The 288,358-nt window shown below is 57.9% G+C and overlaps 1 protein-coding gene across 2 annotated transcripts; it reads left to right on the top strand.

The window, feature by feature from the left end:
* Positions 1-126,458: 126,458 nt before the first annotated feature.
* On the top strand, positions 126,459-270,716 carry LOC140403364 (pancreatic secretory granule membrane major glycoprotein GP2-like). 2 transcript variants are annotated; one of them, XM_072491273.1, is made up of 8 exons: positions 126,459-126,559; positions 133,315-133,363; positions 141,180-141,324; positions 209,214-209,290; positions 209,383-209,547; positions 255,518-255,784; positions 260,637-260,726; positions 269,443-270,716. In XM_072491273.1, the coding sequence occupies exons 2-7, from the start codon at positions 133,318-133,320 to the stop codon at positions 260,693-260,695; spliced, it is 759 nt and encodes a 252-aa protein (XP_072347374.1). In that variant the 5' UTR covers positions 126,459-126,559; positions 133,315-133,317; the 3' UTR covers positions 260,696-260,726; positions 269,443-270,716. The 2 variants fall into 2 exon arrangements, with proteins under 2 accessions (XP_072347374.1, XP_072347373.1); XM_072491272.1 differs by having other exon boundaries at positions 126,463-126,571.
* The last annotated feature ends 17,642 nt before the right edge of the window (positions 270,717-288,358 follow it).

The following is a 288,358-nucleotide window of genomic DNA, read 5'->3' as shown; positions in this document are numbered from 1 at the left end:
TGCGGACAGTGTAGACGGAGCTTTACTCTGTATCTAACCCCGTGCTGTATATGTTCTCGGAGTGTTTGATGGGGACAGTATAGAGGGAGCTTTACTCTGCATCTAACCCCGTGCTGTACCTGTCCTGGGAGTGTTTGATGGGGAATGTGTAGAGGGAGCTTTACTCTGCATCTAACCCCGTGCTGTACCTGTCCTGGGAGTGTTTGATGGGGACAGTGTAGAGAAATCTTTATACTGTGTCTAACCCCGTGCTCTACCTCTCCTGGGAGTGTTTGATGAGGACAGTGGAGAGGGAGCTTTACTCTGTATCTAACCCCGTGCTGTACCTGTCCTGGGAGTGTTTGATGGGGACAGTATAGAGGGAGCTTTATTCTGTGTCTAACCCCGTGCTGTACCTCTCCTGGGAGTGTTTGATGGGGACAGTGTAGAGGGAGCTTTACTCTGTATCTAAACCCGTGCTGTACCTGTCCTGGGGGTGTTTGATGGGGACAGTGTAGAGGGAGTTTTTATCTGTATCTTACCCCGTGCTGTACGTGTCCTGGGAGTGTTTGATGGGGACAGTGTAAAGGGAGATTTACTCTGTATCTAACCCCGTGCTGTGCCTGTCCTCGGAGTGTTTCAAATGGACAGTGTAGAGGGAGCTTTACTCTGTATCTAACCCTGTCCTGTACCTGTCCTGGGAGTGTTTGATGGGGACAGTGTAGAGGGAGCTTTACTCTGCATCTAACCCCGTGCTGTACCTGTCCTGGGGTGTTTGATGGGGACAGTGTAGAGGGAGCTTTACTTTGTATCTAACCCCGTGCTGTACCTTTCCTGGGAGTGTTTGATGGGGACAGTGTAGAGGGAACTTTACTCTGTATCTAACCCCATGCTGTTCCTGTCCAGAGAGTGTTTAATGGGGACAGTGTGGAGAGATCTTTATTCTGTGTGTAACCCCGTGCTCTACCTCTCCTGGGAGTGTTTGATGGGGACAGTGTAGAGGGAGCTTCACTCTGTATCTAACCCCGTGCTGTACCTGTCCTGGGAGTGTTTGATGGGGACAGTGCAGAGGGAGCTATTCTCTGCATCTAAGCCCGTTCTGTACCTGTCCTGGGAGTGTTTGATGGGGACAGTTTAGAGGGAGCTTTACTCTGTATCTAACCCCGTGCTGTACCTGTACTGGGGGTGTTTGATGGGGACAGTGTAGCGGGAGCTTTACTCTGTATCTAACACCGTGCTGTACCTGTCCTGGGAGTGTTTGATGGGGACAGTGCAGAGGGAGCATTCCTCTGTATCTAACCCCGTGCTGTACATGTCCTGGGGGTGTTTGATGGAGACAGTGTAGAGGGAGCTTTAATCTGTATCTAACCACTGCTGTACCTGTCCTGGGAGTGTTTGATGGGGACAGTGTAGAGGGAGCTTTACTCTGTATCTAACCCCGTGCTGTATCTGTCCTGGGAGTGTTTGATGAGGACATATAGAGGGAGCTTTACTCTGTTATCTTACCCCGTGCTGTACCTGTCCTCGTGATGGGGACAGTGTAGAGTGAGCTTTACTCTGTATCTAACCCCGTGCTATACCTGTCCTGGGAGTGTTTGATGGGGACAGTGTAGAGGCAGCTTTACTCTTTATCTAAACCCCGTGCAGTGCCTGTCCTGGAAGTGTTTGATGGGGACAGTGTAGAGGGAGCTTTACTCTGTATCTAACCCTGTGCTGTATCTGTCCTGGGAGTGTTTGATGGGGACAGTGGAGAGGAAGCTTTACTCTGTATCTAACCCCGTGCTGTACCTGTCCTGGGAGTGTTTCATGGGGACAGTGTAGAGGGAGCTTTACTCTGTATCTAAACCCCGTGATGAGCCTGTCCTGGGAGTGTTTGGTGGGGATAGTTTAGAGGGAGCTTTACTCTGTATCTAACCCCGTGCTGTACTTGTCCTGGGAGTGTTTGATGGGGACAGTGGAGAGGGAGCTCTACTCTGTATCTAACCCCGTGCTGTACCTGTCCTGGGAGTGATTGATGGGGACAGTGTAGAGGGAGCTTTACTCTGTATCTAACCACGTGCTGTACCTGTCCTGGGAGTGTTTGATGGGGACAGTGTAGAGGTAGCTTTACTCTGTATCTAACCCCGTGCTGTACCTGTCATGGGAGTGTTTGATGGGGACAGTGTAGATGGAGCTTTACTCTGCATCTAACCCCGTGCTGTACCTGTCCTGGGAGTGTTTGATGGGGACAGTGTAGAGGGAGCTTTACTTTGTATCTAACCCCGTGCTGTACCTTTCCTGGGAGTGTTTGATGGGGACAGTGTAGAGGGAACTTTACTCTGTATCTAACCCCATGCTGTTCCTGTCCAGAGAGTGTTTGATGGGGACAGTGTGGAGAGATCTTTATTCTGTGTCTAACCCCGTGCTCTACCTCTCCTGGGAGTGTTTGATGGGGACAGTGTAGATGGAGCTTCACTCTGTATCTAACCCCGTGCTGTACCTGTCCTGGGAGTGTTTGATGGGGACAGTGTAGAGGGAGCTTTATTCTGTGTCTAACCCCGTGCTGTACCTCTCCTGGGAGTGTTTGATGGGGACAGTGTAGAGGGAGCTTTACTCTGTTTCGAACCCCGTGCTGTTCCTGTCCTGGGAGTGTTTGATGGGGACAGTGTAGAGGGAGCATTCCTCTCTATCTAACCCCGTGCTGTACATGTCCTGGGGGTGTTTGATGGGGACAGTGTAGAGGGAGCTTTAATCTGTATCTAACCTATTTCTGTACCTGTCCTGGGAGTGTTTGATGGGGACAGTGTAGAGGGAGCTTTACTCTGTATGTAACCCCGTGCTGTATCTGTCCTTGGAGTGTTTGATGGGGACAGTATAGAGGGAGCTTTACTCTGTTATCTAACCCCGTGCTGTACCTGTCCTGGTGATGGGGACAGTGTAGAGTGAGCTTTACTCTGTATCTAACCCCGTGCTGTACCTGTCCTGGGAGTGTTGATGGGGACAGTGTAGAGGGAGCTTTACTCTTTATCTAAACCCCGTGCAGTGCCTGTCCTGGGAGTGTTTGATGGGGACAGTGTAGAGGGAGCTTTTCTCTGTATCTAACCCCGTGCTGTATCTGTCCTGGGAATGTTTGATGGGGACAGTGGAGAGGGAGCTTTACTCTGTATCTAACCCGGTGCTGTACCTGTCCTGGGAGTGTTTCTTGGGGACATTGTAGAGCGAGCTTTACTCTGTATCTAAATCCCGTGATGAGCCTGTCCTAGGAGTGTTTGGTGGGGATAGTGTAGAGGGAGCTTTACTCTGTATCTAACCCCGTGCTGTACTTGTCCTGGGAGTGTTTGATGGGGACAGTGGAGAGGGAGCTCTACTCTGTATCTAACCCCGTGCTGTACCTTTCCTGGGAATGTTTGATGGGGACAGTGTAGAGGGAGCTTTACTCTGTATCTTACCACGTGCTGTACCTGTCCTGGGAGTGTTTGATGGGGACGGTGTAGAGGTAGCTTTACTCTGTATCTAACCCCATGCTGTACCTGACCTGGGAGTGTTTGATGGGCACAGTGTAGAGGGAGCTTTACTCTGCATCTAACCCCGTGCTGTACCTGTCCTGGGAGTGTTTGATGGGGACAGTGTAGAGGGAGCTTTACTTTGTATCTAACCCCGTGCTGTACCTTTCCTGGGAGTGTTTGATGGGGACAGTGTAGAGGGAACTTTACTCTGTATCTAACCCCATGCTGTTCCTGTCCAGAGAGTGTTTGATGGGGACAGTGTGGAGAGATCTTTATTCTGTGTCTAACCCCGTGCCCTACCTGTCCTGGGAGTGTTTGATGGGGACAGTGCAGAGGGAGCTATTCTCTGCATCTAAGCCCGTTCTGTACCTGTCCTGGGAGTGTTTGATGGGGACAGTTTAGAGGGAGCTTTACTCTGTATCTAACCCCGTGCTGTACCTGTACTGGGGGTGTTTGATGGGGACAGTGTAGCGGGAGCTTTACTCTGTATCTAACACCGTGCTGTACCTGTCCTGGGAGTGTTTGATGGGGACAGTGCAGAGGGAGCATTCCTCTGTATCTAACCCCGTGCTGTACATGTCCTGGGGGTGTTTGATGGAGACAGTGTAGAGGGAGCTTTAATCTGTATCTAACCACTGCTGTACCTGTCCTGGGAGTGTTTGATGGGGACAGTGTAGAGGGAGCTTTACTCTGTATCTAACCCCGTGCTGTATCTGTCCTGGGAGTGTTTGATGAGGACATATAGAGGGAGCTTTACTCTGTTATCTTACCCCGTGCTGTACCTGTCCTCGTGATGGGGACAGTGTAGAGTGAGCTTTACTCTGTATCTAACCCCGTGCTATACCTGTCCTGGGAGTGTTTGATGGGGACAGTGTAGAGGCAGCTTTACTCTTTATCTAAACCCCGTGCAGTGCCTGTCCTGGAAGTGTTTGATGGGGACAGTGTAGAGGGAGCTTTACTCTGTATCTAACCCTGTGCTGTATCTGTCCTGGGAGTGTTTGATGGGGACAGTGGAGAGGAAGCTTTACTCTGTATCTAACCCCGTGCTGTACCTGTCCTGGGAGTGTTTCATGGGGACAGTGTAGAGGGAGCTTTACTCTGTATCTAAACCCCGTGATGAGCCTGTCCTGGGAGTGTTTGGTGGGGATAGTTTAGAGGGAGCTTTACTCTGTATCTAACCCCGTGCTGTACTTGTCCTGGGAGTGTTTGATGGGGACAGTGGAGAGGGAGCTCTACTCTGTATCTAACCCCGTGCTGTACCTGTCCTGGGAGTGATTGATGGGGACAGTGTAGAGGGAGCTTTACTCTGTATCTAACCACGTGCTGTACCTGTCCTGGGAGTGTTTGATGGGGACAGTGTAGAGGTAGCTTTACTCTGTATCTAACCCCGTGCTGTACCTGTCATGGGAGTGTTTGATGGGGACAGTGTAGATGGAGCTTTACTCTGCATCTAACCCCGTGCTGTACCTGTCCTGGGAGTGTTTGATGGGGACAGTGTAGAGGGAGCTTTACTTTGTATCTAACCTCGTGCTGTACCTTTCCTGGGAGTGTTTGATGGGGACAGTGTAGAGGGAACTTTACTCTGTATCTAACCCCATGCTGTTCCTGTCCAGAGAGTGTTTGATGGGGACAGTGTGGAGAGATCTTTATTCTGTGTCTAACCCCGTGCTCTACCTCTCCTGGGAGTGTTTGATGGGGACAGTGTAGATGGAGCTTCACTCTGTATCTAACCCCGTGCTGTACCTGTCCTGGGAGTGTTTGATGGGGACAGTGTAGAGGGAGCTTTATTCTGTGTCTAACCCCGTGCTGTACCTCTCCTGGGAGTGTTTGATGGGGACAGTGTAGAGGGAGCTTTACTCTGTTTCGAACCCCGTGCTGTTCCTGTCCTGGGAGTGTTTGATGGGGACAGTGTAGAGGGAGCATTCCTCTCTATCTAACCCCGTGCTGTACATGTCCTGGGGGTGTTTGATGGGGACAGTGTAGAGGGAGCTTTAATCTGTATCTAACCTATTTCTGTACCTGTCCTGGGAGTGTTTGATGGGGACAGTGTAGAGGGAGCTTTACTCTGTATGTAACCCCGTGCTGTATCTGTCCTTGGAGTGTTTGATGGGGACAGTATAGAGGGAGCTTTACTCTGTTATCTAACCCCGTGCTGTACCTGTCCTGGAGATGGGGACAGTGTAGAGTGAGCTTTACTCTGTATCTAACCCCGTGCTGTACCTGTCCTGGGAGTGTTTGATGGGGACAGTGTAGAGGGAGCTTTACTCTTTATCTAAACCCCGTGCAGTGCCTGTCCTGGGAGTGTTTGATGGGGACAGTGTAGAGGGAGCTTTTCTCTGTATCTAACCCCGTGCTGTATCTGTCCTGGGAATGTTTGATGGGGACAGTGGAGAGGGAGCTTTACTCTGTATCTAACCCGGTGCTGTACCTGTCCTGGGAGTGTTTCTTGGGGACATTGTAGAGCGAGCTTTCCTCTGTATCTAAATCCCGTGATGAGCCTGTCCTAGGAGTGTTTGGTGGGGATAGTGTAGAGGGAGCTTTACTCTGTATCTAACCCCGTGCTGTACTTGTCCTGGGAGTGTTTGATGGGGACAGTGGAGAGGGAGCTCTACTCTGTATCTAACCCCGTGCTGTACCTTTCCTGGGAATGTTTGATGGGGACAGTGTAGAGGGAGCTTTACTCTGTATCTTACCACGTGCTGTACCTGTCCTGGGAGTGTTTGATGGGGACGGTGTAGAGGTAGCTTTACTCTGTATCTAACCCCATGCTGTACCTGACCTGGGAGTGTTTGATGGGCACAGTGTAGAGGGAGCTTTACTCTGCATCTAACCCCGTGCTGTACCTGTCCTGGGAGTGTTTGATGGGGACAGTGTAGAGGGAGCTTTACTTTGTATCTAACCCCGTGCTGTACCTTTCCTGGGAGTGTTTGATGGGGACAGTGTAGAGGGAACTTTACTCTGTATCTAACCCCATGCTGTTCCTGTCCAGAGAGTGTTTGATGGGGACAGTGTGGAGAGATCTTTATTCTGTGTCTAACCCCGTGCCCTACCTCTCCTGGGAGTGTTTGATGGGGACAGTGTAGAGGGAGCTTCACTCTGTATCTAAACCCGTGCTGTATCTGTCCTGGGAGTGTTTGATGGGGACAGTATAGAGGGAGCTTTACTCTGTTATCTAACCCCGTGCTGTACCTGTCCTTGGAGTGTTTGATGGGGACAGTGTAGAGGGAGCTTTACTCTGTATCTAACCCCGTGCTGTACCTGTGCTGGGAGTGTTTGATGGGGACAATGTAGAGGGAGCTTTACTCTTTATCTAAACCCCGTGCAGTGCCTGTCCTGGGAGTGTTTGATGGGGGCAGTGTAGAGGGAGCTTTACTCTGTATCTAACCCCGTGCTGAATCTGTCCTGGGAGTGTTTGATGGGGACAGTGGAGAGGGAGCTTTACTCTGTATCTAACCCTGTGCTGTACCTGTCCTGGGAGTGTTTGATGGGGACAGTGTAGACGGAGCTTTACTCTGTATCTAACCCCTTGCTGTACCTGTCCTGGGAGTGTTTCATGGGGACAGTGTAGAGGGAGCTTTACTCTGTATCTAAACCCCGTGATGAGCCTGTCCTGGGAGTGTTTGGTGGGGATAGTGTAGAGTGAGCTTTACTCTGTATCTAACCCCGTGCTGTACTTGTCCTGCAAGTGTTTGATGGGGACAGTGTAGAGGTAGCTTTACTCTGCATCTAACCCCATGCTGTTCCTGTCCAGAGAGCGTTTGATGGGGACAGTGTGGAGAGATCTTTATTCAGTGTCTAACCCCGTGCTCTACCTCTCCTCGGAGTGTTTGATAGGGACAGTGTAGGGGGAGCTTCACTCTGTATCTAACCCCGTGCTGTACCTGTCCTGGGAGTGTTTGATGGGGACAGTGTAGAGGGAGCTTTATTCTGTGTCTAACCCCGTGCTGTACCTCTCCTGTGAGTGTTTGATGGGGACAGTGTAGAGGGAGCTTTACACTGTTTCGAACCCCGTGCTGTTCCTGTCCTGGGAGTGTTTGATGGGGACAGTGTAGAGGGAGCATTCCTCTGTATCTAACCCCGTGCTGTACATGTCCTGGGGGTGTTTGATGGGGACAGTGTAGAGGGAGCTTTAATCTGTATCTAACCATTGCTGTACCTGTCTTGGGAGTGTTTGTTGGGGACAGTGTAGAGGTAGCTTTACTCTGTATGTAACCCCGTGCTGTATCTGTCCTGGGAGTGTTTGATGGGGACAGTATAGAGTGAGCTTTACTCTGTTATCTAACCCCGTGCTGTACCTGTCCTGGTGATGGGGACAGTGTAGAGTGAGCTTTACTCTGTATCTAACCCCGTGCTGTACCTGTCCTGGGAGTGTTTGATGGGGACAGTGTAGAGGGAGCTTTACTCTTTATCTAAACCCCGTGCAGTGCCTGTCCTGGGAGTGTTTGATGGGGACAGTGTAGAGGGAGCTTTACTCTGTATCTAACCCCGTGCTGTATCTGTCCTGGGAGTGTTTGATGGGGACAGTGGAGAGGGAGCTTTACTCTGTATCTAACCCCGTGCTGTACCTGTCCTGGGAGTGTTTCATGGGGACAGTGTAGAGGGAGCTTTACTCTGTATCTAAACCCCGTGATGAGCCTGTCCTGGGAGTGTTTGGTGGGGAGAGTGTAGAGGGAGCTTTACTCTGTTTCTAACCCCGTGCTGTACTTGTCCTGGGAGTGTTTGATGGGGACAGTGGAGAGGGAGCTCTACTCTGTATCTAACCTCGTGCTGTACCTTTCCTGGGAGTGGTGATGGGGACAGTGTAGAGGGAGCTTTACTCTGTATCTAACCACGTGCTGTACCTGTCCTGGGAGTGTTTGATGGGGACAGTGCAGAGGTAGCTTTACTCTGTATCTAACCCCGTGCTGTACGTTACCTGGGAGTGTTTGATGGGGACAGTGTAGAGGGAGCTTTACTCTGCATCTAACCCCGTGCTGTACCTGTCCTGGGAGTGTTTGATGGGGACAGTGTAGAGGGAGCTTTACTTTGTATCTAACCCCGTGCTGTACCTTTCCTGGGAGTGTTTGATATGGACAGTGTAGAGGGAACTTTACTCTGTATCTAACCCCATGCTGTTCCTGTCCAGAGAGTGTTTGATGGGGACAGTGTGGAGAGATCTTTATTCTGTGTCTAACCCCGTGCTCTACCTCTACTGGGAGTGTTTGATGGGGACAGTGTACATAGAACATAGAACATAGAACAATACAGCGCAGTACAGGCCCTTCGGCCCACGATGTTGCACCGAAACAAAAGCCATCCAACCTACACTATGCCATTATCATCCATATGTTTATCCAATAAACTTTTAAATGCCCTCAATGTTGGCGAGTTCACCACTGTAGCAGGTAGGGCATTCCACGGCCTCACTACTCTTTGCGTAAAGAACCTACCTCTGACCTCTGTCCTATATCTATTACCCCTCAGTTTAAAGTTATGTCCCCTCGTGCCAGCCATATCCATCCGCGGGAGAAGGCTCTCACTGTCCACCCTATCCAACCCCCTGATCATTTTGTATGCCTCTATTAAGTCTCCTCTTAACCTTCTTCTCTCCAACGAAAACAACCTCAAGTCCATCAGCCTTTCCTCATAAGATTTTCCCTCCATACCAGGCAACATCCTGGTAAATCTCCTCTGCACCCGCTCCAAAGCCTCCACGTCCTTCCTATAATGCGGTGACCAGAACTGTACGCAATACTCCAAATTCGGCCGTACCAGAGTTCTGTACAGCTGCAACATGACCTCCCGACTCCGGAACTCAATCCCTCTACCAATAAAGGCCAACACTCCATAGGCCTTCTTCACAACCCTATCAACCTGGGTGGCAACTTTCAGGGATCTATGTACATGGACACCTAGATCCCTCTGCTCATCCACACTTTCAAGAACTTTACCATTAGCCAAATATTCCGCATTCCTGTTATTCCTTCCAAAGTGAATCACCTCACACTTCTCTGCATTAAACTCCATTTGCCACCTCTCGGCCCAGCTCTGCAGCTTATCTATATCCCTCTGTAATCTGCTACATCTTTCCACACTATCGACAACACCACCGACTTTAGTATCGTCTGCAAATTTACTCACCCACCCTTCTGCGCCTTCCTCTAGGTCATTGATAAAAATGACAAACAGCAACGGCCCCAGAACAGATCCTTGTGGTACTCCACTTGTGACTGTACTCCATTCTGAACATTTCCCATCAACCACCACCCTCTGTCTTCTTTCAGCTAGCCAATTTCTGATCCACATCTCTAAATCACCCTCAATCCCCAGCCTCCGTTTTTTTGCAATAGCCTACCGTGGGGAACCTTATCAAACGCTTTGCTGAAATCCATATACACCAAATCAACTGCTCTACCCTCGTCTACCTGTTCAGTCACCTTCTCAAAGAACTCAATAAGGTTTGTGAGGCATGACCTACCCTTCACAAAGCCATGCTGACTATCCCTGATCATATTATTCCTATCTAGATGATTATAAATCTTGTCTCTTATAATCCCCTCCAAGACTTTACCCACTACAGACGTGAGGCTCACCGGCCTATAGTTGCCGTGGTTGTCTCTGCTCCCCTTTTTGAACAAAGGGACCACATTTGCTGTCCTCCAGTCCTCTGGCACTATTCCTGTAGCCAATGATGACATAAAAATCAAAGCCAAAGGTCCAGCAATCTCTTCCCTGGCCTCCCATAGAATCCTAGGATAAATCCCATCAGGTCCCGGGGACTTATCTATTTTCAGCCTGTCCAGAATTGCCAACACCTCTTCCCTACGTACCTCAATGCCATCTATTCTATTAGCCTGGGGCTCAGCATTCTCCTCCACAACATTATCTTTTTCCTGAGTGAATACTGACGAAAAATATTCATTTAGTATCTCGCCTATCTCTTCAGACTCCACACACAATTTCCCATCCCTGTCCTTGACTGGTCCTACTCTTTCCCTAGTCATTCGCTTATTCCTGACATACCTACAGAAAGCTTTTGGGTTTTCCTTGATCCTTCCTGCCAAATACTTCTCATGTCCCCTCCTTGCTCGTCTTAGCTCTCTCTTTAGATCCTTCCTCGCTACCTTGTAACTATCCATCGCCCCAACCGAAACTTCACACCTCATCTTCACATAGGCCTCCTTCTTCCTCTTAACAAGAGATTCCACTTCCTTGGTAAACCACGGTTCCCTCGCTCGACGCCTTCCTCCCTGTCTGACCGGTGTAGAGGGAGCTTCACTCTGCATCTAACCCCGTGCTGTACCTGTCCTGGGAGTGTTTGATGGGGACAGTGTAGAGGGAGCTTTATTCTGTGTCTAACCCCATGCTGTACCTCTCCTGGGAGTGTTTGATGGTGACAGTGTAGAGGGAACTTTACTCTGTTTCGAACCCCGTGCTGTTCCTGTCCTGGGGGTGTTTGATGGGGACAGTGTAGACGGAGCTTTAATCTGTATCTAACCCCGTGCTGTACCTGTCCTGGGAGTGTTTGATGGGAACAGTGTAAAGGGAGCTTTACTCTGTACCTAACACCGTGCTGTGCCTGTCCTGGGAGTGTTTGATGGGGACAGTGTAGAGGGAGCTTTACTCTGTATCAAATCCCGTGCTGTACCTGTCCTGGGGGTGTTTGATGGGGACAGTGTCGAGGGAGCTATACTCTCTATCTCTCCCCGTGCTGTACCTGTCCTGGGAGTTTTTGATGGGGACAGTGTAGAGGGAGCTTTATTCTATATCTAACCCCGTGCTGTACCTGTCCTGGGAGTGTTTCATGGGGACAGTGTAGAGGGAGCTTTACTCTGTATCTAACCCCGTACTGTACCTCTCCTGGGGGAGTTTGATGGGGACAGTGTTGAGGGAGCTTTACTCTGTATCTAACCCCGTGCTGTCCATGTCCAGGGAGTGTTTGATGGGGACAGTGTAGAGGGAGCTTTACTCTTTATCTAACCCTGTGCTGTACCTGGCCTGGGAGTGTTTGGTGGGGACAGTGTAGAGGGAGCTTTACTCTGTATCTAACCCCGTGCTGTACCTGTCCTGGGGGTGTTTGATGGGGACAGTGTAGAGGGAGCTTTCCTCTGTATCTAACCCCTTGCTGTACCTGTCCTGGGAGTGTTTGGTGGGGACAGTGTAGAGGGAGCGTTACTCTGTATATAACCCTGTGCTGTACCTGTCCTGGGAGTTTTTGATGGGGACAGTGTAGAGGGAACTTTACTCTGTATCTAAACCCCGTGCTGTGCTTGTCCTGGGAGTGTTTGATGCGGACAGTGTAGACGGAGCTTTACTCTGTATCTAACCCCGTGCTGTATATGTCCTGGGAGTGTTTGATGGGGACAGTATAGAGGGAGCTTTACTCTGCATTTAACCCCGTGCTGTACCTGTCCTGGGAGTGTTTGATGGGGACAGTGTAGGGAGAGCTTAACTTTGTATCTAACCCCGTGCTCTACCTCTCCTGGGAGTGTTTGATGAGGACAGTGGAGAGGGAGCTTTACTCTGTATCTAACCCCGTGCTGTACCTGTCCTGGGAGTGTTTGATGGGGACAGTATAGAGGGAGCTTTATTCTGTGTCTAACCCCGTGCTGTACCTCTCCTGGGAGTGTTTGATGGGGACAGTGTAGAGGGAGCTTTACTCTGTATGTAAACCCGTGCTGTACCTGTCCTGGGGGTGTTTAATGGGGACAGTGTATAGGGAGTTTTTATCTGTATCTTACCCCGTGCTGTATGTGTCCTGGGAGTGTTTGATGGGGACAGTGTAAAGGGAGATTTACTCTGTATCTAACCCCGTGCTGTGCCTGTCCTGGGAGTGTTTCATGGGGACAGTGTAGAGGGAGCTTTACTTTGTATCTAACCCCGTGCTGTACCTTTCCTGGGAGTGTTTGATGGGGACAGTGTAGAGGGAACTTTACTCTGTATCTAACCCCATGCTGTTCCTGTCCAGAGAGTGTTTAATGGGGACAGTGTGGAGAGATCTTTATTCTGTGTGTAACCCCGTGCTCTACCTCTCCTGGGAGTGTTTGATGGGGACAGTGTAGAGGGAGCTTCACTCTGTATCTAACCCCGTGCTGTACCTGTCCTGGGAGTGTTTGATGGGGACAGTGTAGAGGGAGCTATTCTCTGCATCTAAGCCCGTTCTGTACCTGTCCTGGGAGTGTTTGATGGGGACAGTTTAGAGGGAGCTTTACTCTGCATCTAACCCCGTGCTGTACCTGTCCTGGGAGTGTTTGATGGGGACAGTATAGAGGGAACTTTACTCTGTATCTAACCCCGTGCTGTACCTCTCCTGGGAGTGTTTGATGGTGACAGTTTAGAGGGAGCTTTACTCTGTTTCGAACCCCGTGCTGTTCCTGTCCTGGGGGTGTTTGATGGGGACAGTGTAGACGGAGCTTTAATCTGTATCTAACCCCGTGCTGTACCTGACCTGGGGGTGTTTGATGGGGACAGTGTTGAGGGAGCTTTACTCTGTATCTAACCCCGTGCTGTCCATGTCAAGGGAGTGTTTGATGGGGACAGTGTAGAGGGAGCTTTACTCTTTATCTAACCCTGTGCTGTATCTGGCCTGGGAGTGTTTGGTGGGGACAGTGTAGAGGGTGCTTTACTCTGTATCTAACCCCGTGCTGTACCTGTCCTGGGGGTGTTTGATGGGGACAATGTAGAGGGAGCTTTACTCTGTATCTAACCCCTTGCTGTACCTGTCCTGGGAGTGTTTGGTGGGGACAGTGTAGAGGGAGCGTTACTCTGTATCTAACCCCGTGCTGTACCTGTCCTGGGAGTTTTTGATGGGGACAGTGTAGAGGGAGCTTTACTCTGTATCTAAACCCCGTGCTGTGCTTGTCCTGGGAGTGTTTGATGCGGACAGTGTAGACGGAGCTTTACTCTGTATCTAACCCCGTGCTGTATATGTTCTCGGAGTGTTTGATGGGGACAGTATAGAGGGAGCTTTACTCTGCATCTAACCCCGTGCTGTACCTGTCCTGGGAGTGTTTGATGGGGAATGTGTAGAGGGAGCTTTACTCTGCATCTAACCCCGTGCTGTACCTGTCCTGGGAGTGTTTGATGGGGACAGTGTAGAGAAATCTTTATACTGTGTCTAATCCCGTGCTCTACCTCTCCTGGGAGTGTTTGATGAGGACAGTGGAGAGGGAGCTTTACTCTGTATCTAACCCCGTGCTGTACCTGTCCTGGGAGTGTTTGATGGGGACAGTATAGAGGGAGCTTTATTCTGTGTCTAACCCCGTGCTGTACCTCTCCTGGGAGTGTTTGATGGGGACAGTGTAGAGGGAGCTTTACTCTGTATCTAAACCCGTGCTGTACCTGTCCTGGGGGTGTTTGATGGGGACAGTGTAGAGGGAGTTTTTATCTGTATCTTACCCCGTGCTGTACGTGTCCTGGGAGTGTTTGATGGGGACAGTGTAAAGGGAGGTTTACTCTGTATCTAACCCCGTGCTGTGCCTGTCCTGGGAGTGTTTCAAATGGACAGTGTAGAGGGAGCTTTACTCTGTATCTAACCCTGTGCTGTACCTGTCCTGGGAGTGTTTGATGGGGACAGTGTAGAGGGAGCTTTACTCTGCATCTAACCCCGTGCTGTACCTGTCCTGGGAGTGTTTGATGGGGACAGTGTAGAGGGAGCTTTACTTTGTATCTAACCCCGTGCTGTACCTTTCCTGGGAGTGTTTGATGGGGACAGTGTAGAGGGAACTTTACTCTGTATCTAACCCCATGCTGTTCCTGTCCAGAGAGTGTTTAATGGGGACAGTGTGGAGAGATCTTTATTCTGTGTGTAACCCCGTGCTCTACCTCTCCTGGGAGTGTTTGATGGGGACAGTGTAGAGGGAGCTTCACTCTGTATCTAACCCCGTGCTGTACCTGTCCTGGGAGTGTTTGATGGGGACAGTGTAGAGGGAGCTATGCTCTGCATCTAAGCCCGTTCTGTACCTGTCCTGGGAGTGTTTGATGGGGACAGTTTAGAGGGAGCTTTACTCTGTATCTAACCCCGTGCTGTACCTGTCCTGGGGGTGTTTGATGGGGACAGTGTAGCGGGAGCTTTACTCTGTATCTAACCCCGTGCTGTACCTGTCCTGGGAGTGTTTGATGGGGACAGTGTAGAGGGAGCTTTATTCTGTATCTAACCCCGTGCTGTACCTGTCCTGGGAGTGTTTGATGGGGACAGTGCAGAGGGAGCATTCCTCTGTATCTAACCCCGTGCTGTACATGTCCTGGGGGTGTTTGATGGAGACAGTGTAGAGGGAGCTTTAATCTGTATCTAACCACTGCTGTACCTGTCCTGGGAGTGTTTGATGGGGACAGTGTAGAGGGAGCTTTACTCTGTATCTAACCCCGTGCTGTATCTGTCCTGGGAGTGTTTGATGAGGACAGTATAGAGGGAGCTTTTCTCTGTTATCTAACCCCGTGCTGTACCTGTCCTGGTGATGGGGACAGTGTAGAGTGAGCTTTACTCTGTATCTAACCCCGTGCTATACCTGTCCTGGGAGTGTTTGATGGGGACAGTGTAGAGGGAGCTTTATTCTGTATCTAACCCCGTGCTGTATCTGCCCTGGGAGTGTTTGATGGGGACAGTGTAGAGGGAGCTTTATTCTGTATCTAAACCCCGTGATGAGCCTGTCCTGGGAGTGTTTGGTGGGGATAGTGTAGAGGGAGCTTTACTCTTTATCTAAACCCCGTGCAGTGCCTGTCCTGGAAGTGTTTGATGGGGACAGTGTAGAGGGAGCTTTACTCTGTATCTAACCCCGTGCTGTATCTGCCCTGGGAGTGTTTGATGGGGACAGTGGAGAGGAAGCTTTACTCTGTATCTAACCCCGTGCTGTACCTGTCCAGGAAGTGTTTGATGGGGACAGTGTAGAGGGAGCTTTACTCTGTATCTAACCCTGTGCTGTACCTGTCCCGGGAGTGTTTCATGGGGACAGTGTAGAGGGAGCTTTACTCTGTATCTAAACCCCGTGATGAGCCTGTCCTGGGAGTGTTTGGTGGGGATAGTGTAGAGGGAGCTTTACTCTGTATCTAACCCCGTGCTGTACTTGTCCTGGGAGTGTTTGATGGGGACAGTGGAGAGGTAGCTCTACTCTGTATCTAACCCCGTGCTGTACCTGTCCTGGGATTGATTGATGGGGACAGTATAGAGGGAGCTTTACTCTGCATCTAACCCCGTGCTGTACCTGTTCTGGGAGTGTTTGATGGGGACAGTGTAGGGAGAGCTTAACTTTGTATCTAACCCCGTGCTCTACCTCTCCTGGGAGTGTTTGATGAGGACAGTGGAGAGGGAGCTTTACTCTGTATCTAACCCCGTGCTGTACCTGTCCTGGGAGTGTTTGATGGGGACAGTATAGAGGGAGCTTTATTCTGTGTCTAACCCCGTGCTGTACCTCTCCTGGGAGTGTTTGATGGGGACAGTGTAGAGGGAGCTTTACTCTGTATGTAAACCCGTGCTGGACCTGTCCTGGGGGTGTTTAATGGGGACAGTGTAGAGGGAGTTTTTATCTGTATCTTACCCCGTGCTGTATGTGTCCTGGGAGTGTTTGATGGGGACAGTGTAAAGGGAGATTTACTCTGTATCTAACCCCGTGCTGTGCCTGTCCTGGGAGTGTTTCATGGGGACAGTGTAGAGGGAGCTTTACTTTGTATCTAACCCCGTGCTGTACCTTTCCTGGGAATGTTTGATGGGGACAGTGTAGAGGGAACTTTACTCTGTATCTAACCCCATGCTGTTCCTGTCCAGAGAGTGTTTAATGGGGACAGTGTGGAGAGATCTTTATTCTGTGTGTAACCCCGTGCTCTACCTCTCCTGGGAGTGTTTGATGGGGACAGTGTAGAGGGAACTTAACTCTGTATCTAACCCCGTGCTGTACCTGTCCTGGGAGTGTTTGATGGGGACAGTGTAGAGGGAGCTATTCTCTGCATCTAAGCCCGTTCTGTACCTGTCCTGGGAGTGTTTGATGGGGACAGTTTAGAGGGAGCTTTACTCTGCATCTAACCCCGTGCTGTACCTGTCCTGGGAGTGTTTGATGGGGACAGTATAGAGGGAGCTTTACTCTGTATCTAACCCCGTGCTGTACCTCTCCTGGGAGTGTTTGATGGTGACAGTTTAGAGGGAGCTTTACTCTGTTTCGAACCCCGTGCTGTTCCTGTCCTGGGGGTGTTTGATGGGGACAGTGTAGACGGAGCTTTAATCTGTATCTAACCCCGTGCTGTACCTGTCCTGGGAGTGTTTGATGGGAACAGTGTAAAGGGAGCTTTACTCTGTACCTAACACCGTGCTGTGCCTGTCCTGGGAGTGTTTGATGGGGACAGTGTAGAGGGAGCTTTACTCTGTATCAAACCCCGTGCTGTACCTGACCTGGGGGTGTTTGATGGGGACAGTGTCGAGGGAGTTATACTCTCTATCTCTCCCCGTGCTGTACCTGTCCTGGGAGTTTTTGATGGGGACAGTGTAGAGGGAGCTTTATTCTATATCTAACCCCGTGCTGTACCTGTCCTGGGAGTGTTTCATGGGGACAGTGTAGAGGGAGCTTTACTCTGTATCTAACCCCGTACTGTACCTCTCCTGGGGGAGTTTGATGGGGACAGTGTTGAGGGAGCTTTACTCTGTATCTAACCCCGTGCTGTCCATGTCAAGGGAGTGTTTGATGGGGACAGTGTAGAGGGAGCTTTACTCTTTATCTAACCCTGTGCTGTATCTGGCCTGGGAGTGTTTGGTGGGGACAGTGTAGAGGGTGCTTTACTCTGTATCTAACCCCGTGCTGTACCTGTCCTGGGGGTGTTTGATGGGGACAGTGTAGAGGGAGCTTTACTCTGTATCTAACCCCTTGCTGTACCTGTCCTGGGAGTGTTTGGTGGGGACAGTGTAGAGGGAGCGTTACTCTGTATCTAACCCCGTGCTGTACCTGTCCTGGGAGTTTTTGATGGGGACAGTGTAGAGGGAGCTTTACTCTGTATCTAAACCCCGTGCTGTGCTTGTCCTGGGAGTGTTTGATGCGGACAGTGTAGATGGAGCTTTACTCTGTATCTAACCCCGTGCTGTATATGTTCTCGGAGTGTTTGATGGGGACAGTATAGAGGGAGCTTTACTCTGCATCTAACCCCGTGCTGTACCTGTCCTGGGAGTGTTTGATGGGGAATGTGTAGAGGGAGCTTTACTCTGCATCTAACCCCGTGCTGTACCTGTCCTGGGAGTGTTTGATGGGGACAGTGTAGAGAAATCTTTATACTGTGTCTAATCCCGTGCTCTACCTCTCCTGGGAGTGTTTGATGAGGACAGTGGAGAGGGAGCTTTACTCTGTATCTAACCCCGTGCTGTACCTGTCCTGGGAGTGTTTGATGGGGACAGTATAGAGGGAGCTTTATTCTGTGTCTAACCCCGTGCTGTACCTCTCCTGGGAGTGTTTGATGGGGACAGTGTAGAGGGAGCTTTACTCTGTATCTAAACCCGTGCTATACCTGTCCTGGGGGTGTTTGATGGGGACAGTGTAGAGGGAGTTTTTATCTGTATCTTACCCCGTGCTGTACGTGTCCTGGGAGTGTTTGATGGGGACAGTGTAAAGGGAGGTTTACTCTGTATCTAACCCCGTGCTGTGCCTGTCCTGGGAGTGTTTCAAATGGACAGTGTAGAGGGAGCTTTACTCTGTATCTAACCCTGTGCTGTACCTGTCCTGGGAGTGTTTGATGGGGACAGTGTAGAGGGAGCTTTACTCTGCATCTAACCCCGTGCTGTACCTGTCCTGGGAGTGTTTGATGGGGACAGTGTAGAGGGAGCTTTACTTTGTATCTAACCCCGTGCTGTACCTTTCCTGGGAGTGTTTGATGGGGACAGTGTAGAGGGAACTTTACTCTGTATCTAACCCCATGCTGTTCCTGTCCAGAGAGTGTTTAATGGGGACAGTGTGGAGAGATCTTTATTCTGTGTGTAACCCCGTGCTCTACCTCTCCTGGGAGTGTTTGATGGGGACAGTGTAGAGGGAGCTTCACTCTGTATCTAACCCCGTGCTGTACCTGTCCTGGGAGTGTTTGATGGGGACAGTGTAGAGGGAGCTATGCTCTGCATCTAAGCCCGTTCTGTACCTGTCCTGGGAGTGTTTGATGGGGACAGTTTAGAGGGAGCTTTACTCTGTATCTAACCCCGTGCTGTACCTGTCCTGGGGGTGTTTGATGGGGACAGTGTAGCGGGAGCTTTACTCTGTATCTAACCCCGTGCTGTACCTGTCCTGGGAGTGTTTGATGGGGACAGTGTAGAGGGAGCTTTATTCTGTATCTAACCCCGTGCTGTACCTGTCCTGGGAGTGTTTGATGGGGACAGTGCAGAGGGAGCATTCCTCTGTATCTAACCCCGTGCTGTACATGTCCTGGGGGTGTTTGATGGAGACAGTGTAGAGGGAGCTTTAATCTGTATCTAACCACTGCTGTACCTGTCCTGGGAGTGTTTGATGGGGACAGTGTAGAGGGAGCTTTACTCTGTATCTAACCCCGTGCTGTATCTGTCCTGGGAGTGTTTGATGAGGGCAGTATAGAGGGAGCTTTTCTCTGTTATCTAACCCCGTGCTGTACCTGTCCTGGTGAAGGGGACAGTGTAGAGTGAGCTTTACTCTGTATCTAACCCCGTGCTATACCTGTCCTGGGAGTGTTTGATGGGGACAGTGTAGAGGGAGCTTTACTCTTTATCTAAACCCCGTGCAGTGCCTGTCCTGAAAGTGTTTGATGGGGACAGTGTAGAGGGAGCTTTACTCTGTATCTAACCCCGTGCTGTATCTGTCCTGGGAGTGTTTGATGGGGACAGTGGAGAGGAAGCTTTACTCTGTATCTAACCCCGTGCTGTACCTGTCCTGGGAGTGTTTCATGGGGACAGTGTAGAGGGAGCTTTACTCTGTATCTAAACCCCGTGATGAGCCTGTCCTGGGAGTGTTTGGTGGGGATAGTGTAGAGGGAGCTTTACTCTGTATCTAACCCCGTGCTGTACTTGTCCTGGGAGTGTTTGATGGGGACAGTGGAGAGGTAGCTCTACTCTGTATCTAACCCCGTGCTGTACCTGTCCTGGGATTGATTGATGGGGACAGTGTAGAGGGAGCTTTACTCTGTATCTAACCACGTGCTGTACCTGTCCTGGGAGTGTTTGATGGGGACAGTGTAGAGGTAGCTTTACTCTGTATCTAACCCCGTGCTGTACCTGTCATGGGAGTGTTTGATGGGGACAGTGTAGATGGGGCTTTACTCTGCATCTAACCCCGTGCTGTACCTGTCCTGGGAGTGTTTGATGGGGACAGTGTAGAGGGAGCTTTACTTTGTATCTAACCCCGTGCTGTACCTTTCCTGGGAGTGTTTGATGGGGACAGTGTAGAGGGAACTTTACTCTGTATCTAACCCCGTGCTGTACCTGTCCTGGGAGTGTTTGAAGGGGACAGTGTAGAGAAATCTTTATACTGTGTCTAATCCCGTGCTCTACCTCTCCTGGGAGTGTTTGATGAGGACAGTGGAGAGGGAGCTTTACTCTGTATCTAACCCCGTGCTGTACCTGTCCTGGGAGTGTTTGATGGGGACAGTATAGAGGGAGCTTTATTCTGTGTCTAACCCCGTGCTGTACCTCTCCTGGGAGTGTTTGATGGGGACAGTGTAGAGGGAGCTTTACTCTGTATCTAAACCCGTGCTGTACCTGTCCTGGGGGTGTTTGATGGGGACAGTGTCGAGGGAGTTTTTATCTGTATCTTCCCCCGTGCTGTACGTGTCCTGGGAGTGTTTGATGGGGACAGTGTAAAGGGAGATTTACTCTGTATCTAACCCCGTGCTGTGCCTGTCCTGGGAGTGTTTCAAATGGACAGTGTAGAGGGAGCTTTACTCTGTATCTAACCCTGTGCTGTACCTGTCCTGGGAGTGTTTGATGGGGACAGTGTAGAGGGAGCTTTACTCTGCATCTAACCCCGTGCTGTACCTGTCCTTGGAGTGTTTGATGGGGACAGTGTAGAGGGAGCTTTACTTTGTATCTAACCCCGTGCTGTACCTTTCCTGGGAGTGTTTGATGGGGACAGTGTAGAGGGAGCTTCACTCTGTATCTAACCCCGTGCTGTACCTGTCCTGGGAGTGTTTGATGGGGACAGTGTAGAGGGAGCTATTCTCTGCATCTAAGCCCGTTCTGTACCTGTCCTGGGAGTGTTTGATGCGGACAGTTTAGAGGGAGCTTTACTCTGTATCTAACCCCGTGCTGTACCTGTCCTGGGGGTGTTTGATGGGGACAGTGTAGCGGGAGCTTTACTCTGTATCTAACCCCGTGCTGTACCTGTCCTGGGAGTGTTTGATGGGGACAGTGTAGAGGGAGCTTTATTCTGTATCTAACCCCGTGCTGTACCTGTCCTGGGAGTGTTTGATGGGGACAGTGCAGAGGGAGCATTCCTCTGTATCTAACCCCGTACTGTACATGTCCTGGGGGTGTTTGATGGAGACAGTGTAGAGGGAGCTTTAATCTGTATCTAACCACTGCTGTACCTGTCCTGGGAGTGTTTGATGGGGACAGTGTAGAGGGAGCTTTACTCTGTATCTAACCCCGTGCTGTATCTGTCCTGGGAGTGTTTGATGAGGACAGTATAGAGGGAGCTTTACTCTGTTATCTAACCCCGTGCTGTACCTGTCCTGGTGATGGGGACAGTGTAGAGTGAGCTTTAGTCTGTATCTAACCCCGTGCTATACCTGTCCTGGGAGTGTTTGATGGGGACAGTGTAGAGGGAGCTTTACTCTTTATCTAAACCCCGTGCAGTGCCTGTCCTGGAAGTGTTTGATGGGGACAGTGTAGAGGGAGCTTTACTCTGTATCTAACCCCGTGCTGTATCTGTCCTGGGAGTGTTTGATGGGGACAGTGGAGAGGAAGCTTTACTCTGTATCTAACCCCGTGCTGTACCTGTCCTGGGAGTGTTTCATGGGGACAGTGTAGAGGGAGCTTTACTCTGTATCTAACCCCGTGCTGTATCTGTCCTGGAAGTGTTTGATGGGGACAGTGGAGAGGAAGCTTTACTCTGTATCTAACCCCGTGCTGTACCTGTCCTGGGAGTGTTTCATGGGGACAGTGTAGAGGGAGCTTTACTCTGTATCTAAACCCCATGATGAGCCTGTCCTGGGAGTGTTTGGTGGGGATAGTGTAGAGGGAGCTTTACTCTGTATCTAACCCCGTGCTGTACTTGTCCTGGGAGTGTTTGATGGGGACAGTGGAGAGGGAGCTCTACTCTGTATCTAACCCCGTGCTGTACCTGTCCTGGGAGTGATTGATGGGTACAGTGTAGAGGGAGCTTTACTCTGTATCTAACCACGTGCTGTACCTGTCCTGGGAGTGTTTGATGGGGACAGTGTAGAGGTAGCTTTACTCTGTATCTAACCCCGTGCTGTACCTGTCATGGGAGTGTTTGATGGGGACAGTGTAGATGGAGCTTTACTCTGCATCTAACCCCGTGCTGTACCTGTCCTGGGAGTGTTTGATGGGGACAGTGTAGAGGGAGCTTTACTTTGTATCTAACCCCGTGCTGTACCTTTCCTGGGAGTGTTTGATGGGGACAGTGTAGAGGGAACTTTACTCTGTATCTAACCCCGTGCTGTACCTATCCTGGGAGTGTTTGATGGGGACAGTGTAGAGAAATCTTTATACTGTGTCTAATCCCGTGCTCTACATCTCCTGGGAGTGTTTGATGAGGACAGTGGAGAGGGAGCTTTACTCTGTATCTAACCCCGTGCTGTACCTGTCCTGGGAGTGTTTGATGGGGACAGTATAGAGGGAGCTTTATTCTGTGTCTAACCCCGTGCTGTACCTCTCCTGGGAGTGTTTCATGGGGACAGTGTAGAGGGAGCTTTACTCTGTATCTAAACCCGTGCTGTACCTGTCCTGGGGGTGTTTGATGGGGACAGTGTAGAGGGAGCTATACTCTCTATCTCTCCCCGTGCTGTACCTGTCCTGGGAGTTTTTGATGGGGACAGTGTAGAGGGAGCTTTATTCTATATCTAACCCCGTGCTGTACCTGTCCTGGGAGTGTTTCATGGGGACAGTGTAGAGGGAGCTTTACTCTGTATCTAACCCCGTACTGTACCTCTCCTGGGGGAGTTTGATGGGGACAGTGTTGAGGGAGCTTTACTCTGTATCTAACCCCGTGCTGTCCATGTCCAGGGAGTGTTTGATGGGGACAGTGTAGAGGGAGCTTTACTCTTTATCTAACCCTGTGCTGTATCTGGCCTGGGAGTGTTTGGTGGGGACAGTGTAGAGGGTGCTTTACTCTGTATCTAACCCCGTGCTGTACCTGTCCTGGGGGTGTTTGATGGGGACAGTGTAGAGGGAGCTTTACTCTGTATCTAACCCCTTGCTGTACCTGTCCTGGGAGTGTTTGGAGGGGACAGTGTAGAGGGAGCGTTACTCTGTATCTAACCCCGTGCTGTACCTGTCCTGGGAGTTTTTGATGGGGACAGTGTAGAGGGAGCTTTACTCTGTATCTAAACCCCGTGCTGTGCTTGTCCTGGGAGTGTTTGATGCGGACAGTGTAGACGGAGCTTTACTCTGTATCTAACCCCGTGCTGTATATGTTCTCGGAGTGTTTGATGGGGACAGTATAGAGGGAGCTTTACTCTGCATCTAACCCCGTGCTGTACCTGTCCTGGGAGTGTTTGATGGGGAATGTGTAGAGGGAGCTTTACTCTGCATCTAACCCCGTGCTGTACCTGTCCTGGGAGTGTTTGATGGGGACAGTGTAGAGAAATCTTTATACTGTGTCTAATCCCGTGCTGTACCTCTCCTGGGAGTGTTTGATGAGGACAGTGGAGAGGGAGCTTTACTCTGTATCTAACCCCGTGCTGTACCTGTCCTGGGAGTGTTTGATGGGGACAGTATAGAGGGAGCTTTATTCTGTGTCTAACCCCGTGCTGTACCTCTCCTGGGAGTGTTTGATGGGGACAGTGTAGAGGGAGCTTTACTCTGTATCTAAACCCGTGCTGTACCTGTCCTGGGGGTGTTTGATGGGGACAGTGTAGAGGGAGTTTTTATCTGTATCTTACCCCGTGCTGTACGTGTCCTGGGAGTGTTTGATGGGGACAGTGTAAAGGGAGATTTACTCTGTATCTAACCCCGTGCTGTGCCTGTCCTGGGAGTGTTTCAAATGGACAGTGTAGAGGGAGCTTTACTCTGTATCTAACCCTGTGCTGTACCTGGCCTGGGAGTGTTTGATGGGGACAGTGTAGAGGGAGCTTTACTCTGCATCTAACCCCGTGCTGTACCTGTCCTGGGAGTGTTTGATGGGGACAGTGTAGAGGGAGCTTTACTTTGTATCTAACCCCGTGCTGTACCTTTCCTGGGAGTGTTTGATGGGGACAGTGTAGAGGGAACTTTACTCTGTATCTAACCCCATGCTGTTCCTGTCCAGAGAGTGTTTAATGGGGACAGTGTGGAGAGATCTTTATTCTGTGTGTAACCCCATGCTCTACCTCTCCTGGGAGTGTTTGATGGGGACAGTGTAGCGGGAGCATTACTCTGTATCTAACCCCGTGCTGTACCTGTCCTGGGAGTGTTTGATGGGGACAGTGTAGAGGGAGCTTTATTCTGTATCTAACCCCGTGCTGTACCTGTCCTGGGAGTGTTTGATGGGGACAGTGCAGAGGGAGCATTCCTCTGTATCTAACCCCGTGCTGTACATGTCCTGGGGGTGTTTGATGGAGACAGTGTAGGGGGAGCTTTAATCTGTATCTAACCACTGCTGTACCTGTCCTGGGAGTGTTTGATGGGGACAGTGTAGAGGGAGCTTTACTCTGTATCTAACCCCGTGCTGTATCTGTCCTGGGAGTGTTTGATGAGGACAGTATAGAGGGAGCTTTTCTCTGTTATCTAACCCCGTGCTGTACCTGTCCTGGTGATGGGGACAGTGTAGAGTGAGCTTTACTCTGTATCTAACCCCGTGCTATACCTGTCCTGGGAGTGTTTGATGGGGACAGTGTAGAGGGAGCTTTACTCTGTATCTAACCCCGTGCTGTATCTGTCCTGGGAGTGTTTGATGGGGACAGTGCAGAGGAAGCTTTACTCTGTATCTAACCCCGTGCTGTACCTGTCCTGGGAGTGTTTCATGGGGACAGTGTAGAGGGAGCTTTACTCTGTATCTAAACCCCGTGATGAGCCTGTCCTGGGAGTGTTTGGTGGGGATAGTGTAGAGGGAGCTTTACTCTGTATCTAACCCCGTGCTGTACTTGTCCTGGGAGTGTTTGATGGGGACAGTGGAGAGGTAGCTCTACTCTGTATCTAACCCCGTGCTGTACCTGTCCTGGGAGTGATTGATGGGGACAGTGTAGAGGGAGCTTTACTCTGTATCTAACCACGTGCTGTACCTGTCCTGGGAGTGTTTGATGGGGACAGTGTAGAGGTAGCTTTACTCTGTATCTAACCCCGTGCTGTACCTGTCATGGGAGTGTTTGATGGGGACAGTGTAGATGGAGCTTTACTCTGCATCTAACCCCGTGCTGTACCTGTCCTGGGAGTGTTTGATGGGGACAGTGTAGAGGGAGCTTTACTTTGTATCTAACCCCGTGCTGTACCTTTCCTGGGAGTGTTTGATGGGGACAGTGTAGAGGGAACTTTACTCTCTATCTAACCCCGTGCTGTACCTGTCCTGGGAGTGTTTGAAGGGGACAGTGTAGAGAAATCTTTATACTGTGTCTAATCCCGTGCTCTACCTCTCCTGGGAGTGTTTGATGAGGACAGTGGAGAGGGAGCTTTACTCTGTATCTAACCCCGTGCTGTACCTGTCCTGGGAGTGTTTGATGGGGACAGTATAGAGGGAGCTTTATTCTGTGTCTAACCCCGTGCTGTACCTCTCCTGGGAGTGTTTGATGGGGACAGTGTAGAGGGAGCTTTACTCTGTATCTAAACCCGTGCTGTACCTGTCCTGGGGGTGTTTGATGGGGACAGTGTCGAGGGAGTTTTTACCTGTATCTTACCCCGTGCTGTACGTGTCCTGGGAGTGTTTGATGGGGACAGTGTAAAGGGAGATTTACTCTGTATCTAACCCCGTGCTGTGCCTGTCCTGGGAGTGTTTCAAATGGACAGTGTAGAGGGAGCTTTACTCTGTATCTAACCCTGTGCTGTACCTGTCCTGGGAGTGTTTGATGGGGACAGTGTAGAGGGAGCTTTACTCTGCATCTAACCCCGTGCTGTACCTGTCCTGGGAGTGTTTGATGGGGACAGTGTAGAGGGAGCTTTACTTTGTATCTAACCCCGTGCTGTACCTTTCCTGGGAGTGTTTGATGGGGACAGTGTAGAGGGAGCTTCACTCTGTATCTAACCCCGTGCTGTACCTGTCCTGGGAGTGTTTGATGGGGACAGTGTAGAGGGAGCTATTCTCTGCATCTAAGCCCGTTCTGTACCTGTCCTGGGAGTGTTTGATGGGGACAGTTTAGAGGGAGCTTTACTCTGTATCTAACCCCGTGCTGTACCTGTCCTGGGGGTGTTTGATGGGGACAGTTTAGCGGGAGCTTTACTCTGTATCTAACCCCGTGCTGTACCTGTCCTGGGAGTGTTTGATGGGGACAGTGTAGAGGGAGCTTTATTCTGTATCTAACCCCGTGCTGTACCTGTCCTGGGAGTGTTTGATGGGGACAGTGCAGAGGGAGCATTCCTCTGTATCTAACCCCGTGCTGTACATGTCCTGGGGGTGTTTGATGGAGACAGTGTAGAGGGAGCTTTAATCTGTATCTAACCACTGCTGTACCTGTCCTGGGAGTGTTTGATGGGGACAGTGTAGAGGGAGCTTTACTCTGTATCTAACCCCGTGCTGTATCTGTCCTGGGAGTGTTTGATGAGGACAGTATAGAGGGAGCTTTACTCTGTTATCTAACCCCGTGCTGTACCTGTCCTGGTGATGGGGACAGTGTAGAGTGAGCTTTACTCTGTATCTAACCCCGTGCTATACCTGTCCTGGGAGTGTTTGATGGGGACAGTGGAGAGGGCGCTTTACTCTGTATCTAACCCCGTGCTGTACCTGTCCTGGGAGTGTTTGATGGGGACAGTGTAGAGGGAGCTTTACTCTGTATCTAACCCCGTGCTGTATCTGTCCTGGGAGTGTTTGATGGGGACAGTGGAGAGGAAGCTTTACTCTGTATCTAACCCCGTGCTGTACCTGTCCTGGGAGTGTTTCATGGGGACAGTGTAGAGGGAGCTTTACTCTGTATCTAAACCCCGTGATGAGCCTGTCCTGGGAGTGTTTGGTGGGGATAGTGTAGAGGGAGCTTTACTCTGTATCTAACCCCGTGCTGTACTTGTCCTGGGAGTGTTTGATGGGGACAGTGGAGAGGGAGCTCTACTCTGTATCTAACCCCGTGCTGTACCTGTCCTGGGAGTGATTGATGGGGACAGTGTAGAGGGAGCTTTACTCTGTATCTAACCACGTGCTGTACCTGTCCTGGGAGTGTTTGAAAGGGGACAGTGTAGAGGTAGCTTTACTCTGTATCTAACCCCGTGCTGTACCTGTCATGGGAGTGTTTGATGGGGACAGTGTAGATGGAGCTTTACTCTACATCTAACCCCGTGCTGTACCTGTCCTGGGAGTGTTTGATGGGGACAGTGTAGAGGGAGCTTTACTTTGTATCTAACCCCGTGCTGTACCTTTCCTGGGAGTGTTTGATGGGGACAGTGTAGAGGGAACTTTACTCTGTATCTAACCCCGTGCTGTACCTGTCCTGGGAGTGTTTGATGGGGACAGTGTAGAGAAATCTTTATACTGTGTCTAATCCCGTGCTCTACCTCTCCTGGGAGTGTTTGATGAGGACAGTGGAGAGGGAGCTTTACTCTGTATCTATCCCCAAGCTGTACCTGTCCTGGGAGTGTTTGATGGGGACAGTATAGAGGGAGCTTTATTCTGTGTCTAACCCCGTGCTGTACCTCTCCTGGGAGTGTTTGATGGGGACAGTGTAGAGGGAGCTTTACTCTGTATCTAAACCCGTGCTGTACCTGTCCTGGGGGTGTTTGATGGGGACAGTGTAGAGGGAGTTTTTATCTGTATCTTACCCCGTGCTGTACGTGTCCTGGGAGTGTTTGATGGGGACAGTGTAAAGGGAGATTTACTCTGTATCTAACCCCGTGCTGTGCCTGTCCTGGGAGTGTTTCAAATGGACAGTGTAGAGGGAGCTTTACTCTGTATCTAACCCTGTGCTGTACCTGTCCTGGGAGTGTTTGATGGGGACAGTGTAGAGGGAGCTTTACTCTGCATCTAACCCCGTGCTGTACCTGTCCTGGGAGTGTTTGATGGGGACAGTGTAGAGGGAACTTTACTCTGTATCTAACCCCATGCTGTTCCTGTCCAGAGAGTGTTTAATGGGGACAATGTGGAGAGATCTTTATTCTGTGTGTAACCCCGTGCTCTACCTCTCCTGGGAGTGTTTGATGGGGACAGTGTAGAGGGAGCTTCACTCTGTATCTAACCCCGTGCTGTACCTGTCCTGGGAGTGTTTGATGGGGACAGTGTAGAGGGAGCTATTCTCTGCATCTAAGCCCGTTCTGTACCTGTCCTGGGAGTGTTTGATGGGGACAGTTTAGAGGGAGCTTTACTCTGTATCTAACCCCGTGCTGTACATGTCCTGGGAGTGTTTGATGGAGACAGTGTAGAGGGAGCTTTAATCTGTATCTAACCACTGCTGTACCTGTCCTGGGAGTGTTTGATGGGGACAGTGTAGAGGGAGCTTTACTCTGTATCTAACCCCGTGCTGTATCTGTCCTGGGAGTGTTTGATGAGGACAGTATAGAGGGAGCTTTACTCTGTTATCTAACCCCGTGCTGTACCTGTCCTGGTGATGGGGACAGTGTAGAGTGAGCTTTACTCTGTATCTAACCCCGTGCTATACCTGTCCTGGGAGTGTTTGATGGGGACAGTGTAGAGGGAGCTTTACTCTTTATCTAAACCCCGTGCAGTGCCTGTCCTGGAAGTGTTTGATGGGGACAGTGTAGAGGGAGCTTTACTCTGTATCTAACCCCGTGCTGTATCTGTCCTGGGAGTGTTTGATGGGGACAGTGGAGAGGAAGCTTTACTCTGTATCTAACCCCGTGCTGTACCTGTCCTGGGAGTGTTTCATGGGGACAGTGTAGAGGGAGCTTTACTCTGTATCTAAACCCCGTGATGAGCCTGTCCTGGGAGTGTTTGGTGGGGATAGTGTAGAGGGAGCTTTACTCTGGATCTAACCCCGTGCTGTACTTGTCCTGGGAGTGTTTGATGGGGACAGTGGAGAGGGAGCTCTACTCTGTATCTAACCCCGTGCTGTACCTGTCCTGGGAGTGATTGATGGGGACAGTGTAGAGGGAGCTTTACTCTGTATCTAACCACGTGCTGTACCTGTCCTGGGAGTGTTTGATGGGGACAGTGTAGAGGTAGCTTTACTCTGTATCTAACCCCGTGCTGTACCTGTCATGGGAGTGTTTGATGGGGACAGTGTAGATGGAGCTTTACTCTGCATCTAACCCCGTGCTGTACCTGTCCTGGGAGTGTTTGACGGGGACAGTGTAGAGGGAGCTTTACTTTGTATCTAACCCCGTGCTGTACCTTTCCTGGGAGTGTTTGATGGGGACAGTGTAGAGGGAACTTTACTCTGTATCTAACCCCATGCTGTTCCTGTCCAGAGAGTGTTTGATGGGGACAGTGTGGAGAGATCTTTATTCTGTGTCTAACACCGTGCTCTACCTCTCCTGGGAGTGTTTGATGGGGACAGTATAGATGGAGCTTCACTCTGTATCTAACCCCGTGCTGTACCTGTCCTGGGAGTGTTTGATGGGAACAGTGTAGAGGGAGCTTTATTCTGTGTCTAACCCCGTGCTGTACCTCTCCTGGGAGTGTTTGATGGGGATAGTGTAGAGGGAGCTTTACTCTGTTTCGAACCCCGTGCTGTTCCTGTCCTGGGAGTGTTTGATGGGGACAGTGTAGAGGGAGCATTCCTCTCTATCTAACCCCGTGCTGTACATGTCCTGGGGGTGTTTGATGGGGACAGTGTAGAGGGAGCTTTAATCTGTATCTAACCTATTTCTGTACCTGTCCTGGGAGTGTTTGATGGGGACAGTGTAGAGGGAGCTTTACTCTGTATGTAACCCCGTGCTGTATCTGTCCTTGGAGTGTTTGATGGGGACAGTATAGAGGGAGCTTTACTCTGTTATCTAACCCCGTGCTGTACCCATCCTGGTGATGGGGACAGTGTAGAGTGAGCTTTATTCTGTATCTAACCCCGTGCTGTACGTGTCCTGTGAGTGTTTGATGGGGACAGTGTAGAGGGAGCTTTACTCTTTATCTAAACCCCGTGCAGTGCCTGTCCTGGGAGTGTTTGATGGGGACAGTGTAGAGGGAGCTTTTCTCTGTATCTAACCCCGTGCTGTATCTGTCCTGGGAGTTTTTGATGGGGACAGTGGAGAGGGAGCTTTACTCTGTATCTAACCCCGTCCTGTACCTGTCCTGGGAGTGTTTCTTGGGGACATTGTAGAGGGAGCTTTACTCTGTATCTAAACCCCGTGATGAGCCTGTCCTAGGAGTGTTTGGTGGGGATAGTGTAGAGGGAGCTTTACTCTGTATCTAACCCCGTGCTGTACTTGTCCTGGGAGTGTATGATGGGGACAGTGGAGAGGGAGCTCTACTCTGTATCTAACCCCGTGCTGTACCTTTCCTGGGAATGTTTGATGGGGACAGTGTAGAGGGAGCTTTACTCTGTATCTTACCACGTGCTGTACCTGTCCTGCGAGTGTTTGATGGGGACAGTGTAGAGGTAGCTTTACTCTGTATCTAACCCCATGCTGTACCTGACCTGGGAGTGTTTGATGGGCACAGTGTAGAGGGAGCTTTACTCTGCATCTAACCCCGTGCTGTACCTGTCCTGGGAGTGTTTGATGGGGACAGTGTAGAGGGAGCTTTACTTTGTATCTAACCCCGTGCTGTACCTTTCCTGGGAGTGTTTGATGGGGACAGTGTAGAGGGAACTTTACTCTGTATCTAACCCCGTGCTGTTCCTGTCCAGAGAGCGTTTGATGGGGACAGTGTGGAGAGATCTTTATTCAGTGTCTAACCCCGTGCTCTACCTCTCCTCGGAGTGTTTGATAGGGACAGTGTAGGGGAGCTTCACTCTGTATCTAACCCCGTGCTGTACCTGTCCTGGGAGTGTTTGATGGGGACAGTGTAGAGGGAGCTTTATTCTGTGTCTAACCCCGTGCTGTACCTCTCCTGTGAGTGTTTGATGGGGACAGTGTAGAGGGAGCTTTACACTGTTTCGAACACCGTGCTGTTCCTGTCCTGGGAGTGTTTGATGGGGACAGTGTAGAGGGAGCATTCCTCTGTATCTAACCCCGTGCTGTACATGTCCTGGCGGTGTTTGAAGGGGACAGTGTAGAGGGAGCTTTAATCTGTATCTAACCATTGCTGTACCTGTCTTGGGAGTGTTTGATGGGGACAGTGTAGAGGGAGCTTTACTCTGTATGTAACCCCGTGCTGTATCTGTCCTGGGAGTGTTTGATGGGGACAGTATAGAGGGAGCTTTACTCTGTTATCTAACCCCGTGCTGTACCTGTCCTGGTGATGGGGACAGTGTAGAGTGAGCTTTACTCTGTATCTAACCCCGTGCTGTACCTGTCCTGGGAGTGTTTGATGGGGACAGTGTAGAGGGAGCTTTACTCTTTATCTAAACCCCGTGCAGTGCCTGTCCTGGGAGTGTTTGATGGGGACAGTGTAGAGGGAGCTTTACTCTGTATCTAACCCCGTGCTGTATCTGTCCTGGGAGTGTTTGATGGGGACAGTGGAGAGGGAGCTTTACTCTGTATCTAACCCCGTGCTGTACCTGTCCTGGGAGTGTTTCATGGGGACAGTGTAGAGGGAGCTTTACTCTGTATCTAAACCCCGTGATGAGCCTGTCCTGGGAGTGTTTGGTGGGGAGAGTGTAGAGGGAGCTTTTCTCTGTTTCTAACCCCGTGCTGTACTTGTCCTGGGAGTGTTTGATGGGGACAGTGGAGAGGGAGCTCTACTCTGTATCTAACCTCGTGCTGTACCTTTCCTGGGAGTGGTGATGGGGACAGTGTAGAGGGAGCTTTACTCTGTATCTAACCCCGTGCTGTATATGTTCTCGGAGTGTTTGATGGGGACAGTATAGAGGGAGCATTACTCTGCATCTAACCCCGTGCTGTACCTGTCCTGGGAGTGTTTGATGGGGACAGTGTAGCGAGAGCTTAACTTTGTATCTAACCCCGTGCTGTGCCTTTCCTGGGAGTGTTTGATGGGGACAGTGTAGAGAAATCTTTATACTGTGTCTAACCCCGTGCTCTACCTCTCCTGGAAGTGTTTGATGAGGACAGTGGAGAGGGAGCTTTACTCTGTATCTAACCCCGTGCTGTACCTGTCCTGGGAGTGTTTGATGGGGACAGTATAGAGGGAGCTTTATTCTGTGTCTAACCCCGTGCTGTACCTCTCCTGGGAGTGTTTGATGGGGACAGTGTAGAGGGAGATTTACTCTGTATCTAAACCCGTGCTGTACCTGTCCTGGGGGTGTTTGATGGGGACAGTGTAGAGGGAGTTTTTATCTGTATCTTACCCCGTGCTGTACGTGTCCTGGGAGTGTTTGATGGGGACAGTGTAAAGGGAGATTTACTCTGTATCTAACCCCGTGCTGTGCCTGTCCTGGGAGTGTTTCATGGGGACAGTGTAGAGGGAGCTTTACTTTGTATCTAACCCCGTGCTGTACCTTTCCTGGGAGTGTTTGATGGGGACAGTGTAGAGGGAACTTTACTCTGTATCTAACCCCATGCTGTTCCTGTCCAGAGAGTGTTTAATGGGGACAGTGTGGAGAGATCTTTATTCTGTGTGTAACCCCGTGCTCTACCTCTCCTGGGAGTGTTTGATGGGGACAGTGTAGAGGGAGCTTCACTCTGTATCTAACCCCGTGCTGTACCTGTCCTGGGAGTGTTTGATGGGGACAGTGTAGAGGGAGCTATTCTCTGCATCTAAGCCCGTTCTGTACCTGTCCTGGGAGTGTTTGATGGGGACAGTTTAGAGGGAGCTTTACTCTGCATCTAACCCCGTGCTGTACCTGTCCTGGGAGTGTTTGATGGGGACAGTATAGAGGGAGCTTTACTCTGTATCTAACCCCATGCTGTTCCTGTCCAGAGTGTGTTTGATGGGGACAGTGTGGAGAGATCTTTATTATGTGTGTAACCCCGTGCTCTACCTCTCCTGGGAGTGTTTGATGGGGACAGTGTAGAGGGAGCTTCACTCTGTATCTAACCCCGTGCTGTACCTGTCCTGGGAGTGTTTGATGGGTACAGTGTAGAGGGAGCTTTACTCTGTATCTAACCCCGTGCTGTACCTGTCCTGGGGGTGTTTGATGGGGACAGTGTAGACGGAGCTTTAATCTGTATCTAACCCCGTGCTGTACCTGTCCTGGGAGTTTTTGATGGGGACAGTGTAGAGGGAGCTTTACTCTGTATCTAACCCCGTGCTGTGCCTGTCCTGGGGGTGTTTGATGGGGACAGTGTCGAGGGAGCTTTACTCTGTATCTAACCCCGTGCTGTACCTGTCCTGGGAGTGTTTGAATGGGACAGTGTAGAGGGATCTTTACTCTGCATCTAACCCCTTGCTGTACCTGTCCTGGGAGTGTTTGATGGGGAATGTGTAGAGGGAGCTTTACTCTGCATCTAACCCCGTGCTGTACCTGTCCTGGGAGTGTTTGATGGGGACAGTGTAGAGGGAGCTTTACTTTGTATCTAACCCCGTGCTGTGCCTTTCCTGGGAGTGTTTGATGGGTACAGTGTAGAGAAATCTTTATTCTGTGTCTAACCCCGTGCTCTACCTCTCCTGGGAGTGTTTGATGGGGACAGTGAAGAGGGAGCTTTACTCTGTATCTAACCCCGTGCTGTACCTGTCCTCGGAGTGTTTGATGGGGACAGTATAGAGGGAGCTTTATTCTGTGAATAACCCCGTGCTGTACCTCTCCTGGGAGTGTTTGATGGGGACAGTGTAGAGGGAGCTTTACTCTGTATCTAACCCAGTGCTGTACCTGTCCTGGGGGTGTTTGATGGGGACAGTGTAGAGGGAGTTTTACTCTGTATCTAACCCCGTGCTGTGCCTGTCCTGGGAGTGTTTGAAATGGACAGTGTAGAGGGAGCTTTACTCTGTATCTAACCCGGTGCTGTACCTGTCCTGGGGGTATTTGATGGGGACAGTGTAGAGGGAGATTTACTCTGTATCTAACCCCGTGCTGTACCTGTCCTGGGAGTGTTTGATGGGGACTGTGTAGAGGGAGCTATTCTCTGCATCTAAGCCCGTTCTGTACCTGTCCTGGGAGTGTTTGATGGGGACAATTTAGAGGGAGCTTTACTCTGCATCTAACCCCGTGCTGTACCTGTCCTGGGAGTGTTTGATGGGGACAGTGTAGAGGGAGCTTTACTCTGTATCTAACCCCATGCTGTTCCTGTCCAGAGTGTGTTTGACGGGGACAGTGTGGAGAGATCTTTATTATGTGTGTAACCCCGTGCTCTACCTCTCCTGGGAGTGTTTCATGGGGACAGTGTAGAGGGAGCTTCACTCTTTATCTAACCCCGTGCTGTACCTGTCCTGGGAGTGTTTGATGGGTACAATGTAGAGGGAGCTTTATTCTGTGTCTAACCCCGTGCTGTACCTCTCCTGGGGGTGTTTGATGGGGACAGTGCAGAGGGAGCTTTACTCTGTATCGAACCCGGTGCTGTACCTGTCCTGGGGGTGTTTGATGGGCACAGTGTAGACGGAGCTTTAATCTGTATCTAACCCCGTGCTGTACCTGTCCTGAGAGTGTTTGATGGGAACAGTGTAAAGGGAGCTTTACTCTGTATCTAACCCCGTGCTGTGCTTGTCCTGGGAGTGTTTGATGCGGACAGTGTAGACGGAGCTTTACTCTGTATCTAACCCCGTGCTGTATATGTTCTCGGAGTGTTTGATGGGGACAGTATAGAGGGAGCTTTACTCTGCATCTAACCCCGTGCTGTACCTGTCCTGGGAATGTTTGATGGGGACAGTGTAGGGAGAGCTTAACTTTGTATCTAACCCCGTGCTGTGCCTTTCCTGGGAGTGTTTGATGGGGACAGTGTAGAGAAATCTTTATACTGTGTCTAACCCCGTGCTCTACCTCTCCTGGGAGTGTTTGATGAGGACAGTGGAGAGGGAGCTTTACTCTGTATCTAACCCCGTGCTGTACCTGTCCTGGGAGTGTTTGATGGGGACAGTATAGAGGGAGCTTTATTCTGTGTCTAACCCCGTGCTGTACCTCTCCTGGGAGTGTTTGATGGGGACAGTGTAGAGGGAGCTTTACTCTGTATCTAAACCCGTGCTGTACCTGTCCTGGGGGTGTTTGATGGGGACAGTGTAGAGGGAGTTTTTATCTGTATCTTACCCCGTGCTGTACGTGTCCTGGGAGTGTTTGATGGGGACAGTGTAAAGGGAGATTTACTCTGTATCTAACCCCGTGCTGTGCCTGTCCTGGGAGTGTTTCATGGGGACAGTGTAGAGGGAGCTTTACTTTGTATCTAACCCCGTGCTGTACCTTTCCTCGAAGTGTTTGATGGGGACAGTGTAGAGGGAACTTTACTCTGTATCTAACCCCATGCTGTTCCTGTCCAGAGAGTGTTTAATGGGGACAGTGTGGAGAGATCTTTATTCTGTGTGTAACCCCATGCTCTACCTCTCCTGGGAGTGTTTGATGGGGACAGTGTAGAGGGAGCTTCACTCTGTATCTAACCCCGTGCTGTACCTGTCCTGGGAGTGTTTGATGGGGACAGTGTAGAGGGAGCTATTCTCTGCATCTAAGCCCGTTCTGTACCTGTCCTGGGAGTGTTTGATGGGGACAGTTTAGAGGGAGCTTTACTCTGCATCTAACCCCGTGCTGTACCTGTCCTGGGAGTGTTTGATGGGGACAGTATAGAGGGAGCTTTACTCTGTATCTAACCCCATGCTGTTCCTGTCCAGAGTGTGTTTGATGGGGACAGTGTGGAGAGATCTTTATTATGTGTGTAACCCCGTGCTCTACCTCTCCTGGGAGTGTTTGATGGGGACAGTGTAGAGGGAGCTTCACTCTGTATCTAACCCCGTGCTGTACCTGTCCTGGGAGTGTTTGATGGGGACAGCGTAGAGGGAGCTTTACTCTGTATCGAACCCCGTGCTGTACCTGCCCTGGGGGTGTTTGATGGGGACAGTGTAGACGGAGCTTTAATCTGTATCTAACCCCGTGCTGTACCTGTCCTGAGAGTGTTTGATGGGAACAGTGTAAAGGGAGCTTTACTCTGTATCTAACCCCGTGCTGTGCCTGTCCTGGGGGTGTTTGATGGGGACAGTGTCGAGGGAGCTTTACTCTGTATCTAACCTCGTGCTGTACCTGTCCTGGGAGTGTTTGATGGGGACAGTGTAGAGGGAGCTTTACTCTGTATCTAACCCCTGCTGTACCTGTCCTGGGAGTGTTTGATGGGGACAGTGTAGCGGGAGCTTTACTCTGTATCTAACCCCGTACTGTACCTCTCCTGGGGGTAGTTTGATGGGGACAGTGTTGAGGGAGCTTTACTCTGTATCTAACCCCCTGCTGTCCCTGTCCAGGGAGTGTTTGATGGGGACAGTGTAGAGGGAGCTTTACTCTGTATCTAACCCCGTGCTGTACCTGTCCTGGGAGTTTTTGATGGGGACAGTGTAGAGGGAGCTTTACTCTGTATCTAACCCCGTGCTGTACCTGTCCTGGGAGTTTTTGATGGGGACAGTGTAGAGGGAGCTTTACTCTGTATCTAAACCCCGTGCTGTGCGTGTCCTGGGAGTGTTTGATGGGGACAGTGTAGACGGAGCTTTACTCTGTATCTAACCCCGTGCTGTATCTGTACTGGGAGTGTTTGAATGGGACAGTGTAGAGGGAGCTTTACTCTGCATCTAACCCCTTGCTGTACCTGTCCTGGGAGTGTTTGATGGGGAATGTGTAGAGGGAGCTTTACTCTGCATCTAACCCCGTGCTGTACCTGTCCTGGGAGTGTTTGATGGGGACAGTGTAGAGGGAGCTTTACTTTGTATCTAACCCCGTGCTGTGCCTTTCCTGGGAGTGTTTGATGGGTACAGTGTAGAAAAATCTTTATTCTGTGTCTAACCCCGTGCTCTACCTCTCCTGGGAGTGTTTGATGGGGACAGTGTAGAGGGAGCTTTACTCTGTATCTAACCCCGTGCTGTACCTGTCCTCGGAGTGTTTGATGGGGACAGTATAGAGGGAGCTTTATTCTGTGAATAACCCCGTGCTGTACCTCTCCTGGGAGTGTTTGATGGGGACAGTGTAGAGGGAGCTTTACTCTGTATCTAACCCAGTGCTGTACCTGTCCTGGGGGTGTTTGATGGGGACAGTGTAGAGGGAGTTTTACTCTGTATCTAACCCCGTGCTGTGCCTGTCCTGGGAGTGTTTGAAATGGACAGTGTAGAGGGAGCTTTACTCTGTATCTAACCCGGTGCTGTACCTGTCCTGGGGGTGTTTGATGGGGACAGTGTAGAGGGAGATTTACTCTGTATCTAACCCCGTGCTGTACCTGTCCTGGGAGTGTTTGATGGGGACTGTGTAGAGGGAGCTATTCTCTGCATCTAAGCCCGTTCTGTACCTGTCCTGGGAGTGTTTGATGGGGACAATTTAGAGGGAGCTTTACTCTGCATCTAACCCCGTGCTGTACCTGTCCTGGGAGTGTTTGATGGGGACAGTGTAGAGGGAGCTTTACTCTGTATCTAACCCCATGCTGTTCCTGTCCAGAGTGTGTTTGATGGGGACAGTGTGGAGAGATCTTTATTATGTGTGTAACCCCGTGCTCTACCTCTCCTGGGAGTGTTTCATGGGGACAGTGTAGAGGGAGCTTCACTCTTTATCTAACCCCGTGCTGTACCTGTCCTGGGAGTGTTTGATGGGTACAATGTAGAGGGAGCTTTATTCTGTGTCTAACCCCGTGCTGAACCTCTCCTGGGAGTGTTTGATGGGGAAAGTGTAGAGGGAGCTTTACTCTGTATCGAACCCGGTGCTGTACCTGTCCTGGGGGTGTTTGATGGGGACAGTGTAGACGGAGCTTTAATCTGTATCTAACGCCGTGCTGTACCTGTCCTGAGAGTGTTTGATGGGAACAGTGTAAAGGGAGCTTTACTCTGTATCTAACCCCGTGCTGTGCCTGTCCTGGGAGTGTTTGATGGGGACAGTGTAGAGGGAGCTTTACTCTGTATCAAACCCCGTGCTGTACCTGTCCTGGGGGTGTTTGATGGGGACAGTGTCGAGGGAGCTTTACTCTGTATCTAACCCCGTGCTGTACCTGTCCTGGGAGTTTTTGATGGGGACAGTGTAGAGGGAGCTTTACTCTGTATCTAACCCCGTGCTGTACCTGTCCTGGGAGTTTTTGATGGGGACAGTGTAGAGGGAGCTTTACTCTGTATCTAAACCCCGTGCTGTGCCTGTCCTGGGAGTGTTTGATGGGGACAGTGTAGACGGAGCTTTACTCTGTATCTAACCCCGTGCTGTATCTGTACTGGGAGTGTTTGAATGGGACAGTGTAGAGGAAGCTATACTCTGCATCTAACCCCGTGCTGTACCTGTCCTGGGAGTGTTTGATGGGGAATGTGTAGAGGGAGCTTTACTCTGCATCTAACCCCGTGCTGTACCTGTCCTGGGAGTGTTTGATGGGGACAGTGTAGAGGGAGCTTTACTTTGTATCTAACCCCGTGCTGTGCCTTTCCTGGGAGTGTTTGATGGGTACAGTGTCGAGAAATCTTTATTCTGTGTCTAACCCCGTGCTCTACCTCTCATGGTAGTGTTTGATGGGGACAGTGTAGAGGGAGCTTTACTCTGTATCTAACCCCTTGCTGTACCTGTCCAGGGAGTGTTTGATGGGGACAGTATAGAGGGAGCTTTATTCTGTGAATAACCCCGTGCTGTACCTGTCCTGGGAGTGTTTGATGGGGACAGTGTAGAGGGAGCTGTGGTGTTGGGTGTTCTGACACACAGATGAGCCAACACAGTTGCATATGGTACAACGCTTCTTTATTTAAACTCACTATTTACAACTTGGTCTTTGCACTCTGCACGTGGGGGGCTCCCTGCTTGTGGTGTTTCAACAGCTCTGTCTTGTTCCCTTCTCCCCAGACCTACTGACCTCCAGGTGTCGTGCTCGTGCTTTTTATGTGGTTGGTGTTCTTGTCTGTGATTGGTTGTGGTGTTGTGTACTCTGATTTGCCTATTAGTGTGTCCATCATGATGTGTGTGTTTGAATATCATGACATCCCCCCTTTTTACAAAGATATGTGCCTACGTGGTAATAAATATGATCGTGACGTGAGTGCATCTAAGAGTGTGTGTGTGTCGTGTGCAGCATGTGTCTATGACGGAACTATGTACATGGGGCGATGTCGAGTGCGTCACATGAATCCAGTTGTACCATAACATAACGGAAATGCGAACGAGAGAAGAAGAAAAAAAATTTGAACAGTTGTCCAGTCAGACGACATCTGGAACGATAAACAACAACAGGTTATCATGTAAAATTGTCCAACTTATTAAACATATGAACTGTATTATAAGTCCATTCTAATGGGTTTGCGACGAATTCGGGTTGACCGCCTCAAGGGTGGATCAAGAACCACCGGCTGCTGTGCAGGCATGGCCATGGGTGGCGATGGAAAGGGCGTGATGTGCGGCAGCTCCACAAAGTCATCCTCGGAAGCCTGTTGAGGATCTGGCGTGTTGTGTGGCTGTGAGCGTGGAAGTCGGCGAAGGGCGCGCCGATTGCGGCGACGCACGGAACCATCCGGCATGCGAACCAGGAACGAGCGGGGAGCCACTTGTCGGAGGACTTCGGCCGGTGCTGACCAGCCACCATACGGTTGATGGACGCGTACTTTGTCTCCGGAGGACAGGGGGGGCAGGTCCGTCGCTCGTGTGTCGTACCGACCTTTCTGGCGATCACGCTGCAGTTGCATGTTCCGAAGAACCGCCTCATTGTCTGTTGTCGGTGCCAGGACGGAAGGTACCGTCGTCCTGAGGGAGCGACCCATTAGTAGCTGCGCTGGCGAGAGGCCCGTGGATAACGGGGCCGATCGATAGGCCAGCAAGGCAAGGTTAAAGTCCGATCCGGCATCAGCCGCCTTGCACAGGAGCCGCTTTGCGATGTGGACACCCTTTTCAGCCTTCCCACTTCGATTGTGGATGCAGAGGGCTGGATGTCACATGAGTGAAACCATATGCTGCGGCAAAGGACGACCATTCACGGCTGGCGAAACAAGGTCCATTGTCTGACATGACAGTCCTTGGAATGCCATGGCGAGCAAACGTTTCCTTGCAGGCCCCAATGACTGCGGACGACGTCAGATCATGGAGAGGCATGACTTCCGGGTAGTTTGAGAAGTAGTCTATAATAACAATGTGATCTCTGCCGAGCGCGTGAAATAGGTCCACACCCACCTTCGCCCAGGGGGACGTCACCATCTCGTGTGGTAGAAGTGTTTCCGGAGGTTGCGCCGGCTGAAACCTCTGACAGGTTGTGCAGTTGAGCACCATGTTGGCTATGTCTTCATTAATACCCGGCCAATATACCGCCTCCCGGGCCCTTCGTCTGCATTTTTCGACGCCCAAGTGGCCTTCGTGTAGTTGACGAAGAATCATCTGGCGCACACTGTGTGGAATAACGATCCTATGCGATTTCATAAGGACCCCGTCTATATTGGTGAGATCATCTCGCACATTATAAAACTGGGGGCACTGCCCTTTTAGCCACCCTTCCGTCATGTGGCGCATCACTCGCTGCAGCAGAGGGTCAGTCGCCGTCTCTGCGCGTATGTGGGCCAGACTAGGATCATCAGCTGGCATATTTGCTGCTGTCAGAGTCACGTGTGCCTCAATTTGACGCACGAACCCCTCTGCATCTGGTGGTGTGCTCACTGCTCGGGAAAGAGTGTCCGCCACGATGAGTTCCTTCCCCGGAGTGTAGATCAGTTCAAAATCGTACCTCCTGAGTTTAAGTAAGATGCGCTGGAGGCGAGGAGTCATGTCGTTCAGGTCTTTGTTAATGATGTTGACCAGGGGGCGGTGGTCAGTTTCGACCGTGAATCGTGGCAGGCCATACACATAGTCGTGGAACTTGTCCAGTCCAGTTAACAAGCCCAGGCATTCTTTTTCGATTTGCGCGTAGCGCTGTTCGGTAGGGGTCATGGCTCGTGAGGCATACGCAACCGGGGCCCATGATGACGTGCTGTCTTTTTGCAGGAGTACCGCTCCAATACCAGATTGGCTGGCGTCTGTTGAGATCTTTGTAGGGCGAGTCGTGTCAAAGAAGGCCAGCACTGGTGCCGTGACCAGTTTGTGCTTGAGCTCCTCCCATTCCCGCTGATGCGATTGGTGCCAGTTGAATTCCGTCGATTTTTTTACGAGATGGCGCATGTTTGTTGTATGAGAAGCCAGGTTGGGAATGAACTTTCCAAGGAAGTTGACCATGCCCAGGAATCTTAAGACAGCCTTCTTGTCAGCCGGTCGTGGCATGGCTGTGATGGCGCTAACCTTGTCTGCATCGGGACGGACCCCGGACCTTGAGATGTGGTCCCCGAGGAATTTCAGCTCCGTCTGGCCGAAAGCACACTTCGCACGGTTGAGACGCAGGCCATTTTGCCGTATGCGGGTAAAGACACGTCGAAGACGATGCATGTGTTCCTGCGGAGTGGTGGACCAAATGATGATATCGTCCACATATACACGTACCCCTTCGATGCCTTCCATCATCTGCTCCATAATGCGGTGGAATACTTCAGATGCCGAAATGATGCCGAATGGCATCCGGTTGTAGCAGAATCTGCCAAAAGGGGTGTTGAATGTGCATAGTCTTCGGCTGGCCGGGTCCAGTTGGATCTGCCAGAATCCTTTGGACGCATCCAATTTAGTGAATATGTTGGCTCGCGCCATCTCGCTGGTGAGGTCTTCTCGTTTCGGGATGGGATAGTGTTCCCGCATGATGTTGTTGTTCAGATCTTTTGGATCTATACATATACGGAGCTCGCCCGAGGGCTTCTTTACACAGACCATGGAGCTGACCCATGGCGTGGGCTCCGTGACCTTGGATAGGACCCCTTGGTCCTGAAGAATCTGCAGTTGTGCCTTGAGGCGGTCTTTGAGAGGCGCAGGAACCCTGCGAGGTGCGTGAACGACAGGGATGGCGTCCGGTCTGAGTCGAATCTTGTACGTGTGTGGCAATGTCCCCATGCCTTCAAAAACCTCCTGGTTGTGAGCGAGGAGGGAATGGAGATTCGCGTGGAACTCAGCATCCGGGAAGTCGGATATCTCATCTGGAGAGAGAGACATAATGCGCTGTACCAGGTGAAGGACCTTACACGCTTGTGCGCCCAGTAACGAGTCCTTTGATGAGCCCACAACTTCGAAGGGGAGTGTGGCCGTGTACCTCTTGTGAGTCACCTGTAGCTGGCAAGATCCTATGGACGGGATGACGTTCCCGTTATAGTCAACCATCTTAAGCCGGGATGGTGTGATGGGTGGTTTGACCTTCATGGCCTGGACTGCAGAGTAAGCAATCAGGTTGGCGGATGCGCCGGTGTCCAGACGGAAGGCGACGCGCGATCGGTTGACCGTCAGGGTGGCACACCACTCATCGGCTGGATTGATGGCATTGACCTTGTTGACATCAATGACGGCAACTCGGAAGGCATCCTGGTCATCTGCATCACTTAACTGGAAGTCTTGATGCGTGGGCTGGACGGTCCTGACTCGTGCGCGAGGTTGTCGAGGATGCGCCGGATCCATGGGTTGAGCCGCACGACAGCGGGCTGCGTAGTGGCCCATCATGGCACATCTGTTGCACTGTCGGTTTTTTGCAGGACATTGCCCTTTTAAGTGTAGACCTCCACAATTGCTGCACGTCATGACGTCACGGCGTTCGTTGCGCCACTGCGCATGCGCAGTGCGATCTTGCGGTGGGCGCACCTGCGCAGTGCGTCCCTCGTTGTGGCCGTTATTTTTGGCGCGCACCTGCGCGGGAGACCGCGAAAAGCGCGGGAAGCGGCCGCTGTCGTCCGGGCCGTGGGGCGGGAAGAAATCGACGGCCTGGATGCGTTCGACGTCGTGGGCGGCCTGGCTGGCCGATTCGACGGCTGGGGACCCCCTCCGTGCCAACTCGGACGCCTGAAATCGGGCAAAACGGCAGGTAGCATTTTCATGGAGGACACAGGCTTCCACAGCAGACGCTAAGGTGAGGCTTTTTATTTTAAGAAGCTGCTGGCGTAGGCCACTAGAGGCAACGCCAAAAACAATCTGGTCCCTGATCATGGACTCTGTAGTGGTGCCGTAACCGCAGGACTGCGCTAGAATCCGGAGGTGCGTCAAAAAGGGTTGAAAAAGCTCCTCCTTACCTTGCAGGCGTTGCTGAAAGATGTATCTTTCAAAACTTTCGTTTACTTCAACTTGAAAGTGCTGGTCCAGTTTGAGGATGACCGTGTCATATTTGGCCTGGTTTTCGCCTTCTTCGAACACCAGTGAATTAAAGACATCGTTCGGGTGGGGGCCTGCGTAGAAGAGGAGCATTGCAATCTTCGAATCATCCGAGGCATTCTGTTTTTCGGTGGCACGGATGTACAGGTCAAATCGCTGCCTGTAGAGCTTCCAGTTGGTGCCTAGGTTCCCCGTGACTTGCATCGGCTGCGGTTTGCCGGTGTGGTCCATGTCCAGAATGGCAGGTTAGTAGGCAGGTATCGATCCACTCCTGTACCATGTGGTGTTGGGTGTTCTGACACACAGATGAGCCAACACAGTTGCATATGGTACAACGCTTCTTTATTTAAACTCACTATTTACAACTTGGTCTTTGCACTCTGCACGTGGGGGGCTCCCTGCTTGTGGTGTTTCAACAGCTCTGTCTTGTTCCCTTCTCCCCAGACCTACTGACCTCCAGGTGTCGTGCTCGTGCTTTTTATGTGGTTGGTGTTCTTGTCTGTGATTGGTTGTGGTGTTGTGTACTCTGATTTGCCTATTAGTGTGTCCATCATGATGTGTGTGTTTGAATATCATGACAGGAGCTTTACTCTGTATCTAACCCAGTGCTGTACCTGTCCTGGGGGTGTTTGATGGGGACAGTGTAGAGGGAGTTTTACTCTGTATCTAACCCCGTGCTGTGCCTGTCCTGGGAGTGTTTGAAATGGACAGTGTAGAGGGAGCTTTACTCTGTATCTAACCCGGTGCTGTACCTGTCCTGGGGGTGTTTGATGGGGACAGTGTAGAGGGAGATTTACTCTGTATCTAACCCCGTGCTGTACCTGTCCTGGGAGTTTTTGATGGGGACAGTGTAGAGGGAGCTTTACTCTGTATCTAACCCCGTGCTGTACCTGTCCTGGGAGTTTTTGATGGGGACAGTGTAGAGGGAGCTTTACTCTGTATCTAAACCCCGTGCTGTGCCTGTCCTGGGAGTGTTTGATGGGGACAGTGTAGACGGAGCTTTACTCTGTATCTAACCCCGTGCTGTATCTGTGCTGGGAGTGTTTGAATGGGACAGTGTAGAGGGAGCTTTACTCTGCATCTAACCCCTTGCTGTACCTGTCCTGGGAGTGTTTGATGGGGAATGTGTAGAGGGAGCTTTACTCTGCATCTAACCCCGTGCTGTACCTGTCCTGGGAGTGTTTGATGGGGACAGTGTAGAGGGAGCTTTACTTTGTATCTAACCCCGTGCTGTGCCTTTCCTGGGAGTGTTTGATGGGTACAGTGTAGAGAAATCTTTATTATGTGTCTAACCCCGTGCTCTACCTCTCCTGGGAGTGTTTGATGGGGACAGTGTAGAGGGAGCTTTACTCTGTATCTAACCCCGTGCTGTACCTGTCCTCGGAGTGTTTGATGGGGACAGTATAGAGGGAGCTTTATTCTGTGAATAACCCCGTGCTGTACCTCTCCTGGGAGTGTTTGATGGGGACAGTGTAGAGGGAGCTTTACTCTGTATCTAACCCAGTGCTGTACCTGTCCTGGGGGTGTTTGATGGGGACAGTGTAGAGGGAGTTTTACTCTGTATCTAACCCCGTGCTGTGCCTGTCCTGGGAGTGTTTGAAATGGACAGTGTAGAGGGAGCTTTACTCTGTATCTAACCCGGTGCTGTACCTGTCCTGGGGGTGTTTGATGGGGACAGTGTAGAGGGAGATTTACTCTGTATCTAACCCCGTGCTGTACCTGTCCTGGGAGTGTTTGATGGGGACTGTGTAGAGGGAGCTTTACTCTGCTTCTAACCCCGTGCTGTACCTGTCCTGGGAGTGTTTGTGGGGACAGTGTAGAGGGAGCTTTACTCTGTATCTAACCCCATGCTGTTCCTGTCCAGAGTGTGTTTGATGGGGACAGTGTGGAGAGATCTTTATTATGTGTGTAACCCCGTGCTCTACCTCTCCTGGGAGTGTTTCATGGGGACAGTGTAGAGGGAGCTTCACTCTTTATCTAACCCCGTGCTGTACCTGTCCTGGGAGTGTTTGATGGGTACAATGTAGAGGGAGCTTTATTCTGTGTCTAACCCCGTGCTGTATCTGTGCTGGGAGTGTTTGAATGGGACAGTGTAGAGGGAGCTTTACTCTGCATCTAACCCCTTGCTGTACCTGTCCTGGGAGTGTTTGATGGGGAATGTGTAGAGGGAGCTTTACTCTGCATCTAACCCCGTGCTGTACCTGTCCTGGGAGTGTTTGATGGGGACAGTGTAGAGGGAGCTTTACTTTGTATCTAACCCCGTGCTGTGCCTTTCCTGGGAGTGTTTGATGGGTACAGTGTAGAGAAATCTTTATTCTGTGTCTAACCCCGTGCTCTACCTCTCCTGGGAGTGTTTGATGGGGACAGTGTAGAGGGAGCATTACTCTGTATCTAACCCCGTGCTGTACCTGTCCTCGGAGTGTTTGATGGGGACAGTATAGAGGGAGCTTTATTCTGTGAATAACCCCGTGCTGTACCTCTCCTGGGAGTGTTTGATGGGGACAGTGTAGAGGGAGCTTTACTCTGTATCTAACCCAGTGCTGTACCTGTCCTGGGGGTGTTTGATGGGGACAGTGTAGAGGGAGTTTTACTCTGTATCTAACCCCGTGCTGTGCCTGTCCTGGGAGTGTTTGAAATGGACAGTGTAGAGGGAGCTTTACTCTGTATCTAACCCGGTGCTGTACCTGTCCTGGGGGTGTTTGATGGGGACAGTGTAGAGGGAGATTTACTCTGTATCTAACCCCGTGCTGTACCTGTCCTGGGAGTGTTTGATGGGGACTGTGTAGAGGGAGCTATTCTCTGCATCTAAACCCGTTCTGTACCTGTCCTGGGAGTGTTTGATGGGGACAATTTAGAGGGAGCTTTACTCTGCTTCTAACCCCGTGCTGTACCTGTCCTGGGAGTGTTTGTGGGGACAGTGTAGAGGGAGCTTTACTCTGTATCTAACCCCATGCTGTTCCTGTCCAGAGTGTGTTTGATGGGGACAGTGTGGAGAGATCTTTATTATGTGTGTAACCCCTTGCTCTACCTCTCCTGGGAGTGTTTCATGGGGACAGTGTAGAGGGAGCTTCACTCTTTATCTAACCCCGTGCTGTACCTGTCCTGGGAGTGTTTGATGGGTACAATGTAGAGGGAGCTTTATTCTGTGTCTAACCCCGTGCTGTACCTCTCCTGGGAGTGTTTGATGGGGACAGTGTAGAGGGAGCTTTACTCTGTATCGAACCCGGTGCTGTACCTGTCCTGGGGGTGTTTGATGGGGACAGTGTAGACGGAGCTTTAATCTGTATCTAACCCCGTGCTGTACCTGTCCTGAGAGTGTTTGATGGGAACAGTGTAAAGGGAGCTTTACTCTGTATCTAACCCAGTGCTGTACCTGTCCTGGGGGTGTTTGATGGGGACAGTGTAGAGGGAGTTTTACTCTGTATCTAACCCCGTGCTGTGCCTGTCCTGGGAGTGTTTGAAATGGACAGTGTAGAGGGAGCTTTACTCTGTATCTAACCCGGTGCTGTACCTGTCCTGGGGGTGTTTGATGGGGACAGTGTAGAGGGAGATTTACTCTGTATCTAACCCCGTGCTGTACCTGTCCTGGGAGTTTTTGATGGGGACAGTGTAGAGGGAGCTTTACTCTGTATCTAACCCCGTGCTGTACCTGTCCTGGGAGTTTTTGATGGGGACAGTGTAGAGGGAGCTTTACTCTGTATCTAAACCCCGTGCTGTGCCTGTCCTGGGAGTGTTTGATGGGGACAGTGTAGACGGAGCTTTACTCTGTATCTAACCCCGTGCTGTATCTGTGCTGGGAGTGTTTGAATGGGACAGTGTAGAGGGAGCTTTACTCTGCATCTAACCCCTTGCTGTACCTGTCCTGGGAGTGTTTGATGGGGAATGTGTAGAGGGAGCTTTACTCTGCATCTAACCCCGTGCTGTACCTGTCCTGGGAGTGTTTGATGGGGACAGTGTAGAGGGAGCTTTACTTTGTATCTAACCCCGTGCTGTGCCTTTCCTGGGAGTGTTTGATGGGTACAGTGTAGAGAAATCTTTATTCTGTGTCTAACCCCGTGCTCTACCTCTCCTGGGAGTGTTTGATGGGGACAGTGTAGAGGGAGCTTTACTCTGTATCTAACCCCGTGCTGTACCTGTCCTCGGAGTGTTTGATGGGGACAGTATAGAGGGAGCTTTATTCTGTGAATAACCCCGTGCTGTACCTCTCCTGGGAGTGTTTGATGGGGACAGTGTAGAGGGAGCTTTACTCTGTATCTAACCCAGTGCTGTACCTGTCCTGGGGGTGTTTGATGGGGACAGTGTAGAGGGAGTTTTACTCTGTATCTAACCCCGTGCTGTGCCTGTCCTGGGAGTGTTTGAAATGGACAGTGTAGAGGGAGCTTTACTCTGTATCTAACCCGGTGCTGTACCTGTCCTGGGGGTGTTTGATGGGGACAGTGTAGAGGGAGATTTACTCTGTATCTAACCCCGTGCTGTACCTGTCCTGGGAGTGTTTGATGGGGACTGTGTAGAGGGAGCTATTCTCTGCATCTAAACCCGTTCTGTACCTGTCCTGGGAGTGTTTGATGGGGACAATTTAGAGGGAGCTTTACTCTGCTTCTAACCCCGTGCTGTACCTGTCCTGGGAGTGTTTGTGGGGACAGTGTAGAGGGAGCTTTACTCTGTATCTAACCCCATGCTGTTCCTGTCCAGAGTGTGTTTGATGGGGACAGTGTGGAGAGATCTTTATTATGTGTGTAACCCCGTGCTCTACCTCTCCTGGGAGTGTTTCATGGGGACAGTGTAGAGGGAGCTTCACTCTTTATCTAACCCCGTGCTGTACCTGTCCTGGGAGTGTTTGATGGGTACAATGTAGAGGGAGCTTTATTCTGTGTCTAACCCCGTGCTGTATCTGTGCTGGGAGTGTTTGAATGGGACAGTGTAGAGGGAGCTTTACTCTGCATCTAACCCCTTGCTGTACCTGTCCTGGGAGTGTTTGATGGGGAATGTGTAGAGGGAGCTTTACTCTGCATCTAACCCCGTGCTGTACCTGTCCTGGGAGTGTTTGATGGGGACAGTGTAGAGGGAGCTTTACTTTGTATCTAACCCCGTGCTGTGCCTTTCCTGGGAGTGTTTGATGGGTACAGTGTAGAGAAATCTTTATTCTGTGTCTAACCCCGTGCTCTACCTCTCCTGGGAGTGTTTGATGGGGACAGTGTAGAGGGAGCTTTACTCTGTATCTAACCCCGTGCTGTACCTGTCCTCGGAGTGTTTGATGGGGACAGTATAGAGGGAGCTTTATTCTGTGAATAACCCCGTGCTGTACCTCTCCTGGGAGTGTTTGATGGGGACAGTGTAGAGGGAGCTTTACTCTGTATCTAACCCAGTGCTGTACCTGTCCTGGGAGTGTTTGATGGGGACAGTGTAGAGGGAGTTTTACTCTGTATCTAACCCCGTGCTGTGCCTGTCCTGGGAGTGTTTGAAATGGACAGTGTAGAGGGAGCTTTACTCTGTATCTAACCCGGTGCTGTACCTGTCCTGGGGGTGTTTGATGGGGACAGTGTAGAGGGAGATTTACTCTGTATCTAACCCCGTGCTGTACCTGTCCTGGGAGTGTTTGATGGGGACTGTGTAGAGGGAGCTATTCTCTGCATCTAAACCCGTTCTGTACCTGTCCTGGGAGTGTTTGATGGGGACAATTTAGAGGGAGCTTTACTCTGCTTCTAACCCCGTGCTGTACCTGTCCTGGGAGTGTTTGTGGGGACAGTGTAGAGGGAGCTTTACTCTGTATCTAACCCCATGCTGTTCCTGTCCAGAGTGTGTTTGATGGGGACAGTGTGGAGAGATCTTTATTATGTGTGTAACCCCGTGCTCTACCTCTCCTGGGAGTGTTTCATGGGGACAGTGTAGAGGGAGCTTCACTCTTTATCTAACCCCGTGCTGTACCTGTCCTGGGAGTGTTTGATGGGTACAATGTAGAGGGAGCTTTATTCTGTGTCTAACCCCGTGCTGTACCTCTCCTGGGAGTGTTTGATGGGGACAGTGTAGAGGGAGCTTTACTCTGTATCGAACCCGGTGCTGTACCTGTCCTGGGGGTGTTTGATGGGGACAGTGTAGACGGAGCTTTAATCTGTATCTAACCCCGTGCTGTACCTGTCCTGAGAGTGTTTGATGGGAACAGTGTAAAGGGAGCTTTACTCTGTATCTAACCCCGTGCTGTGCCTGTCCTGGGAGTGTTTGATGGGGACAGTGTAGAGGGAGCTTTACTCTGTATCAAACCCCGTGCTGTACCTGTCCTGGGGGTGTTTGATGGGGACAGTGTCGAGGGAGCTTTACTCTGTATCTAACCCCGTGCTGTACCTGTCCTGGGAGTTTTTGATGGGGACAGTGTAGAGGGAGCTTTACTCTGTATCTAACCCCGTGCTGTACCTGTCCTGGGAGTTTTTGATGGGGACAGTGTAGAGGGAGCTTTACTCTGTATCTAAACCCCGTGCTGTGCCTGTCCTGGGAGTGTTTGATGGGGACAGTGTAGACGGAGCTTTACTCTGTATCTAACCCCGTGCTGTATCTGTACTGGGAGTGTTTGAATGGGACAGTGTAGAGGGAGCTTTACTCTGCATCTAACCCCGTGCTGTACCTGTCCTGGGAGTGTTTGATGGGGAATGTGTAGAGGGAGCTTTACTCTGCATCTAACCCCGTGCTGTACCTGTCCTGGGAGTGTTTGATGGGGACAGTGTAGAGGGAGCTTTACTTTGTATCTAACCCCGTGCTGTACCTTTCCTGGGAGTGTTTGATGGGTACAGTGTCGAGAAATCTTTATTCTGTGTCTAACCCCGTGCTCTACCTCTCATGGTAGTGTTTGATGGGGACAGTGTAGAGGGAGCTTTACTCTGTATCTAACCCCTTGCTGTACCTGTCCAGGGAGTGTTTGATGGGGACAGTATAGAGGGAGCTTTATTCTGTGAATAACCCCGTGCTGTACCTCTCCTGGGAGTGTTTGATGGGGACAGTGTAGAGGGAGCTTTACTCTGTATCTAACCCAGTGCTGTACCTGTCCTTGGGGTGTTTGATGGGGACAGTGTAGAGGGAGTTTTACTCTGTATCTAACCCCGTGCTGTGCCTGTCCTGGGAGTGTTTGAAATGGACAGTGTAGAGGGAGCTTTACTCTGTATCTAACCCGGTGCTGTACCTGTCCTGGGGGTGTTTGATGGGGACAGTGTAGAGGGAGACTAACTCTGTATCTAACCCCGTGCTGTACCTGTCCTGGGAGTGTTTGATGGGGACTGTGTAGAGGGAGCTATTCTCTGCATCTAAGCCCGTTCTGTACCTGTCCTGGGAGTGTTTGATGGGGACAATTTAGAGGGAGCTTTACTCTGCATCTAACCCCGTGCTGTACCTGTCCTTGGAGTGTTTGATGGGGACAGTGTCGAGGGAGCTTTACTCTGTATCTAACCCCATGCTGTTCCTGTCCAGAGTGTGATTGATGGGGACAGTGTAGAGAGATCTTTATTATGTGTGTAACCCCGTGCTCTACCTCTCCTGGGAGTGTTTGATGGGGACAGTGTAGAGGGAGCTTCACTCTTTATCTAACCCCGTGCTGTACCTGTCCTGGGAGTGTTTGATGGGTACAGTGTAGAGGGAGCTTTATTCTGTGTCTAACCCCGTGCTGTACCTCTCCTGGGAGTGTTTGATGGGGACAGTGTAGAGGGAGCTTTACTCTCTATCGAACCCCGTGCTGTACCTGTCCTGGGGGTGTTTGATGGGGACAGTGTAGACGGAGCTTTAATCTGTATCTAACCCCGTGCTGTACCTGTCCTGAGAGAGTTTGATGGGAACAGTGTAAAGGGAGCTTTACTCTGTATCTAACCCCGTGCTGTGCCTGTCCTGGGAGTGTTTGATGGGGACAGTGTAGAGGGAGCTTTACTCTGTATCAAACCCCGTGCTGTACCTGTCCTGGGGGTGTTTGATGGGGACAGGGTCGAGGGAGCTTTACTCTGTATCTAACCCCGTGCTGTACCTGTCCTGGGAGTGTTTGATGGGGACAGTGTAGAGGGAGCTTTACTCTGTATCTAACCCCGTGCTGTACCTGTCCTGGGAGTGTTTGATGGGGACAGTGTAGAGGGAGCTTTACTCTGTATCTAACCCCGTACTGTACCTCTCCTGGGGGAGTTTGATGGGGACAGTGTTGAGGGAGCTTTACTCTGTATCTAACCCCGTGCTGTGCCTGTCCTGGGAGTGTTTGATGGGGACAGTGTAGAGGGAGCTTTACTCTGTATCAAACCCCGTGCTGTACCTGTCCTGGGAGTTTTTGATGGGGACAGTGTAGAGGGAGCTTTACTCTGTATCTAACCCCGTGCTGTACCTGTCCTGGGAGTTTTTGATGGGGACAGTGTAGAGGGAGCTTTACTCTGTATCTAAACCCCGTGCTGTGCCTGTCCTGGGAGTGTTTGATGGGGACAGTGTAGACGGAGCTTTACTCTGTATCTAACCCCGTGCTGTATCTGTACTGGGAGTGTTTGAATGGGACAGTGTAGAGGGAGCTTTACTCTGCATCTAACCCCGTGCTGTACCTGTCCTGGGAGTGTTTGATGGGGAATGTGTAGAGGGAGCTTTACTCTGCATCTAACCCCGTGCTGTACCTGTCCTGGGAGTGTTTGATGGGGACAGTGTAGAGGGAGCTTTACTTTGTATCTAACCCCGTGCTGTACCTTTCCTGGGAGTGTTTGATGGGTACAGTGTCGAGAAATCTTTATTCTGTGTCTAACCCCGTGCTCTACCTCTCATGGTAGTGTTTGATGGGGACAGTGTAGAGGGAGCTTTACTCTGTATCTAACCCCTTGCTGTACCTGTCCAGGGAGCGTTTGATGGGGACAGTATAGAGGGAGCTTTATTCTGTGAATAACCCCGTGCTGTACCTCTCCTGGGAGTGTTTGATGGGGACAGTGTAGAGGGAGCTTTACTCTGTATCTAACCCAGTGCTGTACCTGTCCTTGGGGTGTTTGATGGGGACAGTGTAGAGGGAGTTTTACTCTGTATCTAACCCCGTGCTGTGCCTGTCCTGGGAGTGTTTGAAATGGACAGTGTAGAGGGAGCTTTACTCTGTATCTAACCCTGTGCTGTACCTGTCCTGGGGGTGTTTGATGGGGACAGTGTAGAGGGAGACTAACTCTGTATCTAACCCCGTGCTGTACCTGTCCTGGGAGTGTTTGATGGGGACTGTGTAGAGGGAGCTATTCTCTGCATCTAAGCCCGTTCTGTACCTGTCCTGGGAGTGTTTGATGGGGACAATTTAGAGGGAGCTTTACTTTGCATCTAACCCCGTGCTGTACCTGTCCTTGGAGTGTTTGATGGGGACAGTGTCGAGGGAGCTTTACTCTGTATCTAACCCCATGCTGTTCCTGTCCAGAGTGTGATTGATGGGGACAGTGTAGAGAGATCTTTATTATGTGTGTAACCCCGTGCTCTACCTCTCCTGGGAGTGTTTGATGGGGACAGTGTAGAGGGAGCTTCACTCTTTATCTAACCCCGTGCTGTACCTGTCCTGGGAGTGTTTGATGGGTACAGTGTAGAGGGAGCTTTATTCTGTGTCTAACCCCGTGCTGTACCTCTCCTGGGAGTGTTTGATGGGGACAGTGTAGAGGGAGCTTTACTCTGTATCGAACCCCGTGCTGTACCTGTCCTGGGGGTGTTTGATGGGGACAGTGTAGACGGAGCTTTAATCTGTATCTAACCCCGTGCTGTACCTGTCCTGAGAGAGTTTGATGGGAACAGTGTAAAGGGAGCTTTACTCTGTATCTAACCCCGTGCTGTGCCTGTCCTGGGAGTGTTTGATGGGGACAGTGTAGAGGGAGCTTTACTCTGTATCAAACCCCGTGCTGTACCTGTCCTGGGGGTGTTTGATGGGGACAGGGTCGAGGGAGCTTTACTCTGTATCTAACCCCGTGCTGTACCTGTCCTGGGAGTGTTTGATGGGGACAGTGTAGAGGGAGCTTTACTCTGTATCTAACCCCGTGCTGTACCTGTCCTGGGAGTGTTTGATGGGGACAGTGTAGAGGGAGCTTTACTCTGTATCTAACCCCGTACTGTACCTCTCCTGGGGGAGTTTGATGGGGACAGTGTTGAGGGAGCTTTACTCTGTATCTAACCCCGTGCTGTCCCTGTCCAGGGAGTGTTTGATGGGGACAGTGTAGAGGGAGCTTTACTCTGTATCTAACCCCGTGCTGTACCTGTCCTGGGAGTTTTTGGTGGGGACAGTGTAGAGGGAGCTTTACTCTGTATCTAACCCCGTGCTGTACCTGTCCTGGGAGTTTTTGATGTGGACAGTGTAGAGGGAGCTTTACTCTGTATCTAAACCCCGTGCTGTGCCTGTCCTGGGAGTGTTTGATGGGGACAGTGTAGACGGAGCTTTACTCTGTATCTAACCCCGTGCTGTATCTGTACTGGGAGTGTTTGAATGGGACCGTGTAGAGGGAGCTTTACTCTGCATCTAACCCCGTGCTGTACCTGTCCTGGGAGTGTTTGATGGGGACTGTGTAGAGGGAGCTTTACTCTGCATCTAACCCCGTGCTGTACCTGTCCTGGGAGTGTTTGATGGGGACAGTGTCGAGGGAGCTTTACTCTGTATCTAACCCCATGCTGTTCCTGTCCAGAGTGTGTTTGATGGGGACAGTGTAGAGAGATCTTTATTATGTGTGTAACCCCGTGCTCTACCTCTCCTGGGAGTGTTTGATGGGGACAGTGTAGAGGGAGCTTCACTCTTTATCTAACCCCGTGCTGTACCTGTCCTGGGAGTGTTTGATGGGTACAGTGTAGAGGGAGCTTTATTCTGTGTCTAACCCCGTGCTGTACCTCTCCTGGGAGTGTTTGATGGGGACAGTGTAGAGGGAGCTTTACTCTCTATCGAACCCCGTGCTGTACCTGTCCTGGGGGTGTTTGATGGGGACAGTGTAGACGGAGCTTTAATCTGTATCTAACCCCGTGCTGTACCTGTCCTGAGAGTGTTTGATGGGAACAGTGTAAAGGGAGCTTTACTCTGTATCTAACCCCGTGCTGTGCCTGTCCTGGGAGTGTTTGATGGGGACAGTGTAGAGGGAGCTTTACTCTGTATCAAACCCCGTGCTGTACCTGTCCTGGGGGTGTTTGATGGGGACAGCGTCGAGGGAGCTTTACTCTGTATCTAACCCCGTGCTGTACCTGTCCTGGGAGTGTTTGATGGGGACAGTGTAGAGGGAGCTTTACTCTGTATCTAACCCCGTGCTGTACCTGTCCTGGGAGTGTTTGATGGGGACAGTGTAGAGGGAGCTTTACTCTGTATCTAACCCCGTACTGTACCTCTCCTGGGGGAGTTTGATGGGGACAGTGTTGAGGGAGCTTTACTCTGTATCTAACCCCGTGCTGTCCCTGTCCAGGGAGTGTTTGATGGGGACAGTGTAGAGGGAGCTTTACTCTGTATCTAACCCCGTGCTGTACCTGTCCTGGGAGTTTTTGGTGGGGACAGTGGAGAGGGAGCTTTACTCTGTATCTAACCCCGTGCTGTACCTGTCCTGGGAGTTTTTGATGTGGACAGTGTAGAGGGAGCTTTACTCTGTATCTAAACCCCGTGCTGTGCCTGTCCTGGGAGTGTTTGATGGGGACAGTGTAGACGGAGCTTTACTCTGTATCTAACCCCGTGCTGTATCTGTACTGGGAGTGTTTGAATGGGACCGTGTAGAGGGAGCTTTACTCTGCATCTAACCCCGTGCTGTACCTGTCCTGGGAGTGTTTGATGGGGACTGTGTAGAGGGAGCTTTACTCTGCATCTAACCCCGTGCTGTACCTGTCCTGGGAGTGTTTGATGGGGACAGTGTAGAGGGAGCTTTACTCTGCATCTAACCCCGTGCTGTACCTGTCCTGGGGGTGTTTGATGGGGACAGTGTAGAGGGAGCTTTACTCTGTATCTAACCCCGTGCTGCACCTGTCCTGGGAGTGTTTGATGGGGACAGTCTTTATTCTGTCTCTAACCCTGTGCTGTACCTTTCCTCGGAGCGTTTGATGGACAAAGGAGAGAATTTTTTAAAAAGGGAGCATCTCGGAGGTGAACAAGCAGGGAAGATGTTGCTTCTGGTTAAAAGGCAAAGTGAGGTTAATAATCCAGGAATGTTGTTGATTAAATAACTTCCAACGTGTGCAGTTCCTGTTCATTAATTGATGGTAATTGTGCAGAATGTTGTATAACCATCGCAGAGGAATGTAAAGAAGCAAGTTAGAACACGGATAACACACGGATCCTGTGACACAGAATCAGCCCTCCCCCACCCGTTGAGCGGGCACGCCTGCACAGTGCGGCCCCATTGTCAAAAATCTGCTTGGAGCCTTTTTGAGGCTGCAGCAGCCGCCATTGTTAAAAGCATAAGTTGGGGGAGAATGATGTGATTGGTTGTGTTCTGAACTTTGATGCTGATGAAGTGGAAGTCTCTTACAGCTTTAACTTCAACCAAGAGGTGGCAACTTTCCTCACCTTGGTTTTTAAACATTCCAAAACAAAGTGCCTGCAGGTCGTATTTGGAAGCTTTGTCAATTAATTGATTTTTAAGTGTCTTTTATTTTTTAACATTTTTAATTGTAATGTTTGGGTGAAATGAGGTGAACCTCCAATTTCTAGAGGATGAAAACATATTCATTTTCTGCATTTTTCTCCTGTTAAACTTTATCAAATACCCCTGTTGCTCTTTTTAGCTTTAGTCTATTTGCTCTGTTTAGGTCACCTTTGCTCACGAGTCGCCAGGTATCTTTATGATACCGCCACGTGGTTCAAGTTCAGGATATGATTAATAACACAGCACACCGCTTAGTAAGGATTAAAACAACGGTCATTTATTATCTACAACAAGCAATATTAATACCCTAATACTACTTTCTGTATAACAAACCTATCACTACTGGCCAATACTTAACTTAGGAAGAGCCCAACTGGTCAGGGAAACGAATGGCTTGTCCAATCAAATCTGGCCCGTGGGATTCAAATGGCTGCTACGGGTCGGTGGCTAGATTTCTCTACCGGATAGCGATCGCTGGATTCAAAATTACTATTACCGGTGGCTGGTCTTGCGAAGGTCTCGAGCAGGCAAAGATGAGAGAGAGAGAGATCTGAACTTGGACCTTCACTTTTATAGGGCCCAAGGGCTTCCCGCCTCCCGGGGCGGCCCTTGACCCTGAGTCCCAAGTGATTGGATTCTGATCCCCAATCTCTGGGGTCGATGTGTCCAATGGTGAGGCGATTCCTCGATCGGGGGGTGGTCGCTCACCTGTCTTTGTTTTGGCCACTGCAGGCGCCGACAGGTCTGGCCCGGTATTCAATTGCTAATATGTTGCAATTGTTCCCGGGGATAGCCGATTTAGCTGTGGATGTCTGGGTTGATTAGGTGTAAACAGTCCTGAATGCAATTGCGAATACCTGGGTTGATGGGCTGTTGATAGCCCTGAGTATCGATCTGGGCTACGTTCCCAGAGCTGAATATGCAAAACTGTCTGCAGCTGCCTGCTTGTGTCTTCTTGGCTGCTTTTCCCAGCAGTCTTTCGGGTTAGCCGTTTTAAACTGGGTTTTGGCCAGATTAATCGGAACGCAGCCATTTTACATGGCTACCCCCCCCCCCCCCCCGCCCCCGGCCCCCCGCCCCCAGAACTTGTAAAAAAACAAGCCTGCTCCTGCAGCCGTTGCCGCCAATTTGCGCAATCGAAGTCGTAAAAGATTTTTCAAAAAAAATTCTATGTAACCTTCCTGCCTGAAGGGAAGCAGAGAGCAGGTCACGCCCCCTGAACATTGACTCCACGTGCTTTGGGCGCGATTGCGATTCCTCCATTTTGTCAGCAGTGAGGTAAGAGAAAATGGTGCATCGCGAATGTTAGCCGGCGTGGGCCGCGAATGTCGGCCGGCGTGGGTCGCAAAGGTCAGCCGGGTTGGGTCCCGAATGTTGGCCGTTTGGTAAAAATGGGACCCCGGAAAAAAGTCTGAAAATCACTGATTTAGATAAACGGCAAAACCACTTTGCTTTACATTGTCTCACATTCAACAGTTAAACAACTCCCAACAATCAGTCGGCCGCCCCAGCTGGACTCAATCCAGTCCTTGCAGCTGTAGATTTTACATTGACCAATGAATTTCACTTCAGGCAGCATGGTAACTGCATGATCAGCTCGTGATTTAACCCCTCCCTGCTCCCTGGTCATCTGTTGTTTTTCAAGATCCTCACATCTCTTGTGTCTCTTGCTCTCCCCTACTCCCATTTCTCAGTGTGGTCCCTGCTCATACCTTTGTCTGTCTTAGGAATGTGGTCAAGTTAGCTGGCTTAAATCCCATCACACGTTGCAGCCACTACTATTAGCAAGAGGTTAAATGCTTGTTACTTCTATGTTCTCAGAATACATGTTTCATGGTTAATAATGATTACTGGACATACTTTCTATGATTAGTTTCAATCCTCAATAAACTAACTTATGGAGAGCTATTCTAGTGTTATCCTAAATATTCGGTTTTAAGGGGTCTCATCTCAGGACCCCTCCCCCTTCAGTTGGTTTAACATGCAGACACGACTGACTGTCTGTAATGTTAAATCTTTCTTTCACAGCAGTTGTTTGCAGTCTAAATCACTGACCTCCACAAACAATTTGATCCCTGACTAGTTTATCTGCCAGAGTTTCAAAGGCACCGATTGTGGCCAGGATTTTCCGCTGGCCGTGTAAGATTGCCTTCCGTCACCGGCTCTTTCATTTGTTGAATCAAACACATGTCTGTCGAGTATTATGCATTTTAACCAGACGACAAATATTCTGGAACTTTTTCGGGTTTATTCCAGGTTCACTTTCCATCTGGAAAATAAACAATTAGAAATTTTCAACACCCTTGAGTGTTTCTGAATGTAATTATTTATAAACTTATACCATGATTGACTTGTCAGCCAATGCAGTTCCACAGTAAATACGACACTTCTTCTCCAACTGTTCCCAAGTGTCTGTAATGTTTTCAGAAATGACCATCAGGGCGCTGTGGCCAAGTGCCTGAGCCACACCGCCAACTCCTGGCACCATGTTAAAGCGGCGTTTCCGGAAACACCACCCACAAGGACTGAGAACAAACACCATTTAGTCACTCTCGCACTCCCGGGAAGAACCCACGCACACCCGGGAAGAACCCTCGCACTCCCGGGAAGAACCCTCGCACACCCGGGAAGAATTCTCGCACTCCCGGGAAGAACCCTCGCACACCCGGGAAGACCTCTCACACACCCGGGAAGAACACTCGCACTTCCGGGAAGCACCCTCGCACTCCCGGGAAGAACTCTCGCACTCCCGGGAAGAACCCTTGCACACCCGGGAAGAACTCTCGCACTCCCGGGAAGACCTCTCCCACACCCGGGAAGAACTCTCGCACTTCCGGGAAGCACCCTCGCACTCCCGGGAAGAACTCTCGCACTCCCGGGAAGAACCCTCACACACCCTGGAAGAACCCTTGCACTCCCGGGAAGAACTCTCGCACATCGGGGAAGAACTGTCGCATACCCGGGAAGAACTCTCGCACACCCGGGAAGAACTCTCGCACTCCCAGGAAGAACACTCGCACACCCGGGAAGAACTCTCGCACTCCCGGGAAGAAATCTCGCACTCTGGGAAAGAACTGTCGCACACCAGGGAAGAACTCTCGCACTCTGGGGAAGAACTCTCGCACTCCCGGGAAGAACTCTCGCACACCCTGGAAGACCTCTCGCACACCCGGGAAGAACTCTCGCACACCCGGGAAAATCTCTCGCACACCTGGGAAGAACTCTTGCACTCCCGGGAAGAACTCTCGCACTCCTGGGAAGAACTCTCGCACACCTGGGAAGAACTCTTGCACTCCCGGGAAGAACTCTCGCACTCCTGGGAAGAACTCTCGCACACCTGGGAAGGACTCTCGCACTCCCGGGAAGAACTCTCGCACACCAGGGAAGAACCCGCGCACGCACGGGAAGAACTCACGCACACCCGGGAAGAACTCTCGCACTCCCGGGAAGAACCCTCGCACACCCGGGAAGAACCCTCGCACTCCCGGGAAGAACTCTCGCACACCCGGGAAGAACCCTCGCACACCCGAAAAGAACTCTCGCACACCCGGGAAGAACTCTCGCACACCTGGGAAGAACCCTCGCACACCCGGGAAGAACTCTCGCACACCCGGGTTGAACCCTCGCACTCCCGGGAAGAACTCTCGCACACCCGGGAAGAACCCTCGCACACCCGGGAAGAAATCTCGCACACCCGGGAAGAACTCACACACACCCGGGAAGAACTCTCGCACACCCGGGTAGAACCCTCGCACACCCAGGTAGAACCCTCGCTCTTCCGGGAAGAACTCTTGCACACCCGGGAAGAACTCTCGCACACTCGGGAAGAACTCTCGCACTCCCGGGAAGAACTCTCGCACTCCTGGGAAGAACTCTCGCACTCCTGGGAAGAACTCTCGCACTCCTGGGAAGAACTCTCGCACACCCGGGAAGAACACTCGCACACCCGGGAAGAACTCTCGCACTCCCGGATAGAACCCTCGCACACCCGGGAAGAACTGTCACACACCCGGGAAGAACTCTCGCACACCCGGTTAGACCACTCGCACGCCCAGGTAGAACCCTCGCTATTCCAGGAAGAACTCTCGCACACCCGGGAAGAACTCTCGCACACCCGGTTAGAACACTCGCACACCCAGGTAGAACCCTCGCTATTCCGGGAGGAACTCTCGCACACCCAGGAAGAACTTTCGCACTCCCAGGAAGAACTCTCGCACACCCGGGAAGAACTCTCGCACACCCAGGAAGAACTTTCGCACTCCCGGGAAGAACTCTCGCACTCCCGGGAAGAACTCTCGCACACCCGGGAAGAACTCTCGCACACCGGGGAAGAACTTTCGCACTCCCGGGAAGAACTCTCGCACACCCGGGAAGACCTCTCGCACACCCAGGAAGAACTCTCGCACACCCGGGAAGAACTCTCGCACACCCAGGAAGAACTTTCGCACTCCCGGGAAGGACTCTCGCACACCCGGGAAGAACTCTCGCACACCCAGGAAGAACTCTCGCACACCCGGGAAGAACTCTCGCACACCCGGGAAGAACTCTCGCACTCCCAGGAAGAACACTCGCACACCCGGGAAGAACTCTCGCACTCCCGGGAAGAAATCTCGCACTCTGGGAAAGAACTGTCGCACACCGGGGAAGAACTCTCGCACTCTGGGGAAGAACTCTCGCACTCCCGGGAAGAACTCTCGCACACCCTGGAAGACCTCTCGCACACCCGGGAAGCACCCTCGCACACCCGGGAAAATCTCTCGCACACCTGGGAAGAACTCTTGCACTCCCGGGAAGAACTCTCGCACTCCTGGGAAGAACTCTCGCACACCTGGGAAGAACTCTTGCACTCCCGGGAAGAACTCTCGCACTCCTGGGAAGAACTCTCGCACACCTGGGAAGGACTCTCGCACTCCCGGGAAGAACTCTCGCACACCAGGGAAGAACACGCGCACGCACGGGAAGAACTCACGCACACCCGGGAAGAACTCTCGCACTCCCGGGAAGAACCCTCGCACACCCGGGAAGAACCCTCGCACTCCCGGGAAGAACTCTCGCACACCCGGGAAGAACCCTCGCACACCCGAAAAGAACTCTCGCACACCCGGGAAGAACTCTCGCACACCTGGAAAGAACCCTCGCACACCCGGGAAGAACTCTCGCACACCCGGGTTGAACCCTCGCACTCCCGGGAAGAACTCTCGCACACCCGGGAAGAACCCCCGCACACCCGGGAAGAAATCTCGCACACCCGGGAAGAACTCTCGCACACCTGGGAAGAACTCTCGCACTCCTGGGAAGAACCCTCGCACTTCCGGGAAAAACTCTCGCACACCCGGGAAGAACTCTCGCACACCCGGGAAGAACCCTCGCACACCTGGGAAGAACTCTCGCACACCTGGGAAGAATTCTTGCACTCCTGGGAAGAGCTCTCGCACTCCTGGGAAGAACTCTCACACACCCGGGAAGAACTCTCGCACACCCGGGAAGAACCCTCGCACACCTGGGAAGAACTCTCGCACACCTGGGAAGAACTCTCGCACTCCCGGGAAGAACCCTCGCACTCCCGGGAAGAACCCTCGCACACCCGGGAAGAACTCTCGCACACCCGGGAAGAACTCTCGCACTCCCGGGAAGAACTCTCGCACACCGGGGAAGAACCCTCGCACACCCGGGAAGAATTCTCGCACACCCGGGAAGAACTCTCGCACACCCGGGAAGAACCCTCGCACACTCGGGAAGGACCCTCGCACACCCGGGAAGAACACTTGCAATCCCGGGAAGAACCCTCGCACTCCCGGGAAGAACTCTCGCACACCCGGGTAAAACCCTCGCACACCCAGGTAGAACTCTCGCACACCCAGGTAGAACCCTCGCACTCCCAGGAAGAACCCTCGCACTCCCGGGAAGTACTCTCGCACTCCCGGGAAGAACCCTCGCACTCCCGGGAAGAACTCTCGCACACCCGGGTAAAACCCTCGCACACCCAGGTAGAACTCTCGCACACCCAGGTAGAACCCTCGCACACCCGGGAAGAACTCTCGCACTCCCGGGAAGAACTCTCGCACTCCCGGGAAGAACTCTCGCACTCCCGGGAAGAATTCTCGCACTTCCGGGAAGAACTCTCGCACACCCGGGAAGAACTCTCGCACTCCCGGGAAGAACTCTCGCACTCCTGGGAAGAACTCTCGCACTCCCGGGAAGACCTCTGGCACACCCGGGAAGAACTCTCGCACTCCTGGGAAGAACTCTCGCACTCCTGGGAAAAACTCTCGCACTCCTGGGAAGAACTCTCGCACACCCGGGAAGAACTCTCGCACACCCGGGAAGAACTCTCGCACACCCGGGAAGAACTCTCGCACACCCGGTTAGAACCCTCGCACACCCAGGTAGAACCCTCGCTCTTTCGGGAAGAACTCTTGCACACCCGGGAAGAACTCTTGCACACTCGGGAAGAACTCTCGCACTCCCGGGAAGAACTCTCGCACTCCTGGGAAGAACTCTCGCACTCCTGGGAAGAACTCTCGCACTCCTGGGAAGAACTCTCGCACACCCGGGAAGAACACTCGCACACCCGGGAAGAACTCTCGCACTCCCGGGTAGAACCCTCGCACACCCGGGAAGAACTGTCACACACCCGGGAAGAACTCTCGCACACCCGGTTAGACCACTCGCACGCCCAGGTAGAACCCTCGCTATTCCAGGAAGAACTCTCGCACACCCGGGAAGAACTCTCGCACACCCGGTTAGAACACTCGCACACCCAGGTAGAACCCTCGCTATTCCGGGAGGAACTCTCGCACACCCAGGAAGAACTTTCGCACTCCCAGGAAGAACTCTCGCACACCCGGGAAGAACTCTCGCACACCCAGGAAGAACTTTCGCACCCCCGGGAAGAACTCTCGCACTCCCGGGAAGAACTCTCGCACACCCGGGAAGAACTCTCGCACACCGGGGAAGAACTTTCGCACTCCCGGGAAGAACTCTCGCACACCCGGGAAGACCTCTCGCACACCCAGGAAGAACTCTCGCACACCCGGGAAGAACTCTCGCACACCCAGGAAGAACTTTCGCACTCCCGGGAAGGACTCTCGCACACCCGGGAAGAACTCTCGCAAACCCAGGAAGAACTCTCGCACACCGGGAAGAACTCTCGCACACCCGGGTTGAACCCTCGCACACCCGGGAAGAACTCTCGCACACCCGGGAAGAAATCTCGCACACCCGGGAAGAACCCTCGCACACCTGGGAAGAACTCTCGCACACCTGGGAAGAACTCTCGCACTCCCGGGAAGAACCCTCGCACTCCCAGGAAGAACCCTCGCACACCCGGGAAGAACTCTCGCACACCCGGGAAGAACTCTCGCACTCCCGGGAAGAACTCTCGCACACCGGGGAAGAACCCTCGCACACCCGGGAAGAATTCTCGCACACCCGGGAAGAACTCTCGCACACCCGGGAAGAGCCCTCGCACACCCGGGAAGAACCCTCGCACACCCGGGAAGGACCCTCGCACACCCGGGAAGAACCCTTGCACTCCCGGGACGAACCCTCGCACTCCCGGGAAGAACTCTCGCACACCCGGGTAAAACCCTCGCACACCCAGGTAGAACTCTCGCACACCCAGATAGAACCCTCGCACTCCCAGGAAGAACCCTCGCACTCCCGGGAAGTACTCTCGCACTCCCGGGAAGAACCCTCGCACTCCCGGGAAGAACTCTCGCACACCCGGGTAAAACCCTCGCACAACCAGGTAGAACTCTCGCACACCCAGGTAGAACCCTCGCACACCCGGGAAGAACTCTCGCACTCCCGGGAAGAACTCTCGCACTCCCGGGAAGAATTCTCGCACTTCCGGGAAGAACTCTCGCACTCCCGGGAAGAACTCTCGCACTTCTGGGAAGAACCCTCGCACACCCGGGAAGAACCCTCGCACTCCCGGGAAGAACTCTCGCACACCCGGGAAGAACCCTCGCACACCCGGGAAGAACTCTCGCACACCCGGGAAGAACTCTCGCACACCTGGGAAGAACACTCGCACACCCGGGAAGAACTCTCGCACACCCGGGTTGAACCCTCGCACTCCCGGGAAGAACTCTCGCACACCCGGGAAGAACCCTCGCACACCCGGGAAGAAATCTCGCACACCCGGGAAGAACTCTCGCACACCTGGGAAGAACTCTCGCACTCCTGGGAAGAACCCTCGCACTTCCGGGAAGAACTCTCGCACACCCGGGAAGAACTCTCGCACACCCGGGAAGAACCCTCGCACACCTGGGGAGAACTCTCGCACACCTGGGAAGAATTCTTGCACTCCCGGGAAGAACTCTCGCACTCCCGGGAAGAACCCTCGCACACCCGGGAAGAACCCTCGCACTCCCGGGAAGAACTCTCGCACACCCGGGAAGATCCCTCGCACACCCGAAAAGAACTCTCGCACACCCGGGAAGAACTCTCGCACACCTGAGTTGAACCCTCGCACACCCGGGAAGAACTCTCGCACACCCGGGTTGAACCCTCGCACTCCCGGGAAGAACTCTCGCACTCCCGGGAAGAACCCTCGTACAACCGGGAAGAAATCTCGCACACCCGGGAAGAACTCTCGCACACCTGGGAAGAACTCTCGTACTCCTGGGAAGAACCCTCGCACTTCCGGGAAGAACTCTCGCACACCCGGGAAGAACTCTCGCACACCCGGGAAGAACCCTCGCACACCTGGGAAGAACTCTCGCACACCTGGGAAGAATTCTTGCACTCCCGGGAAGAGCTCTCGCACTCCTGGGAAGAACTCTCACACACCCGGGAAGAACTCTCGCACACCCGGGAAGAATCCTCGCACACCTGGAAAGAACTCTCGCACACCTGGGAAGAACTCTCGCACTCCCGGGAAGAACCCTCGCACTCCCGGGAAGAACCCTCGCACACCCGGGAAGAACTCTCGCACACCCGGGAAGAACTCTCGCACTCCCGGGAAGAACTCTCGCACACCGGGGAAGAACCCTCGCACACCCGGGAAGAATTCTCGCACACCCGGGAAGAATTCTCGCACACCCGGGAAGAACCCTCGCACACCCGGGAAGGACCCTCGCACACCCGGGAAGAACCCTTGCACTCCCGGGAAGAACCCTCGCACTCCCGGGAAGAACTCTCGCACACCCGGGTAAAACCCTCGCACACCCAAGTAGAACTCTCGCACACCCAGGTAGAACCCTCGCACTCCCAGGAAGAAGCCTCGCACTCCCGGGAAGTACTCTCGCACTCCCGGGAAGTACTCTCGCACTCCCGGGAAGAACCCTCGCACTCCCGGGAAGAACTCTCGCACACCCGGGTAAAACCCTCGCACACCCAGGTAGAACTCTCGCACACCCATGTAGAACCCTCGCACACCCGGGAAGAACTCTCGCACTCCCGGGAAGAACTCTCGCACTCCCGGGAAGAATTCTCGCACTTCCGGGAAGAGATCTCGCACACCCGGGAAGAACTCTCGCACCCCCGGGAAGAACTCTCGCACTCCTGGGAAGAACTCTCGCACTCCCGGGAAGACCTCTGGCACACCCGGGAAGAACTCTCGCACTCCTGGGAAGAACTCTCGCACTCCTGGGAAAAACTCTCGCACTCCTGGGAAGAACTCTCGCACACCCGGGAAGAACTCTCGCACACCCGGGAAGAACTCACACACACCCGGGAAGAACTCTCGCACACCCGGTTAGAACCCTCGCACACCCAGGTAGAACCCTCGCTCTTCCGGGAAGAACTCTTGCACACCCGGGAAGAACTCTCGCACACTCGGGAAGAACTCTCGCACTCCCGGGAAGAACTCTCGCACTCCTGGGAAGAACTCTCGCACTCCTGGGAAGAACTCTCGCACTCCTGGGAAGAACTCTCGCACACCCGGGAAGAACTCTCGCACTCCCGGGTAGAACCCTCGCACACCCGGGAAGAACTGTCACACACCCGGGAAGAACTCTCGCACACCCGGTTAGACCACTCGCACACCCAGGTAGAACCCTCGCTATTCCGGGAGGAACTCTCGCACACCCAGGAAGAACTTTCGCACTCCCAGGAAGAACTCTCGCACACCCGGGAAGAACTCTCGCACACCCAGGAAGAACTTTCGCACTCCCGGGAAGAACTCTCGCACTCCCGGGAAGAACTCTCGCACACCCGGGAAGAACTCTCGCACACCCGGGAAGAACTCTAGCACACCCGGGAAGAACTCTCGCACACCCAGGAAGAACTTTCGCACTCCCGGGAAGGACTCTCGCACACCCGGGAAGAACTCTCGCAAACCCAGGAAGAACTCTCGCACACCCGGGAAGAACTCTCGCACACCCGGGTTGAACCCTCGCACACCCGGGAAGAACTCTCGCACACCCGGGAAGAAATCTCGCACACCCGGGAAGAACCCTCGCACACCTGGGAAGAACTCTCGCACACCTGGGAAGAACTCTCGCACTCCCGGGAAGAACCCTCGCACTCCCGGGAAGAACCCTCGCACACCCGGGAAGAACTCTCGCACACCCGGGAAGAACTCTCGCACTCCCGGGAAGAACTCTCGCACACCGGGGAAGAACCCTCGCACACCCGGGAAGAATTCTCGCACACCCGGGAAGAACTCTCGCACACCCGGGAAGAGCCCTCGCACACCCGGGAAGAACCCTCGCACACCCGGGAAGGACCCTCGCACACCCGGGAAGAACCCTTGCACTCCCGGGACGAACCCTCGCACTCCCGGGAAGAACTCTCGCACACCCGGGTAAAACCCTCGCACACCCAGGTAGAACTCTCGCACACCCAGATAGAACCCTCGCACTCCCAGGAAGAACCCTCGCACTCCCAGGAAGTACTCTCGCACTCCCGGGAAGAACCCTCGCACTCCCGGGAAGAACTCTCGCACACCCGGGTAAAACCCTCGCACAACCAGGTAGAACTCTCGCACACCCAGGTAGAACCCTCGCACACCCGGGAAGAACTCTCGCACTCCCGGGAAGAACTCTCGCACTCCCGGGAAGAATTCTCGCACTTCCGGGAAGAACTCTCGCACTCCCGGGAAGAACTCTCGCACTTCTGGGAAGAACCCTCGCACACCCGGGAAGAACTCACACACACCCGGGAAGAACTCTCGCACACCCGGTTAGAACCCTCGCACACCCAGGTAGAACCCTCGCTCTTCCGGGAAGAACTCTTGCACACCCGGGAAGAACTCTCGCACACTCGGGAAGAACTCTCGCACTCCCGGGAAGAACTCTCGCACTCCTGGGAAGAACTCTCGCACTCCTGGGAAGAACTCTCGCACTCCTGGGAAGAACTCTCGCACTCCCGGGTAGAACCCTCGCACACCCGGGAAGAACTGTCACACACCCGGGAAGAACTCTCGCACACCCGGTTAGACCACTCGCACACCCAGGTAGAACCCTCGCTATTCCGGGAGGAACTCTCGCACACCCAGGAAGAACTTTCGCACTCCCAGGAAGAACTCTCGCACACCCGGGAAGAACTCTCGCACACCCAGGAAGAACTTTCGCACTCCCGGGAAGAACTCTCGCACTCCCGGGAAGAACTCTCGCACACCCGGGAAGAACTCTCGCACACCCGGGAAGAACTCTCGCACACCCAGGAAGAACTTTCGCACTCCCGGGAAGGACTCTCGCACACCCGGGAAGAACTCTCGCAAACCCAGGAAGAACTCTCGCACACCCGGGAAGAACTCTCGCACACCCGGGTTGAACCCTCGCACACCCGGGAAGAACTCTCGCACACCCGGGAAGAAATCTCGCACACCCGGGAAGAACCCTCGCACACCTGGGAAAAACTCTCGCACACCTGGGAAGAACTCTCGCACTCCTGGGAAGAACTCTCGCACACCCGGGAAGAACTCTCGCACTCCCGGGTAGAACCCTCGCACACCCGGGAAGAACTGTCACACACCCGGGAAGAACTCTCGCACACCCGGTTAGACCACTCGCACACCCAGGTAGAACCCTCGCTATTCCGGGAGGAACTCTCGCACACCCAGGAAGAACTTTCGCACTCCCAGGAAGAACTCTCGCACACCCGGGAAGAACTCTCGCACACCCAGGAAGAACTTTCGCACTCCCGGGAAGAACTCTCGCACTCCCGGGAAGAACTCTCGCACACCCGGGAAGAACTCTCGCACACCCGGGAAGAACTCTAGCACACCCGGGAAGAACTCTCGCACACCCAGGAAGAACTTTCGCACTCCCGGGAAGGACTCTCGCACACCCGGGAAGAACTCTCGCAAACCCAGGAAGAACTCTCGCACACCCGGGAAGAACACTCGCACACCCGGGTTGAACCCTCGCACACCCGGGAAGAACTCTCGCACACCCGGGAAGAAATCTCGCACACCCGGGAAGAACCCTCGCACACCTGGGAAGAACTCTCGCACACCTGGGAAGAACTCTCGCACTCCCGGGAAGAACCCTCGCACTCCCGGGAAGAACCCTCGCACACCCGGGAAGAACTCTCGCACACCCGGGAAGAACTCTCGCACTCCCGGGAAGAACTCTCGCACACCGGGGAAGAACCCTCGCACACCCGGGAAGAATTCTCGCACACCCGGGAAGAACTCTCGCACACCCGGGAAGAGCCCTCGCACACCCGGGAAGAACCCTCGCACACCCGGGAAGGACCCTCGCACACCCGGGAAGAACCCTTGCACTCCCGGGACGAACCCTCGCACTCCCGGGAAGAACTCTCGCACACCCGGGTAAAACCCTCGCACACCCAGGTAGAACTCTCGCACACCCAGATAGAACCCTCGCACTCCCGGGAAGAACTCTCGCACACCCGGGAAGAACTCTCGCACACCCGGGAAGAACTCTCGCACACCCAGGAAGAACTTTCGCACTCCCGGGAAGGACTCTCGCACACCCGGGAAGAACTCTCGCAAACACAGGAAGAACTCTCGCACACCCGGGAAGAACTCTCGCACACCCGGGTTGAACCCTCGCACACCCGGGAAGAACTCTCGCACACCCGGGAAGAAATCTCGCACACCCGGGAAGAACCCTCGCACACCTGGGAAGAACTCTCGCACACCTGGGAAGAACTCTCGCACTCCTGGGAAGAACTCTCGCACACCCGGGAAGAACTCTCGCACTCCCGGGTAGAACCCTCGCACACCCGGGAAGAACTGTCACACACCCGGGAAGAACTCTCGCACACCCGGTTAGACCACTCGCACACCCAGGTAGAACCCTCGCTATTCCGGGAGGAACTCTCGCACACCCAGGAAGAACTTTCGCACTCCCAGGAAGAACTCTCGCACACCCGGGAAGAACTCTCGCACACCCAGGAAGAACTTTCGCACTCCCGGGAAGAACTCTCGCACTCCCGGGAAGAACTCTCGCACACCCGGGAAGAACTCTCGCACACCCGGGAAGAACTCTAGCACACCCGGGAAGAACTCTCGCACACCCAGGAAGAACTTTCGCACTCCCGGGAAGGACTCTCGCACACCCGGGAAGAACTCTCGCAAACCCAGGAAGAACTCTCGCACACCCGGGAAGAACTCTCGCACACCCGGGTTGAACCCTCGCACACCCGGGAAGAACTCTCGCACACCCGGGAAGAAATCTCGCACACCCGGGAAGAACCCTCGCACACCTGGGAAGAACTCTCGCACACCTGGGAAGAACTCTCGCACTCCCGGGAAGAACCCTCGCACTCCCGGGAAGAACCCTCGCACACCCGGGAAGAACTCTCGCACACCCGGGAAGAACTCTCGCACTCCCGGGAAGAACTCTCGCACACCGGGGAAGAACCCTCGCACACCCGGGAAGAATTCTCGCACACCCGGGAAGAACTCTCGCACACCCGGGAAGAGCCCTCGCACACCCGGGAAGAACCCTCGCACACCCGGGAAGGACCCTCGCACACCCGGGAAGAACCCTTGCACTCCCGGGACGAACCCTCGCACTCCCGGGAAGAACTCTCGCACACCCGGGTAAAACCCTCGCACACCCAGGTAGAACTCTCGCACACCCAGATAGAACCCTCGCACTCCCAGGAAGAACCCTCGCACTCCCGGGAAGTACTCTCGCACTCCCGGGAAGAACCCTCGCACTCCCGGGAAGAACTCTCGCACACCCGGGTAAAACCCTCGCACAACCAGGTAGAACTCTCGCACACCCAGGTAGAACCCTCGCACACCCGGGAAGAACTCTCGCACTCCCGGGAAGAACTCTCGCACTCCCGGGAAGAATTCTCGCACTTCCGGGAAGAACTCTCGCACTCCCGGGAAGAACTCTCGCACTTCTGGGAAGAACCCTCGCACACCCGGGAAGAACTCACACACACCCGGGAAGAACTCTCGCACACCCGGTTAGAACCCTCGCACACCCAGGTAGAACCCTCGCTCTTCCGGGAAGAACTCTTGCACACCCGGGAAGAACTCTCGCACACTCGGGAAGAACTCTCGCACTCCCGGGAAGAACTCTCGCACTCCTGGGAAGAACTCTCGCACTCCTGGGAAGAACTCTCGCACTCCTGGGAAGAACTCTCGCACTCCCGGGTAGAACCCTCGCACACCCGGGAAGAACTGTCACACACCCGGGAAGAACTCTCGCACACCCGGTTAGACCACTCGCACACCCAGGTAGAACCCTCGCTATTCCGGGAGGAACTCTCGCACACCCAGGAAGAACTTTCGCACTCCCAGGAAGAACTCTCGCACACCCGGGAAGAACTCTCGCACACCCAGGAAGAACTTTCGCACTCCCGGGAAGAACTCTCGCACTCCCGGGAAGAACTCTCGCACACCCGGGAAGAACTCTCGCACACCCGGGAAGAACTCTCGCACACCCAGGAAGAACTTTCGCACTCCCGGGAAGGACTCTCGCACACCCGGGAAGAACTCTCGCAAACCCAGGAAGAACTCTCGCACACCCGGGAAGAACTCTCGCACACCCGGGTTGAACCCTCGCACACCCGGGAAGAACTCTCGCACACCCGGGAAGAAATCTCGCACACCCGGGAAGAACCCTCGCACACCTGGGAAGAACTCTCGCACACCTGGGAAGAACTCTCGCACTCCCGGGAAGAACCCTCGCACTCCCGGGAAGAACCCTCGCACACCCGGGAAGAACTCTCGCACACCCGGGAAGAACTCTCGCACTCCCGGGAAGAACTCTCGCACACCGGGGAAGAACCCTCGCACACCCGGGAAGAATTCTCGCACACCCGGGAAGAACTCTCGCACACCCGGGAAGAGCCCTCGCACACCCGGGAAGAACCCTCGCACACCCGGGAAGGACCCTCGCACACCCGGGAAGAACCCTTGCACTCCCGGGAAGAAATCTAACACACCCGGGTAAAACCCTCGCACACCCAGGTAGAACTCTCGCACACCCAGATAGAACCCTCGCACTCCCAGGAAGAACCCTCGCACTCCCGGGAAGTACTCTCGCACTCCCGGGAAGAACCCTCGCACTCCCGGGACGAACTCTCGCACACCCGGGTAAAACCCTCGCACAACCAGGTAGAACTCTCGCACACCCAGGTAGAACCCTCGCACACCCGGGAAGAACTCTCGCACTCCCGGGAAGAACTCTTGCACTCCCGGGAAGAATTCTCGCACTTCCGGGAAGAACTCTCGCACTCCCGGGAAGAACTCTCGCACTCCTGGGAAGAACCCTCGCACACCCGGGAAGAACCCTCGCACTCCCGGGAAGAACTCTCGCACACCCGGGAAGAACCCTCGCACACCCAGGAAGAACTCTCGCACACCCGGGAAGAACTCTCGCACACCTGGGAAGAACACTCGCACACCCGGGAAGAACTCTCGCACACCCGGGTAGAACCCTCGCACTCCCAGGAAGAACCCTCGCACTCCCGGGAAGTACTCTCGCACTCCCGGGAAGAACCCTCGCACTCCCGGGAAGAACTCTCGCACACCCGGGTAGAACTCTCGCACACCCAGGTAGAACCCTCGCACACCCGGGAAGAACTCTCGCACTCCCGGGAAGAACTCTCGCACTCCTGGGAAGAATTCTCGCACTTCCGGGAAGAACTCTCGCACTCCCGGGAAGAACTCTCGCACTTCTGGGAAGAACCCTCGCACACCCGGGAAGAACTCACACACACCCGGGAAGAACTCTCGCACACCCGGTTAGAACCCTCGCACACCCAGGTAGAACCCTCGCTCTTCCGGGAAGAACTCTTGCACACCCGGGAAGAACTCTCGCACACTCGGGAAGAACTCTCGCACTCCCGGGAAGAACTCTCGCACTCCTGGGAAGAACTCTCGCACTCCTGGGAAGAACTCTCGCACTCCTGGGAAGAACTCTCGCACTCCCGGGTAGAACCCTCGCACACCCGGGAAGAACTGTCACACACCCGGGAAGAACTCTCGCACACCCGGTTAGACCACTCGCACACCCAGGTAGAACCCTCGCTATTCCGGGAGGAACTCTCGCACACCCAGGAAGAACTTTCGCACTCCCAGGAAGAACTCTCGCACACCCGGGAAGAACTCTCGCACACCCAGGAAGAACTTTCGCACTCCCGGGAAGAACTCTCGCACTCCCGGGAAGAACTCTCGCACACCCGGGAAGAACTCTCGCACACCCGGGAAGAACTCTCGCACACCCAGGAAGAACTTTCGCACTCCCGGGAAGGACTCTCGCACACCCGGGAAGAACTCTCGCAAACCCAGGAAGAACTCTCGCACACCCGGGAAGAACTCTCGCACACCCGGGTTGAACCCTCGCACACCCGGGAAGAACTCTCGCACACCCGGGAAGAAATCTCGCACACCCGGGAAGAACCCTCGCACACCTGGGAAGAACTCTCGCACACCTGGGAAGAACTCTCGCACTCCCGGGAAGAACCCTCGCACTCCCGGGAAGAACCCTCGCACACCCGGGAAGAACTCTCGCACACCCGGGAAGAACTCTCGCACTCCCGGGAAGAACTCTCGCACACCGGGGAAGAACCCTCGCACACCCGGGAAGAATTCTCGCACACCCGGGAAGAACTCTCGCACACCCGGGAAGAGCCCTCGCACACCCGGGAAGAACCCTCGCACACCCGGGAAGGACCCTCGCACACCCGGGAAGAACCCTTGCACTCCCGGGACGAACCCTCGCACTCCCGGGAAGAAATCTCGCACACCCGGGTAAAACCCTCGCACACCCAGGTAGAACTCTCGCACACCCAGATAGAACCCTCGCACTCCCAGGAAGAACCCTCGCACTCCCGGGAAGTACTCTCGCACTCCCGGGAAGAACCCTCGCACTCCCGGGACGAACTCTCGCACACCCGGGTAAAACCCTCGCACAACCAGGTAGAACTCTCGCACACCCAGGTAGAACCCTCGCACACCCGGGAAGAACTCTCGCACTCCCGGGAAGAACTCTTGCACTCCCGGGAAGAATTCTCGCACTTCCGGGAAGAACTCTCGCACTCCCGGGAAGAACTCTCGCACTCCTGGGAAGAACCCTCGCACACCCGGGAAGAACCCTCGCACTCCCGGGAAGAACTCTCGCACACCCGGGAAGAACCCTCGCACACCCAGGAAGAACTCTCGCACACCCGGGAAGAACTCTCGCACACCTGGGAAGAACACTCGCACACCCGGGAAGAACTCTCGCACACCCGGGTTGAACCCTCGCACTCCAGGGAAGAACTCTCGCACACCCGGGAAGAACCCTCGCACACCCGGGAAGAAATCTCGCACAACCGGGAAGAACTCTCGCACACCTGGGAAGAACTCTCGCACTCCTGGGAAGAACCCTCGAACTTCCGGGAAGAACTCTCGCACACCCGGGAAGAACTCTCGCACACCCGGGAAGAACCCTCGCACACCTGGGAAGAACTCTCGCACACCTGGGAAGAATTCTTGCACTCCCGGGAAGAACTCTCGCACTCCCGGGAAGAACCCTCGCACACCCGGGAAGAACCCTCGCACTCCCGGGAAGAACTCTCGCACACCCGGGAAGATCCCTCGCACACCCGAAAAGAACTCTCGCACACCCGGGAAGAACTCTCGCACACCTGAGTTGAACACTCGCACACCCGGGAAGAACTCTCGCACACCCGGGTTGAACCCTCGCACTCCCGGGAAGAACTCTCGCACTCCCGGGAAGAACCCTCGCACACCCGGGAAGAAATCTCGCACACCCGGGAAGAACTCTCGCACACCTGGGAAGAACTCTCGCACTCCTGGGAAGAACCCTCGCACTTCCGGGAAGAACTCTCGCACACCCGGGAAGAACTCTCGCACACCCGGGAAGAACCCTCGCACACCTGGGAAGAACTCTCGCACACTTGGGAAGAATTCTTGCACTCCCGGGAAGAGCTCTCGCACTCCTGGGAAGAACTCTCACACACCCGGGAAGAACTCTCGCACACCCGGGAAGAATCCTCGCACACCTGAAAAGAACTCTCGCACACCTGGGAAGAACTCTCGCACTCCCGGGAAGAACCCTCGCACTCCCGGGAAGAACCCTCGCACACCCGGGAAGAACTCTCGCACACCCGGGAAGAACTCTCGCACTCCCGGGAAGAACTCTCGCACACCGGGGAAGAACCCTCGCACACCCGGGAAGAATTCTCGCACACCCGGGAAGAATTCTCGCACACCCGGGAAGAACCCTCGCACACCCGGGAAGAACCCTCGCACACCCGGGAAGGACCCTCGCACACCCGGGAAGAACCCTTGCACTCCCGGGAAGAACCCTCGCACTCCCGGGAATAACTCTCGCACACCCGGGTAAAACCCTCGCACACCCAGGTAGAACTCTCGCACACCCAGGTAGAACCCTCGCACTCCCAGGAAGAAGCCTCGCACTCCCGGGAAGTACTCTCGCACTCCCGGGAAGTACTCTCGCACTCCCGGGAAGAACCCTCGCACTCCCGGGAAGAACTCTCGCACACCCGGGTAAAACCCTCGCACACCCAGGTAGAACTCTCGCACACCCAGGTAGAACCCTCGCACACCCGGGAAGAACTCTCGCACTCCCGGGAAGAACTCTCGCACTCCCGGGAAGAATTCTCGCACTTCCGGGAAGAGCTCTCGCACACCCGGGAAGAACTCTCGCACTCCCGGGAAGAACTCTCGCACTCCTGGGAAGAACACTCGCACTCCCGGGAAGACCTCTGGCAGACCCGGGAAGAACTCTCGCACTCCTGGGAAGAACTCTCGCACTCCTGGGAAAAACTCTCGCACTCCTGGGAAGAACTCTCGCACACCCGGGAAGAACTCTCGCACACCCGGGAAGAACTCTCGCACACCCGGGAATAACTCACACACACCCGGGAATAACTCTCGCACACCCGGTTAGAACCCTCGCACACCCAGGTAGAACCCTCGCTCTTCCGGGAAGAACTCTTGCACACCCGGGAAGAACTCTCGCACACTCGGGAAGAACTCTCGCACTCCCGGGAAGAACTCTCGCACTCCTGGGAAGAACTCTCGCACTCCTGGGAAGAACTCTCGCACTCCTGGGAAGAACTCTCGCACACCCGGGAAGAACTCTCGCACTCCCGGGTAGAACCCTCGCACACCCGGGAAGAACTGTCACACACCCGGGAAGAACTCTCGCACACCCGGTTAGACCACTCGCACACCCAGGTAGAACCCTCGCTATTCCGGGAGGAACTCTCGCACACCCAGGAAGAACTTTCGCACTCCCAGGAAGAACTCTCGCACACCCGGGAAGAACTCTCGCACACCCAGGAAGAACTTTCGCACTCCCGGGAAGAACTCTCGCACTCCCGGGAAGAACTCTCGCACACCCGGGAAGAACTCTCGCACACCGGGGAAGAACTTTCGCACTCCAGGGAAGAACTCTCGCACACCCGGGAAGACCTCTCGCACACCCAGGAAGAAATCTCGCACACCCGGGAAGAACTCTCGCACACACAGGAAGAACTTTCGCACTCCCGGGAAGGACTCTCGCACACCCGGGAAGAACTCTCGCACACCCAGGAAGAACTCTCGCACACCCGGGAAGAACACTCGCACACCCGGGTTGAACCCTCGCACACCCGGGAAGAACTCTCGCACTCCCGGGAAGAACCCTCGCACACCCGGGAAGAACCCACGCACACCCGGGAAGAACTCTCGCACTCCCGGGAAGAACCCTCGCACACCCAGGAAGAACCCTCGCACTCCCGGGAAGAACCCTCGCACACCCGGGAAGAACCCTCGCACACCCGGGAAGAACTCTCGCTCACCCGAGAAGAACTCTCGCACACCTGGGAAGAACCCTCGCACACCCGGGAAGAACTCTCGCACACCCGGGTTGAACCCTCGCACTCCCGGGAAGAACTCTCGCACACCCGGGAAGAACCCTCGCACACCCGGGAAGAAATCTTGCACACCCGGGAAGAACTCTCGCACACCTGGGAAGAACTCTCGCACTCCTGGGAAGAACCCTCGCACTTCCGGGAAGAACTCTCGCACACCCGGGAAGAACTCTCGCACACCCGGGAAGAACCCTTGCACACCTGGGAAGAACTCTCGCACACCTGGGAAGAATTCTTGCACTCCCGGGAAGAGCTCTCGCACTCCTGGGAAGAACTCTCACACACCCGGGAAGAACTCTCGCACACCCGGGAAGAACCCTCGCACACCTGGGAAGAACTCTCGCACACCTGGGAAGAACTCTCGCACTCCCGGGAAGAACCCTCGCACTCCCGAGAAGAACCCTCGCACACACGGGAAGAACTCTCGCACACCCGGGAAGAACTCTCGCACTCCCAGGAAGAACTCTCGCACACCGGGGAAGAACCCTCGCACACCCGGGAAGAATTCTCGCACACCCGGGAAGAACTCTTGCACACCCGGGAAGAGCCCTCGCACACCCGGGAAGAACTCTCGCACACCCGGGAAGGACCCTCGCACACCCGGGAAGAACCCTTGCACTCCCGGGAAGAACCCTCGCACTCCCGGGAAGAACTCTCTCACACCCGGGTAAAACCCTCGCACACCCAGGTAGAACTCTCGCACACCCAGGTAGAACTCTCGCACTCCCAGGAAGAACCCTCGCACTACCGGGAAGTACTCTCGCACTCCCGGGAAGAACCCTCGCACTCCCGGGAAGAACTCTCGCACACCCGGGTAAAACCCTCGCACACCCAGGTAGAACTCTCGCACACCCAGGTGGAACCCTCGCACACCCGGGAAGAACTCTCGCACTCCCGGGAAGAACTTTCGCACTCCCGGGAAGAATTCTCGCAATTCCGGGAAGAACTCTCGCACTCCCGGGAAGAACTCTCGCACTCCTGGGAAGAACCCTCGCACACCCGGGAAGAACCCTCGCACTCCCGGGAAGAACTCTCGCACACCCGGGAAGAACCCTCGCACACCCGGGAAGAACTCTCGCACACCCGGGAAGAACTCTCGCACACCTGGGAAGAACCCTCGCACATCCGGGAAGAACTCTCGCACACCCGGGTTGAACCCTCGCACTCCCGGGAAGAACTCTCGCACACCCGGGAAGAACCCTCGCACACCCGGGAAGAAATCTCGCACACCCGGGAAGAACTCTCGCACACCTGGGAAGAATACTCGCACTCCTGGGAAGAACCCTCGCACTTCCGGTAAGAACTCTCGCACACCCGGGAAGAACTCTCGCACACCCGGGAAGAACCCTCGCACACCTGGGAAGAACTCTCGCACACCTGGGAAGAATTCTTGCACTCCCGGGAAGAGCTCTCGCACTCCTGGGAAGAACTCTCACACACCCGGGAAGAACTCTCGCACTCCCGGGAAGAACCCTCGCACACCCGGGAAGAACTCTCGCGCACCCGGGAAGAACTCTCGCACTCCCGGGAAGAACTCTCGCACAACGGGGAAGAACCCTCGCACACCCGGGAAGAATTCTCGCACACCCGGGAAGAACTCTCGCACACCCGGGAAGAGCCCTCGCACACCCGGGAAGAACCCTCGCACACCCGGGAAGGACCCTCGCACACCCGGGAAGAACTCTCGCACACCCGGGAAGAACTCTCGCACACCCGGGTTGAACCCTCGCACACCCGGGAAGAACTCTCGCACTCCCGGGAAGAACGCTCGCACACCCGGGAAGAACCCACGCACACCCGGGAAGAACTCTCGCACTCCCGGGAAGAACCCTCGCACACCCGGGAAGAACCCTCGCACTCCCGGGAAGAACCCTCGCACACCCGGGAAGAACCCTCGCACACCCGGGAAGAACCCTCGCACACCCGGGAAGAACTCTCGCTCACCCGAGAAGAACTCTCGCACACCTGGGAAGAACCCTCGCACACCCGGGAAGAACTCTCGCACACCCGGGTTGAACCCTCGCACTCCCGGGAAGAACTCTCGCACACCCGGGAAGAACCCTCGCACACCCGGGAAGAAATCTCGCACACCCGGGAAGAACTCTCGCACACCTGGGAAGAACTCTCGCACTCCTGGGAAGAACCCTCGCACTTCCGGGAAGAACTCTCGCACACCCGGGAAGAACTCTCGCACACCCGGGAAGAACCCTTGCACACCTGGGAAGAACTCTCGCACACCTGGGAAGAATTCTTGCACTCCCGGGAAGAGCTCTCGCACTCCTGGGAAGAACTCTCACACACCCGGGAAGAACTCTCGCACTCCCGGGAAGAACCCTCGCACACCCGGGAAGAACTCTCGCGCACCCGGGAAGAACTCTCGCACTCCCGGGAAGAACTCTCGCACAACGGGGAAGAACCCTCGCACACCCGGGAAGAATTCTCGCACACCCGGGAAGAACTCTCGCACACCCGGGAAGAGCCCTCGCACACCCGGGAAGAACCCTCGCACACCCGGGAAGGACCCTCGCACACCCGGGAAGAACCCTCGCACACCCGGGAAGAACTCTCGCACACCCGGGAAGAACTCTCGCACACCCGGGTTGAACCCTCGCACACCCGGGAAGAACTCTCGCACTCCCGGGAAGAACCCTCGCACACCCGGGAAGAACCCACGCACACCCGGGAAGAACTCTCGCACTCCCGGGAAGAACCCTCGCACACCCGGGAAGAACCCTCGCACTCCCGGGAAGAACCCTCGCACACCCGGGAAGAACCCTCGCACACCCGGGAAGAACTCTCGCTCACCCGAGAAGAACTCTCGCACACCTGGGAAGAACCCTCGCACTTCCGGGAAGAACTCTCGCACACCCGGGTTGAACCCTCGCACTCCCGGGAAGAACTCTCGCACACCCGGGAAGAACCCTCGCACACCCGGGAAGAAATCTCGCACACCCGGGAAGAACTCTCGCACACCTGGGAAGAACTCTCGCACTCCTGGGAAGAACCCTCGCACTTCCGGGAAGAACTCTCGCACACCCGGGAAGAACTCTCGCACACCCGGGAAGAACCCTTGCACACCTGGGAAGAACTCTCGCACACCTGGGAAGAATTCTTGCACTCCCGGGAAGAGCTCTCGCACTCCTGGGAAGAACTCTCACACACCCGGGAAGAACTCTCGCACACCCGGGAAGAACCCTCGCACACCTGGGAAGAACTCTCGCACACCTGGGAAGAACTCTCGCACTCCCGGGAAGAACCCTCGCACTCCCGAGAAGAACCCTCGCACACACGGGAAGAACTCTCGCACACCCGGGAAGAACTCTCGCACTCCCAGGAAGAACTCTCGCACACCGGGGAAGAACCCTCGCACACCCGGGAAGAATTCTCGCACACCCGGGAAGAACTCTTGCACACCCGGGAAGAGCCCTCGCACACCCGGGAAGAACTCTCGCACACCCGGGAAGGACCCTCGCACACCCGGGAAGAACCCTTGCACTCCCGGGAAGAACCCTCGCACTCCCGGGAAGAACTCTCTCACACCCGGGTAAAACCCTCGCACACCCAGGTAGAACTCTCGCACACCCAGGTAGAACTCTCGCACTCCCAGGAAGAACCCTCGCACTCCCGGGAAGTACTCTCGCACTCCCGGGAAGAACCCTCGCACTCCCGGGAAGAACTCTCGCACACCCGGGTAAAACCCTCGCACACCCAGGTAGAACTCTCGCACACCCAGGTGGAACCCTCGCACACCCGGGAAGAACTCTCGCACTCCCGGGAAGAACTTTCGCACTCCCGGGAAGAATTCTCGCAATTCCGGGAAGAACTCTCGCACTCCCGGGAAGAACTCTCGCACTCCTGGGAAGAAACCTCGCACACCCGGGAAGAACCCTCGCACTCCCGGGAAGAACACTCGCACACCCGGGAAGAACCCTCGCACACCCGGGAAGAACTCTCGCACACCCGGGAAGAACTCTCGCACACCTGGGAAGAACCCTCGCACACCCGGGAAGAACTCTCGCACACCCGGGTTGAACCCTCGCACTCCCGGGAAGAACTCTCGCACACCCGGGAAGAACCCTCGCACACCCGGGAAGAAATCTTGCACACCCGGGAAGAACTCTCGCACACCTGGGAAGAACACTCGCACTCCTGGGAAGAACCCTCGCACTTCCGGTAAGAACTCTCGCACACCCGGGAAGAACTCTCGCACACCCGGGAAGAACCCTCGCACACCTGGGAAGAACTCTCGCACACCTGGGAAGAATTCTTGCACTCCCGGGAAGAGCTCTCGCACTCCTGGGAAGAACTCTCACACACCCGGGAAGAACTCTCGCACTCCCGGGAAGAACCCTCGCACACCCGGGAAGAACTCTCGCGCACCCGGGAAGAACTCTCGCACTCCCGGGAAGAACTCTCGCACAACGGGGAAGAACCCTCGCACACCCGGGAAGAATTCTCGCACACCCGGGAAGAACTCTCGCACACCCGGGAAGAGCCCTCGCACACCCGGGAAGAACCCTCGCACACCCGGGAAGGACCCTCGCACACCCGGGAAGAACCCTTGCACTCCCGGGAAGAACCCTCGCACTCCCGGGAAGAACTCTCGCACACCCGGGTAAAACCCTCGCACACCCAGGTAGGACTCTCGCACACCAGGTAGAACCCTCGCACACCCAGGAAGAACCCTCGCACTCCCGGGAAGTACTCTCGCACTCCCGGGAAGAACCCTCGCACTCCCGGGAAGAACTCTCGCACACCCGGGTAAAACCCTCGCACACCCAGGTAGAACTCTCGCACACCCAGGTAGAACCCTCGCACACCCGGGAAGAACTCTCGCACTCCCGGGAAGAACTCTCGCACTCCCGGGAAGAATTCTCGCACTTCCGGGAAGAACTCTCGCACTCCCGGGAAGAACTCTCGCACTCCTGGGAAGAACCCTCGCACACCCGGGAAGAACCCTCACACACCCGGGAAGAACCCTCGCACACCCGGAAGGACCCTCGCACACCCGGGAAGAACCCTTGCACTCCCGGGAAGAACCCTCGCACTCCCGGGAAGAACTCTCGCACACCCGGGTAAAACCCTCGCACACCCAGGTAGAACTCTCGCACACCCAGGTAGAACCCTCGCACTCCCAGGAAGAACCCTCGCACTCCCGGGAAGTACTCTCGCACTCCCGGGAAGAACCCTCGCACTCCCGGGAAGAACTCTCGCACACCAGGGTAAAACCATCGCACACCCAGGTAGAACCCTCGCACACCCAGGAAGAACTCTCGCACTCCCGGGAAGAACTCTCGCGCTCCCGGGAAGAATTCTCGCACTCCCGGGAAGAACTCTCGCACTCCCGGGAAGAACTCTCGCACTTCTGGGAAGAACCCTCGCACACCCGGGAAGAACTCTCGCACTCCCGGGAAGAACTCTCGTACACCCGGGAAGAACTCTCGCACACACGGGAGGAACTCTCGCACACACGGGAAGAACTCTCGTACTCCTGGGAAGAACCCTCGCACACCCAGGAAGAACTCTCGCACTCCCGGGAAGAACTCTCGCACACCCGGGAAGAACTCTCGCACACACGAGAAGAACTCTCGCACACAGGGGAAGAACTCTCGCACTCCTGGGAAGAACTCTCGCACACACTGGAAGAACTCTCGCACTCCCGGGAAGAGCTCTCGCACACCCGGGTAAAACCTTCGCACACCCAGGTAGAACCCTCGCACACCCGGGTAGAACACTCGCACACCCTTGAAGAACTCTCGCAAACCCGTTTAGAACCCTCGCACACCCGGGAAGATCTCTCGCACTCCCGGGAAGAGCTCTCGCACTCCTGGGAAGAACTCTCACACACCCGGGAAGAACTCTCGCACTCCCGGGAAGAACCCTCGCACACCCGGGAAGAACTCTCGCGCACCCGGGAAGAACTCTCGCACTCCCGGGAAGAACTCTCGCACAACGGGGAAGAACCCTCGCACACCCGGGAAGAATTCTCGCACACCCGGGAAGAACTCTCGCACACCCGGGAAGAGCCCTCGCACACCCGGGAAGAACCCTCGCACTCCCGGGAAGTACTCTCGCACTCCCGGGAAGAACCCTCGCACTCCCGGGAAGAACTCTCGCACACCCGGGTAAAACCATCGCACACCCAGGTAGAACCCTCGCACACCCAGGAAGAACTCTCGCACTCCCGGGAAGAACTCTCGCGCTCCCGGGAAGAATTCTCGCACTCCCGGGAAGAACTCTCGCACTCCCGGGAAGAACTCTCGCACTCCTGGGAAGAACCCTCGCACACCCGGGAAGAACTCTCGCACTCCCGGGAAGAACTCTCGTACACCCGGGAAGAACTCTCGCACTCCCGGGAAGAACTCTCGCACACCCGGGAAGAACTCTCGCACACACGAGAAGAACTCTCGCACACAGGGGAAGAACTCTCGCACTCCTGGGAAGAACTCTCGCACACACTGGAAGAACTCTCGCACTCCCGGGAAGAGCTCTCGCACACCCGGGTAAAACCTTCGCACACCCAGGTTTGAACCCTCGCACACCCGGGTAGAACACTCGCACACCCTTGAAGAACTCTCGCAAACCCGTTTAGAACCCTCGCACACCCGGGAAGATCTCTCGCACACCCGGGAAGAACCCTCACACACCCGGGAAGAACGCTCGCACACCCGGAAGGACCCTTGCACACCCGGGAAGAACCCTTGCACTCCCGGGAAGAACCCTCGCACTCCCGTGAAGAACTCTCGCACACCCGGGTAAAACCCTCGCACAACGGGGAAGAACCCTCGCACACCCGGGAAGAATTCTCGCACACCCGGGAAGAACTCTCGCACACCCAGGAAGAGCCCTCGCACACCCGGGAAGAACCCTCGCACACCCGGGAAGGACCCTCGCACACCCGGGAAGAACCCTTGCACTCCCGGGAAGAACCCTCGCACTCCCGGGAAGAACTCTCGCACACCCGGGTAAAACCCTCGCACACCCAGGTAGGACTCTCGCACACCAGGTAGAACCCTCGCACACCCAGGAAGAACCCTCGCACTCCCGGGAAGTACTCTCGCACTCCCGGGAAGAACCCTCGCACTCCCGGGAAGAACTCTCGCACACCCGGGTAAAACCCTCGCACACCCAGGTAGAACTCTCGCACACCCAGGTAGAACCCTCGCACACCCGGGAAGAACTCTCGCACTCCCGGGAAGAACTCTCGCACTCCCGGGAAGAATTCTCCCACTTCCGGGAAGAACTCTCGCACTCCCGGGAAGAACTCTCGCACTCCTGGGAAGAACCCTCGCACACCCGGGAAGAACCCTCACACACCCGGGAAGAACCCTCGCACACCCGGAAGGACCCTCGCACACCCGGGAAGAACCCTTGCACTCCCGGGAAGAACCCTCGCACTCCCGGGAAGAACTCTCGCACACCCGGGTAAAACCCTCGCACACCCAGGTAGAACTCTCGCACACCCAGGTAGAACCCTCGCACTCCCAGGAAGAACCCTCGCACTCCCGGGAAGTACTCTCGCACTCCCGGGAAGAACCCTCGCACTCCCGGGAAGAACTCTCGCACACCCGGGTAAAACCATCGCACACCCAGGTAGAACCCTCGCACACCCAGGAAGAACTCTCGCACTCCCGGGAAGAACTCTCGCGCTCCCGGGAAGAATTCTCGCACTCCCGGGAAGAACTCTCGCACTCCCGGGAAGAACTCTCGCACTCCTGGGAAGAACCCTCGCACACCCGGGAAGAACTCTCGCACTCCCGGGAAGAACTCTCGTACACCCGGGAAGAACTCTCGCACACACGGGAGGAACTCTCGCACACACGGGAAGAACTCTCGTACTCCTGGGAAGAACCCTCGCACACCCAGGAAGAACTCTCGCACTCCCGGGAAAAACTCTCGCACACCCGGGAAGAACTCTCGCACACACGAGAAGAACTCTCGCACACAGGGGAAGAACTCTCGCACTCCTGGGAAGAACTCTCGCACACACTGGAAGAACTCTCGCACTCCCGGGAAGAGCTCTCGCACACCCGGGTAAAACCTTCGCACACCCAGGTAGAACCCTCGCACACCCGGGTAGAACACTCGCACACCCTTGAAGAACTCTCGCAAACGCGTTTAGAACCCTCGCACACCCGGGAAGATCTCTCGCAAACACGGGAAGAACTCTCGCACACCAGGGAAGAACTCTCGCACACCAGGGAAGAACTCTCGCACACCCGGGAAGAACTCTCGCACACTCGGCAAGAACTCTCCCACACCCGGGAAGAACTCTTGCACACCCGGGAAGACCTCTCGCACACCTTGGAAGAATTCTTGCACTCCCGGGAAGAACCCTCGCACTCCCGGGAAGAACCCTCGCACACCCGGGAAGAACTCTCGCACACCCGGGAAGAACTCTCGCACTCCCGGGAAGAACTCTCGCACACCGGGGAAGAACCCTCGCACACACGGGAAGAATTCTCGCACACCCGGGAAGAACTCTTGCACACCCGGGAAGAGCCCTCGCACACCCGGGAAGAACCCTCGCACACCCGGGAAGGACCCTCGCACACCCGGGAAGAACCCTTGCACTCCCGGGAAGAACCCTCGCACTCCCGCGAAGAACTCTCGCACACCCGGGTAAAACCCTCGCACACCCAGGTAGAACTCTCGCACACCCAGGTAGAACCCTCGCACTCCCAGGAAGAACCCTCGCACTCCCGGGAAGTACTCTCGCACTCCCGGGAAGAACCCTCGCACTCCCGGGAAGAACTCTCGCACACCCGGGTAAAACCCTCGCACACCCAGGTAGAACTCTCGCACACCCAGGTGGAAACCTCGCACACCCGGGAAGAACTCTCGCACTCCCGGGAAGAACTCTCGCACTCCCGGGAAGAATTCTCGCAATTCCGGAAAGAACTCTCGCACTCCCGGGAAGAACTCTCGCACTCCTGGGAAGAACCCTCGCACACCCGGGAAGAACCCTCGCACTCCCGGGAAGAACTCTCGCACACCCCGGAAGAACCCTCGCACACCCGGGAAGAACTCTCGCACACCCGGGAAGAACTCTCGCACTCCTGGGAAGAACCCTCGCACACCCGGGAAGAACTCTCGCACACCCGGGTTGAACCCTCGCACTCCCGGGAAGAACTCTCGCACACCCGGGAAGAACCCTCGCACACCCAGGAAGAAATCTCGCACACCCGGGAAGAACTCTCGCACACCTGGCAAGAACTCTCGCACTCCTGGGAAGAACCCTCGCACTTCCGGGAAGAACTCTCGCACACCCGGGAAGAACTCTCGCACACCCGGGAAGAACCCTCGCACACCTGGGAAGAACTCTCGCACACCTGGGAAGAATTCTTGCACTCCCGGGAAGAGCTCTCGCACTCCTGGGAAGAACTCTCACACACCCGGGAAGAACTCTCGCACTCCCGGGAAGAACCCTCGCACACCCGGGAAGAACTCTCGTGCACCCGGGAAGAACTCTCGCACTCCCGGGAAGAACTCTCGCACACCGGGGAAGAACCCTCGCACACCCGGGAAGAATTCTCGCACACCCGGGAAGAACTCTCGCACACCCGGGAAGAGCCCTCGCACACCCGGGAAGAAACCTCGCACACCCGGGAAGGACCCTCGCACACCCGGGAAGAACCCTTGCACTCCCGGGAAGAACCCTCGCACTCCCGGGAAGAACTCTCGCACACCCGGGTAAAACCCTCGCACACCCAGGTAGGACTCTCGCACACCCAGGTAGAACCCTCGCACTCCCAGGAAGAACCCTCGCACTCCCGGGAAGTACTCTCGCACTCCCGGGAAGAACCCTCGCACTCCCGGGAAGAACTCTCGCACACCCGGGTAAAACCCTCGCACACCCAGGTAGAACTCTCGCACACCCAGGTAGAACCCTCGCACACCCGGGAAGAACTCTCGCACTCCCGGGAAGAACTCTCGCACTCCTGGGAAGAATTCTCGCACTTCCGGGAAGAACTCTCGCACTCCCGGGAAGAACTCTCGCACTCCTGGGAAGAACCCTCGCACACCCGGGAAGAACCCTCACACACCCGGGAAGAACCCTCGCACACCCGGAAGGACCCTCGCACACCCGGGTAAAACCCTCGCACACCCAGGTAGAACTCTCGCACACCCAGGTAGAACCCTCGCACTCCCAGGAAGAACCCTCGCACTCCCGGGAAGTACTCTCGCACTCCCGGGAAGAACCCTCGCACTCCCGGGAAGAACTCTCGCACACCCGGGTAAAACCATCGCACACCCAGGTAGAACTCTCGCACACACAGGTAGAACCCTCGCACACCCAGGAAGAACTCTCGCACTCCCGGGAAGAACTCTCGCGCTCCCGGGAAGAATTCTCGCACTCCCGGGAAGAACTCTCGCACTCCCGGGAAGAACTCTCGCACTCCTGGGAAGAACCCTCGCACACCCGGGAAGAACTCTCGCACTCCCGGGAAGAACTCTCGTACACCCGGGAAGAACTCTCGCACACACGGGAAGAACTCTCGTACTCCTGGGAAGAACCCTCGCACACCCGGGAAGAACTCTCGCACTCCCGGGAAGAACTCTCGCACACCCGGGAAGAACTCTCGCACACCCGGGTAAAACCATCGCACACCCAGGTAGAACCCTCGCACACCCAGGAAGAACTCTCGCACTCCCGGGAAGAACTCTCGCGCTCCCGGGAAGAATTCTCGCACTCCCGGGAAGAACTCTCGCACTCCCGGGAAGAACTCTCGCACTCCTGGGAAGAACCCTCGCACACCCGGGAAGAACTCTCGCACTCCCGGGAAGAACTCTCGTACACCCGGGAAGAACTCTCGCACACACGGGAGGAACTCTCGCACACACGGGAAGAACTCTCGTACTCCTGGGAAGAACCCTTGCACACCCAGGAAGAACTCTCGCACTCCCGGGAAGAACTCTCGCACACCCGGGAAGAACTCTCGCACACACGAGAAGAACTCTCGCACACAGGGGAAGAACTCTCGCACTCCTGGGAAGAACTCTCGCACACACTGGAAGAACTCTCGCACTCCCGGGAAGAGCTCTCGCACACCCGGGTAAAACCTTCGCACACCCAGGTAGAACCCTCGCACACCCGGGTAGAACACTCGCACACCCTTGAAGAACTCTCGCAAACCCGTTTAGAACCCTCGCACACCCGGGAAGATCTCTCGCAAACACGGGAAGAACTCTCGCACACCAGGGAAGAACTCTCGCACACCAGGGAAGAACTCTCGCACACCCGGGAAGAACTCTCGCACACTCGGGAAGAACTCTCCCACACCCGGGAAGAACTCTTGCACACCCGGGAAGACCTCTCGCACACCTTGGAAGAATTCTTGCACTCCCGGGAAGAACCCTCGCACTCCCGGGAAGAACCCTCGCACACCCGGGAAGAACTCTCGCACACCCGGGAAGAACTCTCGCACTCCCGGGAAGAACTCTCGCACACCGGGGAAGAACCCTCGCACACCCGGGAAGAATTCTCGCACACCCGGGAAGAACTCTTGCACACCCGGGAAGAGCCCTCGCACACCCGGGAAGAACCCTCGCACACCCGGGAAGGACCCTCGCACACCCGGGAAGAACCCTTGCACTCCCGGGAAGAACCCTCGCACTCCCGCGAAGAACTCTCGCACACCCGGGTAAAACCCTCGCACACCCAGGTAGAACTCTCGCACACCCAGGTAGAACCCTCGCACTCCCAGGAAGAACCCTCGCACTCCCGGGAAGTACTCTCGCACTCCCGGGAAGAACCCTCGCACTCCCGGGAAGAACTCTCGCACACCCGGGTAAAACCCTCGCACACCCAGGTAGAACTCTCGCACACCCAGGTGGAAACCTCGCACACCCGGGAAGAACTCTCGCACTCCCGGGAAGAACTCTCGCACGCCCGGGAAGAATTCTCGCAATTCCGGAAAGAACTCTCGCACACCCGGGAAGAACCCTCGCACTCCCGGGAAGAACTCTCGCACACCCCGGAAGAACCCTCGCACACCCGGGAAGAACTCTCGCACACCCGGAAGAACTCTCGCACTCCTGGGAAGAACCCTCGCACACCCGGGAAGAACTCTCGCACACCCGGGTTGAACCCTCGCACTCCCGGGAAGAACTCTCGCACACCCGGGAAGAACCCTCGCACACCCGGGAAGAAATCTCGCACACCCGGGAAGAACTCTCGCACACCTGGGAAGAACTCTCGCACTCCTGGGAAGAACCCTCGCACTTCCGGGAAGAACTCTCGCACGCCCGGGAAGAACTCTCGCACACCCGGGAAGAACCCTCGCACACCTGGGAAGAACTCTCGCACACCTGGGAAGAATTCTTGCACTCCCGGGAAGAGCTCTCGCACTCCTGGGAAGAACAATCACACACCCGGGAAGAACTCTCGCACTCCCGGGAAGAACCCTCGCACACCCAGGAAGAACTCTCGCGCACCCGGGAAGAACTCTCGCACTCCCGGGAAGAACTCTCGCACACCGGGGAAGAACCCTCGCACACCCGGGAAGAATTCTCGCACACCCGGGAAGAACTCTCGCACACCCGGGAAGAGCCCTCGCACACCCGGGAAGAAACCTCGCACACCCGGGAAGGACCCTCGCACACCCGGGAAGAACCCTTGCACTCCCGGGAAGAACCCTCGCACTCCCGGGAAGAACTCTCGCACACCCGGGTAAAACCCTCGCACACCCAGGTAGGACTCTCGCACACCCAGGTAGAACCCTCGCACTCCCAGGAAGAACCCTCGCACTCCCGGGAAGTACTCTCGCACTCCCGGGAAGAACCCTCGCACTCCCGGGAAGAACTCTCGCACAGCCGGGTAAAACCCTCGCACACCCAGGTAGAACTCTCGCACACCCAGGTAGAACCCTCGCACACCCGGGAAGAACTCTCGCACTCCCGGGAAGAACTCTCGCACTCCCGGGAAGAATTCTCGCACTTCCGGGAAGAACTCTCGCACTCCCGGGAAGAACTCTCGCACTCCTGGGAAGAACCCTCGCACACCCGGGAAGAACCCTCACACACCCGGGAAGAACCCTCGCACACCCGGAAGGACCCTCGCACACCCGGGTAAAACCCTCGCACACCCAGGTAGAACTCTCGCACACCCAGGTAGAACCCTCGCACTCCCAGGAAGAACCCTCGCACTCCCGGGAAGTACTCTCGCACTCCCGGGAAGAACCCTCGCACTCCCGGGAAGAACTCTCGCACACCCGGGTAAAACCATCGCACACCCAGGTAGAACTCTCGCACACACAGGTAGAACCCTCGCACACCCAGGAAGAACTCTCGCACTCCCGGGAAGAACTCTCGCGCTCCCGGGAAGAATTCTCGCACTCCCGGGAAGAACTCTCGCACTCCCGGGAAGAACTCTCGCACTCCTGGGAAGAACCCTCGCACACCCGGGAAGAACTCTCGCACTCCCGGGAAGAACTCTCGTACACCCGGGAAGAACTCTCGCACACACGGGAAGAACTCTCGTACTCCTGGGAAGAACCCTCGCACACCCGGGAAGAACTCTCGCACTCCCGGGAAGAACTCTCGCACACCCGGGAAGAACTCTCGCACACACGAGAAGAACTCTCGCACACAGGGGAAGAACTCTCGCACTCCTGGGAAGAACTCTCGCACACACTGGAAGAACTCTCGCACTCCCGGGAAGAGCTCTCGCACACCCGGGTAAAACCTTCGCACACCCAGGTAGAACCCTCGCACACCCGGTAGAACACTCGCACACCCTTGAAGAACTCTCGCAAACCCGTTTAGAACCCTCGCACACCCGGGAAGATCTCTCGCAAACACGGGAAGAACTCTCGCACACCAGGGAAGAACTCTCGCACACCAGGGAAGAACTCTCGCACACCCGGGAAGAACTCTCGCACACTCGGGAAGAACTCTCCCACACCCGGGAAGAACTCTTGCACACCCGGGAAGACCTCTCGCACACCAGGGAAGAACTCTCGCACACTCGGGAAGAACTCTCGCACACCCGGGAAGAAATCTCGCACTCCGGGTAAGAACTCTCGCACACCCGGGAAGAACTCTCGCACACCGGGGAAGAACTCTCGCACTCCCGGGAAGAACTCTCGCACTCCCGGGAAGAACTCTCGCACTCCCGGGAAGAACTCTCGCTCTCCCGGGAAGAACTCTTGCACACCCGGGTAGAACTCTCGCACACCGGGGAAGAACTCTCGCACTCCCGGGAAGAACTCTCGCACTCCCGGGAAGAACTCTCGCACTCCCGGGAAGAACTCTCGCTCTCCCGGGAAGAACTCTTGCACACCCGGGTAGAACCTCGCACTCCTGGGAAGAACTCTCACACTCCGGGGAAGAACTCTCGCACTCCGGGGAAGAACCCTCGCAATCCCGGGAAGAACTCTCGCACTCCCGGGAAGAACTCTCGCACACCCGGGAAGAACTCTCGCACTCCCGGGAAGAACTCTCGCACTCCCGGGAAGAACCCTTGCACACGCGGGGAAGAACTCTTGGACACCCGGGAAGAACTCTCGCAAACCAGGGAAGAACTCTCGCACACCCGGGGAGAACTCTCGCACACCCGGGAAGAAATCTCGCACACCCGGGAAGAAATCTCGCACTCCGGGGAAGAACTCTCGCACACCCGGGAAGAACTCTCGCACACCAGGGTAGAACTCTCGCACACCCGGGAAGAAATCTCGCACTCCGGGGAAGAACTCTCGCCCACCCGGCAAGAACTCTCGCCCACCCAGGAAGAACCTCGCACACCCGGGAAGAACTCTCGCACACCCAGGTAGAACCCTCGCACTCCCGGGAAGAACTCTCGCACACCTGGGAAGATATCTCGCACTCCTGGGAAGAACTCTGGCACACCCGGGAAGAACTCTCGCACACCCGGGAAGAACCCTCGCACACCCGGGAAGAAATCTCGCACTCCGGGTAAGAACTCTCGCCCACCCGGCAAGAACTCTCGCACACCCGGGAAGAACCCTCGCACTCCCGGGAAGAAACCTCGCACTCCCGGGAAGAACTCTCGCACTCCTGGGAAGATCTCTCGCACACCCGGGAAGAACTCTCGCACACCCGGGTAGAACTCTCGCACACCCGGGAAGAAATCTCGCACTCCGGGGAAGAACTCTCGCCCACCCGGCAAGAACTCTCGCACACCCGGGAAGAACTCTCGCCCACCCGGGAAGACCTCTTGCACACCTGGGAAGAACTCTCGCACACCCGGGAAGAACTCTCGCACACCAGGGAAGAACTCTCGCACACCGGGGAAGAACTCTCGCACTCCCGGGAAGAACTCTCGCACACCGGGGAAGAACTCTCGCACTCCCGGGAAGAACTCTCGCACTCCCTGGAAGAACTCTCGCACTCCCGGGAAGAACTCTCGCTCTCCCGGGAAGAACTCTTGCACACCCGGGTAGAACCTCGCACTCCTGGGAAGAACTCTTGCACTCCGGGGAAGAACTCTCGCACTCCGGGGAAGAACCCTCGCAATCCCGGGAAGAACTCTCGCACTCCCGGGAAGAACTCTCGCACACCCGGGAAGAACCCTCGCACTCCCGGGAAGAAACCTCGCACTCCCGGGAAGAACTCTCGCACTCCTGGGAAGATCTCTCGCACACCCGGGAAGAACTCTCGCACACCCGGGAAGAACCCTCGCACACCCGGGAAGAAATCTCGCACTCCGGGTAAGAACTCTCGCCCACCCGGCAAGAACTCTCGCACACCCGGGAAGAACCCTCGCACTCCCGGGAAGAAACCTCGCACTCCCGGGAAGAACTCTCGCACTCCTGGGAAGATCTCTCGCACACCCGGGAAGAACTCTCGCACACCCGGGAAGAACCCTCGCACTCCCGGGAAGAAACCTCGCACTCCCGGGAAGAACTCTCGCACTCCTGGGAAGATCTCTCGCACACCCGGGAAGAACTCTCGCACACCCGGGTAGAACTCTCGCACACCCGGGAAGAACTCTCGCACTCCTGGGAAGATCTCTCGCACACCCGGGAAGAACTCTTGCACACCCGGGTAGAACCTCGCACTCCTGGGAAGAACTCTTGCACTCCGGGGAAGAACTCTCGCACTCCGGGGAAGAACCCTCGCAATCCCGGGAAGAACTCTCGCACTCCCGGCAAGAACTCTCGCACACCCGGGAAGAACTCTCGCCCACCCGGGAAGACCTCTTGCACACCTGGGAAGAACTCTCGCACACCCGGGAAGAACTCTCGCACACCAGGGAAGAACTCTCGCACACCAGGGAAGAACTCTCGCACACCCGGGAAGAACTCTCGCACACTCGGGAAGAACTCTCCCACACCCGGCAAGAACTCTCGCACACCCGGGAAGAACTCTCGCCCACCCGGGAAGACCTCTTGCACACCTGGGAAGAACTCTCGCACACCCGGGAAGAACTCTCGCACACCAGGGAAGAACTCTCGCACACCAGGGAAGAACTCTCGCACACCCGGGAAGAACTCTCGCACACTCGGGAAGAACTCTCCCACACCCGGGAAGAACTCTTGCACACCCGGGAAGACCTCTCGCACACCAGGGAAGAACTCTCGCACACTCGGGAAGAACTCTCGCACACCCGGGAAGAAATCTCGCACTCCGGGTAAGAACTCTCGCACACCCGGGAAGAACTCTCGCACACCGGGGAAGAACTCTCGCACTCCCGGGAAGAACTCTCGCACTCCCGGGAAGAACTCTCGCACTCCCGGGAAGAACTCTCGCTCTCCCGGGAAGAACTCTTGCACACCCGGGTAGAACCTCGCACTCCTGGGAAGAACTCTTGCACTCCGGGGAAGAACTCTCGCACTCCGGGGAAGAACCCTCGCAATCCCGGGAAGAACTCTCGCACTCCCGGGAAAAACTCTCGCACACCCGGGAAGAACTCTCGCACACCCGGGTAGAACTCTCGCACACCCGGGAAGAAATCTCGCACTCCGGGGAAGAACTCTCGCCCACCCGGCAAGAACTCTCGCACACCCGGGAAGAACTCTCGCCCACCCGGGAAGACCTCTTGCACACCTGGGAAGAACTCTCGCACACCCGGGAAGAACTCTCGCACACCAGGGAAGAACTCTCGCACACCAGGGAAGAACTCTCGCACACCCGGGAAGAACTCTCGCACACTCGGGAAGAACTCTCCCACACCCGGCAAGAACTCTCGCACACCCGGGAAGAACTCTCGCCCACCCGGGAAGACCTCTTGCACACCTGGGAAGAACTCTCGCACACCCGGGAAGAACTCTCGCACACCAGGGAAGAACTCTCGCACACCAGGGAAGAACTCTCGCACACCCGGGAAGAACTCTCGCACACTCGGGAAGAACTCTCCCACACCCGGGAAGAACTCTTGCACACCCGGGAAGACCTCTCGCACACCAGGGAAGAACTCTCGCACACTCGGGAAGAACTCTCGCACACCCGGGAAGAAATCTCGCACTCCGGGTAAGAACTCTCGCACACCCGGGAAGAACTCTCGCACACCGGGGAAGAACTCTCGCACTCCCGGGAAGAACTCTCGCACTCCCGGGAAGAACTCTCGCACTCCCGGGAAGAACTCTCGCTCTCCCGGGAAGAACTCTTGCACACCCGGGTAGAACCTCGCACTCCTGGGAAGAACTCTTGCACTCCGGGGAAGAACTCTCGCACTCCGGGGAAGAACCCTCGCAATCCCGGGAAGAACTCTCGCACTCCCGGGAAGAACTCTCGCACACCCGGGAAGAACCCTCGCACTCCCGGGAAGAAACCTCGCACTCCCGGGAAGAACTCTCGCACTCCTGGGAAGATCTCTCGCACACCCGGGAAGAACTCTCGCACACCCGGGAAGAACCCTCGCACACCCGGGAAGAAATCTCGCACTCCGGGTAAGAACTCTCGCCCACCCGGCAAGAACTCTCGCACACCCGGGAAGAACCCTCGCACTCCCGGGAAGAAACCTCGCACTCCCGGGAAGAACTCTCGCACTCCTGGGAAGATCTCTCGCACACCCGGGAAGAACTCTCGCACACCCGGGTAGAACTCTCGCACACCCGGGAAGAAATCTCGCACTCCGGGGAAGAACTCTCGCCCACCCGGCAAGAACTCTCGCACACCCGGGAAGAACTCTCGCCCACCCGGGAAGACCTCTTGCACACCTGGGAAGAACTCTCGCACACCCGGGAAGAACTCTCGCACACCAGGGAAGAACTCTCGCACACCAGGGAAGAACTCTCGCACACCCGGGAAGAACTCTCGCACACTCGGGAAGAACTCTCCCACACCCGGGAAGAACTCTTGCACACCCGGGAAGACCTCTCGCACACCAGGGAAGAACTCTCGCACACTCGGGAAGAACTCTCGCACACCCGGGAAGAAATCTCGCACTCCGGGTAAGAACTCTCGCACACCCGGGAAGAACTCTCGCACACCGGGGAAGAACTCTCGCACTCCCGGGAAGAACTCTCGCACTCCCGGGAAGAACTCTCGCACTCCCGGGAAGAACTCTCGCTCTCCCGGGAAGAACTCTTGCACACCCGGGTAGAACCTCGCACTCCTGGGAAGAACTCTTGCACTCCGGGGAAGAACTCTCGCACTCCGGGGAAGAACCCTCGCAATCCCGGGAAGAACTCTCGCACTCCCGGGAAGAACTCTCGCACACCCGGGAAGAACTCTCGCACTCCCGGGAAGAACTCTCGCACTCCCGGGAAGAACCCTTGCACACGCGGGGAAGAACTCTTGCACACCCGGGAAGAACTCTCGCAAACCAGGGAAGAACTCTCGCACACCCGGGGAGAACTCTCGCACACCCGGGAAGAAATCTCGCACACCCGGGAAGAAATCTCGCACTCCGGGGAAGAACTCTCGCACACCCGGGAAGAACTCTCGCACACCAGGGTAGAACTCTCGCACACCCGGGAAGAAATCTCGCACTCCGGGGAAGAACTCTCGCCCACCCGGCAAGAACTCTCGCCCACCCAGGAAGAACCTCGCACACCCGGGAAGAACTCTCGCACACCCAGGTAGAACACTCGCACTCCCGGGAAGAACTCTCGCACACCTGGGAAGATATCTCGCACTCCTGGGAAGAACTCTGGCACACCCGGGAAGAACTCTCGCACACCCGGGAAGAACCCTCGCACACCCGGGAAGAAATCTCGCACTCCGGGTAAGAACTCTCGCCCACCCGGCAAGAACTCTCGCACACCCGGGAAAAACCCTCGCACTCCCGGGAAGAAACCTCGCACTCCCGGGAAGAACTCTCGCACTCCTGGGAAGATCTCTCGCACACCCGGGAAGAACTCTCGCACACCCGGGTAGAACTCTCGCACACCCGGGAAGAAATCTCGCACTCCGGGGAAGAACTCTCGCCCACCCGGCAAGAACTCTCGCACACCCGGGAAGAACTCTCGCCCACCCGGGAAGACCTCTTGCACACCTGGGAAGAACTCTCGCACACCCGGGAAGAACTCTCGCACACCCGGGAAGAACTCTTGCACACCTGGGAAGAACTCTTGCACACCCGGGAAGAACTCTCGCACACCCGGGAAGAACTCTCACACACCCGGGAAGAACACTTGCACACCCGGGAAGAACTCTCACACACCCGGGAAGAACTCTCGCACACCCGGGAAGAACCCACGCACACTCGGGAAGAACCCTCGCACACCCGGGAAGAACCCTCGCACACTCGGGAAGAACCCTTGCACACGCGGGAAGAACCCTCGCACACCCGGGAAGAACTCTCGCACACCCAGGAAGAACTCTTGCACACCCGGGAAGACCTCTTGCACACCTGGGAAGAACTCTCGCACACCCGGGAAGAACTCTCGCACACCCGGGAAGAACTCTTGCACACCTTGGAAGAACTCTCGCACACCCGGGAAGAACTCTCGCACACCCGGGAAGAACTCTCGCACACCCGGGAAGAACTCTTGCACACCCGGGAAGAACCCTCGCACTCCCGGGAAGAACTCTCGCACACCCGGTTAAAACCCTCGCACACCCAGGTAGAACTCTCGCACACCCAGGTAGAACCCTCGCACTCCCAGGAAGAACCCTCGCACTCCCGGGAAGTACTCTCGCACTCCCGGGAAGAACCCTCGCACTCCCGGGAAGAACTCTCGCACACCCGGGTAAAACCATCGCACACCCAGGTAGAACTCTCGCACACACAGGTAGAACCCTCGCACACCCAGGAAGAACTCTCGCACTCCCGGGAAGAACTCTCGCGCTCCCGGGAAGAATTCACGCACTCCCGGGAAGAACTCTCGCACTCCCGGGAAGAACTCTCGCACTCCTGGGAAGAACCCTCGCACACCCGGGAAGAACGCTCGCACTCCCGGGAAGAACTCTCGTACACCCGGGAAGAACTCTCGCACACACGGGAGGAACTCTCGCACACACGGGAAGAACTCTCGTACTCCTGGGAAGAACCCTCGCACACCCGGGAAGAACTCTCGCACTCCCGGGAAGAACTCTCGCACACCCGGGAAGAACTCTCGCACACACGAGAAGAACTCTCGCACACAGGGGAAGAACTCTCGCACTCCTGGGAAGAACTCTCGCACACACTGGAAGAACTCTCGCACTCCCGGGAAGAGCTCTCGCACACCCGGGTAAAACCTTCGCACACCCAGGTAGAACCCTCGCACACCCGGGTAGAACACTCGCACACCCTTGAAGAACTCTCGCAAACCCGTTTAGAACCCTCGCACACCCGGGAAGATCTCTCGCAAACACGGGAAGAACTCTCGCACACCAGGGAAGAACTCTCGCACACCAGGGAAGAACTCTCGCACACCCGGGAAGAACTCTCGCACACTCGGGAAGAACTCTCCCACACCCGGGAAGAACTCTTGCACACCTGGGAAGACCTCTCGCACACCTGGGAAGAATTCTTGCACTCCTGGGAAGAGCTCTCGCACTCCTGGGAAGAACTCTCACACACCCGGGAAGAACTCTCGCACTCCCGGGAAGAACCCTCGCACTCCCGGGAAGAACCCTCGCACACCCGGGAAGAACTCTCGCACACCCGGGAAGAACTCTCGCACACCCGGGAAGAACTCTCGCACTCCCGGGAAGAACTCTCGCACAGCGGGGAAGAACCCTCGCACACCCGGGAAGAATTCTCGCACACCCGGGAAGAACTCTTGCACACCCGGGAAGAGCCCTCGCACACCCGGGAAGAACCCTCGCACACCCGGGAAGGACCCTCGCACACCCGGGAAGAACCCTTGCACTCCCGGAAAGAACCCTCGCACTCCCGGGAAGAACTCTCGCACACCCGGGTAAAACCCTCGCACACCCAGGTAGAACTCTCGCACACCCAGGTAGAACCCTCGCACTCCCAGGAAGAACCCTCGCACTCCCGGGAAGTACTCTCGCACTCCCGGGAAGAACCCTCGCACTCCCGGGAAGAACTCTCGCACACCCGGGTAAAACCCTCGCACACCCAGGTAGAACTCTCGCACACCCAGGTGGAAACCTCGCACACCCGGGAAGAACTCTCGCACTCCCGGGAAGAACTCTCGCACTCCCGGGAAGAATTCTCGCAATTCCGGGAAGAACTCTCGCACTCCCGTGAAGAACTCTCGCACTCCTGGGAAGAACCCTCGCACACCCGGGAAGAACCCTCGCACTCCCGGGAAGAACTCTCGCACACCCGGGAAGAACCCTCGCACACCCGGGAAGAACTCTCGCACACCCGGGAAGAACTCTCGCACACCTGGGAAGAACTCTCGCACTCCTGGGAAGAACCCTCGCACTTCCGGGAAGAACTCTCGCACACCCGGGAAGAACTCTCGCACACCCGGGAAGAACCCTCGCACACCTGGGAAGAACTCTCGCACACCTGGGAAGAATTCTTGCACTCCCGGGAAGAGCTCTCGCACTCCTGGGAAGAACTCTCACACACCCGGGAAGAACTCTCGCACTCCCGGGAAGAACCCTCGCACACCCGGGAAGAACTCTCGCGCACCCGGGAAGAACTCTCGCACTCCCGGGAAGAACTCTCGCACACCGGGGAAGAACCCTCGCACACCCGGGAAGAATTCTCGCACACCCGGGAAGAACTCTCGCACACCCGGGAAGAGCCCTCGCACACCCGGGAAGAACCCTCGCACACCCGGGAAGGACCCTCGCACACCCGGGAAGAACCCTTGCACTCCCGGGAAGAACCCTCGCACTCCCGGGAAGAACTCTCGCACACCCGGGTAAAACCCTCGCACACCCAGGTAGGACTCTCGCACACCCAGGTAGAACCCTCGCACTCCCAGGAAGAACCCTCGCACTCCCGGGAAGTACTCTCGCACTCCCGGGAAGAACCCTCGCACTCCCGGGAAGAACTCTCGCACACCCGGGTAAAACCCTCGCACACCCAGGTAGAACTCTCGCACACCCAGGTAGAACCCTCGCACACCCAGGTAGAACCCTCGCACACCCGGGAATATCTCTCGCACTCCCGGGAAGAACTCTCGCACTCCCGGGAAGAATTCTCGCACTTCCGGGAAGAACTCTCGCACTCCCGGGAAGAACTCTCGCACTCCTGGGAAGAACCCTCGCACTCCCGGGAAGTACTCTCGCACTCCCGGGAAGAACCCTCGCACTCCCGGGAAGAACTCTCGCACACCCGGGTAAAACCATCGCACACCCAGGTAGAACTCTCGCACACACAGGTAGAACCCTCGCACACCCAGGAAGAACTCTCGCACTCCCGGGAAGAACTCTCGCGCTCCCGGGAAGAATTCACGCACTCCCGGGAAGAACTCTCGCACTCCCGGGAAGAACTCTCGCACTCCTGGTAAGAACCCTCGCACACCCGGGAAGAACTCTCGCACTCCCGGGAAGAACTCTCGTACACCCGGGAAGAACTCTCGCACACACGGGAGGAACTCTCGCACACACGGGAAGAACTCTCGTACTCCTGGGAAGAACCCTCGCACACCCGGGAAGAACTCTCGCACTCCCGGGAAGAACTCTCGCACACCCGGGAAGAACTCTCGCACACACGAGAAGAACTCTCGCACACAGGGGAAGAACTCTCGCATTCCTGGGAAGAACTCTCGCACACACTGGAAGAACTCTCGCACTCCCGGGAAGAGCTCTCGCACACCCGGGTAAAACCTTCGCACACCCAGGTAGAACCCTCGCACACCCGGGTAGAACACTCGCACACCCTTGAAGAACTCTCGCAAACCCGTTTAGAACCCTCGCACACCCGGGAAGATCTCTCGCAAACACGGGAAGAACTCTCGCACACCAGGGAAGAACTCTCGCACACCAGGGAAGAACTCTCGCACACCCGGGAAGAACTCTCGCACACTCGGGAAGAACTCTCGCACACCCGGGAAGAACTCTCGCACTCCCGGGAAGAACTCTCGCACAGCGGGGAAGAACCCTCGCACACCCGGGAAGAATTCTCGCACACCCGGGAAGAACTCTTGCACACCCGGGAAGAGCCCTCGCACACCCGGGAAGAACCCTCGCACACCCGGGAAGGACCCTCGCACACCCGGGAAGAACCCTTGCACTCCCGGAAAGAACCCTCGCACTCCCGGGAAGAACTCTCGCACACCCGGGTAAAACCCTCGCACACCCAGGTAGAACTCTCGCACACCCAGGTAGAACCCTCGCACTCCCAGGAAGAACCCTCGCACTCCCGGGAAGTACTCTCGCACTCCCGGGAAGAACCCTCGCACTCCCGGGAAGAACTCTCGCACACCCGGGTAAAACCCTCGCACACCCAGGTAGAACTCTCGCACACCCAGGTGGAAACCTCGCACACCCGGGAAGAACTCTCGCACTCCCGGGAAGAACTCTCGCACTCCCGGGAAGAATTCTCGCAATTCCGGGAAGAACTCTCGCACTCCCGTGAAGAACTCTCGCACTCCTGGGAAGAACCCTCGCACACCCGGGAAGAACCCTCGCACTCCCGGGAAGAACTCTCGCACACCCGGGAAGAACCCTCGCACACCCGGGAAGAACTCTCGCACACCCGGGAAGAACTCTCGCACACCTGGGAAGAACTCTCGCACTCCTGGGAAGAACCCTCGCACTTCCGGGAAGAACTCTCGCACACCCGGGAAGAACTCTCGCACACCCGGGAAGAACCCTCGCACACCTGGGAAGAACTCTCGCACACCTGGGAAGAATTCTTGCACTCCCGGGAAGAGCTCTCGCACTCCTGGGAAGAACTCTCACACACCCGGGAAGAACTCTCGCACTCCCGGGAAGAACCCTCGCACACCCGGGAAGAACTCTCGCGCACCCGGGAAGAACTCTCGCACTCCCGGGAAGAACTCTCGCACACCGGGGAAGAACCCTCGCACACCCGGGAAGAATTCTCGCACACCCGGGAAGAACTCTCGCACACCCGGGAAGAGCCCTCGCACACCCGGGAAGAACCCTCGCACACCCGGGAAGGACCCTCGCACACCCGGGAAGAACCCTTGCACTCCCGGGAAGAACCCTCGCACTCCCGGGAAGAACTCTCGCACACCCGGGTAAAACCCTCGCACACCCAGGTAGGACTCTCGCACACCCAGGTAGAACCCTCGCACTCCCAGGAAGAACCCTCGCACTCCCGGGAAGTACTCTCGCACTCCCGGGAAGAACCCTCGCACTCCCGGGAAGAACTCTCGCACACCCGGGTAAAACCCTCGCACACCCAGGTAGAACTCTCGCACACCCAGGTAGAACCCTCGCACACCCAGGTAGAACCCTCGCACACCCGGGAATATCTCTCGCACTCCCGGGAAGAACTCTCGCACTCCCGGGAAGAATTCTCGCACTTCCGGGAAGAACTCTCGCACTCCCGGGAAGAACTCTCGCACTCCTGGGAAGAACCCTCGCACTCCCGGGAAGTACTCTCGCACTCCCGGGAAGAACCCTCGCACTCCCGGGAAGAACTCTCGCACACCCGGGTAAAACCATCGCACACCCAGGTAGAACTCTCGCACACACAGGTAGAACCCTCGCACACCCAGGAAGAACTCTCGCACTCCCGGGAAGAACTCTCGCGCTCCCGGGAAGAATTCACGCACTCCCGGGAAGAACTCTCGCACTCCCGGGAAGAACTCTCGCACTCCTGGTAAGAACCCTCGCACACCCGGGAAGAACTCTCGCACTCCCGGGAAGAACTCTCGTACACCCGGGAAGAACTCTCGCACACACGGGAGGAACTCTCGCACACACGGGAAGAACTCTCGTACTCCTGGGAAGAACCCTCGCACACCCGGGAAGAACTCTCGCACTCCCGGGAAGAACTCTCGCACACCCGGGAAGAACTCTCGCACACACGAGAAGAACTCTCGCACACAGGGGAAGAACTCTCGCATTCCTGGGAAGAACTCTCGCACACACTGGAAGAACTCTCGCACTCCCGGGAAGAGCTCTCGCACACCCGGGTAAAACCTTCGCACACCCAGGTAGAACCCTCGCACACCCGGGTAGAACACTCGCACACCCTTGAAGAACTCTCGCAAACCCGTTTAGAACCCTCGCACACCCGGGAAGATCTCTCGCAAACACGGGAAGAACTCTCGCACACCAGGGAAGAACTCTCGCACACCAGGGAAGAACTCTCGCACACCCGGGAAGAACTCTCGCACACTCGGGAAGAACTCTCCCACACCCGGGAAGAACTCTTGCACACCCGGGAAGACCTCTCGCACACCTGGGAAGAATTCTTGCACTCCCGGGAAGAGCTCTCGCACTCCTGGGAAGAACTCTCACACACCCGGGAAGAACTCTCGCACACCCGGGAAGAACCCTCGCACACCTGGGAAGAACTCTCGCACACCTGGGAAGAACTCTCGCACTCCCGGGAAGAACCCTCGCACTCCCGGGAAGAACCCTTGCACACCCGGGAAGAACTCTCGCACACCCGGGAAGAACTCTCGCACACCCGGGAAGAACTCTCGCACTCCCGGGAAGAACTCTCGCACAGCGGGGAAGAACCCTCGCACACCCGGGAAGAATTCTCGCACACCCGGGAAGAACTCTTGCACACCCGGGAAGAGCCCTCGCACACCCGGGAAGAACCCTCGCACACCCGGGAAGGACCCTCGCACACCCGGGAAGAACCCTTGCACTCCCGGGAAGAACCCTCGCACTCCCGGGAAGAACACTCGCACACCCGGGTAAAACCCTCGCACACCCAGGTAGAACTCTCGCACACCCAGGTAGAACCCTCGCACTCCCAGGAAGAACCCTCGCACTCCCGGGAAGTACTCTCGCACTCCCGGGAAGAACCCTCGCACTCCCGGGAAGAACTCTCGCACACCCGGGTAAAACCCTCGCACACCCAGGTAGAACTCTCGCACACCCAGGTGGAAACCTCGCACACCCGGGAAGAACTCTCGCACTCCCGGGAAGAACTCTCGCACTCCCGGGAAGAATTCTCGCAATTCCGGGAAGAACTCTCGCACTCCCGGGAAGAACTCTCGCACTCCTGGGAAGAACCCTCGCACACCCGGGAAGAACCCTCGCACTCCCGGGAAGAACTCTCGCACACCCGGGAAGAACCCTCGCACACCCGGGAAGAACTCTCGCACACCCGGGAAGAACTCTCGCACACCTGGGAAGAACTCTCGCACTCCTGGGAAGAACCCTCGCACTTCCGGGAAGAACTCACGCACACCCGGGAAGAACTCTCGCACACCCGGGAAGAACCCTCGCACACCTGGGAAGAACTCTCGCACACCTGGGAAGAATTCTTGCACTCCCGGGAAGAGCTCTCGCACTCCTGGGAAGAACTCTCCCACACCCGGGAAGAACTCTCGCACTCCCGGGAAGAACCCTCGCACACCCGGAAAGAACTCTCGCGCACCCGGGAAGAACTCTCGCACTCCCGGGAAGAACTCTCGCACACCGGGGAAGAACCCTCGCACACCCGGGAAGAATTCTCGCACACCCGGGAAGAACTCTCGCACACCCGGGAAGAGCCCTCGCACACCCGGGAAGAACCCTCGCACACCCGGGAAGGACCCTCGCACACCCGGGAAGAACCCTTGCACTCCCGGGAAGAACCCTCGCACTCCCGGGAAGAACTCTCGCACACCCGGGTAAAACCCTCGCACACCCAGGTAGGACTCTCGCACACCCAGGTAGAACCCTCGCACTCCCAGGAAGAACCCTCGCACTCCCGGGAAGTACTCTCGCACTCCCGGGAAGAACCCTCGCACTCCCGGGAAGAACTCTCGCACACCCGGGTAAAACCCTCGCACACCCAGGTAGAACTCTCGCACACCCAGGTAGAACCCTCGCACACCCAGGTAGAACCCTCGCACACCCGGGAATATCTCTCGCACTCCCGGGAAGAACTCTCGCACTCCCGGGAAGAATTCTCGCACTTCCGGGAAGAACTCTCGCACTCCCGGGAAGAACTCTCGCACTCCTGGGAAGAACCCTCGCACACCCGGGAAGAACCCTCACACACCCGGGAAGAACCCTCGCACACCTGGAAGGACCCTCGCACACCCGGGTAAAACCCTCGCACACCCAGGTAGAACTCTCGCACACCCAGGTAGAACCCTCGCACTCCCAGGAAGAACCCTCGCACTCCCGGGAAGTACTCTCGCACTCCCGGGAAGAACCCTCGCACTCCCGGGAAGAATTCTCGCACACCCGGGTAAAACCATCGCACACCCAGGTAGAACTCTCGCACACACAGGTAGAACCCTCGCACACCCAGGAAGAACCCTCGCGCTCCCGGGAAGAACTCTCGCGCTCCCGGGAAGAATTCTCGCACTCCCGGGAAGAACTCTCGCACTCCCGGGAAGAACTCTCGCACTCCTGGGAAGAACCCTCGCACACCCGGGAAGAACTCTCGCACTCCCGGGAAGAACTCTCGTACACCCGGGAAGAACTCTCGCACACACGGGAAGAACTCTCGCACACACGGGAAGAACTCTCGTACTCCTGGGAAGAACCCTCGCACACCCGGGAAGAACTCTCGCACTCCCGGGAAGAACTCTCGCACACCCGGGAAGAACTCTCGCACACACGAGAAGAACTCTCGCACACAGGGGAAGAACTCTCGCACTCCTGGGAAGAATTCTCGCACACACTGGAAGAACTCTCGCACTCCCGGGAAGAGCTCTCGCACACCCGGGTAAAACCTTCGCACACCCAGGTAGAACCCTCGCACACCCGGTAGAACACTCGCACACCCTTGAAGAACTCTCGCAAACCCGTTTAGAACCCTCGCACACCCGGGAAGATCTCTCGCAAACACGGGAAGAACTCTCGCACACCAGGGAAGAACTCTCGCACACCAGGGAAGAACTCTCGCACACCCGGGAAGAACTCTCGCACACTCGGGAAGAACTCTCCCACACCCGGGAAGAACTCTTGCACACCCGGGAAGACCTCTCGCACACCAGGGAAGAACTCTCGCACACTCGGGAAGAACTCTCGCACACCCGGGAAGAAATCTCGCACTCCGGGTAAGAACTCTCGCACACCCGGGAAGAACTCTCGCACACCGGGGAAGAACTCTCGCACTCCCGGGAAGAACTCTCGCACTCCCGGGAAGAACTCTCGCTCTACCGGGAAGAACTCTTGCACACCCGGGTAGAACCTCGCACTCCTGGGAAGAACTCTCGCACTCCGGGGAAGAACTCTCGCACTCCGGGGAAGAACCCTCGCAATCCCGGGAAGAACTCTCGCACTCCCGGGAAGAACTCTCGCACACCCGGGAAGAAATCTCGCACTCCCGGGAAGAACTCTCGCACTCCCGGGAAGAACCCTTGCACACGCGGGGAAGAACTCTTGCACACCCGGGAAGAACTCTCGCAAACCAGGGAAGAACTCTCGCACACCCGGGGAGAACTCTCGCACACCCGGGAAGAAATCTCGCACACCCGGGAAGAAATCTCGCACTCCGGGGAAGAACTCTCGCACACCCGGGAAGAACTCTCGCACACCAGGGTAGAACTCTCGCACACCCGGGAAGAAATCTCGCACTCCGGGGAAGAACTCTCGCCCACCCGGCAAGAACTCTCGCCCACCCAGGAAGAACCTCGCACACCCGGGAAGAACTCTCGCACACCCAGGTAGAACCCTCGCACTCCCGGGAAGAACTCTCGCACACCTGGGAAGATATCTCGCACTCCTGGGAAGAACTCTGGCACACCCGGGAAGAACTCTCGCACACCCGGGAAGAACCCTCGCACACCCGGGAAGAAATCTCGCACTCCGGGTAAGAACTCTCGCCCACCCGGCAAGAACTCTCGCACACCCGGGAAGAATCCTCGCACTCCCGGGAAGAAACCTCGCACTCCCGGGAAGAACTCTCGCACTCCTGGGAAGATCTCTCGCACACCCGGGAAGAACTCTCGCACACCCGGGTAGAACTCTCGCACACCCGGGAAGAAATCTCGCACTCCGGGGAAGAACTCTCGCCCACCCGGCAAGAACTCTCGCACACCCGGGAAGAACTCTCGCCCACCCGGGAAGACCTCTTGCACACCTGGGAAGAACTCTCGCACACCCGGGAAGAACTCTCGCACACCCGGGAAGAACACTTGCACACCTGGGAAGAACTCTCGCACACCCGGGAAGAACTCTCGCACACCCGGGAAGAACTCTCGCACACCCGGGAAGAACTCTCGCACACCCGGGAAGAACTCTCGCACACCCGGGAAGAACCCACGCACACCCGGGAAGAACCCTCGCACACCCGGGAAGAACCCTCGCACACTCGGGAAGAACCCTTGCACACGCGGGAAGAACCCTCGCACACCCGGGAAGAACTCTCGCACACCCAGGAAGAACTCTTGCACACCCGGGAAGACCTCTTGCACACCTGGGAAGAACTCTCGCACACCCGGGAAGAACTCTCGCACACCCGGGAAGAACTCTTGCACACCTTGGAAGAACTCTCGCACACCCGGGAAGAACTCTCGCACAACCGGGAAGAACTCTCGCACACCCGGGAAGAACTCTTGCACACCCGGGAAGAACTCTCACACACCCGGGAAGAACTCTCGCACACCCGGGAAGAACCCACGCACAACCGGGAAGAACCCTCGCACACCCGGGAAGAACCCTCGCACACCCGGGAAGAACCCTTGCACACGCGGGAAGAACCCTCGCACACCCGGGAAGAACCCTCGCACACCCGGGAAGCACCCTCGCACTCCCGGGAAGAACTCTCGCACACCCGGGAAGAACCCTCGCACACCCGGGAAGAACCCTCGCACTCCCGGGAAGAACTCTCGCACACCCGGGAAGAACCCTCGCACACCCAGGAAGAACCCTCGCACACCCGGGAAGAACTTTGGGACTCCCGGGAAGAACCCTCGCACACCCGGGAAGAACTCTCGCACTCCTGGGAAGAACCCTCGCACACCCGGGAAGAACTCTCGCACTCCCGGGAAGAACTCTCACACACCCGGGAAGATCCCTCGCACTCCCGGGAAGAACTCTCGCACTCCTGGGAAGAACACTCGTACTCCTGGGAAGAACTCTCGCTCTTCCGGAAAGAACTCGCGCATTCCCGGGAAGAACTCTCGCACACCCGGGAAGAACTCTCGCACTCCTGGGAAGAAATCTCGCACACCCGGGAACACCTCTGGCACACCCGGGAAGAACTCTCGCACACCCAGGAAGAACTCTCGCACACCCGGGAAGACCTCTCGCACACCCCGGATTAACTCGCACATGCGGGAAGAACTCTCCAACACCCGGGATGTACTCTTGCACACCCGGAAAGAACTCTCGCACACCCGAGGTGACGGTCTGTTTGTGATCACTCATTCAACACCGACAGAAATGGAAGAGGAGGTAATAATAATAATAATAATATTTATTAGTGTCACAAGTAGGCTTACATTAAGACTACAATGAAGTTACTGTGAAAATCCCCCAGTCGCCACATTCCGGCGCCGGTTCGAGTACACAGAGGGAGAATTCAGAATGCCCAAATTATCTAACAGCACGTCTTTTGGGACTTGTGGGAGGAAACCGGAGCACCCGGAGGAAACCCACGCAGACACGGGGAGAACGTGCAGACTCCACACGGACAGTGACCCAGACCGGAATCGAACCTGGGACCCTGATGCTGTGAAGCAACAGTGCTAACCACTGTTTAACGTGTCGTCCACGATAGGAATATTGATTCTGTGTCACTGATAAAACAGCTGGTGTAGGAGGGAGGGTTTCTGTTATCTGGACCACTGGGAGCTCTTCCGGGGCAGGTGTGACCTGTATAAGATGGACGGGTTGCATCTAAACCGGAGAGGCATAAATATCCTGGCCGCGAGGTTTGCTAGTGTCACACGGGAGGGTTTAAACTAGTATGGCAGGGGGGTGGGCACGGGAGCAATAGGTCAGAAGGTGAGAGCATTGAGGGAGAACTAGGGAATAGGGACAGTGTGGCTCTGAGGCAGCGCAGACGGGGAGAAGTTGCTGAACACAGCGGGTCTGGTGGCCTGAAGTGCATATGTTTTAATGCAAGGAGCATTACGGGTAAGGCAGATGAACTTAGAGCTTGGATTACTACTTGGAACTATGATGTTGTTGCCATTACAGAGACCTGGTTGAGGGAAGGGCAGGATTGGCAGCTAAACGTTCCAGGATTTAGATGTTTCAGGCGGGATAGAGGGGGATGTAAAAGGGGAGGCGGAGTTGCGCTACTTGTTCAGGAGAGTATCACAGCTATACAGCGAGAGGACACCTCAGAGGGCAGTGAGGCTATATGGGTAGAGATCAGGAATAAGAAGGGTGCAGTCACAATGTTGGGGGTATACTACAGGCCTCCCAACAGCCAGCGGGAGATAGAGGAGCAGATAGGTAGACAGATTTTGGAAAAGAGTAAAAACAACAGGGTTGTGGTGATGGGAGACTTCAACTTCCCCAATATTGACTGGGACTCACTTAGTGCCAGGGGCTTAGACGGGGCAGAGTTTGTAAGGAGCATCCAGGAGGGCTTCTTAAAACAATATGTAAACAGTCCAACTAGGGAAGGGGCGGTACTGGACCTGGTATTGGGGAATGAGCCCGGCCAGGTGGTAGATGTTTCAGTAGGGGAGCATTTCGGTAACAGTGACCACAATTCAGTAAGTTTTAAAGTACTGGTGGACAAGGATAAGAGTGGTCCGAGGATGAATGTACTAAACTGGGGGAAGGCTAATTATAACAATATTAGGCGGGAACTGAAGAACATAGATTGGGGGCGGATGTTTGAGGGCAAATCAACATCTGACATGTGGGAGGCTTTCAAGTGTCAGTTGAAAGGAATACAGGACAGGCATGTTCCTGTGAGGAAGAAAGATAAATACGGCAATTTTCGGGAACCTTGGATGACGAGTGATATTGTAGGCCTCGTCAAAAAGAAAAAGGAGGCATTTGTCAGGGCTAAAAGGCTGGGAACAGACGAAGCCTGTGTGGCATATAAGGAAAGTAGGAAGGAACTTAAGCAAGGAGTCAGGAGGGCTAGAAGGGGTCATGAAAAGTCATTGGCAAATAGGGTTAAGGAAAATCCCAAGGCTTTTTACACTTACATAAAAAGCAAGAGGGTAGCCAGGGAAAGGGTTGGCCCACTGAAGGATAGGCAAGGGAATCTGTGTGTGGAGCCAGAGGAAATGGGCGAGGTACTAAATGAATACTTTGCATCAGTATTCACCAAAGAGAAGGAATTGGTAGATGTTGAGTCTGGAGAAGGGGGTGTAGATAGCCTGGGTCACATTGGGATCCAAAAAGACGAGGTGTTGGGTGTCTTAAAAAATATTAAGGTAGATAAGTCCCCAGGGCCGGATGGGATCTACCCCAGAATACTGAAGGAGGCTGGAGAGGAAATTGCTGAGGCCTTGACAGAAATCTTTGGATCCTCGCTGTCTTCAGGGGATGTCCCGGAGGACTGGAGAATAGCCAATGTTGTTCCTCTGTTTAAGAAGGGTGGCAGGGATAATCCCGGGAACTACAGGCCGGTGAGCCTTACTTCAGTGGTAGGGAAATTACTGGAGAGAATTCTTCGAGACAGGATCTACTCCCATTTGGAAGCAAATGGACGTATTAGTGAGAGGCAGCACGGTTTTGTGAAGGGGAGGTCGTGTCTCACTAACTTGATAGAGTTTTTCGAGGAGGTCACTAAGATGATTGATGCAGGTAGGGCAGTAGATGTTGTCTATATGGACTTCAGTAAGGCCTTTGACAAGGTCCCTCATGGTAGACTAGTACAAAAGGTGAAGTCACACGGGATCAGGGGTGAACTGGCAAGGTGGATACAGAACTGGCTAGGCCATAGAAGGCAGAGGGTAGCAATGGAGGGATGCTTTTCTAATTGGAGGGCTGTGACCAGTGGTGTTCCACAGGGATCAGTGCTGGGACCTTTGCTCTTTGTAGTATATATAAATGATTTGGAGGAAAATGTAACTGGTCTGATTAGTAAGTTTGCAGACGACACAAAGGTTGGTGGAATTGCGGATAGCGATGAGGACTGTCTGAGGATACAGCAGGATTTAGATTGTCTGGAGACTTGGGCGGAGAGATGGCAGATGGAGTTTAACCTGGACAAATGTGAGGTAATGCATTTTGGAAGGGCTAATGCAGGTAGGGAATATACAGTGAATGGTAGAACCCTCAAGAGTATTGAAAGTCAAAGAGATCTAGGAGTACAGGTCCACAGATCACTGAAAGGGGCTACACAGGTGGAGAAGGTAGTCAAGAAGGCATACGGCATGCTTGCCTTCATTGGCCGGGGCATTGAGTATAAGAATTGGCAAGTCATGTTGCAGCTGTATAGAACCTTAGTTAGGCCACACTTGGAGTATAGTGTTCAATTCTGGTCGCCACACTACCAGAAGGATGTGGAGGCTTTAGAGAGGGTGCAGAAGAGATTTACCAGAATGTTGCCTGGTATGGAGGGCATAAGCTATGAGGAGCGATTGAATAAACTCGGTTTGTTCTCACTGGAACGAAGGAGGTTGAGGGGCGACCTGATAGAGGTATACAAAATTATGAGGGGCATAGACAGAGTGGATAGTCAGAGGCTTTTCCCCAGGGTAGAGGGGTCAATTACTAGGGGGCATAGGTTTAAGGTGAGAGGGGCAAAGTTTAGAGTAGATGTACGAGGCAAGTTTTTTACGCAGAGGGTAGTGGGTGCCTGGAACTCACTACCGGAGGAGGTAGTGGAGGCAGGGACGATAGGGACATTTAAGGGGCATCTTGACAAATATATGAATAGGATGGGAATAGAAGGATACGGACCCAGGAAGTGTAGAAGATTGTAGTTTAGTCGGGCAGTATGGTCGGCACGGGCTTGGAGGGCCGAAGGGCCTGTTCCTGTGCTGTACATTTCTTTGTTCTTTGTTCTTTGATACTGGGGGGGAGTGATTCTGTGTCATTTTGGTGACAGAGGCCACGACTCCTATCCCTCATGGAGAGGGATAAGAACAGACAGTATGGGAAGGTATTTCATTGGGGGAGGGGAAATTCTCCTGCTATTAGACAGGAGCTGAGGAGCATAAAGTGGGAACAGTTGCACAAATGCACAACAGTAACGTGGGGTTTGTTTCAGGAGCACTTGCTGCGAGTGCTGGATAGTTTTGTCCCACTGAGACGAGGAAGGAGTGGTAGGTGAAGGAGCCTTGGATGACAAGAGAAGTGGAGCTTCTAGTCAAGAGGAAGGGGGAAGCTTACGTAAGGTTGAGGAAGCAAGGATCTGACCCGGCTCTAGAGGGTTACAAGGTAGCCAGGAAGGAACTCAAAAATAGACTTAGGAGAGCTAGAAGGGGGCATGAAAAGCCCTGGCGGGAAGGATTAGGGAAAACCCCAAGGCATTCTACACTTATGTGAGAAATAAGAGGATGATCAGAGTGAGAGTAGGGCCGATCAGGGATAGTGGAGGGAACTTGTGCCTAGAGTCTGAGGAGATGGGGGAGGCCTTAAATGAATACTTTGCATCAGTATTCACTAGAGAGAGGGACCTTGTTGCTCATGAGAACAGTGTGAACCAGGTTGATAGACTCAAACAGGTTGATATTAAGAAGGAGGATGCGCTGGAAATTTTGAAAAGCATCAGGATAGATAGGTCCCCTGGGCCTGACGGGATATCCCCAAGGTTACTACGGGAAGCGAGGGAGGAGATTGCTGCGCCGTTAGCGATGACCTTTGCATCCTCACATTCAATGGAGTAGTACCGGATGATTGGAGGGTGGCGACTGTTGTTCCCCTATTCAAGAAAGGGAACGGAAATCCCTGGGAATTACAGACCAGTCAGTCTTGCGTCTGTGGCGAGCAAAATTTTGGAAAGGATTCTGAGAGATAGGATTTATGATTATTTAGAAAAACATAGTTTGATTAAAGATAGTCAGCATGGCTTTGTGAGGGGCAGGTCATGCCTCACAAGCCTCATTGAATTCTTTGAGGATGTGACGAGACACATTGATGAAGGTTGGGCAGTGGATGTGGTGTATATGGATTTCAGTAAGGCATTTGCTAAGGTTCCCCATGGTAGGCTCATTCAAAAAGTTAGGGGGCATGGGATACAGGGAAATTTGGTTGTCTGGATACAGAATTGGCTGGCCGAAAGAAGACAGCGAGTGGTAGTGGATGGAAAGTATTCCGCCTGGAGGTCGGTGACCAGTGGTGTCCCGCAAGGATCTGTTCTGGGACCTCTGCTCTTTGTGGATTTTATAAATGACTTGGATGAGGAAGTGGAAGGGGGCTGAGTAAGTTTGCCGATGACATGAAGGTTGGGGGAGTTGTAGATAGTGTTGAGAGTTGTTGCAGGTTACAACAGGACATTGACAGGATGCAGAGCTGGGCTAAGAAGTGGCAGGTGGAGTTCAACTTTGATAAATGTGAAGTGATTCATTTTGAAAGGTCGAATTTGGATGCTGAATACAGGGTTAAAGGCAGGAATCTTGGAAGTGTGGAGGAACAGAGAGATCTTGGAGTCCACGTACATAGGTCATAGAATTGACAGTGTAGAAGGAGGGCATTCGGCACATCGAGTCTGCACCGGCTCTTAGAAAGAGCACCCCACTTAACCCCACACCTCCACCCTCTCCCCGTAACCCAAGTAACCCCACCTAACCTAAGGGCAATTTAGCGTGGCTAATCCACCTAACCCTGCACATCTTTGGACTGTGGGAGGAAACCGGAGCACCCGGAGGAAACCCACGCACACACGGGGAGAACATGCAGACTCCGCACAGACAGTGACCCAAGCCAGGAATCGAACCTGGGACCCTGGAGCTGTGAAGCAATTGTGCCAACGACTGTGCTACCGGGGTCCACAAGAGGCCAGAGTTGCAAGAATGCAGATTATGGGGGATTTGATCGGCAAAACAGGAGACTGGTGAGGTAGAGAGGAGGAATCTCCCACCGGTTTATGGAGTCGCGGACCAGAAGGGGTCTGCAAAGAAGTGATTGTTGGGCATAGAAGAGAGTGGTTTCTGCAGCACAGGGAAACATGGCGGAGGCTCAGGAGCTGGGATTGCCGGCCCAGTGGTCAACAGAACAGCTGGTGAACTTCCTCCAGGAGAGCTTCGCCAAGCAAAGGCAAGAGTATCTGGACCCGATTAAGACGGGGATTGACCGGATGCAGCAAAGATTGGAAGCCCAGGGACAGGCGACCAGAAGATGGAAGAGAGGGTGACTGAGCACGAGGACCAGCTCACCGCGATGGCGGTGGAGATGGATTTGATGAAGGACCACCAGAAAAGGCTGCAGGAGGTGGACAGGGCGCACAGAGCACTTGCGAGGAAGCCGCAGACGAAAGGGCCACCGAGGGCGATGGTGCAATTGCACCGGTTCCTGGACAAGGAGCAGATCTTGAGGTGGGCCAGGGAGACGAGGAGCTGCAAATGGGAGAATAACGAGCTGTGCATTTACCAGGACTTGGGTACTGAACTGGCTAAGAGAAGGGCGAGCTTTAACAAAGTAAAATCGTCCCTCTTCAAGAAGGGGGTGAAGTTCGGCATGCTGTACCCAGCTCGTTTGTGGGTCAACTATGAAGGTCAAGAACTATATTTTGCATCGTCGGAGGAGGCGATAAACTTTGTGAAAGACAGGGGACTAGCTGGTGATGGAGGACATTGAACTTGGGGACGGGTAAATCTGTGCTTGTTCTGCTTAATTCCGTTTCATAGAATCATAGAATTTACAGTGCAGCAGGAGGCCATTCGGCCCATCGAGTCTGCACCAGCTCTTGGAAAGAGCACCCTACCCAAGGTTAACACCTCCACCCTATCCCCATAACCCAGTAACCCCACCCAACACTAAGGGCAATTTTGGACAGTAAGGGCAATTTATCATGGCCAATCCACCTAACCTGCACATCTTTGGACTGTGGGAGGAAACCGGAGCACCCAGAGGAAACCCACGCACACACGGGGAGGATATGCAGACTCCGCACAGACAGTGACCCAAGCTGGAATCGAACCTGGGACCCTGGAGCTGTGAAGCAATTGTGCTATCCACAATGCTACCGTGCTGCCTTTTCTTTTGGGTTTTGTATGGATTGGTTTTGTACCAAGTTTTGGGCCATTGCTCAGAGTTGTCTGTGGGTTAACTTTGTTTTAATTGGGGGATGGTGAGTGGAATTTTCTTCTTTGGGTTTGTTGGGGATTGTAATTTGCTTATGTATGTTCGAACGGCGGGGGGCGGGGGGGGGGGGAGATCAGTGGGGGGTAGAATGCTTGGCGCCATGGCCAGGGGCTACCAGGCTAGCTGGGCGGGCTGGCTCACGGAATCGCAGTGGGGGGCGAGCAAGTAATTTGTTTGTTACGGGGGGTCGGGATTGTTGTTTTGTTCTGAGAACTGTTCTGCTGACAGGGGAGGGACTGGCGCGTGGAGACAAAGAGGAGGTCGATGATGGTGGACACCCGAGGGCGGGCTGGAGGCTGGCCTAAGAAGGGTGATGGTTGATCGGCGGTGGGGGGGGGGGGGGGGGGGTGGGGGGGTTATTTGATAAAGTTTAACAGGAAAAAAATGCAGAAAATGAATATGTTTTCATCCTCTAGAAATTGGAGGCTCACCACATTTCACCCAAACATTACAATTAAAAATGTTAAAAAATATAAGACACTTAAAAATCAATTAATTGACAAAGCTTCCAAATACGACCTGCAGGCACTTTGTTTTGGAATGTTTAAAAACCAAGGTGAGGAAAGTTGCCACCTCTTGGTTGAAGTTAAAGCTGTAAGAGACTTCCACTTCATCAGCATCAAAGTTCAGAACACAACCAATCACATCATTCTCCCCCAACTTATGCTTTTAACAATGGCGGCTGCTGCAGCCTCAAAAAGGCTCCAAGCAGATTTTTGACAATGGGGCCTCACTGTGCAGGCGTGCCCGCTCAACGGGTGGGGGAGGGCTGATTCTGTGTCACAGGGTCCGTGTGTTATCCGTGTTCTAACTTGCTTCTTTACATTCCTCTGCGATGGTTAGACAACATTCCGCACAATTACCATCAATTAGATCTGTTGAGCCGCTCGCAGAAAAATACTTTTCACTGTACCTCGGTACACGTGACAACAAACAAATCCAATCCAAATTTATGAACAGGAACTGGACACGTTGGAATTTATTCAATCAATAACATTCCTGGATTATTAACCTCACTTTGTCTTTTAACCAGAAGCAACATCTTCCCTGCTTGTTCACCTCCTATATGCTCCCTTTTTAAAAAATTCTCTCCTTTGTCCATCAAACACTCCGAGGAAAGGTACAGCACAGGGTTAGATACAGAGTAAATCTCCCTCTACACTGTCCCCATCAAACACTCCCAGGACAGGGACAGCACGGGGTTAGATCCAGAGTAAATCTCCCTCTACACTGTCCCCATCAAACACTCCCAGGACAGGTACAGCAGGGGGATAGATACAGAATAAAGCTCCCTCTACACTGTCGCATCAAACACTCCCAGGACAGGGACTGCACGGGGTTAGATACAGAGTAAAGCTCCCTCTACACTGCCCCCATCAAACACTCCCAGGACAGGTACAGCACGGGGTTAGATATAGAGTAAAGCTCCCTCTACACTGTCCCCATCAAACACTCCCAGAACAGGTACAGCACAGGGTTAGACACAGAATAAAGATCTCTCTACACTGTCCCCATCAAACACTCCCAGGACAGGTACAGCACGGGGTTAGATACAGAATAAAGCTCCCTCTCCACTGTCCCCATCAAACACTCCCAGAACAGGTACAGCACAGGGTTAGACACAGAATAAAGATCTCTCTACACTGTCCCCATCAAACACTCCCAGGACAGGTACAGCACGGGGTTAGACACAGAATAAAGCTCCCTCTGCACTGTCCCCATCAAACACTCCCAGGACAGGGACAGCACAGGGTTAGATCCAGAGTAAAGCTCCCTCTACACTGTCCCCATCAAACACTCCCAGGACAGGTACAGCAGGGGGATAGATACAGAATAAAGCTCCCTCTACACTGTCGCATCAAACACTCCCAGGACAGGGACTGCACGGGGTTAGATACAGAGTAAAGCTCCCTCTACACTGCCCCCATCAAACACTCCCAGGACAGGTACAGCACGGGGTTAGATATAGAGTGAAGCTCCCTCTACACTGTCCCCATCAAACACTCCCAGAACAGGTACAGCACAGGGTTAGACACAGAATAAAGATCTCTCTACACTGTCCCCATCAAACACTCCCAGGACAGGTACAGCACGGGGTTAGATACAGAATAAAGCTCCCTCTACACTGTCCCAATCAAACACTCCCAGGACAGGGACAGCACGGGGTTAGATACAGAGTAAAGCTCCCTCTACACTGTCCCCATCAAACACTCCCAGGACAGGTACAGCACGGGGTTAGATACAGAATAAAGCTCCCTCTACACTGTCCCAATCAAACACTCCCAGGACAGGTACAGCACGTGGTTAGATACAGAATAAAGCTCCCTCTACACTGTCCCAATCAAACACTCCCAGGACAGGTACAGCACGGGGTTAGATACAGAATAAAGCTCCCTCTACACTGTCCCAATCAAACACTCCCAGGACAGGGACAGCACGGGGTTAGATACAGAGTAAAGCTCCCTCTACACTGTCCCCATCAAACACTCCCAGGACAGGTACAGCACGGGGTTAGATACAGAATAAAGCTCCCTCTACACTGTCCCAATCAAACACTCCCAGGACAGGTACAGCACGTGGTTAGATACAGAATAAAGCTCCCTCTACACTGTCCCAATCAAACACTCCCAGAACAGGTACAGCACAGGGTTAGACACAGAATAAAGATCTCTCTACACTGTCCCAATCAAACACTCCCAGGACAGGTAAAGCACGGGGTTAGATACAGAGTAAAGCTCCCTCTACACTGTCCCCATCAAACACTCCCAGGACAGGTACAGCACGGGGTTAGATACAGAGTAAAGCTCCCTCGACACTGTCCCCATCAAACACCCCCAGCACAGGAACAGCACAGGATTAGAATATAGAGCATAGAACATTACAGCGCAGTACAGGCCCTTCGGCCCTCGATGTTGCGCCGACCTGTGAAAGCACTCTAAAGCGAATCTACACTATTCCCTTATTGTCCATATGTCTATCCAATGACCATTTTAATGCCCTTAGTGTTGGTGAGTCCACTACTTTTGCAGGCAGGGCATTCTACACCCTTACTACTCTCTGAGTAAAGAACCTACCTCTGACATCTGTCCTATATCTATCTCCCCTCAATTTAAAGCTATGTCCCCTCGTGCTCGACATCACCATCCGAGGAAAAAGGCTCTCACTGTCCACCCTATCTAATCCTCTGAGCAACTTGTATGCCTCAATTAAGTCACCTCTTACCCTTCTCCTCTCTAACGAAAACAGCCTCAAGTCCCTCAGTCTTTCCTTATAAGATCTTTCCTCCATACCAGGCAACATTCTGGTAAATCTCCTCTGCACCCTTTCCAAAGCTTCCACATTCCTTCCTATAATGCGGCGACCAGAATTGCACGCAATACACCAAATGCGGCCGCACCAGAGTTTTGTACAGCTGCAACATGACCTCATGGCTCCGAAACTCAATCCCTCTACCAATAAAAGCTAACACACCATATGCCTTCATAATAACCCTTTCAACCTGGGTGGCAACTTTCAGGGATCTATGTACATGGACACCGAGATCTCTCTGCTCATCCACACTGCCAAGAATCTTACCATTAGCACAGTACTCAGTCTTCCTGTTATTCTTCCAAAAAGAATCACCTCACACTTTTCTGCATTAAACTCCATTTGCCACCTCTCAGCCCAGCGCTGCAGCTTATCTATGTCCCTCTGTAACTTGTAACCTCCTTCCGCACTGTCCACAACTCCCACCGACTTTAGTGTAATCTGCAAATTTACTCACCCATCCTTCTACGCCCTCCTCCAGGTCATTTATAAAAATGAAGAACAGCAGTTTTCCCAAAACAGATCCTTGTGGTATACCACTAGTAACTGGACTCCAGTCTGAACATTTCCCATCAACCACCACCCTTTGTCTTCTTCCAGCTAGCCAATTTCTGATCCAAACTGCTAAATCACCCTAAATCCCATGCCTCCGTATTTTCTGCAGTAGCCTACCGTGGGGGACCTTATCAAACGCCTTACTGAAATCCATGTACACCACATCAACTGCTTTACCCTCATCCACCTGTTTAGTCACCTTCTCAAAGAACTCAATAAGGTTTGTGAGGCACGACCTACTCTTCACAAAACAGCGTTGACTATCTCTAATCAAATTATTCCTTTCCAGATGATTATACACCCTATCTCTTATAAACCTTTCCAAGATTTTGCCCACCACAGAAGTAAGGCTCACTGGTCTATAGTTACTGGGGTTGTCCCTACTCCCCTTCTTGAACAAGGGGACAACATTTGTGATTCTCCAGTCTTTTGGCACTATTCCTGTAGACATAGATGACTTAAAGATCAAAGCCAAAGGCTCAGCAATCTCCTCCCTAGCTGCCAAAGAATCCAAGGAAAGATCCCATCCGGCACAGGGGACTTATCAATTTTCACACTTTCCAGAATTGCTAACACCTCCTCATGAACCACAAGCCCTTCTAGTCTAGTAGCCTGAATCTCAGTATTCTCCTCGAGAACATTGTCTTTTTCCTGTGTGAATACTGACAAAAAATATTCATTTAGCACCTCTCCTATCTCCTCGGACTCCAAGCACAACTTCTCACTACTGTCCTTGACTGGCCCTACTCTTACCCTAGTCATTCATTTATTCCTGACATATCTATAGAAAGCTTTAGGGTTATCCTTGATCCTACCTGCCAAAGACTTCTCATGTCCCCTCCTGGCTCTTCTTAGCTCTCTCTTTAGGTCCTTCCTAGCTAACTTGTAACTCTCGAGCGCCCTAACTGAACCTTCATGTCTCATCTTTACATAAGCCTCCTTCTTCCTCTTGACAAGTGTTTCGACTGCTTTAGTAAACGGCGGTTCCCTTGCTCGACCACTTCCTCCCTGCCTGACAGGTACATATTTATCAAGGACACGCAGTAGCTGTTCCTTGAACAAGCTCCACATTTCCATTGAGCCCATCTCCTGCAGGTTTCCTCTCCATCCGATGCATCCTAAGTCTCACCTCATCGCATCATAATTGCCTTTTAATAGAACATAGAACATAGAACGATACAGCGCAGTACAGGCCCTTCGGCCCACGATGTTGCACCGAAACAAAAGCCATCTAACCTACACTATGCCATTATCATCCATATGTTTATCCAATAAACTTTTAAATGCCCTCAATGTTGGCGAGTTCACTACTGTTGCAGGTAGGGCATTCCACGGCCTCACTACTCTTTGCGTAAAGAACCTACCTCTGACCTCTGTCCCATATCTATTACCCCTCAGTTTAAAGCTATGTCCTCTCCTGCCAGCCATTTCCATCCACGGGAGAAGGCTCTCACTGTCCACCCTATCTAACCCCCTGATCATTTTGTCTGCCTCTATTAAGTCTCCTCTTAACCTTCTTCTCTCCAACGAAAACAACCTCACGTCCATCAGCCTTTCCTCATAAGATTTTCCCTCCATACCAGGCAACATCCTGGTAAATCTCCTCTGCACCCGCTCCAAAGCCTCCACGTCCTTCCTATAATGCGGTGACCAGAACTGTACGCAATACTCCAAATGTGGCCGTACCAGAGTTTTGTACAGCTGCAACATGACCTCCTGACTCCGGAATTCAATCCCTCTACCAATAAGGGCCAACACTCCATAGGCCTTCTTCACAACCCTATCAACCTGGGTGGCAACTTTCCCCCCAGATATAACTCTTGCCCTGCGGTATATACCTATCCCTTTCCATCACTAAAGTAAACGTAATCGAATTGTGGTCACTAACACCAAAGTGCTCACCTACCTCCAAATCTAACAATTGTCCTGGTTCATTACCCAGTACCAAATCCAATATGGCCTCGCCTCTCGTTGGCCTATATACAAACTGTGTCAGGAAACCCTCCTGCACACATTGGACAAAAACAGACCCATGTAAAGTACTCGGACTATAGCGTTTCCAGTCAATATTTGGAAAGTTAAAGTCCCCCATAACAACTACCCTGTTTCTTTCGCTCCTATCCAGAATCATCTTTGCAATCCTTTCCTCTACATCTCTGGAACTTTTCAGAGGCCTATAGAAAACCCCTAACAGGGTGACCTCTCCTTTCCTGTTTCTAACCTCAGCCCATACTACCTCAGTAGACGGGTCCTCATCAAACGTCCTTTCTGCCACCGTAATACTGTCCTTGACTAACAATGCCACCCCTCCCCCTCTTTTACCACCTTCCCTGAGCTTACTGAAATATCTAAACCCCGGCACCTGCAACAACCATTCCTGTCCCTGCTCTATCCATGTCTCCGAAATGGCCACAACATCGAATTCCCAGGTACCAACCCATGCCGCAAGTTCACCCACCTTATTCCGGATGCTCCTGGCATTGAAGAAGACACACTTTAAACCACCTTCCTGCCTGCCGGTACACTCCTGCAACTTTAAAACCTTACTCATGACATCACTACTCTCAACCCCCTGTATACTGGAGCTACAATTCAGGTTCCCAAGCCCCTGCTGAACTAGTTTAAACCCTCCTGAAGAGCATTAGCAAATTTGCCCCCCAGGATATTGGTACCCCTCTGGTCCAGGTGTAGACCATCCCGTTTGTAGAGGTCCCACCGACCCCAGAATGAGCCCCAATTATCCAGAAATCTGAAACCCTCCCTCCTGCACCATCCCTGTGGCCACATGTTCAACTCCTCTCCCTCCTATTCCTCGTCTTGCTATCACGTGGCACGGGTAACAACCCAGAGATAATAACTCTGTTTGTCCTGGATCTAAGTTTCCACCCTAGCTCCCTGAATTCCTGCCTTACATCCCTATCCCTTTTCCTACCTATGTCGTTGGTACCTATGTGGACCACGACTTGGGGCAGCTCCCCCTTAAGGATCCCAAAAACACGATCCGAGACATCACGCACCCTGGCACCTGGGAGGCAACACACCAACCGCGAGTCTCTCTCGTTCCCACAGAATCTCCTATCTATCCGCCTAACTATGGAGTCTCCAATGACTAATGCTCTACTCCTCTCCCCCCTTCCCTTCTGAGCAACAAGGACAGACTCTGTGCAGGGACCTGTACCCCATGGCTTACCCCTGGTAAGTCGTCCCCTGGTAAAGTTGGCCAGGGAGCAGGAAGGGGTTAAATGACAAGCTGATCATGCTATTATGTATTTTCTTTTATTCCCTTTTCTTCCCATGTACTTAATGATCTGTTGAGCTGCTCGCAGAAAAATACTTTTCACTGTACCTCGGTACACGTGACAACAAACAAATCCAATCCAATCCAATCCAATCCAACAATTCAGCTTGCTGTGCTGAAAGATTATCTGGAAGAGTGTCTGCCTCTCTGGTTCCATGGGGGGGGGACACAATAGCATAGCCAGAGCAGCATTTCCCTTTGTGATTTCTGAGCGCTGACCCACTCTGGGTTGGTCAGGGAGACCTGACTGAGGTCTGCGCGTTACTAGGTGGGTAACCGTCTCACAACAGTGTGCCATCTTCAGTGTTGGGTAGTAAGGTACCAGGGTTAAGGGTTGTACATTGTTTAATAGATAGGTTAGTGTTTGTCAAAAGTTCTACTTGGGACCTAATTGTCCGTGCTGGAGTCAGGTGCTGGGTTGCGCATTTAGTGAGGGGAATTTCCAGTGAGTGGGGCACATGTAGAGCGGTCTGGGTGATTCAGGGTGATCGCCTGGGCTTGTTGTCCTGCATAATCTGCAGCGGCTAGGGCTGACAAGCAGCCGGGCAGGCCTCTCGCCATGGCCTCTAATTGAATGCTAAAATAAGCGACTGGTCTCTGTTTGCCTCCGTGATCCTGGGTGAGCGCAGATTGGGCGAACCCGGATTTGGGTTGTACGAAAAGATGACAGTGTCTGGCGTAGTCTCGGAGGCCGAAAGCGGGGCAGAGGTCAGTGTCGAGTTGGGTGTTCTGGTCTACAAACAGGCCAACACGCTGGAGATGGGGGTAACACTATTTTATTAACTACTCAACTGTAATAACATACTGTAAACGTGGGGATCTGCATTACCAGCTTACCTGTGGACCCTGTCCTATCACTAGCTGGGTGAGGCACTCAGCACAGGGTGAATGTCTGTGATGCAGGCTGTGAGCTCTGTGCTCTGTGCTGGCTGCTGCTGGAATGAGCGGGAACTCTGCTGTCCCCCGTCTATATAGTGCGTGTGCTCTCACTGGTGATTGGCTGCGATGTTGTGTATGCTGCTTGGTCCGACTGCATGTCCATCAGTGTGTGTGTGATTGCACCATGATATGCTGATGTATATCATGACAGTCAGAGTCTGTTTCAACGCCAGAAAGGAATTGTGTGTCTTTGGTCCACGTTAAGGCTTCAGGTCGCGCTGTCAGGACAAGATCCAAGAGAGGAGTGAAACTGACTATCCACTGGCGACAGTGACTTTTCATCCCAAGGAAATGTTTAATTTCCCTGTTAGTCGCCGGGAATGGGGCTGAGCACATGGCTCCAATCTATCTTGGGATAGCCGGCTGGTGTCCTGGAAAAGCTCACGGCCCAGGTATCGGCCCTTTCTGATACGAATTGCAATTTTGCTTTTGATACTTTATGTCCCTTTCTTGTGAGGGCGCGTAATAGAACTACCAAACCGTGTTTCACAAGCCTTTTTACTGGGTGACGCTATGGGTAGTTCATCGACATGTTGAATTCGGGTGGACCCTGCGGGTATATCTTCCAAATCTCTTTTTAGGCATTGGGAGAATGTTGTCGGACTTTCAATGTATCCTTGGGGTAATCTAGTCCAGGTACACTGCTGGCCACGGTAGGTAAAAGCAGACAGAAATTGCGAGTCCTGATGTATGGGGACCGGGAAGAATGCCGGGCACAGATCAACAACAGTATAGTAGCCTGACCCTCCGGGAATACTGGTCAGGAAGGTCACTGGGTTTGGCACTAGGTTTTTTTTAAGTCTTCTGGATGTTAAAAGGAGAGCTTACAGATGACTTAGTGTTATATTGTTTGGGGGTTGCATTTGAATTAATGGTTGCTACGATGTTCACTGTTTGTTTCAAAAAGGTTAACTTGAATTCATTTTGCTTAAAAAATCATTTCCCATTTCTGCTGTACACCTGTAGAGTGGGCCGTGTGCGCCCCATACCACAATCTATTAAAAGTTGTGGGTCAGGTGAACTCCATGATACAGTCCATAATACACCAGCAGCAGTGCACACCTCCCTGATAAACTCAATTAATTCAATGCTCGGTTCGAGCAGGAAACCATCAAACCGCTGTCAACTGCCCGAGCAGCCCTGGACACACCCATACTCACCATCACAGCTTCCGAAGTCAGATCGGCCTTCTTGAAAGTGAACTCTCGGAAGGCGTGCACTCAGACCTGTGCAGGCCAGCTGGCAGATGGGTTCACAGATCTTCAACCTGTCCCTACCCCGTTCCGAGGTCCCCACCTGCTTCAAGAAGACCACCATCATACCGGTGCCAAAGAAGAACCAGGCAACGTGCCTCAATGACTACTGTCCAGCGGCCTTTACATTGATCGTAATGAAGTGTTTCGCGAGGTTGGTCATGAGGTACATCAACTCCATACTCCCAGAATGCCTAGATCCACTGTAATTCACATACCGCCACAACAGGTCCACAGCAGACACCATCTCCCTGGCCCTACACTCATCCCTGGAGCATCTCGACAACAAGGACTCCTACATCAGACACCTATTCATTGACTACAACTCCACCTTCACCACCATAATCCCAGCCAAGCTCAAATCAAAATTCCAAAACCTAGGATATGGCTCCTCATTCTGCAACTGGATCCTCAACGTTCTGATCCATAGACATCAATCGGTAAGAATAAACAACAACACCTCCTCCGTGTTCCCAATACCAGGGCCCCACCTCCCATTCATTGACTCTGTCTACACCTCCCGCTGCCTGGGGAAAGCGGGCAGCATAATGAAAGACCCCTCCCACCCAGCTTACTCACTCTTCCATAAGACCACACAACATCGGAGCAGAATTAGGGCACTTGGTCAATCGAGTCTGCTCCACCATTACAATATAAATATAATCCAAATATAATCCAACTTCTTCCATCTGGCAGCAGATACAAAACTCTGAGAACACGCACTAACAGCTTCAAAAACAGATTCTTCCCCGCTGTAACCAGACTCCTAAATGACCCTCTTATGGACTGACCTGATCTCTCCACACATCTTCTCTACTGAGCAGTCCTACACTCCGTGTGCTTCACCCGATGCCTGTGTCTCTGTATTTACATTGGGTATTTGTGTCTGCCCGATGTGTTTTATTTTCATGTACGGAATGATGTGTCTGAGCTGCATAGGAGGCAGGATGTGCCTCGCTAGTGAGTCTGCGAACATGTCCCGTAGGTGTGGGGGGTTCGGACGTGTACAGCCCTCGGTAAAACGTCTCGACCTCACGCCACACAAGACGCCAGGCACACGGACTAGCAATGGGGACCAAATTCGCACCTCAATACGCCAACATCTTCACGCACAAGTTCGAACAAGACTTCCTCTGCGCACAGAGAACCTTCAACCGACGTTATACACCAGATACATCGATGACATTTTTTTCCTTTGTACCCATGGCGAAAACTCACTGAAACGACGACACAGTGAGTTCAATAAGTTCCATTCCACCATCAGACTCACCATGGACTAATCTCCAGATGTTCAAGACATTTATCAGGGCTGGGTTATCCCCAATCCACATCAACAATAGGTTGTCATGATATCCACATTAACATATCATGGTGCAATCACACACACACTGATGGACAGGTAGATGGACCAACCAACACACACACAACATCGCAGCCAATCACCAGTGAGAGCACACGCACTATAAAACAGGGAACACCACAGTTCCCGCTCATTCTACCAGGAGATAGCTCAGAGCACAGAGCTCACAGCGCGCCACTCAGACATACACCATGTGCTGAGTGCCTCACTAAGATAGTGCTGGGGCTGGGCCCACAGGTTAGCTGGTGAAGTACGAACCACAGCCAGAAGTTAACAGTTATTATTGAACAAGTTTGTTTGTGTATCGGAACACCCAACACGACATGATACCAGGTCTGGAAACTCGCCAGCGACTGTGAGACCTACCTGCACCTCTTCAGAGATCCGCCATCCTGCGCCATGGACATCATCAGCCCGCCGCAGCCGCTCCGAATCGCTGGAAATCTTGGCGTCAACTGGAAGCTGTTTAAACAGCGCTTCCAGCTCTTCCTAGAAGCCACAGACAGGGAGAATGCATCGGACACCAGGAAGATCGCCCTCCTCCTCTCCACGGCAGGGCAACACGCCATCCTCATCTACAACTCCCTGGCATTCGCGGAAGGCGAGGACAAGACAAAATACAAGACGGTCCTTCTAAAATTTGAGGAACACTTCAGCGTTGAAGTTAATGAGAGCTTCGAGAGGTCCCTCTTCCAGCAGCGCCTGCAGGGTAAGGCTGAGCCTTTTCAATCTTATCTAACACACCTCCGTATCCTCGTGCAGTCCTGCGGCTATGAGGCCACCTCCAACTCCATGATTCGGGATCAGATAGTTTTTGGGACACCTCGGACACCCTACGCCAGCAGCTCCTCAAAATAAAGCGCCTCACCCTAGCCACCGTCATCGAAACCTGCGTCCTCCACGAAAACGCGACCAGCCGGTACTCCCAATTCCAGGCGGCCGAATCGGCGCGGCAGGGGTCCTACGAGGCCGAGCGGGTCCAGTCGATCGCGTTCCTCCCGGCCCGCGGCCCGGACGAGGGCAGCCATTTTGCGCGCTTTCCAAGGCCTCCCGCGCTTGTACGCCCCAGAAGAGGGGACGTCGACGCAGAGGGAAGTGATGCGCAGTCGCGCTCTACACAGGACCGCACCGCGCATGCAGGGTAGCGCAACGAACGACATGACATCACGACGTGCGCCAACTGTGGATCTGCACACTTAAAGCGGCAATGTCCAGCCAAAGCGCGACAATGCCTCCGCTGTGGCAGGATGGGCCACTACGCTGCCTGCTGTCGAGCAGCTCAACCTGCCAACTCTCCGCAATTCCGCCAGCCTCGCAGGGACGTGCGGGCCATTCAGCCCCCATACACCGAGTCTACCCTGACGACGTGCAGACCGGTGATACCGACGACCGGGAACCCTTCCGCGTCGTGGTAATAGACAGGAACCGGATGTCCCCAAGTCGGACCCACCAGCCGATGCCAGTGCACAGCATTAATCCGGGCGATGAATGGTGTGCCACCCTAACGGTCAACCCGAATTTGTCGCCCACCTAATAGACTGGACTTAGGAGCCTGTTTGCACATTGGACTCACTGCATTGTTGTGCAATACTGTTAATGTGTTTCTTTCTTGTCGTTTCAGGAGTTCTCTTTTGATATTTGATGATTGCATTTGTTTTGTTCGTGGTACAACCTCGTTGCTCTGTTGCACCCGACACCTTCCTATGTATATAGTTTAGCCTCATGTACATGTTGTAAATATTGCACACACATACTCAGCCGCACTCAGTACACACCAATATTCATTACCATGTAGGCACATATCCTTGTGAAAAGGGGGGATGTCATGATATCCACATTAACATATCATGGTGCAATCACACACACACTGATGGACAGGTAGTTGGACCAACCAACACACACACAACATCGCAGCCAATTACCAGTGAGAGCACACGCACTATAAAACAGGGAACACCACAGTTCCCGCTCATTCTACCAGGAGATAGTTCAGGGCACAGAGCTCACAGCGCGCCACTCAGACATACACCATGTGCTGAGTGCCCCTCTAAGATAGTGCTAGGGCTGGGTCCACAGGTTAGCTGGTGAAGCACGAACCACAGCCAGAAGTTAATAGTTATTATTGTACAGAATAATAAAACAGCGTTGTACCATCTACAACTGTGTTGGTTCGTTTGTGTGTCGGAACACCCAACACGACATAGGTGACAATTAAAAACTTGTTTTGATCAGGTTTAGATTTGTGGTTGGAATCTATGTCGGGCCGGTTGGTTCAATGAATGTGAAGAATGTTGCGAAACAGGACAAGCACTTTGCCAGAAACTGGGACTGTGAGTGACAGGGGCTGGATTACATTACCCAATGCAGAGCACATGACACAAGCACAATCACATTTCCCCCTCCAGCCAGACTATTGGGTAAGCTTTGTTCTCCAGGGAGCAAATCAGAATTCTGGTCCAGTCCGTTTCCCTTATAAGTAGTCAGAGGCTGCCATGAATAGCATTCAACACTGAGCAACAGGCAAGCTTACAGAACCTCCTCCAGCTCACACGGGAACACCTCCTGAGGCTCCGGTACGCAGTCAGGTATGAATTAGAATGAAGAATATGCGACGGGCAGCAAGGTGGTGCAGTGGTTAGCACTGCTGCCTCACGGCGACGAGGTCCCAGGTTCGATCCCGGCTCTGGGTCACTGTCCATGTGGAGTTTGCACATTCTCCCCATGTCCGTGTGGGTTTCGCCCCCACAACCCAAAGATGTGCAGGGCAGGTGGATTGGCCACGCTAAATTACCCCTTCATTGGAAAAAATGAATTGGGTACTCTAAATTTATTTATAAAAAAGAATTTAGACTGTGCTGAGAGGTGTATCACTGTTTTAAACATGGGCTCAGGTCTGTGTATGTTCTCCAGTCCCAATACAGAGCTGCTGAATGACCTGAGTCATTGAGGAGACTGGAGATGGATCTGGATGATGAATACAGCAAGTCACAAACAAACGTGGTTTAACCATGGATGGTGGTGGGGGACAGGAGGGCAGTGCGGTGCTGGATTCAAACAAGAAAGATTAATATTGGGGTCAAAGCATAATCTGTGGGATTCGGCGTTGGCGGGATCCTCCGGCTCGCGGGCAGCGCGCCCATAAGCGCGAGTTTACCGATGGTGTGACCACAATGGCCGGCTGCGGGAATGGAGAATCTCAAACAATGTTAATCAAGGATATAACCAAGGGATGCTCATTCCAAAAGAGAGAGAGACTTTAGCACTATCGATAGATAAACTCAATGTTTACTATCCCACTCCCACAGAGACTTCACTCACTATAGATAGATAAACTCAATGTTTACTATCCCACTCCCAGAGAGTGACTTCACTCACTATGGATAGATAAACTCAATGTTTACTATCCCACTCCCAGAGAGACTTCACTCACTATAGATAGATACATTCAATGTTTACTATCCCACTCCCAGAGAGACTTCACCCACTATAGATAGATAAACTCAATGTTTACTATCCCACTCCCAGAGAGACTTCACTCACTATAGATAGAGAAACTCAATGTTTACTATCCCAGTCCCAGAGAGACTTCACTCACTATAGATAGAGAAACTCAATGTTTACCATCCCAGTCCCAGAGAGACTTCACTCACTATAGGTAGATAAACTCAATGTGTACGATCCCAGTCCCAGAGAGACTTCACTCACTATAAATAGATAAACTCAATGTTTACTACCCCACTCCCAGAGAGAGAGACTTCACTCACTATAAATAGATAAACATAATGTTTACTATCCCACTCCCAGAGAGAGAGTTCACTCACTATAGATAGATAAACTCAATGTTTACAATCCCAGTTCCAGAGAGACTTCACTCACTATAAATAGATAAACTCAATGTTTACTACCCCACTCCCAGAGAGACTTCACTCACTATAAATAGATAAACATAATGTTTACTATCCCACTCCCAGAGAGAGAGTTCACTCACTATAGATAGATAAACTCAATGTTTACTGTCCCACTCCCAGAGAGAGACTTCACTCAATATAGATAGATAAACTCAATGTTTACTATCCCACTCCCAGGGAGACTTCACTCACTATCGATAGATAAACTCAATGTTTACTACCCCACTGCCAGAGAGAGAGACTTCACTCACTATCGATAGATAAACTCAATGTCTACTATCCCACTGCCAGAGAGAGACTTCACTCACTATAGATAGACAAACTCAATGTTTACTAGCTCACTCCCAGAGAGAGAGACTTCACTCACTACAGATAGATAAACTCAATGTCTACTATCCCACTCCCAGAGAGACTTCACTCACTATAGATAGATAAACTCATTGTTCACTATCCCACGCCCCGAGAGACTATACTCATGATAGATAGATAAATTCAATGTTTACTATGCCACTCCCAGAGAGAGACTTCACTCACTATAGATAGATAAACTCAATGTTTACTATCCCACTCCCAGAGAGAGACTTCACTCACTATAGATAGATAAACTCAATGTTTACTATCCCACTCCCAGAGAGACTTCACTTACTATAGATAGATAAACTCAATGTTTACTATCCCACTCCCAGACAGACTTCACTCACTATCGATAGATAAACTCAATGTTTACTATCCCACTCCCAGAGAGAGAGACTTCACTCAATAGAGATAGATAAACTCAATGTTTTCTACCCTCTCCCAGAGAGACTTCACTCACTATAGATAGATAAACTCAATGTTTACTATCCCACTCCCAGAGAGACTTCACTCACTATCGATAGATAAACTCAATGTTTACTATCCCACTCCCAGAGAGAGAGACTTCACTCAATAGAGATAGATAAACTCAATGTTTTCTACCCTCTCCCAGAGAGAGACTTCACTCACTATAGATAGATAAACTCAATGTTTACAATCCTGCTCCCAGAGAGAGACTTCACTCACTATTGATAGATAAACTCAATGTTTAATATCCCACTCCCAGAGACAGACTTTACTCTCTATAAATAGATAAACTCAATGTTTATTATCCCACTCCCAGAGAGACTTCACTCACTATAAATAGATAAACTCAATGTTTTCTATCCCACTCCCAGAGAGACTATACTCACGATAGATAGATAAACTGAATGTTTACTATCCCAGTCCCAGGGAGACTTCACTCACTATAGATAGATAAACTCAATGTTTACTATCCCACTCGCAGAGAGAGACTTCACTCACTATAGATAGATAAACTCAATGTTTACTATCCCACTCCCAGAGAAACTTCACTCACGAGAGGTAGATAAACTCAGTGTTTACTATCCCACTCCCAGAGTGACTTCACTCACTATAGATAGATAAACTCAATGTTTGCTATCCCACTCCAAGAGAGACTTCACTCACTTTCGATAGATAAACTCAATGTTTACTATCCCACTACCAGAGAGACTTCACTCACGAGAGGTAGATAAACTCAGTGTTTACTATCCCACTCCCAGAGAGACTTCACTAACTATAGATACATTAAGTCAATGTTTACTATCCCACTCCCAGAGAGACTTCACTCACCAGAGATAGATAAACTCAGTGTTTACTATCCCACTCCCAGAGTGACTTCACTCACTGTAGATAGACAAACTCAATGTTTACTATCCAACTACCAGAGAGAGACTTCACTCACTAGAGACAGATAAATTCAATGTTTACAATCCCGCTCCCAGAGAGAGACTTCACTCACTATTGATGGATATACTCAATGTTTTCTATCCCACTCCCAGAGACAGACTTCACTCACTATAAATAGATAAACTCAATGTTTTCTATCCCACGTCCCAAGAGACTATACTCACTATAGATCGATAAACTCAATGCTTACTATCCCACTTCCAGAGAGACTTCACTCACTTTCGATAGGTAAACGCAATGTTTCTACCCCACTCCCAGAGAGACTTCACTCACTATAGATTGATAAACTCAGTGTTTACTCTCCCACTCCCAGAGAGAGACTTCACTCAATATAGATAGATAAACTCAATGTCTACTATCCCTCTGCCAGAGAGAGTTCACTCACGATAGATAGATAAACTCAATGTTTACTATCCGAATCCCAGAGAGACTTCACTCACAATAGATAGATCAACTCAATGTATACTATCCCACTCAGAGAGAGATACTTCACTCACTATAGATAGATAAACTCAATGTTTACTATCCCACTCAGAGAGAGAGACTTCACTCATTATAGATAGATAAACTCAATGTTAACTATCCCACTCCCAGAGAGAGACTTCACTCTCTATAGATAGATAAACTCAATGTTTACTATTCCACTCCCAGAGAGACTTCACTCACGAGAGGTAGATAAACTCAGTATTTACTATCCCACTCCCAGAGTGACTTCACTCACTACAGATACATAAAGTCAAAGTTTACTATCCCTCTCGCAGAGAGACTTCACTCACCAGAGATAGATAAACTCAGTGTTTACTATCCCACTCCCAGAGTGACTTCACTCACTATAGATAGATAAACTCAATGTTTACTATCCAACTCCCAGAGAGAGACTTAACTCACTAGAGACAGATAAACTCAATGTTTACAATCCCGCTCCCAGAGAGAGACTTCACTCACTAGAGATAGATAAACTCAATGTTTACTATCCTACTCCCAGAGAGACTTCACTCACTATAAATAGATAAACGCAATGTTTTCTATCCCACGTCCCAAGAGACTATACTCACTATAGATAGATAAACTCAATGTTTACTATCCCACTCCCAGAGAGACTTCACTCACTATAGATAGATAAACTCAATGTTTACTATCCCACTCTGTAGAGGGTGCCATCTCCGCTACTGCACTACTGGGCCGATATCTGGGGTTTGAATATCTGTGTGTGTCTCTCTCCAGCTGGCACTGAAACTTCAGAGGCCAGGGGATGTCGCAGTGGGACACTTCCACTGAAGAGAGCACTGATTCAAGCCTGCCGTTTATTCCTAACCGACAGCCTGAGACTTATAGCACACAGATCTCCAGACCCCTACCAATACCCAGGTGATTCTCTCTCTTGCCGGTGGTACAACACCCACCCGGTTCCTACTCCACTAGAGTAGCTTTCCCAAGAGAGAGAATAGGACACTGCTGTTTATTTCCTAACCAGCAGTCTGTCCTGAGTGAATCGCTCAAGATGACCCTCGATTCTTGAACCCGGAATTAAGGTGAGGAGTATTTTAACAATGACTTGGTCAGAGATCGCTGGTGAAAGATTGAAGAATTTAAACGACTCCAATTATCATCAAATCAAGGTTTATTGCAAAACCCAGGTCAAAATCATCAACAGAAGAAACACAATAAAATCTTATGCTCTAATACACACTAAGTCTATTCAAAGGTAATATAGCGGACACAACGAAAATTCTTATGATTACAATTGTCTGATTTCTAGGATAACGAGGTTAGACTCTTTTGTGGAGAATTTCAGTGTCTTCCAGCTGCTCCGGAGATGGCTGCTATTCTCACCTCGCTATGTTGATGGGGTGTTAATTGGATTCTGCTCTGGTGGAGGCCAGGTCATTTACATTTGCATGGGGCTATGACCATCCCATTGTCCTGCTTGCAGGCAGGCCCCCTGTGTATTCCCGTGCCCCTTTGTCTGTGTTTTGATGTTATCTTGTTGTCTGGCTCCTTCTTCCTTGTAGCTCCTAGGGGGGTGTTTGTAAATATTTATGTGCTTATGTCCCTACTCAGCTCAGCGGACCAAGCCTGCTGGGAAAACTGGTTCTGTTCTCTTGGCTGAAAAGTCAGTTTACAGTCTCTGGGTTTCTCCAAAAGGGCCGAATTGCCCGAAAACCTTACAACTCCCAGAGAGAGACTTCACTCTCTATAGATAGATAAACTCAATGTTTACTATTCCACTCCCAGAGAGAATTCACTCAGTATAGATTGATAAACTCAATGTTTACTATCCCACTCCCAGAGAGACTTCACTCACTATAAATAGATAAACTCAATGTTTACTATCCCACTCCCAGAGAGACTTCACTCACTATAGATAGATAAACTCAATGTTTACTATCCCACTCCCAGAGAGACTTCACTCACTGTAGATAGATAAACTCAATGTTTTCTATCCCACACAGAGAGAGAGACTTCACTCACTATAGATAGATAAACTCAATGTTTACTATCCCACTCCCAGAGAGAGACTTCACTCTCTATAGATAGATAAACTCAATGTTTACTATTCCACTCCCAGAGAGACTTCACTCACTATAGATTGATAAACTCAATGTTTACTATCCCACTCCCAGAGAGACTTCACTCACTATAGATAGATAAACTCAATGTTTACTATCCCACTCCCAGAGAGACTTCACTCACTATAGATAGATAAACTCAATGTTTACTATCCCACTCCCAGAGAGAGAGACTTCACTCACTATAAATAGATAAACTCAATGTTTACTATCTCACTCCCAGAGAGACTTCACTCACTATAGATAGATAAACTCAATGTTTACTATCTCACTTCCAGAGAGAGAGACTTCACTCACTATAAATAGATAAACTCAATGTTTACTATCTCACTTCCAGAGAGAGAGACTTCACTCACTTTAGATAGATAAACTCAATGTTTACTCTCCCACTCCCAGAGAGACTTCACTCACTATAGATAGATAAACTCAATGCTTACTATCCCACACCCAGAGAGACTTCACTCACTATAGACAGATAAATTCAATGTTTTCTATCCCACTCCCAGAGAGAGACTTCAGTCACTATAGCTAGATAAACTCAATGTTTACTATCCCACTCCCAGAGAGACTTCACTCACTATAGATAGATAAACTCAATGATTACTATCCCACTCCCAGAGAGAGACTTCACTCACTATAGCTAGATAAACTCAATGTTTACTATCCCACTCCCAGAGAGAGAGTTCACTCACTATAGATAGATAAACTCAATGATTACTCTCCCACTCCCAGAGAGACTTCACTCACTCTAGGTAGATAAACTCAATGTTTACTATCCCACTCCCAGAGAGACTTCACTCACTATAGATAGATAAACTCAATGTTTACTATCCCACTCCCAGAGAGAGACTTCACTCACTATAGATAGATAAACTCAATGTTTACTATCCCACTCCCAGAGAGACTTCACTCACTATAGATAGATAAACTCAATGTTTACTATCCCACTCCCAGAGAGAGAGACTTCACTCACTATAGGTAGATAAACTCAATGTTTACTATCCCACCCACAATTTAACATTCTCTCTAATTTTCCCATTGCCGGAATTCTCTCCCATACGGATTGTCTCTTTTCCTTTGCAGGATATGCCGAGTGAGATGAAGACGTTGTTGCTGATTCTGGGATGTCTGAGTGAGTAACATTCATTCAGGACGGTCGGCCATTGTACAACAAATACAATTGTCCACGTTCAGTATCTTCCCCTCAAAACCTCGAGAGGTTCTTCCTGACCAAAGAATTGGTTTGAAAGAGAGAAGTTGTTTTTTGGAGAGGTTTTATTGAAGGGTGTGTATTTAGGAGGGAGTTCGGGACGAGAGGAAGGTGGAGAGACTGAGAGCTTTCGGGAAGACAGTTCCCAGCTTGGAATGTTGGGATGAGGTTGTGGCCTTCACTGATTGGGTGACGGGTGTGGATGATGTGATGGGGTGGATGGGTGACATTTGAGGCTCAGGCATCTGGATTATACAGCAAGAGGAGATAATGAGTGGTCTGGGATGATTTGATTTTGTGGATAATTGGGAAAGTTTGCACAATTACCTCAGTTCGAGAATTTGCCTGGGGAGGTGAGGCATTAGAAATAATTGAGGCACTGGAGAGAAGTGAGGCCCTGGAGGCAAGTGAGGCTTTGGAGGGAGGAGAGGTGCTGAAGGAATTTGAGGTAGTGGAGGGAGTTGAGACCCTGGAGGAATATTGGGCACTGGAGGGTGGTGAGCTGCTGGAGGGAAGCATGGCACTGGAGGGAGATGAGGAGCTGGGTGGAGGTGACATACAGGAGGTAGGTTGGGAGCAGGAGGGAGAACAAAGAACAGCCTGGACCAGGCCCTTCGGCCCACCAAGCCTGCACCAATCCAGATTCCTTATTTAGACCGACTACATATTGTCCAAATGATCTGTGGCCTCCATTCCCGCCTATTCAAGTGAATATCGAAATACATGTTTTTTTTTTTTAATTTAGTGTACCCAGTTCTTTTTTTTTCCCAATTAAGGGGCAATTTAGCGTGGCCAATCCACCTAGCCTGCACATCTTTGAGTTGCGGGGCGAAACCCACGCAAACACGGGGAGAATGTGCAAACTTCACACAGACAGTGACCACGTGCCAGGATCGAACCTGGGACCTCGGAGCCGTGAGGCAGCAGAGCTAACCCACTGCGCTACCGCGCTGCCTATATCGAAGTACATCTTAAATGTTACCATCGTGCCTGCGTCCACACCTCCACTGGCAACGCATTCCAGGCATCGACCACCCTTTCCCCGCACATCGCACATCGCCCCTGAACTGATCCCTTCTCACCTGGAACCTGTGCCCCCTGTCATTGAGTCTTCCAGCCTGGGACAAAGCTTCCGACTATTCACCCTGTCTATACCTCTCGATAGTTTGTTGACCTCAATCAGGTGTCTCCACAGCCTCTGTCTTTCCAACGAAAATAATCCGAGTTTATTCCTGATGGCACCTGATAGCTAATAGGCAACATTCTGGGTAAACCTTCTTTGCACCCTCTCCACAGGATCCACGTCCTTCTGGTAGTGTGGTGACCAGAATTGCACGCAATATCCCAAATGTGGCCTAACTAAAGTTTTATACAACTGTAACATCACCTGATAACTCTTGTACTCAAAGAAGGCCGATGAAGACAAGCATGCCATATCCTTTCTTGCCCATGTGATCCACCTGTATTGCCACTTTCATGGAACTATGGACCTGAATGCCCAGATCCCTCTGTATGTCAATGCTACTAAGGTTCTGCCATTTACTGTACAATTCACACTTGAATTTGATCTTCCAAAATGCATCACCTCGCATTTGTCCAGATTGAACTCTATCTGCCATTTCCCTGCCCAACTCTCCAATCTATCTGTATTACAAAGAACAAAGAACAAAGAAACGTACAGCACAGGAATAGGCCCTTCGGCCCTCCAAGCCCGTGCCGACCATGCTGCCCGACTAAACTACAATCTTCTACACTTCCTGGGTCCGTATCCCTCTATTCCCATCCTATTCATGTATTTGTCAAGATGCCCCTTAAATGTCACTATCGTCCCTGCTTCCACCACCTCCTCCGGTAGCGAGTTCCAGGCACTACACTACACTACACTCTGCGTAAAAAACTTGCCTCGTACATCTACTCTAAACCTTGCCCCTCTCACCTTAAACCTATGCCCCCTAGGACTTATCCACTCTGTCCATGCCCCTCATAATTTTGTATACCTCTATCAGGTCTCCCCTCAACCTCCTTCGTTCCTGTGAGAACAAACCGAGTTTATTCAACCGCTCCTCATAGCTAATGCCCTCCATACCAGGCAACATTCTGGTAAATCTCTTCTGCACCCTCTCTAAAGCCTCCACATCCTTCTGGTAGTGTGGCGACCAGAATTGAACACTATACTCCAAGTGTGGCCTAACTAAGATTCTATACAGCTGCAACATGACTTGCCAATTCTTATACTCAATGCCCCGGCCAATGAAGGCAAGCATGCCGTATGCCTTCTTGACTACCTTCTCAATGATCTGTGGACCTGTACTCCTAGATCTCTTTGACTTTCAATACTCTTGAGGGTTCTACCATTCACTGTATATTCCCTACCTGCATTAGACCTTCCAAAATGCATTACCTCACATTTGTCCGGATTAAACTCCATCTGCCATCTCTCCGCCCAAGTCTCCAAACAATCTAAATCCTGCTGTATCCTCCGACAGTCCTCATCGCTATCCGCAATTCCACCAACCTTTGTGTCGTCTGCAAACTTACTAATCAGACCAGTTATATTTTCCTCCAAATCATTTATATATACTCCAAAGAGCAAAGGTCCCAGCACTGATCCCTGTGGAACACCACTGGTCACAGCCCTCCAATTAGAAAAGCATCCTTCCATTGCTACTCTCTGCCTTCTATGGCCTAGCCAGTTCTGTATCCACCTTGCCAGCTCACCCCTGATCCCGTGTGACTTCACCTTTTGTACTAGTCTACCATGAGGGGCCTTGTCAAAGGCCTTACTGAAGTCCATATAGACAACATCCACTGCCCTACCTGCATCAATCATCTTAGTGACCTCCTCGAAAAACTCGATCAAGTTGGTGAGACACGACCTTCCCTTCACAAAACCGTGCTGCCTCTCACTAATACGTCTATTTGCTTCCAAATGGGAGTAGATCCTGTCTCGAAGAATTCTCTCCAGTAATTTCCCTACCACTGAAGTAAGGCTCACCGGCCTGTAGTTCCCGGGATTATCCTTGCTACCCTTCTTAAACAGAGGAACAACATTGGCTATTCTCCAGTCCTCCGGGACATCCCCTGAAGACAGCGAGGATCCAAAGATTTCTGTCAAGGCCTCAGCAATTTCCTCTCCAGCCTCCTTCAGTATTCTCGGGTAGATCCCATCAGGCCCTGGGGACTTATCTACCCAACACCTCTTCTTTTTGGATCTCAATGTGACCCAGGCTATCTACACACCCTTCTCCAGACTCAACATCTACTAATTTCTTCTCTTTGGTGAATACTGATGCAAAGTATTCATTTAGTACCTCACCCATTTCCTCTGGTTCCACACATAGATTCCCTTGCCTATCCTTCAGTGGGCCAACCCTTTCCCTGGCTACCCTCTTGCTTTTTATGTACGTGTAAAAATCCTTGGGATTTTCCTTAACCCTATTTGCTAATGACTTTTCGTGACCCCTTCTAGCCCTCCTGACTCCTTGCTTAAGTTCCTTCCTACTTTCCTTATATTCCACGCAGGCTTCGTCTGTTCCCAGCCTTTTAGCCCTGACAGCCTTTAGCCCTCCGGCCTATAATTACCAGGATTATCCCTGGTTCCATTACATGGATCAGAGGATTTACAGCGCAGAAGGAGGCCATTTGGCCCATCAAGTCTGCACCGGCCTTTGGAAAGATCACCGCACTTAAGCCCTCACTTCCACCCTATTCCCATAACCCAGAAACCCCTCCTAACCTTTTTGGACACTAAAGGCAATTTAGTGGCCAATCCACCTAACCTGCACATCTTTGGACTGTGGGAGGAAACCGGGGCACCCGGAGGAAACCCACACAGACACGTGTTTCCAAAGATGTGCAGGGTCCATTCTTAAGCAAAGGGGCAATATTGGCTATTCTCCAGCCATCGAAAAGGCTGAAGTCTGCAGGGAGTTGTGCGGTGGAGTTTGAAGGGTTTATTGCTGATTCAAGACTTCTGCACAGATGAGTTACTCCAAGATATGGGTGCGCTGGAGGGAGATGAGGAGCTGGAGGGAGGTGAGGCGCTGGAGGGAGGTGAGGAGCTGGAGGGAGGTGAGGAGCTGGAGGGAGGTGAGGAGCTGGAGGCAGGTGAGGTGTTGGAGGGAGGTGAGGTGTTGGAGGGAGGTGAGGAGCTGGAGGGCGGTGAGGTGTTTGAGGGAGGTGAGGTGTTGGAGGGAGGTAAGGTGTTGGAGGGAGGTGAGGTGTTGGAGGTGGGTGAGGAGCTGGAGGGAGGTGAGGTGTTGGAGGGAGGTGAGGTGTTGGAGGGAGGTGAGGAGCTGGAGGGAGGTAAGGCATTGGAGGGAGGTGAGGAGCTGGAGGGAGGTGAGGAGCTGGAGGGAGGTGAGATATTGTAGGGAGGTAAGGTGTTGGAGAGAGGTGAGGCGCTGGAGGGAGGAGAGGTGTTGGAGGGAGGTGACCAACTGGAGGGAGGTGAGGTATTGTAGGGAGGTGAGGTGTTCGAGGGAGGTGAGGTGCTGGAGGGAGGTGAGGTGTTGGAGGGAGGTGAGGTGTTGGAGGGAGGTGAGGTGTTGGAGGTGGGTGAGGAGCTGGAGGGAGGTGAGGTGTTGGATGGAGGTGACGTGTTGGAGGGAGGTGAGGTGTTGGAGGTGGGTGAGGAGCTGGAGGGAGGTGAGGTGTCGGAGGGAGGTGAGGTGTTGGAGGCAGGTGAGGAGCTGGAGGGAGGTAAGGCATTGGAGGGAGGTGAGGAGCTGGAGGGAGGTGAGGCGCTGGAGGGAGGTGAGGTGTTGGAGGGAGGTGACCAACTGGAGGGAGGTGAGGTATTGTAGGGAGGTGAGGTGTTCGAGGGAGGTGAGGCGCTGGAGGGAGGTGAGGTGTTGGAGGGAGGTAAGGTGTTGGAGGTTGGTGAGGCGCTGGAGGGAGGTGAGGTGTTGGAGGGAGGTGAGGTGTTGGAGGGAGGTGAGGTGTTGGAGGTTGGTGAGGAGCTGGAGGGAGGTGAGGTGTTGGACGGAGGTGAGGTGTTGGAGGGAGGTGAGGTGTTGGAGGTGGGTGAGGAGCTGGAGGGAGGTGAGGTGTTGGAGGGAGGTGAGGTGTTGGAGGGAGGTGAGGAGCTGGAGGGAGGTAAGGCATTGGAGGGAGGTGAGGAGCTGGAGGGAGGTGAGGAGCTGGAGGGAGGTGAGGAATTGTAGGGAGGTAAGGTGTTGGAGAGAGGTGAGGCGCTGGAGGGAGGTGAGGTGTTGGAGGGAGGTGACCAACTGGAGGGAGGTGAGGTATTGTAGGGAGGTGAGGTGTTCGAGGGAGGTGAGGCGCTGGAGGGAGGTGAGGTGTTGGAGGGAGGTGACCAATTGGAGGGAGGTGAGGTATTGTAGGGAGGTGAGGTGTTGGAGGGAGGTGAGGTGTTGGAGGGAGGTGAGTAGCTGGAGGGAGGTGAGGAGCTGGAGGGAGGTGAGGTGTTGGAGGGAGGTAAGGTGTTGGAGGGAGCTGATGTGTTGGAGGTGGGTGAGGAGCTGGAGGGAGTTGAGGTGTTGGAGGGAGGTGAGGTGTTGGAGGGAGGTGAGGTGTTGGAGGGAGGTGAGGTGCTGGAGGGAAGTGAGGTGTTGGAGGTGGGTGAGGAGCTGGAGGGAGGTGAGGTGTTGGAGGTAGGTTAGTTGTTGGAGGAAGTTGAGGTTTTGGAGGGAGGTGAAGTGCTGGAGGCAAGTGAGGTGTTGGAGGGAGGTGAGGTGTTGGAGGGAAGTGTGGTGTTGGAGGTGGGTGAGGAGCTGGAGGGAGGTGAGGTGTTGGAGGGAGGTTAGGTGTTGGAGGAAGTTGAGGTTTTGGAGGGAGGTGAGGAGCTGGAGGGAGGTGAGGTGTTGGAGGGAGCTGAGGTGTTGGAGGGAGGTGAGGTGTTGGAGGGAGGTGAGCTGTTGGAGGTGGGTGAGGTGCTGGAGGGAAGTGAGGTGTTGGAGGTGGGTGATGAGCTGGAGGGAGCTGAGGTGTTGGAGGGAGCTGAGGTGTTGGAGGGAGTTGAGGTGTTGGAGGGAGGTGAGGTGTTGGAGGGAGCTGAGGTGTTGGAGGGAGTTGAGGTGTTGGAGGGAGGTGAGGTATTGGAGGTGGGTGAGGTGCTGGAGGGAGGTTAGGTGTTGGAGGGAGTTGAGGCAGTGGAAGGAGGAGCTCGAGGGAGGCAAGGTGGTGGAGGGGGTGAGGTCGTTCAGGAGACGTTTGAGGGGAGGGAGGGGTTCAGAGGGAGTGTTTTGGGAGGGAGGGTCTGGGTGGAGGGAGGGGTCGGCCGGAGAGTGCCACCCAAGAACCCTGGCAATGCCACCTTGTCCTTTCCCCGATCACCCTGGGAAATTCTCCTCCCCCCCATCCCCTCAGGAGTCATTACGTGTGCTCCATGCGTGTGTGGGCCAGGACTAACGGCACCCTGGCGAGGTATCCCGGTCACGGCCTTTCCCTGGGCACCGGGAGAATCCGGCATCTGGGCATTGAAATCAGCCAGTGGGGGTGAGATCCAGATCATGATGCCTGCCGAGGCTCGCTTGAATCTCACAAGACATTTTGACCGTTGCGTATTTCTGGAGATTCAACAGCCTCGTCCTGACACCAAGTCGCGTGCGATTGGCCACTAAATCTCACCCTCTGCTCCTCTGTCCACAGGTGCTGCCAGACCTGCTGAGTTTACCCAGCATCCTCTGTAATGAAAATTAATCTTTCTAACTCAACCTGGAGTAAACTCAATTAGCCAATCTCCGGTTTGCTCCCACAGACCCAAGTTGTGCCGGTTCGGTGGGATTAGGGGGACAGGGCCCTGGAGGGAGGGAGCTTTTGGCACGTTTACGAGTGCATTCCGGCGCTCACAGCGCTGAGAAAGACCACGCTATCGACCGGGACTCTGCTGTAATCCAGGGCCTCAGTGAGAACACCCCACCGAGGCCGAACTTAATCCCTTTTCCGACACGGAAGAACTCCGCTCGCCAGAACTCCTCAGTGTAAGAGGAGATCGCGACGTCATTTTAAAATGGAGGCCGATCTTTGGACCCTCTGAGTCGGCCCTGGACTGAGCTGCACTTGTCTAAGGATCCAAGGCGGGGAGGTTACATCCTAAAGCCTCGATAGATCAGGTGAGCTGCATATTCGACGGAGGTTAGCTGCCTCACTAATATGCTGACTTGACAAATACTCATCCTGCCCACAATGGGCGGGATGCAGATGGTGATGTTTCGCCAGATCCCGTTAGATCTTGTGAGGTTTTGTGAGCTGGGTAAATCCCGGAAGAGGCCTCTCCTGACATCTACCCTGTTTGTGTGGGACACGGGATCACAGCCGTGTCTGAGATCCGCTTTCACTGAGGAGAATCCCAGTGGATTTGGAATGATGTCAGCACATCCTGATCATTAGTCAGACCAATGGGCCAGGGATTAAATCCAGGGAAAGGGAGGCTGTGGATCCGACAGAGTGAAACATGGGGAATATCGGGAGATTCCCAGGGGAAGTGAGGTAAAGATCCTGGAAAGTATCGAGGAATCTTGGGTGGGAAATTTAGTGGAACAAGGAGTTGAGGTTTTCAGGTTGAAAGAATGAAAGGAGTCTGCAATTTGTTGGAGCTGGGGGTCGGGGGTGAGGGTGGGGGGTTCCGGGTACTGGTCTCGGGAAGGAGCAGAGATTCCCGCTTTCATTTCAGGGATTTGATAGCAGAGCAGTGGGTGAAAGGGAGGTTTTTAATGTTTCAATGGAGACGAGTCAGTGTGGAACATTTCCTAAACTTTATCTTTACAATCAACAGATTGCTGCCATTTCCTGTCTGCCGACCCGTGTGTGAATCACAAGGTCCTGGAGCAGCCATGGAGGAGCACAAACTGTGCTAACACTGACTGTTCTAGTTTTCAATGTGACAACAACCTTCTCACTGGATGGTACAGATTCAACGGGTAAGTCCACGGGAAACTCAATTAAACTCATCAGTGAAACTTCAGAGAAACTGGGATCATTATTCGGAGCAATGGGGCTGGGAGTGAATCCTGGGAAAGGGAAGATGTAGAGCGGGACTCTCCACTCCCGCGCCGAAGTGGCCGCGCCGTTGTGATCGCCGTCGAGGTTCACGACGCCGCGAAACGGCCCCGATCCCGACCGATTCAGGCCCTGACAATGGGCCAGGATCGGGGCCGCGTCATCTACCCGCGCCAGGCCTTGTCGCCCGCGTAAAGGCGGCGCCGCATAACTGGCGTCACCCGCGCATGCGCGGTTGACGTTCTCTCTCAGTCCGCCCCGCAAGAAGATGGGGGATGGATCTTGCAGGGCTGCGGAAGGAAGGAGGTCCTCCTTCAGAGAGGACAGCACGACGATCGGTGGGCACCGATCGCGGGCCACCCCACATTTCAGGTACCCCCCGGTGCAGGATCCCCCCCCCCCCCCCCACCCCCACCACCCCGCAGGCCGACCCCCCAGCGTTCACGCACCGCTCACGACGGCAGCGACCAGGTGTGGACGGCGCCAGGGGGAACCCGCCGTTTTGGCCTGGCCGCTCGGCCAATCCGGGCCTGAGAATAGCGGGGGTGCCGGAGAATCGCCATTTTGGGTGTCTCCGGCGATTCTCCGGCCTGCGGCCCGCGAAACTCGACCAGGCCGTTCCCGCCGCTTGGGAGAATCGCGGGAGGGCGTCGGACCGGCGTCCCGAAAATTTTTGGCGGCCCAGGCGATTCTCCCAAGTGGCGGGAGTGGAGAATCTCGCCCGCAGATTCTACAGAGTGGGAAACATGGGGAATAATGGGAGATTCCCAGTAAGGTAGCACTGAGACAGAGAGGAAAGGCATTGCTGGGATGGGGGGAAATATTTGTGAACGTGGAAAGACTTAGGGTGCAGAACGAGGCCATTCGATCCATTGTATCCATGCTGGTTGACAAAGCAGAGCGCCCCCTTCTGGCTCTGTCAGACGGTTCACACCGCCCTGTGGGTGAAAAGATTCCTCCTCATCCCCCCATCAATCTGCCAACAATTATTTTCAATCTTTGCTCCTGGTTATTGACCTCTCTGCCAATTGAAACTGGTTCTTCCTAATCCACTCGCTCCAGATTCCTCCCCATTTTAGACATCACAATTAAGAAGAACAATACAAAGAAAATTACAGCACAGGAACAGGCCCTTCGGCCCTCCGAGCCTGCGCCGATCCAGATCCTTTATCTAAACCTGTCACCTATTTTCCAAGGATCTACTTCCCTCTGTTCCCCTCCCATTCATATATCTGTCTAGATGCATCTTAAATGATGCTATCGTGCCCGCCTCTACCACCTCCGCTGGCAAAGCGTTCCAGGCACCCACCACCCTCTGCGTAAAAAACTTGCCACGCACATCTCCCTTAAACTTTCCCCCTCTCACCTTGAAATCGTGACCCCTTGTAATTGACACCCCCACTCTTGGAAAAAGCTTGTTGCTATCCACCCTGCCCATACCTCTCATAATTTTGTAGACCTCAATCAGGTCCCCCCTCAACCTCCGTCTTTCCAATGAAAACAATCCTAATCTACTCAACCTTTCTTCATAGCTTGCACCCTCCATACCAGGCAACATCCTGGGGAACCTCCTCTGCACCCTCTCTAAAGCATCCACATCCTTCTGGTAATGTGGTGACCAGAACTGCACGCAGTATTCCAAATGTGGCCTAACCAAAGTCCTATACAACTGTAACGTGACCTGCCGACTCTTGTACTCAATACCCCGTCCGATGAAGGCAAGCATGCTGTATGCCTTCTTGACCACTCTATCGACCTGCGTTGCCACCTTCAGGGTACAATGGACCTGAACTCCCAGATCTCTCTGTACATCAATTTTCCCCAGGACTCTTCCATTGACCGTATAGTCCGCTCTTGAATTCGATCTTCCAAAATGCATCACCTCGCATTTGCCTGGATTGAACTCCATCTGCCATTTCTCTGCCCAACTCTCCAATCTATCTATATTTTGCTGTATTCTCTGACAGTCCTCCTCGCTATCTGCAACTCCACCAATCTTAGTATCATCTGCAAACTTGCTAATCAGACCACCTATACCTTCGTCCAGATCATTTATGGAAATGACAAACAACAGTGGTCCGAGCACGGATCCCTGTGGAACACCACTAGTCACCTTTCTCCATTTTGAGACACTCCCTTCCGCCACTACTCTCTGTCTCCTGTTGCCCAGCCAGTTCTTTATCCATCTAGCTAGTACACTCTGAACCCCATACAACTTCACTTATTCCATCAACCTGCCATGGGAAACTTTATCAAACGCCTTACTGAAGTCCATGTATATGACATCTACTGCCTTTCCCTCATCAATTAACTTTGTCACTTCCTCAAAGAATTCTATTAGGTTTGTAAGACATGACCTTCCCTGCACAAAACCATGTTGCCTAACACTGATAAGTCTATTTTCTTCCAAATGTGAATAGATCCTATACTCAGATTCTTCTCCAACAGTTTGCCTACCACTGACGTCAAGCTCACAGGTCTATAATTCCCTGGATTATCCCTGCTACCCTTCTTAAAGAAAGGGACACCATTAGCAATTCTCCAGTCCTCCGGGACCTCACCCGTGCTCAAGGATGCTGCAAAGATATCTGTTAAGGCCCCAGCTATTTTGTCCCTCGCTGCCCTCAGTAACCCGGGATAGATCCCATCCGGACCTGGGGACTTGTCCACCTAAATGCCTTTTAGAATGCCCAAAACTTCCCCCTTCCTTATGCCAACATGACCTAGAGTATCCTCAACATCCGTCATGCCCTTGGTGTTGGGTGGAGGTGTTGAGTTTGGGTAGGGTGCTCTTTCCAAGAGCTGGTGCAGATTCAAAGGGCCGAATGGCCTCCTTCTGCACTGCAAATTCAATGATAATCTATGATTAATCTAGGACAAAGGTTCGGCACAACATCGTGGGCCGAAGGGCCTGTTCTGTGCTGTATTTTCTATGTTCTATGTTCTATGCCCCACTCCTTGGTGAATACCGATGTAAAGTACTCATTAAGAATCTCACCCATTTCCTCTGACTCCACGCATAAATTCCCTCTTTTGTCTTTGAGTGGGCCAATCCTTTCTCTAGTTGCCGTGTTGCTCCTTATATAAATAAAATGCTTTGGGATTTTCCTTAACCCTGTTAGCCAAAGATATTTCATGACCCCTTTTAGCCCTCTTTATGGCGCGTTTGAGATTTGTCCTACTTTCCCGATATTCCTCCAAAGCTTCATCAGATTTAAGTCGCCTGGATCTTATGTATGCTTCCTTTTTCATCTTAGCTAGTCTCACAATTCCACCCGTCATCCATGGTTCCCTAATCCTGCCATTTGTATCCCTCATTTTCACAGGGACATGTCTGTCCTGCACTCTAATCAACCTTTCCTTAAAAGACTCCCACATTTCAAATGTGGATTTCCACTGAAACAGCTGCTCCCAATCCACATTCCCTTGCTCCTGCCGAATTTTGTTATACTTGGCCTTTCCCCAATTTAGCACTCTTCCTTTAGGACCACTCGCGTCTTTGTCCATGAATATTCTAAAATTTACTGAGTTGTGATCGCTATTCCCAAAGTAATCACCGACTGAAACTTCAACCACCTGGCCGGGATCATGCCCCAATACCAGGTCCAGTACGGCCCCTTCCCGAGTTGGACTATTTACATACTGCTCTAAAAAACTCTCCTGGATGCTTCTTACAAATTCTGCTCCATCTACGCCACCAACACTACATGTTGGGGAAGTTAACATCACGACCACCCTATTGCTCCTATATGTTTGTATAATCTGTCCACATATTTGTACCTCTACTTAACGCTCGCTTTTGGGAAGTCTGTAGTAAAGTCCCAACAATGTTACTGCACCCTTCCTATTTCTTAGCTCTACCCATATTGCCTCAGTGCTCGAATCCTCCATCGTGCCCTCCTTAACCACAGCTGTGATATCATCTCTGACCAGTAATGCAACTCCTCCACTCCTTTTAGCTCCCTCTCAATTCCTCCTGAAGCATCTATACCCTGGGATATTTAGTTGCCAGTCTTGCTCTTCCCTCAACCAAGTCTCCGTAATACCAATAACATCATATTCCCAGGTACTAATCCAAGCCCTAAGTTCATCTGCCTTACCTGCTACACTTCTCGCATTGAAACAATTGCACCTCAGACCACCTGTCCCTTTGCGTTCATCATCTCTTCCCTGTCTACTCTTCCCCTTAGTCACATTGAGTTTATTATCTAGTACCTTACTGGCTTTAGTTGCTGCCTCTTTACTGACCTCTAACTTCCTAATCTCATTCCCATCCCCCTGCCACATTAGTTTAAAACCTCCCCAACAGTGTTAGCAAAAGCACCCCCTAGGACATTGGTTCCACTCCTGCCCAGGTGTAGACCATCTGATTTGTAATGGTCCCACCGCCCCCAGAACCGGTTCCAATGTCCCAAAAATCTGAACCCCTCCCTCCTGCACCATCTCTCAAGCCACGTATTCATTCTGACTATTCTTGAATTTCTACTCTGACTGTCTCGTACCACTGGTAGCAATCCTGAGATTACTATCTTTGAGGTCCTACTTTTTAACTTATCTCCTAACTCCCTAAATTCTGATTGCAGGACCTCATCCCGTTTTTTACCTCTATCATTGGTGCCTATATGCACCATGACAACTGGCTGTTAACCCTCCCTCTTCAGTATGTCCTGCAGCCGATCTGAGACATCCCTGACCCGTGCACCCGGGAGGCAACATACCATTCGGGAGTCTCGTTTTCGACCACAGAATCGCCTGTCTACTCCCCTTACGATTGAATCCCCTATTACTATAGCCCTGCCAGTCTTTACCCCGCCCTTCTGTGCAGCAGAGCCAGCCACGCTGCCATGAGCCTGGCTACTACTGCCTTCCCCTGGTGAGTCATCTCCCCCAACAGTATCCAAAACGGTATACCTGTTTTGGAGGGAGATGATCGCAGGGGACACCTGCACTGCCTTCCTGCTCTTTCTCTGCCTTTTGAACACCCATTCCCTGTCTCCCTCACCAATCCTAATCTGCGGTGTGACCAACTCACTGAACGTGCTATCCACGACCTCCTCAGCATCGCGGATGCTCCAAAGTGAGTCCATCCACAGCTCCAGAGCCGTCATGCGGTCTAACAGGAGCTGCAGCTGGACACACTTCCCGCACATGAAGGAGTCAGGGGCATCGACCGCATCCCTGAACTCCCACATTGAGCACGAGGAGCATAACACGGGTCTGGGATCTCCTGCCATTTTTACACTTTACCTGAACTGATTACAAATATAATATCAAATAATGAATCAGCGAAAGGAATAAAGAGTTTATTTACCAATCACAATGCTTACCAACACACGAAGAGTTAAATTTCTCCCAGCTACTGCTAATTGGAGCACTTTCCCTACCAGCCAATCAGGTGACTGCTTTGCTGTGATGTCACTCTTCAAGGTAAGTTTTTAAAGTTTAAATCCCCCCTTAGCCTCTGTTGAAAGGTCAACAATTCCAGCCAATCCAATCTCTCCTCCTGACTACAGTTTCTCATTCATAATAATATAAAATACAATCTTTATTATTGTCACAAGTAGGCTGACACACTGCAATGGTGTCACTGTGAAAATCCCTGTGAAAATCCGGCACCTGTTCAGGTACTCAGGGAGAATTCAGAATGTCCAATTCACCGAACAGCACGTCTTTTGGGACGTGTGGGAGGAAACCGGAGCACCCGGAGGAAACCCACGCAGACACGGGGAGAACGTGCAGACTCCACACAGACAGTGACCCAAGCGGGAATCGAACCTGGGACCCTGGAGCTGTGAGGCGACAGTGCTAGCCACTGTGCCACCGTGCTGCCCATGGCAATATCCTCATTAATAATCTCTGTACGTTCTCAAGTCTGATCGCATTCTTCCAAATGCTTCCGCTGGACTTTCCCCTGAATCCTAACGTGTTGGAGGCCGGTCCTGTTCTCTCCAGCACGACACCTGGGAGTCAGCGCCTTGTCTCCAAGGTTACAACAGAGACCGTGTCCCCGAGTGAAACTGCCGCCCTGCTGTCCTCTGTTAATGATGTCACTGCGGGGCCTCCTGCTGAACCTCCACTTTCACACCGAGGTTCAGTAACATGAGGCTCAACCGATCGAAGCCTTCAGCCCAACAGCAGTTCTTCATGGGCTACCCCTGTCGTTAAAAAGGAACCGTGCCAGTCCCGTGTTCATGGAGCTCGTGGTTCGTTATTTTATGTCCCTTTTGGACCGCCCTTTCTGCCAGGCCGATGGATGAGGAGCGGTAAGGACGGTTCTGATGTCAGATGTGTTCCGTTTTTGCAAACTCCTCACTCGTGGAGGGCGTCCCGTTGTCTGTCACCAGAACCTCAGGGATCCCACGGGTGCTGAGCGAGCACCCGAGCTTTTGTACCGTGGCCCTGGATGTCGTCGAGGCCATGTTGTACACGTTACGCTACTTTGAGTGAGCGTCCGCGATGGCAAGAAACATGGACCCCATGGAATGTCTGCGTGCATAGAACATAGAACATAGAACTGTACAGCACAGCACAGGCCCTTCGGCCCACAATGTTGTGCCGAACTAGTCTGAAACTAAGATCAAATCAACCTACTCCCAATCATTCTAGTGCACTCCATATGCCGATCCAATAACCGCTTGAAAGTTCCTAAAGTGTCCGAGTCCACCACCATAGCTGGGAGTGCATTCCACGCCCCAACCACTCTCTGAGTAAAGAACCTACCTCTGATATCCCTCCTATGTCTTCCACCATGAACCTTATAGTTATGCCCCCTTGTAACAGCTACATCCACCCGAGGAAATAGTCTCTGAACGTCCACTCTATCTATCCCCCTCATCATCTTATAAACCTCTATTAAGTCATCTCTCATCCTCCTTCGCTCCAATGAGAAAAGCCCTAGCTCCCTCAACCTTTCCTCATAAGACCTACCCTCCAATCCAGGCAGCATCCTGGTAAATCTCCTTTGCACCCTTTCCAATGCTTCCACATCCTTCCTATAATGAGGTGACCAGAACTGCACACAATACTCCAAATATGGTCTAACCAAGGTCTTGTACAGTTGCAGCAGAACCTCACGGCTCTTAAACTCAATCCCCCTGTTAATAAACGCTAACACACTTTCTTCACGGCTCTATCCACTTGGGTGGCAACTTTCAGAGATCTATGGACATGAACTTCGTGATCTCTCTGCTCCTCCACATTCTTCAGAACCCTGCCGTTAACCCTGTAATCCGCATCCATATTTGTCCGACCAAAATGAATCACCTCACACTTATCAGGGTTAAACTCCATCTGCCACTTTTCAGCCCAGCTCTGCATCCTATCAATGTCTCTCTGCAGCCTACAACAGCCCTCCACCTCATCCACTACTCCACCAATCTTGGTGTCATCAGCAAATTCCTTCAACTCCATCATCCAAGTCATTGATAAAAATCACAAATAGCAGAGGACCCAGCACTGATCCCTGTGGTACACCGCTGGTAACTGGGCTCCAGGATGGAAATTTACCATCTACCACCACCCTCTGTCTTCTCGGTGATAGCCAGTTACTGATCCAATCAACCAAATTTCCCTCTATGCCATGCCTCCTTGCTGCATGAGCCGACCATGGGGCACCTTATCAAACGCCGTACTAAAATCCATGTGTACGACATCAACTGCTCGACCTTCATCTACACACTTAGTTACCTCCTCAAAGAATACAATCAAACTTGTGAGGCAAGACTTACCCCTCACAAATCCGTGCTGACTATCCTGGATTGAGCTGTATCTTTCCAAATGATCATAAATCCTATCCCTCAGGACCATTTCCAATAATTTACCTGTGACCGAAGTGAGACTAACCAGCCTATAATTCCCAGGGTTATACCTATTCCCTTTCTTGAACAAGGGACAACATTCGCCTCTCTCCATTCTTCTGGCAGTTCACCAGAACATAAAGATCAAAGCCAAAGGCTCTGCAATTTAGCGTAGCCAATCCACCTAACCTGCACATCTTTGGGCTGTGGGAGGAAACCGGAGCACCCGGAGGAAACCCACGCACACACGGGGAGAATGGGCAAACTCCACAGGCAGGAATTGTCCCTGGCGCTGTGAGGCAGCAGTGCTAACTGTGCCACCGTGCTGCCCTTAATCAAACTGGACTCAGCCTGAACAAATCTGTCCTGACGCCCTTTGATTAATTTATGTCTTCCTAGACGATGATTTATATCATTTCACACAATTATTTCCCATAATTTAACCACCACAGACGTTAGGCGGAGTGGTCTGTAATTAGTCACACTGGTCTCTCCATCCTGTTTTTATCAATGTTATTAGACCATAAGACCATAAGATATAGGAGCAGAATTAAGCCCATCAGGTCTGCTCCATCATTCAATCATGGCTGATATATTCTCATCCCCATTCTCCTGCCTTCTCCCCATAACCCCTGATCCCCTTACTGATCAAAAACCTATCTATCTCTGTCTTAAAGACGCTCAGTGATTTGGCCTCCACAGCCTTCTGCGGCAAAGAGTTCCACAGATTCACCACCCTCTGGCTGAAGAAATTCCTCCTCATCTCAGTTTTAAAGGATCGTCCCTTTAGTCTGAGATTGTGTCCTCTGGTTCTAGTTTTTCCTACAAGTCATTTCCTACAAGAAATGGCAAGTCATGTTGCAGCTGTATAGAACCTTAGTTAGGCCACACTTGGAGTATAGTGTTCAATTCTGGTTGCCACACTACCAGAAGGCTTTAGAGAGGGTGCAGAAGAGAATTACCAGAATGTTGCCTGGTATGGAGGGCATTAGCTATGAGGAGCGGTTGAATCAACTCGGTTTGTTCTCACTGGAACGAAGGAGGTTGAGGGGCAACCTGATAGAGGTCTACAAAATTATGAGGGGCATAGACAGAGTGGATAGTCAGAGGCTTTTCCCCAGGGTAGAGGGGTCAATTACTAGGGGGCATAGGTTTAAGGTGCGAGGGGCAAGGTTTCGAGGAGATGTACGAGGCAAGTTTTTTACACAGAGGGTATTGGGTGCCTGGAACTCGCTGCTGGAGTAGGTGGTGGAAGCAGGGACGATAGTAACATTTAAGGGGCATCTTGACAAATACATGAATAGGATGGGAATAGAGGGATACGGACCTAGGAATGTGGAAGATTTTAGTTTAGACGAGCAGCAGGGTCAGCACAGGCTTGGAGGGCCGAAGGGCCTGTTCCTGTGCTGTCCTTTTCTTTGTTCTTTGTTCTAAGTGGAAACATCCTCTCCACATCCACTCTATCCGGGCCTCGCAGTATCCTGTAAGTTTCAATAAGATCCACCCTCGTCATCCTAAACTCCAACAGACCCAGAGTCCTCAACCGTTCCTCATACGACAAGCTCTTCATTCCTGGGATCATTCTTGTGAAGCTCCTCTAGACCCTTTCCAAGGCCAGCACATCCTTCCTTGGGTACGGGGCCCAGAACTGCTCCCAATACTCCAAATGGGGTCTGACCAGAGCCTTTTCCAGCCTCACAAGTACAACCCTGCTCTTGTATTGTAGCCCTCTGGCCATGAATGCTAACATTGCATTTGCCTTCCTAACTGCCGACTGAATCTGCACGTTAACCTTAAGAGAATCTTGAACAAGGACTCCCAAGTCCCTTTGTGCTTCCTCAGCATTTCCCCATTTAGAAAATAGTCTATGCCTCCATTCCTCCTTTCAAAACGCAGAACCTGACACTTTTCCACATTGTATTCCATCTGCCACTTCTTTGCCCACTCTCCTAGCCTGTCCAAATCCTTCTGCAGCCCCCCCCCCCCCGCCCCCCCCCCCCCCCCGCTTCCTCATTCTACAGATCTTTGTATCATCTACAAACGTAGCAACAGTACCTTCAGTTCCTTCCTCCAGATCATTAATGTATATTGTGAAAAGTTGTGGTCCCAGCACAGACCCCTGAGGCACATAACTAGATACCGGCTGCCATCCTGAAAAAGACCCCTTTATCCCCACTCTCTGCATTCTGCCAGTCAGCCAATCCTCTATCCATGCCAGTCTCTCGCCCTGAAAACCATGGCACCTTAACTTATTTAACAGACTCCTCTATGGCACCTATGGGCAGCACGGTAGCATTGTGGATAGCACAACTGCTTCACAGCTCCAGGGTCCCAGGTTCGATTCCGGCTTGGGTCACTGTCTGTGCGGAGTCTGCACATCCTCCCCGTGTCTGCGTGGGTTTCCTCCGGGTGCTCCGGTTTCCTCCCACAGTCCAAAGATGTGCAGGTTAGGTAGATTGGCCATGATAAATTGCCCTTAGTGTCCAAAATTGCCCTTTGTGTTGGGTGGGGTTACTGGGTTACGGGGATAGGGTGGAGGTGTTGACCTTGGGTAGGGTGCTCTTTCCAAGAGCTGGTGCAGACTTGATGGGCCGAATGGCCTCCTTCTGCACTGTAAATTCTATGATTGTCAACGACCTTCTGGAAATCTAAATAGACCATGTCCACTGGTTCTCCTTTCTCTATCTTCCTTGTTATTCTCAAAGAACCCTAACAGATTTGTCAGACATGATCTCCCTTTGACGAAGCCATGCTGACTCAGTCCTATTTTACCATGCACTTCCAAGTACTCCGCAATCTCATCTTTAATAATGGACTCTCAAATCTTACTTATGACCGAAGTCAGGGTAACCGGCCTATAATTTCCCATCTTCTGCCTCCCTCCCTTCTTAAACAGGGGTGTTACATTAGCCACTTTCCAGTCCTCTGGGACCCTCCCTGCCTCCAGTGATTCCTGAAAGATCGTCACTAATGCCTCCACAATCTCCTCCGCTATCTCCTTTAGAACGCTGGGGTGTAGTCCATCCGGTCCAGGTGGTTTATCCACCTTCAGACCTTTCAGTTTCCCCAGAACCTTCTCCTTAGTGATGGCCACTACACTCACCCCTGCCCCCTGGTTCGCCTGGAGTTCGGGCATCCCACTGGTGTCTACCACTGTGGAGACTGATGCAAAACTATTCAGTTTGTCTGCCATTTCTTTGTTTTATTATGGGCCAGGGTTCAGAGAACCCCAAAGTGTATCATGGAGTTCACCTGACCCACAACTTTTACTAGATTGTGGTATGGGGAGCACACGGCTCACTTTACAGATGTGGGACAGCAGAACATGGACCAGTGGTTTTTAAAACAAAACAATGTTTATTCTATGAACTCAAGTTAACCTTTCTACAACAAACAGTGAACATCTTAGCAACCAGTAAATCAAATACACCCCCCCAAAGAATACAACACTAAATAACCTGTATGCTGCCCTTTTACCATCCAAAAGACTTAGCAAACCTCCAAACAGGAGCACATCAGGGTTTACATTCAAGACTGAAAACATGTATACTTCTTCTGAATTCACCAAATGATCCATAGATAGTCTTTGGATGGCAGAGATCAACAGCAGTGCAGCTCACAGACACACCCAAGCTTTCTCCAACTGAAACCCAAAAAGCAGAAGTAGAGCTTAGCCCCACCCACACTCTGACATCACTGCAGTAACATGAGCAGCTCCATTTCTTAAAGGTACATTTCTTAAACACCCATTTCTTAAAGGGTACTCTCACATGACAGTTTCCTATTATTCTCCAGCCTCATTTTCCAGTTATATGTTCATTCTTGCCTCTCCCTTAACTTTTATATATTGAAAGAAACTCTTGCAATCTTCTTTTATATTACTAGCTAGCTTGCACTCATATTTCATCTTCGCCCCCCCCTTACTGCTTTTTTAGTTGTCCTCTGCTCACTTTTAAAGGCTTCCCAATCCACTGGCTTTCCACGAATGCTCGCCAGTTTGTATGTTTTTTCTTTTGCTTTCATGCTGTCTTTGACTTCTCTAGTCCGCCATGGTTGCCTCGTCCTCCCCCTTAGCATGTTTCCTCCTCCTTGGGATTAATTTCTTTTGTGCCTCCTGTCATGTAAGTGTCCCTTTAAGAAAGTTGTGACCTCTTATCATGTGACATGAGAAGAAAAGGGAATAAAAGAAAATACATAATAGGGCAACACAACATATCCAATGTAACTACACAAGCACTGGCATCGGATGAAGCATACAGGGTGTAGTGTTAATGAGGTCAGTCCATAAGAGGGTCATTTAGGAGTCTGGTGACAGTGGGGAAGAAGCTGTTTTTGAGTCTGTTCGTGCGTGTTCTCAGACTTCTGTATCTCCTGCCCGATGGAAGAAGTTGGAAGAGTGAGTAAGCCGGGTGGGAGGGATCTTTGATTATGCTGCCTGCTTTCCCCAGGCAACGGGAGGCGTAGATGGAGTCAATGGATGGGAGGCAGGTTCGTGTGATGGACTGGGCGGTGTTCACGACTCTCTGAAGTTTCTTGCGGTCCTGGGCCGAGCAGTTGCCATACCAGGCTGTGATGCAGCCCGATAGGATGCTTTCTATGGTGCATCTGTAAAAGCTGGTAAGAGTCAATGTGGACATGCCGAATTTCCTTAGTTTCCTGAGGAAGTATAGGCGCTGTTGTGCTTTCTTGGTGGTAGCGTCGACGTGGGTGGACCAGGACAGATTTTTGGAGATGTGCACCCCTAGGAATTTGAAACTACTAACCATCTCCACCTCGGCCCCGTTGATGCTGACGGGTGTGTACAGTACTTTGCTTCCTGAAGACAATTACCAGCTCTTTAGTTTTGCTGGCATTGAGGGAGAGATTGTTGTCGCTACACCACTCCACTAGGTTCTCTATCTCCCTCCTGTATTCGGACTCATCGTTATTCGAGATCCGGCCCACTATGGTCGTATCGTCAGCAAACTTGTAGATGGAGTTGGAACCAAGTTTTGCCACGCAGTCGTGTGTGTACAGTGAGTAGAGTAGGGGACTAAGTACGCAGCCTTGCGGGGCGCCGGTGTTGAGGACTATTGTGGAGGAGGTGTTGTTGTTCATTCTTACTGATTGTGGTCTGTTGGTCAGAAAATCGAGGATCCAGTTGCAGAGTGGGGAGACAAGTCCTAGGTTTTGGAGCTTTGATATGAGCTTGGCTGGGATTATGGTGCTGAAGGCGGAGCTGTAGTCAATCAATAGGAGTCTAATGTAGGAGTCCTTGTTTTTGAGATGCTCTAGGGATGAGTGTAGGGCCAGGGAAATGGTGTCTGATGTGGACCGGTTGCAGCGGTATGCGAATTGCAGTGGATCAAGGCGTTCTGGGAGTATGGAGGTGATGTGCTTCATGATCAACCTCTCGAAGCACTTCATTACGACTGAAGTCAGGGCCACTGGACGGTAGTCATTGAGGCACGTTGCCTGGTTCTTCTTTGGTACCGGTATGATGGTGGTCTTCTTGAAGCAGGTGGGGACCTCGGAGTGGAGTAGGGACAGGTTAAAGATGTCCGTGAATACCTCTGCCAGCTGGTCCGCGCAGGCTCTGAGTGCACGACCAGGGATCCCGTCTGGGCCCGTCGCCTTCCGAGGGTTCACTTTCAGGAAGGCCAATCTGACTTTGGAAGCTGTGATGGTGGGTATGGGTGAGTTATGGGCTGCTGGGGCACTCGCCAGCGGATTGTTGGTTACCTGCTCGAACCGAGCATAGAATGCATTGAGTTCATCAGGGAGGGGTGCGCTGCTGCCAGAGATACTGTTCGGCTTCGCTTTGTAGCCCGTTATGTTGTTTAGTCCTTGCCACAACCGCCGAGAGTCTGTCTGTGACTCTAGCTTGGTTTGATATTCTTTCTTGGCATCTCGGATGGCTTTGCAGAGGTCGTGCCTGGATTTCTTGTATAGGTCAGGGTCGTCTGCCTTGAACGCCTCAGATCTGTCCTTCAGTAGGGAGTCAATCTCGCGATTGAGCCATGGTTTCCGGTTGGGGAACGCACGTACTGCTTTCTTTGGCACGCAGTCGTCCACAGGTTTGCTGATGAAGTCTGTGACAGTGGTGGCATACTCATTTAAGTTGGTCGCTGAGTTCTTAAATATGGACCAGTCCACTGTCTCTAAGCAGTCACGTAAGAGCTCTTCTGTCTCCTCGGACCAGCACTGCACAACCTTCTTAGCTGGATTCTCCCGCTTGAGATTCTGCTTGGATGCCGGGAGAAGGAGCACCGTCTTATGGTCTGATTTCCCAAAGTGCGGTCGGGGGATGGAACGGTAGGCGCCCTTGATTTTTGAGTAGCAGTGGTCAAGAGTGTTGTCGCCCCTGGTGGGACAGGAGATGTACTGGTGGAATTTTGGCAGTACACTCTTGAGGTTGGACTTGTTGAACTCTCCGGCCACGATGAACAAGGCCTCCGGGTGTTCTGATTCGTAGTTGTTTATTACTGAGGATAGTTCGTCCAGCACCTTCCTCACTACTGCCTGGGGTGGGATGTAGACCGCTGTGATAATGGCTGAAGTGAACTCACGTGGAAGATAATATGGGCGGCACTTCACGGTCAGGTATTCCAGGTCTGGGAGCAGTGGGTCGCCAGAGTCGCCACATCCGAGCACCAGGAGGAGCTGATGAGGAGGCAAACCCCTCCACCCTTCACTTTGCCTGATGATGCCGTGCGGTCCGCCCGGTGAATTGAGAAGCCGTCAGGTTGTATGGCACAGTCCGGTGAGGCAGGGGTGAGCCATGTCTCTGTGAAACAGAGCACACAGCGGTCTCTTACTTCCCTCTGAGAGGTACGTCTGGCGTAAAGTTCATCCAGCTTGTTTTCGATCGCTTGGACGTTTGCCAGGAGTATGCTGGGGAGAGGGGTCTTGAAACCGCGTTCCTTCAGTCTAACCTGCAGACCGCCGCGTTTCCCTCGCTTCCTCGGTCGGCGGCTGCTGCTGGATGATCCTGGGATCCGATGGGAGAAGTCTGACCTTGTGGAAGGTAGGTGGTCGCGTCTGGCGGGGTCCAGGGCGCTGGCGGGGACCAGGGCGTTCGTTACGTATCTGGGGTCGCGTCTGGCAGGGTCCCGGGCGCTGGTTGAGGTAGAGGGGTTGCTAGGGGGACATGTTTGCGGTCTCGATGGGTCCCGGCGTTCTGTGGGCGCGGGAATACCTTGCAGCGCGTTCAGGTCCTCGCACGGGGTCTCTGCCGTTTCGGGGGTCCTGGGTCGTGGGCAGGGGCTTCCTGAGGCAGGTTGGGCTGGGTCCCGTGGTCTGTTCCCTCCCTGAGCGCTCCTGGGGTCGGGTCTTGAAGTAGGCCCGGTCGGGCCTCCACGTGGATTTTTCTTTCTTCCATCACCAGGTAGGTCGGGTCACTGGGCGGACCTCTCCGGGTCGGGTCGCTGGGCGGGTCTCTCGGGGTCGGGTCGCTGGGCGGCTCTCGGGGTCGCTGGCGGGTCAATCGGGGTCGGGTCGCTGGGCGGGTCTCTCGGGGTCGGGTCTCTCGGGGTCGGGTCTCTCGGGGTCGGGTCGCTGGGCAGGTCTCTCGGGGTCGCTGGCGGGTCAATCGGGGTCGGGTCGCTGGGCGGGTCTCTCGGGGTCGGGTCGCTGGGCGGGTCTCTCGGGGTCGGGTCGCTGGGCCCTTCTCTCGGGGTCGGGTCGCTGGGCGGGTCTCTCGGGGTCGGGTCGCTGGGCCCTTCTCTCGGGGTCGGGTCGTTGGGCGGGTCTCTCGGGGTCGGGTCGCTGGGCGGGTCTCTCGGGGTCGGGTCGCTGGGCGGGCCTCTCCGGGTCGGGTCGCTGGCGGGTCAATCGGGGTCGGGTCGCTGGGCGGGTCTCTCGGGGTCGGGTCGCTGGGCGGGTCTCTCGGTGTCGCTGGGCGGGTCTCTCGGGGTCGGGTCGCTGGGCGGGTCTCTCGGGGTCAGGTCGCTTGGCGGGTCTCTCGGGGTTCGGGTCGCTGGGCGGGTCTCTCGGGGTTCGGGTCGCTGAGCGGGTCTCTCGGGGTCGGGTCGCTGGGCGGGTCTCTCGGGGTCGGGTCGCTGGGCGGGTCTCTCGGGGTCGGGTCTCTCGGGGTCGGGTCGCTGGGCGGGTCTCTCGGGGTCGGGTCGCTGGGCGGGTCTCTCGGGGTCGGGTCGCTGGGCGGGCCTCTCCGGGTCGGGTCGCTGGGCGGGTCTCTCGGGGTCGGGTCGCTGGGCGGGTCTCTCGGGGTCGGGTCGCTGGGCGGGTCTCTCGGGGTCGGTTCGCTGGGAGGGTCTCTCGGGGTCGGGTCGCTGGGCGGGTCTCTCGGGGTCAGGTCGCTTGGCGGGTCTCTCGGGGTTCGGGTCGCTGGGCGGGTCTCTCGGGGTCAGGTCGCTTGGCGGGTCTCTCGGGGTTCGGGTCGCTGAGCGGGTCTCTCGGGGTCGGGTCGCTGGGCGGGTCTCTCGGGGTCGGGTCGCTGGGCGGGTCTCTCGGGGTCGGGTCTCTCGGGGTCGGGTCGCTGGGCGGGCCTCTCCGGGTCGGGTCGCTGGGCGGGTCTCTCGGGGTCGGGTCGCTGGGCGGGTCTCTCGGGGTCGGGTCGCTGGGCGGGTCTCTCGGGGTCGGGTCGCTGGGCGGGTCTCTCGGGGTCGGGTCGCTGGGCGGGTCTCTCGGGGTCGGGTCGCTGGGCGGGTCTCTCGGGGTCGGGTCGCTGAGCGGGTCTCTCGGGGTCGGGTCGCTGGGCGGGTCTCTCGGGGTCGGGTCGCTGGGCGGGTCTCTCGGGGTCGGGTCGCTGGGCGGGTCTCTCGGGGTCGGGTCGCTGAGCGGGTCTCTCGGGGTCGGGTCGCTGGGCGGGCCTCTCCGGGTCGGGTCGCTGGGCGGGTCTCTCGGGGTCGGGTCGCTGGGCGGGTCTCTCGGGGTCGGGTCGCTGGGCGGGTCTCTCGAGGTCGGGTCGCTGGGCGGGCCTCTCCGGGTCGGGTCGCTGGGCGGGTCTCTCGAGGTCGGGTCGCTGGGCCCTTCTCTCGGGGTCGGGTCGCTGGGCGGGTCTCTCGGGGTCGGGTCGCTGGGCGGGCCTCTCCGGGTCGGGTCGCTGGGCGGGTCTCTCGAGGTCGGGTCGCTGGGCGGGTCTCTCGGGGTCGGGTCGCTGGGCGGGTCTCTCGGGGTCGGGTCGCTGGGCGGGTCTCTCGAGGTCGGGTCGCTGGGCGGGTCTCTCGGGGTCGGGTCGCTGGGCGGGTCTCTCGGGGTCGGGTCGCTGGGCGGGTCTCTCCGGGTCGGGTCGCTGGGCGGGTCTCTCGAGGTCGGGTCGCTGGGCGGGTCTCTCGGGGTCGGGTCGCTGGGCGGGTCTCTCGGGGTCGGGTCGCTGGGCGGGACTCTCGGGGTCGGGTCTCTCGGGGTCGGGTCGCTTGGCGGGTCTCTCGGGGTCGCTGGGCTGGTCTCTCGGTGTCGCTGGGCGGGTCTCTCGGGGTCGGGTCGCTGGGCGGGTCTCTCGGGGTCGCTGCGCTGGTCTCTCGGGGTTGGGTCGCTGGGCGGGTCTCTCGGGGTCGGGTCGCTGGGCGGGTCTCTCGGGGTCGGGTCGCTGGGCGGGTCTCTCGGGGTCGGGTCGCTGGGCGGGTCTCTCGGGGTCGGGTCGCTGGGCGGGTCTCTTGGGGTCGGGTCGCTGGGCGGGTCTCTCGGGGTCGGGTCGCTGGGCGGGTCTCTCGGGGTCGGGTCGCTGGGCGGGTCTCTCGGGGTCGGGTCGCTGGGCGGGTCTCTCGGGGTCGGGTCTCTCGGGGTCGGGTCTCTCGGGGTCGGGTCGCTGCGCTGGTCTCTCGGGGTCGGGTCGCTGGGCGGGTCTCTCGGGGTCGGGTCGCTGGGCGGGTCTCTCGGGGTCGGGTCGCTGCGCTGGTCTCTCGGGGTCGGGTCGCTGCGCTGGTCTCTCGGGGTCGGGTCGCTTGGCGGGTCTCTCGGGGTCGGGTCGCTGGGCGGGTCTCTCGGCGTCGGGTCGCTGGGCGGGTCTCTCGGGGTCGGGTCGCTGGGCGGGTCTCTCGGGGTCGGGTCGCTGGGCGGGTCTCTCGGGGTCTGGTCGCTGGGCGGGTCTCTCGGGGTCGGGTCGCTGGGCGGGTCTCTCGGGGTCGGGTCGCTGGGCGGGTCTCTCGGGGTCGGGTCGCTGGGCGGGTCTCTCGGGGTCGGGTCGCTGGGCGGGTCTCTCGGGGTCTGGTCGCTGGGTCGGGTCTCTCGGGGTCAGGTCGCTGGGCGGGTCTCTCCGGGTCGGGTCGCTGGGCGGGTCTCTCGGGGTCGGGTCGCTGGGCGGGTCTCTCGGGGTCTGGTCGCTGGGTCGGGTCTCTCGGGGTCAGGTCGCTGGGTCGGGTCGCTGGGCGGGTCTCTCGGGGTCGGGTCGCTGGGCGGGTCTCTCGGGGTCGGGTCGCTGGGCGGGTCTCTCGGGGTCTGGTCGCTGGGCGGGTCTCTGGGGGTCGGGTCGCTGGGCGGGTCTCTCGGGGTCGGGTCGCTGGGCGGGTCTCTCGGGGTCTGGTCGCTGGGCGGGTCTCTCGGGGTCGGGTCGCTGGGCGGGTCTCTCGGGGTCGGGTCGCTGGGCGGGTCACTCGGGGTCGGGTCGCTGGGCGGGTCTCTCGGCGTCGGGTCGCTGGGCGGGTCTCTCGGGGTCGGGGTCGCTGAGCGGGTCTCTCGGGGTCGGGTCGCTGGGCGGGTCTCTCGGGGTCGGGGTCGCTGAGCGGGTCTCTCGGGGTCGGGTTGCTGGGCGGGTCTCTCGGGGTCGGGTCGCTGGGCGGGTCTCTCGGGGTCGGGTCGCTGGGCGGGTCTCTCGGGGTCGGGTCGCTGGGCGGGTCTCTCGGGGTCGGGTTGCTGGGCGGGTCTCTCGGGGTCGGTTCGCTGGGCGGGTCTCTCGGGGTCGGTTCGCTGGGAGGGCCTCTCGGGGTTCGGGTCGCTGGGCGGGACTCTCGGGGTCGGGTCGCTGGGCGGGTCTCTCGGGGTCGGGTCGCTGGGCGGGTCTCTCGGGGTCGGGTCGCTGGGCGGGTCTCTCGGGGTCGCTGGCGCGGGAATACCTTGCAGCGCGTTCAGGTCCTCGCACGGGGTCTCTGCCGTTTCGGGGGTCCTGGGTCGTGGGCAGGGGCTTCCTGAGGCAGGTTGGGCTGGGTCCCGTGGTCTGTTCCCTCCCTGAGCGCTCCTGGGGTCGGGTCTTGAAGTAGGCCCGGTCGGGCCTCCACGTGGATTTTTCTTTCTTCCATCACCAGGTAGGTCGGGTCACTGGGCGGACCTCTCCGGGTCGGGTCACTGGGCGGACCTCTCCGGGTCGGGTCGCTGGGCGGGTCTCTCGGGGTCGGGTCGCTGGGCGGCTCTCGGGGTCGCTGGCGGGTCAATCGGGGTCGGGTCGCTGGGCGGGTCTCTCGGGGTCGGGTCTCTCGGGGTCGGGTCTCTCGGGGTCGGGTCGCTGGGCAGGTCTCTCGGGGTCGCTGGCGGGTCAATCGGGGTCGGGTCGCTGGGCGGGTCTCTCGGGGTCGGGTCGCTGGGCGGGTCTCTCGGGGTCGGGTCGCTGGGCCCTTCTCTCGGGGTCGGGTCGCTGGGCGGGTCTCTCGGGGTCGGGTCGCTGGGCCCTTCTCTCGGGGTCGGGTCGCTGGGCGGGTCTCTCGGGGTCGGGTCGCTGGGCGGGCCTCTCCGGGTCGGGTCGCTGGCGGGTCAATCGGGGTCGGGTCGCTGGGCGGGTCTCTCGGGGTCGGGTCGCTGGGCGGGTCTCTCGGTGTCGCTGGGCGGGTCTCTCGGGGTCGGGTCGCTGGGCGGGTCTCTCGGGGTCAGGTCGCTTGGCGGGTCTCTCGGGGTTCGGGTCGCTGGGCGGGTCTCTCGGGGTTCGGGTCGCTGAGCGGGTCTCTCGGGGTCGGGTCGCTGGGCGGGTCTCTCGGGGTCGGGTCGCTGGGCGGGTCTCTCGGGGTCGGGTCTCTCGGGGTCGGGTCGCTGGGCGGGTCTCTCGGGGTCGGGTCGCTGGGCGGGTCTCTCGGGGTCGGGTCGCTGGGCGGGCCTCTCCGGGTCGGGTCGCTGGGCGGGTCTCTCGGGGTCGGGTCGCTGGGCGGGTCTCTCGGGGTCGGGTCGCTGGGCGGGTCTCTCGGGGTCGGTTCGTTGGGAGGGTCTCTCGGGGTCGGGTCGCTGGGCGGGTCTCTCGGGGTCAGGTCGCTTGGCGGGTCTCTCGGGGCTCGGGTCGCTGGGCGGGTCTCTCGGGGTCAGGTCGCTTGGCGGGTCTCTCGGGGTTCGGGTCGCTGAGCGGGTCTCTCGGGGTCGGGTCGCTGGGCGGGTCTCTCGGGGTCGGGTCGCTGGGCGGGTCTCTCGGGGTCGGGTCTCTCGGGGTCGGGTCGCTGGGCGGGCCTCTCCGGGTCGGGTCGCTGGGCGGGTCTCTCGGGGTCGGGTCGCTGGGCGGGTCTCTCGGGGTCGGGTCGCTGGGCGGGTCTCTCGGGGTCGGGTCGCTGGGCGGGTCTCTCGGGGTCGGGTCGCTGGGCGGGTCTCTCGGGGTCGGGTCGCTGGGCGGGTCTCTCGGGGTCGGGTCGCTGAGCGGGTCTCTCGGGGTCGGGTCGCTGGGCGGGTCTCTCGGGGTCGGGTCGCTGGGCGGGTCTCTCGGGGTCGGGTCGCTGGGCGGGTCTCTCGGGGTCGGGTCGCTGAGCGGGTCTCTCGGGGTCGGGTCGCTGGGCGGGCCTCTCCGGGTCGGGTCGCTGGGCGGGTCTCTCGGGGTCGGGTCGCTGGGCGGGTCTCTCGGGGTCGGGTCGCTGGGCGGGTCTCTCGAGGTCGGGTCGCTGGGCGGGCCTCTCCGGGTCGGGTCGCTGGGCGGGTCTCTCGAGGTCGGTTCGCTGGGCCCTTCTCTCGGGGTCGGGTCGCTGGGCGGGTCTCTCGGGGTCGGGTCGCTGGGCGGGCCTCTCCGGGTCGGGTCGCTGGGCGGGTCTCTCGAGGTCGGGTCGCTGGGCGGGTCTCTCGGGGTCGGGTCGCTGGGCGGGTCTCTCGGGGTCGGGTCGCTGGGCGGGTCTCTCGAGGTCGGGTCGCTGGGCGGGTCTCTCGGGGTCGGGTCGCTGGGCGGGTCTCTCGGGGTCGGGTCGCTGGGCGGGTCTCTCCGGGTCGGGTCGCTGGGCGGATCTCTCGAGGTCGGGTCGCTGGGCGGGTCTCTCGGGGTCGGGTCGCTGGGCGGGTCTCTCGGGGTCGGGTCGCTTGGCGGGTCTCTCGGTGTCGCTGGGCGGGTCTCTCGGGGTCGGGTCGCTGGGCGGGTCTCTCGGGGTCGGGTCGCTGGGCGGGTCTCTCGGGGTCGGGTCGCTGGGCGGGTCTCTCGGGGTCGGGTCGCTGGGCGGGTCTCTCGGGGTCGGGTCGCTGGGCGGGTCTCTTGGGGTCGGGTCGCTGGGCGGGTCTCTCGGGGTCGGGTCGCTGGGCGGGTCTCTCGGGGTCGGGTCGCTGGGCGGGTCTCTCGGGGTCGGGTCGCTGGGCGGGTCTCTCGGGGTCGGGTCTCTCGGGGTCGGGTCTCTCGGGGTCGGGTCGCTGCGCTGGTCTCTCGGGGTCGGGTCGCTGGGCGGGTCTCTCGGGGTCGGGTCGCTGGGCGGGTCTCTCGGGGTCGGGTCGCTGCGCTGGTCTCTCGGGGTCGGGTCGCTGCGCTGGTCTCTCGGGGTCGGGTCGCTTGGCGGGTCTCTCGGGGTCGGGTCGCTGGGCGGGTCTCTCGGCGTCGGGTCTCTCCGGGTCGGGTCGCTGGGCGGGTCTCTCGGGGTCTGGTCGCTGGGCGGGTCTCTCGGGGTCGGGTCGCTGGGCGGGTCTCTCGGGGTCGGGTCGCTGGGCGGGTCTCTCGGGGTCGGGTCGCTGGGCGGGTCTCTCGGGGTCTGGTCGCTGGGTCGGGTCTCTCGGGGTCTGGTCGCTGGGTCGGGTCTCTCGGGGTCAGGTCGCTGGGCGGGTCTCTCCGGGTCGGGTCGCTGGGCGGGTCTCTCGGGGTCGGGTCGCTGGGCGGGTCTCTCGGGGTCTGGTCGCTGGGTCGGGTCTCTCGGGGTCAGGTCGCTGGGTCGGGTCGCTGGGCGGGTCTCTCGGGGTCGGGTCGCTGGGCGGGTCTCTCGGGGTCGGGTCGCTGGGCGGGTCTCTCGGGGTCTAGTCGCTGGGCCCTTCTCTCGGGGTCGGGTCGCTGGGCGGGTCTCTCGGGGTCGGGTCGCTGGGCGGGCCTCTCCGGGTCGGGTCGCTGGGCGGGTCTCTCGAGGTCGGGTCGCTGGGCGGGTCTCTCGGGGTCGGGTCGCTGGGCGGGTCTCTCGGGGTCGGGTCGCTGGGCGGGTCTCTCGAGGTCGGGTCGCTGGGCGGGTCTCTCGGGGTCGGGTCGCTGGGCGGGTCTCTCGGGGTCGGGTCGCTGGGCGGGTCTCTCCGGGTCGGGTCGCTGGGCGGATCTCTCGAGGTCGGGTCGCTGGGCGGGTCTCTCGGGGTCGGGTCGCTGGGCGGGTCTCTCGGGGTCGGGTCGCTTGGCGGGTCTCTCGGTGTCGCTGGGCGGGTCTCTCGGGGTCGGGTCGCTGGGCGGGTCTCTCGGGGTCGGTTCGCTGGGCGGGTCTCTCGGGGTCGGGTCGCTGGGCGGGTCTCTCGGGGTCGGGTCGCTGGGCGGGTCTCTCGGGGTCGGGTCGCTGGGCGGGTCTCTTGGGGTCGGGTCGCTGGGCGGGTCTCTCGGGGTCGGGTCGCTGGGCGGGTCTCTCGGGGTCGGGTCGCTGGGCGGGTCTCTCGGGGTCGGGTCGCTGGGCGGGTCTCTCGGGGTCGGGTCTCTCGGGGTCGGGTCTCTCGGGGTCGGGTCGCTGCGCTGGTCTCTCGGGGTCGGGTCGCTGGGCGGGTCTCTCGGGGTCGGGTCGCTGGGCGGGTCTCTCGGGGTCGGGTCGCTGCGCTGGTCTCTCGGGGTCGGGTCGCTGCGCTGGTCTCTCGGGGTCGGGTCGCTTGGCGGGTCTCTCGGGGTCGGGTCGCTGGGCGGGTCTCTCGGCGTCGGGTCTCTCCGGGTCGGGTCGCTGGGCGGGTCTCTCGGGGTCTGGTCGCTGGGCGGGTCTCTCGGGGTCGGGTCGCTGGGCGGGTCTCTCGGGGTCGGGTCGCTGGGCGGGTCTCTCGGGGTCGGGTCGCTGGGCGGGTCTCTCGGGGTCTGGTCGCTGGGTCGGGTCTCTCGGGGTCTGGTCGCTGGGTCGGGTCTCTCGGGGTCAGGTCGCTGGGCGGGTCTCTCCGGGTCGGGTCGCTGGGCGGGTCTCTCGGGGTCGGGTCGCTGGGCGGGTCTCTCGGGGTCTGGTCGCTGGGTCGGGTCTCTCGGGGTCAGGTCGCTGGGTCGGGTCGCTGGGCGGGTCTCTCGGGGTCGGGTCGCTGGGCGGGTCTCTCGGGGTCGGGTCGCTGGGCGGGTCTCTCGGGGTCTAGTCGCTGGGCGGGTCTCTCGGGGTCGGGTCGCTGGGCGGGTCTCTCGGGGTCGGGTCGCTGGGCGGGTCTCTCGGGGTCTGGTCGCTGGGCGGGTCTCTCGGGGTCGGGTCGCTGGGCGGGTCTCTCGGGGTCGGGTCGCTGGGCGGGTCACTCGGGGTCGGGTCGCTGGGCGGGTCTCTCGGCGTCGGGTCGCTGGGCGGGTCTCTCGGGGTCGGGGTCGCTGAGCGGGTCTCTCGGGGTCGGGTCGCTGGGCGGGTCTCTCGGGGTCGGGGTCGCTGAGCGGGTCTCTCCGGGTCGGGTTGCTGGGCGGGTCTCTCGGGGTCGGGTCGCTGGGCGGGTCTCTCGGGGTCGGGTCGCTGGGCGGGTCTCTCGGGGTCGGGTCGCTGGGCGGGTCACTCAGGGTCGGGTCTCTGGGCGGGTCTCTCGGGGTCGGGTCGCTGGGCGGGTCTCTCGGGGTCGGGTCGCTGGGCGGGTCTCTCGGGGTCGGTTCGCTGGGCGGGTCTCTCGGGGTCGGTTCGCTGGGAGGGCCTCTCGGGGTTCGGGTCGCTGGGCGGGACTCTCGGGGTCGGGTCGCTGGGCGGGTCTCTCGGGGTCGGGTCGCTGGGCGGGTCTCTCGGGGTCGGGTCGCTGGGCGGGTCTCTCGGGGTCGCTGGGGCGGGTCTCTCGGGGTCGGGTCGCTGGGCGGGTCTCTCGGGGTCGGGTCGCTGGGCGGGTCTCTCGGGGTCGGGTTGCTGGGCGGGTCTCTCGGGGTCGGGTCGCTGGGCGGGTCTCTCGGGGTCTGGTCGCTGGGTCGGGTCTCTCGGGGTCTGGTCGCTGGTCGGGTCTCTCGGGGTCTGGTCGCTGGGTCGGGTCTCTCGGGGTCAGGTCGCTGGGCGGGTCTCTCCGGGTCGGGTCGCTGGGCGGGTCTCTCGGGGTCGGGTCGCTGGGCGGGTCTCTCGGGGTCTGGTCGCTGGGTCGGGTCTCTCGGGGTCAGGTCGCTGGGTTGGGTCGCTGGGCGGGTCTCTCGGGGTCGGGTCGCTGGGCGGGTCTCTCGGGGTCGGGTCGCTGGGCGGGTCTCTCGGGGTCTGGTCGCTGGGCGGGTCTCTCGGGGTCGGGTCGCTGGGCGGGTCTCTCGGGGTCGGGTCGCTGGGCGGGTCTCTCGGGGTCTGGTCGCTGGGCGGGTCTCTCGGGGTCGGGTCGCTGGGCGGGTCTCTCGGGGTCGGGTCGCTGGGCGGGTCACTCGGGGTCGGGTCGCTGGGCGGGTCTCTCGGCGTCGGGTCGCTGGGCGGGTCTCTCGGGGTCGGGGTCGCTGAGCGGGTCTCTCGGGGTCGGGTCGCTGGGCGGGTCTCTCGGGGTCGGGGTCGCTGAGCGGGTCTCTCGGGGTCGGGTTGCTGGGCGGGTCTCTCGGGGTCGGGTCGCTGGGCGGGTCTCTCGGGGTCGGGTCGCTGGGCGGGTCTCTCGGGGTCGGGTCGCTGGGCGGGTCACTCGGGGTCGGGTCTCTGGGCGGGTCTCTCGGGGTCGGGTCGCTGGGCGGGTCTCTCGGGGTCGGGTCGCTGGGCGGGTCTCTCGGGTTCGGTTCGCTGGGCGGGTCTCTCGGGATCGGTTCGCTGGGAGGGCCTCTCGGGGTTCGGGTCGCTGGGCGGGACTCTCGGGGTCGGGTCGCTGGGCGGGTCTCTCGGGGTCGGGTCGCTGGGCGGGTCTCTCGGGGTCGGGTCGCTGGGCGGGTCTCTCGGGGTCGCTGGGGCGGGTCTCTCGGGGTCGGGTCGCTGGGCGGGTCTCTCGGGGTCGGGTCGCTGGGCGGGCCTCTCGCGGTCGGGTCGCTGGGCGGGTCTCTCGGGGTCGGTTCGCTGGGCGGGACTCTCGGGGTCGGGTCGCTTGGCGGGTCTCTCGGGGTTCGGGTCGCTGGGCGAGTCTCTCGGGGTCGGGTCGCTGGGCGGGTCTCTCGGGGTCGGGTCGCTGGGCGGGTCTCTCGGGGTCGGTTCGCTGGGCGGGCCTCTCGGGGTTCGGGTCGCTGGGCGGGACTCTCGGGGTCGGGTCGCTTGGCGGGTCTCTCGGGGTCGGGTCGCTGGGTGTTGTCTCTCGGGGTCGCTGGTCGGGTCTGTCGGGGTCGCTGGGCGGGTCTCTCAGGGTCGGGTCGCTGGGCGGGTCTCTCGGGGTCGCTGGGCGGGCCTCTCGGGGTCGGGTCGCTGGGCGGGCCTTTCGGGGTCGCTGGGTGGGTCTCTTGGGGACGCTGGGCGGGGCCTCTCGCGGTCGGGTCTCTCCGGGTCAGGTCGCTGGGCGGGTCTCTCGGGGTCGCTGGGTGGGCCTCTCGGGGTAGGGTCGCTGGGTGGGTCTCTCGGGGTCGCTGGGCGGGCCTCTCGGGGTCGGGTCGCTGGGTCGGGTCTCTCGGGGTCGCTGGGCGGGCCTCTCGGGGTCGGGTCGCTGGGTGGGTCTCTCGGGGTCGGGTCGCTGGGTCGGGTCTCTCGGGGTCGCTGGGCGGGCCTCTCGGGGTCGGGTCGCTGGGTGGGTCTCTCGGGGTCGCTGGGCAGGTCTCTCGGGGTCGCTGGGCGGCCTCTCGGTGTCGGGTCTCTAGGTGTCGGGTCGCTGGGCGGGCCTCTCGGGGTCGGGTCTCTCGGTGTCGGGTCGCTGGGCGGGTCTCTCAGGGTCGGGTCGCTGGGCGGGTCTCTCGGGGTCGCTGGGCGGGTCTCTCGGGGTCAGGTCGCTGGGCGGGTCCCTCGGGGTCGGGTCTCTCGGTGTTGGGTCGCTGGGCGGGTCTCTCGGGGTCGCGTTGGGCCGGGTCTCTCGGGGTCGGGTCTCTCGGGGTCGCTGGGCGGGTCCCTCGGGGTCGGGTCTCTCGGTGTTGGGTCGCTGGGCGGGTCTCTCGGGGTCGCGTTGGGTCGGGTCTCTCGGGGTCGGGTCTCTCGGGGTCGGGTCGCTGGGCGGGTCTCTCGGGGTTGGGTCGCTGGGCGGGTCTCTCGGGGTCGGGTCCCTCGGGGTCGGGTCGCTGGGTGGGTCTCTCGGCGTCGGGTCGCTGGGCGGGTCACTCGGGGTCGGGTCGCTGGGCGGGTCACTCGGGGTCGGGTCGCTGGGCGGGTCACTCGGGGTCGGGTCGCTGGGCGGGTCTCTCGGGGTCGGGTCGCTGGGCGGGTCTCTCGGGGTCGGGTCGCTGGGCGGGTCTCTCGGGGTCGGGTCGCTGGGCGGGTCTCTCGGGGTCTGGTCGCTGGGCGGGTCTCTCGGGGTCGGGTCGCTGGGCGGGTCTCTCGGGGTCGGGTCGCTGGGCGGGTCTCTCGGGGTCGGGTCGCTGGGCAGGTCTCTCGGCGTCGGGTCGCTGGGCGGGTCTCTCGGCGTCGGGTCGCTGGACGGGTCTCTCGGGGTCGGGTCGCTGGGCGGGTCTCTCGGGGTCGGGTAGCTGGGCGGGTCTCTCGGAGTCGGGTCGCTGGGCGGGTCTCTCGGGGTCGCTGGGCCGGGTCTCTCGGGGTCGGGTCGCTGGGCCGGGTCTCTCGGGGTCGGGTAGCTGGGCGGGTCTCTCGGGGTCGCTGGGCGGGTCTCTCGGGGTCGGGTCGCTGGCGGGTCTCTCGGGGTCGGGTCGCTGGGCGGGTCTCTCGGGGTCGGGTCGCTGGGCGGGTCTCTCGGGGTCGCTGGGCGGGTCTCTCGGGGTCGGGTCGCTGGGCGGGTCTCTCGGGGTCGGGTCGCTGGGCGGGTCTCTCGGGGTCGGGTCGCTGGGCGGGTCTCTCGGGGTCGCTGGGCGGGTCTCTCGGGGTCGGGTCGCTGGGCGGGTCTCTCGGGGACGCTGGGCGGGTCTCTCGGGGTCGGGTCGCTGAGCGGGTCTCTCGGGGTCGGGTCGCTGGACGGGTCTCTGGGGTCGGGTCGCTGGGCGGGTCTCTCGGGGTCGCTGGGCGGGTCTCTCGGGGTCGGGTCGCTGGGCGGGTCTCTCGGGGTCGGGTCGCTGGGCGGGTCTCTCGGGGTCGGGTCGCTGGGCGGGTCTCTCGGGGACGCTGGGCGGGTCTCTCGGGGTCGGGTCGCTGAGCGGGTCTCTCGGGGTCGGGTCGCTGGGCAGGTCTCTCGGGGTCGGGTCGCTGGGCGGGTCTCTCGGGGTCGGGTCGCTGGGCGGGTCTCTCGGGGTCGGGTCGCTGGGCAGGTCTCTCGGGGTCGGGTCGCTGGGCGGGTCTCTCGGGGTTGGGTCGCTGGGCGGGTCACTCGGGGTCGGGTCGCTGGGCGGGTCTCTCGGGGTCGGGTCGCTGGGCGGGTCTCTCGGGGTCGGGTCGCTGGGCGGGTCTCTTGGGGTCGGGTCGCTGGGCGGGTCACTCGGGGTCGGGTCGCTGGGCGGGTCTCTCGGGGTCGGGTCGCTGGGCGGGTCACTCGGGGTCGGGTCGCTGGGCGGGTCACTCGGGGTCGGGTCGCTGGGCGGGTCACTCGGGGTCGGGTCGCTGGGCGGGTCACTCGGGGTCGGGTCGCTGGGCGGGTCTCTCGGGGTCGGGTCGCTGGGCGGGTCACTCGGCGTCGGGTCGCTGGGCGGGTCTCTCGGGGTCGGGTCTCTCGGGGTCGGGTCTCTCGGGGTCGCTGGGCGGGTCTCTCGGGGTCGGGTCTCTCGGGGTCGGGTCGCTGGGCGGGTCTCTCGGGGTCGGGTCGCTGGGCGGGTCTCTCGGGGTCGGGTCGCTGGGCGGGTCTCTCGGGGTCGGGTCGCTGGGCGGGGCCTCTCGGGGTCGGGTCGCTGGGCGGGTCTCTCGGGGTCGGGTCGCTGGGCGGGTCTCTCGGGGTCGGGTCGCTGGGTCGGTCTCTCGGGGTCGCTGGGCGGGTCTCGCGGGGTCGCAGGGTCGGGTCTTTCGGGGTCGCTGAGTCGGGTCTCTCGGGGTCGCTGGGCGGGTCTCTCGGGGTCGCTGGGTCGGGTCTCTCGGAGTCGCTTGGCGGGTCTCTCGGGGTTCGGGTCGCTGAGCGGGTCTCTCGGTGCCGGATCGCTGGGGCGGGTCTCTCGGGGTCGGGTCGCTGGGCGGGCCTCTCGCAGTCAGGTTCGCTGGGCGGGTCTCTCGGGGTCGGTTCGCTGGGCGGGTCTCTCGGGGTTCGGGTCGCTGGGCGGGTCTCTCGGTGCCGGATCGCTGGGCGGGTCTCTCGGGGTCGCTGGGCGGGTCTCTCAGGGTCGGGTCGCTGGGCGGGTCTCTCGGGGTCGCTGGGCGGGCCTCTCGGGGTCGGGTCGCTGGGCGGGCCTTTCGGGGTCGCTGGGTGGGTCTTTTGGGGACGCTGGGCGGGGCCTCTCGCGGTCGGGTCTCTCCGGGTCAGGTCGCTGGGCGGGTCTCTCGGGGTCGCATTGGGCCGGGTCTCTCGGGGTCGCTGGGCGGGCCTCTCGGGGTCGGGTCGCTGGGTGGGTCTCTCGGGGTCGCTGGGCGGGCCTCTCGGGGTCGGGTCGCTGGGTCGGGTCTCTCGGGGTCGCTGGGCGGGTCTCTCGGGGTCGGGTCGCTGGGTCGGGTCTCTCGGGGTCGCTGGGCGGGCCTCTCGGGGTCGGGTCGCTGGGTGGGTCTCTCGGGGTCGCTGGGCGGGTCTCTCGGGGTCGCATTGGGCCGGGTCTCTCGGGGTCGCTGGGCGGCCTCTCGGGGTCGGGTCGCTGGGTGGGTCTCTCGGGGTCGGGTCGCTGGTTCGGGTCTCTCGGGGTCGCTGGGTGGGTCTCTCGGGGTCGGGTCGCTGGGTCGGGTCTCTCGGGGTCGCTGGGCGGGCCTCTCGGGGTCGGGTCGCTGGGTGGGTCTCTCGGGGTCGCTGGGCGGGTCTCTCGGGGTCGCATTGGGCCGGGTCTCTCGGGGTCGCTGGGCGGCATCTCGGGGTCGGGTCTCTCGGTGTTGGGTCGCTGGGCGGGGCCTCTCGGGGTCGGGTCTCTCGGTGTCGGGTCGCTGGGCGGGCCTCTCGGGGACGCTGGGTGGCCTCTCGGGGTCGGGTCGCTGGGCGGGTCTCTCGGGGTCGCTGGGTGGCCTCTCGGGGTCGGGTCTCTCGGGGTCGCTGGGCGGGCCTCTCGGGGACGCTGGGCGGGGCCTCTCGGGGTCGGGTCGCTGGGTCGGGTCTCTCGGGGTCGCTGGTCGGGTCTCTCGGGGTCGCTGGGCGGGTCTCTCAGGGTCGGGTCGCTGGGCGGGTCTCTCGGGGTCGCTGGGCGGCCTCTCGGGATCGGGTCTCTAGGTGTCGGGTCGCTGGGCGGGGCCTCTCGCGGTCGCATAGGGCCGGGTCTCTCGGGGTCGCTGGGTGGGTCTCTCGGGGACGCTGGGCGGCCTCCCGGGGTCGGGTCTCTCGGTGTTGGGTCGCTGGGCGGGCCTCTCGGGGTCGGGTCTCTCCGGGTCAGGTCGCTGGGCGGGTCTCTCGGGGTCGCGTTGGGCCGGGTCTCTCGGGGTCGGGTCTCTCGGTGTCGGGTCGCTGGGCGGGTCTCTCGGGGTTGCTGGGCGGGTCTCTCGGGGTCAGGTCTATCGGGGTCGGGTCGCTGGGCGGGTCTCTCACGGTCGGGTCGCTGGGCGGGTCTCTCGGGGTCGCTGGGGCGGGTCTCTCTGGGTCAGGTCTCTCGGGGTCGGGTCGCTGGGACGGGTCTCTCGGGGTCGCTGGGCGGGCCTCTCGGGGTCGGGTCGCTGGGTCGGGTCTCTCGGGGTCGCTGGGCGGGTCTCTCGGGGTCGGGTCGCTGGGCGGGTCTCTCGGGGTCGGGTCGCTGGGCGGGTCTCTCGGGGTCGGGTCGCTGGGCGGGTCTCTCGGGGTCGCTGGGCGGGTCTCTCGGGGTCGGGTCGCGGGGCGGGTCTCTCGGGGTCGGTTCGCTGGGCGGGTCTCTCGGGGTCGGGTCGCTGGGCGGGTCTCTCGGGGTCGGGTCGCTGGGCGGGCCTCTCGGGGTCGGGTCGCTGGGCGGGCCTCTCGGGGTCGGGTCGCTGGGTGGGTCTCTCGGGGTCGCTGGGCGGGTCTCTCGGGGTCGCATTGGGCCGGGTCTCTCGGGGTCGCTGGGCGGCATCTCGGGGTCGGGTCTCTCGGTGTTGGGTCGCTGGGCGGGGCCTCTCGGGGTCGGGTCTCTCGGTGTCGGGTCGCTGGGCGGGCCTCTCGGGGACGCTGGGTGGCCTCTCGGGGTCGGGTCGCTGGGCGGGTCTCTCGGGGTCGCTGGGTGGCCTCTCGGGGTCGGGTCTCTCGGGGTCGCTGGGCGGGCCTCTCGGGGACGCTGGGCGGGGCCTCTCGGGGTCGGGTCGCTGGGTCGGGTCTCTCGGGGTCGCTGGTCGGGTCTCTCGGGGTCGCTGGGCGGGTCTCTCAGGGTCGGGTCGCTGGGCGGGTCTCTCGGGGTCGCTGGGCGGCCTCTCGGGATCGGGTCTCTAGGTGTCGGGTCGCTGGGCGGGGCCTCTCGCGGTCGCATAGGGCCGGGTCTCTCGGGGTCGCTGGGTGGGTCTCTCGGGGACGCTGGGCGGCCTCCCGGGGTCGGGTCTCTCGGTGTTGGGTCGCTGGGCGGGCCTCTCGGGGTCGGGTCTCTCCGGGTCAGGTCGCTGGGCGGGTCTCTCGGGGTCGCGTTGGGCCGGGTCTCTCGGGGTCGGGTCTCTCGGTGTCGGGTCGCTGGGCGGGTCTCTCGGGGTTGCTGGGCGGGTCTCTCGGGGTCAGGTCTATCGGGGTCGGGTCGCTGGGCGGGTCTCTCACGGTCGGGTCGCTGGGCGGGTCTCTCGGGGTCGCTGGGGCGGGTCTCTCTGGGTCAGGTCTCTCGGGGTCGGGTCGCTGGGACGGGTCTCTCGGGGTCGCTGGGCGGGCCTCTCGGGGTCGGGTCGCTGGGTCGGGTCTCTCGGGGTCGCTGGGCGGGTCTCTCGGGGTCGGGTCGCTGGGCGGGTCTCTCGGGGTCGGGTCGCTGGGCGGGTCTCTCGGGGTCGGGTCGCTAGGCGGGTCTCTCGGGGTCGCTGGGCGGGTCTCTCGGGGTCGGGTCGCGGGGCGGGTCTCTCGGGGTCGGTTCGCTGGGCGGGTCTCTCGGGGTCGGGTCGCTGGGCGGGTCTCTCGGGGTCGGGTCGCTGGGCGGGCCTCTCGGGGTCGGGTCGCTGGGCGGGTCTCTCGGGGTCGGGTCGCTGGGCGGGTCTCTCGGGGTCGCTGGGCGGGTCTCTCGGGGTCGGGTCGCTGGGCGGGTCTCTCGGGGTCGCTGGGCGGGCCTCTCGGGGTCGGGTCGCTGGGCGGGCCTTTCGGGGTCGCTGGGTGGGTCTCTTGGGGACGCTGGGCGGGCCTCTCGCGGTCGGGTCTCTCCGGGTCAGGTCGCTGGGCGGGTCTCTCGGGGTCGCTGGGCGGGCCTCTCGGGGTCGGGTCGCTGGGTGGGTCTCTCGGGGTCGCTGGGCGGGCCTCTCGGGGTCGGGTCGCTGGGTCGGGTCTCTCGGGGTCGCTGGGCGGGCCTCTCGGGGTCGGGTCGGTGGGCGGGTCTCTCGGGGTCGGGTCGCTGGGCGGGCCTCTCGGGGTCGGGTCGCTGGGTGGGTCTCTCGGGGTCGGGTCGCTGGGTCGGGTCTCTCGGGGTCGCTGGGCGGGCCTCTCGGGGTCGGGTCGCTGGGTGGGTCTCTCGGGGTCGCTGGGCAGGTCTCTCGGGGTCGCTGGGCGGCCTCTCGGGGTCGGGTCTCTCGGTGTTGGGTCGCTGGGCGGGGCCTCTCGGGGTCGGGTCTCTAGGTGTCGGGTCGCTGGGCGGGCCTCTCGGGGTCGGGTCTCTCGGTGTCGGGTCGCTGGGCGGGTCTCTCAGGGTCGGGTCGCTGGGCGGGTCTCTCGGGGTCGCTGGGCAGCCTCTCGGGGTCGGGTCTCTCGGTGTTGGGTCGCTGGGCGGGTCTCTCGGGGTCGCGTTGGGCCGGGTCTCTCGGGGTCGGGTCTCTCGGGGTCGGGTCTCTCGGGGTCGGGTCGCTGGGCGGTGCCTTTTGGGGTCGGGTCTCTCGGTGTCGGGTCGCTGGGCGGGTCTCTCGGGGTCGGGTCGCTGGGCGGGTCTCTCGGGGTCGGGTCGCTGGGCGGGTCTCTCGGGGTCGGGTCTCTCGGGGTCGGGTCGCTGGGCGGGTCTCTCGGCGTCGGGTCGCTGGGCGGGTCTCTCGGGGTCGGGTCGCTGGGGCGGGTCTCTAGGGGTCGGGTCGCTGGGCGGGTCTCTCGGGGTCGGGTCGCTGGGCGGGTCTCTCGGGGTCGGGGTCGCTGGGCGGGACTCTCGGGGTCGGGTCTCTCGGGGTCGGGTCGCTGGGCGGGTCTCTCGGGGTCGGGTCGCTGGGCGGGTCTCTCGGGGTCGCTGGGCGGGTCTCTCGGGGTCGAGTCGCTGGGCGGGTCTCTCGGGGTCGGGTCGCTGGGCGGGTCTCTCGGGGTCGGGTCGCTGGGCGGGTCTCTCCGGGTCGGGTCGCTGGGCGGGTCTCTCGGGGTCGGGTCGCTGGGCGGGTCTCTCGGGGTCGGGTCGCTGGGCGGGTCTCTCGGGGTCGGGTCGCTGGGCGGGTCTCTCGGGGTCGGGTCGCTGGGCGGGTCACTCGGGGTCGGGTCGCTGAGCGGGGCCTCTCGGGGTCGGGTCGCTGGGCGGGTCTCTCGGGGTAGGGTCGCTGGGCGGGTCTCTCGGGGTCGCTGGGCGGGTCTCTCGGGGTCGGGTCGCTGAGCGGGGCCTCTCCGGGTCGGGTCGCTGGGCGAGTCTCTCGGGGTCGGGTCGCTGGGCGGGTCTCTCGGGGTCGGGTCGCTGGGCGGGTCTCTCGGGGTCGGGTCGCTGGGCGGGTCACTCGGGGTCGGGTCGCTGAGCGGGGCCTCTCGGGGTCGGGTCGCTGGGCGGGTCTCTCGGGGTCGCTGGGCGGGTCTCTCGGGGTCGGGACGCTGGGCGGGTCTCTCGGGGTCGGGTCGCTGGGCGGGTCTCTCGGGGTCGCTGGGCGGGTCTCTCGGGGTCGGGTCGCTGGGCGGGTCTCTCGGGGTCGGGTCGCTGGGCAGGTCTCTCGGGGTCGGGTCGCTGGGCGGGTCTCTCGGGGTCTCTGGGCGGGTCTCTCGGGGTCGGGTCGCTTGGCGGGTCTCTCGGGGTCGGGTCGCTGGGCGGGTCTCTCGGGGTCGGGTCGCTGGGCGGGTCTCTCGGGGTCGGGTCGCTGGGCGGGTCTCTCGGGGTCGGGTCGCTGGGCGGGTCACTCGGGGTCGGGTCGCTGAGCGGGGCCTCTCGGGGTCGGGTCGCTGGGCGGGTCTCTCGGGGTCGCTGGGCGGGTCTCTCGGGGTCGGGTCTCTCCGGGTCAGGTCGCTGGGCGGGTCTCTCGGGGTCGCGTTGGGCCGGGTCTCTCGGGGTCGGGTCTCTCGGTGTTGGGTCGCTGGGCGGGCCTCTCGGGGTCGGGTCTCTCCGGGTCAGGTCGCTGGGCGGGTCTCTCGGGGTCGCGTTGGGCCGGGTCTCTCGGGGTCGGGTCTCTCGGTGTCGGGTCGCTGGGCGGGTCTCTCGGGGTTGCTGGGCGGGTCTCTCGGGGTCAGGTCTATCGGGGTCGGGTCGCTGGGCGGGTCTCTCACGGTCGGGTCGCTGGGCGGGTCTCTCGGGGTCGCTGGGGCGGGTCTCTCGGGGTCAGGTCTCTCGGGGTCGGGTCGCTGGGACGGGTCTCTCGGGGTCGCTGGGCGGGCCTCTCGGGGTCGGGTCGCTGGGTCGGGTCTCTCGGGGTCGCTGGGCGGGTCTCTCGGGGTCGGGTCGCTGGGCGGGTCTCTCGGGGTCGGGTCGCTGGGCGGGTCTCTCGGGGTCGGGTCGCTGGGCGGGTCTCTCGGGGTCGCTGGGCGGGTCTCTCGGGGTCGGGTCGCGGGGCGGGTCTCTCGGGGTCGGTTCGCTGGGCGGGTCTCTCGGGGTCGGGTCGCTGGGCGGGTCTCTCGGGGTCGGGTCGCTGGGCGGGCCTCTCGGGGTCGGGTCGCTGGGCGGGTCTCTCGGGGTCGGGTCGCTGGGCGGGTCTCTCGGGTTCGCTGGGCGGGTCTCTCGGGGTCGGGTCGCTGGGCGGGTCTCTCGGGGTCGCTGGGCGGGCCTCTCGGGTTCGGGTCGCTGGGCGGGCCTTTCGGGGTCGCTGGGTGGGTCTCTTGGGGACGCTGGGCGGGCCTCTCGCGGTCGGGTCGCTGGGCGGGTCTCTCGGGGTCGGGGTCGCTGGGCGGGACTCTCGGGGTCGGGTCTCTCGGGGTCGGGTCGCTGGGCGGGTCTCTCGGGGTCGGGTCGCTGGGCGGGTCTCTCGGGGTCGCTGGGCGGGTCTCTCGGGGTCGAGTCGCTGGGCGGGTCTCTCGGGGTCGGGTCGCTGGGCGGGCCTCTCGGGGTCGGGTCGCTGGGCGGGTCTCTCGGGGTCGGGTCGCTGGGCGGGTCTCTCGGGGTCGCTGGGCGGGTCTCTCGGGGTCGGGTCGCTGGGCGGGTCTCTCGGGGTTGCTGGGCGGGCCTCTCGGGGTCGGGTCGCTGGGCGGGCCTTTCGGGGTCGCTGGGTGGGTCTCTTGGGGACGCTGGGCGGGCCTCTCGCGGTCGGGTCTCTCCGGGTCAGGTCGCTGGGCGGGTCTCTCGGGGTCGCTGGGCGGGCCTCTCGGGGTCGGGTCGCTGGGTGGGTCTCTCGGGGTCGCTGGGCGGGCCTCTCGGGGTCGGGTCGCTGGGTCGGGTCTCTCGGGGTCGCTGGGCGGGCCTCTCGGGGTCGGGTCGGTGGGCGGGTCTCTCGGGGTCGGGTCGCTGGGCGGGCCTCTCGGGGTCGGGTCGCTGGGTGGGTCTCTCGGGGTCGGGTCGCTGGGTCGGGTCTCTCGGGGTCGCTGGGCGGGCCTCTCGGGGTCGGGTCGCTGGGTGGGTCTCTCGGGGTCGCTGCGCAGGTCTCTCGGGGTCGCTGGGCGGCCTCTTGGGGTCGGGTCTCTCGGTGTTGGGTCGCTGGGCGGGGCCTCTCGGGGTCGGGTCTCTAGGTGTCGGGTCGCTGGGCGGGCCTCTCGGGGTCGGGTCTCTCGGTGTCGGGTCGCTGGGCGGGTCTCTCAGGGTCGGGTCGCTGGGCGGGTCTCTCGGGGTCGCTGGGCGGCCTCTCGGGGTCGGGTCTCTCGGTGTTGGGTCGCTGGGCGGGTCTCTCGGGGTCGCGTTGGGCCGGGTCTCTCGGGGTCGGGTCTCTCGGGGTCGGGTCTCTCGGGGTCGGGTCGCTGGGCGGTGCCTTTTGGGGTCGGGTCTCTCGGTGTCGGGTCGCTGGGCGGGTCTCTCGGGGTCGGGTCGCTGGGCGGGTCTCTCGGGGTCGGGTCGCTGGGCGGGTCTCTCGGGGTCGGGTCTCTCGGGGTCGGGTCGCTGGGCGGGTCTCTCGGCGTCGGGTCGCTGGGCGGGTCTCTCGGGGTCGGGTCGCTGGGGCGGGTCTCTAGGGGTCGGGTCGCTGGGCGGGTCTCTCGGGGTCGGGTCGCTGGGCGGGTCTCTCGGGGTCGGGGTCGCTGGGCGGGACTCTCGGGGTCCGGTCTCTCGGGGTCGGGTCGCTGGGCGGGTCTCTCGGGGTCGGGTCGCTGGGCGGGTCTCTCGGGGTCGCTGGGCGGGTCTCTCGGGGTCGAGTCGCTGGGCGGGTCTCTCGGGGTCGGGTCGCTGGGCGGGTCTCTCGGGGTCGGGTCGCTGGGCGGGTCTCTCCGGGTCGGGTCGCTGGGCGGGTCTCTCGGGGTCGGGTCGCTGGGCGGGTCTCTCGGGGTCGGGTCGCTGGGCGGGTCTCTCGGGGTCGGGTCGCTGGGCGGGTCTCTCGGGGTCGGGTCGCTGGGCGGGTCACTCGGGGTCGGGTCGCTGAGCGGGGCCTCTCGGGGTCGGGTCGCTGGGCGGGTCTCTCGGGGTCGGGTCGCTGGGCGGGTCTCTCGGGGTCGCTGGGCGGGTCTCTCGGGGTCGGGTCGCTGAGCGGGGCCTCTCCGGGTCGGGTCGCTGGGCGAGTCTCTCGGGGTCGGGTCGCTGGGCGGGTCTCTCGAGGTCGGGTCGCTGGGCGGGTCTCTCGGGGTCGGGTCGCTGGGCGGGTCACTCGGGGTCGGGTCGCTGAGCGGGGCCTCTCGGGGTCGGGTCGCTGGGCGGGTCTCTCGGGGTCGCTGGGCGGGTCTCTCGGGGTCGGGACGCTGGGCGGGTCTCTCGGGGTCGGGTCGCTGGGCGGGTCTCTCGGGGTCGCTGGGCGGGTCTCTCGGGGTCGGGTCGCTGGGCGGGTCTCTCGGGGTCGGGTCGCTGGGCAGGTCTCTCGGGGTCGGGTCGCTGGGCGGGTCTCTCGGGGTCTCTGGGCGGGTCTCTCGGGGTCGGGTCGCTGGGCGGGTCTCTCGGGGTCGGGTCGCTGGGCGGGTCTCTCGGGGTCGGGTCGCTGGGCGGGTCTCTCGGGGTCGGGTCGCTGGGCGGGTCTCTCGGGGTCGGGTCGCTGGGCGGGTCACTCGGGGTCGGGTCGCTGAGCGGGGCCTCTCGGGGTCGGGTCGCTGGGCGGGTCTCTCGGGGTCGCTGGGCGGGTCTCTCGGGGTCGGGTCTCTCCGGGTCAGGTCGCTGGGCGGGTCTCTCGGGGTCGCGATGGGCCGGGTCTCTCGGGGTCGGGTCTCTCGGTGTTGGGTCGCTGGGCGGGCCTCTCGGGGTCGGGTCTCTCCGGGTCAGGTCGCTGGGCGGGTCTCTCGGGGTCGCGTTGGGCCGGGTCTCTCGGGGTCGGGTCTCTCGGTGTCGGGTCGCTGGGCGGGTCTCTCGGGGTTGCTGGGCGGGTCTCTCGGGGTCAGGTCTATCGGGTTCGGGTCGCTGGGCGGGTCTCTCACGGTCGGGTCGCTGGGCGGGTCTCTCGGGGTCGCTGGGGCGGGTCTCTCGGGGTCAGGTCTCTCGGGGTCGGGTCGCTGGGACGGGTCTCTCGGGTCGCTGGGCGGGCCTCTCGGGGTCGGGTCGCTGGGTCGGGTCTCTCGGGGTCGCTGGGCGGGTCTCTCGGGGTCGGGTCGCTGGGCGGGTCTCTCGGGGTTGGGTCGCTGGGCGGGTCTTTCGGGGTCGGGTCGCTGGGCGGGTCTCTCGGGGTCGCTGGGCGGGTCTCTCGGGGTCGGGTCGCGGGGCGGGTCTCTCGGGGTCGGTTCGCTGGGCGGGTCTCTCGGGGTCGGGTCGCTGGGCGGGTCTCTCGGGGTCGGGTCGCTGGGCGGGCCTCTCGGGGTCGGGTCGCTGGGCGGGTCTCTCGGGGTCGGGTCGCTGGGCGGGTCTCTCGGGGTCGCTGGGCGGGTCTCTCGGGGTCGGGTCGCTGGGCGGGTCTCTCGGGGTCGCTGGGCGGGCCTCTCGGGGTCGGGTCGCTGGGCGGGCCTTTCGGGGTCGCTGGGTGGGTCTCTTGGGGACGCTGGGCGGGCCTCTCGCGGTCGGGTCTCTCCGGGTCAGGTCGCTGGGCGGGTCTCTCGGGGTCGCTGGGCGGGCCTCTCGGGGTCGGGTCGCTGGGTGGGTCTCTCGGGGTCGCTGGGCGGGCCTCTCGGGGTCGGGTCGCTGGGTCGGGTCTCTCGGGGTCGCTGGGCGGGCCTCTCGGGGTCGGGTCGGTGGGCGGGTCTCTCGGGGTCGGGTCGCTGGGCGGGCCTCTCGGGGTCGGGTCGCTGGGCGGGTCTCTCGGGGTCGGGGTCGCTGAGCGGGTCTCTCGGGGTCGGGTCGGTGGGCGGGTCTCTCGGGGTCGGGTCGCTGGGCGGGCCTCTCGGGGTCGGGTCGCTGGGTGGGTCTCTCGGGGTCGGGTCGCTGGGTCGGGTCTCTCGGGGTCGCTGGGCGGGCCTCTCGGGGTCGGGTCGCTGGGCAGGTCTCTCGGGGTCGCTGGGCGGCCTCTCGGGGTCGGGTCTCTCGGTGTTGGGTCGCTGGGCGGGGCCTCTCGGGGTCGGGTCTCTAGGTGTCGGGTCGCTGGGCGGGCCTCTCGGGGTCGGGTCTCTCGGTGTCGGGTCGCTGGGCGGGTCTCTCAGGGTCGGGTCGCTGGGCGGGTCTCTCGGGGTCGCTGGGCGGCCTCTCGGGGTCGGGTCTCTCGGTGTTGGGTCGCTGGGCGGGTCTCTCGGGGTCGCGTTGGGCCGGGTCTCTCGGGGTCGGGTCTCTCGGGGTCGGGTCTCTCGGGGTCGGGTCGCTGGGCGGTGCCTTTTGGGGTCGGGTCTCTCGGTGTCGGGTCGCTGGGCGGGTCTCTCGGGGTCGGGTCGCTGGGCGGGTCTCTCGGGGTCGGGTCGCTGGGCGGGTCTCTCGGGGTCGGGTCTCTCGGGGTCGGGTCGCTGGGCGGGTCTCTCGGCGTCGGGTCGCTGGGCGGGTCTCTCGGGGTCGGGTCGCTGGGGCGGGTCTCTAGGGGTCGGGTCGCTGGGCGGGTCTCTCGGGGTCGGGTCGCTGGGCGGGACTCTCGGGGTCGGGTCTCTCGGGGTCGGGTCGCTGGGCGGGTCTCTCGGGGTCGGGTCGCTGGGCGGGTCTCTCGGGGTCGCTGGGCGGGTCTCTCGGGGTCGAGTCGCTGGGCGGGTCTCTCGGGGTCGGGTCGCTGGGCGGGTCTCTCGGGGTCGGGTCGCTGGGCGGGTCTCTCCGGGTCGGGTCGCTGGGCGGGTCTCTCGGGGTCGGGTCGCTGGGCGGGTCTCTCGGGGTCGGGTCGCTGGGCGGGTCTCTCGGGGTCGCTGGGCGGGTCTCTCGGGGTCGCTGGGCGGGTCTCTCGGGGTCGGGTCGCTGGGCGGGTCTCTCGGGGTCGCTGGGCGGGTCTCTCGGGGTCGAGTCGCTGGGCGGGTCTCTCGGGGTCGGGTCGCTGGGCGGGTCTCTCGGGGTCGGGTCGCTGGGCGGGCCTCTCCGGGTCGGGTCGCTGGGCGAGTCTCTCGGGGTCGGGTCGCTGGGCGGGTCTCTCGGGGTCGGGTCGCTGGGCGGGTCTCTCGGGGTCGGGTCGCTGGGCGGGTCACTCGGGGTCGGGTCGCTGAGCGGGGCCTCTCGGGGTCGGGTCGCTGGGCGGGTCTCTCGGGGTCGCTGGGCGGGTCTCTCGGGGTCGGGACGCTGGGCGGGTCTCTCGGGGTCGGGTCGCTGGGCGGGTCTCTCGGGGTCGCTGGGCGGGTCTCTCGGGGTCGGGTCGCTGGGCGGGTCTCTCGGGGTCGGGTCGCTGGGCAGGTCTCTCGGGGTCGGGTCGCTGGGCGGGTCTCTCGGGGTCTCTGGGCGGGTCTCTAGGGGTCGGGTCGCTGGGCGGGTCTCTCGGGGTCGGGTCGCTGGGCGGGTCTCTCGGGGTCGGGTCGCTGGGCGGGTCTCTCGGGGTCGGGTCGCTGGGCGGGTCTCTCGGGGTCGGGTCGCTGGGCGGGTCACTCGGGGTCGGGTCGCTGAGCGGGGCCTCTAGGGGTCGGGTCGCTGGGCGGGTCTCTCGGGGTCGCTGGGCGGGTCTCTCGGGGTCGGGTCTCTCCGGGTCAGGTCGCTGGGCGGGTCTCTCGGGGTCGCGTTGGGCCGGGTCTCTCGGGGTCGGGTCTCTCGGGGTTGGGTCGCTGGGCGGGCCTCTCGGGGTCGGGTCTCTCCGGGTCAGGTCGCTGGGCGGGTCTCTCGGGGTCGCGTTGGGCCGGGTCTCTCGGGGTCGGGTCTCTCGGTGTCGGGTCGCTGGGCGGGTCTCTCGGGGTTGCTGGGCGGGTCTCTCGGGGTCAGGTCTATCGGGGTCGGGTCGCTGGGCGGGTCTCTCGGGGTCGCTGGGGCGGGTCTCTCGGGGTCAGGTCTCTCGGGGTCGGGTCGCTGGGACGGGTCTCTCGGGGTCGCTGGGCGGGCCTCTCGGGGTCGGGTCGCTGGGTCGGGTCTCTCGGGGTCGCTGGGCGGGTCTCTCGGGGTCGCTGGGGCGGGTCTCTCGGGGTCAGGTCTCTCGGGGTCGGGTCGCTGGGACGGGTCTCTCGGGGTCGCTGGGCGGGTCTCTCGGGGTCGGGTCGCTGGGCGGGTCTCTCGGGGTCGGGTCGCTGGGCGGGTCTCTCGGGGTCGGGTCGCTGGGCGGGTCTCTCGGGGTCGCTGGGCGGGTCTCTTGGGGTCGGGTCGCTGGGCGGGTCTCTCGGGGTCGGGTCGCTGGGCGGGCCTCTCGGGGTCGGGTCGCTGGGCGGGTCTCTCGGGGTCGGGTCGCTGGGCGGGTCTCTCGGGGTCGCTGGGCGGGTCTCTCGGGGTCGGGTCGCTGGGCGGGTCTCTCGGGGTCGCTGGGCGGGTCCCTCGGGGTCGGGTCGCTGGGCGGGTCTCTCGGGGTCGGGTCGCTGGGCGGGTCACTCGGGGTCGGGTCGCTGAGCGGGGCCTCTCGGGGTCGGGTCGCTGGGCGGGTCTCTCGGGGTCGCTGGGCGGGTCTCTCGGGGTCGGGTCGCTGGGCGGGTCTCTCGGGTTCTCTGGGCGGGTCTCTCGGGGTCGGGTCGCTGGGCGGGTCTCTCGGGGTCGGGTCGCTGGGCGGGTCACTCGGGGTCGGGTCGCTGAGCGGGGCCTCTCGGGGTCGGGTCGCTGGGCGGGTCTCTCGGGGTCGCTGGGCGGGTCTCTCGGGGTCGGGTCGCTGGGCGGGTCTCTCGGGGTCGGGTCGCTGGGCGGGTCTCTCGGGGTCGGGTCGCTGGGCGGGTCTCTCGGGGTCTCTGGGCGGGTCTCTCGGGGTCGGGTCGCTGGGCGGGTCTCTCGGGGTCGGGTCGCTGGGCGGGTCTCTCGGGGTCGGGTCGCTGGGCGGGTCTCTCGGGGTCGGGTCGCTGGGCGGGTCTCTCGGGGTCGCTGGGCTGGTCTCTCGGGGTCTGGTCGCTGGACGGGTCTCTCGGGGTCGGGTCGCTGGGCGGGTCTCTCGGGGTCGGGTCGCTGGGCGGGTCTCTCGGGGTCGCTGGGCGGGTCTCTCGGGGTCGGGTCGCTGGGCGGGTCTCTCGGGGACGGGTCGCTGGGCGGGTCTCTCGGGGTCGCTGGGCGGGTCTCTCGGGGTCGGGTCGCTGGGCGGGTCTCTCGGGGTCGCTGGGCGGGCCTCTCGGGGTCGGGTCGCTGGGCGGGCCTTTCGGGGTCGCTGGGTGGGTCTCTTGGGGACGCTGGGCGGGCCTCTCGCGGTCGGGTCTCTCCGGGTCAGGTCGCTGGGCGGGTCTCTCGGGGTCGCTGGGCGGGCCTCTCGGGGTCGGGTCGCTGGGTGGGTCTCTCGGGGTCGCTGGGCGGGCCTCTCGGGGTCGGGTCGCTGGGTCGGGTCTCTCGGGGTCGCTGGGCGGGCCTCTCGGGGTCGGGTCGCTGGGCGGGTCTCTCGGGGTCGGGTCGCTGGGCGGGCCTCTCGGGGTCGGGTCGCTGGGCGGGTCTCTCGGGGTCGCTGGGCGGGCCTCTCGGGGTCGGGTCGCTGGGTGGGTCTCTCGGGGTCGCTGGGCAGGTCTCTCGGGGTCGCTGGGCGGCCTCTCGGGGTCGGGTCTCTCGGTGTTGGGTCGCTGGGCGGGGCCTCTCGGGGTCGGGTCTCTAGGTGTCGGGTCGCTGGGCGGGTCTCTCAGGGTCGGGTCGCTGGGCGGGGCCTCTCGGGGTCGGGTCTCTCGGTGTCGGGTCGCTGGGCGGGTCTCTCAGGGTCGGGTCGCTGGGCGGGTCTCTCGGGGTCGCTGGGCGGCCTCTCGGGGTCGGGTCTCTCGGTGTCGGGTCGCTGGGCGGGTCTCTCAGGGTCGGGTCGCTGGGCGGGTCTCTCGGGGTCGCTGGGCGGCCTCTCGGGGTCGGGTCTCTCGGTGTTGGGTCGCTGGGCGGGTCTCTCGGGGTCGCGTTGGGCCGGGTCTCTCGGGGTCGGGTCTCTCGGGGTCGCGTTGGGCCGGGTCTCTCGGGGTCGGCTCTCTCGGGGTCGGGTCGCTGGGCGGGCCTCTCGGGGTCGGGTCGCTGGGCGGGTCTCTCGGGGTCGGGTCGCTGGGCGGGTCTCTCGGGGTCGGGTCTCTCGGGGTCGGGTCGCTGGGCGGGTCTCTCGGCGTCGGGTCGCTGGGCGGGTCTCTCGGGGTCGGGGTCGCTGGGCGGGACTCTCGGGGTCGGGTCTCTCGGGGTCGGGTCGCTGGACGGGTCTCTCGGGGTCGGGTCGCTGGGCGGGTCTCTCGGGGTCGGGTCGCTGGGCGGGTCTCTCGGGGACTGGTCGCTGGGCGGGTCTCTCGGGGTCGGGTCGCTGGGCGGGTCTCTCGGGGTCGGGTCGCTGGGCGGGTCTCTCGGGGTCGGGTCGCTGGGCGGGTCTCTCGGGGTCGGGTCGCTGGGCGGGCCTCTCCGGGTCGGGTCGCTGGGCGGGTCTCTCGGGGTCGGGTCGCTGGGCGGGTCTCTCGGGGTCGGGTCGCTGGGCGGGTCTCTCGGGGTCGGGTCGCTGGGCGGGTCTCACGGGGTCGGGTCGCTGGGCGGGTCTCTCGGGGTCGGGTCGCTGGGCGGGTCACTCGGGGTCGGGTCGCTGAGCGGGGCCTCTCGGGGTCGGGTCGCTGGGCGGGTCTCTCGGGGTCGCTGGGCGGGTCTCTCGGGGTCGGGACGCTGGGCGGGTCTCTCGGGGTCGGGTCGCTGGGCGGGTCTCTCGGGGTCGCTGGGCGGGTCTCTCGGGGTCGGGTCGCTGGGCGGGTCTCTCGGGGTCGGGTCGCTGGGCGGGTCTCTCGGGGTCGGGTCGCTGGGCGGGTCTCTCGGGGTCTCTGGGCGGGTCTCTCGGGGTCGGGTCGCTGGGCGGGTCTCTCGGGGTCGGGTCGCTGGGCGGGTCTCTCGGGGTCGGGTCGCTGGGCGGGTCTCTCGGGGTCGGGTCGCTGGGCGGGTCTCTCGGGGTCGCTGGGCTGGTCTCTCGGGGTCTGGTCGCTGGACGGGTCTCTCGGGGTCGGGTCGCTGGGCGGGTCTCTCGGGGTCGGGTCTCTCGGGGTCGGGTCGCTGGGCGGGTCTCTCGGGGTCGGGTCGCTGGGCGGGTCTCTCGGGGTCGGGTCGCTGGGCGGGTCTCTCGGGGTCGGGTCGCTGGGCGGGTCTCTCGTGGTCGGGTCGCTGGGCGGGTCTCTCGGGGTCGGGTCGCTGGGCGGGTCTCTCGGGGTCGGGTCGCTGGGCGGGTCTCTCGGGGTCGGGTCGCTGGGCGGGTCTCTCGGGGTCGGGTCGCTGAGCGGGTCTCTCGGGGTCGGGTCGCTGGGCGGTTCTCTCGGGGTCACTGGGCCGGGTCTCTCGGGGTCGGGTCGCTGGGCGGGTCTCTCGGGGTCGCTGGGGCGGGTCTCTCGGTGTCGGGTCGCTGGGCGGGTCTCTCGGGGTCGGGTCGCTGGGTCGGGTATCTCGGGGTCGGGTCGCTTGGCGGGTCTCTCGGGGTCGGGTCGCTGGGCGGGTCTCTCGGGGTCGGGTCGCTGAGCGGGTCTCTCGGGGTCGGGTCTCTCGGGGTCGGGTCGCTGGGCGGGTCTCTCGGGGTCAGGTCGCTGGGCGGGTCTCTCGGGGTCGAGTCGCTGGGCGGGTCTCTCGGGGTCGGGTCGCTGGGCGGGTCTCTCGGGGTCGGGTCGCTGGGCGGGTCTCTCGGGGTCGGGTCGCTGGCGGGTCTCTCGGAGTCGGGTCGCTGGGCGGGTCTCTCGGGGTCGCTGGGCCGGGTCTCTCGGGGTCGGGTCGCTGGGCCGGGTCTCTCGGGGTCGGGTAGCTGGGCGGGTCTCTCGGGGTCGCTGGGCGGGTCTCTCGGGGTCGGGTCGCTGGCGGGTCTCTCGGGGTCGGGTCGCTGGGCGGGTCTCTCGGGGTCGGGTCGCTGGGCGGGTCTCTCGGGGTCGCTGGGCGGGTCTCTCGGGGTCGGGTCGCTGGGCGGGTCTCTCGGGGTCGGGTCGCTGGGCGGGTCTCTCGGGGTCGGGTCGCTGGGCGGGTCTCTCGGGGTCGGGTCGCTGGGCGGGTCTCTCGGGGTCTCTGGGCGGGTCTCTCGGGGTCGGGTCGCTGGGCGGGTCTCTCGGGGACGCTGGGCGGGTCTCTCGGGGTCGGGTCGCTGAGCGGGTCTCTCGGGGTCGGCTCGCTGGACGGGTCTCTCGGGGTCGGGTCGCTGGGCGGGTCTCTCGGGGTCGCTGGGCGGGTCTCTCGGGGTCGGGTCGCTGGGCGGGTCTCTCGGGGTCGGGTCGCTGGGCGGGTCTCTCGGGGTCGGGTCGCTGGGCGGGTCTCTCGGGGTCGGGTCGCTGGGCGGGTCTCTCGGGGACGCTGGGCGGGTCTCTCGGGGTCGGGTCGCTGAGCGGGTCTCTCGGGGTCGGGTCGCTGGGCAGGTCTCTCGGGGTCGGGTCGCTGGGCGGGTCTCTCGGGGTCGGTTCGCTGGGCGGGTCTCTCGGGGTCGGGTCGCTGGGCAGGTCTCTCGGGGTCGGGTCGCTGGGCGGGTCTCTCGGGGTTGGGTCGCTGGGCGGGTCACTCGGGGTCGGGTCGCTGGGCGGGTCTCTCGGGGTCGGGTCGCTGGGCGGGTCTCTCGGGGTCGGGTCGCTGGGCGGGTCTCTTGGGGTCGGGTCGCTGGGCGGGTCACTCGGGGTCGGGTCGCTGGGCGGGTCTCTCGGGGTCGGGTCGCTGGGCTGGTCACTCGGGGTCGAGTCGCTGGGCGGGTCACTCGGGGTCGGGTCGCTGGGCGGGTCACTCGGGGTCGGGTCTCTCGGGGTCGGGTCTCTCGGGGTCGCTGGGCGGGTCTCTCGGAGTCGGGTCTCTCGGGGTCGGGTCGCTGGGCGGGTCTCTCGGGGTCGGGTCGCTGGGCGGGTCTCTCGGGGTCGGGTCGCTGGGCGGGTCTCTCGGGGTCGGGTCGCTGGGCGGGGCCTCTCGGGGTCGGGTCGCTGGGCGGGTCTCTCGGGGTCGGGTCGCTGGGCGGGTCTCTCGGGGTCGGGTCGCTGGGTCGGGTCTCTCGGGGTCGCTGGGCGGGTCTCGCGGGGTCGCAGGGTCGGGTCTTTCGGGGTCGCTGAGTCGGGTCTCTCGGGGTCGCTGGGCGGGTCTCTCGGGGTCGCTGGGTCGGGTCTCTCGGAGTCGCTTGGCGGGTCTCTCGGGGTTCGGGTCGCTGAGCGGGTCTCTCGGTGCCGGATCGCTGGGGCGGGTCTCTCGGGGTCGGGTCGCTGGGCGGGCCTCTCGCGGTCGGGTCGCTGGGCGGGTCTCTCGGGGTCGGTTCGCTGGGCGGGTCTCTCGGGGTTCGGGTCGCTGGGCGGGTCTCTCGGTGCCGGATCGCTGGGCGGGTCTCTCGGGGTCGCTGGGCGGATCTCTCATGGTCGGGTCGCTGGGCGGGTCTCTCGGGGTCGCTGGGCGGGCCTCTCGGGGTCGGGTCGCTGGGCGGGCCTTTCGGGGTCGCTGGGTGGGTCTTTTGGGGACGCTGGGCGGGGCCTCTCGCGGTCGGGTCTCTCCGGGTCAGGTCGCTGGGCGGGTCTCTCGGGGTCGCATTGGGCCGGGTCTCTCGGGGTCGCTGGGCGGGCCTCTCGGGGTCGGGTCGCTGGGTGGGTCTCTCGGGGTCGCTGGGCGGGCCTCTCGGGGTCGGGTCGCTGGGTCGGGTCTCTCGGGGTCGCTGGGCGGGTCTCTCGGGGTCGGGTCGCTGGGTCGGGTCTCTCGGGGTCGCTGGGCGGGCCTCTCGGGGTCGGGTCGCTGGGTGGGTCTCTCGGGGTCGCTGGGCGGGTCTCTCGGGGTCGCATTGGGCCGGGTCTCTCGGGGTCGCTGGGCGGCCTCTCGGGGTCGGGTCGCTGGGTGGGTCTCTCGGGGTCGGGTCGCTGGTTCGGGTCTCTCGGGGTCGCTGGGTGGGTCTCTCGGGGTCGGGTCGCTGGGTCGGGTCTCTCGGGGTCGCTGGGCGGGCCTCTCGGGGTCGGGTCGCTGGGTGGGTCTCTCGGGGTCGCTGGGCGGGTCTCTCGGGGTCGCATTGGGCCGGGTCTCTCGGGGTCGCTGGGCGGCATCTCGGGGTCGGGTCTCTCGGTGTTGGGTCGCTGGGCGGGGCCTCTCGGGGTCGGGTCTCTCGGTGTCGGGTCGCTGGGCGGGCCTCTCGGGGACGCTGGGTGGCCTCTCGGGGTCGGGTCGCTGGGCGGGTCTCTCGGGGTCGCTGGGTGGCCTCTCGGGGTCGGGTCTCTCGGGGTCGCTGGGCGGGCCTCTCGGGGACGCTGGGCGGGGCCTCTCGGGGTCGGGTCGCTGGGTCGGGTCTCTCGGGGTCGCTGGTCGGGTCTCTCGGGGTCGCTGGGCGGGTCTCTCAGGGTCGGGTCGCTGGGCGGGTCTCTCGGGGTCGCTGGGCGGCCTCTCGGGATCGGGTCTCTAGGTGTCGGGTCGCTGGGCGGGGCCTCTCGCGGTCGCATAGGGCCGGGTCTCTCGGGGTCGCTGGGTGGGTCTCTCGGGGACGCTGGGCGGCCTCTCGGGGTCGGGTCTCTCGGTGTTGGGTCGCTGGGCGGGCCTCTCGGGGTCGGGTCTCTCCGGGTCAGGTCGCTGGGCGGGTCTCTCGGGGTCGCGTTGGGCCGGGTCTCTCGGGGTCGGGTCTCTCGGTGTCGGGTCGCTGGGCGGGTCTCTCGGGGTTGCTGGGCGGGTCTCTCGGGGTCAGGTCTATCGGGGTCGGGTCGCTGGGCGGGTCTCTCACGGTCGGGTCGCTGGGCGGGTCTCTCGGGGTCGCTGGGGCGGGTCTCTCGGGGTCAGGTCTCTCGGGGTCGGGTCGCTGGGACGGGTCTCTCGGGGTCGCTGGGCGGGCCTCTCGGGGTCGGGTCGCTGGGACGGGTCTCTCGGGGTCGCTGGGCGGGTCTCTCGGGGTCGGGTCGCTGGGCGGGTCTCTCGGGGTCGGGTCGCTGGGCGGGTCTCTCGGGGTCGGGTCGCTGGGCGGGTCTCTCGGGGTCGCTGGGCGGGTCTCTTGGGGTCGGGTCGCGGGGCGGGTCTCTCGGGGTCGGTTCGCTGGGCGGGTCTCTCGGGGTCGGGTCGCTGGGCGGGTCTCTCGGGGTCGGGTCGCTGGGCGGGCCTCTCGGGGTCGGGTCGCTGGGCGGGTCTCTCGGGGTCGGGTCGCTGGGCGGGTCTCTCGGGGTCGCTGGGCGGGTCTCTCGGGGTCGGGTCGCTGGGCGGGTCTCTCGGGGTCGCTGGGCGGGCCTCTCGGGGTCGGGTCGCTGGGCGGGCCTTTCGGGGTCGCTGGGTGGGTCTCTTGGGGACGCTGGGCGGGCCTCTCGCGGTCGGGTCTCTCCGGGTCAGGTCGCTGGGCGGGTCTCTCGGGGTCGCTGGGCGGGTCTCTCGGGGTCGGGTCGCTGGGCGGGTCTCTCGGGGTCGGGTCGCTGGGCGGGTCTCTCGGGGTCGGGTCTCTCGGGGTCGGGTCGCTGGGCGGGTCTCTCGGCGTCGGGTCGCTGGGCGGGTCTCTCGGGGTCGGGTCGCTGGGGCGGGTCTCTAGGGGTCGGGTCGCTGGGCGGGTCTCTCGGGGTCGGGTCGCTGGGCGGGTCTCTCGGGGTCGGGGTCGCTGGGCGGGACTCTCGGGGTCCGGTCTCTCGGGGTCGGGTCGCTGGGCGGGTCTCTCGGGGTCGGGTCGCTGGGCGGGTCTCTCGGGGTCGCTGGGCGGGTCTCTCGGGGTCGAGTCGCTGGGCGGGTCTCTCGGGGTCGGGTCGCTGGGCGGGTCTCTCGGGGTCGGGTCGCTAGGCGGGTCTCTCCGGGTCGGGTCGCTGGGCGGGTCTCTCGGGGTCGGGTCGCTGGGCGGGTCTCTCGGGGTCGGGTCGCTGGGCGGGTCTCTCGGGGTCGGGTCGCTGGGCGGGTCTCTCGGGGTCGGGTCGCTGGGCGGGTCACTCGGGGTCGGGTCGCTGAGCGGGGCCTCTCGGGGTCGGGTCGCTGGGCGGGTCTCTCGGGGTCGGGTCGCTGGGCGGGTCTCTCGGGGTCGCTGGGCGGGTCTCTCGGGGTCGGGTCGCTGAGCGGGGCCTCTCCGGGTCGGGTCGCTGGGCGAGTCTCTCGGGGTCGGGTCGCTGGGCGGGTCTCTCGAGGTCGGGTCGCTGGGCGGGTCTCTCGGGGTCGGGTCGCTGGGCGGGTCACTCGGGGTCGGGTCGCTGAGCGGGGCCTCTCGGGGTCGGGTCGCTGGGCGGGTCTCTCGGGGTCGCTGGGCGGGTCTCTCGGGGTCGGGACGCTGGGCGGGTCTCTCGGGGTCGGGTCGCTGGGCGGGTCTCTCGGGGTCGCTGGGCGGGTCTCTCGGGGTCGGGTCGCTGGGCGGGTCTCTCGGGGTCGGGTCGCTGGGCAGGTCTCTCGGGGTCGGGTCGCTGGGCGGGTCTCTCGGGGTCTCTGGGCGGGTCTCTCGGGGTCGGGTCGCTGGGCGGGTCTCTCGGGGTCGGGTCGCTGGGCGGGTCTCTCGGGGTCGGGTCGCTGGGCGGGTCTCTCGGGGTCGGGTCGCTGGGCGGGTCTCTCGGGGTCGGGTCGCTGGGCGGGTCACTCGGGGTCGGGTCGCTGAGCGGGGCCTCTCGGGGTCGGGTCGCTGGGCGGGTCTCTCGGGGTCGCTGGGCGGGTCTCTCGGGGTCGGGTCTCTCCGGGTCAGGTCGCTGGGCGGGTCTCTCGGGGTCGCGATGGGCCGGGTCTCTCGGGGTCGGGTCTCTCGGTGTTGGGTCGCTGGGCGGGCCTCTCGGGGTCGGGTCTCTCCGGGTCAGGTCGCTGGGCGGGTCTCTCGGGGTCGCGTTGGGCCGGGTCTCTCGGGGTCGGGTCTCTCGGTGTCGGGTCGCTGGGCGGGTCTCTCGGGGTTGCTGGGCGGGTCTCTCGGGGTCAGGTCTATCGGGTTCGGGTCGCTGGGCGGGTCTCTCACGGTCGGGTCGCTGGGCGGGTCTCTCGGGGTCGCTGGGGCGGGTCTCTCGGGGTCAGGTCTCTCGGGGTCGGGTCGCTGGGACGGGTCTCTCGGGGTCGCTGGGCGGGCCTCTCGGGGTCGGGTCGCTGGGTCGGGTCTCTCGGGGTCGCTGGGCGGGTCTCTCGGGGTCGGGTCGCTGGGCGGGTCTCTCGGGGTTGGGTCGCTGGGCGGGTCTTTCGGGGTCGGGTCGCTGGGCGGGTCTCTCGGGGTCGCTGGGCGGGTCTCTCGGGGTCGGGTCGCGGGGCGGGTCTCTCGGGGTCGGTTCGCTGGGCGGGTCTCTCGGGGTCGGGTCGCTGGGCGGGTCTCTCGGGGTCGGGTCGCTGGGCGGGCCTCTCGGGGTCGGGTCGCTGGGCGGGTCTCTCGGGGTCGGGTCGCTGGGCGGGTCTCTCGGGGTCGCTGGGCGGGTCTCTCGGGGTCGGGTCGCTGGGCGGGTCTCTCGGGGTCGCTGGGCGGGCCTCTCGGGGTCGGGTCGCTGGGCGGGCCTTTCGGGGTCGCTGGGTGGGTCTCTTGGGGACGCTGGGCGGGCCTCTCGCGGTCGGGTCTCTCCGGGTCAGGTCGCTGGGCGGGTCTCTCGGGGTCGCTGGGCGGGCCTCTCGGGGTCGGGTCGCTGGGTGGGTCTCTCGGGGTCGCTGGGCGGGCCTCTCGGGGTCGGGTCGCTGGGTCGGGTCTCTCGGGGTCGCTGGGCGGGCCTCTCGGGGTCGGGTCGGTGGGCGGGTCTCTCGGGGTCGGGTCGCTGGGCGGGCCTCTCGGGGTCGGGTCGCTGGGCGGGTCTCTCGGGGTCGGGGTCGCTGAGCGGGTCTCTCGGGGTCGGGTCGGTGGGCGGGTCTCTCGGGGTCGGGTCGCTGGGCGGGCCTCTCGGGGTCGGGTCGCTGGGTGGGTCTCTCGGGGTCGGGTCGCTGGGTCGGGTCTCTCGGGGTCGCTGGGCGGGCCTCTCGGGGTCGGGTCGCTGGGTGGGTCTCTCGGGGTCGCTGGGCAGGTCTCTCGGGGTCGCTGGGCGGCCTCTCGGGGTCGGGTCTCTCGGTGTTGGGTCGCTGGGCGGGGCCTCTCGGGGTCGGGTCTCTAGGTGTCGGGTCGCTGGGCGGGCCTCTCGGGGTCGGGTCTCTCGGTGTCGGGTCGCTGGGCGGGTCTCTCAGGGTCGGGTCGCTGGGCGGGTCTCTCGGGGTCGCTGGGCGGCCTCTCGGGGTCGGGTCTCTCGGTGTTGGGTCGCTGCGCGGGTCTCTCGGGGTCGCGTTGGGCCGGGTCTCTCGGGGTCGGGTCTCTCGGGGTCGGGTCTCTCGGGGTCGGGTCGCTGGGCGGTGCCTTTTGGGGTCGGGTCTCTCGGTGTCGGGTCGCTGGGCGGGTCTCTCGGGGTCGGGTCGCTGGGCGGGTCTCTCGGGGTCGGGTCGCTGGGCGGGTCTCTCGGGGTCGGGTCTCTCGGGGTCGGGTCGCTGGGCGGGTCTCTCGGCGTCGGGTCGCTGGGCGGGTCTCTCGGGGTCGGGTCGCTGGGGCGGGTCTCTAGGGGTCGGGTCGCTGGGCGGGTCTCTCGGGGTCGGGTCGCTGGGCGGGACTCTCGGGGTCGGGTCTCTCGGGGTCGGGTCGCTGGGCGGGTCTCTCGGGGTCGGGTCGCTGGGCGGGTCTCTCGGGGTCGCTGGGCGGGTCTCTCGGGGTCGAGTCGCTGGGCGGGTCTCTCGGGGTCGGGTCGCTGGGCGGGTCTCTCGGGGTCGGGTCGCTGGGCGGGTCTCTCCGGGTCGGGTCGCTGGGCGGGTCTCTCGGGGTCGGGTCGCTGGGCGGGTCTCTCGGGGTCGGGTCGCTGGGCGGGTCTCTCGGGGTCGCTGGGCGGGTCTCTCGGGGTCGCTGGGCGGGTCTCTCGGGGTCGGGTCGCTGGGCGGGTCTCTCGGGGTCGCTGGGCGGGTCTCTCGGGGTCGAGTCGCTGGGCGGGTCTCTCGGGGTCGGGTCGCTGGGCGGGTCTCTCGGGGTCGGGTCGCTGGGCGGGCCTCTCCGGGTCGGGTCGCTGGGCGAGTCTCTCGGGGTCGGGTCGCTGGGCGGGTCTCTCGGGGTCGGGTCGCTGGGCGGGTCTCTCGGGGTCGGGTCGCTGGGCGGGTCACTCGGGGTCGGGTCGCTGAGCGGGGCCTCTCGGGGTCGGGTCGCTGGGCGGGTCTCTCGGGGTCGCTGGGCGGGTCTCTCGGGGTCGGGACGCTGGGCGGGTCTCTCGGGGTCGGGTCGCTGGGCGGGTCTCTCGGGGTCGCTGGGCGGGTCTCTCGGGGTCGGGTCGCTGGGCGGGTCTCTCGGGGTCGGGTCGCTGGGCAGGTCTCTCGGGGTCGGGTCGCTGGGCGGGTCTCTCGGGGTCTCTGGGCGGGTCTCTAGGGGTCGGGTCGCTGGGCGGGTCTCTCGGGGTCGGGTCGCTGGGCGGGTCTCTCGGGGTCGGGTCGCTGGGCGGGTCTCTCGGGGTCGGGTCGCTGGGCGGGTCTCTCGGGGTCGGGTCGCTGGGCGGGTCACTCGGGGTCGGGTCGCTGAGCGGGGCCTCTAGGGGTCGGGTCGCTGGGCGGGTCTCTCGGGGTCGCTGGGCGGGTCTCTCGGGGTCGGGTCTCTCCGGGTCAGGTCGCTGGGCGGGTCTCTCGGGGTCGCGTTGGGCCGGGTCTCTCGGGGTCGGGTCTCTCGGGGTTGGGTCGCTGGGCGGGCCTCTCGGGGTCGGGTCTCTCCGGGTCAGGTCGCTGGGCGGGTCTCTCGGGGTCGCGTTGGGCCGGGTCTCTCGGGGTCGGGTCTCTCGGTGTCGGGTCGCTGGGCGGGTCTCTCGGGGTTGCTGGGCGGGTCTCTCGGGGTCAGGTCTATCGGGGTCGGGTCGCTGGGCGGGTCTCTCGGGGTCGCTGGGGCGGGTCTCTCGGGGTCAGGTCTCTCGGGGTCGGGTCGCTGGGACGGGTCTCTCGGGGTCGCTGGGCGGGCCTCTCGGGGTCGGGTCGCTGGGTCGGGTCTCTCGGGGTCGCTGGGCGGGTCTCTCGGGGTCGCTGGGGCGGGTCTCTCGGGGTCAGGTCTCTCGGGGTCGGGTCGCTGGGACGGGTCTCTCGGGGTCGCTGGGCGGGTCTCTCGGGGTCGGGTCGCTGGGCGGGTCTCTCGGGGTCGGGTCGCTGGGCGGGTCTCTCGGGGTCGGGTCGCTGGGCGGGTCTCTCGGGGTCGCTGGGCGGGTCTCTTGGGGTCGGGTCGCTGGGCGGGTCTCTCGGGGTCGGGTCGCTGGGCGGGCCTCTCGGGGTCGGGTCGCTGGGCGGGTCTCTCGGGGTCGGGTCGCTGGGCGGGTCTCTCGGGGTCGCTGGGCGGGTCTCTCGGGGTCGGGTCGCTGGGCGGGTCTCTCGGGGTCGCTGGGCGGGGTCCCTCGGGGTCGGGTCGCTGGGCGGGTCTCTCGGGGTCGGGTCGCTGGGCGGGTCACTCGGGGTCGGGTCGCTGAGCGGGGCCTCTCGGGGTCGGGTCGCTGGGCGGGTCTCTCGGGGTCGCTGGGCGGGTCTCTCGGGGTCGGGTCGCTGGGCGGGTCTCTCGGGTTCTCTGGGCGGGTCTCTCGGGGTCGGGTCGCTGGGCGGGTCTCTCGGGGTCGGGTCGCTGGGCGGGTCACTCGGGGTCGGGTCGCTGAGCGGGGCCTCTCGGGGTCGGGTCGCTGGGCGGGTCTCTCGGGGTCGCTGGGCGGGTCTCTCGGGGTCGGGTCGCTGGGCGGGTCTCTCGGGGTCGGGTCGCTGGGCGGGTCTCTCGGGGTCGGGTCGCTGGGCGGGTCTCTCGGGGTCTCTGGGCGGGTCTCTCGGGGTCGGGTCGCTGGGCGGGTCTCTCGGGGTCGGGTCGCTGGGCGGGTCTCTCGGGGTCGGGTCGCTGGGCGGTCTCTCGGGTCGGGTCGCTGGGCGGGTCTCTCGGGGTCGCTGGGCTGGTCTCTCGGGGTCTGGTCGCTGGACGGGTCTCTCGGGGTCGGGTCGCTGGGCGGGTCTCTCGGGGTCGGGTCGCTGGGCGGGTCTCTCGGGGTCGCTGGGCGGGTCTCTCGGGGTCGGGTCGCTGGGCGGGTCTCTCGGGGACGGGTCGCTGGGCGGGTCTCTCGGGGTCGCTGGGCGGGTCTCTCGGGGGTCGGGTCGCTGGGCGGGTCTCTCGGGGTCGCTGGGCGGGCCTCTCGGGGTCGGGTCGCTGGGCGGGCCTTTCGGGGTCGCTGGGTGGGTCTCTTGGGGACGCTGGGCGGGCCTCTCGCGGTCGGGTCTCTCCGGGTCAGGTCGCTGGGCGGGTCTCTCGGGGTCGCTGGGCGGGCCTCTCGGGGTCGGGTCGCTGGGTGGGTCTCTCGGGGTCGCTGGGCGGGCCTCTCGGGGTCGGGTCGCTGGGTCGGGTCTCTCGGGGTCGCTGGGCGGGCCTCTCGGGGTCGGGTCGCTGGGCGGGTCTCTCGGGGTCGGGTCGCTGGGCGGGCCTCTCGGGGTCGGGTCGCTGGGCGGGTCTCTCGGGGTCGCTGGGCGGGCCTCTCGGGGTCGGGTCGCTGGGTGGGTCTCTCGGGGTCGCTGGGCAGGTCTCTCGGGGTCGCTGGGCGGCCTCTCGGGGTCGGGTCTCTCGGTGTTGGGTCGCTGGGCGGGGCCTCTCGGGGTCGGGTCTCTAGGTGTCGGGTCGCTGGGCGGGTCTCTCAGGGTCGGGTCGCTGGGCGGGGCCTCTCGGGGTCGGGTCTCTCGGTGTCGGGTCGCTGGGCGGGTCTCTCAGGGTCGGGTCGCTGGGCGGGTCTCTCGGGGTCGCTGGGGCGGCCTCTCGGGGGTCGGGTCTCTCGGTGTCGGGTCGCTGGGCGGGTCTCTCAGGGTCGGGTCGCTGGGCGGGTCTCTCGGGGTCGCTGGGCGGCCTCTCGGGGTCGGGTCTCTCGGTGTTGGGTCGCTGGGCGGGTCTCTCGGGTCGCGTTGGGCCGGGTCTCCGGGGTCGGGTCTCTCGGGGTCGCGTTGGGCCGGGTCTCTCGGGGGTCGGCTCTCTCGGGGTCGGGTCGCTGGGCGGGCCTCTCGGGGTCGGGTCGCTGGGCGGGTCTCTCGGGGTCGGGTCGCTGGGCGGGTCTCTCGGGGTCGGGTCTCTCGGGGTCGGGTCGCTGGGCGGGTCTCTCGGCGTCGGGTCGCTGGGCGGGTCTCTCGGGGTCGGGGTCGCTGGGCGGGACTCTCGGGGTCGGGTCTCTCGGGGTCGGGTCGCTGGACGGGTCTCTCGGGGTCGGGTCGCTGGGCGGGTCTCTCGGGGTCGGGTCGCTGGGCGGGTCTCTCGGGGACTGGTCGCTGGGCGGGTCTCTCGGGGTCGGGTCGCTGGGCGGGTCTCTCGGGGTCGGGTCGCTGGGCGGGTCTCTCGGGGTCGGGTCGCTGGGCGGGTCTCTCGGGGTCGGGTCGCTGGGCGGGCCTCTCCGGGTCGGGTCGCTGGGCGGGTCTCTCGGGGTCGGGTCGCTGGGCGGGTCTCTCGGGGTCGGGTCGCTGGGCGGGTCTCTCGGGGTCGGGTCGCTGGGCGGGTCTCTCGGGGTCGGGTCGCTGGGCGGGTCTCTCGGGGTCGGGTCGCTGGGCGGGTCACTCGGGGTCGGGTCGCTGAGCGGGGCCTCTCGGGGTCGGGTCGCTGGGCGGGTCTCTCGGGGTCGGGTCGCTGGGCGGGTCTCTCGGGGTCGCTGGGCGGGTCTCTCGGGGTCGGGTCGCTGAGCGGGGCCTCTCCGGGTCGGGTCGCTGGGCGGGTCTCTCGGGGTCAGGTCGCTGGGCGGGTCTCACGGGGTCGGGTCGCTGGGCGGGTCTCTCGGGGTCGGGTCGCTGTGCGGGTCACTCGGGGTCGGGTCGCTGAGCGGGGCCTCTCGGGGTCGGGTCGCTGGGCGGGTCTCTCGGGGTCGCTGGGCGGGTCTCTCGGGGTCGGGACGCTGGGCGGGTCTCTCGGGGTCGGGTCGCTGGGCGGGTCTCTCGGGGTCGCTGGGCGGGTCTCTCGGGGTCGGGTCGCTGGGCGGGTCTCTCGGGGTCGGGTCGCTGGGCGGGTCTCTCGGGGTCGGGTCGCTGGGCGGGTCTCTCGGGGTCTCTGGGCGGGTCTCTCGGGGTCGGGTCGCTGGGCGGGTCTCTCGGGGTCGGGTCGCTGGGCGGGTCTCTCGGGGTCGGGTCGCTGGGCGGGTCTCTCGGGGTCGGGTCGCTGGGCGGGTCTCTCGGGGTCGCTGGGCTGGTCTCTCGGGGTCTGGTCGCTGGACGGGTCTCTCGGGGTCGGGTCGCTGGGCGGGTCTCTCGGGGTCGGGTCTCTCGGGGTCGGGTCGCTGGGCGGGTCTCTCGGGGTCGGGTCGCTGGGCGGGTCTCTCGGGGTCGGGTCGCTGGGCGGGTCTCTCGGGGTCGGGTCGCTGGGCGGGTCTCTCGTGGTCGGGTCGCTGGGCGGGTCTCTCGGGGTCGGGTCGCTGGGCGGGTCTCTCGGGGTCGGGTCGCTGGGCGGGTCTCTCGGGGTCGGGTCGCTGGGCGGGTCTCTCGGGGTCGGGTCGCTGAGCGGGTCTCTCGGGGTCGGGTCGCTGGGCGGATCTCTCGGGGTCACTGGGCCGGGTCTCTCGGGGTCGGGTCGCTGGGCGGGTCTCTCGGGGTCGCTGGGGCGGGTCTCTCGGTGTCGGGTCGCTGGGCGGGTCTCTCGGGGTCGTGTCGCTGGGTCGGGTATCTCGGGGTCGGGTCGCTTGGCGGGTCTCTCGGGGTCGGGTCGCTGGGCGGGTCTCTCGGGGTCGGGTCGCTGAGCGGGTCTCTCGGGGTCGGGTCTCTCGGGGTCGGGTCGCTGGGCGGGTCTCTCGGGGTCAGGTCGCTGGGCGGGTCTCTCGGGGTCGAGTCGCTGGGCGGGTCTCTCGGGGTCGGGTCGCTGGGCGGGTCTCTCGGGGTCGGGTCGCTGGGCGGGTCTCTCGGGGTCGGGTCGCTGGGCGGGTCTCTCGGAGTCGGGTCGCTGGGCGGGTCTCTCGGGGTCGCTGGGCCGGGTCTCTCGGGGTCGGGTCGCTGGGCCGGGTCTCTCGGGGTCGGGTAGCTGGGCGGGTCTCTCGGGGTCGCTGGGCGGGTCTCTCGGGGTCGGGTCGCTGGCGGGTCTCTCGGGGTCGGGTCGCTGGGCGGGTCTCTCGGGGTCGGGTCGCTGGGCGGGTCTCTCGGGGTCGCTGGGCGGGTCTCTCGGGGTCGGGTCGCTGGGCGGGTCTCTCGGGGTCGGGTCGCTGGGCGGGTCTCTCGGGGTCGGGTCGCTGGGCGGGTCTCTCGGGGTCGGGTCGCTGGGCGGGTCTCTCGGGGTCTCTGGGCGGGTCTCTCGGGGTCGGGTCGCTGGGCGGGTCTCTCGGGGACGCTGGGCGGGTCTCTCGGGGTCGGGTCGCTGAGCGGGTCTCTCGGGGTCGGCTCGCTGGACGGGTCTCTCGGGGTCGGGTCGCTGGGCGGGTCTCTCGGGGTCGCTGGGCGGGTCTCTCGGGGTCGGGTCGCTGGGCGGGTCTCTCGGGGTCGGGTCGCTGGGCGGGTCTCTCGGGGTCGGGTCGCTGGGCGGGTCTCTCGGGGTCGGGTCGCTGGGCGGGTCTCTCGGGGACGCTGGGCGGGTCTCTCGGGGTCGGGTCGCTGAGCGGGTCTCTCGGGGTCGGGTCGCTGGGCAGGTCTCTCGGGGTCGGGTCGCTGGGCGGGTCTCTCGGGGTCGGTTCGCTGGGCGGGTCTCTCGGGGTCGGGTCGCTGGGCAGGTCTCTCGGGGTCGGGTCGCTGGGCGGGTCTCTCGGGGTTGGGTCGCTGGGCGGGTCACTCGGGGTCGGGTCGCTGGGCGGGTCTCTCGGGGTCGGGTCGCTGGGCGGGTCTCTCGGGGTCGGGTCGCTGGGCGGGTCTCTTGGGGTCGGGTCGCTGGGCGGGTCACTCGGGGTCGGGTCGCTGGGCGGGTCTCTCGGGGTCGGGTCGCTGGGCTGGTCACTCGGGGTCGAGTCGCTGGGCGGGTCACTCGGGGTCGGGTCGCTGGGCGGGTCACTCGGGGTCGGGTCTCTCGGGGTCGGGTCTCTCGGGGTCGCTGGGCGGGTCTCTCGGAGTCGGGTCTCTCGGGGTCGGGTCGCTGGGCGGGTCTCTCGGGGTCGGGTCGCTGGGCGGGTCTCTCGGGGTCGGGTCGCTGGGCGGGTCTCTCGGGGTCGGGTCGCTGGGCGGGGCCTCTCGGGGTCGGGTCGCTGGGCGGGTCTCTCGGGGTCGGGTCGCTGGGCGGGTCTCTCGGGGTCGGGTCGCTGGGTCGGGTCTCTCGGGGTCGCTGGGCGGGTCTCGCGGGGTCGCAGGGTCGGGTCTTTCGGGGTCGCTGAGTCGGGTCTCTCGGGGTCGCTGGGCGGGTCTCTCGGGGTCGCTGGGTCGGGTCTCTCGGAGTCGCTTGGCGGGTCTCTCGGGGTTCGGGTCGCTGAGCGGGTCTCTCGGTGCCGGATCGCTGGGGCGGGTCTCTCGGGGTCGGGTCGCTGGGCGGGCCTCTCGCGGTCGGGTCGCTGGGCGGGTCTCTCGGGGTCGGTTCGCTGGGCGGGTCTCTCGGGGTTCGGGTCGCTGGGCGGGTCTCTCGGTGCCGGATCGCTGGGCGGGTCTCTCGGGGTCGCTGGGCGGGTCTCTCATGGTCGGGTCGCTGGGCGGGTCTCTCGGGGTCGCTGGGCGGGCCTCTCGGGGTCGGGTCGCTGGGCGGGCCTTTCGGGGTCGCTGGGTGGGTCTTTTGGGGACGCTGGGCGGGGCCTCTCGCGGTCGGGTCTCTCCGGGTCAGGTCGCTGGGCGGGTCTCTCGGGGTCGCATTGGGCCGGGTCTCTCGGGGTCGCTGGGCGGGCCTCTCGGGGTCGGGTCGCTGGGTGGGTCTCTCGGGGTCGCTGGGCGGGCCTCTCGGGGTCGGGTCGCTGGGTCGGGTCTCTCGGGGTCGCTGGGCGGGTCTCTCGGGGTCGGGTCGCTGGGTCGGGTCTCTCGGGGTCGCTGGGCGGGCCTCTCGGGGTCGGGTCGCTGGGTGGGTCTCTCGGGGTCGCTGGGCGGGTCTCTCGGGGTCGCATTGGGCCGGGTCTCTCGGGGTCGCTGGGCGGCCTCTCGGGGTCGGGTCGCTGGGTGGGTCTCTCGGGGTCGGGTCGCTGGTTCGGGTCTCTCGGGGTCGCTGGGCGGGTCTCTCGGGGTCGCATTGGGCCGGGTCTCTCGGGGTCGCTGGGCGGCATCTCGGGGTCGGGTCTCTCGGTGTTGGGTCGCTGGGCGGGGCCTCTCGGGGTCGGGTCTCTCGGTGTCGGGTCGCTGGGCGGGCCTCTCGGGGACGCTGGGTGGCCTCTCGGGGTCGGGTCGCTGGGCGGGTCTCTCGGGGTCGCTGGGTGGCCTCTCGGGGTCGGGTCTCTCGGGGTCGCTGGGCGGGCCTCTCGGGGACGCTGGGCGGGGCCTCTCGGGGTCGGGTCGCTGGGTCGGGTCTCTCGGGGTCGCTGGTCGGGTCTCTCGGGGTCGCTGGGCGGGTCTCTCAGGGTCGGGTCGCTGGGCGGGTCTCTCGGGGTCGCTGGGCGGCCTCTCGGGATCGGGTCTCTAGGTGTCGGGTCGCTGGGCGGGGCCTCTCGCGGTCGCATAGGGCCGGGTCTCTCGGGGTCGCTGGGTGGGTCTCTCGGGGACGCTGGGCGGCCTCTCGGGGTCGGGTCTCTCGGTGTTGGGTCGCTGGGCGGGCCTCTCGGGGTCGGGTCTCTCCGGGTCAGGTCGCTGGGCGGGTCTCTCGGGGTCGCGTTGGGCCGGGTCTCTCGGGGTCGGGTCTCTCGGTGTCGGGTCGCTGGGCGGGTCTCTCGGGGTTGCTGGGCGGGTCTCTCGGGGTCAGGTCTATCGGGGTCGGGTCGCTGGGCGGGTCTCTCACGGTCGGGTCGCTGGGCGGGTCTCTCGGGGTCGCTGGGGCGGGTCTCTCGGGGTCAGGTCTCTCGGGGTCGGGTCGCTGGGACGGGTCTCTCGGGGTCGCTGGGCGGGCCTCTCGGGGTCGGGTCGCTGGGACGGGTCTCTCGGGGTCGCTGGGCGGGTCTCTCGGGGTCGGGTCGCTGGGCGGGTCTCTCGGGGTCGGGTCGCTGGGCGGGTCTCTCGGGGTCGGGTCGCTGGGCGGGTCTCTCGGGGTCGCTGGGCGGGTCTCTCGGGGTCGGGTCGCGGGGCGGGTCTCTCGGGGTCGGTTCGCTGGGCGGGTCTCTCGGGGTCGGGTCGCTGGGCGGGTCTCTCGGGGTCGGGTCGCTGGGCGGGCCTCTCGGGGTCGGGTCGCTGGGCGGGTCTCTCGGGGTCGGGTCGCTGGGCGGGTCTCTCGGGGTCGCTGGGCGGGTCTCTCGGGGTCGGGTCGCTGGGCGGGTCTCTCGGGGTCGCTGGGCGGGCCTCTCGGGGTCGGGTCGCTGGGCGGGCCTTTCGGGGTCGCTGGGTGGGTCTCTTGGGGACGCTGGGCGGGCCTCTCGCGGTCGGGTCTCTCCGGGTCAGGTCGCTGGGCGGGTCTCTCGGGGTCGCTGGGCGGGCCTCTCGGGGTCGGGTCGCTGGGTGGGTCTCTCGGGGTCGCTGGGCGGGCCTCTCGGGGTCGGGTCGCTGGGTCGGGTCTCTCGGGGTCGCTGGGCGGGCCTCTCGGGGTCGGGTCGGTGGGCGGGTCTCTCGGGGTCGGGTCGCTGGGCGGGCCTCTCGGGGTCGGGTCGCTGGGTGGGTCTCTCGGGGTCGGGTCGCTGGGTCGGGTCTCTCGGGGTCGCTGGGCGGGCCTCTCGGGGTCGGGTCGCTGGGTGGGTCTCTCGGGGTCGCTGGGCAGGTCTCTCGGGGTCGCTGGGCGGCCTCTCGGGGTCGGGTCTCTCGGTGTTGGGTCGCTGGGCGGGGCCTCTCGGGGTCGGGTCTCTAGGTGTCGGGTCGCTGGGCGGGCCTCTCGGGGTCGGGTCTCTCGGTGTCGGGTCGCTGGGCGGGTCTCTCAGGGTCGGGTCGCTGGGCGGGTCTCTCGGGGTCGCTGGGCGGCCTCTCGGGGTCGGGTCTCTCGGTGTTGGGTCGCTGGGCGGGTCTCTCGGGGTCGCGTTGGGCCGGGTCTCTCGGGGTCGGGTCTCTCGGGGTCGGGTCTCTCGGGGTCGGGTCGCTGGGCGGTGCCTTTTGGGGTCGGGTCTCTCGGTGTCGGGTCGCTGGGCGGGTCTCTCGGGGTCGGGTCGCTGGGCGGGTCTCTCGGGGTCGGGTCGCTGGGCGGGTCTCTCGGGGTCGGGTCTCTCGGGGTCGGGTCGCTGGGCGGGTCTCTCGGCGTCGGGTCGCTGGGCGGGTCTCTCGGGGTCGGGTCGCTGGGGCGGGTCTCTAGGGGTCGGGTCGCTGGGCGGGTCTCTCGGGGTCGGGTCGCTGGGCGGGTCTCTCGGGGTCGGGGTCGCTGGGCGGGACTCTCGGGGTCGGGTCTCTCGGGGTCGGGTCGCTGGGCGGGTCTCTCGGGGTCGGGTCGCTGGGCGGGTCTCTCGGGGTCGGGTCGCTGGGCGGGTCTCTCGGGGTCGGGTCGCTGGGCGGGTCTCTCCGGGTCGGGTCGCTGGGCGGGTCTCTCGGGGTCGGGTCGCTGGGCGGGTCTCTCGGGGTCGGGTCGCTGGGCGGGTCTCTCGGGGTCGGGTCGCTGGGCGGGTGTCTCGGGGTCGGGTCGCTGGGCGGGTCACTCGGGGTCGGGTCGCTGAGCGGGGCCTCTCGGGGTCGGGTCACTGGGCGGGTCTCTCGGGGTCGGGTCGCTGGGCGGGTCTCTCGGGGTCGCTGGGCGGGTCTCTCGGGGTCGGGTCGCTGAGCGGGGCCTCTCCGGGTCGGGTCGCTGGGCGAGTCTCTCGGGGTCGGGTCGCTGGGCGGGTCTCTCGGGGTCGGGTCGCTGGGCGGGTCTCTCGGGGTCGGGTCGCTGGGCGGGTCACTCGGGGTCGGGTCGCTGAGCGGGGCCTCTCGGGGTCGGGTCGCTGGGCGGGTCTCTCGGGGTCGCTGGGCGGGTCTCTCGGGGTCGGGACGCTGGGCGGGTCTCTCGGGGTCGGGTCGCTGGGTGGGTCTCTCGGGGTCGCTGGGCGGGTCTCTCGGGGTCGGGTCGCTGGGCGGGTCTCTCGGGGTCGGGTCGCTGGGCGGGTCTCTCGGGGTCGGGTCGCTGGGCGGGTCTCTCGGGGTCTCTGGGCGGGTCTCTCGGGGTCGGGTCGCTGGGCGGGTCTCTCGGGGTCGGGTCGCTGGGCGGGTCTCTCGGGGTCGGGTCGCTGCGCGGGTCTCTCGGGGTCGGGTCGCTGGGCGGGTCTCTCGGGGTCGGGTCGCTGGGCGGGTCACTCGGGGTCGGGTCGCTGAGCGGGGCCTCTCGGGGTCGGGTCGCTGGGCGGGTCTCTCGGGGTCGCTGGGCCGGTCTCTCGGGGTCGGGTCGCTGGGCGGGTCTCTCGGGGTCTCTGGGCGGGTCTCTCGGGGTCGGGTCGCTGGGTGGGTCTCTCGGGGTCGGGTCGCTGGGCGGGTCACTCGGGGTCGGGTCGCTGAGCGGGGCCTCTCGGGGTCGGGTCGCTGGGCGGGTCTCTCGGGGTCGCTGGGCGGGTCTCTCGGGGTCGGGTCGCTGGGCGGGTCTCTCGGGGTCGGGTCGCTGGGCGGGTCTCTCGGGGTCGGGTCGCTGGGCGGGTCTCTCGGGGTCTCTGGGCGGGTCTCTCGGGGTCGGGTCGCTGGGCGGGTCTCTCGGGGTCGGGTCGCTGGGCGGGTCTCTCGGGGTCGGGTCGCTGGGCGGGTCTCTCGGGGTCGGGTCGCTGGGCGGGTCTCTCGGGGTCGCTGGGCTGGTCTCTGGGGGTCTGGTCGCTGGACGGGTCTCTCGGGGTCGGGTCGCTGGGCGGGTCTCTCGGGGTCGGGTCGCTGGGCGGGTCTCTCGGGGTCGCTGGGCGGGTCTCTCGGGGTCGGGTCGCTGGGCGGGTCTCTCGGGGTCGGGTCGCTGGGCGGGTCTCTCGGGGTCGCTGGGCGGGTCTCTCGGGGTCGGGTCGCTGGGCGGGTCTCTCGGGGTCGCTGGGCGGGCCTCTCGGGGTCGGGTCGCTGGGCGGGCCTTTCGGGGTCGCTGGGTGGGTCTCTTGGGGACGCTGGGCGGGCCTCTCGCGGTCGGGTCTCTCCGGGTCAGGTCGCTGGGCGGGTCTCTCGGGGTCGCTGGGCGGGCCTCTCGGGGTCGGGTCGCTGGGTGGGTCTCTCGGGGTCGCTGGGCGGGCCTCTCGGGGTCGGGTCGCTGGGTCGGGTCTCTAGGGGTCGCTGGGCGGGCCTCTCGGGGTCGGGTCGCTGGGCGGGTCTCTCGGGGTCGGGTCGCTGGGCGGGCCTCTCGGGGTCGGGTCGCTGGGCGGGTCTCTCGGGGTCGCTGGGCGGGCCTCTCGGGGTCGGGTCGCTGGGTGGGTCTCTCGGGGTCGCTGGGCAGGTCTTTCGGGGTCGCTGGGCGGCCTCTCGGGGTCGGGTCTCTCGGTGTTGGGTCGCTGGGCGGGGCCTCTCGGGGTCGGGTCTCTAGGTGTCGGGTCGCTGGGCGGGTCTCTCAGGGTCGGGTCGCTGGGCGGGGCCTCTCGGGGTCGGGTCTCTCGGTGTCGGGTCGCTGGGCGGGTCTCTCAGGGTCGGGTCGCTGGGCGGGTCTCTCGGGGTCGCTGGGCGGCCTCTCGGGGTCGGGTCTCTCGGTGTCGGGTCGCTGGGCGGGTCTCTCAGGGTCGGGTCGCTGGGCGGGTCTCTCGGGGTCGCTGGGCGGCCTCTCGGGGTCGGGTCTCTCGGTGTTGGGTCGCTGGGCGGGTCTCTCGGGGTCGCGTTGGGCCGGGGTCTCTCGGGGTCGGGTCTCTCGGGGTCGCGTTGGGCCGGGTCTCTCGGGGTCGGGTCTCTCGGGGTCGGGTCGCTGGGCGGGCCTCTCGGGGTCGGGTCGCGTTGGGCCGGGTCTCTCGGGGTCGGGTCTCTCGGGGTCGCGTTGGGCCGGGTCTCTCGGGGTCGGGTCTCTCGGGGTCGGGTCGCTGGGCGGGCCTCTCGGGGTCGGGTCGCTGGGCGGGTCTCTCGGGGTCGGGTCGCTGGGCGGGTCTCTCGGGGTCGGGTCTCTCGGCGTCGGGTCGCTGGGCGGGTCTCTCGGGGTCGGGTCGCTGGGTCGGGTCTCTCGGGGTCGGGTCACTTGGCGGGTCTCTCGGGGTCGGGTCGCTGGGCGGGTCTCTCGGGGTCGGGTCGCTGAGCGGGTCTCTCGGGGTCGGGTCTCTCGGGGTCGGGTCGCTGGGCGGGTCTCTCGGGGTCAGGTCGCTGGGCGGGTCTCTCGGGGTCGAGTCGCTGGGCGGGTCTCTCGGGGTCGGGTCGCTGGGCGGGTCTCTCGGGGTCGGGTCGCTGGGCGGGTCTCTCGGGGTCGGGTCGCTGGGCGGGTCTCTCGGGGTCGGGTCGCTGAGCGGGTCTCTCGGGGTCGGGACGCTGGGCTGGTCTCTCGGGGTCGGGTCGCTGGGCCGGTCTCTCGGGGTCGGGTCGCTGGGCGGGTCTCTCGGGGTCGGGTCGCTGGGCCGGTCTCTCGGGGTCGGGTCGCTGGGCGGGTCTCGCGGGGTCGCTGGGCGGGTCTCTCGGGGTCGGGTCGCTGAGCGGGGTCTCTCGGGGTCGGGACGCTGGGCAGGTCCCTCGGGGTCGCTGGGCGGGTCTCTCGGGGTCGGGTCGCTGGGCGGGTCTCTCGGGGTCGCTGGGCGGGTCTCTCGGGGTCGGGTCGCTGGGCGGGTCTCTCGGGGTCGCTGGGCGGGTCTCTCGGGGTCTGGACGCTGGTCGGGTCTCTTGGGGTCGCTGGGCGGGTCTCTCGGGGTCGGGTCGCTGGGCGGGTCTCTCGGGGTCGGGTCGCTGAGCGGGTCTCTCGGGGTCAGGTCGCTGGGCGGGTCTCTCGGGGTCGGGTCGCTGGGCGGGTCTCTCGGGGTCGGTTCGCTGAGCGGGTCTCTCGGGGTCGCTGGGCGGGTCTCTCGGGGTCGGGTCGCTTGGCGGGTCTCTCGGGGTCGGGTCGCTGGGCGGGTCTCTCGGGGTCGGGTCGCTGAGCGGGTCTCTCGGGGTCGGGTCTCTCGGGGTCGGGTCGCTGGGCGGGTCTCTCGGGGTCAGGTCGCTGGGCGGGTCTCTCGGGGTCGAGTCGCTGGGCGGGTCTCTCGGGGTCGGGTCGCTGGGCGGGTCTCTCGGGGTCGGGTCGCTGAGCGGGTCTCTCGGGGTCGGGTCGCTGGGCTGGTCTCTCGGGGTCGGGTCGCTGGGCTGGTCTCTCGGGGTCGGGTCGCTGGGCCGGTCTCTCGGGGTCGGGTCGCTGGGCGGGTCTCTCGGGGTCGGGTCGCTGGGCCGGTCTCTCGGGGTCGGGTCGCTGGGCGTGTCTCTCGGGGTCGCTGGGCGGGTCTCTCGGGATCGGGTCGCTGGGCGGGTCTCTCGGGATCGGGTCGCTGGGCGGGTCTCTCGGCGTCGGGTCGCTGGGCGGGTCACTCGGGGTCGGGTCGCTGAGCGGGGTCTCTCGGGGTCGGGACGCTGGGCGGGTCCCTCGGGGTCGCTGGGCGGGTCTCTCGGGGTCGGGTCGCTGGGCGGGTCTCTCGGGGTCGCTGGGCGGGTCTCTCGGGGTCGGGTCGCTGGGCGGGTCTCTCGGGGTCGCTGGGCGGGTCTCTCGGGGTCTGGACGCTGGTCGGGTCTCTTGGGGTCGCTGGGCGGGTCTCTCGGGGTCGGGTCGCTGGGCGGGTCTCTCGGGGTCGGGTCGCTGAGCGGGTCTCTCGGGGTCAGGTCGCTGGGCGGGTCTCGCGGTGTCGGGTCGCTGGGCGGGTCTCTCGGGGTCGGGTCGCTGGGCGGGTCTCTCGGCGTCGGGTCGCTGGGCCGGGTCTCTCGGGGTCGGGTCGCCGGGCGGGTCTCTCGGGGTTGGGTCGCTGGGCGGGTCTCTCGGGGTCGGGGTCGCTGGGCGGGTCTCTCGGGGTCGGGTCGCTGGGCGGGTCTCTCGGGGTCGGGTCGCTGGGCGGGTCTCTCGGGGTCGGGTCGCTGGGCGGGTCTCTCGGGGTCGGGTCGCTGGGCGGGTCTCTCGGGGTCGGGTCGCTGGGCGGGTCTCTCGGGGTCGGGTCGCTGGGCGGGTCTCTCGGGGTCGGGTCGCTGGGCGGGTCTCTCGGGGTCGGGTCGCTGGGCGGGTCTCTCGGGGTCGCTGGGCGGGTCTCTCGGGGTCGGGTCGCTGGGCGGGTCTCTGGGGGTCGGGTCGCTGGGCGGGTCACTCGGGGTCGGGTCGCTGGGCGGGTCTCTCGGGGTCGGGTCGCTGGGCGGGTCTCTCGGGGTCGGGTCGCTGGGCGGGTCTCTCGGGGTCGGGTCGCTGGGCGGGTCACTCGGGGTCGGGTCGCTGGGCGGGTCTCTCGGGGTCGGGTCGCTGGGCGGGTCACTCGGGGTCGGGTCGCTGGGCGGGTCTCTCGGCGTCGGGTCGCTGGGCGGGTCTCTCGGCGTCGGGTCGCTGAGCGGGTCTCTCGGGGTCGGGTCGCTGGGCGGGTCTCTCGGGGTCGGTTCGCTGGGCGGGTCTCTCGGCGTCGGGTCGCTGGGCGGGTCACTCGGGGTCAGGTCGCTGGGCGGGTCTCTTGGGGTCGGGTCGCTGGGCGGGACTCTCGGGGTCAGGTCGCTGGGCGGGTCACTCGGGGTCAGGTCGCTGGGAGGGTCTCTCGGGGTCGGGTCGCTGGGCGGGTCACTCGGGGTCAGGTCGCTGGGCGGGTCACTCGGGGTCGGGTCGCTGGGAGGGTCTCTCGGGGTCGGGTCGCTGGGCGGGTCACTCGGGGTCAGGTCGCTGGGCGGGTCTCTTGGGGTCGGGTCGCTGGGCGGGACTCTCGGGGTCAGGTCGCTGGGCGGGTCACTCGGGATCAGGTCGCTGAGCGGGTCTCTCGGGGTCGGGTCGCTGGGCGGGTCTCTCGGGGTCGGTTCGCTGAGCGGGTCTCTCGGGGTCGGGTCGCTGGGCGGGTCTCTCGGGGTCGGGTCGCTGGGCGGGTCTCTCGGGGTCGGGTCGCTGAGCGGGTCTCTCGGGGTCGGGTCGCTGGGCGGGTCTCTCGGGGTCGGGTCGCTGGGCGGGTCTCTCGGCGTCGGGTCGCTGAGCGGGTCTCTCGGGGTCGGGTCGCTGGGCGGGTCTCTCGGGGTCGGTTCGCTGGGAGGGCCTCTCGGGGTCGGGTCGCTGGGCGGGTCTCTCGGGGTCGGGTCGCTGGGCGGGTCTCTCGGTGCCGGATCGCTGGGCGGGTCTCTCGGGGTCGGGTCGCTGGGCGGGCCTCTCGGGGTCGGGTCGCTGGGCGGGCCTTTCGGGGTCGCTGGGCGGGTCTCTCGGGGTCGCATTGGGCCGGGTCTCTCGGGGTCGCTGGGCGGGCCTCTCGGGGTCGGGTCGCTGGGCGGGTCTCTCAGGGTCGGGTCGCTGGGCGGGTCTCTCGGGGTCGCTGGGCGGCCTCTCGGGGTCGGGTCTCTCGGTGTTGGGTCGCTGGGCGGGTCTCTCGGGTCGGGTCGCTGGGCGGGTCTCTCGGGGTCGCTGGGCGGGCCTCTCGGGGTCGCGTTGGGCCGGGTCTCTCGGGGTCGGGTCTCTCGGGGTCGATGGTTGGGTCTCTCGGGGTCGCTGGGCGGGCCTCTCGGGGTCGGGCCTCTCGGGGTCAGGCCTCTCGGGGTCGCTGGGCGGGGCCTCTCGGGGTCGGGCCTATCGGGGTCGGGTCGCTGGGCGGGCCTCTAGGGGTCGCTGGGCGGTGCCTCTCGGGGTCGGGCCTCTCGGGGTCGGGTCGCTGGGCGGGCCTCTAGGGGTCGCTGGGCGGTGCCTCTCGGGGTCGGGCCTCTCGGGGTCGCTGGGCGGGCCTCTCGGGGTCACTGGGCGGGTCTCTAGGGGTCGGGTCTCTGGGCGGGCCTCTCGGGGTCGCTGGGCGGGCCTCTCGGGGTCGCTGGGCGGGCCTCTCGGGGTCGCTGGGCGGGCCTCTCGGGGTCGGGTCTCTCGGGGTCGGGTCGCTGGGCGGGCCTCTCGGGGTCGGGTCTCTCGGGGTCGGGTCTCTCGGGGTCGGGTCGCTGGGCGGGCCTCTCGGGGTCGCTGGGCAGGTCTCTCGGGGTCAGGTCTCTCGGGGTCGCTGGTTGGGTCTCTCGGGGTCGCTGGACGGGCCTCTCGGGGTCAGGTCTCTCGGGGTCGCTGGTTGGGTCTCTCGGGGTCGCTGGGCGGGGCCTCTCGGGGTCGGGTCTCTCGGGGTCGGGTCTCTCGGGGTCGGGTTGCTGGGCGGGACTCTCGGGGTCGCTGGGCAGGTCTCTCGGGGTCGCTGGGCAGGTCTCTCGGGGTCGCTGGACGGGCCTCTCTGGGTCAGGTCTCTCGGGGTCGCTGGTTGGGTCTCTCTGGGTCGCTGGGCGGGGCCTCTTGGGGTCGGGTCTCTCGGGGTCGGGTCTCTCGGGGTCGCTGGTTGGGTCTCTCGGGGTCGCTGGGCGGGCCTCTCGGGGTCGGGTCTCTCGGGGTCGCTGGGCGGGGCCTCTTGGGGTCGGGTCTCTCGGGGTCGGGTCTCTCGGGGTCGCTGGTTGGGTCTCTCGGGGTCGCTGGGCGGGGCCTCTCGGGGTCGGGTCTCTCGGGGTCGGGTCTCTCGGGGTCGGGTCGCTGGGCGGGCCTCTCGGGGTCGCTGGGCAGGTCTCTCGGGGTCGCTGGGCGGGGCCTCTCGGGGTCGGGTCTCTCGGGGTCGGGTCTCTCGGGGTCGGGTCGCTGGGCGGGCTTCTCGGGGTCGCTGGGCGGGCCTCTCGGGGTCGCGTTGCGCCGGGTCTTGCCGTCGGGGGTCGGGTCGGGAGCTCCTGGGACTGGGCCGGGCGATCCGGGGGCTGGCGTCGGGATTGAGGTCGGGTTTGGAGCTCCGAGGTCCGGGTCGCTCCAAATCGAGGTCGGGGCTTCACTTCCGGTTCGGGCCCGATCTTCTCGCAGGTCGCGGAGGTCAGGTCGGGTCGGGTCAAAAGGTCTCCAAGGACCTCGGAGGATGTTCAAGCTGCAAGAGAGGCTACAAGAGAGAGGCTCGGAATCATGTTCGGGTCAGAATTAAATTTTAAAAGATGAGAAGGAGTATAAGTTAAGTAAAAAGTGGATCTGTTTGTGAGAGCTCGCAGAGAGTCGCCTCGCTCCGGCGTCAGCGCGGGAACATTTTGTCTCTTTCAGGGAATAGGGCCACTTTCCAGAATGCTGAACACGGTAATATTCCCTCCCCTGCTGAGTTTATCCCACTGCACATTTCACACACGTCCTCCTGAATACAACGTGAAATGGAAACACAACATGCTGCAAATACTCAGCAGCTCAGTCAGCTTCTGTGGAGAGAATCAGAGTTACTGTTTGGAGTTGTGATAACTCCTCTGTCCTGACGAAGGGTCATCACAAACAGAAAGGTTAATTCTGTTTCTCTCCACACAGGCTGCCTGACCAGCTGAGTAATTCCTGCTTCATTTTATTGTGATTTCCCCAGTCCAGCGACTGACTCTGTGATTGTTCTTTCAGTTCTGGTGGATCGACCATTCCTGAGGCTGTTGTTCCAGACAAGCACTGCTCCACAGATGCCCCGGGCTCGTTAAACGGTAATTTCAGACTCTATTATCTCAGATTTCCATTGACTGTCCAACATATTCACACTGGATACACTTTTCACTCTTTCTATCCCTCGTTTCAGGTAGTCATCCCACTCCGGGTGATGGGGAGGTGAATAGGACAGTTTGTTTTCACTGGAGAGGAAAGAGTTGTCGCTGGTCTCAGGACATAAAGATCAAACGCTGCAGCGATTATTTTGTTTATTACTTGAAGAAGTCTCCCGCCTGTCGCCTCGCTTACTGCACAGGTACATTGGGGTTTTTAAATGGAGTAAACGGGTAATTCTGGGATGTCCCAGGTCAGCAGCAGCAATGACAAAGTTACATCAGAGCCTCGCTGCTGGAAGGGACTGAAACCCAAAGTGTAATTTCCAGCGACGGGAACTGAATCAGACACTCTGATAGCTCCTTTGTAACCCTTTCCCAACTCACTCACCTTGCTGCAGTCGGAGGGGAAACGTTCAAATCAATTCGGAAGGATGTGAGAACTGGACACTTGGATAATGATGATCTGATTGGACACAGTCGACATGGGTTAATGTGGGGAAAGATGTTGGACGAACATGTTGGGGGTTTTGAGGATGTTACAGACAGAATAGATAAAGGGGAATGTCGAGTTCCCGGGCGGGATTCTCCGTGAATCGGCGCGATGACCCGAACAACTCGCCAAAAACGGCGCAAATCACTCCGGCCCGCAATGGGCTAGCAGCGGCGTGATGCCATTCGCGACGGCACTAACCTGCACTCACCCACCCAGCACCCACCCAGCACACACCCACCCAGCACCCACCCACCCAGCACCCACCCACCCAGCACCCACCCAGCACACACCCACCCAGCACCCACCCAGCCAGCACACACCCACCCAGCACCCACCCAGCACCCACCCACCCACCCAGCACCCACCCAGCACACACCCACCCAGCACCCACACACCCAGCCAGCACCCACCCAGCACCCACCCACCCAGCACCCACCCAGCACCCACCCACCCACCCAGCACCCACCCAGCACACACCCACCCAGGACACACCCACCCAGCACCCACCCACCCAGCACCCACCCACCCAGGACACACCCACCCAGCACCCACCCACCCAGCACACACCCACCCAGCACACACCCACCCAGCACCCACCCACCCAGCACCCACCCACCCAGGACACACCCACCCAGCACCCAACCACCCAGCACCCACCCACCCAGCACCCACCCACCCAGCACCCACCAACCCAGCACCCACCCACCCAGGACACACACACCCAGCACAAACCCACCCAGCACCCACCCACCCAGTACCCACCCACCCAGCACACACACACCCAGGACACACACACCCAGCACCCACCCACCCAGCACCCACCCACCCAGTACCCACCCACCCAGCACACACACACCCAGGACACACACACCCAGCACCGACCCACCCAGCACCCACACACCCAGGACACCCACACCCAGGACATACACACCCAGCACCCACCCACCCAGGACACACCTACTCAGCACCCACACACCCAGTACACACACACCCAGGACACACCTTCTCAGCACCCACACACCCAGTACACACACACCCAGCACTCACCCACCCAGGACACACACACCCAGGACACACACACCCAGCACACACACACCCAGCACACACACCCAGCACCCACACACCCACAACACACCTACCCAGGACACACCTACCCAGCACCCACCCACCCAGCACACACCTACCCAGGACACATCTACCCAGGACACACACACCCAGCACACACCTACCCAGCACACACCCACCAGCACCCACACACCCAGCACACACCTACCCAGCACACACCCACCCAGCACACACCCACCCAGCACACTCCTACCCAGCACACACCTACCCAGCACACATCCACCCAGGACACACATACCCAGGACGAGCACACCCAGGACACACCCACCCAGGACACACCCACCCAGCACACACACACCCACCCAGGACGGACATATCCAGCACACACCTACCCAGGACACACCCACCCAGGACGGACACACCCAGCACACACCTACCCAGGACACACCCACCCAGGACACACACACCCAGCACACACGCACCCAGCACACACACACCCAGCACACACCTACCCAGGACACACACAGCACACACACACCCATCACACACACACCCAGCACACACCCACGCAGCACACACACACCCAGGGCACACCCACCCAGCACCCACCCACCCAGGACACACACACCCAGCAAACAAACACCCAGCACACACCCACCCAGCACACACCCACCCAGCACACACCTACCCAGCACCCACACACCCAGGACACACACGCCCAGCACCCACCCACCAAGGACACACCTACCCAGGACACCCACACCCAGCACCCACACACCCAGGACACCCACACCCAGGACATACACACCCAGCACCCACCCACCCAGGACACACCTACTCAGCACCCACACACCCAGTACACACACACCCAGCATCCACCCACCCATGACACACACACCCAGGACACACCTTCTCAGCACCCACACACCCAGTACACACACACCCAGCACTCACCCACCCAGGACACACACACCCAGGACACACACACCCAGCACACACACACCCAGCACACACACCCAGCACCCACACACCCACAACACACCTACCCAGGACACACCTACCCAGCACCCACCCACCCAGCACACACCTACCCAGGACACATCTACCCAGGACACACACACCCAGCACACACCTACCCAGCACCCACACACCCAGCACACACACACCCAGCACACACCTACCCAGCACACACCCACCAGCACCCACACACCCAGCACACACCTACCCAGCACACACCCACCCAGCACACACCCACCCAGCACACTCCTACCCAGCACACACCTACCCAGCACACACACACCCAGCACACACCTTCCCAGCACACACACACCCAGCACACACACACCCAGGACGGACACACCCAGCACACTCCTACCCAGCACACACCTACCCAGGACACACCCACCCAGGACGGACACACCCAGCGCACACCTACCCAGGACATACACACCCAGGACACACACACCCAGCACACACGCACCCAGCACACACACACCCAGCACACACCTACCCAGGACACACACAGCACACACACACCCATCACACACACACCCAGCACACACCCAACCAGCACACACACACCCAGGGCACACCCACCCAGCACCCACCCACCCAGGACACACACACCCAGCAAACAAACACCCAGCACACACCCACCCAGCACACACCCACCCAGGACACACACACCCAGCACACACACACCCAGCACACACCCACCCAGCACACACCTACCCAGCACCCACACACCCAGGACACACACGCCCAGCACCCACCCACCAAGGACACACCTACCCAGGACACCCACACCCAGCACCCACACACCCAGGACACCCACACCCAGGACATACACACCCAGCACCCACCCACCCAGGACACACCTACTCAGCACCCACACACCCAGTACACACACACCCAGCACCCACCCACCCAGGACACACACACCCAGGACACACCTTCTCAGCACCCACACACCCAGTACACACACACCCAGCACTCACCCACCCAGGACACACACACCCAGGACACACACACCCAGCACACACACACCCAGCACACACACCCAGCACCCACACACCCACAACACACCTACCCAGGACACACCTACCCAGCACCCACCCACCCAGCACACACCTACCCAGGACACATCTACCCAGGACACACACACCCAGCACACGCCTACCCAGCACCCACACACCCAGCACACACACACCCAGCACACACCTACCCAGCACACACCCACCAGCACCCACACACCCAGCACATACCTACCCAGCACACACCCACCCAGCTCACACCCACCCAGCACACTCCTACCCAGCACACACCTACCCAGCACACATCCACCCAGGACACACATACCCAGGACGAGCACACCCAGGACACACCCACCCAGGACACACCCACCCAGCACACACACACCCACCCAGGACGGACATATCCAGCACACACCTACCCAGGACACACCCACCCAGGACGGACACACACCTACCCAGCACACACCCACCAGCACCCACACACCCAGCACATACCTACCCAGCACACACCCACCCAGCACACACCCACCCAGGACGGACACACCCAGCACACTCCTACCCAGCACACACCTACCCAGGACACACCCACCCAGGATGGACACACCCAGCACACACCTACCCAGGACACACCCACCCAGGACACACCCACCCAGGACACACACACCCAGCACACGCCCCCCAGCACACACCCACCCAGCACACACACAGCACACACACACCCAGCACACACACACCCAGCACACACACAGCACACACACACCCATCACACACACACCCAGCACACACACACCCAGCACACACACACCCAGCACACACCCACCCAGCACACACACAGCACACACACACCCAGCACACACCCACCCAGCACACACCTACCCAGCACACACCCACCCTGCACACACACACCCAGCACAAACCCACCCAGCAAACACACACCCAGCACACACCCACCCAGCACACACACACTCAGCACACACCTTCCCAGCACACACACACCCAGCACACACACACCCAGGACGGACACACCCAGCACACACATACCCAGGACGGGCACACCCAGGACACACCCACCCAGGACACACCCACCCAGGACGGACACACCCAGCACCCACCCACCCAGCACACACCTTCCCAGCACACACACACCCAGCACACACCCACACAGCACACACACACCTACCCAGGACACACCTACCCAGGACGGACACACCCAGGACGGACACACCCAGGACACACCCACCCAGCACACGCCCCCCCCAGCACACACCCACCCAGCACACACACAGCACACACACCCATCACACACACACCCAGCACACACACACCCAGCACACACCTACCCAGCACACACCTACCCAGGACACACCTACCCAGGACACACCCACCCAGGACACACCCACCCAGCACAAACCCACCCAGCACACACACACCCAGCACACACACACCCAGGACGGACACACCCAGCACACTCCTACCCAGCACACACCTACCCAGGACACACCCACCCAGGACGGACACACCCAACACACACCTACCCAGGACACACCCACCCAGGACACACACACCCAGCACACGCCCCCCCAGCACACACACACCCAGCACACACCCAGCACACACACACCCATCACACACACACCCAGCACACACACACCCAGCACACACACAGCACACACACACCCAGCACACACCCACCCAGCACACACCTACCCAGGACCCACACATCCAGCACAAACCCACCCAGCACACACACACACCCAGCACACACCTACCCAGGACACACCTACCCAGGACGGACACAACCAGCACACACCTTCCCAGGACGGACACACCCAGCACACACCTACCCAGGACACACCCACCCAGGACAGACACACCCAGCACACACTTACCCAGCACACACACACCCAGGACGGACACACCCAGCACACACCTTCCCAGGATGGACACACCCAGCACACTCCTACCCAGGACACACCCACCCAGGACGGACACACCCAGCACACACCCACCCAGCATGCACACACCCAGGTCACACCTACCCAGCACACACACACACACACAGCTCACACCTACACAGCACACACCTACCCAGCTCACACACACCCATCACACACACACCCAGCTCACACCTACACAGCACACACCCACCCAGCTCACACACACCCAGCACACACCTACCCAGCACACACCCACCCAGCACACACCCACCCAGCACACACCCACCCAGCACACACCCACCCAGCACACACCTACCCAGCACACACCAACCCAGCACACACACACCCAGCACACACCCACCCAGCACACACACACCCAGCACCCACCCACCCAGTACCCACACAACTACCCAGCACACACCCACACAGCACACACCTACCCAGCACACACCTACCCAGCACACACCTACCCAGGACACACCCACCCAGCACAAACCCACCCAGCACAAACCCACCCAGCGCACACCTACCCAGCACACACCTACCTAGCACACACCCACCCAGCACACACACACCCAGCGCACACCTACCCAGCACACACCTACCCAGCACACACCCACCCAGGACACACCCACCCAGCACATACCCACCCAGCACACACCCACCCAGCACACACTCACCCAGGACACACCCACCCAGCACACACACACCCAGCGCACACCTACCCAGCACACACCCACCCAGGACACACCCACCCAGCACACACCCACCCAGCACACACACACCCAGCGCACACCTACCCAGCACACACCCACCCAGGACACACCCACCCAGCACACACCCACCCAGCACACACACACCCAGCGCACACCCACTCAGCACACACCTACCCAGCACACACCCACCCAGCACACACCCACCCAGCACACACCCACCCAGCACACACCCACCCAGGACACACCCACCCAGCACACACCTACCCAGGACCCACACACCCAGCACAAACCCACACAGCACACACACACACCCAGCACACACACACCCAGCACACACCCAGCACACACCCACCCAGCACACACCTACCCAGGACACACACACCCAGCACACACCCACCCAGCACACACCCACCCAGGACACACACACCCAGCACACACCCACCCAGCACACACACACCCAGCACACACACACCCAGCACGCACACACCCAGCACACACCCACCCAGCACACACACACCCAGCACACACCTACCCAGGAAACACCCACCCAGCACACACACACCCAGCACACACCCACCCAGCACACACCTACCCAGCACACACACACCCAGCACACACACACCCAGCACTCACCTACCCAGCACACACACACCCAGCTCACACCCACCCAGCACTAACCCACCCAGCACACACACACCCAGCACACACCCACCCAGCCAGCACACACCCAGCACACACCCAGCACACACCCACCCAGCACACACCTACCCAGGACACACACACCCAGCACACACACACCCAGCACACACCCAGCACACACACACCCAGCACACACCTACCCAGGACGCACACACCCAGCACACACCCACCCAGCACACACCCACCCAGGACACACACACCCAGCACACACCCACCCAGCACACACCCACCCAGCACACACACACCCAGCACACACACACCCAGCTCACACCTACCCAGCACTCACCTACCCAGCACACACACACCCAGCTCACACCCACCCAGCACTAACCCACCCAGCACACACACACCCAGCACACACACACCCAGCACACACCTACCCAGCACAAACCCACCCAGGACACACATACCCAGCACACACACACACAGCTCACACCTACACAGCACACACACACCCAGCACACACCCACCCAGGACACACACACCCAGCACACACCCACCCAGGACACACACACCCAGCACACACCCACCCAGCGAGCACACACACACCCAGCACCCACCCACCCAGCACACACACACCCAGCTCACACCCACCCAGCACGAACCCACCCAGCACACACACACCCAGCACACACACACCCAGCACACACACACCCAGCACACACCCACCCAGCACACACACACCCATCACACACCCACCAAGGGCAGACACACCCAGCACATACACACCCAGCACACACCTACCCAGCACACACCTACCCAGCACACACACACCCAGGACGGACACACCCAGCACACACCCACCCAGGACACACCCACCTTGGACGGACACACCCACAACACACCCACCCATCACACACACACCCAGCACACACACACCCAGCACACACACACCCAGCACACACCTACCCAGCACAAACCCACCTAGCACACACACACCCAGGACACACCCACCTAGGACTGACACACCCAGCACACACACACCCAGCACACACCTACCCAGCACACACACACCCAGCACACACACACACACAGCACACACCCACCTAGCACACACACACCCAGCACACACCTACCCAGGACACACCCACCCAGGACGGACACACCCAGCACACACCTTCCCAGCACACACACAGCCAGCACACACACACCCAGGACGGACACATCCAGCACACACCTACCCAGGACACACCCACACAGGACGGACACACCCAGCACTCACCTACCCAGCACACACACACCCAGGTCACACCTACCCAGCACACACACACACACACAGCTCACACCTACACAGCACACACCTACCCAGCTCTCACACACCCATCACACACACACCCAGCTCACACTTACACAGCACACACCCACCCAGCACACACACACCCAACACACACCTACCCAGCACACACAGACACACATAGCTCACACCTACACAGCACACACCTACCCAGCTCACACACACACACAGCTCACACCTACACAGCACACACCCACCCAGCACACACACACCCAGCACACACCTACCCAGCACACACACACCCAGCACACACACACCCAGCACACACACACCCAGCACACACCTACCCAGCACACACCTACCCAGCACACACACCCATCACACACTCACCCAGCACATACGTACGCAGGACACACCTACCCAGCTCACACCTACACAGCACACACCCACCCAGCACACACTCACCCAGGACACACCCACCCAGCACACACACACCCAGCGCACACCTACCCAGCACACACCCACCCAGGACACACCCACCCAGCACACACCCACCCAGCACACACACACCCAGCGCACACCTACCCAGCACACACCCACCCAGGACACACCCACCCAGCACACACCCACCCAGCACACACACACCCAGCGCACACCCACTCAGCACACACCTACCCAGCACACACCCACCCAGCACACACCCACCCAGCACACACCCACCCAGCACACACCCACCCAGGACACACCCACCCAGCACACACCTACCCAGGACCCACACACCCAGCACAAACCCACACAGCACACACACACTCCCAGCACACACACACCCAGCACACACCCAGCACACACCCACCCAGCACACACCTACCCAGGACACACACACCCAGCACACACCCACCCAGCACACACCCACCCAGGACACACACACCCAGCACACACCCACCCAGCACACACACACCCAGCACACACACACCCAGCACGCACACACCCAGCACACACCCACCCAGCACACACACACCCAGCACACACCTACCCAGGAAACACCCACCCAGCACACACACACCCAGCACACACCCACCCAGCACACACCTACCCAGCACACACACACCCAGCACACACACACCCAGCACTCACCTACCCAGCACACACACACCCAGCTCACACTCACCCAGCACTAACCCACCCAGCACACACACACCCAGCACACACCCACCCAGCCAGCACACACCCAGCACACACCCAGCACACACACACCCAGCACACACCTACCCAGGACACACACACCCAGCACACACACACCCAGCACACACCCAGCACACACCCACCCAGCACACACCTACCCAGGACGCACACACCCAGCACACACCCACCCAGCACACACCCACCCAGGACACACACACCCAGCACACACCCACCCAGCACACACCCACCCAGCACACACACACCCAGCACACACACACCCAGCTCACACCTACCCAGCACTCACCTACCCAGCACACACACACCCAGCTCACACCCACCCAGCACTAACCCACCCAGCACACACACACCCAGCACACACACACCCAGCACACACACACCCAGCACACACCCACCCAGCACACACACACCCATCACACACCCACCCAGGGCAGACACACCCAGCACATACACACCCAGCACACACCTACCCAGCACACACCTACCCAGCACACACACACCCAGGACGGACACACCCAGCACACACCCACCCAGGACACACCCACCTTGGACGGACACACACACAACACACCCACCCATCACACACACACCCAGCACACACACCCAGCACACACACACCCAGCACACACCTACCCAGCACAAACCCACCCAGGACACACATACCCAGCACACACACACACAGCTCACACCTACACAGCACACACACACCCAGCACACACCCACCCAGGACACACACACCCAGCACACACCCACCCAGGACACACACACCCAGCACACACCCACCCAGCGAGCACACACACACCCAGCACCCACCCACCCAGCACACACACACCCAGCTCACACCCACCCAGCACGAACCCACCCAGCACACACACACCCAGCACACACACACCCAGCACACACACACCCAGCACACACCCACCCAGCACACACACACCCATCACACACCCACCAAGGGCAGACACACCCAGCACATACACACCCAGCACACACCTACCCAGCACACACCTACCCAGCACACACACACCCAGGACGGACACACCCAGCACACACCCACCCAGGACACACCCACCTTGGACGGACACACCCACAACACACCCACCCATCACACACACACCCAGCACACACACACCCAGCACACACACACCCAGCACACACCTACCCAGCACAAACCCACCTAGCACACACACACCCAGGACACACCCACCTAGGACTGACACACCCAGCACACACACACCCAGCACACACCTACCCAGCACACACACACACAGCACACACACACACACAGCACACACCCACCTAGCACACACACACCCAGCACACACCTACCCAGGACACACCCACCCAGGACGGACACACCCAGCACACACCTTCCCAGCACACACACAGCCAGCACACACACACCCAGGACGGACACATCCAGCACACACCTACCCAGGACACACCCACACAGGACGGACACACCCAGCACTCACCTACCCAGCACACACACACCCAGGTCACACCTACCCAGCACACACACACACACACAGCTCACACCTACACAGCACACACCTACCCAGCTCTCACACACCCATCACACACACACCCATCACACACACACCCAGCTCACACTTACACAGCAAACACCCACCCAGCACACACACACCCAACACACACCTACCCAGCACACACAGACACACATAGCTCACACCTACACAGCACACACCTACCCAGCTCACACACACACACAGCTCACACCTACACAGCACACACCCACCCAGCACACACACACCCAGCACACACCTACCCAGCACACACACACCCAGCACACACACACCCAGCACACACACACCCAGCACACACCTACCCAGCACACACCTACCCAGCACACACACCCATCACACACTCACCCAGCACATACGTACGCAGGACACACCTACCCAGCTCACACCTACACAGCACACACCCAACCAGCACACACCTACCCAGCACCCACACACCCAGGACACACACACCCAGCACACACCCACCCAGGACACACACACACAGCACCTACCCACCAAGGACATACCTACCCAGGACACCCACACCCAGCACCCACACACCCAGGACACACACACCCAGCACCCACCCACCCAGGACAGACTTACTCAGCACCCACACACCCAATACACACACACCCAGCACCCACCCACCCAGGACACACACATCCAGTACACACACAACCAGCACCCACACACCCAGCACACACACCCAGCACCCACACACCCACAACACACCTACCCAGGACACACCTACCCAGCACCCACCCACCCAGCACACACCTACCCAGCACACACACACCCAGCACACACCTACCCAGGAAACACCCACCCAGCACACACACACCCAGCACACACCCACCCAGCACACACCTACCCAGCACACACACACCCAGCACACACACACCCAGCACTCACCTACCCAGCACACACACACCCAGCTCACACCCACCCAGCACTAACCCACCCAGCACACACACACCCAGCACACACCCACCCAGCCAGCACACACCCAGCACACACCCAGCACACACCCACCCAGCACACACCTACCCAGGACACACACACCCAGCACACACACACCCAGCACACACCCAGCACACACACACCCAGCACACACCTACCCAGGACGCACACACCCAGCACACACCCACCCAGCACACACCCACCCAGGACACACACACCCAGCACACACCCACCCAGCACACACCCACCCAGCACACACACACCCAGCACACACACACCCAGCTCACACCTACCCAGCACTCACCTACCCAGCACACACACACCCAGCTCACACCCACCCAGCACTAACCCACCCAGCACACACACACCCAGCACACACACACCCAGCACACACCTACCCAGCACAAACCCACCCAGGACACACATACCCAGCACACACACACACAGCTCACACCTACACAGCACACACACACCCAGCACACACCCACCCAGGACACACACACCCAGCACACACCCACCCAGGACACACACACCCAGCACACACCCACCCAGCGAGCACACACACACCCAGCACCCACCCACCCAGCACACACACACCCAGCTCACACCCACCCAGCACGAACCCACCCAGCACACACACACCCAGCACACACACACCCAGCACACACACACCCAGCACACACCCACCCAGCACACACACACCCATCACACACCCACCAAGGGCAGACACACCCAGCACATACACACCCAGCACACACCTACCCAGCACACACCTACCCAGCACACACACACCCAGGACGGACACACCCAGCACACACCCACCCAGGACACACCCACCTTGGACGGACACACCCACAACACACCCACCCATCACACACACACCCAGCACACACACACCCAGCACACACACACCCAGCACACACCTACCCAGCACAAACCCACCTAGCACACACACACCCAGGACACACCCACCTAGGACTGACACACCCAGCACACACACACCCAGCACACACCTACCCAGCACACACACACCCAGCACACACACACACACAGCACACACCCACCTAGCACACACACACCCAGCACACACCTACCCAGGACACACCCACCCAGGACGGACACACCCAGCACACACCTTCCCAGCACACACACAGCCAGCACACACACACCCAGGACGGACACATCCAGCACACACCTACCCAGGACACACCCACACAGGACGGACACACCCAGCACTCACCTACCCAGCACACACACACCCAGGTCACACCTACCCAGCACACACACACACACACAGCTCACACCTACACAGCACACACCTACCCAGCTCTCACACACCCATCACACACACACCCAGCTCACACTTACACAGCACACACCCACCCAGCACACACACACCCAACACACACCTACCCAGCACACACAGACACACATAGCTCACACCTACACAGCACACACCTACCCAGCTCACACACACACACAGCTCACACCTACACAGCACACACCCACCCAGCACACACACACCCAGCACACACCTACCCAGCACACACACACCCAGCACACACACACCCAGCACACACACACCCAGCACACACCTACCCAGCACACACCTACCCAGCACACACACCCATCACACACTCACCCAGCACATACGTACGCAGGACACACCTACCCAGCTCACACCTACACAGCACACACCCACCCAGCACACACTCACCCAGGACACACCCACCCAGCACACACACACCCAGCGCACACCTACCCAGCACACACCCACCCAGGACACACCCACCCAGCACACACCCACCCAGCACACACACACCCAGCGCACACCTACCCAGCACACACCCACCCAGGACACACCCACCCAGCACACACCCACCCAGCACACACACACCCAGCGCACACCCACTCAGCACACACCTACCCAGCACACACCCACCCAGCACACACCCACCCAGCACACACCCACCCAGCACACACCCACCCAGGACACACCCACCCAGCACACACCTACCCAGGACCCACACACCCAGCACAAACCCACACAGCACACACACACTCCCAGCACACACACACCCAGCACACACCCAGCACACACCCACCCAGCACACACCTACCCAGGACACACACACCCAGCACACACCCACCCAGCACACACCCACCCAGGACACACACACCCAGCACACACCCACCCAGCACACACACACCCAGCACACACACACCCAGCACGCACACACCCAGCACACACCCACCCAGCACACACACACCCAGCACACACCTACCCAGGAAACACCCACCCAGCACACACACACCCAGCACACACCCACCCAGCACACACCTACCCAGCACACACACACCCAGCACACACACACCCAGCACTCACCTACCCAGCACACACACACCCAGCTCACACTCACCCAGCACTAACCCACCCAGCACACACACACCCAGCACACACCCACCCAGCCAGCACACACCCAGCACACACCCAGCACACACACACCCAGCACACACCTACCCAGGACACACACACCCAGCACACACACACCCAGCACACACCCAGCACACACCCACCCAGCACACACCTACCCAGGACGCACACACCCAGCACACACCCACCCAGCACACACCCACCCAGGACACACACACCCAGCACACACCCACCCAGCACACACCCACCCAGCACACACACACCCAGCACACACACACCCAGCTCACACCTACCCAGCACTCACCTACCCAGCACACACACACCCAGCTCACACCCACCCAGCACTAACCCACCCAGCACACACACACCCAGCACACACACACCCAGCACACACACACCCAGCACACACCCACCCAGCACACACACACCCATCACACACCCACCCAGGGCAGACACACCCAGCACATACACACCCAGCACACACCTACCCAGCACACACCTACCCAGCACACACACACCCAGGACGGACACACCCAGCACACACCCACCCAGGACACACCCACCTTGGACGGACACACACACAACACACCCACCCATCACACACACACCCAGCACACACACCCAGCACACACACACCCAGCACACACCTACCCAGCACAAACCCACCCAGGACACACATACCCAGCACACACACACACAGCTCACACCTACACAGCACACACACACCCAGCACACACCCACCCAGGACACACACACCCAGCACACACCCACCCAGGACACACACACCCAGCACACACCCACCCAGCGAGCACACACACACCCAGCACCCACCCACCCAGCACACACACACCCAGCTCACACCCACCCAGCACGAACCCACCCAGCACACACACACCCAGCACACACACACCCAGCACACACACACCCAGCACACACCCACCCAGCACACACACACCCATCACACACCCACCAAGGGCAGACACACCCAGCACATACACACCCAGCACACACCTACCCAGCACACACCTACCCAGCACACACACACCCAGGACGGACACACCCAGCACACACCCACCCAGGACACACCCACCTTGGACGGACACACCCACAACACACCCACCCATCACACACACACCCAGCACACACACACCCAGCACACACACACCCAGCACACACCTACCCAGCACAAACCCACCTAGCACACACACACCCAGGACACACCCACCTAGGACTGACACACCCAGCACACACACACCCAGCACACACCTACCCAGCACACACACACACAGCACACACACACACACAGCACACACCCACCTAGCACACACACACCCAGCACACACCTACCCAGGACACACCCACCCAGGACGGACACACCCAGCACACACCTTCCCAGCACACACACAGCCAGCACACACACACCCAGGACGGACACATCCAGCACACACCTACCCAGGACACACCCACACAGGACGGACACACCCAGCACTCACCTACCCAGCACACACACACCCAGGTCACACCTACCCAGCACACACACACACACACAGCTCACACCTACACAGCACACACCTACCCAGCTCTCACACACCCATCACACACACACCCATCACACACACACCCAGCTCACACTTACACAGCAAACACCCACCCAGCACACACACACCCAACACACACCTACCCAGCACACACAGACACACATAGCTCACACCTACACAGCACACACCTACCCAGCTCACACACACACACAGCTCACACCTACACAGCACACACCCACCCAGCACACACACACCCAGCACACACCTACCCAGCACACACACACCCAGCACACACACACCCAGCACACACACACCCAGCACACACCTACCCAGCACACACCTACCCAGCACACACACCCATCACACACTCACCCAGCACATACGTACGCAGGACACACCTACCCAGCTCACACCTACACAGCACACACCCAACCAGCACACACCTACCCAGCACCCACACACCCAGGACACACACACCCAGCACACACCCACCCAGGACACACACACACAGCACCTACCCACCAAGGACATACCTACCCAGGACACCCACACCCAGCACCCACACACCCAGGACACACACACCCAGCACCCACCCACCCAGGACAGACTTACTCAGCACCCACACACCCAATACACACACACCCAGCACCCACCCACCCAGGACACACACATCCAGTACACACACAACCAGCACCCACACACCCAGCACACACACCCAGCACCCACACACCCACAACACACCTACCCAGGACACACCTACCCAGCACCCACCCACCCAGCACACACCTACCCAGGACACACACACCCAGGACACACACACCCAGCACACACCTACCCAGCACCCACACACCCAGCACACACCTACCCAGCACACACCCACCAGCACCCACACACCCAGCACACACCTACCCAGCACACACCTACCCAGCACACACACACCCAGGACACACCTACCCAGGACGGGCACACCCAGGACACACCCACCCAGGACACACCCAACCAGCACACACACACCCAGCACACACACACCCAGCACACACACACCCAGCACACACCCACCCAGCACACACCTACCCAGCACACACCTACCCAGCACACACCCACCCAGGACACGCCCACCTAGGACGGACATACCCAGCACACACCTACCCAGCACACACCCACCCAGGACACACCCACCCAGGACGGACACACCCAGCACACACCTACCCAGCACACACAGACCCAGCACACACCTTCCCAGCACACACACACCCAGGACGGACACACCCAGCACACACCCACCCAGGACGGACACACCCAGCACACACCTACCCAGCACACACCTACCCAGGACACACACACCCAGGACGGACACACCCAGCACACACCTACCCAGCACACACCTACCCAGCACACACCCACCCAGGACACACCCACCCAGGCCGGACATACCCAGCACACACCTACCCAGGACATCCCACCCAGGACAGACACACCCAGCACCCACCCACCCAGCACACACCCACCCAGCACACACCCACCCAGCACACACCCACCCAGCACACACACACCCAGGACACACCCACCCAGGACACACACACCCAGGATGGACACACCCAGCACACACCTACACAGCACACACCTACCCAGGACACACACACCCAGGACACACACACCCAGAACGGACACACCCAGCACACACCTACACAGCACACACCTACCCAGGACACACACACCCAGGACACACACACCCAGCACACACACACCCAGGACACACACACCCATCACACACACACCCAGCACACACACACCCAGCACACACACACCCAGCACCCACCCACCCAGCACACACCCACCCAGCACAAACCCACCCAGCAAACACACACCCAGCACACACACACCCAGCACACACACACCCAGCACCCACACACCCAGCACCCACCTACCCAGCACACACCCACCCAGCACACACACACCCAGCACACACACACCCAGCACCAACACATCCAGGACACACCTACCCAGGACACACCCACCCAGGACACACCCACCCAGCACACACCTACCCAGGACACACCCACCCAGGACACACCCACCCAGAACACACCTACCCAGCACACACCTACCCAGCACACACACACCCAGCACACACCCACCCAGCACACACACACCCAGCACCCACCCACCCAGCACACACCTACCCAGGACACACCTACCCAGGACACACCCACCCAGGACACACCCACCCAGCACACACCTACCCAGCACACACCTACCCAGCACACACCTACCCAGCACACACACACCCAGCACACACCTACCCAGCACACACACACCCAGCACACACCTACCCAGCACACACACACCCAGCACACACCTACCCAGGACACACCTACCCAGGACACACCTACCCAGCACGGACACACCCAGGACACACCCACCCAGGACGGACACACCCAGCACACACCTTCCCAGGACGGACACACCCAGCACACACCTACCCAGGACACACCCACACAGGACGGACACACCCAGCACACACCTACCCAGCACACACACACCCAGGTCACACCTACCCAGCACACACACACACACGTCTCACACCTACACAGCACACACCTACCCAGCTCACACACACCCATCACACACACACCCAGCTCACACCTACACAGCACACACCAAACCAGCACACACACACCCAGCACACACCTACCCAGCACACACCCACCCAGCACACACACACCCAGCACACACCTACCCAGCACACACCTACCCAGCACACACACCCAGCACACACACACCCAGCACACACACACCCAGCACACACACACCCAGCACACACACACCCAGCACACAGACACTCAGCACAAACCCACCCAGCACACACCCTCCCAGCACACACCTACCCAGCACACACCTACCCAGCACACACCTACCCAGGACACACCTACCCAGGACACACCCACCCAGGACACACCCACCCAGCACAAACCCACCCAGCAAACACACACCCAGCACACACCCACCCAGCACACACCCACCCAGCACACACCCTCCCAGCACACACCTACCCAGCACACACCTACCCAGCACACACCTACCCAGGACACACCTACCCAGGACACACCCACCCAGGACACACCCACCCAGCACAAACCCACCCAGCAAACACACACCCAGAGCACACCTACCCAGCACACACCCACCCAGCACACACCCACCCAGCACACACACACCCAGCGCACACCCACTCAGCACACACCTACCCAGCACACACCCACCCAGCACACACCCACCCAGCACCCACCCACCCAGCACAAACCCACCCAGCTCACACCTACCCAGGACCCACACACCCAGCACAAACCCACACAGCACACACCCAGCACACACCCACCCAGCACACACCCACCCAGCACACACACACCCAGCACACACACACCCAGCACACACCTACCCAGCACACACCTACCCAGCACACACACACCCAGCTCACACCCACCCAGCACTAACCCACCCAGCACACACACACCCAGCACACACCCACCCAGCCAGCACACACACACCCAGCACACACACACCCAGCACCCACCCACCCAGCACACACACACCCAGCACACACACACCCAGCACACACACACCTAAGCACACACCCACCCAGCACACACACACCCAGCACACACCCACCCAGGACGGACACACCCAGCACATACACACCCAGCACACACACACCCAGCACACACACACCCAGCACCCACACATCCAGCACCCACCCACCCAGCACACACCTACCCAGGACACACCCACCCAGGACGGACACACCCAGCACCAACACACCCAGGACACACCCACCTTGGACGGACACACCCACAACACACCCACCCATCACACACACACCCAGCACACACACACCCAGCACACACACACCCAGCACAAACCCACCCAGGACACACACACCCAGCACACACCTACCCAGCACACACCCACCCAGCATACACACACCCATCACACACACACACAGCTCACACCTACACAGCACACATCCACCCAGCACACACACACCCAGCACACACCTACCCAGCACACACCCACCCAGCACACACACACCCAGCACACACCTACACAGCACACACACACCCAGCACACACCCACCCAGCTTCACACCTGTGGTGTTGGGTGTTCTGACACACAGATGAGCCAACACGGTTGTATATGGTACAACGCTATTTTATTCAAACTTACTATGTACAGTTTTGTCTTTGCACTCTGCACGTGGGGGTTCCCTGCTTGTGATGTTGTAACAGCTCTTCTCTGTTTCTTTATCCCCAGACCTACTGACTACCAGGTGTCGTGCTCGTGCTTTTTATGTGGTTTGTGTTCTTGTCTGTGATTGGTTGTGGTGTTGTGTGCTCTGATTTGCCTGTTGGTGTGTCCATCATGATGTGTGTGTTTGAATATCATGACATCCCCCCTTTTTACAAAGATATGTGCCTACGTGGTAATAAATATGATCGTGTCGTGAGTGCATCTAAGAGTGTGTGTGTGTCGTGTGCAGCATGTGCATATGACGGAACTATGTACATGGGGCGATGTCGGGTGCGTCACATGAACCAAGTTGTACCATAACATAACATAAATGCGAACGAGAGAAGAAGAAAAAAAAAACTTGAACAGTTGTCCAGTCAGACGACATCTGGAACGATAAACAACAACAGGTTATCATGTAAAATTGTGCAACTCGTTAAACATATGAACTGTATTATAAGTCCAGTCTAATGGGCTTGCGACGAGTTCGGGTTGACCGCCTCAAGGGTGGATCAAGAACCACCGGCTGCTGTGCAGGCATGGCCATGGGTGGCGATGGAAAGGGCGTGATGTGCGGCAGCTCCACAAAGTTATCCTCGGAAGCCTGTTGAGGATCTGGCGTGTGCGTGCTGTGTGGCTGCGAGCGTGGAAGTCGGCGAAGGGCGCGCCGATTGCGGCGACGCACTGAACCATCCGGCATGCGAACCAGGAACGAGCGGGGAGCCACTTGTCGGAGGACTTCGGCCGGTGCTGACCAGCCACCATACGGTTGATGGACGCGTACTTTGTCTCCGGAGGACAGGGGGGGCAGGTCCGTCGCTCGTGTGTCGTACCGACCTTTCTGGCGATCACGCTGCATTTGCATGTTCCGAAGAACCGTCTCATGGTCTGTTGTTGGTGCCAGGATGGATGGTACCGTCGTCCTGAGGGAGCGACCCATTAGTAGCTGCGCTGGCGAGAGACCCGTGGATAGCGGGGCCGATCGATAGGCCAGCAAGGCAAGGTTAAAGTCCGATCCGGCAGCAGCCGCCTTGCACAGGAGCCGCTTGGCGATGTGGACACCCTTTTCAGCCTTCCCGTTCGATTGTGGATGTAGAGGGCTGGATGTCACATGAGTGAAACCATATGCTGCGGCAAAGGACGACCATTCACGGCTGGCGAAACAAGGTCCATTGTCTGACATGACAGTCCTTGGAATGCCATAGCGAGCAAATGTTTCCCTGCAGGCCCCAATGACTGCGGACGACGTCAGATCATGGAGAGGCATGACTTCCGGGTAGTTTGAGAAGTAGTCTATAATAACGATGTAATCTCTGCCGAGCGCGTGAAATAGGTCAACACCCACCTTCGCCCAGGGGGACGTCACCATCTCGTGTGGTAGAAGTGGTTCCGGAGGTTGCGCCGGCTGAAACCTCTGACAGGTTGTGCAGTTGAGCACCATGTTGGCTATGTCTTCATTAATACCCGGCCAATATACCGCCTCCCGGGCCCTTCGTCTGCATTTTTCGACGCCCAAGTGGCCTTCGTGTAGTTGATGAAGAATCATCTGGCGCACGCTGTGCGGAATAACGATCCTGTCTGATTTCATAAGGACCCCGTCTATGTTGGTAAGATCATCTCGCACATTATAAAACTGGGGGCACTGCCCTTTGAGCCACCCTTCCGTCATGTGGCGCATCACTCGCTGCAGAAGGGGGTCAGTCGCCGTCTCTGCGCGTATGTGGGCCAGACTAGGATCATCAGCTGGCAGATTTGCTGCTGTCAGAGTTACGTGTGCCTCAATTTGACGCACGAACCCCTCCGCATCTGGTGGTGTGCTCACTGCTCGGGAAAGAGTGTCCGCCACGATGAGATCCTTCCCCGGAGTGTAGATCAGTTCGAAATCGTACCTCCTGAGTTTAAGTAAGATGCGCTGGAGGCGAGGAGTCATGTCGTTCAGGTCTTTGTTAATGATGTTGACCAGGGGGCGGTGGTCAGTTTCGACCGTAAATCGTGGCAGGCCATACACATAGTCGTGGAACTTGTCCAGTCCAGTTAACAAGCCCAGGCATTCTTTTTCGATTTGCGCGTAGCGCTGTTCGGTAGGGGTCATGGCTCGTGAGGCATATGCAACCGGGGCCCATGACGACGTGCTGTCTTTTTGCAGGAGTACCGCTCCAATACCAGATTGGCTGGCGTCTGTTGAGATCTTTGTAGGGCGAGTCGTGTCAAAGAAGGCCAGCACTGGTGCCGTGACCAGTTTGTGCTTGAGCTCCTCCCATTCCTGCTGATGCGATTGGTGCCAGTTGAATTCTGTCGATTTTTTTACGAGATGGCGCATATTTGTTGTATGAGAAGCCAGGTTGGGAATGAACTTCCCAAGGAAGTTGACCATGCCCAGGAATCTTAGGACAGCCTTCTTGTCAGCCGGTCGTGGCATGGCTGTGATGGCGCTAACCTTGTCTGCATCGGGACGGACCCCTGACCTTGAGATGTGGTCCCCGAGGAATTTCAGCTCCGTCTGGCCGAAGGCACTCTTCGCACGGTTGAGACGCAGGCCATTTTGTCGTATGCGGGTGAAGACACGTCGTAGACGATGCATGTGTTCCTGCGGAGTGGTGGACCAAATGATGATATCGTCCACATATACACGTACCCCTTCGATGCCTTCCATCATCTGCTCCATAATGCGGTGGAAAACTTCAGATGCTGAAATGATGCCGAATGGCATCCGGTTGTAGCAGAATCTGCCAAAAGGGGTGTTGAATGTGCATAGTCTTCGGCTGGCCGGGTCCAGTTGGATCTGCCAAAATCCTTTGGACGCATCCAATTTGGTGAATATTTTGGCTCGCGCCATCTCGCTGGTGAGGTCCTCTCGTTTCGGGATGGGATAGTGTTCCCGCATGATGTTGTTATTCAGATCTTTAGGATCTATACATATACGGAGCTCGCCAGAGGGCTTCTTTACACAGACCATGGAGCTGACCCATGGCGTGGGCTCCGTGACCCTGGATAGGACCCCTTGGTCCTGAAGAACCTGCAGTTGTACCTTGAGGCGGTCTTTGAGTGGCGCAGGAACCCTGCGAGGTGCGTGAACGACAGGGATGGCGTCCGGTCTGAGTCGAATCTTGTACGTGTATGGCAATGTCCCCATGCCTTCAAAAACCTCCTGGTTGTGAGCAAGGAGGGAATGGAGATTTGCGTGGAACTCAGCATCCGGGAAGTCGGATATCTCATCTGGAGAGAGAGACATAATGCGCTGTACCAGGTGAAGGACCTTACACGCCTGTGCGCCCAGTAACGAGTCCTTTGATGAGCCGACAACTTCGAAGGGGAGTGTGGCCGTGTGCATCTTGTGAGTTACCTGTAGCTGGCAAGATCCTATGGACGGGATGACGTTCCCGTTATAGTCAACCATCTTGAGCCGGGATGGCGTGATGGGTGGTTTGACCTTCATGGCCTGGACTGCAGAATATGCAATCAGGTTGGCGGATGCGCCGGTGTCCAGACGGAAGGCGACGCGCGATCGGTTGACCGTCAGGGTGGCACACCACTCATCGGCTGGATTGATGGCATTGACCTTGTTGACATCGATGACGGAAACGCGGAAGGCATCCTGGTCATCTGCATCACTTAACTGGAAGTCTTGATGCGTGGGCTGGACGGTCCTGACTTGTCTGCGAGATTGTCGAGGATGCGCCGGATCCATGGGTTGAGCCGAACGACAGTGGGCTGCGTAGTGGCCCATCTTGCCACATCTGAGGCACTGTCGGTTTTTAGCAGGACATTGCCCTTTTAAATGTAGAGCTCCACAATTGCCGCACGTCATGACGTCACGGCGTTCGTTGCGCCACTGCGCATGCGCAGTGCGATCTTGCGGTGGGCGCGCCTGCGCAGTGCGTCCCTCGTTGTGGCCGTTATTTTTGGCGCGCACCTGCGCGGGAGACCGCGAAAAGCGCGGGAAGCGGCCGCTGTCGTCCGGGCCGTGGGTCGGGAAGTAATCGACGGCCTGAATGCGTTCGACGTCGTGGGTGGCCTGGCTTGCCGATTCGACGGCTGGGGACCCCCTCCGTGCCAACTCGGACGCCTGAAATCGGGCAAAACGGCAGGTAGCATTTTCGTGGAGGACACAGGCTTCCACAGCAGACGCTAAGGTGAGGCTTTTCATTTTAAGAAGCTGCTGGCGTAGGCCACTAGAGGCAACGCCAAAAACAATCTGGTCCCTGATCATGGACTCTGTGGTGGTGCCGTAACCGCAGGACTGCGCTAGAATCCGGAGGTGCGTCAAGAAGGGTTGAAAAAGCTCCTCCTTACCTTGCAGGCGTTGCTGAAAGAGGTATCTTTCAAAACTTTCATTTACTTCAACTTGAAAGTGCTGGTCCAGTTTGAGGATGACCGTGTCATATTTGGATTGGTTTTCGCCTTCTTCGAACACCAGTGAGTTGAAGACGTCGGTGGCGTGCTGACCTGCGTAGAAGAGGAGCATTGCAATCTTCGTTTCATCCGAGGCACTCTGTTTTTCGGTGGCACGGATGTACAGGTCAAATAGCTGCCTGTAGAGCTTCCAATTGGTACCTAGGTTCCCCGCGACTTGCAACGGCTGCGGTTTGTCGGTGCGGTCCATGTCCAGAATGGCAGGTTAGTAGGCAGGTATCGATCCACTCCTGTACCATGTGGTGTTGGGTGTTCTGACACACAGATGAGCCAACACGGTTGTATATGGTACAACGCTATTTTATTCAAACTTACTATGTACAGTTTTGTCTTTGCACTCTGCACGTGGGGGTTCCCTGCTTGTGATGTTGTAACAGCTCTTCCCTGTTTCTTTATCCCCAGACCTACTGACTACCAGGTGTCGTGCTCGTGCTTTTTATGTGGTTGGTGTTCTTGTCTGTGATTGGTTGTGGTGTTGTGTGCTCTGATTTGCCTGTTGGTGTGTCCATCATGATGTGTGTGTTTGAATATCATGACAACACCCACCAAGGACACACACACCCAGCACACACACACCCAGCACCCACCCACCCAGCACACACCTACCCAGGACGGACACACACAGGACGGACACACCCAGCACACACCTACCCAGCACACTGCTACCTAGCACACACACACACAGCACACACCCACCTAGGACTGACACACCCAGCACACACCCACCCAGCACACACACACCCATGCAGCACACACCTACCCAGCACACACCGTCCAAGAACACACCTACCCAGCACACACACACCCAGCACAAACCCACCCATCACACACCCACCCAGCACACACCTACCCAGCACACACACACCCAGCACACACACACAGACACAGCACACACACACCCAGGTCACACCTACCCAGCACACACCTACCCAGCACACACACACCCATCACACACACACCCAGCACACACCTACCCAGGACACACCCACCCAGGACGGACACACCCAGCACACACCTTCCCAGCACACACACACCCAGCACACACCCACCCAGGACGGACACAAATAGCACACACCTACCCAGGACACACCCACACAGGACGGACACACCCAGCACTCACCTACCCAGCACACACACACCCAGGTCACACCTACCCAGCACACACACACACACACAGCTCACACCTACACAGCACACACCTACCCAGCTCTCACACACCGATCACACACACACCCAGCTCACACTTACACAGCACACACCCACCCAGCACACACACACCCAACACACACCTACCCAGCACACACACACACATAGCTCACACCTACACAGCACACACCTACCCAGCTCACACACACACACAGCTCACACCTACACAGCACACACCCACCCAGCACACACACACCCAGCACACACCTACCCAGCACACACACACCCAGCACACACACACCCAGCACACACCTACCCAGCACACACCTACCCAGCACACACACCCATCACACACTCACCCAGCACATACGTACGCAGGACACACCTACCCAGCTCACACCGACACAGCACACACCCAACCAGCACACACCTAACCAGCACCCACACACCCAGGACACACACACCCAGCACACACCCACCCAGGACACACACGCACAGCACCCACCCACCAAGGACACACCTACCCAGGACACCCACACCCAGCACCCACACACCCAGGACACACACACCCAGCACCCACCCACCCAGGACACACCTACTCAGCACCCACACACCCAATACACACACACCCAGCACCCACCCAACCAGGACACACACACCCAGGACACACACAACCAGCACCCACACACCCAGCACACACACCCAGCACCCACACACCCACAACACAGCTACCCAGCACACACCTACCCAGCACACACCTACCCAGAACACACCTACCCAGCACACACCCACCCAGCACACACCTACCCAGCACACACACACCCAGCACACACACACACACAGCACACACCTACCCAGGACACACCTACCCAGCACACACCTACACAGCACACACACACCCATCACACACACACCCAGCACACACCTACCCAGGACACACCCACCCAGGACGGACACACCCAGCACACACCTTCCCAGCACACACACACCCAGCACACACCCACCCAGGACAGACACATCCAGCACACACCTACCCAGGACACACCCACACAGGACGGACACACCCAGCACTCACCTACCCAGCACACACACACCCAGGTCACACCTACACAGCACACACACACACACACAGCTCACACCTACACAGCACACACCTACCCAGCTCTCACACACCGATCACACACACACCCAGCTCACACTTACACAGCACACACCCACCCAGCACACACACACCCAACACACACCTACCCAGCACACACACACACACACACAGCTCACACCTACACAGCACACACCTACCCAGCTCACACACACACACAGCTCACACCTACACAGCACACACCCACCCAGCACACACAACACCCAGCACACACCTACCCAGCACACACACACCCAGCACACACACACCCAGCACACACCTACCCAGCACACACCTACCCAGCACACACACCCATCACACACTCACCCAGCACATACATACGCAGGACACACCTACCCAGCTCACACCGACACAGCACACACCCAACCAGCACACACCTACCCAGCACCCACACACCCAGGACACACACACCCAGCACACACCCACCCAGGACACACACGCACAGCACCCACCCACCAAGGACACACCTACCCAGGACACCCACACCCAGCACCCACACACCCAGGACACACACACCCAGCACCCACCCACCCAGGACACACCTACTCAGCACCCACACACCCAATACACACACACCCAGCACCCACCCACCCAGGACACACATACCCAGGACACACACAACCAGCACCCACACACCCAGCACACACCTACCCAGCACCCACCCACCCAGCACACACCTACCCAGGACACACACACCCAGGACACACACACCCAGCAAACACCTACCCAGCACACACACACCCAGCACAAACCCACCCATCACACACCCACCCAGCACACACCTACCCAGCACACACACACCCAGGACACACACACCCAGCAAACACCTACCCAGCACACACCCACCAGCACCCACACACCCAGCACACACCTACCCAGCACCCACCCACCCAGCACACACCTACCCAGGACACACACACCCAGGACACACACACCCAGCACACACCTACCCAGCACCCACCCACCCAGCACACACCTACCCAGGACACACACACCCAGGACACACACACCCAGCAAACACCTACCCAGCACACACCCACCAGCACCCACACACCCAGCACACACCTACCCAGCACACACCTACCCAGCACACACCCACCCAGGACACACCTACCCAGGACGGGCACACCCAGGACACACCCACCCAGGACACACCCAACCAGCACACACACACCCAGCACACACACACCCAGCACACACACACCCAGCACACACCTACCCAGCACACACCTACCCAGCACACACCCACCCAGGACACGCCCACCCAGGACGGACATACCCAGCACACACCTACCCAGCACACACCCACCCAGGACACACCCACCCAGGACGGGTATACCCAGCACACACCTACCCAGCACCCACACACCCAGGACGGACACACCCAGCACACACCTACCCAGCACACACCTACCCAGCACACACCCACCCAGGACACACCTACCCAGGACACACACACCCAGGACACACCCACCCAGGACACACCCACCCAGGACACACCCAACCAGCACACACACACCCAGCACACACACAGCACACACACACCCATCACACACACACCCAGCACCCACCCACCCAGCACACACCCACCCAGCACACACACATCCAGCACACACTTACCCAGCACACACCCACCCAGCACACACACAGCACACACACACCCAGCACACACACACCCAACACACACACACCCAGCACACACCCACCCAGCACACACACACCCAGCACCCACCCACCCAGCACACACCTACCCAGGACACACCTACCCAGGACACACCCACCCAGCACAAACCCACCCAGCAAACACACACCCAGCACACATACACCCAGCACACACCCACCCAGCACCCACACACCCAGCACCCTCCTACCCAGCACACACCCACCCAGCACACACCCACCCAGCACACACCTACCCAGGACACACCCACCCAGGACACACCCACCCAGCACAAACCCACCCAGCACACACCTACCCAGGACACACCCACCCAGCACACACCCACCCAGGACACACCTACCCAGGACACACCTACCCAGGACACACCCACCCAGCACCCACCCACCCAGCACCCACCCACCCAGCACACACCTATCCAGGACACACCCACCCAGCACACAACCACCCAGCACACACCCACCCAGCACACACACACCCAGCACAAACCCACCCAGCACACACCTACCCAGCACACACACACCCAGCACACACACACCCGGCACACACACCCCCAGCACAAACCCACCCAGCACACACACACCCAGCACACACCTACCCAGCACACACCCACCCAGCACACACCCACCCAGGACACACCCTCCTTGGACGGACACACCCCCAGCACAAACCCACCCATCACACACACACCCAGCACACACACACCCAGCACACACCTACCCAGCACAAACCCACCCAGGACACACACACCCAGCATACACACACCCATCACACACACACCCAGCTCACACCTACACAGCACACGCCTACCCAGGACGGACACACACAGGACGGACACACCCAGCACACACACACCCAGCTCACACCTACACAGCACACATCCACCCTGCACACACACACCCAGCACACACCTACCCAGCACACACACACCCAGCACACACCCACCCAGCACACACCCACCCAGCACACACACACCCAGCACACACACACCCAGCATACACACACCCATCACACACACACCCAGCTCACACCTACACAGCACACGCCTACCCAGGACGGACACACACAGGACGGACACACCCAGCACACACACACCCAGCTCACACCTACACAGCACACATCCACCCTGCACACACACACCCAGCACACACCTACCCAGCACACACACACCCAGCACACACCCACCCAGCACACACCCACCCAGCACACACACACCCAGCACACACACACCCAGCACACACACACCCAGCACACACCTACCCAGGACGGACACACACAGGAAGGACACACCCAGCACACACACACCCAGCACACACCCGCCCAGCACACACACACCCAGCACACACCCACCGAGCACACACACACCCAGCACACACACACACAGCACACACCTACCCAGTACACACCCACATAGCACCCACCCACCCAGCACACACCGACCCAGCACACACACACACAGCACACACCCACCCAGCACACACACACCCAGCACACACCCACCCAGCACACACCCACCCAGCACACACACACCCAGCACACAAACACTCAGCACACAAACACTCAGCACACACCCACCCAGCACACACCTATCCAGGACACACCCACCCAGCACATACCTACCCAGCACACACACACCCAGGACACATCCACCCAGGAGGGACACACCCAGCACACACACACCCAGCACACACACGCCCAGCACACACCCACCCAGCACACACACACCCAGCACACACCCACCCAAGAAGGACACACCCAGCACACACCCACCCAGCACACACCCACCCAGCACACACACACCCAGGACACATCCACCCAGGACACACCCACCCAGCACACACCCACCCAAGACGGACACACCCAGCACACACACACCCAGCACACACACACCCAGCACACACCCACCCAGCACCCACACACCCAGCACACACACACCCAGGACACACCTACCCAGCACACACACACCCAGGACACATCCAACCAGGACACACCCACCCAGCACACACACACCCAGCACACACACACCCAGGACACACCTACCCAGCACACACACACCCAGGACACACGTACCCAGCACACACCTACCCAGCACACACCTACCCTGCACACACACACCCAGCACACACCCACCCAGCACACACACACCCAGCAAACACCCACCCAGCACACACACACGCAGCACACACCTACCCAGCACACACCTACCCTGCACACACACACACAGCACACACACACCCATCACACACCTACCCAGCACACACCTACCCTGCACACACACACCAAGCACACACCCACCCATCACACACACACCCAGCACACACCTACCCAGCACACACCCACACAGCACACACCTACCCATCACACACCAACCCAGGACATACACACCCAGCACACACCCACCAGGACACCCCCACCCAGCACACACCTACACAGGACACACCTACACAGGACACACCCACCCAGCACACACCCACCCAGGGTACACCCACCCAGGTTGGACACACCCAGCACACACACACCGAGCACACACCCACGCAGCACACACACGCCCAGGACACACCTACACAGGACACACCTACCCTGCACACACCCACCCAGCACACACCCACCCAGCACACACCCACCCAGCACACACCTGCCCAGCACACACACACCCAGCACACACACACCCAGGACACACCTACACAGGATACACCTACCCTGCACACACCCACCCAGCACACACCCACCCAGCACACACCCAGCCAGCACACACCTACCCAGCACAGACACACCCAGCACACACCTACCCAGCACACACCTACCCAGGACACACCTACCCAGCACACACCTACCCAGCACACACCCACACAGCACACACCTACCCATGACACACCCACCCAGGTCGGACACACCCAGCACACACACACCGAGCACACACCCACGCAGCACACACACGCCCAGGACACACCCACGCAGCACACACCCACCAGCACACACCCACCCAGCACACACCTACCCAGCACACACACACCCAGCACACACACACCCAGCACACACCTACCCAGCACACACCTACCCAGCACACACCCACACAGCACACACCTACCCAGCACACATCCACCCAGCACCCACACACCCAGCACACACCCACCCAGCACACACGCACCCAGCACACACCTACCTAGGACACACCCACCCAGCACACACCTACCCAGCACAAACCGACACACACACCCAACACACACCTACACAGCACACACCTACCCAGCACAAACCCACACACACACCCAGCACACACCTACCCAGCACACACCCACACAGCACCAACCCACCCAGCACACACCCACCCAGCACACACGCACCCAGCACACACCTACCTAGGACACACCCACCCAGCACACACCTACCCAGCACAAACCGACACACACACCCAACACACACCTACCCAGCACCCACACACCCAGCACACACACACCCAGCAAACACCTACCCAGCACACACCCACCAGCACCCACACACCCAGCACACACCTACCCAGCACACACCTACCCAGCACACACCCACCCAGGACACACCTACCCAGGACGGGCACACCCAGGACACACCCACCCAGGACACACCCAACCAGCACACACACACCCAGCACACACACACCCAGCACACACCCACCCAGCACACACCTACCGAGCACACACCTACCCAGCACACACACACCCAGGACACGCCCACCCAGGACGGACATACCCAGCACACACCTACCCAGCACACACCCACCCAGGACACACCCACCCAGGACGGACACACCCAGCACACACCTACCCAGCACACACAGACCCAGCACACACCTTCCCAGCACACACACCCAGGACGGACACACCCAGCACACACCTACCCAGCACACACCCACCCAGGACACACCCACCCAGGACGGACATACCCAGCACACACCTACCCAGGACACACCCACCCAGGACGGACACACCCAGCACACACACACCCAGGTCACACCTACCCAGCACACACCTACCCAGCACACACCTACCCAGGACACACCCACCCAGGACACACACACCCAGGATGGACACACCCAGCACACACCTACACAGCACACACCTACCCAGCACACACCTACCCAGCACATACCTACCCAGCACACAACTACCCAGGACACACACACCCAGGACACACCCACCCAGGACGGACACACCCAGCACACACACACCCAGGTCACACCTACCCAGCACACACCTACCCAGCACACACCTACACAGGACACACACACCCAGGACACACACACCCAGGACGGACACACCCAGCACACACCTACACAGCACACACACACCCAGGACACACCTACCCAGGACACACACCCCCAGCACCCACCCACCCAGCACACACCCAGCACACACCCACCCAGCACACACACATCCAGCACACACTTACCCAGCACACACACACCCAGCACACACACACCCAGCACACACCCACCCAGCACACACACACCCAGCACCCACCCACCCAGCACACACCTACCCAGGACACACCTACCCAGGACACACCCACCCAGGACACACCCACCCAGCACAAACCCACCCAGCAAACACACACCCAGCACACTCACACCCAGCACACACCCACCCAGCACACACACACCCAGCACACACCTACCCAGCACACACCCACCCAGCACACACACACCCAGCGCACACCCACTCAGCACACACCTACCCAGCACACACACACCCAGGACACACCCACCCAGCACCCACCCACCCAGCACACACACACCCAGCACACACCCACCCAGGACACACCTACCCAGGACACACCTACCCAGGACACACCCACCCAGCACCCACCCACCCAGCACCCACCCACCCAGCACACACCTATCCAGGACACACCCACCCAGCACACAACCACCCAGCACACACCTACCCAGCACACTCCTACCCAGCACACACACACCCAGCACACACACACCCAGCACACACCCACCCAGCACACACCCACCCAGCACACACACACCCAGCACACACCCACCCAGTACCCACCCACCCAGCACACACACACACCCAGCACACACACACCCAGCACACACACACCCAGCACACACCTACCCAGCACACACCCACCCAGCACACACACACCCAGCACACACACACCCAGCACACACACACCCAGCACACACACACCCAGCACACACACACCCAGCACACACCCACCTAGCGCACACACACCCAGCACACACACACCCAGCACACACACACCCAGCACACACACACCCAGCACATACCCACCCAGCACACACCCACCCAGGACACACCCTCCTTGGACTGACACACCCACAACACACCCACCCATCACACACACACCCAGCACACACACACCCAGCACACACACACCCAGCACACACACACCCAGCACACACCCACCCAGCACACACACACCCAGCACACACACACCCAGCACACACACACCCAGCACACATCTACCCAGCACACACCCACCCAGCGCACACACACCCAGCGCACACCCACCCAGCACACACACACCCAGCACACACACACCCAGCACATACCCACCCAGCACACACCCACCCAGGACACACCCTCCTTGGACTGACACACCCACAACACACCCACCCATCACACACACACCCAGCACACACACACCCTGCACACACACACCCATCACACACACACCCAGCACACACACACCCAGCACACACACACCCAGCACACACCTACCCAGCACAAACCCACCCAGGACACACATACCCAGCATACACACACCCATCACACACACACCCAGCTCACACCTACACAGCACACACCTACCCAGGACGGACACCCACAGGACGGACACACCCAGCACACACACACCCAGCACACACACACCCAGCACACACACACCCAGTACACACACACCCAGCACACACCCGCCCAGCACACACACACCCAGCACACACCTACCCAGCACAAACCCACCCAGGACACACATACCCAGCATTCACACACCCATCACACACACACCCAGCTCACACCTACACAGCACACACCTACCCAGGACGGACACACCCAGCACACACACACCCAGCACACACACACCCAGCTCACACCTACACAGCACACATCCACCCTGCACACACACACCCAGCACACACCTACCCAGCACACACACACCCAGCACACACCCACCCAGGACACACCTACCCAGCACACACCTAACCAGCACACATCCACACAGCACACACCTACACAGCACACACGTACCCATCACACAGACACCAGCTCAAACCTACACAGCACACACACACCCAGGTCACACCTACCCAGCACACACCTACCCAGCACACACACCCATCACACACACACCCAGCTCACACCTACACAGCACACACCCACCTAGCACACACACACTCAGCACACACCTACCCAGCACACACACACCCATGTCACACCTACCCAGCACACACCCACCCAGCACACACACACCCAGCACACACATACCCAGCACACACCCACCCAGCACACACCTACGCAGCACACACACACCCAGCACACACCCACCCAGCACACACCCACCCAGCACACACACACCCAGCTCACACCCACCCAGCACACACACACCCAGCACACACACACCCAGCACACACACACCCAGCACACACCCACCCAGCACACACACACCCTGCACACACCCACCCAGCACACACCCACTCAGCACACACTAACCCAGGACACACCCACCCAGGACACAACCACCCAGGACGGACACACCCAGCACACACCCACCCCGGCACTCGCTCCCCCCCACCCCGGCTCTCCCCCCCCCCCCCTCCCCGGCATTCGCCCTCTCCTCCCCGGCACTCTCCCTCTCCTCCCCCGGCACTCGCCCTCTCCTCCCCTGCACTCGCCCTCTCCTCCCCGGCACTCGCTCTCTCCTCCCCGGCACTCGCCCTCTCCTCCCCGGCACTCGCCCCCTCCTCCCCGGCACTCGCCCCCTCCTCCCCGGCACTCGCCCTCTCCTCCCCGGCACTCGCCCTCTTTCCTCCCGGCACTCGCCCTCTCCGCCCCGACACTCGCCCTCTCCTCCCCGGCACTCGCCCTCTCCGCCCCGACACTCGCCATCTCCTCCCTGGCACTCGCCCTCTCCTCCCCGGCACTCGCCCTCTCCTCCCCGGCACTCGCCCTCTTTCCTCCCGGCACTCGCCCTCTCCTCCCCGGCACTCGCCCTCTCCTCCCCGGCACTCGCCCTCTCCGCCCCGACACTCGCCATCTCCTCCCTGGCACTCGCCCTCTCCTCCCCGGCACTCGCCCTCTCCTCCCCGGCACTCGCCCTCTCCTCCCCGGCACTCGCCCTCTTTCCTCCCGGCACTCGCCCTCTCCGCCCCGGCACTCGCCCTCTCCGCCCCGGCACTCGCCCTCTCCTCCCCGGCACTCGACCTCTTTCCTCCCGGAACTCGCCCTCTCCGCCCCGGCACTCGCCCTCTCCGCCCCGACACTCGCCCTCCCCTCCCCGGCACTCGCCCTCTCCTCCCCGGCACTCACCCTCTCCCCTCCCGGCACTCGCCCTCTCCTCCCCGGCACTCGCCCCTCCTCCCCGGCACTCGCCCTCTCCCACCCGGCACTCGCCCTCTACACCCCTGCACTCGCCCCCTCCTCCCCGGCACTCGCCCTCTCCTCCCCGGCACTCGCCCTCTCCTCCCCGGGATTTTTAGGGGGCCGGAGAATTCGGCAGCAGCCGGGGGCGGGATTCACTCCTGTCCCCGGCAATTCTCCGACTCGGCGGGGGCTCGGAGAATCCCGTCCCCTGTATTTTCATAAAGCTTTTGATGAACTCACCAACAGGAGGTTGGTCACAAACTATAGCAATGGGATAGGAGACAAGATACTGACACAGGCTCAGGACTGGTTAACAGGCAGAAAACAGAGAGCGGGAATAAAGGGCCCATTCTGACAGTGACAGCCTCTGACGAGTGGGGCCCACAAGGATCAGTACTCAGGGCCCCAGCTGTTCACAATATAGATCAATGTCACCTTTCCAAGATTGTGGAAGGCACAACGTGAGTGGGAATGTGAGTTGTGAGGAAGATGCAAAACTGTTTCAAGGGGATTTGGGCAGATTTGGTGAGTTGGCAAGAACATGGGAGATGGAATATATCGTAGAAAATGTGAGGCGACCATTTTGTGGGAGGAACAGGTGTGTGGGTTATTTCTCAAATGGTGAGAGATTAGAAAGTGTAGCTGGACAAAGGGACCTGGGAGTCCTCGTCAATAAGGCACTGAGAGCTAGCGTGCATTTACAGGGAGCAATTAGGAAGGTAAAGGAATGTTAGACATTATGACCAGAGAATTTGAGTGCAGGAGTCGCAAAGTCTTGCTCCAAATTTCTGGAACTCTGGTTTGACCACACCTGGAGCAGTGTGTGTAGTTTTGGTTCCCTTACCTGAGGAAGGATTTTATTCCCAGAGCTGGAGTTTACCGAAGGTTCACCAGACTTGTTCCCGGGATGTCGGGACTGTCCCTTATGAAGAGAGATTGAGGAAACTGGACATGAATTCGTGACAGTTTTGAAGAATGAGAGAAGGTATCTATAGGTATGTCAGGAATAAGCGAATGACTAGGGTAAGAGTAGGACCAGTCAAGGACAGGGATGGGAAATTGTGTGTGGAGTCTGAAGAGATAGGCGAGATACTAAATGAATATTTTTCGTCAGTATTCATTCAGGAAAAAGATAATGTTGTGGAGGAGAATGCTAAGACCCAGGCTATTAGAATAGATGGCATTGAGGTACGTAGGGAAGAGGTGTTGGCAATTCTGGACAGGCTGAAAATAGATAAGTCCCCGGGGCCTGATGGGATTTATCCGAGGATTCTCTGGGAGGCCAGGGAAGAGATTGCTGGATCTTTGGCTTTGATTTTTATGTCATCATTGGCTACAGGAATAGTGCCAGAGGACTGGAGGACAGCAAATGTGGTCCCTTTATTCAAAAAGGGGAGTAGAGACAACCCCGGCAACTATAGACAGGTGAGCCTCACGTCTGTAGTGGGTAAAGACTTGGAGGGGATTATAAGAGACAAGATTTATAATCATCTAGATAGGAATAATATGATCAGGGATAGTCAGCATGGCTTTGTGAAGGGTAGGTCATGCCTCACAAACCTGATTGAGTTCTTTGAGAAGGTGACTGAACAGGTAGATGAGGGTAGAGCAGTTGATGTGGTGTATATGGATTTCAGCAAAGCGTTTGATAAGGTTCCCCACGGTAGGCTATTGCAGAAAATACGGAGGCTGGGGATTGAGGGTGATTTAGAGAAGTGGATCAGAAATTGGCTAGCTGAAAGAAGACAGAGGGTGGTGGTTGATGGGAAATGTTCAGAATGGAGTACAGTCACAAGTGGAGTACCACAAGGATCTGTTCTGGGGCCGTTGCTGTTTGTCATTTTTATCAATGACCTAGAGGAAGGCGCAGAAGGGTGGGTGAGTAAATTTGCAGACGATACTAAAGTCGGTGGTGTTGTCGATAGTGTGGAAGGATGTAGCAGGTTACAGAGGGATATAGATAAGCTGCAGAGCTGGGCTGAGAGGTGGCAAATGGAGTTTAATGTAGAGAAGTGTGAGGTGATTCACTTTGGAAGGAATAACAGGAATGCGGAATATTTGGTTAATGGTAAAGTTCTTGAAAGTGTGGATGAGCAGAGGGATCTAGGTGTCCATGTACATAGATCCCTGAAAGTTGCCACCCAGGTTGATAGGGTTGTGAAGAAGGCCTATGGAGTGTTGGCCTTTATTGGTAGAGGGATTGAGTTCCGGAGTCGGGAGGTCATGTTGCAGCTGTACAGAACTCTGGTACGGCCGCATTTGGAGTATTGCGTGCAGTTCTGGTCACCGCATTATAGGAAGGACGTGGAGGCTTTGAAGCGGGTGCAGAGGAGATTTACCAGGATGTTTCCTGGTATGGAGGGAAAATCTTATGAGGAAAGGCTGATGGACTTGAGGTTGTTTTCGTTGGAGAGAAGAAGGTTAAGAGGAGACTTAATAGAGGCATACAAAATGATCAGGGGGTTGGATAGGGTGGACAGTGAGAGCCTTCTCCCGCGGATGGAAATGGCTGGCACGAGGGGACATAACTTTAAACTGAGGGGTAATAGATATAGGACAGAGGTCAGAGGTAGGTTCTTTACGCAAAGAGTAGTGAGGCCGTGGAATGCCCTACCTGCTACAGTAGTGAACTCGCCAACATTGAGGACATTTAAAAGTTTATTGGATAAACATATGGATGATAATGGCATAGTGTAGGTTAGATGGCTTTTGTTTCGGTGCAACATCGTGGGCCGAAGGGCCTGTACTGCGCTGTATTGTTCTATGTTCTATGTTCTAAGAAAGCCTTAGATTACAAGACCATATAGATGAGCTGGTCAAAGAAACCTGGAAAATAGGAGCAGGAGGAGGCCATTCGGCCCCTCGAGCTGCTCTGCCCGTCATTATGATGGTGGCTGATCACCCAACTCAATAGCCTAATCCCGCTTCCCCCCCATGTCCTTTGATCCCCTTCGGCATCAGAGCGATATCGAGCTGCTTCTTGAAAACATCAATGTTTTGGCCTCAACTACTTCCTGTGGTAACGGATTCCACAGGCCGACCACTCTCCGGGCGAAGGTATTTCTCCTCATCTCTGTCCAAAATGGTCGATGCCGCAGGACCAGGATGTGCTGAGGGTTTTGGCCAAGGATGGTATCATGACCAGTATCGGCTTGGAGGGCTGAAGGGCCTGTTCCTGTGCTATGTTGTTCTTTGTATCCTCAGACTGTGACCCCTGGTTCACCCCCACCATCGGGAACATCCTTCCTGCATCTACCCTGTCCAGTCCTGGTTGAATTTTATCGGTTTCTATGAGGTCTCCCCTCATTCTTCTGCACTCCAGCGAAGACAATCCTAACCGACTCAATCCTCCTCATACGCCCATCCTGCTAGGCCAGGGGACAGTCTGGTTAGATGGGCAGAACAGCGGCAAATGGAATTTAACCCTGAAAAGTGCGAGGTGATGCCTATTGGGAGGACTAAGCTGGGAAGGGAACATACAATGAATGGGAAGACCTCAGGAAGTACAGAGGGATCTGGGTGTGCAGGTCTATAAGTCCCTGAAGGCAGCAGGATGGTACAAGGTGGTTTACAAGGTCTATGGGATACCTGCCGTTATTAACCCAGGCACTGAATACAAGAGCGGGGAGGTTATGCTGGGACTGTATAAAACGCTGGTTAGGTCACAGCTAGAGGATTGTGTACAGTTCTGGTCACCACACTATAGCAGTGAGTGCATTAGAGAGGGTGCAGGGGAGACTGACCAGGATGTTGCCCAGGCTGCAATGTTTCAGCTATCGAGAGAGACTGGAGCGGCTGGGAATGTTTCCTCTGGAGCAGAGAGGGCTGAGGAGGGAGCTGAGCGATTTGGACAGAATTATGAGGGACAGGGACAGGGTGGATAGGGAGGTACTTTTCCCCTTAGTTGAGGGGTAACCAGGGGGCAGCGATTTAAGGTAAGGGGCCGGAGATTTAGAGGGGATTTGAGGGAAAACCTTTTCATCCAGGTGGGAATTTGACTGAGCTCTCACTGCAATCTAAACCAGACTGAAATGGAGAGACAGGGTCGATGCGGCGGAGCTCGTTCCCCTGGTCGGCAAATTCTGAACCACGGGGCAAAAACCCCTGTGGTGTTGGGTGTTCTAACACACAGAAGAGCCAACACAGTTGCATATGGTACAACGCTTGTTTATTTAAACTCACTATTTACAACTTGGTCTTTGCACTCTGCACGTGGGGGGCTCCCTGCTTGTGGTGTTTCAACAGCTCTTTCATGCTTCCTTCTCCCCAGACCTACTGACCTCCAGGTGTCGTGCTCGTGCTTTTTATGTGGTTGGTGTTCTTGTCTGTGATTGGTTGTGGTGTTGTGTACTCTGATTTGCCTGTTAGTGTGTCCATCATGATGTGTGTGTTTGAATATCATGACATCCCCCCTTTTTACAAAGATATGTGCCTACGTGGTAATAAATATGATCGTGACGTGAGTGCATCTAAGAGTGTGTGTGTGTCGTGTGCAGCATGTGTCTATGACGGAACTATGTACATGGGGCGATGTCGAGTGCGTCACATGAATCCAGTTGTACCATAACATAACAGAAATGCGAACGAGAGAAGAAGAAAAAAAATTTTGAACAGTTGTCCAGTCAGACGACATTTGGAACGATAAACAACAACAGGTTATCATGTAAAATTGTCCAACTTATTAAACATATGAACTGTATTATAAGTCCATTCTAATGGGTTTGCGACGAATTCGGGTTGACCGCCTTAAGGGTGGATCAAGAACCACCGGCTGCTGTGCAGGCATGGCCATGGGTGGCGATGGAAAGGGCGTGATGTGCGGCAGCTCCACAAAGTCATCCTCGGAAGCCTGTTGAGGATCTGGCGTGTTGTGTGGCTGTGAACGTGGAAGTCGGCGAAGGGCGCGCCGATTGCGGCGACGCACGGAACCATCCGGCATGCGAACCAGGAACGAGCGGGGAGCCACTTGTCGGAGGACTTCGGCCGGTGCTGACCAGCCACCATACGGTTGATGGACGCGTACTTTGTCTCCGGAGGACAGGGGGGGCAGGTCCGTCGCTCGTGTGTCGTACCGACCTTTCTGGCGATCACGCTGCAGTTGCATGTCCCGAAGAACCGCCTCATGGTCTGTTGTCGGTGCCAGGACGGAAGGTACCGTCGTCCTGAGGGAGCGACCCATTAGTAGCTGCGCTGGCGAGAGGCCCGTGGATAACGGGGCCGATCGATAGGCCAGCAAGGCAAGGTTAAAGTCCGATCCGGCATCAGCCGCCTTGCACAGGAGCCGCTTTGCGATGTGGACACCCTTTTCAGCCTTCCCGTTCGATTGTGGATGCAGAGGGCTGGATGTCACATGAGTGAAACCATATGCTGCGGCAAAGGACGACCATTCACGGCTGGCAAAACAAGGTCCATTGTCTGACATGACAGTCCTTGGAATGCCATGGCGAGCAAACGTTTCCTTGCAGGCCCCAATGACTGCGGACGACGTCAGATCATGGAGAGGCATGACTTCCGGGTAGTTTGAGAAGTAGTCTATAATAACAATGTAATCTCTGCCGAGCGCGTGAAATAGGTCAACACCCACCTTCGCCCAGGGGGACGTCACCATCTCGTGTGGTAGAAGTGTTTCCGGAGGTTGCGCCGGCTGAAACCTCTGACAGGTTGTGCAGTTGAGCACCATGTTGGCTATGTCTTCATTAATACCCGGCCAATATACCGCCGCCCGGGCCCTTCGTCTGCATTTTTCGACACCCAAGTGGCCTTCGTGTAGTTGACGAAGAATCATCTGGCGCACACTGTGTGGAATGACGATCCTATGCGATTTCATAAGGACCCCGTCTATATTGGTGAGATCATCTCGCACATTATAAAACTGGGGGCACTGCCCTTTTAGCCACCCTTCCGTCATGTGGCGCATCACTCGCTGCAGCAGAGGGTCAGTCGCCGTCTCTGCGCGTATGTGGGCCAGACAAGGATCATCAGCTGGCATATTTGCTGCTGTCAGAGTCACGTGTGCCTCAATTTGACGCACGAACCCCTCCGCATCTGGTGGTGTGCTCACTGCTCGGGAAAGAGTGTCCGCCACTATGAGTTCCTTCCCCGGAGTGTAGATCAGTTCAAAATCGTACCTCCTGAGTTTGAGTAAGATGCGCTGGAGGCGAGGAGTCATGTCGTTCAGGTCTTTGTTAATGATGTTGACCAGGGGGCGGTGGTCAGTTTCGACCGTGAATCGTGGCAGGCCATACACATAGTCGTGGAACTTGTCCAGTCCAGTTAACAAGCCCAGGCATTCTTTTTCGATTTGCGCGTAGCGCTGTTCGGTAGGGGTCATGGCTCGTGAGGCATACGCAACCGGGGCCCATGATGACGTGCTGTCTTTTTGCAGGAGTACCGCTCCAATACCAGATTGGCTGGCGTCTGTTGAGATCTTTGTCGGGCGAGTCGCGTCAAAGAAGGCCAGCACTGGTGCCGTGACCAGTTTGTGCTTGAGCTCCTCCCATTCCTGCTGATGCGACTGGTGCCAGTTGAATTCCGTCGATTTTTTTACGAGATGGCGCATGTTTGTTGTATGAGAAGCCAGGTTGGGAATGAACTTCCCAAGGAAGTTGACCATGCCCAGGAATCTTAAGACAGCCTTCTTGTCAGCCGGTCGTGGCATGGCTGTGATGGCGCTAACCTTGTCTGCATCGGGACGGACCCCGGACCTTGAGATGTGGTCCCCGAGGAATTTCAGCTCCGTCTGGCCGAAAGCACACTTCGCACGGTTGAGACGCAGGCCATTTTGCCGTATGCGGGTGAAGACACGTCGAAGACGATGCATGTGTTCCTGCGGAGTGGTGGACCAAATGATGATATCGTCCACATATACACGTACCCCTTCGATGCCTTCCATCATCTGCTCCATAATGCGGTGGAATACTTCAGATGCCGAAATGATGCCGAATGGCATCCGGTTGTAGCAGAATCTGCCAAAAGGGGTGTTGAATGTGCATAGTCTTCGGCTGGCCGGGTCCAGTTGGATCTGCCAGAATCCTTTGGACGCATCCAATTTAGTGAATATGTTGGCTCGCGCCATCTCGCTGGTGAGGTCTTCTCGTTTCGGGATGGGATAGTGTTCCCGCATGATGTTGTTGTTCAGATCTTTTGGATCTATACATATACGGAGCTCGCCAGAGGGCTTCTTTACACAGACCATGGAGCTGACCCATGGCGTGGGCTCCGTGACCTTGGATAGGACCCCTTGGTCCTGAAGAATCTGCAGTTGTGCCTTGAGGCGGTCTTTGAGAGGCGCAGGAACCCTGCGAGGTGCGTGAACGACAGGAATGGCGTCCGGTCTGAGTCGAATCTTGTACGTGTGTGGCAATGTCCCCATGCCTTCAAAAACCTCCTGGTTGTGAGCGAGGAGGGAATGGAGATTCGCGTGGAACTCAGCATCCGGGAAGTCGGATATCTCATCTGGAGAGAGAGACATGATGCGCTGTACCAGGTGAAGGACCTTACACGCTTGTGCGCCCAGTAACGAGTCCTTTGATGAGCCCACAACTTCGAAGGGGAGTGTGGCCGTGTACCTCTTGTGAGTCACCTGTAGCTGGCAAGATCCTACGGACGGGATAACGTTCCCGTTATAGTCAACCATCTTAAGCCGGGATGGTGTGATGAGTGGTTTGACCTTCATGGCCTGGACTGCAGAGTAAGCAATCAGGTTGGCGGATGCGCCGGTGTCCAGACGGAAGGCGACGCGCGATCGGTTGACCGTCAGGGTGGCACACCACTCATCGTCTGGATTGATGGCATTGACCTTGTTGACATCAATGACGGCAACTCTGAAGTCATCCTGGTCATCTGCATCACTTAACTGGAAGTCTTGATGCGTGGGCTGGACGGTCCTGACTCGTGTGCGAGGTTGTCGAGGATGCGCCGGATCCATGGGTTGAGCCGCACGACAGCGGGCTGCGTAGTGGCCTATCATGGCACATCTGTTGCACTGTTGGTATTTTGCAGGACATTGCCCTTTTAAGTGTAGACCTCCACACTTGCTGCACGTCATGACGTCACGGCGTTCGTTGCGCCACTGCGCATGCGCAGTGCGATCTTGCGGTGGGCGCGCCTGCGCAGTGCGTCCCTCGTTGTGGCCGTTATTCTTGGCGCGCACCTGCGCGGGAGACCGCGAAAAGCGCGGGAAGCGGCCGCTGTCGTCCGGGCCGTGGGGCGGGAAGAAATCGACGGCCTGGATGCGTTCAACGTCGTGGGCGGCCTGGCTTGCCGATTCGACGGCTGGGGACCCCCTCCGTGCCAACTCGGACGCCTGAAATCGGGCAAAACGGCAGGTAGCATTTTCATGGAGGACACAGGCTTCCACAGCAGACGCTAAGGTGAGGCTCTTTATTTTAAGAAGCTGCTGGCGTAGGCCACTGGAGGCAACGCCAAAAACAATCTGGTCCCTGATCATGGACTCTGTGGTGGTGCCGTAACCGCAGGACTGCGCCAGAATCCGGAGGTGCGTCAAAAAGGGTTGAAAAAGCTCCTCCTTACCTTGCAGGCGTTGCTGAAAGATGTATCTTTCGAAAGTTTCGTTTACTTCAGTTTGAAAGTGCTGGTCCAGTTTGAGGATGACCGTGTCATATTTGGCCTGGTTTTCGCCTTCCTCGAACACCAGTGAATTAAAGACATCATTTGGGTGGGGGCCTGCGTAGAAGAGGAGCATTGCAATCTTCGAATCATCCGAGACATTCTGTTTTTCGGTGGCACGGATGTACAGGTCAAATCGCTGCCTGTAGAGCTTCCAGTTGGTGCCTAGGTTCCCCGTGACTTGCATCGGCTGCGGTTTGCCGGTGTGGTCCATGTCCAGAATGGCAGGTTGGTAGGCAGGTATCGATCCACTCCTGTACCATGTGGTGTTGGGTGTTCTAACACACAGAAGAGCCAACACAGTTGCATATGGTACAACGCTTGTTTATTTAAACTCACTATTTACAACTTGGTCTTTGCACTCTGCACGTGGGGGGCTCCCTGCTTGTGGTGTTTCAACAGCTCTTTCATGCTTCCTTCTCCCCAGACCTACTGACCTCCAGGTGTCGTGCTCGTGCTTTTTATGTGGTTGGTGTTCTTGTCTGTGATTGGTTGTGGTGTTGTGTACTCTGATTTGCCTGTTAGTGTGTCCATCATGATGTGTGTGTTTGAATATCATGACAACCCCAAATAAGGAGAAGCCAATTAGGGCCGAGGGGGAGAGAGGTTTTAAAAATGATAAAACCCCAGGGTTGTGACTGTTTGGAATTCTCGATCCCAGAGGCCTGTGGAAGCTGAGTCACTGAGGATATTTCAGAAACATGGAGAGAGGGACTCGGATGAAGGGGCTGAATGTCTGCTCACTAACTTTGCTGACGACACAATGATAGGAAGGACAGTAAATTGTGAAGAGAACGTAAGGAGGGTGTAAAGGGACATCGAGAGGGTAAATGTGGGGAAAATGGATATAACTTGGGAAAGTGGGAAAGTGTCCAGTTTGGCAGGAAGAATAAAAGGGAAGCTGATTTTGGAAACGGTGCGAGATTGCAGAGCTCTGAGGTACAGAGGGATCTGGGGGTCCCAGTGCATGGATCACAAAAGAGGCCCTGGGGGTCGGGTTTGGGGAATACCATGTTGGGGGGCTTACTGAGGGGTCAGGAGGATGTGGACTGTCACGTGTGGGGACCTGGGTAGGGGTCACATTTAAATGATAGCGGAGGCTGTTTTACCTCCTCTCTCTCATTTGCTGAATTCTAGTTCGGGTTTGAAGTGGAGTTTGGTGTTTGTGGAGAAGAATATAAAATACTCAGCATGTCTGGCAGTGTCTGTGGACAGGAACAGAGCTAACCTTGTCGGCTTCTGGCCCTCGGATGACAACAGTTCCTCAATCTGCAAGGCTCTCTGTTCCTCACTCCACAGATGCTCCCAGATGTACTGAGTCTTTCCAGAAGCTTCTGCAATGACTTCAGATTCCCGGCACTTTCTTTATTTTGCTTTGATGTTGGGATTTTGTCCTCACTCATTCTCCCACCTTTGTGTCTCTTATTTCCAGTTAAAGCTGTCATACCAACTCTGCCACCCATGCCAGAGACCACTGTGCCAACCACACCAGAGAGCACTGTGCCAACCACGCCAGAGACCACTGTGCCAACCACGCCAGAGACCACTGTGCCACCCATGCCAGAGACCACTGTGCCACCCATGCCAGAGAGCACTGTGCCAACCACGCCAGAGAGCACTGTGTCACCCATGCCAGAGACCACTCTGCCTCAAATTGCATCTTCAATGATTGTCCCAAATCCAACATCACCAGCGCCAGGTATCAGCATCCGGAGGGGTTTTAAACTCAAACTTCACCCGGAAAACTCCCGGAGCAATCATCAAATCTCCAACTGAGAGAGTGGCTTTTATTACTCTGCAGGGAGTGAGTGAGGGAATGGGATGGAGTGAGTGAGGGAGGGGAGTGGGATGGAGTGAGTGAGTGAGGGGAGTGGGATGGAGTGAGTGAGTGAGGGGAGTGGGATGGAGTGAGGGGAGTGGGATGGAATGAGTGAAGGAGGGGGACTGGGCTGGAGTGAGTGAGTGAGGGGAGTGGGATGGAGTGAGTGAGGGGAGTGGGATGGAGTGAGTGAGTGAGGGAATGGGATGGAGTGAGTGAAGGAGGGGGACTGGGATGGAATGAGTGAGGGAGGGCAGTGGGATGGAGTGAGTGAGGGAGGGGAGTGGGATGGAGTGAGTGAGGGGAGTGGGGTGGAGTGAGTGAGGGAATGGGATGGAGTGAGTGAGGGAATAGGATGGAGTGAGTGAGGGAGGGGAGTGGGATGGAGTGAGTGAGGGAGTGGGATGGAGTGAGTGAGGGGAGTGGGATGGAGTGAGTGAGTGAGGGGAGTGGGATGGAGTGAGTGAGTGAGGGGAGTGGGATAGTGTGAGTGAGGGGGGTGGGATGGAGTGAGTGAGGGGAGTGTGGTGGAGTGAGTGAGGAAATGGGATGGAGTGAGTGAGGGAGGGGAGTGGGATGGAGTGAGTGAAGGAGGCGGACTGGGATGGAGTGAGTGAGTGAGGGGAGTGGGATGGAGTGAGTGAGTGAGGGAATGGGATGGAGTGAGTGAGGGAATGGGATGGAGTGAGTGAGGGAGGGGAGTGGGATGGAGTGAGTGAGTGAGGGGAGTGGGATGGAGTGAGTGAGGGGAGTGGGATGGAGTGAGTGAGGGGAGTGGGATGGAGTGAGTGAGGGAATGGGATGGAGTGAGTGAGGGAGGGGAGTGGGATGGAGTGAGTGAGGGGAGTGGGATGGAGTGAGTGAGGGGAGTGTGGTGGAGTGAGTGAGGGAATGGGATGGAGTGAGTGAGGGAGGGGAGTGGGAAGGAGTGAGTGAGGGGAGTGTGGTGGAGTGAGTGAGGGAATGGGATGGAGTGAGTGAGGGAGGGGAGTGGGATGGAGTGAGTGAGGGGAGTGTGGTGGAGTGAGTGAGGGAATGGGATGGAGTGAGTGAGGGGAGTGGGAAGGAGTGAGTGAGTGAGGGGAGTGGGATGGAGTGAGTGAGGGGAGTGGGATGGAGTGAGTGAGGGGAGTGGGAAGGAGTGAGTGAGTGAGGGGAGTGGGATGGAGTGAGTGAGGGGAGTGGGATGGAGTGAGTGAGGGGAGTGTGGTGGAGTGAGTGAGGGAATGGGATGGAGTGAGTGAGGGGAGTGGGATGGAGTGAGTGAGGGAATGGGATGGAGTGAGTGAGTGAGGGGAGTGGGATGGAGTGAGTGAGGGGAGTGTGGTGGAGTGAGTGAGGAAATGGGATGGAGTGAGTGAGGGAGGGGAGTGGGATGGAGTGAGTGAGGGGAGTGGGATGGAGTGAGTGAGGGGAGTGTGGTGGAGTGAGTGAGGGAATGGGATGGAGTGAGTGAGGGGAGTGGGATGGAGTGAGTGAGGGAATGGGATGGAGTGAGTGAATGAGGGGAGTGGGATGGAGTGAGTGAGGGGAGTGTGGTGGAGTGAGTGAGGAAATGGGATGGAGTGAGTGAGGGAGGGGAGTGGGATGGAGTGAGTGAGGGGAGTGGGATGGAGTGAGTGAGTGAGGGAATGGGATGGAGTGAGTGAGGGAGGGGGACTGGGATGGAGTGAGTGAGGGGAGTGGGATGGAGTGAGTGAGTGAGGGAATGGGATGGAGTGAGTGAAGGAGGGGGACTGGGATGGAGTGAGTGAGTGAGGGGAGTGGGATGGAGTGAGTGAGGGAATGGGATGGAGTGAGTGAGGGGAGTGGGAAGGAGTGAGTGAGTGAGGGGAGTGGGATGGAGTGAGTGAGTGAGGGGAGTGGGATGGAGTGAGTGAGGGGAGTGGGATGGAGTGAGTGAGGGGAGTGTGGTGGAGTGAGTGAGGGGAGTGAGGTGGAGTGAGTGAGGGAATGGGATGGAGTGAGTGAGGGGAGTGGGATGGAGTGAGTGAGGGGAGTGTGGTGGAGTGAGTGAGGGAATGGGATGGAGTGAGTGAGGGAGGGGGAGTGGGATGGAATATCTCTCACTCTCACACACACATTCTCTCTATCTTGCTGTATGTCTCTCGCACATTCTCTCTATCTTGCTGTGTCTCTCTCTCACACATTCTCTCTATCTTGCTGTATCTCTCTCTCACACACATTCTCTCTATCTTGCTGTATTTCTCTCTCTCTCACATTCTCTCTATCTTGCTGTATCTCTCTCTCTCACACATTCTCTCTATCTTGCAGCATCTCTCTCTCTCTCTCACACATTCTCTCTATCTTGCTGTCTCTCTCTCTCTCACACATTCTCTCTATCTTGCTGTATCTCTCTCACACATTCTCTCTATCTTGCTGCATCTCTCTCTCTCTCTCACACATTCTCTCTATCTTGCTGTATCTCTCTCTCACACATTCTCTCTATCTTGCTGTATCCCTCTCTCTCACACATTCTCTCTATCTTGCTGTATTTCTCTCTCACACACACATTCTCTCTATCTTGCTGTATCTCTCTCTCTCTCTCACACATTCTCTCTATCTTGCTGTATCTCTCTCTCTCACACATTCTCTCTATCTTGCTGTATCTCTCTCTCTCTCACACACATTCTCTCTATCTTGCTGTATCTCTCTCTCTCTCACATATTCTCTCTATCTTGCTGTATCTCTCTCTCTCACACATTCTCTCTATCTTGCTGTCTCTCTCTCTCTCACACATTCTCACTATCTTGCTGTATTTCTCTCTTTCACACATTCTCTCTATCTTGCTGTATCTCTCTCTCTCTCACACATTCTCTCCACCTTGCTGTATCTCTCTCTCACACATTCTCTCTATCTTGCTGTATCTCTCTCTCACACACATTCTCTCTATCTTGCTGTATCTCTCTCTCACACACATTCTCTCCATCTTGCTGTATATCTCTCTCTCTCACACACATTCTCTCTATCTTGCTGTATCCCTCTCTCACGCATTCTCTCTATCTTGCTGTCGCTCTCTCTCACACATTCTCTCTATCTTGCTGTATCTCTCTCTCTCACACATTCTCTCTATCTTGCTGTATCTCTCTCTCTCGCACATTCTCTCTATCTTGCTGTATCTCTCTCTCACACATTCTCTCTATCTTGCTGTATTTCTCTCACACACATTCTCTCTATCTTGCTGTATCTCTCTCTCTCACACACATTCTCTCTATCTTGCTGTATCCCTCTCTCACGCATTCTCTCTATCTTGCTGTCGCTCTCTCTCACACATTCTCTCTATCTTGCTGTATCTCTCTCTCTCACACATTCTCTCTATCTTGCTGTATCTCTCTCTCTCACACATTCTCTCTATCTTGCTGAATCTCTCTCTCTCACACATTCTCTCTATCTTGCTGTATCTCTCTCTCTCTCACACATTCTCTCTATCTTGATGCATCTCTCTCTCTCTCTCACACATTCTCTCTATCTTGCTGTATTTCTCTCTCTCACTCACATTCTCTCTATCTTGCTGTATTTCTCTCTCTCTCTCTCTCACACACATTCTCTCTATCTTGCTGTATCTCTCACACACATTCTCTCTATCTTGCTGTATTTCTCTCTCTTTCTCTCTCTCACACATTCTCTCTATCTTGCTGTATCTCTCACACACATTCTCTCTATCTTGCTGTATCTCTCTCTCTCTCTCTCACACATCCTCTCTATCTTGCTGTATCTCTCTCTCTCTCTCACACATTCTCTCTATCTTGCTGTATCTCTCTCACACATTCTCTCTATCTTGCTGTCTCTCTCTCTCTCACATTCTCTCTATCTTGCTGTATCTCTCTCTCACACATTCTCTCGATCTTGCTGTATCTCTCTCTCACACATTCTCTCTATCTTGCTGTATCTCTCTCTCACACATTCTCTCTATCTTGCTGCATCTCTCTCTCTCTCTCACACATTCTCTCTATCTTGCTGTATTTCTCTCTCTCACTCACATTCTCTCTATCTTGCTGTATTTCTCTCTCTCTCTCACACACATTCTCTCTATCTTGCTATATTTCTCTCTCTTTCTCTCTCACACACATTCTCTCTATCTTGCTGTATCTCGCACACACATTCTCTCTGTCTTGCTGTATCTCTCTCTCTCTCACACATTCTCTCTATCTTGCTGTATCTCTCTCACACATTCCCTCTATCTTGCTGCATCTCTCTCTCTCCTGTGACAGGGAGGAGGGCGAGAGCAACAGCAATTGAAGGAGGAACAAAGAGTGACAGGCGAGGTACAGATTTTGGATTGACGAGGATTATCGGGAAGACAGGAAAGTGGTGTTAGATCCACAATGACCAGCCCTGATTAGGCAGAGCCGTCCTGATGGACTCGATGATCTCGCTCATATTCCTGATGTTTTTATTAGTTTGGACAGGAGTTGGGAGGATGTGACACAGAGAGTAGAAAGTAGAAACTATATCGAGATAGAGAGAGTGTGAACCAGATATGGAGTGAAATGAAAAAATGAAATGAAAATCGCTTATTGTGACAAGTAGGCTTCAAATGAAGTTACTGTGAAAAGCCCCTAGTCGCCACATCCCGGCGCCTGCTCCGGGAGGCTGGTACGGGAGAGGAAAGAGGCAATGGTAACATTGAGGGGGAAACATGAAATAGAGGGAAGAATGGCCAGGCCCCAGTGCCTCCTGGGAGCTGGGCTCAGTGAGTTTAACCTTCTAAAGCTGTGATTGTTGTCTTTAGGAATGGGTGGCAAACAGTTTCAACTGGTGATCATATTGCTCATTGCTGGGCAACTTTGATCCTGACTCGATGCAGAAAATCATTCTGGAGGTGAGAAACTGTTTCGAGATTAAATATTGACACCAACACCTGCCTCTCACTGTCTGGATTCAGAGATCAGGAGCCGTCACCTCACATACAGCAGCTCCACCCCCCCTCTGGCCACCCTCCTATCACCCAGACAACCCTCCTGTCCCACGGAACAGGTTCGATGGGCTGAATGGCCTCCTCCTGTTCCTGTCTTGGTGTCTGAGCCTCGACAGTGTCGCTGAAGCAGGGGCTTTGTCACAGTCCAGTCCCATTGGGCCGATCTCCTCACACAAGGGGCAGACTCACATTGCACTGCTGTCCCCGAGATCACCTCTCTCTGTATCTTTCCCTCTCTCTCTCTCTCTGTCTCTGTATCTTTCCCTCGCTCTCTCCCTCTGTCTCTATCTTTCCTCGCTCTCTCTCTGTCTCTGTACCTTTCCCTCGCTCTCTCCCTCTGTCTCTGTGTCTTTCCCTCCCTCTCTCTCTGTCTCTGTATCTTTCCCTCGCTCTCTCTCTCTCTGTCTCTGTATCTTTCCCTCCCTCTCTCTCTGTCTCTGTATCTTTCCCTTGCTCTCTCTCTGTCTCTGTATCTTTCCCTCGCTCTCTCTCTGTCTCTGTATCTTTCCCTCGCTCTCTCTCCGTCTCTGTATCTTTCCCTCTCCCTCTCCCTCTTTCTCTGTCTCTTTCCCTCGTTCTCTCTCTCTGTATCTTTCCCTCGCTCTCTCTCTCTGTCTCTGTATCTTTCCCTCTCCCTCTCCCTCTTTCTCTGTCTCCTTCCCTTGTTCTCTCTCTCTGTATCTTTCTCTGGCTCTCTCTCTCTCTGTCTCTGTATCTTTCCCTCGCTCTCTCTGTCTCTGTATCTTTCCCTCCCCCTCTCTCTCTGTATCATTCCCTCACTCTCTGTTTCTGTATCTATCCCTCACTCTCTCTCTCTCTGTATCTTTCCCTCGCTCTCTCTTTGTATCTTTCCCTCGCTCTCTCTCTCTCTGTATCTTTCCCTCGCTCTCTCTCTGTCTCTGATCTTTCCCTCGCTCTCTCTCTCTGTCACTGCATCTTTCCCTCATTCTCTCTCTCTGCCTCTGTATCTTTCCCGCCCTCTCTCTCTCTGTCTCAGCATCTTTCCCTCTCCCTCTCTCTCTCTGTCTCTGTATCTTTCCCTCGCTCTCTCTCTCTCTCTCTCTGTATCTTTCCCTCGTTCCCTCTCTCTCTCTGCATCTTTCCCCATCCCTCTCTCTCTGGTCTCTTTAGCTTTCCCTCGTTCTCTCTCTCTGCCTCTGTATCTTTCCCTCCCTCTCTCTCTGTATCTTTCCCTCGCTCTCTCTCTGCCTCTGTATCTTTCTCTCGCTCTCTCTCTCTCTGTATCTTTCCCTCACTCTCTCTCTGCCTCTGTATCTTTCCCTTTCCCTCTCTCTCTGTCTCTGTATCTTTCCCTCGCTCTCTCTCTCCCTCTGTCCCTGTATCTTTCCCTCGCTCTCTCTCTCTCCCTCTGCCCCTGTATCTTTCCCTCACTCTCTCTCCCTATCCCTGTATCTTTCCCTCACTCTCTCTCTCTGCCTCTGTGTCTTTCCCTCTCCCTCTCTCTCTCTCTCTCCCTCTGTCCCTGTATCTTTCCCTCGCTCTCTCTCTGTCTCCCTCTGTCCATCTCTGTTGCTGCCTCAACCTGTCTGTCCTCTGTCTCCCTCTCAATCTCTCGCTCTTTCTCACACTCTCGCTCCCTCTAACCTTCAATGTTTCTCTCTCTCTCTCTCTCACGCTTTGTCTCCATCTGCCCCTCTTTTACTTTCTGTTCTGTATCAGAGTAACACCATTGGCTGGTGTAATAGAACCTCAGAAATCCATCGAATCCCAATGTTGCAGAAGGAGGCCATTCAGCCCATCGAGTCTGCGCCGACCCTCTGAAAGAGCACCCTGCCGAGGTCCCCGTCCCCGTTACCCCCATAACACCCCCTAACCGGCAAACCTTTGGACAGTGGGAGGAAACCGGAGCACCCGGAGGAAACCCACGCAGACACGGGGAGAAAGTGTAAACTCCGCTCAGTCACCCGAGGTCGGAATTGGACCCGGGACCCTGGCGCTGTGAGGCAGCCGTGTTAACCACTCAGCCACCGAGCCGCCCGCGTGTTATTGTCACGTGTTCCGCAATGACATAATCGGAGCGTTTCACGGGCTTTTGTGGAGTTCATCATTGTGCCCTGTTTGAGCTGCATTTTGTAAATAAACCCCGTCCTCAATGTGATACCAACTCGACGTGTGTCGCCTCTGAGCCCTTCTCTTTGGAGCTACAAGAAAAAATAAAACCCCTTTTCTCTCTCTCTCGCCTCTGCCCCATTCTCTCTCTCTTTCTCTCTGCCTCCTGTCTGCCCCACTCTCTCTTTCTTTCTGTCTCGTGCCTGTCCCACTCTCTCATCCCTCTCTCTCTCGCCTCTGCCCCACTCTCTCCATTTCTGTCCCACTCTCTCTTTCTGCCTCGTGTAGGTCCCACTCAATTCCTGTTTCTTTCTATCCCACTCCCTCTCTTTCTATCCCACACTCTATCTCTTTCTATCCCACTCTCTCTCTTTCTACTCCACTCTCTCTCTCTTTCTATCCCACTCCCTCTCTTTCTATTCCACTCTCTCTCTCTTTCTATCCCACTCTCTCTCTCTCTATTTCTATCCCACTCTCTATTTCTATCTAACTCTCTCTCTCTTTCTATCCCACTCTCTCGCTATTTCTATCCCACTCTCTCTGTTTCTATCCAACTCTCTCTCTCTCTTTCTATCCCACACTCTCTCTTTCTATCCCACTCTCTCTTTCTATCCCACTCTCTCTCTTTCTTTCTATCCCACTCTCTCTCTCTTTCTATCCCACTCTCTCTCTCTATCTATTTCCATCCCACTCTCTCTCTATTTCTATCCCACTCTCTCTCTCTCTATTTCTATCCCACTCTCTCTCTATTTCTATCCCACTCTCTCTCTCTCTTTCTAGCCCACTCTCTCTCTCTTCCTATCCCACTCTCTCTCTCTCTCTGCCTCATCCTGTCTCCCTCTTTCTCTGTTCCTCTCACACCCTCTTCCACTCTGTCTCTCACTAAGTTCATTTCTCCCTCTTATCTCTCCATTACACATATTGGCAGCAAATTCCCGCGTTCCTCACACCCTGAGCCGTTCCAGCCAGTGATTGGCAGTGAAGGTGACTTTTTGTCCCCAAACTCTACCCCCCTCGCCCCATCACTGCAACATTAACCATTTCTCCCCCCCGCTCACTGCAATATTAACCATCCCACCCTCACTGCAATATTAACCATGTCTCCCCCCCCTCACTGCAATATTAACCATTTCTCCCCCCCTCACTGCAATATTAACCATTTCTCCCCCCCCCTCACTGCAATATTAACCATGTCTCCCCCCTCACTGCAATATTAGCCATGCCCCCCCTCACTGCAATATTAACCATGTCTCCCCCCCCCTCACTGCAATATTAACCATGTCTCCCCCCCTCACTTCAATATTAACCATGTCTCCCCCCCCGCTGCAATATTAACCATTTCTCCCCCCCTCACTGCAATATTAACCATGTCTCCCCCCTTCACTGCGATATTAACCATGTCTCCCCCCCTCACTGCAATATTAACCATGTCCCCCCCTCACTGCAATATTAACCATTTTCCCCCCCTCACTGCAATATTAACCATGCCCCCCCTCACTGCAATATTAACCATTTCTCCCCCCCACTCACTGCAATATTAACCATGTCCCCCCCTCACTGCAATATTAACCATTTCTCCCCCCCTCACTGCAATATTAACCATTTCTCCCCCCTTCACTGCAATATTAACCATGTCTCCCCCCTCACTGCAATATTAACCATGTCTCCCCCCTCACTGCAATATTAACCATTTCTCCCCCCCCTCACTGCAATATTAACCATTTCTCCCCCCCTCACTGCAATATTAACCATGTCCCCCCCCTCACTGCAATATTAACCATGCCCCCCCCCTCACTGTAATATTAACCATGTCCCCCCCCACACTGCAATATTAACCATGTCCCCCCCTCACTGCAATATTAACCATGTCTCCCCCCTCACTGCAATATTAACCATTTCTCCCCCCCTCACTGCAATATTAACCATGTCTCCCCCCCTCACTGCAATATTAACCATTTCTCCCCCCCTCACTGCAATATTAACTATGTCTCCCCCCTCACTGCAATATTAACCATGTCCCCCCCTTACTGCAATATTAAGCATGTCTCCCCCCCTCACTGCAATATTAACCATGTCTTCCCCCCCTCACTGCAATATTAACCATGTCTCCCCCCCCACTGCAATATTAACCATGTCTCCCCCCTCACTGCAATATTAACCATTTCTCCCCCCCCCTCACTGCAATATTAACCATTTCTCCCCCCCTCACTGCAATATTAACCATTTCCCCCCCTCACTGCAATATTAACCATGTCCCCCCCCCTCACTGCAATATTAACCATTTCCCCCCCCTCACTGCAATATTAACCATGTCCCCCCCCCTCACTGCAATATTAACCATTTCCCCCCCCTCACTGCAATATTAACCATGTCTCCCCCCCTCACTGCAATATTAACCATTTCTCCCCCCCCTCACTGCAATATTAACCATTTCCCCCCCCTCACTGCAATATTAACCATGTCCCCCCCCTCACTGCAATATTAACCATTTCCCCCCCTCACTGCAATATTAACCATGTCTCCCCCCCTCATTGCAATATTAACCATGCCCCCCCCTCACTGCAATATTAACCATGTCTCCCCCCTCACTGCAATATTAACCATTTCTCCCCCCTCACTGCAATATGAACCATGTCTCCCCCCCTCACTGCAATATTAACCATGTCTCTCCCCCCCTCACTGCAATATTAACCATGTCTCCCCCCTCACTGCAATATTAACCATGTCTCCCCCCCCTCACTGCAATATTAACCATGTCTCCCCCCTCACTACAATATTAACCATTTCTCCCCCCCCCTCACTGCAATATTAACCATGTCTCCCCCCCTCACTGCAATATTAACCATTTCTCCCCCCCTCACTGCAATATTAACCATTTCTCCCCCCCTCACTGCAATATTAACCATGTCTCCCCCTCTCACTGCAATATTAACCATTTCTCCCCCCCCACTGCAATATTAACCATGTCTCCCCCCCTCACTGCAATATTAACCATTTCTCCCCCCTCACTGCAATATTAACCATGTCTCCCCCCCTCACTGCAATATTAACCATGTCTCCCCCACCCTCACTGCAATATTAACCATTTCTCCCCCCCCTCACTGCAATATTAACCATGTCTCCCCCCTCACTGCAATATTAACCATTTCCCCCCCCTCACTGCAATATTAACCATGTCTCCCCCCTCACTGCAATATTAACCATGTCTCCCCCCCTCACTGCAATATTAACCATGTCTCCCCCCCTCACTGCAATATTAACCATTTCTCCCCCCTCACTGCAATATTAACCATGTCTCCCCCCCTCACTGCAATATTAACCATGTCTCCCCCACCCTCACTGCAATATTAACCATTTCTCCCCCCCCACTGCAATATTAACCATGTCTCCCCCCTCACTGCAATATTAACCATGTCTCCCCCACCCTCACTGCAATATTAACCATGCCCCCCCCTCACTGCAATATTAACCATGTCTCCCCCCCCACTGCAATATTAACCATGTCTCCCCCCCACTGCAATATTAACCATGTCTCCCCCCCTCACTGCAATATTAATCATTTCTCCCCCCCTCACTGCAATATTAATCATTTCTCCCCCCCTCCCCTCACTGCAATATTAACCATGTCCCCTCCCCTCACTGCAATATTAACCATGCCCCCCCCGTCACTGCAATATTAAACATGTCTCCCCCCCCTCACTGCAATATTAACCATGTCTCCCCCCTCACTGCAATATTAACCATGTCTCCCCCCCCACTGCAATATTAACCATGTCTCCCCCCCCTCACTGCAATATTAATCATTTCTCCCCCCCTCCCCTCACTGCAATATTAACCATGTCCCCTCCCCTCACTGCAATATTAACCATATCTCCCCCCTCACTGCAATATTAACCATGTCTCCCCCCCCACTGCAATATTAACCATGTCTCCCCCCCCCTCACTGCAATATTCATCATTTCTCCCCCCCTCACTGCAATATTAATCATTTCTCCCCCCCTCCCCTCACTGCAATATTAACCATGTCCCCCCCCGTCACTGCAATATTAACCATGTCTCCCCCCCTCACTGCAATATTAACCATGTCTCCCCCCTCACTGCAATATTAACCATGTCTCCCCCTCACTGCAATATTAACCATTTCTCCCCCCCCTCACTGCAATATTAACCATGTCTCCCCACTCACTGCAATATTAACCATGTCTCCACCCCTCACTGCAATATTAACCATGTCTCCCCCCTCACTGCAATATTAACCATGTCTCCCCCCCCTCACTGCAATATTAACCATGTCTCCCCCCCTCACTGCAATATTAACCATGTCTCCCCCCTCACTGCAATATTAACCATTTCTCCCCCCCCTCACTGCAATATTAACCATGTCTCCCCCCTCTCACTGCAATATTAACCATTTCTCCCCCCCCTCACTGCAATATTAACCATTTCTCCCCCCCCTCACTGCAATATTAACCATGTCTCCCCCCTCACTGCAATATTAACCATGTCTCCCCCCTCTCACTGCAATATTAACCATTTCTCTCCCACCCTCATTGCAATATTAACCATTTCCCCCCCTCACAGCAATATTAACCATGTCTCCCCCCCCTCACTGCAATATTAACAATTTCTCCCTTCCCTCACTGCAATATTAACCATGTCTCCCCCCCCTCACTTCAATATTAACCATGTCCCCCCCCCCTCGCTGCAATATTAACCGTTTCTCCCCCCGTCACTGCAATATTAACCATGTCCCCCCCCCCCTCACTGCAATATTAACCATGTCTCCCCCCCTCTCTGCAATATTAACCATGTCTCCCCCCCTCACTGCAATATTAACCATGTCTCCTCCCCTCACTGCAATATTAACCATGTCTCCCCCCCTCACTGCAATATTAACCATTTCCCCCCCTCACTGCAATATTAACCATTTCTCCCCCCCTCACTGCAATATTAACCATTTCTCCCCCCCCTCACTGCAATATTAACCATTTCTCCCCCCTCACTGCAATATTAACCATGTCTCCCCCCCCTCACTGCAATATTAACCATTTCTCCCCCCCTCACTGCAATATTAACCATTTCTCCCCCCCTCACTGCAATATTAACCATTTCTCCCCCCCTCACTGCAATATTAACCATTTCCCCCCCTCACTGCAATATTAACCATGTCTCCCCCCCTCACTGCAATATTAACCATGTCTCCCCCCCCTCACTGCAATATTAACCATGTCTCCCCCCTCACTGCAATATTAACCATGTCTCCCCCACCTCACTGCAATATTAACCATGTCTCCCCCCCCTCACTGCAATATTAACCATTTCTCCCCCCCCTCACTGCAATATTAACCATTTCTCCCCCCCCCCACTGCAATATTAACCATGTCTCCCCCCCCCTCACTGCAATATTAACCATGTCTCCCCCCCTCACTGCAATATTAACCATTTCTCCCCCCCCCTCACTGCAATATTAACCATTTCTCCCCCCCCCTCACTGCAATATTAACCATGTCTCCCCCCCCCTCACTGCAATATTAACCATGTCTCCCCCCCCTCACTGCAATATTAACCATGTCTCCCCCCCCTCACTGCGATAGTAACCATGTCTCCCCCCCCCCTCACTGCAATATTAACCATGTCTCCCCCCCCCTCACTGCAATATTAACCATGTCTCCCCCCCTCACTGCAATATTAACCATTTCTCCCCCCCCCCTCACTGCAATATTAACCATTTCTCCCCCCCCTCACTGCAATATTAACCATGTCTCCCCCCCCCCTCACTGCAATATTAACCATGTCTCCCCCCCCCCTCACTGCAATATTAACCATGTCTCCCCCCCCCTCACTGCAATATTAACCATGTCTCCCCCCCCCCCTCACTGCAATATTAACCATGTCTCCCCCCTCACTGCAATATTAACCATGTCTCCCCCACCTCACTGCAATATTAACCATGTCTCCCCCCCCTCACTGCAATATTAACCATTTCTCCCCCCCCCCTCACTGCAATATTAACCATTTCTCCCCCCCCCACTGCAATATTAACCATGTCTCCCCCCCCCCTCACTGCAATATTAACCATGTCTCCCCCCCTCACTGCAATATTAACCATTTCTCCCCCCCCCCTCACTGCAATATTAACCATTTCTCCCCCCCCCTCACTGCAATATTAACCATGTCTCCCCCCCCCTCACTGCAATATTAACCATGTCTCCCCCCCCCTCACTGCAATATTAACCATGTCTCCCCCCCCTCACTGCGATAGTAACCATGTCTCCCCCCCCCCCTCACTGCAATATTAACCATGTCTCCCCCCCCCTCACTGCAATATTAACCATGTCTCCCCCCCTCACTGCAATATTAACCATTTCTCCCCCCCCCCCCTCACTGCAATATTAACCATTTCTCCCCCCCCTCACTGCAATATTAACCATGTCTCCCCCCCCCCTCACTGCAATATTAACCATGTCTCCCCCCCCCCCCTCACTGCAATATTAACCATGTCTCCCCCCCCTTACTGCAATATTAACCATGTCTCCTGTCTGTGATGTAGCTGCAGCTGTCGTTCAGGGAACGATTCCCGGACCTGAAGCTTCATTTGAGTCTGGGAGAAAGTTAGCTCTGGGCTGTGGCTGCTCCAGAAGATTGACGGTGATGGATCGTACCAGTGAGCACCTGGTCACCTGTGTGTTTACAGCTTCGCTCAGTAATAGCCCTGCCTTACAGCGTGACGCAGCGAGCAAAGGGTTAATCGCTCGCTGTGTGTTAATCTTACATTGCGATTGATTCTTCTTCATATTAGGGAATGTGGGAGCTTTTAGTTTTGGCTTTGTGGAATAGGGAAGTATAACCTCCATTTGGAAGTCCTGACCACTGGGCTGTGGGACAGAGACTGACCCCAAATGACCATTTTTAACCTTCTGCTTAACGAGAGGATTTTATAAAGATCTGTGTCCAGTTGCTGAATTCCTAGATTTGTCAGCACCGGGAATGGGTGTCCAGACAACAGTGAATCCCAGCACAATCTCTGGGTAGAGATCATCCATTCCCTCAGGGTTCCTCGACAATGGTGTTGTTGGGACAGAATAAAATCCAGCATTCTTGTTTCCTTCACAGAAACACATTCTGTTGAGCAAAGTGAAATATTTGATAACTGATCCCAGGAGCTCAATGAAACAAGGGAGGGAATCAGCTTTTCCGATATGTGGTGGGTCCAATCAGATGCTCCTTATCTGGAGGAGCGATATTCCTGATGGAGCAGAGAGCAATGTGTTCCCACCTTCACTCGTGTCAACCAATAGACCCGGTGAAAATGTCCTGTTGGTCACAACTCTGCAGCGTGAAGCTGGCAAAACGCTGGTGTGAGCGAGACATGGTCAGGACTAATATCAGGGAAACTCCTGCAGACACTGAACTCTCAGCTAGTCAGGCAGCGGCTGTGGAGAAACCCCAGATCATGTTTCAGCTCAATGCTTTGGCTCCTGACCCTGAAAGAGTAACTGGGATTCTCTCCACAGTTACTGCCTGACCGGCTCTGCATTTACAGCTCGCTGGGTTTTCTCTTGTTTCTGTCACACAATCAGGTCTGTGAGCTTCCCATTAATGGACTTTCACAGCCACAAACCTGGGGTCAAAAAGGTCTCGAATGAAGCAGTCGACTGTCCTGAGGATCTGGATTGTGGAGAGTTTGTTTCACTGAATATTCAGCTGGGAAGTGTAACATGTCGGAGTTCCTCACCATCACATGTGGGCTGATCGGTTCAGCGGGTGTTTCAATGTTATTGCATGAAGTGTGTGCTCAATAAATCTGTAACTGCTTGACCACAATGTGTGAAAGGTGTTTCTTTTGGAGAAATGTGCAGATGATCTGATTCAGAGTGAAAACCATCCTGGTCCAGATTGAAACTCATTCTGACGCTGAGACTGATGTTTGGCTTGTTTCTCTGAGTGGGATCTTTCTGTTCCTCTGGCCTCCACCCGCTTCACCTTCCTCTCTCTGCTTCACTCTGACCACGTCCACAGTCCCTGGCTCCTTCACGTGCAAGAAGTGTGTCCAGTTGCAGCTCCTGTTAGGCCGCTTGACGGCTCTGGAGCTGCGGATGGACTCACTTTGGACCATCCGTGATGCTGAGGACGTCGTGGATAGCACGTTTAGCGAGTTGGTCACACCGCAGGTGAAAGGTACTGAGGGAGATAGTAAATGGGTGACCAAAAGACAGAGCAAGAGTAGGAAGGCAGTGCAGGTGTCCTCTGCGGTCATCTCCCTGCAAAACAGATATACCGCTTTGGATACTGTTGGGGGAGATGGCTCACCAGGGGAAGGCAGCAGCAGCCAGGTTCATGGCACCGTGGCTGGCTCTGCTGCGCAGCTGGGCAGGAAGAAGAATGGCAGGGCTGTAGTGATAGGGGACTCAATTGTAAGGGGAATAGACAGGCGGTTCTGCGGACGCAATCGAGACTCCAGGATGGTATGTTGCCTCCCTGGTGCAAGGGTCAAGGATGTCTCGGAGCGGCTGCAGGACATTCTGGGGGGGGGGGGGGGTAAACAGCCAGCTGTCGTGGTGCACATAGGCACCAACGATATAGGTAAAAAACGGGACGAGGTCCTACAAGCTGAATTTTGGGAGCTAGGAGTTAAACTAAAAGGTAGGACCTCAAAGGTAGTAATCTCAGGATTGCTACCAGTGCCACGAGCTAGTCAGAGTAGCAATGTCAGGATAGATAGGATGAATGAATGGCTCAGGAGATGGTGCAAGAGGGAGGGATTCAAATTTATGGGGCATTGGAACCGGTTCTGGAGGAGGGGGACCAGTACAAACCGGACGGTCTGCACCTGGGCAGGACTGGAACCGATGTCCTAGGGGGGTGTTTGCTCGGGCTGTTGGGGAGAGTTTAAACTAATGTGGCAGGGGGATGGGAACCGATGCAGGAAGTTGGAAGGTAGTAAAACAGGGACAGAAACAAAAGGCAGTAAGGGGGAAGGTGTAAGGCAGAGAAGCCATAGTCAAAAATCAAAAAGGGCGACAGCACAAGGTACAGTGACTGAGGGGAGCTCAGTGAATAGGACCAGGAATACTAAAAGGATTAAAACGGGAAGTGAAAACATTAATGGTAAGTGACGCGGCAGGTTGTTACAGGAAGATGTGGGTTCGACGGCAAGGAAAATTAGGAGAAAGGTTAAGAGGAAATATAACTTAGGAGAGATTACTGATCGAGGTGTTAAGATTCAGAACAGAGGTAAAAAAGCCAACATAAGTGTACTTTACCTGAATGCTCGTAGTATTCGGAATAAGGTAAATGAGTTGATGGCGCAAATTATCGTGAATGACTATGATTTAGTGGCCATTACTGAAACATGGTTAAGATGGTCACGACTGGGAGTTAAATATCCCAGGGTGTCAAACTATTCGGAAGGACAGAGTGGATGGTAAGGGAGGTGGTGTAGCTCTGTTATTTAAGGATGACATACGGGCAACAGTAAGGGATGACATCGGTGCTATGGAGGATAAGGTTGAATCCATTTGGGTGGAAATCAGGAATAGTAAGGCGAAAAAGTCACTGATAGGAGTAGTCTATAGGCCACCAAATAGTAACATTATGGTGGGGCAGGCAATAAACAAAGAAATAACAGATGCATGTAGAAATGGTACTGCAGTTATCATGGGGGATTTTAATCTGCATGTCGATTGGTTTAACCAGGTCGGTCAAGGCAGCCTTGAGGAGGAGTTTATAGAATGTATCCACAATAGTTTCCTAGAACAGTATTTAATGGAACCTACGAGGGAACAAGCGGTCCTAGATCTGGTCCTGTGTAATGAGACAGGATTGATTCAGGATCTCATAGTTAGGGATCCTCTCGGAAGGAGCGATCACAATATGGTGGAATTTAAAATACAGATAGAGGGTGAGAAGGTAAAATCAAGCACTAGTGTTTTGTGCTTAAACAAAGGAGATTACAATGGGATGAGAGAAGAACTAGCTAAGGTAGACTGGGAGCAAAGACTTTATGGTGAAACAGTTGAGGAACAGTGGAGAACCTTCCAAGCGATTTTTCACAGTGCTCAGCAAAGGTTTATACCAACAAAAAGGAAGGACGGTAGAAAGAGGGAAAATCGGCCGTGAATATCGAAGGAAATAGGGGAGAATATCAAATTGAAGGAAAAAGCATACAAAGTAGCAAAGATTAGTGGGAGACTAGAGGACTGGGAAATCTTTAGGGGGCAACAGAAAGCTGCTAAAAATGCTATAAAGAAGAGTAAGATAGATTATGAGAGTAAACTTGCTCAGAATATAAAAGGAGATAGTAAAAGTTTCTACAAATATATAAAACAAAAAAGAGTGGCTCAGGTAAATATTGGTCCTCTAGAGGAGGAGAAGGGAGATTTAATAATGGGAGATGAGGAAATGGCTGAGGAACTGAACAGGATTTTTGGGTCGGTCTTCACAGTGGAAGACACAAATAACATGCCAGTGACTGATGGAAATGAGGCTATGACAGGTGAGGACCTTGAGAGGATTGTTTTTTTAAAAATATATTTTATTCAAGATTTTTTGGCCAAACATAACAGTACGTAGTGTTTCTTTTACACAACAATAAAGCAATATAAATAACAGTGGCCAGTTTTAAACAAATAAATAAATAATATACAAACAGAAACAAAAACCAAACTAAATGGCAACTGCCTTGTCAAAAATAAATACTCTCCAAAGATACAATCCAACAGTCCAATATACATTACCTAAAACAAATACCTATACATATTATACATATACAATAACATCCCTGAGAGTCCGTCCGATTCCTCCCCCCACCCCCCCGGGTTGCTGCTGTTGTCTTCTTCTTTTCCAATCCCTCTATCTTTCTGTGAGGTAGTTGACGAACGGTTGCCACCGCCTGGTGAACCCCTGAGCCGAACCCCTTAGTACGAACTTAATCCGTTCTTACTTTATAAACCCTGCCATGTCGTTTATCCAGGTCTCCACGCCCGGGGGTTTGGCTTCCTTCCACATTAACAATATCCTGCGCCGGGCTACTAGGGACGCAAAGGCCAAAACATCAGCCTCTCTCGCCTCCTGCACTCCCGGCTCTTCTGCAACCCCAAATATAGCCAACCCCCAGCTTGGTTCGACCTGGACCCCCACCACCTTCGAAAGCACCTTTGCCACCCCCACCCAGAACCCCTGTAGTGCTGGACATGACCAGAACATGTGGGTGTGATTTGCTGGGCTTCTCGAGCATCTCGCACACCTATCCTCTATTCCAAAAAATTTACTGAGCCGTGCTCCAGTCACATGCGCCCTGTGTAACACCTTAAATTGTATCAGGCTTAGCCTGGCACACGAGGACGATGAGTTTACCCTACGTAGGGCATCAGCCCACAGCCCCTCCTCAATCTCCTCCCCCAGCTCTTCTTCCCATTTCCCTTTCAGCTCATCTACCATGATCTCCCCCTCGTCCCTCATTTCCCTATATATGTCCGACACCTTACCATCCCCCACCCATGTCTCTGAGATCACTCTATCCTGCACCTCCTGCGTCGGGAGCTGCGGGAATTCCCTCACCTGTTGCCTCGCAAAAGCCCTCAGTTGCATATACCGAAATGCATTCCCTTGGGGCAACTCATATTTTTCCGTCAGCGCTCCCAGACTCGCAAACGTCCCATCTACGAACAGATCTCTCAATTGTGCTACCCCTGCTCTTTGCCATGCTCCAAATCCCCCATCCATTCTCCCCGGAACAAACCTATGGTTATTTCTTATCGGGGACCGCACCGAGGCTCCCGTCTTTCCCCTATGCCGTCTCCACTGCCCCCAAATTTTCAATGTAGCCACCACCACCGGGCTTGTGGTGTATTTCTTCGGTGAGAACGGCAACGGTGCCGTCACCATAGCTTGTAGGCTAGTCCCCCTGCAGGACGCCCTCTCCAATCTCTTCCACGCCGCTCCCTCCTCTTCTCCCATCCACTTACACACCATTGAAATATTGGCAGCCCAGTAGTACTCACTTAGGCTCGGTAGTGCCAGCCCCCCCCTGTCCCTACTACGCTGCAAAAATCCCCTCCTCACTCTCGGGGTCTTCCCGGCCCACACAAAACTCATAATACTCTTCTCGATTCTTTTGAAAAAAGTCTTCGTGACCACCACCGGGAGGCACTGAAACACAAAGGAATCTCGGGAGGACCACCATTTTATCCGCCTGCACCCTCCCTGCCAGTGACAGGGACACCATGTCCCATCTCTTAAAGTCCTCCTCCATCTGTTCCACCAACCGCGTTAAATTAAGCCTATGTAATGTACCCCAATTCTTGGCTATCTGGATCCCCAAGTACCGAAAGCCCCTTGTTACCTTCAACGGCAAATCCTCTATTTCTCTGCTCTGCTCCCCTGGATGCACCACAAACAAATCACTTTTCCCCATGTTCAATTTATACCCTGAAAAATCCCCAAACTCCCCAAGTATCCGCATTATCTCTGGCATCCCCTCCGCCGGGTCCGCCACATATAGCAACAAATCATCCGCATACAGTGATACCCGGTGTTCTTCTCCTCCCCTGAGTACTCCCCTCCACTTCCTGGAACCCCTCAATGCTATGGCCGGGGGCTCAATCACCAGTGCAAACAATAACGGGGACAGAGGACATCCCTGCCTCGTCCCTCTATGGAGCCGAAAATAATCAGACCCCCGTCCATTCGTGACCACGCTCGCCATCGGGGCCCTATACAGCAACTGTACCCATCTGATATACCCATCTCTGTCATGATATTCAAACATACACATCATGATGGACACACCAACAGACAAATCAGAGCACACAACACCACAACCAATCACACACAAAGACAGGAACCATATAAAAGCACGAACACGACACCTGGTGGACAGTAGGTCTGGGGACAAGGACACGGACACGACCTGTTTTAACATCGCAAACAGGGAATCCCCACGTGCAGAGTATCAAGACAAAACTGTACAGAGAAAGCTTAAATAAAATAGCGTTGCACCATATACAACCGTGTTGGCTCATCTGTGTGTCAGAACGCCCAACACCACATGGTACAGGAGTGGATCGATACCTGCCAACTAACCTGCCATTCTGGACGTGGACCGCACCAAACAAACCGCAGCCGTTGCAAGTCGCGGGGAACATTGGTACCAATTGGAAGCTCTTCAGGCAGCGATGTGACCTGTACATCCGAGCCAACGAGAAACAGAGTGCCTCGGATGAAACGAAGATTGCACTGCTCCTCTTCTATGCAGGGCAGCACGCCCTCGACGTCTTCAACTCACTGGTGTTCGAAGAAGGGGAAAACCAATCCCAGTATGACACGGTCATCCTCAAACTGGACCAGCACTTTAATGTTGAAGTGAATGAAAGTTTTGAAAGATACCTCTTTCAGCAACGCCTGCAAGGTAAGGAGGAGCTTTTTCAACCCTTTTTGATGCACCTCCGAATTCTAGCGCAGTCCTGTGGTTACGGCAGCACCACAGAGTCCATGATCAGGGACCAGATTATTTTTGGCGTTGCCTCCAGTGGCTTACGCCAGCAGCTTCTTAAAATAAAAGGCCTCACCTTAGCGTCTGCTGTGGAAGCCTGTGTCCTCCACGAGAATGCAACCAGCCGTTTTGCCCGATTTCAGGCGTCCGAGTTGGCACGGAGGGGGTCCCCTGCCGTCGAATCGGCAAGCCAGGCCGCCCACGGCGCCGAACGCATCCAGGCCGTCGATTGCTTCCCGACCCGCGGCCCCGACGAGAGCGGCCGCTTCCCGCGCTTTTCGCGGTCTCCCGCGCTGGTGCGCGCCAAAAATAACGGCCACATCGAGGGACGCACTGCGCAGGCGCGCCCACCGCAAGATCGCACTGCGCTTGCGCAGTGGCGCAACGAACGCCGTGACGTCATGACGTGCGGCAATTGTGGAGCTGTACACTTAAAAGGGCAACGTCCTGCTAAAAACCGACAGTGCCTCAGATGTGGCAAGGTGGGCCACTATGCTGCCCACTGTCGTGCGGCTCAACACATGGATCCTGCACATCCCCGACAATCTCGCAGACAAGTCAGGACCGTCCAGCCCACGCATCAAGACTTCCAGTTGAGTGATGCAGATGACCAGGATGCCTTCCGCGTTTCCATCATCGATGTCAACAAGGTCAATGCCATCAATCCAGCCGATGAGTGGTGTGCCACCCTGACGGTCAACCCGAACTCGTCGCAAGCCCATTAGACTGGACTTATAACACCGTTCATATGTTCAAAAAGTTACACACTTCTGTATTATAACCTGTTGTTGTTTATCGTTCCAGATATCGTCTGACTGGATCACTGTTCAAGTTTTGTTTCTCGTTCGCATTCATGTTCTGTTATGGTACAACCTTGTTCATGTGACGCACCCGACATCGCCCCATGTAAATAGTTACATCATATGCACATGCTGTACACAACACACGCACACTCTTCGATGCACTCACGACACGATTATATTTATTACCACGTAGGCACATATCTTTGTAAAAAGGGGGGGATGTCATGATATTCAAACACACACATCATGATGGACACACCAACAGACAAATCAGAACACACAACACCACAACCAATCACACACAAAGACAGGAACCATATAAAAGCACAAACACGACACCTGGTGGACAGTAGGTCTGGGGACAAGGACACGGACACGACATGTTTTAACATCACAAACAGGGAATCCCCACGTGCAGAGTATCAAGACAAAACTGTACATAGAAAGTTTAAATAAAATAGCGTTGTACCATATACAACTGTGTTGGCTCATCTGTGTGTCAGAACGCCCAACACCACAATCTCCAAAGCCAAATCTCCTCAGCACCTCCCACAAATAATCCCACTCCACTCTATCAAATGCTTTCTCGGCATCCATCGCCACCACTATCTCCGCTTCCCCCTCTGGTGGGGGCATCATCATTACCCCTAGCAGCCTCCGTATATTTGTACTCAGCTGTCTCCCCTTCACAAACCCAGTTTGGTCCTCATGGACCACCCCCGGGACACAATCCTCTATCCTCGTCGCCATTACCTTGGCCAGAATCTTAGCGTCCACATTCAGGAGGGAAATAGGCCTATAAGACCCGCATTGCAGCGGGTCTTTTTCCTTCTTTAGGAGGAGCGATATCGTTGCCTCTGACATCGTCGGGGGCAGCTGCCCCCTTTCCCTCGCCTCATTAAAGGTTCTCATCAGTAGCGAGGCCAGCAAGTCCATATATTTCCGATAGAATTCAACTGGGAATCCGTCTGGTCCCGGGGCCTTCCCCGCCTGCATGCTCCCAATCCCTTTCACTACTTCCCCTGTCTCAATCTGTGCTCCCAGTCCCGCCCTCTCCTGCTCCTCCACCTTAGGAAATTCCAGCTGATCCAGAAAGCACATCATTCTCGCCTTCCCATCTGGGGGCTGAGCTTCATATAATCTTTCATAAAATGCCTTGAACACCCCATTCACTCTCTCCGCTCCATCCCTCCCTCCTCATCTCTCACCCCCCCTATCTCCCTCGCTGCTCCCCTTTTCCTCAGTTGGTGGGCCAGCAACCTGCTCGCCTTCTCCCCATATTCGTACTGTACACCCTGTGCCTTCCTCCATTGTGCCTCTGCATTACCCGTAGTCAACAAGTCAAATTCTACATATAGCCTTTGCCTTTCCCTGTACAGTCCCTCCTCCGGTGCCTCCGCATATTGCCTGTCCACCCTCAGAAGTTCTTTCAACAACTGCTCCCTTTCCCTACCCTCCTGCTTTCCTTTATGTGCCCTAATAGATATCAGCTCCCCTCTAACCACTGCCTTCAGCGCCTCCCAGACCACTCCCACCTGGACCTCCCCATTATCATTGAGTTCGAAGTACCTTTCAATACACCCCCTCCCCCTTAAACATACCCCCTCATCTGCCAATAATCCCATGTCCATTCTCCAGGGTGGACTCTGTTCTTTTTCCTCCCCTATCTTCAGGTCCACCCAATGTGGAGCGTGATCCGAAATAGCTATAGCCGTGTACTCCGTCCCTGTCACCTTCGGGATCAGTGCCCTTCCCAAAACAAAAAAGTCTATCCGTGAATAAACTTTGTGGACATAGGAGAAAAACGAAAACTCCTTACTCCTAGGTCTACTAAATCTCCAGGGGTCTACTCCTCCCATCTGCTCCATAAAGTCCTTAAGCACCCTAGCTGCAGCCGGCCTCCTTCCGGTCCTGGACCTCGATCTGTCCAGCCCTGGGTCCAGCACCGTATTAAAATCTCCCCCCATTACCAACTTCCCCACCTCTAGGTCCGGGATACATCCTAACATACGCCTCATAAAGTAGACATCATCCCAGTTCGGGGCATACACGTTCACTAAGACCACCGCCTCCCCTTGCAATTTACCACTCACCATCACGTATCTGCCCCCACTATCCGCCACTATGGTCTTTGCCTCAAACATTACCCGCTTCCCCACTAGTATAGCCACCCCCCTGTTTTTTGCATCTAGCCCCGAATGAAACACCTGCCCCACCCATCCTTTGCGTAGTCTGACCTGGTCTATCAGTTTCAGATGCGTCTCCTGCAGCATAACCACATCTGCCTTAAGTTTCTTTAGGTGTGCAAGTACCCGTGCCCTCTTTATCGGCCCATTCAGCCCTCTCACATTCCACGTGATCAGCCAGGTTGGGGGGCTCTTTACCCCCCCCCCCCCCCTTGTCGATTATCCATCTCCTTTTTCAATCCAGCTCCTCACCGGGTTCCCACGTAGCCGTATCTCCCCCCAATGGCGCCCTCCCGCCCCGACCACCCCACCCCATACCAGCTCCCCCTTCTCCCCAGCAGCAGCAACCCAGTTAACCCCCCCCCGCCCCCCGCTAAATCCCTCACTAGCGTAATTACACCATGTTGCTCCCAGAAGTCAGCAAACTCTGGCCGACCTCGGCTTCCCCCCTGTGACCTCGGCTCCCACTGTGCGAGGCCCCCTCCTTCCTGCTTCCCTGTTCCCGCCATGATTACCATAGCGCGGGAACAAAGCCCGCGCTTCCCATTTGGCCCCGCCCCCAATGGCCGGCGCCCCCAGCTCCTCATCCTCCCTCCCCCCCTCCCTCACGACACGGGGAAGAGAGAAAAGTTACAGGGTCGCAGGATTAACAACTTGGGAAATCATCTCTTCCCCCTTTTCCCCCTCTTCACCCCACATATTCGCCCCACCACTTTGTCCCAAACGTTCTTTTCTAGCCCGCTTATTCCAGTTTCTCCTCGACAATAAACGTCCACGCCTCTTCTGCCGTCTCAAAGTAGTGGTGTTTCCCTTGATGTGTGACCCACAGTCTTGCCGGCTGCAGAATTCCAAATTTAACCTTCCTTTTGTGCAGCACCGCCTTGGCCCGATTAAAGCTTGCCCTCCTTCTCGCCACCTCCGCACTTCAATCTTGATATACGCGGATCACCGCGTTCTCCCACCTACTGCTCCGAGTTTTCTTTGCCCATCTGAGGACCATCTCTCTGTCCTTATATCGGAGAAATCTCACCACTATGGCTCGAGGAATTTCTCCAGCCCTCGGTCTTCGCGCCATAACTCGATAGGCTCCCTCCACCTCCAACGGGCCCGTCGGGGCCTCCGATCCCATTAACGAGTGCAGCATCGTGCTCACATATGCCCCAACGCCCGCCCCTTCTGCACCTTTGGGAAGACCAAGAATCCTTAAATTCTTCCTCCTCGCATTATTCTCCAGCACCTCCAGCCTTTCCACACACCTTTTGTGTTGTGCCTCGTGCATCTCTGTCTTCACCACCAGGCCCTGTATGTCGTCCTCATTCTCAGCAGCCTTTGCCTTCACGACCAGAAGCTCCTGTTCCTGGGTCTTTTGCTCCTCCTTTAGCCCTTCAATCGCCTGTAATATCGGGGCCAACAGCTCCTTCTTCAACTCCTTTTTAAGTTCTTCCACGCAACGCCGCAGGAACTCGTGTTGGTCAGGGCCCCATATTACACTGCCTCCTTCCGACGCCATCTTGCTTTGTGCCTGCCTTCCTGGCCGCTGCTCTAGAGGATCCACCGCAATCCGGCTCCTTCCTCTCCTTTTTCCATCCGTGTCCAGGGGGGATTCCCTTCTGGTTTACCGCACAGTGTTTTTAGCCGTTAAAATTGCCGTTGGGGCTCCTATTAAGAGCCCAAAAGGCCTTTCCACCGGGAGCTGCCGAAACGTACGACTTAGCTGGTCATCGCCCCACCCGGAACCTTGAGAGGATTGTTATCACCAAGGAGGTAGTGATGGGCAAGCTAATGGGGCTAAAGGTAGACAAGTCTCCTGGCCCTGAATGAATGCATCCCAGAGTGCTAAAAGAGATGGCTAGGGAAATTGCAAAGGCACTAGTGATAATTTACCAAAATTCACTAGACTTTGGGGTGGTCCCGGCGGATTGGAAATTAGCAAACGTGACACCACTGTTTAATAAAGGAGGTAGGCAGAAAGCGGGTAATTATAGGCCAGTGAGCTTAACTTCGGTAGTAGGGAAGATGCTGGAATCTGTCATCAAGGAAGAAATATCTGGATGGAAATTGTCCCATTGGGCAGATGCAGCATAGGTTCATAAAGGGCAGATTGTGCCTAACTAATTTAGTGGAATTTTTTGAGGACTTTACCAGTGCGGTAGATAATGGGGAGCCAATGGATGTGGTATGTCTGGATTTCCAGAAAGCCTTTGACAAGGTGCCACACAAAAGGTTGCTGCATAAGATAAAGATGCATGGCATTGAGGGGAAAGCATGGATAGAGGATTGGTTAATTAATAGAAAGCAAAGAGTGGGGATTAATGGGTATTTCTCTGGTTGGCAATCAGTAGCTAGTGGTGTCCCTCAGGGATCAGTGTTGGGCCCACAACTCTTCACAATTTACATAGATGATTTGGAGTTGGGGAGCAAGGGCAATGTGTCCAAGTTTTCAGACGACACTAGGATAAGTGGTAAAGCAAAAAGTGCAGAGGATACTGGAAGTCTGCAGAGGGATTTGGATAGGCTAAGTGAATGGGCTAGGGTCTGGCAGATGGAATACAATGTTGACAAATGTGAGGTTATACATTTTGGTAGGAATAACAGCAAAAGGGATTATTAGTTAAATGATAAAATATTAAAACATGCTGCTGTGGAGAGAGACCTGGGTGTGCTAGTGCATGAGTCGCAAAAAGTTGGTTTACAGGTGCAACAGGTGATTAAGAAGGCAAATGGAATTTTTACTTCATTGCTAGAGGGATGGAGTTTAAGACTAGGGAGGTTCTGCTGCAATTGTATAAGGTGTTAGTGAGGCCACACCTGGAGTATTGTGTTCAGTTTTGGTCTCCTTACTTGAGAAAGGACGTACTGGCACTGGAGGGTGTGCAGAGGAGATTCACGAGGTTAATCCCAGAGCTGAAGTTGGATTACGAGGAGAGGTTGAGTAGACTGGGCCTGTACTCGTTGGAATTTAGAAGGATGAGGGGGGACCTTATAGAAACATATAAAATTATGAAGGGAATAGATAGGATAGATGCGGGCAGGTTGTTTCCACTGGCGGATGAAAGCAGAACAAGGGGGCATAACCTCAAAATAAGGGGAAGTAGATTTAGGACTGAGTTTAGGAGGAACTTCTTCACCCAAAGGGTTGTGAATCTATGGAATTCCTTGCCCAGTGAAGCAGTAGAGGCTCCTTCATTAAATGTTTTTAAGATAAAGATAGATAATTTTTTGAAGAATAAAGGGATTAAGGGTTATGGTGTTCGGGCCGGAAAGTGGAGCTGAGTCCACAAAAGATCAGCCATGATCTCATTGAATGGCGGAGCAGGCTCGAGGGGCCCGATGGCCTACTCCTGCTCCTAGTTCTTATATTGCAGGTTTTCTGCTGATGAAAGCTCGCTGTTCACAATACCGAATAAGACAAGGGATAGGAGCAGGAGACCAATCGGCCCCTCGAGCCTGTTCTACCATTCAAAGCCATCATGGGTGACCTTGGGCTTCATCTCCACTTTCCCGGCCACTCCCCACATCCCGAATTCCCCGAGACCAACAACCTGCCTCTCCCAGCCTGAAATATATTCCGCGATGGAGCTTCCGCACCCTCTGCAGTGAGAACTCCAAACATTCCCAACCCTTTGAGTGAAGAACTTTCTCCTCATCTCAGTCCTCAGTGATCCTGAGACTGTGTCCTGTGGTTTAGATTCCCGGGCCAATGGAAACAAACCCTCCGTGTCCCCCCGTCACAGCTCCTCGGAATCTTGTATCTTTCCCTCTCTGAACTCGAGAGAAGATCGACACAACTTTACTCAGCCTCTCATCCCAGGGACCAATCTACTCAACCTTCACTGTTCCACCTCCAATACAACTAAACCCTTCCTTAAATATGGAGACTGAGGCCGGGATTTCCCCAGAATGTGGCAGAGTGCGACAGTGGACAGGAAAAGCAGCGTTTACCCCACTCATAGAAACACGGGGCGGGATTCTCCGTTGCCTGACGCTGAAATTGGGAAACACGATTGGGCGGAGAATAGTTTCCGACCCGAAATCGTGGGGGGCGCCGTTTCGGGGGATTTGACACCAAATCACAATTCTCCGTCACCTCGACAGCGGCGTCGATGCGGTCTGGGACGCACGTCCAGTAAACACCGTTTGCCTATCAGCAGTGGGCCTGACCCAGTATTCTCCGGGCCCTCCGCCATTCTCCGGCTCCCATGGGCGGAGTTCCTGATGCCGCGGTTCACTGATGCCTTTAACAATCATGAAACTGGCGTGGTGGCTGATTAAGGAGAGGGGGCACGGAAAGCGGGGCCAACATCGCCACGGTCTCCTGACAGCTGTGCCGCTGGCCGGGGGCTTCTGCCAGGGCAGGGGGGAGTAGCGGGGGGGGGGGGGGGGGAGTAGCGGGGGGGGGGGGGGGGGAGTAGCGGGGGGGGGGGGCGGGTGGCCAGCTGGGCTGTGGGATGGGGGTGGACGGGCACCAAACTCCATTGCCGCGGCTGGCAAGGCAGCCATGCAGCTGCGCAGGCCGCTGACAGCCCCACTGGGAACTTAGTGCCCCCAAGCCACCCCCTAGGTGCCCTCTGGCCCCAGACAACCCAACAGCTGGATGGGCTCCAGCACAACCAGTGCCATCTTGTTGGCTGGGATGGTGTGTGTGGGGAGTGTAATGTGTACAGGCAGCTGCAGCTTGTCAGCCTCCCGAGTGTCAATCACGGACCCGGTCATTCCTGCACCGTTTCCCATTGGGATCGATTGTGTTCCACGTGACGCCGGTTCGAACCCCTCCACAGTCGCTGGATCGGTCCAGGGTCAGCGACAGTTTGGATGTTGTGAAAGTTCACGAATCCTGACCCGACGTCAGCTCTTCGTCTCAGAAACGGAAAATCCAGCCCATAGAATTCCTACGATGCAGAAGGAGGCCATTCAGCCCATCGAGTCTGCAGAATCACAGAATAACACAGCACAGAGGGCCCTTCGGCCCATCGAGTCTGCACCGACACGAGAAACGCCCGACCTGCCGACCCATTCCCATTCCCAGCACTTGGCCCCGGGCCTGGAATGTTGGGACGCGTTAACTGCTGATCCAGGTACTTTTTAAAGGATGTGAGGCGACCCGCCTCTCCCCCCCTCCCAGGCCGTGCGTTCCAGACCCTCACCACCCTCTGGGGAAAAAGCTTTTCCCTCAAATCTCCCCTAAACCTCCCGCCCCTCACCTGGAGCTTGTGTCCCCCTCGTAACCGACCCTTCAACTCAGGGGAAGAGCTGCTCCCTCTCCACCCTGTCCATGCCCCTCAGAATCTTGTCCACCTCGATCAGGCCGCCCCTCAGTCTTCTCTCCTCCAGCGAAAACAACCCCAGCCGATCGAAACTCTCTTCATAACTGAAATGTTCCATCCCAGGCAACTTGAAAATGTTTCCACGGGATGTGGGGGTCATACTGTTCAACAAGAGTAATATTTATAGTGACGAACACAGTGACAAACACGGTGACTGACCCAGGGGGGCGATACGCTTAGCAGCGACCCTGGGAGGGGACCTGGTGCTATTTGTCAATATCTACGTCGCAACCGAGGACAATACCGAACGCGTTAAAAAACCTGTGGCAGAAATCCCCAACCAAGGCTCCCAGCAACACATCATAATAATAATAATATTATAATAATTTATTGTCACAAGTTGGCTTCAATGAAGTTACTGTGAAAAGCCCCTAGTCGCCACATTCCGGCGCCTGTTCGGGGCGGCTGGTACGGGAATTGAACCCGCGTTGCTGGCTGTGTTGTACATTACAAGCCAGCGATTTAGCCCACTGTGCTAAACCAGCTCCTCCATGGGGCGAATTATGGGGGAGAATTCAACTGTGGGCAGGACCCGAATCCAGACAAATCCAGCCCAGGAACCAGAATGGAAAGAGTTAAACACCTTCATGGAGCAGACTGGGACGGGGAGAGTGGGGGGAACCCATGGAGATTCAAACACCCGAGGGAAAAGGACTTCTCCTTCTTATCCCACAACCACAGAGCAAAACCCCACATGGAATTCTTCATCGTGGATGAGTCGGTGCTTCCTGGGGTGGTAGGTGTGGAGTAATCCACAATAGGAATGCCGGACCTCGCTCCACACCATGTGGATAGTAATCTCAGACCACGCTCCACACCACGTGGATAGTAATCTCGGACCACGCCCCACACCACGTGGATAGTAATCTCGGACCACGCTCCACACCACGTGGATAGTAATCTCGGACCACGCTCCACACCACGTGGATAGTAATCTCGGACCACGCTCCACACCACGTGGATAGTAATCTCGGACCACGCTCCACACCACGTGGATAGTAATCTCGGACCACGCTCCACACCACGTGGATAGTAATCTCGGACCGCGCTCCACACCACGTGGACAGTAATCTCGGACCACGCTCCACACCACGTGGATAGTAATCTCGGACCACGCTCCACACCACGTGGATAGTAATCTTGGACCACGCTCCGCACCACGTGGATAGTAATCTCGGACCGCGCTCCACACCACGTGGACAGTAATCTCGGACCACGCTCCACACCACGTGGATAGTAATCTCGGACCGCGCTCCACACCACGTGGAGAGTAATCTCGGACCACGCTCCACACCACGTGGATAGTAATCTCGGACCATGCTCCACACCACGTGGATAGTAATCTCGGACCACGCTCCACACAACGTGGATAGTAATCTCGGGCCACGCTCCACACCACGTGGATAGTAATCTTGGACCACGCTCCAAACCACGTGGATAGTAATCTCGGACCACGCTCCACACCACGTGGATAGTAATCTCGGACCACGCTCCGCACCACGTGGAGAGTAATCTCGGACACGCTCCACACCACGTGGATTGTAATCTCGGACCACGCACCACACCACGTGGACAGTAATCTCGGACATCGCTCCACACCACGTGGATAGTAATCTCGGGCCACGCTCCACACCACGTGAATAGGAATCTCGGACCACGCTCCACACCACGTGGAGAGTAATCTCGGACACGCTCCACACCACGTGGATAGTAATCTCGGACACGCCCCACACCACGTGGACAGTAATCTCGGACCACGCTCCACATCACGTGGAGAGTAATCTCGGACCGCGCTCCACACCACGTGGAGAGTAATCTCGGACCACGCTCCACACCACGTGGATAGTAATCACGGACCACGCTCCACACCGCGTGGATAGTAATCTCGGACCACGTTCCACACCACGTGGAGAGTAATCTCGGACCACGCTCCACACCACGTGGATAGAAATCTCGGACCACGCTCCACACCTCGTGGAGAGTAATCTCGGACCACGCTCCACACCACGTGGTTAGTAATCTCGGATCACGCTCCACACCACGTGGATAGTAATCTTGGACCACGCTCCACACTCAGTGCATAGTCATCTCGGACCACGCTCCACATCACGTGGATAGTAATCTTGGACCACGCTCCACACCACGTGGATAGTAATCTTGGACCACGCTCCACACCACGTGGATAGTAATCTTGGACCACGCTCCACACCACGTGGAGAGTAATCTCGGACCACGCTCCACACCACATGGATAGTAATCTCGGAGCACGCTCCACACCACGTGGAGAGTAATCTCGGACCACGCTCCACACCACGTGATTAATAAACTCGGACCACGCTCCACACCATGTGGATGGTAATCTCGGACCACGCTCCACACCACGTGGATAGTAATCTCGGACCACGCTCCACACTCCGTGGATAGTAATCTCAGACCACGCTCCACACCACGTGGATAATAATCTCGGACCACGCTCTACACCCCATGGATAGTAATCTCGGACCACGCTCCACACCACGTGGATACTAATCTCGGACCACGCTCCACACCACGTGGTTGTAATCCCGGACCACGCTCCACACCACATGGATCGTAATCTCGGGCCACGCTCCACACCACGTGGATAGTAATCTCGTTACACGCTCCACACTCCGTGGATAGTAATCTCGGGCCACGCTCCACACCACGTGGATAGTAATCTCGGACCACGCTCTACACCACGTGGATAGTAATCTCGGACCATGCTCCACACCACGGGGATAGTAATCTCGGGCCACGCTCCACACCACGTGGATAGTAATCTCGGACCACGCTCTACACCACGTGGATATTAATCTCGGACCACACTCCACACCACGGGGATAGTAATCTCGGACCACGCTCCACACCACGGGGATAGTAATCTCAGACCACGCTCCACACAACGGGGACAGCATTCTCGGACCACGCTCCACACCACGGTGATAATAATCTCGGACCACGCTTCTAACCACGTGAACAGTAATCTTGGACCACGCACAACACCACCTGAACAGTAATCTTGGACCACGCTCCACACTCCGTGGATAGTAATCTCGGAACACGCTTCACAACACGTGGATAGTAATCTCGGACCACGCTCCACAACACGTGAACAGTAATCTCGGACCACGCTCCACACCACGTGGATAGTAATCTCAGACCACGCTCCACACCACGGGGATGGCATTCTCGGACCACGCTCCACACCACGGGGATAGTAATATCGGGCCACGCTGCTCACCACGTGAATAGTAATCTCGGACCAGGCTACACAATCGGCGATAGTAATCTCGGACAACGCTCCACAACACGTGGATAGAAATCTCGGACCACGCTCCACACCACGTCGAGAGTAATCTCGGACCACGCTCCGCACCACGTGGATAGAAATCTCGGACCACGCTCCACAGTCCGTGGATAGTAATCTCGGACCACGCTCCACACCACGTGGATAGTAATCTCGGACCACGCTCCACACTCCGTGGATAGTAATCTCGGACCACGCTCCACACCACGTGGATAGTAATCTCGGACCACGCTCTACAGCACGAGGATAGTAATCTCGGACCACGCTCCACACCACGTGAATAGTAATCTCAGACCACGCTCCACACCACGTGGATAGTAATCTCGGACCACG

Source organism: Scyliorhinus torazame, chromosome 27 (assembly GCF_047496885.1).
Source record: "Scyliorhinus torazame isolate Kashiwa2021f chromosome 27, sScyTor2.1, whole genome shotgun sequence".
Taxonomy (NCBI): Eukaryota; Metazoa; Chordata; class Chondrichthyes; order Carcharhiniformes; family Scyliorhinidae; genus Scyliorhinus; species Scyliorhinus torazame.
This window is presented reverse-complemented; position numbering and strand designations above follow the sequence as displayed.

What these genes read in the sequence shown, in the direction of transcription:
- LOC140403364 (XM_072491273.1), top strand. Translation starts at nt 133,318, where the DNA reads ATGCCGAGTGAGATGAAGACGTTGTTGCTGATTCTGGGATGTCTGA. An exon ending in GCTGATTCTGGGATGTCTGA is followed by an intron (nt 133,364 to 141,179) that starts GTGAGTAACATT and finishes TACAATCAACAG; the next exon opens with ATTGCTGCCATTTCCTGTCT. An exon ending in GGATGGTACAGATTCAACGG is followed by an intron (nt 141,325 to 209,213) that starts GTAAGTCCACGG and finishes TTGTTCTTTCAG; the next exon opens with TTCTGGTGGATCGACCATTC.